The following is a 238,090-nucleotide window of genomic DNA, read 5'->3' on the forward strand; positions in this document are numbered from 1 at the left end:
TTACAGTAATTAATTGTAGTTTAAGTGATGTTCTTAATAAACAAAACACTCCAATCTGAGTTAACGGAATATGAGTTGAGAGGGTTGGGTTGATAAGCATTAATTTTTAGAAGTGAAATGGGTGAATTAATTGTTTTGCTTTGTATGTGGATTCAAATCTATGAATCTAATACAACTAAACAGAGGGAGTAAATAACAAATGTGAACTGAAACCATAATCTTCATAATACCCATCCAAGGGATATTCCTGTCTTAATCTTACAGACCCCAATATTAGACATGTTGACATACATGTTGAGACTGTTTCTAGCATTGATGAAGGGACAGATCACTGACTTTGTATTCCCTTGCTCACCACCCTTTGGCAAAGATCCGACGGGGTCTCTGTTTCAGACTTGCCTAACCAGACTTGCTCTCCTGTGTCATCGATCCCACTGTGGTGGTCTTCGGCGCTGCCCTGGTGGGATTCTGTCTCGACCGCATGGCTGTGGTGGTCTTCTGTGCCACCCTGGTGGGCTTCTGTCTCGCCCGCACGGATGTGGTGGTCTTCTGCGCTGCTCTGGCGGGCTTCGGTCTTGACTGCATGGATGTGGTGGTCTTCTGCGCCGCCTTGGTGGGTTTCTGTCTCGACTGCATGGCTCCAGTTCCACCTTGCTCCACCCTGGATTCCTGCCCTGTGGGCTTGGCCCTGGGGCCCTGGACTTTCATTTCTCTCCTGGCCTTGTGTTTTGTTGTTGTTTTTTGCACTTCCTGTATCTGTTACCCTCTATTACCTGGCCCTCCGCCGGTCCACCTCCCTCCTAGTCTCCTTGTTTTTGTTTTTTTGCACTTCCTGTCTCTGTTTCCCTATATTACCTGGCCCTCCGTCCCTCCCCCTGGTCCTCCGCCGGTCCACCTCCCTCCTGGTCTCCTTGTTTTTGTTGTTTGCACTCCCTTTTTCTGTTTCCCTCTGTTGCCTGGCCATCCGTCCCTCCCCCTGGTCCTCCGCCAGTCCACCTCCTTCCTGGTCTCTGTGTTCCTTGGTCTGTTCTTGTGTTCGGGTGGAGCATCTGGTAGCTGCTCTGTAGAGGAGGGGGTAATGTCATAGTGTCTGTTCTGTGTTTCCCTGGGTCTCCACTAGTGGTCTCACTTCCCCATAGGCACCTCACCGCAGGCACTACAATTCCCACAAGTTTCAAGTTCCTGTTCCTGTTTGTTTGTTTGTGTTTTGGATTGATTTTTGGTTTTGACCCCCTGCTTGTTGGATTCTGATATTGGATTACCCGTTAAACTCACAATGCTTTTCGATCTCTTGTCTTCTGTGTCCCTGTGTTCCCGATCGTTACACGCCTCACCAGATAGAACCTCTGACATAGTAAATCATATTGGTTCTTTATCCTCAAATGTTCATGGCTGTGTTAAAAATATGGCTGTTATTTTTTATTCTTATTTGAGTTTCGATAAGCAGATTAGTGCTATTGTTAAAAGCAGTTTCTTTCAGCTAAGATCTGTTGCCAAAATCAAGATGATGCTCTTTAAGGAATCAATTTGGAATCCATTTTTCATGATTTTATTTCCTCAAAGTTGGATTATTGCAACTCTTTTTACCTGGGTTTACCTAATTCAACTCTACATCGTCTTCACATGTTTCAAAACGCAGCAAGCAAGCTTTTGACTGGCACTAAAAAGTGTCAGCACATAACTCCTGTTCTTGCCTCTATCTACTGGTTACGTCCCGGATGGATTTTAAAACTTTGTTTTTTGATTATAAAGCTTTGCATGGAATTGCCTTTTAGTATATTAGTGATCTTCTTGTACAATGCTTAAATATCCTTAAATTCTTCCAATCAACTACTTATCTCTGTTCCTCGCACACATTACCAAACTAAAGGTGAGCATGTTTTCAAGGTTTTGATCCAGTGTGTTAATTCTGTTTCAGTATTGTTTAAATTTTTGTTTTAAAACCTCTGCACAGCACTTTGGTTGCAACTTCTGTTGTTTTGAAATGTGCTCTATAAATGAATAAACTAAACTAAGGGAAAAGAAGTCATGGCCTAGTGGTTAGAGAGTTTGACTCCTAACCCTAGGGGTTTAGGTTCGAGTATCAGACTGGCAATACCAAGACTTAGGTGCCCTTGAGCAAGGCACCGAACCCCCAACTGCTCCCTGGGTGCCGCAGCATAAATGGTTGTCCACTGTTCTGGGTGTGTTTTCGCGGTGTGTGTGCACTTTGGATGGGTTAAATGCAGAGCACAAATTCTGAGTATGGGTCACCATACTTGGCTGTATGTGACGTCACTAAACTAAACACAAGTCCTAATGCATCATTTGTATTATAAACTTGAACATAACCATTTCTGACAATTAGCACTTTATCAACGGTATCCAGTAGGTCTGAGAAGAAATCTGCAAATTATTCTAGGAATTCTGTTTACGGCCCTGGTGGTTTATACACGGTAGCCAGAGAAAGAGATACAATAGATTTATTGTGCATATCTGACAGTGTAACATTAAATGGAAGTATTTTGAATGATTTAAATCTGTATCCTGTTTTCTGGCTAACATTGAGAATATCACTTTATCTTGTTGCAACACTTCCCCCACAACTAGTCTGACGGGGTTCATGCTTATAACAGTAGTTTGGTGGAGTAGACTAATTTAGACTAATATAATAATTTGGTTTAAGCCAAGTTTCAGTCAAGCAGAGTACATCAAAACTATTATCTGTGATTTAATTTACAATAACTGCTTTTGGTGTAAGTGACCTAATGTTTATGAGCCCAAACTTAAAAAATTGTTTTTGTTTATTTATTTATATTATTCTGGTTTAATCACGATCAGATTTTTTTCTAGATCCTACAGTAAGTTTATATTTTGACCTCACTGTTCGGTGAACGACACAGTCAATAGACTGGACAGTGCAAGTACATCTATCATTTAAGCGGGTAGAACAAAAGCCATCATAGCAGTTATTTGAGAATTGGTCATATTACTAGTCATATAGAACGAAGTGTCCTGGAGATGTTGTCCGAGAGGAATTCTGCTCCGACTCTGCTGGGGTGAAGGCCATTAGTGCGAAAAAGACTAGGACACTCCCAGAAAAGATTCCAATTATTAACAAATAGCAATTTCTGTTCTTTACACCATAACAACAAACATTCTTTTAAAGCAAAAAGTCTACTGAACCTTTTGTTTCAGAGCACGGCTCTCCGCTCTATCAGCTGGGCCTGCCTCTTCTTAAGATCGCGAATCTGCTTCTCCACGGCCTGCAGCTCGAATGTGTCTTCACCTGCACTCAAAGGTAGACATACATCCACCATTAATGCAAGTAACAGTGAGTAAAGCAATGGTAATGTGTGGGAATTGAGTATTAGCAGTGAACGCGTGATTAGCGGTAACCATGCTGGCGATGCTATTGGGCTATTAGCTAAATAGTGGAAAATCAAAATAAAACTAGTCATAACAAGGTGCTCTGATTGTTTTTGTTGTAGAATATGATAGAGGATATATTCACACATTATATATATGAAAACTAAATGAAATTTATGGAGTATAAAATAGATTTAAAGATAAAAAATAGTATTTAAATAATTAATGTGACGGCACTAAAACTCAAGACACATGGCAGCAACAAAAAGGAAGCGACCATGTGCTGTCATGAGCTCATCATGTGCTCTCACTGTGATAGTGTTTAGAAGCAGGAGGTAGAAAGCTATGGAGCCAAAAGAGTCTCAATAAAGATAAATGCACACACTACATTCACATATGCACACACAGGATTCATACATGCACACACATGATTCATAAATACAAACACAGGATACACAAATGCACACAAAATTTACAAATGCACACACAATATTTAAACAGCACAGAAGATTCACAAATGCATACAAAATTCAGAAATGCACACAAAATTCAGAAATACACACACAATTCAGAAATGCAAACAACATTTACAAATGCACTCAAGATTCACAAATGCACAGGACAAGATTCAGAAATGTATTTCTGATGCACACACACATATATCTTGATTTACAAACTGCTTGCGGTCTGTGAACTTCATGCCTTTTTTTAAACAGGGAATGATCTGCAACCAATCAGATATCGCCCTTCTTTTAGCCAATCACAAGAACGCACTCCACGTGGGGGATTGTTTACTTATAAGCCAATCACATGAACGCGTTCACCCAGTGCGATATGCCTGTGGTGCGGCATATTATAGCCTACTTATTTATGAAATTGTATGAAAATACAAATGTTTAGATTACAATTCAGGTTTATTTTTTATTATTTTTTACAAAATATAAATTTAGAAATGTCTCAATACATATAGCCCAGTGACTGCAGAAAAAAAGTTAACCATGGATTCATAAATTTGCAATAGGCAATTATTTCATTTTATTGAAATATTTTAATGAAAGTAAAAAAAAAAATTAACACCTTTTTGAATATTTAAATATATCTAAATATTATTTTGGAAGCAATATAGAAGTCACTTTAATTATAATATTCGGTCCCTACATGAAAAGAGAGTCAGTGGTCCGCTGCGACAGGAAAGTGACTCTCCGACTGCGAAAAGTGGGTCTCCGGCTGCGTGAGGAAAGTGAGTCGTTCGCTGCGTGACTCGTGAGGAAAGTGAACCTTTCGCTGCGTGAGGAAAATGAGTCGTTCGCTGCGAGAGGAAAGTGAGTCGTTCGCTGAGAGAGGAAAGTGACTCTCCGGTGGCGGAAAGTGAGTCTCCTGCTGCGCAAAGTGGGTGTCCGGCTGCGCAAAGTGGGTCGCCGGCTGCGTGAGGTAAGTGAGTCGTTCGCTGAGGAAAGTGAGTCGTTCGCTGCGTGAGGAAAGTGAGTTGTTCGCTGAGGAAAGTGAGTCATTCGCTGATTGGCTTATAAGTAAACAATCCCCCACGTGGGGTGCATTCTTGTGATTGGCTAAAACAAGGGAGATATCTGATTGGTTGCAGATCATTACTTGTTTAAAAAAAGGCATTTGTGTGTCGAGCCAAGTCAGGGGAGTCTCAAAATTCACACACAAATGCAGTGAAGTTCACAGACTGCAAGCAGTTTGTAAATCAAGATATATGTGTGTGTGCATCAGAAATACATTTCTGAATCCTGTCCTGTGCATTTGTGAATCTTGAGCGCATTCAATTCAATTCAATTCAAGTTTATTTGTATAGCGCTTTTTACAATACAAATCGTTACAAAGCAACTTTACAGAAAATTATGTTTCTACAATATTTAGTAGTAGCTAGTAGTTTGTGCACGTTTGACAGGATTTTAGAAAAATAAAAATAATAATAATAATACAAGACGTAGTCAGCTAGAGGATGAACTATCAATATTATTAATTAATAGTAATTATATGATGCAGTCACACATGTAGCAATAATTGTTAGTTCTGTTTGTTGATTCAAGGTTATAGGATCATCTGGGGTCCTCTGAGGGTCAGCATCATCTCTTCTCAGGAGTTCTGGATCCAGACTGGAGCTTGTGTAAATCCTAGTTACCACGGGATGTAAATCCCGTGGCAAAACATAGAAACAAAATAGAGACATCATTAGCATAGCTACTGATCCAACAAAGTAAAATTAGTTTAACCCAAGCTAAAGAATAAAAATGCAGATGCAACTACACTCACAATATAAGAGATACATTATTCGAATGCTTGGCGAAAGAGATGCGTTTTTAATCTAGATTTAAACAGAGAGAGTGTGTCTGAACCCCGAACATTATCAGGAAGGCTATTCCAGAGTTTGGGAGCCAAATGTGAAAAAGCTCTACCTCCTTTAGTGGACTTTGCTATCCTAGGAACTACCAAAAGTCCAGCGTTTTGTGACCTTAGGGTGCGTGATGGGTTGTAGCATAGTAGAAGGCTAGTTAGGTACGCAGGAGCTAAACCATTTAGGGCCTTATAGGTAAGTAATGATAATTTGTAACTGATACGGATCTTAATAGGTAGCCAGTGCAGAGACTGTAAAATTGGGGTAATATGATCATATTTTCTTGACCTGGTAAGGACTCTAGCTGCTGCATTTTGGACTACCTGTAGCTTGTTTATTGACGAAGCAGGACAACCACCTAGAAGTGCATTACAATAGTCCAGTCTAGAGGTCATGAAAGCATGAACTAGCTTTTCTGCATCAGAAACAGATAAAATGTTTCGTAGCTTGGCAATGTTTCTAAGATGGAAGAATGCAGTTTTTGTAACATTGGAAATATGATTTTCAAAATACAAATTGCTGTCTAATATAACACCCAGATTTCTGACTGTAGAGGAAGTAACAGTACATCCGTCTAGTTGCAGATTGTAATCTACAAGATTCTGTGTGGTGTTTTTTGGTCCAATAATTAATATCTCTGTCTTATCCGAATTTAATTGGAGAAAATTATTTGTCATCCAATCTTTTACATTTTTAACACACTCTGTTAGCTTAGATAATTTGGAAGTTTCATCTGGTCTCGTTGAGATATATAGCTGAGTATCATCAGCATAACAGTGGAAGCTAATTCCGTATTTTCTAATAATATTACCAAGGGGCAACATGTATATTGAGAATAGAAGGGGACCTAGGACGGATCCTTGTGGCACTCCATATTTTACTGATGATAAATGAGATGACACCCCATTTAAGGAAACAAAATGGTAGCGATCGGACAGGTAGGATCTAAACCATCTTAGAGCCTGCCCTTGAATACCTGTATAGTTTTGTAATCGATCTATGAGTATGTCATGATCTATGGTGTCGAACGCGGCACTAAGATCAAGTAAGACTAGAAATGAGATGCAGCCTTGATCTGACGCAAGAAGCAGGTCATTTGTAATTTTAACAAGTGCAGTTTCTGTGCTATGGTGGGGCCTAAAACCTGACTGAAATTCTTCATACAGATCATTTTTATGCAGGAAGGTGCTCAGTTCAGCAGACACAACTTTTTCTAAAATTTTAGACATAAATGGAAGATTTGAAATAGGCCTATAATTTGCCAGTACACTAGGATCTAGTTTTGGTTTCTTAATAAGAGGCTTGATAACCGCCAGATTGAATGGTTTTGGGACGTGACCTAAAGATAACGACGAGTTAATGATATTGAGAAGCGGTTCTTCAGCTACAGGTAACAACTCTTTCAGTAATTTAGTGGGTACAGGATCTAATAAACATGTTGTTGGTTTAGATACAGTGATAAGTTTATTTAGCTCTTCCTGTCCTATATTTGTAAAGCACTGCAGTTTATCTTTGGGTGCGATGGATGAAACTGAAGTGTTAGACGCTGTAGAATCTACATTCGCTATTGTATTTCTAATGTTATCTATTTTATCAGTGAAGAAATTCATAAAGTCATTACTATTTAACGTTGGTGGAATATTTGAATCAGGTGGCGTCTGGTAATTTGTTAATTTAGCCACTGTGCTAAATAAAAACCTTGGATTGTTTTGGTTATTTTCTATGAGTTTGTGGATATGCTCTGCCCTAGCAGTTTTTAGAGCCTGTCTATAGCTGGACATACTGTTTTTCCATGCAATTCTAAAAACTTCCAAGTTAGTTTTTCTCCATTTGCGTTCAAGACTACGAGTTACTTTCTTGAGAGAGTGAGTATTACTGTTATACCATGGCACAGTACGTTTTTCTCTAACCTTTTTCAATTTGATGGGGGCAACAGCTTCTAATGTATTAGAAAAAATAGTGCCCATGTTGTCAGTAATTTCTTCTAATTCATGTGTATTTTTGGGTACAAATAGCAGTTGAGATAGATCAGGCAGGTTATTTGCGAATCTGTCTTTGTTGGCTGGAACAATAGTTCTGCCCAGACGGTAACGCTGAGACATATAGTTAATATCAGTGATATGCAGCATGCATGATACAAGGAAATGGTCTGTAACATCATCACATTGAGGTACGATATCTATAGCAGTAAGATCGATTCCATGCGATATAATTAAATCTAGTGTATGATTAAAACTATGAGTGGGCCTGGTGACATTTTGCTTGACTCCAAAGGAGTTTATTAGGTCAGTAAACGCAAGTCCTAATGTATCATTTGCATTATCAACGTGAATATTAAAATCTCCCATGATTAGCGCCTTATCAACTGTAACTAGAAGGTCTGAGAGGAAATCTGCAAATTCTTTTAGGAATTCTGTATACGGCCCTGGTGGTCTATACACAGTAGCCAGAGCAAGAGATACATTAGACTTCTTTTGCATGTCTGACAGTGTAACATTTAGCAGAAGTATTTCAAAAGAGTTAAACCTGTATCCTGTTTTCTGGGTAACATTGAGAATATCACTATATATTGTTGCAACACCTCCGCCACGACCAGTCTGACGGGGCTCATGCTTATAACAGTAGTTTGGTGGAGTGGACTCATTTAGACCAAAATAATCATTTGGTTTTAGCCAGGTTTCAGTCAAGCAGAGTACATCAAAACTATTTTCTGTGATCATTTAATTTACAATAACTGCTTTGGGTGTGAGTGATCTAATATTTATCAGCCCAAACTTTAAAAATTGTTTTTGTTCATTTACTTTACATTTTTCTGGTTTAATTACGATAAGATTTTTTCTAGATCCTACATTATATTTTGACCTCACTATTCGGGGAACAGACACAGTCTTAATAGTTTTTACAGCGCAAGTACTTTTATCATTTAAGCGGGTGGAACAAAACTCATCATAATAGTTATCTGAGAATTGTCTTACTAGTCACATGGAGCGAAGTGTCCTGGAGATGTTGTCAGAGAGCAGCTCCGCTCCGATTCTGCTGGGGTGCAGACCATCAGCGCGAAACAGCCTAGGACGCTCCCAGAAAAGATTCCAGTTATTAACAAATAGCAGTTTCTGTTCTTTACACCATGACAACAACCATTCATTTAAAGCAAAAAGTCTACTGAACCTTTCGTGTCCTCGTCGATACGTGGGCAGTGGTCCTGCCACGACGATCGTCGCCGCGGGCGTCGTGCTGCGAACCGTCTCGATCAGGCTCCTGAAGTCCCTCTTCAGCGTCTCCGTCTGCCGCAGCGTGGTGTCGTTAACCCCGGCGTGAAGCACGACCGCTCTGGGGCTCTCCTCGGCCTTCAGGATCGCCGGTATCTGCGCAGAAACATCGAGAACACGAGCACCAGGCAAACAATGAGTGTGCACTTTACCTTCGGCTAACGTAGCACTTACGTGTCGGACGATGGAGTCTCCGATGATCACAGCGTCGCGTCCTGTCTCGCGGAGGGGAGCAAAGCGGTTCCGGATGGAGATGTCTAAGGCAGGAGGGGGAGAAGTCGTCGCCCGGGACCCGGCTCGCGTCCTCCGCTGTGGATGCACCCAGGGTCCGTGGTGTCCCGGCGTCGCAGTGAAGGACATCTGGGAAGATCGCGTCCTGAGTGCACCGGGCCTGTGCAGAGAAACACACGGAGTAGACGTGGTGGGACTGTTAGCAGATCGCTGTATACTTACCCCGGACTTGTGAGCGTCAGCCCGGGATGATTCCAGCGCGGCTCTCCGCTCTCTCAGCTGGGCCTGCCTCACCTCCAGGTCGCGAATCTGCTTTCCCACGGCCTCGAGCTCGAGCTGCACAGAGTGGAGACATTCATCCGCCATTAAAGCAAGTAACAGTGAGTACAGCAGTGGTAATGTGTGTGAATAGAGTATTAGCAATGTAAGCGCAGTTAGCTGCAACCACGCCGCTGATGCTAACGGGCTAAAAGCTAATAGCGGACCCGGGAGATCAAAATAAAACTAGTGATAGCGAGGCGCTCTGATTGTTTTTGTTGTAGAATACAATAGAGGATATATTCACACGTTATATAAACGGAAACGATGATGTATAAAATTGATTTTTGAGTTAAAAATAGTCAATGAAAAGAATATAGTGACGGAGCTCAAACGCAGTACAGCCGCCAACAACAAACAGGAAGTGACGCATTTGTAAATGTTGTTTGCATTTCTGAATTGTGTGTGTATTTCTGAATTTTGTGTGCATTTCTGAATTTTGTATGCATTTGTGAATCTTCTGTGCTTTTTAAATTGTGTGTGTGCATTTGTGAATTTTGTGCGCATTTGTGTATCCTGTGTGTGTATTTATGAATTATGTGTGTGCATGTATGAATCCTATGTGTGCATATGTGAATGTAGTGTGTGCATTTATCTTTATTGAGACTCTTTTGGCTCCATAGAAAGCCTCCTCGGTGACCAATATTTGAAGGGTCTCAGGTCAGGTCTCCTCTCAACCTGCTGAATTCACAATGAGCTTTTACATAGTACGCACACTCGCTCTGAATTTCCATTCTCTGGACTGCCTGGCTGGAATTCTTCCTCATAGTGGCCTAAACATTTCCTTTCATGTTGTATTTCCTGTTTCTGTGTGCCAGTAAATTTTGATTAATTATTGTTATCCCCACATCTGATTCCTCCTCTTTTGCTTACCTGACATGAGTAATGACACTATAATCTTTGCAGACAAAAATATTTTTTCTTATATTTGATTATGTATTTGATTCAGTTTATTTTCTATAAATTACTGTAAAGCTGTTTTGAAACAATCTGTAGTATTTAAAGTACTATATAAGTTAAGGTGACTTGGCTTGACAACAATCCTGTCATAAGAAACCAATAAAAAAAACAGGACCCAGATCAATTCTGAATTTGCGTTGAGGTAAGTCAGTACTGAATACACACAAAATTGATTGTTTTTACATATGTACACTTCTCCAAATTCTTAACAGGGTTTATTGGCTACATTGTCGATTAAATCATTCAGCCAAATTAGGAAAATTCTAAGGAAAGTCCAAAATATGTCCTCTGTGTCTCTATGGAGATCCGTAACAAACTTTACTGGGTGAAACATCTGTTTATTCCATATGCGGCCCTGGTTGTGCACAATTTGAATGTCTGTTATGGACAGTCTATGTATTCTGCAGACAACTGGCAGAAAATCGCTGGAATCTTATTACATTATATTGCACAAAAAAAAAAAAAAACCTGATAACTAAACACACCATTTATTATTATAGTATTAATTGTGAACAATGCACATTTCTTAATATTAAGTCTAAAATGTGATTTAATGTCACTTTTGATGAGGATTGTATGATTTTTGAATAATATATTGCAAATAATATTTTGCAACTTCAAATGCAAAATATTTAAAGTGTACCTATAGTGTACATGCATTAGTTTCACTTTAGCACAATCAAATATACTAAGTACATCTTTAATAGTACTTTAGCACTACTTCTGCACAATTAAAATGAGTTAAGTACAAAATTAGTTGCAATTCAGCATACTTTAAGTATACCAGTTAACTATACTTAAAGTACAATTGCAGAACATTTTATTAAGTACATAAATAGAAAAATGCAGTTGTAGTATACTTGGTATGATTGAAATGTATTTCAAATACATTTAAGTATATTTATTTTTCACTAGGAGAATGAGAAATCTTGTTTTTGATTTTCCCCTGTAATGTAACTGAAAATGGAAGTGCCCTTCTGGGCAAACAGAAACTTTAAATATGGCAGCCTTTTCTGGGCACAAGTTTGGCTGGTAAGAAGTGTACCACAATGCAACAATGCAAGTACAGTGTTGAGTACATGTGTGTATGCTTAGTTACATAGATGAATCTATTAACATTTGTAAAGGAACTGGTGTCCTGTCTTTTGATGTTAAACTGCATAACTGAATATTAAACTTTAAAACAAAAGACAATATAAAATTAAATATACAATACAATGAAAGTAAACAGAGGACAATGAGTGGCACAGTACAACACAGGATAACAAACAGACATCTACAATATGTTGCTGGCCTTCAGATTGTGTGTGTGTGTGTGTCTGTGTGAGAGAGAGAGAGAGAGAGAGAGAGAGAGAGGGAGGGAGGGAGTGAGAGAGAAAGTGTAATGGTGGAAACTGTGTTTGCACATGGACTTCAGCAAACCTTTCAAAATAAAAGTCATTGTTTGCAGTTATTCTGTGACAATTCTTATTATTAGACTAAAAACATTGCAACTTTATATGTATTGTATCTTTATTACTTATATTATATCTTTATAACTTGAAAAGTAATGCTACAGCTTTTGCCTGCTAATAAATGATGTGTTTTTGAACATGCTTCGCTGAGTTGAAACAACATGCTGTATGGTCATATAAGACGCTGAGCAATTGCATAGAAAGTACTTTGGAATTAAGTGGGCAGTTTTGGCATATATAAGTTGCAAACTCAATCAGACTTTATGCTACTTGTCAAACGTCAGGCTTTGTGAGTCTGTGACCATTTAGTCCTGAAATAGAATATAATAGAATAGAATAGAATGATGTTATTGATTAGTTATTTTGTTTGTCTTAAAAACAACCTTTTTCCAGTGAACATATCTCTTATTCTGAAACAGTGAGGGAGTTCTAACAGCTGAGCTGTTGATAAGTGGAGGCTCTTGCATGCTGGAGTCTGAAACCTGAAACCAAGGGAAGGGAGAGAAATAGAGGAAGAAAGAGAGACATTCTCTTTTGAGTACAGTAAATTTAAAGAGAGAGGGAGAGGGTGCTGAATGTGTAAAGAATGCAAGAGGTTTGGGACAGAGAGAAACTTAGGGGAGTATGCAGAGAGAGAGAGAGAGGGAGGGAGAGAGAGAGAGAGAGAGAGGGGGGAAAATGTGAGTCAGGAGGGAGGGAAGTAAAGAGAAGAGGTGATGTCAAAGCAGTTGAGCTCAAAGAGTAAACAGAGCTTAAGACTGCAGCATGTTTTTATCTGTTCAGCTGAAGAGGCGCACCCAGTGGGCAGGCCACATTCTCTTCTCAAACCACATCTCTGTACTCATCATCTTCCTCCTGGCAGCTCAGGGGACAGCCTGGCCATATGGTAGGTCTGATTGATTTATTTGTTTTCAACAAGAGTCACACTCTTTTGTTGTCTTAGGGTCAGTGTCAACTCAACTGTGCCTTACACACTTTTCTCTCTTTCTTTTTTTTAAATGCTTGAGGTGTGGGAACTGTACCAGTCTTTATTTGTTTCACATTACAGTAATTAATTGTAGTTTAAGTGATGTTCTTAATAAACAAAACACTCCAATCTGAGTTAACGGAATATGAGTTGAGAGGGTTGGGTTGATAAGCATTAATTTTTAGAAGTGAAATGGGTGAATTAATTGTTTTGCTTTGTATGTGGATTCAAATCTATGAATCTAATACAACTAAACAGAGGGAGTAAATAACAAATGTGAACTGAAACCATAATCTTCATAATACCCATCCAAGGGATATTCCTGTCTTAATCTTACAGACCCCAATATTAGACATGTTGACATACATGTTGAGACTGTTTCTAGCATTGATGAAGGGACAGATCACTGACTTTGTATTCCCTTGCTCACCACCCTTTGGCAAAGATCCGACGGGGTGGGGGTGGGGTTTCCATGGAACTCCTGCCCTTCACACCCACATCCACATCCTTAAGTCACATACATGAAAACAAGTATTAGTTCAATTAAAGGTTATGTCTTACCTCATGTACAGACATCCAAAAATATGTTGGACAATTTAGTTGCACACACCATGCCTCAAGTAGAGGCTAGTTAGGGAGCAAATGTGTTCATATTGGACTAAGGTTTCCTTTATGTCTGGCTGAAAGCATATAGAGCTTTGTAGGGCTAATTTAGAGTGAGAGTCCTTCTAACAACCAGTGGAGTTTCTTGTTCCATGGCTGCAAAATCATTCTGGCCTGTGGAATATACAGCAAAGTAGTAAAGTGCAAAATTTGGACTTACATGCCAATTAATATTGATAGCAAAAGATGCTGCAGTAATGCTGTCTCAAAATAAAACCTGCTAGAGGCATATTTTATTTAGAGGCATATACTGTATATGATATCTCCAATTCTGTGCAGTTCAGGGCATAATTATTAAAGGGATAGTTCACTTTCAAATTAAATTTTGGTATGTTTTAGTTTACCTCAAGGACATCCAAGATGTAGTTGTCTTTGTTTCCGCAGTAGTTTCCATTTTGATATTTATAGGTAAAACCGTTCTTGTCTGTGACTCACATAATGGATGTCTATGGTCACCACCTCAAAGAGCATGCACAGAGGAGTCAAAATTAAACAATTCCCCATCGTAAGTACACATTGATGACCTAAGACACGAAGCGAGCGGTTTGTGTAGGAAAACGAACAGTATTTATATCGTTTTTACCTCTTGTACACAACCGTGTCCAACTGATCTGAGGGTTGAGCGCGAGAGATAACTTCGGGGGCTTTCTGCGCTTGCACAGACAAAGCCAGAGCACGCGCAAATGTCACACAACAGGAAGCACGAGCGCCCTCAAATGGTGACCATAGACCTCCATTATATGAGTCACAGACAAGAACGGTTTTACCTAAAAATATCAAAATGGGAACTACTGTGGAAACAAAGACACCTATATCTTGGATGCCCTTGAGGTAAGCTAAAACATACCAAAATTTAATTTGAAAATGAACCATCCCTTTAAGGATAGTGGTTCCCAACCCTGTTTCTAGAAATATGGTGTAACGAAGAAAATTATGTTTTTACAGTGAGGGAAGTGGACCTAATATTTCGAGAGTATGCCTAAATGTAATTTTGTTGTAACATACATTATAGCTTTGAATTTTAACTAGACATTGGACAGGAACCTACCTAGATTGAGAGAGCACTGCAATTTAATGTATAAGTGTTTTGATATTTATACCTATAATGACATTTTTTAAAGTTCTCTTCATTACACATATTGAACATAAGCTCATAGCTGAATTAAGCTCTGGTATAATAATAAAAAAACAGAAACTGCAGTAGGCGTTTTATAACAAACTTAAATGGTTACAGACACCTCCCACACTACTGTTCTCTGTTTTTCTCTGTTTACACCAACACACACAAATATGAGGTCATCATGTGATTAGGTCACAGCACCGGAATATGTTCTCTTTTCCATGTGAGCTGTGTATAAAAGTTAATTTTGAATATACTCAACCATGACTTGACTAATCCTGGTCTTCTTATATGAGAGTGAGTTACAATTTGTCATATAAACCACTAAAATGTTGTAGTTCAGAGCTTTTTAAAGGCTGAGCGTAGCGACTACAAACTGAGTGATGATTTCATTTAGCTTGAGGAACACATACATTGTTTTAGTGTTAAATAATTAGAAATAATGTAAACTCCAAAGCACCTCAGGAAGCTACCTTTAGAGACTATTAACTGTTAATTTCATTATGTTCAGATCTCCAAATTAAATGTCTCTGTAAAAACATGAGACAACCTGGCAAAAAAACTTTTAGAATGGGTTCAAACCAACACTCAGTGATGATTATGTTGAATTTCCTTTTTTAGTTCGTTTGTGCGTAGACATCTAATTTTGCCTGATACTGGTGCAGAGAGTCAGAGAAAGCCAAAAAATTATAATTTATAGATGTTTACAGTGACACTTAAATACTTCTTAGAGCTACGGTATGCCATGTCTAAGATGCCACAGCCATATCACCCTGCAGCCCAAGACTGGCTGCCCACTGAGGCTAAGCAGGGTTGAGACTGGTCAGTACCTGGATTGGAGAGTGCTATATCCACTGTGAGACACCAATGTGTCCCTGAGCAAGACACTTAACCCCTAGTTGCTCCAGAGGCGTGCGACCTCTGACATATATAACAATTGTAAGTCACTTTGGATAAAAGCATCAGCTAAATGAATAAATGTTTAAAAGAAATGTTACATAAGTGCCTCATTCATTCATTCATTTAATCAGTATATTATTATTACTTGAGTTGGTGGCATTTGAAACTCACATATATTTTTTCTCTTCTGTGTAAAAGAATGAAAAACATTGTACTGTCCACACAAATGCATACAGACCCAAATGCTAACTATACACCTTTAAGGAAAGCAAAAACATTTTCTGATCCAGGTAAGATACGTTACCAGTTTACAGGGACAATCTTAAGATATACTAAGATTTATGCCTATTTTCAGATAAAATGTTACACAACAATACATGTGATCCTTAATCAACATGGTAATAATAAATACTTTCTTTGAAAATATTTTGCCACATAAATCTTAGTATATCTTAAGATTATCCCTGTACACTGGTAACCTGTAGCTTACCTGGATCAGAAAATGTTTTTGCTTTCCTGAGTGCAGACTATTCAAATGAATGCTTTAATCTACAGGGATAACTTTGATTAGAGATTAGAACATTTCCTGTAAACAAACACATTTGCTGTGTGAAAGTGACGTGACATACAGACAAGTATGGTGACTAATACTCAGAATTTGTGCTCTGTATTTAACCCATCCAAACTGTACACACACACACACACATACACAAGGTTAAAGGAATATAAGATGTGAATTGTTTTTTTGAGAGGGATAAGAAGCATTAATTTTTAGAAGTGAAATGGGTTTATTGTTTTGATTTGTATGTGGACTCAAATCTATGAATCTAATAAAACTGAACAGAGTGAGTAAATAACAAATGTGAACTGAAACCATAAACTTCATTATTTTTTATTTTTTATTTTTATTTTGACTTTATTATACCTCTCTATGATTTCATTTTATTCATTTACCTTTTAGCTTGAAGGTACAGATTCAGCTAAGTTGATCATGCCAGGCTAAAGCTCTCTTAAGTAATGGCCCAGGTGAATCAAAATAACAACTGTGAATTCCACCTGTAAGCAGCCCAAGCTGACACCGAACCCAAACACCAATCGGGTAAAGTCAAAAAATCCAAGGTGACTTCAGTGTCACAAATGAACTGAAATATGCTTGCAGACCACAAGGTGAATAGACTGGGTAAACATAACACAGAATTTCCCCTGACAAGCAGGCCCAGGCCCCCAGCCAAGAGTCAAAACCTGCGGGTGGGGGGGGTGAGAGCCCACTGTTCACACTTCACACTTCCCCAGCCTGCAACCACAGCGGGGTGGGGCAGGGTCCCGTCCAGAGGTTCACTGCAGACACACACACCATGTGGACCCACAGACCCCAACAAGCTGGCTAGAGACATTACAACTGTCGACCTAAACACTGCAGAAGGCCACAACACTTGCCTACTTGCAAAACAGGGACTTTTATGCTTGAACTTTGCCAGTGTGACCACACAAACCTTGAGGCACACAACATCCTGTACCAGCAGACTGAAACTATCAAAGCAGATGACAAAAACTACAACTACGAGTCTACTACAACAATTAATCTACGGCAGATGACAGAACAGGCAACAAGGGAGGAAGGTTTCAACTCCAGAACCTTCCTTCCTCACGAAATCCGCAGTAAAATCCTGTCTATCTCTGCACAGTACCCAGAACTGACTCTGGAGAGCACATGGGCCAGCATGAAAAGATCCTGAGGACATTAAAGGAACTGATGCTCATAGTGGCCTCACCAGCAGGACAAACAAGATCAGATTAGCAGACTCTTTTTAACTGCGAGCAGCAGAATGCACAGAATGCCCTCCTACTAAGAGATATGCCCAGATCTCGGCCAACAGTCTCTCACCAAAGAGACATCCATTCTAGAGCCAGACGGTCATGGCAACCAGACAGCACATCAGCAGATGGATGACCACACACGACAGGCCAAAATACTGACAAGGCCAACTCACCTGCACCTGACCAGCAGCTCCATGAGACCCTGTGTACACAACACAAATGGACACGTGTCCTCTTTTCACCAACATATACTTGCTGTATTGTTTTAAACCCCAATGGACTTCAAGCATTCAAAGAATTGGGCTCAAGTGAGGGAACGTTCATCTTTTCTGCCAGCCAACTCATCTGAAGTGCACTGCCAGGTCACAAAGATCAGGCCTGACATCTCAGCTGGTCGCGAGAACCCAGTCTCAAGGTCAGACCAGCCCACAACCCAGATCTTTGCTAACCAGCCACTGACCACAAGGCTAGCCATTCCACTACCAAGTAATGACATCACCCAGCCACTTCAGCTGATGGCTGCACATCCAGGATGATTTAACACCTGTCTCAAGACTCCTGAGGAACCCAATTGAAGAGGGGGGCAAACAGGAAACAGCATGTTGGAAAACAAGGTGAGACTTGGGGCTCTGGTGACACTGAAAAAAACAACAACTTTTATGTCACTTTTAACGCCTTGATAGACCCCACAATGAAGCTCAGAAACGAAACTGAACTCTTAAGGCCCAAAAGTGTGCACTGAACATGCAGTCATACATGAATAACACCTTCTCATTGATAAAGAGCTGCTGGATCACATTGACCCTTTGTTGAACTTGAGATAGCTGAAACTCCAGGCTGAAGTGCAAAACCCCTGCCAATTCAGCCAGACAGGTCACCCAGACAGACTGTCAGGTCACAGAGGTCACAAGAAAATCTCACAGCCAGCCATGAGAATTTGGCCTTAAGCCTCACATCTTCAAAGCATTCACCAAGCACACACCAGACCTGCCTTCACAAGCAAGGGCATGAGCGATTTTATGAGGTCTTGTTGTCAACCATGGTGACTGCCAAGAACACCTGCATTTTAACCTAAAGTAAAATAACCAAAGCTCAACCTGCTACTTCCTGGTTCTTCCTGCCAGACCATACCAGACATTTACTCAGGTTAATATATGAGACTGCAGTCCCAGCATATACATAAAGGGGTCACAGCATGGCCAAACCCTCAACCACACACCTTAAAGGGAATGGAGGGAACTCGGCCCCACTTTGAACAACACCTACTTTCCTGAAGAGACATCCTGCACCTGCTGACAACTGCCAGTGCCAAAGCTGCTATTCACAAGAGGCAATGATGCATAGCTAATGCTAACTACGTGGACTGACTCAAGACCACCTGCCATCAAACTCAAATGGCATCTGCAATCTACGCCATGCATGATTTACCCTTATCACAAGGAGTTTCATCTGACAACTCACTCACTACTGCTTTGGTGCTGGTCTACACCAACAACATGGCCAGAACTAAAGGGAGTGCCCACTTCAGCAGAACACTGCTCCCAACAGAGCACAAACTACTCAAATGACAAAAAGAGCCTGCTCTGCACTTCCTGAACCATCCAGCGATTCTCCGGTCATCGGAACACAGACAGTGATCACAGAGATGTGCCTCCAAACTTCAATGGCCCTCAACAGCCAATGCATCCGTACAGAGGACTGACGCCCCAAAGCTACATGGTCAATGGCCCTTTAAGGATGCAATGTTTAGGCACAGTGTGCCCAGAGCAGGTGTTTTGTGGGTTAAAAGCAAACCTCTCCCTCAGCAACACTACAAGCTGGACTTCCAGTCATCAAAGTACAAGTGAAAGCCATCCCGATCGTCTTTCAAATCACATCGACTCACAAGAAGTGCATCAGATAGCTCCTGATTTACACTGACTCAAATAATTGATTATTATTTATAATTATTATTTTAGTTCAGGGACAGAATTGTTTGTGTCTGTTATGGAATAACTCATGATCAGTAACTGCGTCAGCGTCTCGTTGGTAAAAAAAAAAAACGGCATGGTTTTGTAGCGTACAGTGACACAAACAAAATGAGACGATCCACAAAAAAAAGTGAAAGATAGGTGGAAAGATTGTTTATTTGAATTCTGGTGCTCTCTCATGACAGCTTGTGATGCATGCTCTGACGCACCTATCATCTGATGGAGACGGAACTTAGCGATCGCCTTTTTCTTTATTTGTTTTATTTTTCAACAGTTTTTATACATGTGTGAGTGTGTTTTATGTTGAATGTTCCTGTATCTGCATGATTACCATCGGTTTGAGAGCAAATTAGCTCGCTATTACTGTGTAATCACGACTATCAATGTGAACGCCATCTATATGAATAGAGAGTGGTTTATTGACTTCATGTCGCATTTGTGTTATGACCATCTCTATAACTGGTCACCAGCACATCAGCATGTATTTTCATTGTAATTTATTGTAAATGCTGCATTTCTAGCAATCTCAGGGTGTTCTGTAATTGCCATACAAAGTTAAATATTATTTATTTTTTTTATTTTTCTTACTCAAATTATTCTTGTTGTATTTTTCTAGTGCTCACATAAATCACTTATATGATGTCTATGATTCTGTCTAGTGTTTTATAATTGAAAAAAATATGCAGTTGTATGTTTAATGACTAAAATAGTTTGTAGAACCCTTCTGTTGTGAAGAAAGAGGACCAGAGAGAGCAATTTGCAGAGCAGAGTCTTTGATTAAAAAACATAGGAGTATGTCAGAGTCCAATGAGAAATGAAAAATCCTCCCGTAGGGAAAAACTGGAACCAAAACGTTTACTTGTTGAAAAAATAGAGAAACCAAAAAGACGCCAACCTCCCAGGTGGTAACAGTTTGATCGACAGCTCTGCAGCCGCACAGAGGGGAAAATAGATGAATCTGTAGACAAGCAGCGGCAATACTTCGGTGCTCTCAGTTCACTCTAGATCACACACCGTAGGGACATGGGTGCAGGCAGCCTTGAGAGATCGGCGTGCTGGGCACAGGGCAGACACAAGGGTAAATGCAGAAAAGACAACCAGCGAAGCAGCAATCCCCAGCCAGACAGGACTAGGACATGACAGGGGAGATAGACATCTGACGTTAGACATGTGATGGAGATTAGGAGGGAGTTGAAGGCGGACCTCGACAGGACTGATAATCTTAGAAATGCGAAACGGACCAACAAAACGGGGGGCAAACTTGAGGTAGACTGACTGGAGGGGCAGGTTAACCCTCTCAAGGCAGGCGTTGCTGATTTGCAACAGTTAAAAACTAAAAACCTTATTACTCCAGATACATATTTTATGTATCTGGAGTACTAAAAACTTTACTAAAGGTTACTAAAGTTACTAAGTTACTAACTTAATTTGAGCCTGAGAGGGTTAATCTGTTAGCCAGCACCCCGATGCGGGCGTCCTGAAAGCCCCATAACTCGCACGTGTCTGTGTTTACGAATAGATTAAATGAAACGGGACAAATTTAATCTTGACAAACTATATATCATTATAAAGATCTAAGCCTCAAGCATTGATGACAGATTGCTGTTTTTCAATGGAAAGCTTATAAAACTGTATTTGCTACAAAATCAAAAAATGAACAATGGAATCGCTGTACATTCCAGATTCGTTGTAAATCCCGGTTTAGTTAGGAAGGTAAGGGTCCACTGAACGACATCTCATGGAGCACGTTTGGTCCAACGAAGCAATAACGTAATATGGATCATAGTTCCTTTGTTTACGTTTCAGTTCTTCAGCGACAGAACTGTCTGTGTCCATTATGGAATAACTCATGGTCAGGAACTGCATCTTTGTAGAAAAAAATGGCTTGGTTTTGCAGCGTACAGTATCACAAATGGAATGAAACAATCCACCGGAAAAAAGAATGAATGAAAGATAGGCAAAAGATAGTATATTAGAATTTTTGCGCTCTCTCGTGACGGCTCGTGACGCGCTCTGACGCACCTGTCAGCAGATGGAGGCGGAAATTATAGCGATCGCCTTTTTCTTTGTTTTATTTTTTAACAGTTTTTATATATGTGAGCAGAGGTGTCAAGTAACGAAGTAGAAATACTTTGTTACCTTACTTAAGTAGAAATTTGGGGTATCTATACTTTATTTGAGTAATTATTTTTCAGCCGACTTTTTACTTCTACTCCTTACATTTTCACGCAAGTATCTGTACTTTCTACTCCTTACATTTTAAAAATATTAAATTTCATTTCGGCTTATCATTCAAAAAAAAAAACATCCAGATAAATCGCGCCATCCAGATGGAGTGAATTGGATTGTGGTTGGATGAGAAGTCTAAACACATACCATTCCGACACCCTATTGGTTTGTACGCGAGCCATCGCACCTGCACATGACACAGATCACATCACACTCCAGCAAGGACATAGCCAGTTTTGGATTCGTTAATCAAAAAATATATTTCTTAAAAGTAGGGTTGGGTATGGAAAAAGTATCCACTGAACCGAACAAGAGGAAGCAGATTTCAGTGCCTTTTAAATGCCTGAGCGATCGATTGAAATGTTTGTCCTGGATCTCCGAAATGTACACAAGAAGCAGGGGCTTCGCTAGGCTTTTTTAGCGGTGCTGTAGCATTTAGCTCCATAAACTTTACACAAATTTGCGATCGCCTCAGAGTCAGTCCCCTTAAATTTCACATGAAACCGTCGTCAGACCGGTCTCCTCTCCGTCTTTCAGCGCGCTCTTCAATCCGCAGACTTATCGATAGATTGTTAGAATATCCGTATCTGTGCAGTTCTTTGTCATAAATACAGTTTACAAAAGGTCACGAGGGAGCAGTCGGTTTCTCATCTACTGTAAAGTTTTTGCTGTTCACCGCTCATCACACCACAGCTGTTTCCTCCAGCGACATTCTAGCCCTTAACACATATGAACGAACACATACTTTAATTACACTTATTTAAATATATACTTTATTTAATCATACATACTTTATACATACACTAGCTACTTTGCAAAAGTATTGGGCACGTTAGTATTTTCACTTAAAAGAATGGTGTTGGGCCAGTTATTTATATATTTTGCTGTAGTGTGTGTCAGTATAAAATATCAGTTTACATTTCCAAACATTCATTTTGCCGTTGTCAGACTGCTTGTGTATTCAAAATCTCGCTAGATTATTATTAAAATTAATGGCATTATTAAAATTAGCCTTAGATTAAGGGAAGCACATTTTGGGAAATGAGAGCATCCAAGGTGAAAGCTATGGATTTATTTTAAATATTTGTAGTGTTCTTTAATGTTATCCATAGTTTTTTTTGTGGCTCTTTTTTTTAAAGGGTCATTCCACCCGTGGAGACATGAATGTGTATTGAAAGTGGGTCATATATGTAGTAGAATAGTATCTTTTTTTTTTTTTTTGGTCCTTCTGGGCCTATAAAAGGCAGAAAATAACTTTTTAGAGCTTGTGGACTGTAGACAACAATCCCCATAGTGCATTGCAATACTCAGCTCCGCAGGCCACTCCCACTACTCCGCCCATCAATGTGGATTAGTTGAGCTCTCCTCTATGTTACCGATTGTAAATTATTTGGCACAATTTGTTGTGAAGAGTTATTTTGCGACCCAATTAATGTTTTTGTGACAAAATGGTGTGCACTTGCATAGTACCGGGATGTTGTTCAAGAACAAGGAAAAGTATTCACAGATTCCCGAAAGATACGGACTTGTGCAAAAAGTGGCTACGGGCTAACGTTATCAATAACCCTAAGTTCGGTGAGGACACAACACTTGAAGCACTAAAAAATCAGACGGTGTGCAGTTTACATTTCAAGCCCGAAGATTATGCGCCTAACCCTTCAATTCCTTCAGTATTTTCCTTGCCAGACGATGACGATGAAAAGCCAGGAACGTCGGGAACCACCAGCTCTAGCAGCACTAAACGCATTTGCCTGGAGGTAATGTAATTTCTGACTAGACTCTATTAGCAGCTAGTGGCTACTGAGAACACACACTGACATAGTCGTCTGCTGTAAAGAAACACATCTCCTATGATTTTTCTGTTTACGAACTAAATATCTTGTATGTTTTGCTCGCTTTTTGTTTTAATGTGTCTGCCTCAGTAACTAACGTTACACTTGTCAAGAAATGAGTAAGTAAAGTTAGTATGTAACGTAATAATGTAACGTTAGACACTTAGCTAAAAGTTATATATAAGTTTGCTATTATAGATGTAAATCAACCATGTTTTACTGTGTTAGTTTGACGCTTTTCATGTTTTTTTAGCTGCTCGTCACTGTACTGTGGCTCATAAAGGTAGCCACGAACATCCGTTTCTAACATAACTTCGTCTAAATCAAAATCCTCCCCAATGCATCCGTCTGAAAAATCAGTATTTTCCTCCATATTTTCGAAAAGTTTCTCTCGGTGAAATCAAACGCACAGGCACTGATCTGTGATGGGTCTGTTAGCGCATTAGGTACAACCCCCTATGGGCAGACTACTTGTGCTTGTAGTCTTTACAGAAATCCACCCTTATTACACTTCCTCCTACAATGACGTCAAATGACGATTTTTGCGTCATTGTAGGAGGAAGTGAAAAAGGTAAATAGTGGATTTCTCTCGTCTCAGGGGAAAATGAGAGAATGTTGCACAACCATTCAATAGTATGACTGGTTTTCTAACAATGGACCTCTTAATGCAAATGGGTGGAGTGACCCTTTAAAGTATCGGTTCAGGCACCGTTTAGGCACCGGTACCGTTTTAAAAGTATCGAAATGGCACCAGACCCTACTTAAAAATTATTATTTCTCACTACTGGCTCATTTACCAAATGGGTGCTCTCTCTTCGTCCTTCACATATTAAGCTCCTGTAGGTAGTTCGGTAGCGAGACGTTTGACACACAAACAAATTAGTGTTTGCGATTGACAACGTGTTTGACAATGTTGTGATAAGTAGGCTATACCAACTTTGTAACTCGTTACCCCCCCCCCCCCCCCACACACACACACACTGGACATAGCAGACATATGTAGCGAATACAGGAAGCTATCAATCAAGAAGGTATCAGGATTATGAGTTATTTTCATTTTTAGTTTTTGATTAATCACTTGGATTAATCATTCTTTTTGACAGCACAATAATGTTTATTGTAAGTAAACAACCATACAAGAGTAATTGTTACTAAGCCTGCACCAATGTTCTTGTCCATTGCCCTAGCAGATTCCTGCAGCTAAGTTTGGATGTACATTTACGTTCCATTAAAGGTTATTGATGACATGCCTCTGAAGTTTGACTTTTTGCACCATAAGAATACTTATAGGTAACTAGTCATCATATCTCTAGTTCTTTGATGTATTTGCATTGTACTAAAGTGCGTTCAATTTCAATGGGCATATATGCGACTGAAACAGGTAGCCTAGTACATCCCAAATTTGTAAGCTTTTGTTCTTAATGGCATTTTTTACCTTACATTACTTTTACATTATACTTTAAGTAGTTTTTTAAACCAGTACTTTTTCACTTTTACTTGAGTAAAAAAATCTTGAGTTGATACTTCAACTTCTACAAAAGTCTTTTTGAACCCTACTATCTATACTTCTACTTGAGTAATGAATGTTAATACTTTTGACACCACTGTATGTGAGAGTGTGTTTTATGTTGAATGTGAATATAGCTCGCTATTACTGTATGATCACGGCTATCAAAGTGAACACATCTATATGAATAGAGAGAGTGAATTATTTACTTTATGGCGCATATGTGTTATTACCATCTGTATAAGTGTTAAATTAAAAAGTTAAATCTATTTTTATTTTTATTATTATTCTTATTTTTCTTACTCAAATTATTCTTATTGTATTTTTCTAGTGCTCAAATAAATTACTTATACGATGTCTAAGTTTCCGTCTAGTGTTTTATAATTGACTAAATATAGCTTATAGAAGGCTTCAATACAGTTGGTAAATATTTTTTTTTATATATATTTGGGGGGTGGGGGGGTCTAGACATAGTCTCATAAAAATATTAGCCGGAGCATCATTTTTCATGATATCTTATTCAGATTTGAAATAGAAACTCATGAGACTTTCAACCCATTAATTTTCTAGATTGCTCCAGGACTGATTTCATGTATTGTTATATCAAATAAAAAATATATAAGTGTGGTAAAAAGAAAAATTCAAGGCACTTCAGTGTCTATAACTTGTAATATTTTCGAGCATTATCAAATCTGGTTGATAAAAAGTAAAGCCCAAAGGGTGTTCTTTCCAAAGACACCAAAATTATGTTTGAAACACACTGAAGTAGGAAACTGTTACAATTTTAAGTTAGGTAGAGCACTTTAAGCTGTGAGTCCCATAATGGGGGTCAGGTTAACAGGTTAAGGGTTGAGAGGCAAACTCTCTGCCCGAAAATGTATCTAGGGGTCCTTAGCCGAGAGCAAGGTTGGTTGATATCAGAGACTTACTTGAAAAGGGGAAAGACCGGTGGCAGAGGAAGGAAGCATTTTTACTAGACATAGTCTCATAAAAATATTAGCCGGAGCATCATTTTTCATGATATCTTATTCAGATTTGAAATAGAAACTCATGAGACTTTCAACCCATTAATTTTCTAGATTGCTCCAGGACTGATTTCATGTATTGTTATATCAAATAAAAAATATATAAGTGTGGTAAAAAGAAAAATTCAATGCACTTCAGTGTCTATAACTTTTAATATTTTCGAGCATTATCAAATCTGGTTGATAAAAAGTAAAGCCCAAAGGGTGTTCTTTCCAAAGACACCAAAATTATGTTTGAAACACACTGAAGTAGGAAACTGTTACAATTTTAAGTTAGGTAGAGCACTTTAAGCTGTGAGTCCCATAATGGGGGTCAGGTTAACAGGTTAAGGGTTGAGAGGCAAACTCTCTGCCCGAAAATGTATCTAGGGGTCCTTAGCCGAGAGCAAGGTTGGTTGATATCAGAGACTTACTTGAAAAGGGGAAAGACCGGTGGCAGAGGAAGGAAGCAAATTATGGGCGTATTCTGCCCAGAGAAGTTGTTCTGACCATGACGCAGGGTTGCGAAATTCAAGGCTACGTAACATGCGGCCGATAGTCTGATTTGCTTGTTCGGCCTGACCATTAGTCTGAGGCTGGAAGCCGGACGAGAGACTAGCAGACGCTCCGATCAACCGGCAGAATTCTTTCCAATACTGCGACGCAAATTGGGGACCTCTATCAGAGACAATGTCAGAGGGAAGACCATGTAATTTGAAAACATTTCAATGGAAAAGTCGAAACCGGTAAAAAAACAACGTCCAATGAGCCTGACGGGCATTTAACCTCTTGGCAGAATGAATATATTCGAGATTCTTGTGGTCCGTCCACACAGTGAAAGAAACACAGGCACCCTCCAACCACTGACGCCATTCTCCCAGGGCAAGGTGAATGGCGAGTAGTTCACGATTGCCCATGTTGTAAATACGTTCAGAGGGAGATAACCGATCTGAGAAATATGCACAGGGATGGACCTGACCATCGGAAGCAGAGCGCTGGGAGAGTATGGCCCCAACACCTACCTCGGATGCATCAAACTGGGAGCTGACGTGAAAAGAGTCTTAAGACAGTTGAAAGCCTTCTGCGCAGACTCGGCCCACTCAAAACTGGACTTGACAGAAGTAAGGGCGGTTAAAGGCGTGCCGACCTGGCTAAAGTTACAAACAAAGCATCTGTAAAAATCTGTGAACCCCAAGAAACGCTGCAGGGCGACGCGAGAGTCAGGGACTGGCCAATTAATAACCGCCTTTACCTTAGCAGGGTTCATTCTAATGTCAAGTCAAGTCAAGTCACCTTTATTTATATAGCGCTTTAAACAAAATGCATTGCGTCAAAGGAACTGAACAACATTTATTAGGAAAACAGTGTGTCAATAATGCAAAATAACAAAGGCAGTTCATCATTGAATTCAGTGATGTCATCTCTGTTCAGTTTAAATAATGTCTGTGCAATCATTTGCAATCAAGTCAACGATATCGCTGTAAATGAGGTGACCCTAACTAAGCAAGCCAGAGGTGACAGCCGCAAGGAACCGAAACTACATCAGTGACAGAATGGAGAACAAAACCTTGGGAGAAACCAGGCTCAGTTGGGGGGCCAGTTGTCCTCTGACCAGACGAAACCAGCAGTTCAGTTCCAGGCTGCAGCAAAGTCAGATTGTGCAGAAGAATCACCTGTTTTTTGTGGTCTTGTCCCGATGGTCATCTGAGAAAAGGTCGTTACAGGGGATCTGTATCTGGGGCTCTAGTTGTCCTGGTCTCCGCTGTCTTTCAGGGCTGTAGAGGTCCTTTCTAGGTGCTGATCCACCATCTGGTCTGGATACGTACTGGACCCGGGTGACTGATGCCCTCCACAGAAATGACAGAACCCAAAAAAGTGACCGAACATGCATGGAAAGTGCATTTCTCAGCCTTAACCAACAGTCTATTCTCAAGAAGCCTTTGGAGAACAGGACGAACATGCTGGTCGTGCACCTGGAGGGAGAAGAAAAAAATAAGAATATCATCGAGGTAAATGAAAACTATTGAGCATGTCTCTAAGGACATCATTGACCAAAGCCTGAAAGACGGCAGGGTCATTTACAAGACTGAATGGAAGAATGCAATATTCAAAGTGCCCAAGGAATGTGTTAAACGCGGTCTTCCATTCATCACCCTCCCTTATGCGAATCAAATGATAGGCTTTACGGAGGTCCAACTTCGTGAAAACCTTTGCTCCCGGCAAGACTTCAAAGGCTGATGAGGGGCAATAGATAACGGACTTTACGAACTTTTCATATTTTTTAGCATTATCAACTCTTGTTGATAAGAAGTACAGCCCAAGGGGTCTTCTTTCCAAAGACACTAAGATTATGTGTGTAACACACTGGAGTAAAGAACTATTAGAATTTTAAGTTAGGTAGGGCACTTTCAGCTGTGAGTCCCATAATGGGGGGTGCTGGCTAACAGGTTAACCTGTTTACCCCCTGGAGACAATCCCCATGTATACAAGTTATGAGGCATCTTCTCTTGATATCCCCAAAATAACTTAAATTACACTTTCAGTTTTGATTGTACAGATAAGAGCAATACATCAATCGAATCTGTAAAGGCTCTACTTTTATTTGTATTTACATAATAACAACAAAACTTTGTGCTTTTATAAAATAAAGAAAACAAACAAGGTACGCTGTCTGCAGCCTTTGTCTGCGTGGATCCTCATTTACCCACGCGTCATTAAAACAAATTGTAACTCAGTGAATATGAGAGATATATCTATAGAAAGCTTGACATGTCTACTTTTAAACTAAGCAAGTGCTACCGAAAAAAATATTTTGTGATAAAGTAATCCATATGAAAACAACGCGATGTCCGTCTTTCACGTCTCCCTTCATTATATCTAATGCGCCCACGCCCACGCACTGAACGCGCTTGAGATTATAATTTTCCACGTGAAGTGTGCGGCATTTGTAAACATTTACCCACGTAGAAGCAATTGTGTATGGAATGGGTAATGTCTTCTTCTGCTTGTGCATCTTTGATTATACTTTGGAGGATGTAAATAGCACAGCAAGGGCTTGAAGTTGTGCCAAGGGAAGAACTTGCCACTCAAACACAGTTGGAGGTGATTTGCTGTCCAGGTCACGCCAGAGGAATCACAGAAGTGGTTTATCCTGAGGTAACAGGCGCACCTGGTGAAACATTGATCTATTGGTCTCTGCTGATTGCAGTTTTATGCTGCCTAAAACGGAGCAGGACTCCAAGTAGGGAAGGCCCAAGGATTGGTCCAGGAAATAACTGTGAATTCAGATATTGATTTTGGTAGGAGAAAAAACAATCAAACACAATGCAGTCCTTACTATTTGTGATGCACAATGTGGTCGGGTATGTACCAGAATTCAGGTATATCCTTTACTTCAGATGAGGACAACTTGTTGACATATGCAGCATCAATTAGTTTCTGATCTCTCTTGAAGGAGTGGATGCCGAGTTGCCATATCCTTCATACTGATATTAATTATATTATTACATGATTTCTTGTTTGACTATTTATCAAGTTATGGCAAGAGTGAAATGTGTAACCTTATGTGTTCTTATGAGATATTAAAGAACCCTGTTCTACCCTGTATTTCTTTTCCTCAAGATTAATGTCCACATATTATGTGTGTGTATCCAACCGTAATGATAAGACACTCGCCAGTGCTAGAAAGCCTTGAATTTTAGATAAGTTCTCTGTGTATGTGTGTTAGTATCTGTCTGTACAGGGAGAAGCTCAGAAAGTCCCAGGACAAACGATCAACTGCTAGTGTCCAGCGTATCAGATATACGTCTTTGGAGAGTTTATCTAGGTTTTGGAACCAATCAGAATTTTGTTGACTTATGTATTGATGCAATTAGTATCCTCTGTCAGGGTATAACTGTGGTTGATTTTGTGTTGTACGGGAGCGGCCTACGAAATCCGTCGAGAGTATTGAAGCTGACTTCTGTTGATGAAATTGCAAACTATTTTCTTCAAGTAAAATTATTATTATTAATTGAACTCATCTCTGACTCCTGGTCTTCATTGCGACATATCTGGACCTTGGGGTTTAACTGTAAATTCCCCTACACTCTGTTATAGGTTTTCTCCTGTTGTGGGTTTTGAAGTAGTCACCTTTCACAGCTGCGAAGACGGGACATAACTGCCTCCATGGGGCCAGGGTTCTACATAAAGGAGAGATGCTGCATATCGTAGGATGCCATCAACAGGTGTTCTGATGGATTGGGTCTCAAGCTGGTGCATTGCCTCTTGATCCTGTTTAGATTGAACCACTTCTTTCATGCTTCTCGGAGGTAGTGCATCCAGCTTACACAGCTTCTGTACATTGTGGTAGATGTCATCAGGTGGGCATTTAAAGGAGATATAGTGAAAATGGGTGAAGGATGACTTGGTGAGATCCCTTGCCGGACCCTGTAGTGTCCAGCCGAGTTGGGTTTAACTGCAACAAGGGTTCCAAGAGGGCCCAATTTCGCTGATTGTGTTGGAGTAATCAAGTGTATTTGATCAGCCCCCAAGAGGAGTAGAGGTTTGACTCTTTTAACCTAGCTAACTGAATTCTGTTACAAGAACGTTCTCCAAAATACTCAGTGAGGGTTCTAGTAACATAGAAAATATCCAGTTTTCTTGATGTTAAAGGATCGTTTAAAATAATAAAGGAGCATTGATTTACAACATTCTAATGACATAAAATGTCCAGTTTATATAACATTAGTAAAATGTTATTTAAAGGTTAGAAAGAAAAAGGAAATAAGAATACAAACTACAACTTTCAACAGTCACAGCCTTAGATGAACTAAAAATACAAGACTTTAATCTCAAGATCTGATTAAACAACTCCACAGACAGCATTGCCAGCTTCACTTGCAGTATTATTAACCAGATTTACTTTATTTCTGTTAGATGTCTACAGAAGTTCTAATTGAGAATTAACTGAGGTTTAGATGTCAAGTCAAGTCACCTTTATTTATATAGCACTTTAAACAAAATACATTGCGTCAAAGCAACTGAACAACATTCATTAGGAAAACAGTGTATCAATAATGCAAAATGACAGTAAAAGGCAGTTCATCATTGAATTCAGTGATGTCATCTATGTTCATTTTAAATAGTATCTGTGCATTTATGTATCATCATGTCAACGATATCACTGTAGATGAAGTGACCCCAACTAAGCAAGCCAGAGGCGACAGCGGCAAGGAACCGAAACTCCATCGGTGACAGAATGGAGAAAAAAACCTTGGGAGAAACCAGGCTCAGTTGGGGGGCCAGTTCTCCTCTGACCAGACGAAAAAAACAGCAGTTTAATTCCAGGCTGCAGCAAAGTCAGATTGTGCAGAAGAATCATCTGTTTCCTGTGGTCTCGTCCTGGTGGTCATCTGAGACAAGGTCTTAACAGCGGATCTGTATCTGGGGCTCTAGTTGTCCTGGTCTCCGCTGTCTTTCAGGGAAGTAGAGGTCCTTTCTAGGTGCCAATCCACCATCTGGTCTGGATACACACTGGATCCAGGTGACTGCAGTGACCCTCTGATCTGGATACAGACTGGCTCTGGTGGCTACGGTGACCTCGGAATAAGAGAGAAACAGACTAATATTAGCGTAGATGCCATTCTTCTAATGATGTAGCAAGTACATCGGGTGTGATGGGAAGTGTTCCCAGTTCCGGTTTACCTAATTAATGCAGCCTAAAAATCCTTTAACGGATTTGGATATTAAAAGCATATTAGTATGTTATGTGTAAGCGAGGTTAAAGAGATGGTGTGACGGCAGGTGAAAGGACAGTCTGGAAGCAAATGCGAGTTAACAAGTTTAATGAGATAATATGAATCTGAGTACACAAACAAACAGGGACGATGAGACAACGATAATCCGTGGTGATGGTGAAGAGGTGAGGAATCCAGTTGAGGGCGGAGAGAAGGTGAGTAATCCGGATGACGTCGGCGTGTAGGCAGCAGGAGAGAGTGGCACAGGAACTGCGGTGAACAGAGCCAAAGGTAAGTGTCTGGCTGAGTGAACGTGCGGAGAGTAGATGAGGTTCTAGGGAAAACACAGACATCCAAACGCAAAACAACACTAAGAGCCAAACGAACAGGGGAACCACATTGAACATTAGACAACAATCTCACCAACACAAGACGTGAGACAAGCCATTATATAGGATGAGTAATGAGTGGCAGCTGTTGCTGATACAATTAACGGAGACGCCCACAACTAATCAGTGAAGACGCGGAACACACAGAATTCACCACAAAGTGTAAACACCCCGAGATCACGGTTTACCAACCATGACAGTACCCCCCCCCCCTCTAAGAACTCCTCCTGGAGTTCCCAGAAGGGCCTACCTGCTGATTATAGTCATCGTTAAGGGAGTGATCCAATATGTCCCTAGCAGGTACCCAACTCCTCTCCTCCGGACCGTAACCTTCCCAGTCCACCAGATACTGGAATCCTCGTCCCCTCCGTCTCGAGTCCAGAATACGATTAACCGAATATGTCGGTTCCCCATCTATGAGATGCGGCGGCGGGGGAACCGGAGTAGGCGGATTAATACGTGCATAAAACACGGGTTTAATTTTGGACAAATGAAAGGCGGGGTGTATCCTCTTGTACGCAGGAGGTAGTTTGAGGCGGACTGTCACCGGACTAATGATTTTGGTGATAGTGAACGGGCCGATAAATTTGGGAGCTAATTTATTAGAAACGGATCGCAGAGGAATGTTACTGGTAGAAAGCCACACTTTTTGACCCACGACGTAGACGGGAGGCTTTGACCGGTGGCGATCGGCCTTGGCCTTAGTGCGCTCCCTCACCCGGAGCAGAGTCTCACGGGCTCTGGTCCAGGTTCGGTGACACCTCTGGACAAACGCGTGAGCTGAGGGGACCGCGACTTCAGATTCCAGACTGGGAAACGCTGGTTGCTGGTACCCTACACTACACTGAAATGGAGAGAGGCCCGTAGCTGACACTGGCAACGAATTGTGGGCGTACTCCACCATAGAGAGTTGTTGACTCCAGGAAGAAGGATTCTTGGAGACCAAACATCGCAACGTCCTCTCTAAATCTTGGTTGGCTCGCTCAGATTGTCCGTTGCTTTGGGGGTGATAACCCGACGACAAACTAACTAACGCCCCTAACAATTTGCAAAACTCTTTCCAAAATTTGGATATAAACTGAGATCCCCTGTCCGAAACCACGTCTACCGGGAGGCCATGAAGCCAAAAGACGTGATCTACAACAGTGACCGCTGTCTCCTTGGGTGTCGGTAATTTGGGCAAGGGAATGAAATGTGCCGCCTTCGAGAACCGGTCCACTACGGTCAAAACGACCATCATGCCATTAGAGGGCGGGAGGGCGGTAACAAAATCTAGAGCGATATGGGACAAGGGTCTCGAAGGGACAGACAGCGGTTGAAGAAGCCCAACAGGAGGTCGGTTAGATGACTTACCACTGGCACAAACTGAGCAAGCCAAAAAAAAAATCGCGGACATCGCGAACCATACGTGGCCACCAGAATCGTTGTCTAACCAACCCATTAGTTCTACTTAACCCTGGGTGACAAGCCACGTTAGAACAATGACCCCACTGGACAACTTCGGACCTTAACTCCTTCTAAGGCCGTCTTGACCTTCGACTCGACCTCCCATACGAGTGCTGAGACCACTAATTTCTCAGGCAAAATACACTTGGGAGTAACGGGATGGGCGGAGGGATCAAAAAGAAGTGACAAAGAATCGGGTTTGACATTTATGGAACCCGGGCGGTACGATAGGGTAAATTCAAAACGACCGAAAAAAAGTGCCCACCGAGCCTGCCTGGAATTAAGTCTTTTGGCAGTTCTGATGTATTCTAAATTCTTGTGATTGGTCCAAACAATAAAGGGAACCCCTGAACCTTCCAACCAGTGGCGCCACTCCTCTAGCGCTAATTTGACCGCCAACAACTCTCTATTGCCAATGTCATAATTACGTTAATTACGTTCGGCAGGAGACAATCGATGTGAAAAAAACGCGCAAGGGTGTACCTTATCGTCCGAAGCAGCACGTTGGGACAACACTGCTCCTACCCCCACCTCTGACGCGTCGACCTCCACCAGGAACTGCCGTGTGGGATCAGGGGCCACAAGGATGGGAGCCGAAACGAAGCGGTTCTTGAGGTTAGTGAACGCAGCCTCAGCTGCGTCCGACCACCTGAATGGAGTACTGGGGGAGGTCAAGGCTGTCAGCGGTCAGGCTAGTTGGCTGAAATTACGAATGAAACGTCGATAGAAATTGGCGAACCCCAGAAACCGCTGTAGGGCCTTACGGGAGTCTGGAGATGGCCAATCTATCACAACCTTAACTTTGTCAGGGTCCATACGTATTCCCTCGGACGAAACAATATACCCTAAGAAGGGAACAGACTGTGCATGGAATACGCACTTCTCCGCCTTGACAAAAAGCCCATTCTCTACTAACCTCTGGAGCACTCGTCTGACATGTTGAACGTGTTCCTGAAGAGATGAAGAAAAAATCAGTATATCATCCAGGTAGACATATATAAACTGATCTACCATATCTCTCAACACGTCATTCACGAGTGCTTGGAAAACCCCGGGCGAGTTGAAGAGACCGAACGGCATCACCAAGTACTCAAAGTGCCCTCTAGGGGTGTTAAAGGCGGTTTTCCATTCATCCCCCTCCTGATGTGGACCAAATGATAAGCATTACGTAAATCCAACTTTGTGAATATACAGTAGATGCTCCCTGCAACCTCTCAAAAGCTGAAGACATGAGTGGTAAAGGATAAGTATTCTTAATAGTAATGTTGTTCAACTCTCGGTAATCAATACAAGGTCGCAGCGAACCATCCTTCTTACCGACAAAAAAGAACCCCGTCCCCGCTGGAGAAGAGGAAGGACGGATGAACTCGGAGGCAAAGGAATCAGAAATATATTTCTCCATGGCCTCCCTCTCAGGATTGGAAAGAGAGTATAACTTGCCCTTAGGCGGAGACTTACCTGACACTAAGTCTATGGCACAGTCGCAGGGACGATGCGGAGAGAAAGAAGCAGCACGGGACCTACTGAACACTTCCTTCAGGTCCAGATACTCAACGGGCACGTTTGGCAAAACCATGGTCTCCTTCTGAAAGACAGAAACAGGAACAACAGGAAAGCAGAAACCAGACAAGACTCATGACAACTTTCACTCCACAATGTGACAGTGTTAGAACCCCATTCCACTCGTGGATTATGTTTGGACAACCAGGGGTGACCTAAAACAATGGGAGCAAAAGGGGAGTCCATGAGAAAAAAGGATATGGTTTCTTGATGGTTTCCAGACGTGATCAGTGTGATGGGTTCTGTATGGTGCGTGACGTGATGCAGTTCCTGGCCGTTGAGTGCTGTGACATGGATGGGGAGAGACACAGGAAGGACAGGAATGTTCAGGTGATGTGCATTTGAGGAATCAATGAAATTACCTTCGGCTCCGGAGTCCAGAAGGGCTTGACACTCATGATGTTGATTCCTCCACCGCAGTCTCACCGGAAGGAGGGTCGATGATGTTGGTGAGGACTTCTCAGTGGAGATCCCACCCGATAGTAGCCTCAGATTTACTATCGGGCTGGCTCTTTTACCGGGCATGAGTAAGTGTTATGGGCCGAGCCTCCACAGTACAAGCACAGTCCTTGGGACCTCCCCCGTTCCCTCTCCCTCCTGGACAGCCGAGCTCTCCCCACCTGCATAGGCTCGTGATCGTCGACAGAACCGACCGTGTTCTCTCGACTCAAGCGCCCCCTAACAGGAGAGATGGTAGATCTGGAAGGTCTGGTGTGGTGGCCCAGGCGATTAAACCTTGCGTCAACTCGCAACGCCAGTTCAATTAATCCATTGAGAGTAGGGGGCAGCTCGAGGAGGTAGATCTCCTGCTGAACACGGTTGGATAACCCATGCAGGAATCTACCCCACTGCGCCGCTTCGTTCCACTGGCACGTGGCCGCCAGGGTGCGGAACTCGATGGAGTAGTCGGTGACGGGAAGAAGATCCTTGCCGGAGTTCCGAGAGGCGATGGGCGGCCTCCCTGCCGGTCGCGGCCCGGTCGAAGATTCTCCTCATCTCATCTGATAGAGCGTGGAACGAGGCACAACACGGGTGTTGATTCTCCCACAACGCCGTCCCCCATAAGGCAGCCTTGCCAGATAATAGTGTGAGCGTGAACGCTACTTTAGACTCCTTAGTAGCGAAAGTGCGGGGCTGTAGGGCGAAATGCATCGAATACTTGGTTAGAAAGGTTCTACAAAACGCTGGCTCACCTGCATAGTTCTCCGGTGCCGGAAGTCGCGGCTCTGGCCGGAAGTGGTCCTGGGGAATCTCCCGGGGGACGGACGGCGCAGGCGGTGCGATGGGCACAGTGGGAGACGTGAGCTGATGGATCTGCTGGGTGAGCTCGGACACCTGTGCCACCAGCGCTTGGACAGCGCGTCCGGTGTTCGAGATGCTCTCCTGCTGCTGATCCATTCTCTTGACACTGTGGTGCATGAAGTCGGTGAGGGTATTGGTGCTCGCTGCTTCCATGGTGGTGAGATCGTTATGTGACTGCGGGTGAAAGACAGTCTGGAAGCAAATGCGAATTAACAAGTTTAATGAGATAATATGAATCTGAGTACACAAACAAACAGGGACGACGAGACAACGATAATCCGTGGTGATGGTGAAGAGGTGAGGAATCCAGTTGAGGGCGGAGAGAAGGTGAGTAATCCGGATGACGTCGGCGTGTAGGCAGAAGGAGAGAGTGGCACAGGAACTGCGGTGAACAGAGCCGAAGGTAAGTGTCCGTGGCTGAGTGAATGTGCGGAGAGTGGATGAGGTTCTAGGCAAAACACAGACATCCAAACGCAAAACAACACTAAGAGCCAAACGAACAGGGGAACCACATCGAACATTAGACAACGATCTCACCAACACAAGACGTGAGACAAGCCATTATATAGGATGAGTAATGAGTGGCAGCTGTTGCTGATACAATTAACGGAGACGCCCACAACTAATCAGTGTAGACGCGGAACACACAGAATTCACCACAAAGTGTAAACACCCCGAGATCACGGTTTACCAACCATGACAGATGGGTCTTTAATCTAGATTTAAACTGCAAGAGTGTGTCTGCCTCCCGAACAATGTTAGACAGGTTATTCCAGAGTTTAGGCGCCAAACAGGAAAAGGATCTGCCGCCCAGAGTTGATTTTGATATTCTAGGTATTATCAAATTGCCTGAGTTTTGAGAACGCAGCAGACATAGAGGATTATAATGTAACAAGAGCTCAAATATGTGTTCTGCCAATTACATATCCAATTGAAACATATCAAATAATAGCATTATAGAAAATCAAATTCTCAAAGATTAATCTAAAAGTAAAATATGCACACCTGACCTTAGAAAATACATAGTATGAAGTGAAGAGACACACCACACTAAGGGCTTTCTGGCTACATAATCACCCTGATTCTTTTGCTGCAATCCTTTAAATATACATGAAAGATTGCTATCAAATAGCCCACCTAGGTTCCTAAGTGATGACGAAGAATTGACAGAGCAGCCATCAAGTCTTAGACAGTGTTCTAGGTTATTACATGCAGAGTTTTTAGGTCCTATAATTAACACCTCTTTTCTTTTTCAGAATTTAGCAGTAAGAAATTACTCGTCATCCAGTTTTTTATATCGACAATGCATTCCATTAGTTTTTCCAATTGGTGTGTTTGACCGGGCCGCAAAGAAATATAGAGCTGAGTATCATCAGCATAACAGTAACAGCTAACACCATGTTTCCTGATGATATCTCCCAAGGGTAACATATAGATCGTGAAGAGTAGCGGCCCTAGTACTGAGCCTTGAGGTACTCCATACTACACTTGTGATCGATATGATACCTCTTCATTCACTGCTATGAATTCATTGTGGTCATATAAGTACTGTTTAAAACATGCTAAAGCACTTCCATTAATGCAAACAAAGTGTTCTAGTCTATGTAAAAGAATGTTGTGGTCAATAGTATCGAACACAGCACTAAGATCCAAGAGCACTAATAGAGAGCTAAAACCACGATCAGGTGATAAGAGCAGGTAATTTGTAACTCTAAGGAGAGCAGTCTCAGTACTATGATATATTCTAAATCCTGATTGGAAATCCTCACATGTACCATTTTTCTCTAAGAAGGAATATAATTGTGAGGATACTACCTTTTCTAGTATCTTGGACAGAAAAGGGAGATTCGAGATTGGTCTATAATTAACTATTTCTTTGGGGTCAAGTTGTGTTTTTTTGATGAGAGGCTTAATAACAGCCAGTTTGAAGGTTTTGGGGAAATATCATAATGACAATGAGGAATTAATAATAGTCATAAGAGGATCTATGACTTCTGGAAGCACCTCTTTTAGGATCTTACATGGAATAGGGTCTAACATACATGTTGTTGGTTTAGATGATTTAACAAGTTTATGCAATTCTTCCTCTCCTATGGTAGAGAATGAGTGGAACTGTTCCTCAGGGGGTCTATAGTGCACTGTCTGATGCGATACTGTAGCTGACGGCTGAATGGTTACAATTTTATCTCTAATAGTTTCGAGTTTAGAAGTAAAGTAGTTCATAAAGTCATTACAGCTGTGATGTTGGGAAATGTCAAAATTGTTGATGCTTTATTTTTCGTTAATTTGGCCACTGTATTGAATAAATACCTGGGGTTATGTTTGTTTCATCTAAAAGAGAAAAAAGTAATCGTATCTAGCAGTTTTCAATGCTTTTTTCTGTAGGATAGGTTACTTTCCCGCCAAGCAATACTAAATATCTCTAGTTTTATTTTTCCCCAGCTGGGCTCCATTTTCCGGACTGCTCTCTTTAGGGTCTGAGTGTGATCATTATACCATGGTGTCAGACTGTTTTCCTTAACCTTCCTTACGCGTAAAGGAGCAACTGTATTTAAAATGCTAGAAAGTGAGTGCTCACTAAAATGCTAGAAAGAAGAGCTCACTAACACAGATTTAGACAGATTTTTGTACAATATTTGAGAGAAATAGGCCTTTTGTGCACATAGAAAGTCTTAGATCTTTGAGTTCAGCTCATGAAAAATGGGGGCAAAAACAAAAGTGTCCATAGATAAACAACAATTCGTAGATGCTGAGGTCAAGGAACTCTTACACAAGGAAATTATACAACCATCAGTTTCACCATGGGCATCTTCAGTGATAGTTGTACCAAAAAAGGAAGGGAGCTTGAGATTATGCATTGTTTATCGTAACCTCAATGCTAAGACTCATCTGTATGCATACCCGATGCCTCAGATTCAGGACATCTTGGAGTCTCTACATGGAGCTGCCATATTCTCCACATTAGATCTCAAGAGTGGATACTGGCAGATAGAAATGAAGGCTGATAGTGTACAAAAAAACTGCATTTGTGACATGTGCAGGGTTATTTGAGTTCCGATGCCTTCAGTTTGGCCTGAAAAATTAAGCAGCTACATTCCAAAGGTTAATGGAGCATGCCCTGAAGAGTGTAAGAGGAAAGTGCTGGCTAGTATACATTGATGACATATTTGTATACTCAAGAAATGAGGAAGAACTCCTTCAACATAGCAACCAGGTGTTATAATGCTTACATTATGCAGGGCTCATGGTCAATCTGGCTAAGTGTAATTTCATGCAACGCACCATTGCTTTTCTGGGTCACATTGTATCCACAGAGGGAGTCAAGAAGGATCCAGCAAAGGTGGCAGCAATTAATGCATTCCCTACCCCTCAGTCATTAAAAGACCACGTTGTGGAAAATGGTCTATTATTTCAAATATGCTGGATAAACAAATAGGTAATAAATTTCAATTAATTATCCATTCCTGTTTGAAAAAAGATTTCTTGTGTTATGCTGATGACAATCCACTTGGCGGTCATCTTGGAAGACTCAAAACCCTTTCTCAGACTCCTGGAAGTAGCTTTCTGGCCAAGCATAAGCTCTGATGTTTAGAAACATTGTAAAGAATGTCTGACATGCCAGAGATACAAACCTTCCCTTTCTAAACTATCTGGTCATCTTCAGTCAACTCAAATCGTTGAACCTGAGTATATGTTGGAGGTAGACCTGATGGGACCTACATGTAAAATATGCGCACAATATGATTGTTTTTTTTTTTGTTATTTCTTACGCAGCTTGTCAGTGAACAACATCTCTGTGTAGTTAATGCTGCTCCATGTGAAAGCGCACAGGTAATGGAGATTAATCTCTGATTACAGAACCGACTTTACTGACAAAATGCTCATTAAATATCATATGCAATTCATCGTGCAATTCAGCGCTATTTCTTTATTTGAATGACATAAGTTTGATCTGTGTTGTTTACACTAAACAGCAATACAAACATTTCTGGTCATTTGGTTTTCTACTTAAAAAGAAATAAAGAGAAATTACAAACTGATTATTATTATTATTTATTGTGTAGTGATGTGAGAAAAAGTAAAATTAAATTAAACTTGTGAGTTAGTGCAACTAAACTATGTTAAAATTACTTGATTAAACAAAATTATTTAGGCATGTCTACATACAAGCAAGCTAAATTTTCATTCTTTTTGAGTGAATCCTTAAAACAATTCTCTATATTACTCTTTTAATATAAGAATGTCTTTTACAGCCATTTGATAAACATAGTGTATGGTCTGTTTGTACTGCCTAAGATATTGTGTTTTACTTGTTAGATTACAGGTACCTGTACAACTACTGTCCAGGACCCGAGTGGAGTGTGATGTGTAGGGGATGCTGTGAATATGATGTCATCCACTGTAAATGTCCTCTTCAAGGGTCTTCGATAGGTTATGCAGTGCCGTGCTGTCGTAATGCTGTAAATGAATGTGATCCCTGCATCATCCATCCAGGTGAGCAGATAACACACAAACACATTTACAACTATTTCTCTTCTTTTGATGAACATTTTATAGTTTGTCTATGGTTTAAAAATACATTTGAACCTATATATTCAGTAATTAAACAGTAATTAAACAGCTTGAGCAGTCAAACATTTGACAGAAACATGAATGTCATACTGTATCTGTTGTATATTGTAAATATTCCATTAGCCCAATGCGTGTTATGATTTGTTGATTTTGACATTTGGAACTCTGGAACTTGTTAATGAAGCATACATTAAATGTGTTCACTCCAATCAGATTTAATGGTTAAAGGTTTCTTTTTTTCTCTCTCTCTCTGAGAAATAATTTGTCACATTCTTGACTGTGTGGTGTCTGTAATAGGTTTTACAGCAACAGGAAAATTAAATGGCCTGGTCTTTTATTTATTTATTTTTTGGGGAGGTTAGGCTCTCTGTACTAAATTGATGGATGATTATTAATGTCAATTATAATCAACAATTATTTTACTGTTAGCCTGCACCCCGACACTGGTTTACCGTTTATTTTTTTGTCATAGATTTTTTATTGTTGCAAATTGCATTTTTACATTTTATACTACCCCACCCACCATATACAACCATATCCAGCCCCAACAAGTAATCTGCAATTAGAACACATGGCATCTAAAAAAAAAAAATTACAATAATACATACATACATACATACATACACCTAAAGGATTATTAGGAACACCATACTAATACTGTGTTTGACCCCCTTTCGCCTTCAGAACTGCCTTAATTCTACGTGGTGTTGATTCAACAAGGTGCTGAAAGCATTCTTTCGAAATGTTGGCCCATATTGATAGGATAGCATCTTACAGATGATGGAGAATTGTGGGATGTACATCCAGGGCACGAAGCTCCCGTTCCACCACATCCCAAAGATGCTCTATTGGGTTGAGATCTGGTGACTGTGGGGGCCATTTTAGTACAGTGAACTCATTGTCATGTTCAAGAAACCAATTTGAAATGATTCGAGCTTTGTGATATGTTGGATTATCCTGGTGGAAGTAGACATCAGAGGATGGGTACATGGTGGTCATAAAGGGATGGACATGGTCAGAAACAATGTTCAGGTAGGCCGTGGCATTTAAACGATGCCTAATTGGCATTAAGGGGCCTAAAGTGTGCCAAGAAAACATCCCTCACACCATTACACCACCACCACCAGCCTGCACAGTGGTAACAAGGCATGATGGATCCATGTTCTCATTTTGTTTACACCGAATTCTGACTCTACCATCTGAATGTCTCAACAGAAATCGAGATTCATCAGACCAGGGAACATTTTTCAGTCTTCAACTGTCCAATTTTGGTGAGCTCGATCAAATTGTAACCTCTTTTTCCTATTTGTAGTGGAGATGAGTGATACCTTGTGGGGTCTTCTGCTGTTGTAGCCCATCTGCCTCAAGGTTTTGCGTGTTGTGGCTTCACAAATGCTTTGCTGCATACCTCGGTTGTAACGAGTGGTTATTTCAGTCAAAGTTGCTCTTCTATCAGCTTGAATCAGTCGGCCCATTCTCCTCTGACCTCTAGCATCAACAAGGCATTATCGCCCACAGGACTGCTGCATACTGGATGTTTTTTCCCTTTTCACACCATTCTTTGTAAACCCTAGAAATGGTTGTGCATGAAAATCCCAGTAACTGAGCAGATTGTGAAATACTCAGAATGGCCCGCCTGGCACCAACAACTAGGACACGCTCTAAATTGCTTAAATCACCTTTCTTTCCCATTCTGACAATCAGTTTGCAGTTCAGAAGATTGTCTTGACCAGGACAACACCTCTAAATGTATTGAAGCAACTGCCATGTGATTCGTTGATTAGATAATTGCATTAATGCATATCGCATATTCTGTTTTCGGCTGCAGTAGGATCGCAGATATCAGCCCAGTTATTGGTTTAGTCATCCCACTTGTCCATTTGCTTGTGGGCGATTACCAGATGTTAGACTGACGTTAATAGCAAGGTGCTTGCAAAATGCCCTCCAAACTTGTGATGTGAACTGAGTACCTCTGTTACTGACAATATCTTTTGGGATGCCATAATTCTGGAACACATGATGAAACATAGCCTGTGCTGTTTCCATGGCTGTGAGGAGTCCTTTTAAGGGGATCAAATGACATGATTTCAAAAGCCAGTCTATGATGACAAATATGGCAGTAAAACCGTTGGACAGGGGTAAGTCTGTGACAAAGTCAATGGAGAGATGGGACCAGGGACGTTGTGGAATAGGCAGTGGTTGGAGGAGTCCTGAGGGGAATTCCTTGGGAGTCTTGGATTGGGCACAGACTGGACAGTCGTTGACATAGGCAGTGACATCTTTAGTCATTGAGGACCACCAGAATGATTTGCATAGCAGATGCAATGTGCAGGACATTCCAGGGTGGCCAGAGCTGACAAATTTGTGGACCCATTGCATTACCTGGTGCCGTAGATTTTGTGGAATGTAGTGTTTATTAGATGCGTAGTTAGCAGGGGCTGGTTCTTTGAGCTGTTCCCGCTGTATCTCCTCCATGATATCCTAGGTAATCGGGGCAATGATTACAGACGAGGGGGGTATACTTTCAGGGTTATGGTAGTCGAAGGAAAGGTCATACTGTCTAGAGTGGGCGTCTGCTTTGCTGTTCTTACTGCCAGGACGATAGGTCACTGTGAACTGGAATCGGGTGAAAAAGAGAGACCAGCAAGCTTGGCATGGGTTGAGTCTTTTGGCACCTTTGATATATTCCAGGTTCTTGTGGTCAGTAATTACATGGAAGCAATGGACTGCTCGCCCGAGCCAGTTTCTCCATTGTTCTATGGCTGCTTTCATGAACAGGAGTAGTTTCTCTCTGCTGCTGTTAATTTTCTAGAGAAGAATGCACAGGGATACAATTTAACAGGTTGGCCATGGCGTTGTGAGAGCACAGCCCCGATTCCAGAGTCAGAAGCATCCACCTCCACTATGAACGGAAGATCAGGTTCCGGATGTTTGAGGAGGGGGTGGTGGTAAACCTAGCCTTCAGAGTATTGAATGCTTCGGTGGCCTCCTAATTCCACTTAAGTTTCAAAGGTGTGCCTTTTAAAAGAGATATCAAGGGTGAAGCAATCATACTGTAATTTCTGATAAATCACCTGTAGAAATTAGCAAACCCCAGAAATCTTTGAAGCTCTTTGATAGTAGACCGCTGTGGCCATTCTGTCACTGCCTTGACCTTGGTTTCATCCATCTTGACACCTTGATGACTAATGAAGTCTGTCTGACATGTAACTCGCACTTCTCTGCCTTAACATACAATTGATTCTTTAGTAGTCAAGTGAGAACGGTCCCGACATGGTAAATATGTTCCTCTTCAGACTTCGAGTAGATCAAGATGTCATCAATGTAAGCAATGACGTACTGGTTTAGGAGGTGGAGGACTGGAAGACTGCTGGAGTGTTGGCAAGTCCATTAGGCATGACCTGATATTCGTAGTGTCCCCTAGTGGTGAGGAAGGCAGTTTTCCATTCGTCACCCGCTTTAATTCGGATCAGGTTAATGCACTCTGTAGGTCAAGTTTGGTCTATACTGGCCTCACGGATTTGTTTCAGGGCTGAAGAAACCAGTGACGGGGTTATCTAAATTTTACGGTGACGTTATTAGTCCTCTATAGTCCATACATGGCCTCAGTCCTCCATCCTTTTTCTCCACAAATAAGAATCCTGCTGCAGCTGGTGACATAGAGGGCTGAATTAATCCTGAACTCAAGGCTTCCTCAATATACTCCTCCATGGCCATATAAAGCCTTGACCGTTTGGTCAGGTGCGCGTGCAGTCATCGGAGGCTCGCAAGGGGAGCCAGCGAAAGCATAAAACCCCCAATGGCAGGACTAGACATGATACTGGACACTAGATAAGCCTAAACAACCAAGCAGTCCCAATACACTGATAGCTTTAAGCAATGACCTTATTAAGTGCATAGAGTGGGGCAGGATCCCCTTACGATGAATAGAAGTAGTAACGGGTGCTCTTTTAAAACAGCTAAAAGATCAGCATTGCACCTTTAAAGCAGTATATGGTCAGTACACAAATTTAGGGAACCGCATTAGCCCTCGTTTGAATAATGTTTTCGCATTGATACGAGCAAAATTTACAATCTGTACATTTAGTATGCAGCACTTTATCGATACACTAGCTTGTGCAACAGAAGATCACTGATTTAAACCCAGTGTGTTGGAAATTGCCAGATAAGTTTAATGAAAGCATCCCCAGTAGATGAGCCTGAAGCAGCAGCCCATTCATATCGACAGCCTTGACAAATGATGAACAAGCTTGTGGGTATATTTAACTGGAAGTGTTACCGGTGTGGTAAAATGATAGCATTCCTTGCAAACATAACTGAACAGTTAGCCTTGGACAATGAGCAATGTCTGAAGCATATTCACCAACATAGCACTAGGCAATAAAATTAAAGAACTTTGCTTAGCTCTGTGAAGACGTCCAGAGATGAATTAAAGGTGAAATGGCCAGTTGTTCGTGGATAATTTGATTCTTCTTGAATATCTTGCTTCTTCCAACGGGGAAGCAGATCTCATGTAAAGTTGTTGGATCAGTTGTATTAGTACAACTATGGTGATGAATTGTGGGCAAAGTCAGAATAAACAATGACAAAAAACGCTTGGTAAGGCAGGTAAACTGGCAATTCTTCGCAAAGTGGGAACTCGCTGTAAATAGGAAGCTGAGGCAGTATTAGAATCAATTTGAAAAAGTTTATTAGGGAAAGATCTTATAAACAAAGTCGTTAAACCAGGCAGAGAGTCAATACCGTAATGGCAGTCCGATCTTTCAACATGCACAAGGAGAGTCCAGAAGGCAGAGATGAGTAGGCAGGCGAAAAGGTCAAACACAAACATAAGTCCAATCAGGCAGTAAATCCAATCGGGCAATCCAAGAAGCAAGAACATGAAAACAGGCAGAATCATACACATACAGGCAGTCAGAATAAACAATGGTAAACCACGTGGTAAGGCAGGTAAACTGGCAATACTTCGCAAAGTGGGAACATGCTGACTCGTGTTAAATAGTGTCAAACAGGAAGTGACTGTAGAAGCAGAGGGAGCGATGAACAGTCAGTACTCAGGCGAGGGCTCCCTCTGCTGGCGTGGCATTACACACCCAAGTTACATTGCTACCAGAACATGTGAGAGGAGTGGTAATATTTCCTTAAGAGCGCTGAGCGCCTTTCTGAAGATTCCGCTCTGCTCGCTCAATACGCTCAGTGCCGCTCGCTCAACCCAGTCCATAATCTAAGCATTCTTTAAGTGCATTTAATCTTGTGTGAGCTTTTCACAGGCTTTATAATCCAGGTGTATTTTGTAAAAATCTACTCACATTTTATCTCGTGTGCGTGTGCGTTTGTGTTTTAATGAGCCTGTTTTGAATGTTCTATTGCACAACAACGGCTGCTATTTTCACGAAATAAAGTGAACAAAAATCAAATACACATCTTCTGTTTTTACATTTTAGGTAGGCTATGTTTACTAAGGTTAGATTAATATATTGAATACATTTTAATTAGCCTTATACAATTATTATACAAAAATACCAACATTTCGTTTTGAAAAATTGCTATTTATCAGCATGCGTAATTTCAGAAAATTATCTAAGATTTTTGGTACCAACAGTTAACAATTAGGCCTACTAGAAAAATGTTATGTCGGAGCGGGATCTGAGCGGGAATTGGTTTATGGCGAGGGTGAGCGGAACGTGAACGTAGCACTTGCTTGGGCGTCACACTGCTCCACTTCGCTCACATGCACTGGTTGCTACGTAGACCTTCGTATTGTAACCTTATCAAAGAACCTAATCAAATATGAAAACATTAATATTTAATATAGGCTATAGGATTTTTTTCATTTTGTTTTTAATTACCGCCTCAACCCCCCCGCAAATTAAGTGCCAATTTCTTTACCCGCCCTAAGATAACAGTATTCTGCACCTAGCAAGAAGAGATGCAAAAGCTATGATGTCAGCCTGTCTCTGGCTTAAAGTCTGACACCGAGAAGGAACACCAAAGATTGCAATCAAAGGGCAAACAATTAATTCGACCCCTAGGACATCAGAAACTATCTTAAAAAAAGAATTCCACAAGTTTTGCAACTTGAGACAAAAAGCAAACATATGACTAAGATTAAATGGTGAAAGTTTACATTTATCACACAAATCTGAAACATTGGGATACATTTTAGAAAGTCTTGCCTTCGAAAGATGAGCTCTGTGAATCATTTTAAATTGTATAAAACTAAGTCTAGCACACAAAGTGGTGGTACTTACATTGTCTAATGCTCTAGTCCAGTAGTCATCCTCAAACTCGAGGCCAAGTTCCTCTTCCCATGATCTGATTAATTTAATGCTTTGAGAATTATCCCTTGACAGGAAAAACTGCATATATTTTAGAGATAATCCCACTGGACACTTTGTAGACAGGGAGGGAAAACCAGAGAACAGAGAGGAGACACAGTGCCTAATTTGAAAGTCCAGAAATAGGTGAGAGGAAGGCAAATTAAATGATGACGATAATTCAGAAAATTATTATTAATGAAAAGATTATTAATGAAAAGATCTCCAAAGCATTTCAGACCTTTCTTTTCCCAGAAGGGGAATACGAAATCTGAGAGGGGAGGAAGAAAGAGATGATTATTATGTATTGGAGGCATGGTTGATGCCAAGGTAAATTTAAAATGACGTAGAAATTGAAAGAATATTTTAAAAGAGCATATTATTGGATTATCCATGTAATGTGAAGGGGACATGGGGAGAGAAGAGAACACCATAGCAGAGAGAGATGTTGAAATACAAGACTTAGCTTCTAAGTTGCACCATGGTAAAGATGGGGCCTGTACCCAGAACCCCAGATTCTGAATATTTGCTGCCCTGTAATAATACATAAAATTGGGCAGGGAAAGCCCTCCACTTAGTCAACTTTTTGAAGCAACATTTTAGAAACTCTAGGAGTTTTAACTGCCCATATAAAGGAGGAGACTATTTTATCAATATTCTTGAAGATAAATTTAGGAAGAAACAAAGGAATAGCTTGAAAGAGGTAAAGACATTTGGGGAGAATAATAATTTTTACAGCTTTTATCCTACCTAGTGAAGAGCCGCCCATCTTTAAAAAACCTGACTTCATGTATGAAACTAACGGTGTAAAATTTGCTGCTTTTTAGGCAGATTTAGAGAAAGTAACATTAACACCAAGATACTTGAATTTATAGCTCTCCAAGTGGAAAGGTAGGTCATTCTGTTGTATTTTTTGGGCGGAATGATTAATCAGTAAACATCCACTCTTCTGAAGGTTTAGGTTATAGCCAGAGAATTTCCCCAAATCATCTAATAGATGTATTATCTCAGGAATAGATGCAATTGGATTGGTAATGTAGAGTAATAAGTCTTCAGTGTATAAGGCTAATTTATGCTAGATTCCCTTGTGGGTTATACCTTGAAATACCAGAAATGTTTGAAACATTTTTGAAAGGTGCTCAATTCCTATGGCAAAAAGAGGGCATCCCTGGCGTGTACCCCGTGATAAGGTAAAATACTCATAATTAACACTGTTAGTAGAAACTGTAGCTTATGGGTCAGCATATTGTAGACATATCCAATGATATCAATCCCACCCCAAAACTGAACTCATCCAGAACTCCAAACAAATAAACCCACTCTATGCTATCAAATGCCTTTTCGGCATCTAACGAAATGATCATCTTAGAGGAAACACTATTTTGTCTTGAGTATAAAATATTAAAAAGAATACGAATGTTAGAAAATGAATACCATCCTTTAATGAATCCAGTTTGTTCCTCTGAGGTAGGACTAGGAAGTATTACCTCCAAACGAGAAGCCACAATCTTCACATCAACTTTAAGGAGGCTAATAGGTCTGTATGAGTTACATAATGTTGGGTCCTTGCCATCTTTAGGCAATGGAGTGATAGATGCTTGTCTAAGTGATGTAGGCAACATACCTAGATCTAAATATTCCTCAAATACAGACAAAAGCAACGAGGCCAGTTTGACAATAAATTTCTTATAAAATTCTTAAGGCAACCCATCTGGGCCAGGGTATTTCTTAGATTGCAACAAATTAATTGACTTAGTTATCTCCTCTAAGGTGATGGGTCCATCAAGGTCAGGCACTAAAAGAGGATCAATTCTATGGAAGTTAATGCGCCCAAGAAATTGGTACATTCTTTTCTGAATGGTCAGAAGCTTCAGTTTTTTTTTAAGTTGAATTAATCTCCACAGAATCTGAGGTTAATGCTCCATCAGGCTGTGCAATTTAAGCAATAAATTGCGAAGCTGCTTGGTTGCGAAGCTGATGGGCCAGGAGGCGACTGACCTTATCCCCATGTTCATACTAATTACCACATGTGTGTAACAAAAGTCTCTCCGCCTCACCTGTGGATAACAGATTGAATTCTTCCTGCAGATTAAGTCAAAGTCAAAGTCACCTTTATTTATATAGCGCTTTAAACAAAAGAATCTGAACAACATTCATTAGGAAAACAGTGTCAATAATGCAAAACGATAGTTAAAGGCAGTTCATCATTGGATTCAGTTATGTCATCTCTGTTCAGTTAAATAGTGTCTGTGCATTTATTTGCAATCAAGTCAATGATATCGCTGTAGATGAAGTGTCCCCAACTAAGCAAGCCAGAGGCGACAGCGGCAAGGAACCGAAACTCCATCTGTGACAGAATGGAGAAAAAAACCTTGGGAGAAACCAGGCTCAGTTGGGGGGCCAGTTCTCCTCTGACCAGACGAAACCAGTAGTTCAATTCCAGGCTGCAGCAAAGTCAGATTGTGCAGAAGAATCATCTGTTTCCTGTGGTCTTGTCCTGGTGCTCCCGGTTCCGGTTTACCTAATTAATGCAGCCTAAAAATCCTTTAACGGATTTGGATATTAAAAGCATATTAGTAAATTATGTGTATGCCAGGTTAAAGAGATGGGTCTTTAATCTATATTTAAACTGTAAGAGTGTGTCTGCCTCCCGAACAATGTTAGGTAGGTTATTCCAGAGTTTAGGCGCCAAATATGAAAAGGATCTGCCGCCCGCAGTTGATTTTGATATTCTAGGTATTATCAAATTGCCTGAGTTTTGAGTACGTAGCGGACTTAGAGGATTATAATGTAAAATGAGCTCATTCAAATACTGAGGTGCTAAATCATTCAGGGCTTTATAAGTAAAGCAATATTTTAAAATCTATACGATGTTTGATAGGGAGCCAGTGCAGTGTTGACAGGATTAGTTGATTAAGCCTTTGTTTATGTAGCTCAGGAGTCGGGCTATGAGCATATTGGTCATCTAAAGCTTGAATACTATCAGATACATTTTTTATCCTATTCCTCTTTTCTTTTTTTAATATAAGCGGAGTAAGAAATTACCTGTTCTCTTAAAAAAGGCCTTTAAAGTATCCCACAGTAAGGAGTAAGAGATTAAATCACTCTGATTAGTAAGGAGAAAGTCATCTATTGAATTAGAAATATATTCACAGAATCCTAAATCAGATAGTAAAGTAAACCGCCAGGGTGGTCGAGAAGTGTGAAATGGAAATAAAAGAATGTCAAGACTTAGAGGGGAATGGTCTAAATAATGATGGTCAAATATTCTGAGTTTACAACCTGAGGAATTAGAGAATTATTGATAAAAAATAATCTATATGAGAGAAAGACTGATGGACATGCGAATAGAATAAGTTCGGGTTTTTGTAGTTTCAAATGTGTCAAAACTTTGGATCTTTTAATGGGTTCATTCAGTCCTTTCACATTCCACCTCAAGAATCTAACTGAGCTTCTGGTTTCGTCCATCATGTAAGATTAATATATATGAAAGGAGGCCACAAGCAGATAAAGAAAAAAAAATTCTTTTGGAGAAATCCACATCCCACCCCACTAGAACATTGCTCAATTTCTTCTCTCCATTCCAAAACAGTGGAGGCAGAACACCAAAACTCGGGAACCTCCGATCCTCAAAGACTGTATAAATTCCCGTCTATGTTGTATGAAGTAACATAAAGAACAGTTATTTCAGGCAACATGAAAACATTTATCTAAACCCACTTGGTTAACCGTTATCAATTACTAGAGTACAACTGCTTATAAAAGAGTGTCCTTTGCATATTTATCTCTAGATAATACCTAGGAAGTTGAATACTGTTCATTAAACCATTGCTGTGCTTCTTTTGGCCAGTCGAATTGAAACTTCTCATTGCCGAGGTCAATCAGCAGGCGAGCGGGGAATTTAAGAGAAAATCTCACGTTCTTCTCATGCAGGTTGTTTCTCACAACTGAAAATGCCACCCTCCTCTTAGCGACGCTGGAGACGCTGGTGAAGTTGCAGGTGGCACCACACTCATCGGTCTCATTCAGGACAGCGATGAGTCTGCTTACATACAGGAGGTTAAGGAGCTGGCTGTCTGGTGCAGTTTTAACAACCTGGAGCTCAACATGCTCAAAACAGTGGAGATGATAGTAGACTTCAGGAGAACCCCCCTGCACTCACTCCACTCACCATCATGGACATCACTGTGACTGCAGTGGAGTCATTCAGGTTCCTGGGCACCACCACCATCTCCAAGGACCTGAAGTGGGACATTCACATAGACTCTATTGTTAAAAAGGCACAGCAGATGTTGTACTTCCTTTGCCAGCTGAGGAAATTCAAACTGCCACAGGAGCTGCTGAAACAGTTCTACCTCACCATCACTGAATCCATCTTCTGCACTTCAATAACTGTCCAGTTCATCTCAGCTAGCAAATCTGAACTCAAAAGACTACAGAGGGTAGTCTGAACTGCTAAGCGAATCATTGGTACAAACTTCCCCACTCTTTAAGAATTTTTCTCATCCAGAATGAGCAAAAGGGCTGGCAAAATCACTCTGGACCCCTCACATCCAGCACACTCTCTATTTGAACTGTCGCCATCTGGTCAATACTACAGAGCTCTGAGCACCAGGATGGCCAGACACAGGAACAGTTTCTTCCTTCTTGCCATCCATCTCATGAACACTTGACAATAACTGTGGAACACACACAGCTGTGGGAAGTAGCGAGTTACATTTACTTAATTACATTTACTTGAGTAAATTTTTGGGTAAATAATACTTTTGGAGTATATTTAAAGATGGGTACATTTACTTATGTACATTTTCGGAGAAGAAAACTGTACTTTTACTTCGTTACTGTTGGCCACGCTCCTCTCGTTACTTTATCTTTACGCAATACAAGTTATAAATGCTTCCGTTTATTCCAAATGCACTTTACTTTACTCTGGGCAAACTGATGCCCATCATTTCTATTCAAAGGCTTGATCAAACCAGTTGGCAAATCAGTGAATTGGTTCATGAATCAGTTTCAATGATTTGTTCAGTTCCCTGCCACGCGCTGAGCCATCTGAAGTAGTTCACTCAGACTTATAACAGAAAGTTTAAGAACATCAAGAGCATTGGATATGTGGCTTTGGATCTACACTCAATTGAAAGCTAATCTGCAAAGGCTATTGTTTGCTAGCGATGAAGTTCTTTATTAGATGAACACTGCGAGTGCTGTCTGTGGTTCAATAGGTATAGATAGGCTACTTTCGATTACAGTACACAATACCACTATGACTTTACAAGATTTGTTGTACGTGTAACTTTTAATTCTTAATTTTTACATTAAATAAGCTGTGACGGAGTATAAAATGAATATCCACCAAAACTGTGTTAGCTCTGTTCCAGGAGGAATATCTTTCCTAGACACAATTAATATTGATATTTCCACAATATTTACGCTTGCAGAAATATACATTTATTTACATTTTGCAGAACAGACAGAAGAAGATCTGTGAGTACATTTGGTTTGTTATATTCAGATGTATGGTAACTTAGCGGTTATGTGAGGAGTTTTCACTCTTCTCCGTGTCAGAGGTTATTTATACATATATAATACATAATTAATATACTTTAAAATATGATTTAATTCAGAATCAGAATTTTCATCAGCTGTTTTCAGAGTCATAATCCGTCAGGAATCTTCCTAATATATAATTTTTTTTGCTGCCTAATATTCTTTAGAACCTGTGACAGTTTGTTTGGGATTATTGGATCAATAGAAAGCCAAAGAAAACACCACTGATAGTAAATAAACATATTGTAATGATTTCTGAAGGATTATATGACACTGAAGATGGGTGTAGAGGTTTAAAAAAAGGCTCAGAAAGAGCTTCTTCCCCAAGGCTGTGACACTTCTGAACTCCACGCCACCAATCTAACCTGCACTTGGTCTGCACACTGTTCTAGCTATCGCACTGTAAAATGTCTAAAGTACACAGTCACAGTAAACTATTTTTATAAAAATATCATTGCACTACTGTTATTTTACATTTACATTTTACATTTAATCATTTAGCTGACACTTTTATCCAAAGCGACTTACAAATGAGAACAATAGAAGCAGTCAGGTCAACAAGAGAACAACAACAGTATACAAGTGCCATGACAAGTCTCAGTTAGTCTAGTATAGAACGCATAGGTAGGTTTTTTTTTTTCTTTTTTATTAAATTAAAAGACAAGAAAAGGAAAAGTGCTAGTGTTAGTTGGTTAAGTGCAGGCGAAAAAGATGAGTCTTTAGCTGTTTCTTGAAAATGAGTAAAGACTCAGCTGTACGAATTGAGATTGGGAGGTCATTCCACCAGCTGGGCACAGTCCAGGAAAAGGTCTGTGAGAGTGATTTTGAACTTCTTTGGGATGGTACCACAAGGCGTCGTTCACTTGCAGAGCGCAAACTTCTGGAGGGCACATAAGATTTAACCAATGAGTTTAGGTAAGTTGGTGCCGTGCCAGTGGTCGTCTTGTAGGCTAGCATCAGTACCTTGAATTTGATGCGAGCAGCTACTGGTAGCCAGTGTAACCTGATGAGGAGAGGAGTAACGTGAGCTTTTTTTGGCTCATTGAAGACAACCCTCGCTGCTTCATTCTGGATCAATTGCAGAGGCTTGACAGTACATGCAGGAAGGCCCGCCAGGAGAGCATTACAATAGTCCAGTCTGGAGAGAACAAGAGCTTGGACAAGAAGTTGGGTTGCTTGCTCTGACAGGAAGGGTCTAATCTTCCTAATGTTGTATAAGGCAAACCTGCAGGACCGGGTAGTTGTAGCAATGTGGTCTGTGAAGCTTAACTGATGATCCATCACAACTCCTAGGTTTCTAGCTGTCCTCGAAGGAGTAATGGTTGATGAGCCCAGCTGTATAGAGAAGTTGTGATGAAGCAATGGATTAGCTGGAATCACCAGGAGTTCTGTCTTCGTAAGGTTAAGCTGAAGGTGATGGTCATTCATCCAGCATTTTGCATAGAATACATTGTTTAACAATACTTTTGCACACTCATCCAACTGTATTTATTACCACTGTGCTCACTTTGTTCATAATGTACATACAATCCATACTTTGCGTTCCTATTTATATTCTGTATATACTCTGCTCAATACTGTATATAAAATACTATATTCTTGCACTTCTGGTTTGATGCTAATTGCATTTCATTAGCTCTGAACTGGGACTCTGCATAATGACGATAAAGTTGAATCTAATCTAATCTAATCTAATATATATATATATATATATATATATATATATATATATATATATATATATATAGCGGAGACCAGGACAACTAGAGCCCCAGATACAGATCCCCTGTAAAGACCTTGTCTCAGAGGAGCACCAGGACAAGACCACAGGAAACAGATGATTCTTCTGCACAATCTGACTTTGCTGCAGCCTGGAATTGAACTGCTGGTTTCGTCTGGTCAGAGGAGAACTGGCTCCCCAACTGAGCCTGGTTTCTCCCAAGGTTTTTTTCTCCATTCTGTCACCGATGGAGTTTCGGTTCCTTGCCACTGTCGCCTCTGGCTTGCTTAGTTGGGCTCACTTCATCTTCAGCGATATTGTTGACTTGATTGCAAATGAATGCACAGACACTGTTTAAACTAAACTGAGATGACATTACTGAATTCAATGATGAACTGCCTTTAACTATCATTTTTGCATTATTGACACTGTTTTCCTAATGAATGTTGTTCAGTTGCTTTTACGCAATGTATTTTGTTTAAAGCGCTATATAAATAAAGGTGACTTGACTTGAGATAAATTGTATCTATATATCTAAATTAAAAAAACTATAGATATACAGTATATGATCCAAAGTAACTACAGTAGGTAGGCATCCAAATCACCCCTTCTACCTCCGCCGGTACCGCCACAGTGGCGTCTGTAAAGTGCATTTGCAACTTTTGACCTCTGAGTGACGCTTTAACCATGAGTTATCAAACAAGCGTGTCAATAATAGACGTCAGTTTTGCCTCGCTGAAAATGAAAATGAAAGAAAAACACTGTAGTTAAAAAATGTCATATATTTAATATTCACAAATTAAAGTTTGGTACTTATGAAGTTATGTTCATTTCTTAGAACGAATTCAAGCAGGATAAATGTCAAGCCTGTTCCTGAGCCTGTGCTTATATTTTCTCTAAACTATATGGTATTAAACCATATTTTAGATTTGAAACATTTAAAAGGTGTACAGTATTATTTATATTATATGAATTATGTGTTATATTATTCAAAATAAATTGTGGTTTACTTTGCATCGGAGAATTAAAAGTGGTAGCCTATTTTAGGGGGGTAGGCTACATGGATTAATATGCAAAATGTCAATATTTTCATATATTATGCCTGTATTTTAATTTATATTTTAAAATTCCTTTAATAAAACAACTTGCATTTTTGTTATTCATTACCTGTCCTTTATTTTGACAGATAACAGAAACAGGCTAAGTAATTTAGTATGTTTGAAATGTTATATTCATAACGTAGCCTATAAAAAATATTAAAATAAAAAATGAAAATAAGTGGACAGTTTCAAAGTGTCTATTGTGTGTAAACTTGTTTTCCCTACCACATGCCAAACTAATAACATTGTAAGCATGAAATCTTTACTTGCTGCTTTCTGCTGTGCTAATTTTGTTTGTGATGAAAATATGCATTACTGCGAAAGCGATTGCGTGTGAATGTGCTGTATCTGTTTAAATCACCCAAAAATAATCAGTAAAAGAAACAGACAAACTCCTTGATAGCCTTTAACATCCCACTTGATTCTTGCAGTCATTATAAATTTCTGATCAAGCCATAGCTAAATATGATTAATGTGAATTCTTGCTGAATATGCAGTTATATTACGGGCTGCTGGCATTAATTGTACTCGTGATGGAGCACTCTTGGAGAAACCACGGTGCTCAAACTCTTAAAAAGATCCGCCCCTCGCTTCAGTCAGAATCACACCGCTCCGCTCATACTCTGCTGTCTCTGTCAGACTCGCGGGGCAGGGTTGAGCCCACTGGGAACTACGAGAGCCCTGAGTGGGGCGTTGGTGGATGTTAAATAGAAAACCAATTTTCCTTCAAACAAACCAATGTAAATTACACATTCGAGTTAATCGATAAAATCGATTTATCACCCAGCCCTACTTGCTTTCATATAATTTAATACAAAAAAATTGCAGCTGCATTTAAATGCAGGTGTGTACAATGTGTGCAAGATTTGCACTGCTCGTGTGATGCTGAGTGCAACGTGCGGCATTTATTCTTAATTTTTTTATCTTCATTATAAATCTTGGTTTATTTTGGATAATTGCAGGTAAAAAATAATTTACGTTGTAGCTAATGCATATGCAAAATGTGAATTAATATTCATATTCAAGTGTTTGTGCAAAAATTATTCATTGCGCATTAATGACAGGGAGGCGCCATCTCATCACTTTTTTCCTGATAATGAATTTACTTAAAATTGTGGTGTCTCACATACATTAAAATTATATCTACAGAAAACTTGAAATGTCTTTTAAATGAAAACGAAGGCATTGTCTCTGTGAATGTTGCATTTCTCTTGTCAGACCACAACGAGTCCTAAACCAGCTCAGCAAGTTTGAAACCCGCATAAGACACTGTCCATCAGAATCAGAATCAGAATCAGAATGAGCTTTATTGCCAGGTATGTTCACACATACGAGGAATTTGTTTTTGTGACAGAGCTCCGCAGTGCAACATAACAGCGACAGAACAAAAAAACACAATAAGGAATAAAAAATACAAAAAAATACAAATAGGTGGGTAAGGATTGACAATATACAAATTGACAATGTATGGCAGGTATATTAAAAAGAGCATTTATGTATGTACATGTATATTATGTGGAAAAATTGTAACTGTACGCTAAGTATGTGTGTTTGGATAAATAAGTGTATGTCTATATAAATATAAATATAAGTAGTATAGTGTGTTCCATGTATGTACATGTATATTATGTGCAAAAGATTTACGTGTACGCTAAGTATGTGTGTTGGATAAATAAGTGTATGTGTATATAAATATAAATATAAGTAGTGTAGTGTGTTCCATGTATGTACATGTATATTATGTGCAAAAGATTTACGTGTACGCTAAGTATGTGTGTTGGATAAAAAGTGTAGTGTATATAAATATAAATAGTGTAGTGTGTCCCACAGTTATTATCAGCTGTTCATAAGATGGATTGCCTGAGGGAAGAAACTGTTCCTGTGTCTGGTCGTTCTGGTGCTCAGTGCTCTGTAGCGTCGACCAGATGGCAACAGTTCAAAGAGGGAGTGTGCTGGATGTGAGGGGTCCAGAGTGATTTTAACAGCCCTTTTTCTCACTCTGGATAAGTACAGTTCTTGAATAGATGGGAGGGTTGTACCGATAATTCGCTCAGCAGTCCGGACTACCCTCTGTAGTCTTCTGAGGTCCGATTTAGAAGCTGAGCTGAACCAGACAGTTACTGAAGTGCAGAGGATGGATTCGATGATGGTGGAGTAGAACTGTTTCAGCAGATCCTGTGGCAGGTTAAACTTCCTCAGCTGGCGAAGGAAGTACAACCTCTGCTGGGCCTTTTTCACAATGGAGTCAATGTGAATGTCCCACTTCAGGTCCTGAGAGATAGTGGTGCCCAGGAACCTGAATGACTCCACTGCAGTCACAGTGCTGTTCATGATGGTGAGTGGGGGGAGTGCAGGGGGGTTTCTCCTGAAGTCCACGATCATCTCCACTGTTTTGAGCGTGTTAAGCTCCAGGTTGTTGAGACTGCACCAGACAGCCAGCTCTTTAACCTCCTGTCTGTAAGCAGACTCGTCACCGTCCTGAATGAGGCCGATGAGTGTGGTGTCATCTGCAAACTTCAGGAGCTTGACAGAGGGGTCCTTAGATGTGCAGTCATTAGTGTACAGGGAGAAGAGCAGTGGGGAGAGAACACAGCCCTGGGGAGCTCCGGTGCTGATTGTACGGGTGCTGGATGTGTATTTTCCCAGCCTCACTAGCTGCTGCCTGTCTGTCAGGAAGCTGTTGATCCACTGACAGACGGAGGTGGGCACGGAGAGCTGAGTTAGTTTGGGCAGGAGGAGGTTTGGGATGATCGTGTTGAAGGCAGAGCTGAAGTCCACAAACAGGATCCTCACATAGGTCCCCGGTCTGTCTAGGTGTTGCAGAACATAATGCAGTCCGATGTTTACTGCATCGTCCACAGACCTGTTTGCTCTGTAGGCAAACTGAAGAGGATCCAGCAAGGGTCCAGTGATGTCCTTCAGGTGGGCCAGCACCAGTTTTTCAAATGACTTCATGACTACAGACGTTAGAGCCACAGGCCTGTAGTCATTTAGTCCTGTAATTTTGGATTTCTTTGGGATGGGGATGATGGTGGAGCGTTTGAAGCATGAAGGGACTTCGCACAGCTCCAGCGATCTGTTGAAGATCTTTGTGAAGATGGGGGCCAGCTGGTCAGCACAGGATTTCAGACAGGCTGGTGTAACACAATCTGGGCCTGGTGCTTTTTTCCTTTTCTGCTTCCTGAAGACCTGGCGCACCGCATCCTCGCTGATCTGTATTGCAGGTGTGGGGGAGAGGGGGGATGCAGGAGGTGTGAATGGTGAGAGCGCTTGATTGGAGAGGTGTTCAGGGTGGGTTGCAGGAGTTGTGAGTGGTGTGAACAGTTGTTTGGAGAGGCATTCAGGGTTGGTTGCAGGAGGTGTGAATGGTGAGAGCGGTTGATTGGAGAGGTGTTCAGGGTGGGTTGCAGGAGCTGTGAATGGTGTGAACAGTTGTTTGGAGAGGCATTCAGGGTTGGTTGCAGGAGTTGTGAATGGTGAGAGCGGTTGATTGGAGAGGTGATCAGGATGGGTTGCAGGAGCTGTTAATGGTGTGGATGGTTGTGTGGAGAGGCATTCAGGGTTGGTTGCAGGAGTTGTGAGTGGTGTGAACAGTTGTTTGGAGAGGCATTCAGGGTTGGTTGCAGGAGTTGTTATTGGTGTGAACGGTTGTGTGGTGAGGTGTTCAGGGCAGGTGATGGGTGTTCTTTCAAACCTGCAGTAAAACTCGTTCAGATCGTCTGCCAGTCGTTGATTTTCCACAGTGCTGGGGGGTGGTGTCTTGTAATTGGTGATCTTCTTTAGGCTTTTCCACACTGATGCGGAGTCGTTCGAAGTGAACTGAGTCCTTATTTTTTCAGAATAATTCCTCTTTGCCACTTTGATCTCCTTTTCCAGTGTGTATTTAGCCTGTTTATACAAGACATTGTCCCCCTTCACGTAAGCATCTTCTTTGGCCTGACGGAGCTGTCTGAGTTTTGCAGTGAACCACGGTTTGTCATTGTTGTAATTTAGTTGAGTCTTGGTAGGAATACACATATCCTCACAGAAACTGATATATGATGTTACCGTCTCTGTGAGTTCGTCCAGATCAGTGGCAGCAGCTTCAAAAACACTCCAATCAGTGAGGTCAAAACAAGATTGTAAATCCTGCTCTGCTTCATTAGTCCATCTTTTTACAGTCCTTAATACAGGTTTAGCTGATTTTAGTTTCTGCCTGTAGGTCGGTATAAGATGAACCAGAAGGTGATCAGAATGTCCCAAAGCTGCTCGTGGAACAGAGTGAAATGCATCCTTTATTGTTGTGTAACAGTGATCCAATATATTACTGTCTCTTGTGGGACAAGTAACATGCTGTCTGTATTTTGGCAGTTCACGGGAGAGATTGGCTTTATTAAAGTCCCCAAGAATGATTAAAACAGAGTCTGGGTGTTGTTGTTCTGTCTCTGTGATCTGCTCAGCGAGTTTCTGTAAAGCTGAGCTCACGTGCGCTTGAGGAGGGATGTAAACACTCACCAGAATGAACGAATGAAACTCCCGCGGCGAATAGAACTGTCACGTTCGGTGTTACAAAGAACCACGGGATAGATCCAAGTGCAGGTATGTGACTTTTATTAAAGGGCAAATCCAAAGGGTAAACAGTCCAGGCATGAGTCGAAACCAAAAACATCCATCCAAACATAAACCAAACAAGAAGACAAGGCAAGGGCAAGAACTGACGGACATGAATTAACATTACATTAAACAAGGACTCCATGACTAAGACTCAGACAGACCAGGTATAAATACACAAAATGATAATGGGGAAACAGGAGACAGGTGGGGAACAATCAATTAACTAAACAAGGAGGAAGGTGACCAAAATAAGGAGACAGGAAGTGATAAGGTGACAGACACCGTGAGAAAGGAGGACATCTAGTGGAAACCCAGGGACACAACCCAGACACTGTGACAGAACCCCCCCTCTACGGAGCGGCTCCCAGACGCTCCACGACAGACACAAAACAGACCAGGAGGGAGGCGGACAGGTGGAGGCTCAGGGGGAGGGATGGAGGGCCAGAAAAGAAAGACATTGGAAACAGGCACCAGAAAGTAACCACAAAACAGGAAGACCAGGAGGGAGGAGGACTGGAGGAGGTTCAGGGGGAGGGATGGAGGGCCAGACTACAGAGAGGAACAGGGACAGGAGTAAATACAAAAACAACAAACAAAAAACAACATGAAGCCCCCCAGGGCGGGACAGAAGACCACCACGTCCTTGTGGTCGAGGCCAGAGTCCTCCAGGGCGGGGCAGAAGACCACCACAACCGTGTAGTCAGGGCAAGCGCCCCCCAGGGCGGAGCAGAAGACCACCACGTCCTCGTGGTCAGAGCGGACGCCCCCCAGGGCGGAATGGAAGACCACCACGTCCGTGTGGTCAGAACGGAAGCCCCCCAGGGCGGAGCAGAGGACCACCATGTCCTCGTGGTCAGAGCGGAAGCCCCCCAGGGCGGAGCGGAGGACCACCACGTCCTCGTGGTCGACGCCAGAGTCCCCCAGGGCGGAGCGGATGACCACCACCCCCCTGTGGTCGATGCCAAAGTCCAACAGGCCCGAGCAGCAGCCCACCCAGTGACTTGACTTGACTCTGAACGTCCAACGGTGACCCGCCCTGACTCTGGAAGGTCATCAGTGACTGGCCCTGACTCTGGAGAGTCCACTGGGACCTGACTCGACTCTGGACGGTCAACAGGAACTAGCCCTGACTCTAGACCGGTCTTGGGCACCGAATCGGGAACGGCATCGGGCACCGCCTCGGCCTCGGGAACGGCATCGGGCACCGCCTCGGCCTCCGGAACCGCATCGCCCTCCGGAACAGCATCGGCCTCGGGCACCGCCTCGGCCTCCGGAACGGCATCGGGCACCGCCTCGGCCTCCGGAACAGCATCGGCATCGGGCACCGCCTCGGCCTCCGGAACAGCATCGGGCACCGCCTCGGCATCGGGCACCGCCTCGGCCTCCGGAACAGTATCGGGCACCGCCTCGACATCGGGCACCGCCTCGGCATCGGGCACCGCCTCAGCATCGGGCACCGCCTCGGCCTCCGGAACCGCATCGGGCACCGCCTCGGCATCGGGCACCGCCTCGGCCTCCGGAACAGCATCGGGCACCGCCTCGGCATCGGGCACCGCCTCGGCCTCCGGAACAGCATCGGGCACCGCCTCGGCATCGGGCACCGCCTCGGCCTCCGGAACAGCATCGGGCACCGCCTCGGCATCGGGCACCGCCTCGGCCTCCGGAACAGCATCGGGCACCGCCTCGGCATCGGGCACCGCCTCGGCCTCCGGAACAGCATCGGGCACCGCCTCGGCTTCGGGCACCGCCTCAGCCTCCGGAACAGCATCGGGCACCGCCTCGGTCTCCGGAACAGCATCGGGCACCGCCTTGGCATCGGGCACCGCCTCGGCCTCCGGAACAGCATCGGGCACCGCCTCGGCATCGGGCACCGCCTCGGCCTCCGGAACAGCATCGGGCACCGCCTCGGCCTCCGGAACAGCATCGGGCACCGCCTCGGCATCGGGCACCGCCTCGGCTTCCGGAACAGCATCGGGCACCACCACGTCCTCGTGGTCAGAGCGGACGCCCCCCAGGGCGGAATGGAAGACCACCACGTCCGTGTGGTCAGAACGGAAGCCCCCCAGGGCGGAGCAGAGGACCACCATGTCCTCGTGGTCAGAGCGGAAGCCCCCCAGGGCGGAGCGGAGGACCACCACGTCCTCGTGGTCGACGCCAGAGTCCCCCAGGGCGGAGCGGATGACCACCACCCCCCTGTGGTCGATGCCAAAGTCCAACAGGCCCGAGCAGCAGCCCACCCAGTGACTTGACTTGACTCTGAACGTCCAACGGTGACCCGCCCTGACTCTGGAAGGTCATCAGTGACTGGCCCTGACTCTGGAGAGTCCACTGGGACCTGACTCGACTCTGGACGGTCAACAGGAACTAGCCCTGACTCTAGACCGGTCTTGGGCACCGAATCGGGAACGGCATCGGGCACCGCCTCGGCCTCGGGAACGGCATCGGGCACCGCCTCGGCCTCCGGAACCGCATCGCCCTCCGGAACAGCATCGGCCTCGGGCACCGCCTCGGCCTCCGGAACGGCATCGGGCACCGCCTCGGCCTCCGGAACAGCATCGGCATCGGGCACCGCCTCGGCCTCCGGAACAGCATCGGGCACCGCCTCGGCATCGGGCACCGCCTCGGCCTCCGGAACAGTATCGGGCACCGCCTCGACATCGGGCACCGCCTCGGCATCGGGCACCGCCTCAGCATCGGGCACCGCCTCGGCCTCCGGAACCGCATCGGGCACCGCCTCGGCATCGGGCACCGCCTCGGCCTCCGGAACAGCATCGGGCACCGCCTCGGCATCGGGCACCGCCTCGGCCTCCGGAACAGCATCGGGCACCGCCTCGGCATCGGGCACCGCCTCGGCCTCCGGAACAGCATCGGGCACCGCCTCGGCATCGGGCACCGCCTCGGCCTCCGGAACAGCATCGGGCACCGCCTCGGCATCGGGCACCGCCTCGGCCTCCGGAACAGCATCGGGCACCGCCTCGGCTTCGGGCACCGCCTCAGCCTCCGGAACAGCATCGGGCACCGCCTCGGTCTCCGGAACAGCATCGGGCACCGCCTTGGCATCGGGCACCGCCTCGGCCTCCGGAACAGCATCGGGCACCGCCTCGGCATCGGGCACCGCCTCGGCCTCCGGAACAGCATCGGGCACCGCCTCGGCCTCCGGAACAGCATCGGGCACCGCCTCGGCATCGGGCACCGCCTCGGCTTCCGGAACAGCATCGGGCACCGCCTCGGCCTCCGGAACAGCATCGGGCACCGCCTCGGCATCGGGCACCGCCTCGGCCTCCGGAACAGCATCGGGCCCCACCTCGGCCTCCGGAACAGCATCGGGCACCGCCTCGGTCTCCGGAACAGCATCGGGCACCGCCTCGGGAACGTCCTCTGGGCCTTGAGGAACGGTAGACGCCTGTCTCCTCCTCCTCCGCCCTCTATGTTGGCGAGCCGGTGACACCTTATCTGGAGACTCAGGCGTTGAGTCGGCCATCTTGTGCTGTGGCGCTGGGCTGGCGGCCATCTTGTGCTGTGGCTCTGGGCTGGTAGCCATCTTGTGCTGTGGCCCTGGATTGGCGGCCATCTTGAGCAGTGGTGCTGGGCTGGGGACCGCCCCACCGGAAGAGACCGGAGTGGCTGGGGCATTCCACAGAAGCCGATGCTGCACATAGTACACAAACTCCCAGTAGTCCAGTGTCTCTAAATGTACCATCTCCTCCTGAGACACTGGATCATCCAGCCCGCCGTTGAAGTAGTCCTTCAAGGCCGCATCGTTGTATCCCATACCCTCGGCCAGGGACCAGAACACCTGTGCCAGGGCACCCACCTCATTGCCCTCTTGGCGGAGAGCGATCAGCCGGAGATACTTAGCTCTCCGCTCCGCCATCTTGGCTGGGGAACGGGAAAAAAACATACCGCTGGATCTCAGTGCGACGGAGTCCTTCTGTCACGTTCGGTGTTACAAAGAACCACGGGATAGATCCAAGTGCAGGTATGTGACTTTTATTAAAGGGCAAATCCAAAGGGTAAACAGTCCAGGCATGAGTCGAAACCAAAAACATCCATCCAAACATAAACCAAACAAGAAGACAAGGCAAGGGCAAGAACTGACGGACATGAATTAACATTACATTAAACAAGGACTCCGTGACTAAGACTCAGACAGACCAGGTATAAATACACAAAATGATAATGGGGAAACAGGAGACAGGTGGGGAACAATCAATTAACTAAACAAGGAGGAAGGTGACCAAAATAAGGAGACAGGAAGTGATAAGGTGAAAGACACCGTGAGAAAGGAGGACATCTAGTGGAAACCCAGGGACACAACCCAGACACTGTGACAAGAACGGCTTGCAGTTAATGAAGAGCGTTTCCAGATTTGAGCAGCACGTCTTCTTTAACACAGTTACATCTGTACACCACCGTTCATTGATGTAAAAGCATGTCCCGCCGCCGCGCGATTTCCCCGTTGATTCTGCGTCGCGATCCGCTCTAAACAGCTGAAAGTCCGGCAGATGGAGCGCGCTGTCCGGTATGGTGTCATTCAGCCAAGTTTCCGTGAAACACAGAGCAGCAGAGTGGGAGAAATCTTTATTTGTCCGAGAGAGCAGAAGCAGTTCGTCCGTTTTGTTGGGAAGAGAGCGGAGATTTGCCAGATGGATGCTAGGCAATGGCGTTCGAAATCCGATTGCAGGAATATAACTAAAGACAGGACAAACTAACAAAAACACAAAAACAACTGCAGAGCACGTCACGGAGGCAGCCATCCTGTATCGGCGCCACTCAGATATCACTGAGTGATCTATATGAAAGAGCAAGAGATTCACACCTTTATCTCGACCACCACAAGCTATAAAGAACTACCCCAAACCCCAGCCCCCTCCAGCTGTACTGAACTCTCCAGCTGTCTGTTTTTTGGCTTAAAGAAACAATGTGTTTTCATGTTACATGTTAGTTGAAACATGCTTGCACACACAGCAGCCTTACTCTTTTTATTCATTACTTTCTCGCAGCCCTTATTATTATTTTCACAAGACCATAATGATAATAACAAATTATCAATTCATAATTAATCATTATTTTATGAAATTCATTGTTATTTGTGATCGTCGGTGTTTGCAGGAGGCTTTAAGACCAAGCGGAATCCTCCGCAGCAGCTCCCGCCTCACAAATAGTCTAGGCCTATTCTTAAACTTGGAGCTCATTATATTGAAGTACAAATCCAAACACCAGACACGTTATGCATTTTATGAATAATGAAATGTTATGAAAAGTATGCATTTTATTTATTGACAGGTTATAGGCTGTGGTTGAAATAATATTTTAGTTCACAACTTTAAGTTCCATTGTTTAAAAAAAAAATGCTTTATTGGCTAACGTTTCATAAACGTTCAGTTGTTATGCTCTAAAATCCAATGCCATTTGTAATTTCACAGTATTTTCACCTCCTAAATCAATAACCTTTAAAGTCACAATTCTATAATGGTCAAAATTACTCAGGGCAATGGTATTTTTAATGACATTATTTTATTATTATTATTTATTTTTTTATAATTGTAGCCTACATAAATAGGTGAAGCAAAACAAATATTTGGACCATCCCTTATTTTTTCCCTTATTTTCTTAAAGAAGAAACACTTATTTTCTACAAGAATAAACATGATAACATTTTAATAATTCAAAAACTTTTTTTTTACTTGAATTTAAATACTAATAAACTAACTTTAAAATCTCAAGGAGTTTATAAGTTAAAAAGGGTAAAATGTCACGTGCATGTAACCTAAATGAACTTGTGTTAACAATATAATTAGAACTAACAATATAATTTTTCTTTTTTCAATGAACAATTCGTGTATAAAATGGGGCAGCAACCTTTATATCAAACATTTTTAAATCGTCCACAGCTGAGCAACGCTGAGGTGGATCTGCGCCAGGGCACGCGAAGTGAATGTGCTGCACAAAGTCATATAAAAAGGCTATGGGGAAAAAAACTGGATAGCCTGGGCCCAGGCTCTGTTCTGAAGTATATAATAATTATAATTACTGTTAACCCAGAGTAACAAATTTTAACTGATTAATCGCCTATTTTCGTTTTTTTTTTTTTATTAAACACTCTAAAAATTAATTCAGTTTGTGAGAGGAAAAAAAAATAAGTCATGTATAAGTTGCATTTTATTACATTTCAGAAATAATAACGGGAAGCCTAATAATGTTATAATGTAACAACAGGATATTTTTAGTTCCCTTAACTATACAACAAATCGTTTAAATTTAACAAATTTATCAGAACAAAACAAAAAATAAACATATATAATTCTAATGGATAACTATAATTGCAGTATATAATAATATAGACTTAGCTATAAACAAACAAAAAATAATAATAATTTAAAGTGAAACATAAGGTAAGGTTGGGCTTTCTCATTCTCTCGCTCGGGAGAAATCCAAACGTTTCCATATTCGTGATGTTGCCCATTTGAAGCTTAACTATTATTCATGAGGTGAAATATGCTTTGTAATTCACGCGTGTTTCAGTATCGATGGGAAAAAAATCAGAATTAACAATATGTCATAGTGGACCCCTGCTTGCGACGAATGGCTGCTGTTTCTAATGAATATGTGTGTGAGGCACCAGCGTGATCAAACAGCTGAAACAGAAAATACTCAATTTTGGGTCACACATAAGGCATAATTCAAAAATGGAAAGTGTTAGTAGTTTGAAAAATCAAGAATAATAACTGAGTTAATAATGAATATTGCTAAATGCTGGAGCATTCTCATTTCGCTCTGCATATGGAACCTGAAGATTTTTAAACCAAGAATTTAGCTTTTTATCCATATATATATATATATATATATATATATATATATATATATACACACACACAGGTCCTTCTCAAAAAATTAGCATATTGTGATAAAGTTCATTATTTTCCATAATGTAATGATAAAAATTAAACTTTCATATATTTTAGATTCATTGCACACCAACTGAAATATTTCAGGTCTTTTATTGTTTTAATACTGATGATTTTAGCATACAGCTCATGAAAACCCAAAATTCCTATCTTAAAAAATTAGCATATTTCATCCGACCAATAAAAGAAAATTGTTTTTAATACAAAGAAAGTCAACCTTCAAATAATTATGTTCAGTTATGCACTCAATACTTGGTCGGGAATCCTTTTGCAGAAATGACTGCTTCAATGCGGCGTGGCATGGAGGCAATCAGCCTGTGGCACTGCTGAGGTGTTATGGAGGCCCAGGATGCTTCGATAGCGGCCTTAAGCTCATCCAGAGTGTTGGGTCTTTCATCTCTCAACTTTCTCTTCACAATATCCCACAAATTCTTAATGGGGTTTAGGTCAGGAGAGTTGGCAGGCCAATTGAGCACAGTAATACCATGGTCAGTAAACCATTTACCAGTGGTTTTGGCAATGTGAGCAGGTGCCAGGTCATGCTGAAAAACGAAATCTTCATCTCCATAAAGCTTTTCAGCAGATGGAAGCATGAAGTGCTCCAAAATCTCCTGATAACTAGCTGCATTGACCCTGCCCTTGATAAAACAGAGTGGACCAACACCAGCAGCTGACATGGCACCCCAGACCATCACTGACTGTGGGTACTTGACACTGGACTTCAGGCATTTTGGCATTTCCTTCTCCCCAGTCTTCCTCCAGACTCTGGCACCTTGATTTCCGAATGACATGCAAAATTTGCTTTCATCCGAAAAAAGTACTTTGGAACACTGAGCAACAGTCCAGTGCTGCTTCTCTGTAGCCCATTTCCTGCACACGCCTGTGCACGGTGGCTCTGGATGTTTCTACTCCAGACTCCGTCCACTGCTTCCGTAGGTCCTCCAAGGTCTGGAATCGGTCCTTCTCCACAATCTTCCTCAGGGTCCGGTCACCTCTTCTCGTTGTGCAGCGTTTTTTGCCACAATTTTTCCTTCCCACAGACTTCCCACTGAGGTGCCTTGATACAGCACTCTGGGAACAGGCTATTCGTTCAGAAATTTCTTTCTGTGTCTTACCCTCTCGCTTGAGGGTGTCAATGATGGCCTTCTGGACAGCAGTCAGGTCAGCAGTCTTACCCATGATTGCGGTTTTGAGTAATGAACCAGGCTGGGAGTTTTTAAAAGCCTCAGGAAACTTTTGCAGGTGTTTAGAGTTAATTAGTTGATTCAGATGATTAGGTTAATAGCTCATTTAGAGAACCTTTTCATGATATGCTAATTTTTTGAGATAAGAATTTTGGGTTTTCATGAGCTGTATGCCAAAATCATCAGTGTTAAAACAATAAAAGACCTGAAATATTTCAGTTGGTGTGCAATGAATCTAAAATATATGAAAGTTTAATTTTTATCATTACATTATGGAAATAATGAACTTTATCACAATATGCAAATTTTTTTAGAAGGACCTGTATATATATTACTATAATAACAATAGCATGCATATTCTGTCCCTCTATGTTCAGTAGTATTGTATTAGTTCGCTAAAGCATTTCTTTATTTTCCCACTAGGGGTCAGTATATCCCTTACTGTTTTTGGGAGTTCATCTTCGATTATATTTTGCATGCACTATGACTGTGCTCTGTTGGTGATGTGTTGAGGCAGTGGGCAAAAAGTTTGTTACACGCAGTGTGAGAAAATGTCCGGAGGTGTTGACATGCTATACTCCTCTCAGACCCCTTATATCTTTGGGAAGCTTTGACATGCCATAACCTGTAAGTATTTATTGGCCAATTTTGTTTTTCTAAATGCTCTGTTACTTAAGAAGTTATTTTAACTCTTACAAGCAAGAAGTTGTTTGTGATCTAAGTCAAGCTAATGTTGCTAGCTTCTGTTTAGTATGTGGTTGCACAGTTACTTATAACTCTGTTTTTTACACAACTCAGGTCGTCAGGTTGTACATACAGGTTGTCAAAGTAAACAAGTAGCTTTTGTTTTCCTGTGTAGCTTTGATCAAGGCTTGCTGAGTTCATGATCTACTAAATCTAACTAAAGAGGAAAGACCTGTTATACTTTTACAGAATAGTGAAAAAAGAAAGAAAGTTATAACACTCTTCTACAGTAGCAATAAATACATTTTGGGACTATAAATATGTCGAACAGTATTTTGAACTGCCTGTTAATCTGTGTACTGAAACTGCAATTGACTGCAGTATATTCTGCAACCACATGGTGGCAAACTGACACAAACTGAATTATTTAAAAATGTAATCTTGTAATTATTATATATTGAATTCTGATCACGTCCAGCATTTAAATCCACAGCAATGTGTCTTGGTTTGCTAAATAATTTATTTTTATTAAAATATACTTGTAGGTTTACAGTTTTACAAAATCAGAAAAGAGAGGTCTTCAGTAAAGGCACTAAGAAGAAAACTATGTCCTGTCATTCCTGGAGCCACACCTTCTCTTACTGAATGTTTAGCTCACTGCATAGGCTGAGTAGCCACACACTCAACCGAGGGCAGAAGAATGCATATGATCCTTTGTGTAAAGGTCTTTTAATTTTTAATGAGTACGTAGACTGTAGCCTAAGATTATCCTAAGATTATTAGTTTTGAAATTAACTCACTGTAAAAAAAAATGTTTTTTTAAAGACGTTACAATGTTATATCACAATGTTATTGTTGTTTTACTTCCTCCTTTTATCTCATTTTACAATTACATTCATTTCACAATCCGTCCCTTTGCGCCACCTGGTGGTAGTTCAGCAAATGATTTTAACACATGACTGAATTACAGTTAAAGCCGCAGTGGTAATACCCATTTAGGTTGTCCACCTACTGTAGTAACTGTCACGGAACGCACACAATAAGGTAGATCCAATAGCAGTGTTTATTGGGATAATCCAGAATCATAAATCAGCCAGTCAAAGGTCAAAATCCAGGTAAGCAGTCCAAAACAAGAAACACAAACAAAAACCAAGGAACACGAAATACCGGGTGACATTAACCGAGTACTCCGTGACAATGACAGAAACAAACCGGGTACATATATACAGGTGCAGACAATGTGAGTGGGAACAGCTGTGTACAATGAACAGTGATAAGTCCAGATAAAGGCTGTGTGAAATGCAGTTCCTGAAGTGGGGTGACGATATGGGAAAGTGAGACCTCTAGTGGACACCCAGGAATGCACAAACCAGACACTGTGACAGTAACTAACTACTTGAGTAGTTTTTTGTTTTTTACTCTTACTCAAGTAACTTTTCAGATTATTACTTTTAGTTTTACTTACACGTTGTTGACATTCTTTGTCTAATGGAGATGGCTGGTTTAATTACAGAAAATGGCAGAAAACATGGAAAACACCAAAGCGATTTACATCTTCTACGCTACCCTGTCAACACACCCATGTGGGGCCCATAAGGGATGGATATGGGCTGGTGAGTGGGCCCCATCTGGGCTGCCCAGATGGGGCCCAGTTAATTTTGTCCGGGGGTTCCATGGTGGCCCCATGTGGGCAAGCCCAGATGGGCTGAAGGTGGGCTTCACATGGGCCCTAGCTAAAACCCACTTGGGCAACCCAGGTTTCTCCCATCTGGGGCCCAGACTAGCTGGGTCCCATGTGGGCTGATTATGGGTCCCTGCTATTATACCCATATGGGTAATAACCATTATTATTATGGGCTAACAAATTCATTTTTGGGGAATTTGAACAAATTCAAATTTTCATTCTTATTTTACAGTCAGCCCATACAGTTCTTTAACAATTGTAAGATGTTAATATTTTTGTTACACAGCCAATATCCCCGAGTCTGGTGGACCCACCACATTATTAGGCTTTTAAATCAATACAGCCATAACAATTTATGTAAAAATACTTAACAGATGTTTACTTTAGCTCAATATTACCAATGGTATATACATAATTTATGGTTCTTATTTGCCATTTACCCCTGTGAGATAACAATTATGATCATATGATAGTTTTTTTTTGTGAGAAAACATGGAAATTCAATTATAAAAAATGTAAAAAATAAAAAAATAGAAACAAGATTTTTTATCATTATTGGTGCTCATTTCTTAGAACTTTATTAAGAATAGGTGAAAGTGCTTGAAATGTAACAATTTTGTAACTTTGTGTGTGAATAGCAGGTGCAGAAAAAAAAAACATTCGCACACAGACAAGACACAGCAGGCCCAGTTAGGAGGAGGACACAGTTAATAAATAGCGTAACTTTTTCTTTTAGCAAACATTGAAACTGGGTCTCACAGACCCGAACACCTTGGGTTAAACAAGCTAAAATAACAAGGATACCAGTAATACAATTAATTACATTTTATTTATTTTAAATTTATGACAACATGCTTTTGCACAGTGTTCCCTCACTGTCACAAACAGAATTAGTTTCTTTCCACCTCAAACGAGCCTGAAGCCTGAAGTCCTTGTTGAGGGGTTGCCTGTCGGGCCTGTCTATTACCCCCCCGGTCCCTAGCACCAATGAGCCACTTGGAGACCGCCTTCTCGGCATCTTTACGGGTGATTTGGCTGGTCATGGCGTTTTTCTTTAAGCCTCCTTCAAGAAACAAATAAAACGGTGACTTACTACACAACTCTCAGCCAGGACTGTAAAGACAACTATGTTAAAAAAGAGCTATATAAATTAAGATTATTATTAGAAATAACACATTCTCTTGAACACACAAGCTAAGCAACTGAGAGACATGTGTGAACACACTGCTCAGCCAGGACAACAAACGCTTCATTCACAATATTTAAAATCGACATGTTTATAACGTTAGGGTATTGTGACACATTTCTATTATGGGTACAACTTAAAACTTTATCCACATGCACACCTACCATATATTACTTCATACAGTTTTAAGGCCTTGAACTCTCTCTTCCCATTTCGGCCCACAAAGTTATACTGCCTGGATAGGCCATGGTCTAGGAGAAAAGTCATCATCCTTTTTGTGGCCTCGTCAACAGTCCCCCCACCTATGTCAGTCACAGCTGCAACCTGAGGGGGAACAAAGGCAATACAAAGCAAATTTATCTACAGTATATTGCTCACTGGAGTAAACCACTCAACATGAAAGAACTGCCAGAAGCATGGGTGTGAGCTAGGCGTGGAACGGTACATGTATTCGTATTGAATCGAAATGGTAGGGGCATCACTACATTGATTAAAAAATAAAAATAAAATGTTTTTAATGGTAGTATTATTTTATACAGAAATAAAGTATTTATAATTCAGATGAGAATAAAGTTAGTGTTAATTAAAATGAAGGAAAACAAATATATTGATCTGAAATATAGCAAATTAATTTTAAATTCATTCAGATACAATTACCAAACATATCTCAAGGTATTTTTTGTCTCTTTATTAATTTAATAAACTAATTATCCAAAAATTGTCAGTGCACTACAAATAAACTGGTTCTATGCCTTTATTAATAAAACTTATTTAAAAAATACAAGGTTTAAGACATTTATTTTACTTCGGTGGTACAGCCTGAGACATGCAAAATAAAAATAAATGCCTTGTACATTTTTTATTTTTTTTATTTTTGCTTTTCCCTCCATTGTACCGAACTCGTACTGAACCGTGATGCCTGAACCAAGGTATGAACCGAGCCGTGACTTCTGTGTTCCGTTCCACCCCTAGTGTGAGCACTCTTGGGAAGTTTCAGATCAAATTCACTGCAAGCCCCCCAATAAAATTTAATTTAGTTGCACTACCCTAGACTTAACATACATACCAACTCGGACATGAAGTTTGGGTTTGCCAGTTTTTCTTCCATGATTTCCACATCCCTAACTGTCTTTAGGGGGAAACCCTCGGGGGTAGAAGAGAAGGTGGTGCCGATGTTGCCACGCTGTTGTAGAAGCGTTTGTAACATCCTCCCCTGGATTTTTTGTGTCTCTTTCATCTCCTCAATCAGTGTTAAAATGCGAACAAACATGTTGCCCCTGATTTGTCTTTGAGAGGTTTCTGGTGACATGGTGACGTGGTGATGGGTTGAAACATCAGGCCATCTAAGGTTACCCAGAGGTGGTGGAAGTGTCGGCCTAGCAGATGATGGTGAAGAACTGAGGGTGGATGGAGGCGGTGCAGGTGTCAGCACAGACCTGAGGGTGGATGCACTGTACAAAAATCAACACTGTAAAAATCTCGTACAACAACAACAAAAAATCTTAGTACTAATTTCCCCTAGCTTTTTCTTTTTGACTCAACTTTTGTAAATAACAGTACGAACTGAAAATAAGTTGTCTGTGATACAAAAAAAAAAAGTTTAGTTGAGTCAACTTGACATTATTTGTTTTCTGGAGATGTGCAACTATTCTCTAACAAATCCTTTGAAGTTGAGGCAATTCAACATTTTGTGTCTATTCGAAACAAAAGTTGTTATTAAGAACAAACAGGTTCAGATGTTCTAATCGTTTTTGTCAAAAATAAGATTAGTGATTTATTCTAGTTTATGGGGCTGAAAACTTGATCATCTTGGTTTCTTTCTTTCTAAGCAACAAATTATGTGTTTTGCTAAACACTGATTCTTGGCTTTTTTTTCTGCGAGTTTGGGTCTTTGAACAAACCACCCAACCAAAGGAAATGATCATCACCAAAATGGTAAAAAAATTTACAATGTGGAGGTGATTACCTGAGGGTGGATGGAGGTGTAGGCCTGATTTGGCTGCCGGACCAATTGTCATCATCCTCATCCTCACTGGACAAAATCACTCGTCTAGAAATTTATAACATACAAGCACAATCAATGAGTTAAAGCACTTTAAAAAACAGTTGGTTAAAAAAAAATATATATACATTTTGGACAACAGATGATACCACTATACACAGGGTTCGTATACATTTCCACCAGAGAATTTCCATGACTGATCTATATACAGTATGACAACACTCTGGGTACCAGAGAGACACTCACATGGATCCTTAGCATCTGTTCCAACACCCCATTCCCCCTTCAGGCATGCACACATCCTTTTGTATACATCTCTTTTAACCCTCTAAACATGTGATTATTACTTTTATTAATTGATTACATTTAATTTTATTTATTGGTTAATTGTATATCTGTTGTCTACCTCCCTTGTTTTGACAGCTTTGAGCCAAATACCATATTTTTCGGGACTATTAGTCGCACCTAAGTATAAGTCGCATCAGTCCAAAAATATTTCATGACTAGGAAAAAAACATATATAAGTCGCACTGGACTATAAGTCGCATTGATTTAGAACCAAGAACCAAGAGAAAACATTACCGTCTACAGCCGCGAGAGGGCACTCTATGCTGCTCAGTGCTCCTGTCACCTATCAGATCGGCTGCATATTTATCTACCTGCAGTTTGTAATCTGCAGAACAGGATTTTCTTTTGGGGGCATTTTGTTTGCATTAAGTCTTTTTCAGTTGTCTTTAAGTTAATATTTCAGTTAACAGTTTTCAGTTAATGTTTTCAGGGGTATGCTACAGGAGCACTGAGCAGCATAGAGCACCCTCTCGCGCCTGTAGACGCTCATGTTTTCTCTTGGTTCATGTCAAATTAATTTTGATAAATAAGTCGCACCTGACTATAAGTCGCAGGACCAGCCAAACTATGAAAAAAAAGTGTGACTTCTAGTCCGGAAAATACGGTACACTTAACAAAACTCCCACAAAACTTGTCCTTCCTTTGTCATTGGGAAATTCAAATTTTCATCATCCATTTAGTAGTAGTAGTTCAAATACCCTCACCTCTTTTTGCGCTTCCCCCTTCCCATATTCTCTGTAGAATCAGATTCGGTTTGTACATCTGTGTTCTGTTCATACTCGACTAATTTTGTGCGGGCAATTTCATACGTTGCTTTGGGAGACAGACAAATGAGTGGCAATTAGTTTCATTCAGAGCTAATTTAAACCGAACCAACAGTGAACTCATCATGTCAGATAATCTCATACAAATGGACACCTTACCGACTTTTCTCTTAACAGTCAACTTGTATGTCGCCCAGTCAGTGTGAGGGTCCTGTTGCTCTATGACCGCCTTTGCCATGTTCATCCTTGCTGGTGGCCAGTAGCATTCATCCTCCTCAGGCCCGATAAACCACTTGGTCGGTATAACTGCCAATCCTCCACTATTTATAAATTCAACTATCGCGAAAGGTAACATGCTTAAAGAAAAACAAATACATACAAAAAAAAATTAAAACAAACAATAAAAAATAATAATAATAAATAGCACACTAGTGCAGGAGTGGCAATGCCACGTATCCAGTCTTGAGTGACAATAACACCATTTTTGTTTTTAACTCCTCCACAGGTAACAGCTGCAAGTCTTCAGATAAATTAAAAACAAAAAGAATTCCAAGACATGATGAGTCCATTGGATAGGTGAAAAAGGATTTGGCAGTTTCAAAGAAATTACACAGGACTTTAACAGTTCCAGAATGTGACAAAATGTTCCGCACAATAAGAATCCTTCCCCCTACAGAAAAACAGTTATCGCCACGAGAGGAGGAGATCAGTGTCTGTCCATCATTGTAATGCCTGTATTGTTCCCATGTTGCAATTGAATTAATCAATGGTCCAGAAAAGTGGAGCTGTTTAAGTGGGCTGAAAACTGATGTGGTCTTTTGGCTTGCCACTTTCTGCTTCTCATGGATTCGCCTGACGAGTTGTTGGACAGGGTTTTGAGGCCGACGGACAAGTTTTTTCAGTTTACCTAAAAATGTCTCAAAGGGAACAGCTGAAACACTATCTAACGGGCCGAATTTTCGTGCATCTTGAGCTAGGTGGATCAATGAATGCATGTTATAGCTGACAAATTCAGCGCCGTAAATTGCAGCAAAATCTGTTACAAAGAGTTTCAAAATCTCCTCAGCATAGTCACAATTGTCAGGAGAACATAAGGCAGGACTCAGAAGAATTCTCATAGATACCGATAGAAGTAAAAAGTTTCTGTACATTATACTGGGTATATTATTTAGGAGAACAACAGGCCCAGTGTAAAGTAAAAATTGCCGAAGCTCTGTAGCTTTCCATGTGCTGAATTCAAACAAGGATTGTGGTTTCCTTGCAAAATTGCTAGGTAAATATTGCCTGATAGAAACCATATATGCTGACATTACAACAAAAAACTTCATAGATTGCCTGCATTTCAGCGGCCCCTTCAACCAAAGAAATATTAACTTACGCATTGCCCCCAAGCAGACAAGGTGCATATAATCTAACACAAAACTGGTAACTAAACCTATACCCAGATCATTTAGGGGGGAGGCTGACAGTTGGTGCTGTTGATAGCCTTGCCTACCAAATTGCTCATCTGTCCTGAGCTCTGCTGATATTTCAGGATAAGCCACCTTCCCATTAATGTACTGGCCTTTTTGAGTGCACCTCTCACACCCATAATAGCCCGTATGGCCTTTGGAGCATTTAAGAAAGGCACGAGCAGGTGCATCACAAATAAAAGCATCGGGTAATGGTACCCTGAAATGTACACCATTGTACACAATACCACTGTGAGAAACGGCTTTCATATCTACAATGAATTCTTGTAAATACTCTTGCACATTTGCGGGTTTGGACGCACCAGAGTACACTCCAATTACAAAGACACTACACTCTGGAATTTCCTTAATCATACCCAGAATAGGCCACAGACTCATACTGGAGCTACGGAATAAGGGCAATCCATCGATGTTAATTCGAAGTGTGAGAGTATCAGTCACATTTGCTAAATGTCCTAAAGATGTTAGTTCAGCTATGAGAGCATTTTCGATTCCAAAGTGGTAGTAGGACCCCCCCAGCCATATTCGCCACATTGCAAGATCTGTCAGTTGACATAAGAGTTCTGCCATCCATTGGGATATCAAGACCCTTTCTCCTTAGGATTTTAAGAAGTGCAGACAGCGCTGTTTGTGGTATGTTGAATTCTGCAGCCCACTCTGCAAGCCCATGCGAATCATCATCATTATCATCTTCCAAGTCAGAACATACATCTCCATGCAAATCACAGTCACTATCACAACCAGGCACCTGGTTTTCAGAATCCAAATCATCAAATGAGGAAATGTTAAAATCATAAAAAGAATCTGAGGAATTTTCATCTTCTAAATCATTTGACGAATTCTCAAAACAGTTCTGATCACAAGCATCGTAGAAAGTGTCTGTGGAATCTTCGCTTTCAGTATGCTCTAACAAATCATCCAGTGGGTATTCCTTTTCAGAATCATGTGCCAACAAATCATCAATCATAGACTCCTTTTCAAGGAGACGCAAATGTTCCTCCACTTTCGCTGATATTTTCCTCCTTTTAGCTCTTTCTGAACACTCCATTATTTCTATAAAAAAAATAGAAAATAAAAAAAAGCATTTTAGTTTTTAGTTATGATTACAGGGGATCGGGAATGACAAACTCTAGAGTACAATTGCAAATCATATACTTTAGTTTGGTGAAGCTGGTATTAATGTGGCTGATTTTACCATCTGTTCTTCTAGTAGCCTTCAATTTGATAAGTAAACTCTTTGAAAGATAGCATTTATCTCTCTGTTAAGGCCTAACCCTTTACTATCGTGTTTCAATTGATTTATATTAATATGCGCGAGGTAGAGAGAGCCAGACAGCGCTCGTGCTGTTTTAAGACGGCGAGAGTGCGCGCGCGCGCGGCCGGGCGGGGCTCTCTCTCTGCTCGTTCGTGTTTGAACCTGTTTTTATACAGTCTGTGGTTTGAACACGGTGAGACTGTGCGCGCGCAGCCGGGCGTGGCTCGCTCTCTCTCTGCTCGTTCTTATATTCGCCCAGCACCGCAGTCATTCACCGATCAAATGGCGGGACAAATGTTTTTGCTATGGCGGCCGCGAAAAAATGTAGGAAAACCCCTGTATCAGTCGGCCTATGTAGCTAACGTGCATGGCAATATGGAACTTTGGAAAACACTGTCGATAAATACACAATATTAAACGACGCATTAAACAATTCACACGTCGCCTTAATGTAACAGACAAATAAACATATTTATTTAGATAAATGAGTCCATTATTACTATGGAAAACCCTTCCACGTCGCTATTTGTTCCATTTAAGAGGTGAATTCGTAGTGCAACAGTTAAACTCCGCTTCTCTGCGTGCTCCCGCGGCCAGGGGATGCAAATCCTGGCGGCAATGAGTGCCTTGGCACAACACCCTAGCCGATAAAACATTGCTGACATTCAAATGGACTTTCATCAGTGTTTTTGCTTTAACTGTAAATGCAACAAGTGCAAACATTAAAATGCCACCAGATGGTAAAAGCGGAGAAATGGGCATTTTAGAGCTTTTTTAACAGCTTGCGAACTAGAACTATGCCTGTTCGACTGCCTTGCTAACAAGTTCACAATCAAATCCTTCTAAACAATATATTCAAATCAACCACTCAAAATAAGCTATGTATGATCTTGACTTAATACATTAAACTCGTCTGTTCAACGCATATGCTTTAACCAGGTTTAATGGTTTACATTCGCGAAAAGCTAGTTCCTGGCCTCTTAACTAATACTTTCCAAAAAAGCTTTTGGTTAACATACATCATACTGTAAAATCATCTCCTGTTTATTATACATTGAGGCAGATTCTTACCTGTCTTTTGTCCACACGACACCGTAATGGATCCTTAACGGACAGCAGACTCAAGGCGGCAAAATTGTTGCTGGGCAAACTTCTTTCGCTCAGTGATGGGGGTGGAGCGTTCTCGATGTGCACTGCACACAGTGCGCACTGCTTACTTTAGGTTTGAACATTTTGTGGAGAAATCTGCTGTGGCAAACTTGTCTGTTGAAAGTTGTATAGTGCTTCAGACCACTATTAAATTGCTATGGCTTCTAAATAGCTTAATAGTCTAATAAAATTCATATAAAAAGTGACCCTAGCCCAGTGGCTATTGTTAAAAAAAGCATCCATGTCTGACACAATTAATTTTGAATATATTATATATAAAAACATAATATCTTGTGGAGCCCTGGAGCCCACTAGTTTAGCCCATATACTGCCCATGTGGGGCCCAACAATAAAGCCCACTCTGAGCCCATGCCCAGCCAAAGCCCAACTAGCCCAAGTGAGGCCCATGTGGGCCCCAAGTGGACGTGTTTGCAGGGTAGTTTTTCAGAACCAAATCTCAATATTTAATGGCTCTTTCTAATTCTAGTTTTTTTCTTTTTCCTCTTCAGGCTGCAGCATATTTGAGAACTGCAAGCGCTGTAACAATGGCACATGGGGCCCAAGAGATGATTTCTTTATAAAAGGGCAGTACTGTGCAGAGTGTCGCCCAGGCTGGTCTGGTGGGGACTGTTTAAGTAAGTTACTTACACTGCAGTTTTTGTGTATTCAGAGTAATGATATATTTAAGATATATCTGGAAATGTCTTTCTCTTCAACATGACTGTGAAATGCTCAGTGTTCGATTAAATTAATCATGATGCCATTTTTTTCTATTAAAGATCAACTAGCTTAACTGGATAAGCATCATTATTCTGAATAGTTTTACTCACATGCAATATCCCTGCCTTGGAAGTAAAAACACTACTATTACTGTATCAATGTCCTGTGTGGGTCATGGGCCCTGTGTCTCACAAGATTTCCATTCTTCATACATCGCTTTTTACATCTGAGATGATTCTAATCTTCAAATTATGATAACTTATCTCTGGGTTATTTATTTCCTTCAAATAAATTTGCAAATTTGATTAAAATATCTGGATTAATTTATATGAGATTACTGTGCATTCTGGTGTTAGTAGTGTTATCATATACTTTGTGTCAGATTGATGATACAATACGAATTGTGATGTTAAAAATGAAACCATTATGATGACACCACACAAAGATCACCTAAAAACAGTCCAACAAACAAATTGTGAAAGGCCGTCCAAAATCTTGATATGGCCAAAACTTGTGGTGTAAGAAAAATGTAATTTACAAAACATTGTGATTCTTAGATGTGAACCATCATTGACATAATCTGTTGACATGCAAAAATAGTCATAAATGTTTTAGCACAGCTATTTACACAAATAGTATGACAACTGTATATCATGTCACTGGCATAGAAAATTCATTACCAGTTTATCAGGGTCAAAGGGAAATGATGATAATAGTTGAAACATCCTTAGCTTGTACATTTCTTTCATTTTGAAAATCACAGCTGCTTGTGCTTTAATTTTTTTTGTAAACCATTTAACGATGACTACAAAATAGTCAAATAGTCAAAGTGTATGTTTTCTGTTCTAGGTAAGATCATTTACACAAGGTGTTATAGGCCTGGGTAAATATTTAGAAAATAGTAGTTCTGTCGAATGAGAAAAGTTCAGTCATGCATTTAAAAAGTTTCCTGATGTAGAAATTATGTTCCCTTTCAGTAGGTCACGTTCGACGTTATGAATGGGATCTCGCCCGAGAGCCCAATCACCTTGAGTGGTACAAAACGAGCCAATGGTACACAAAGTACCTTGGGCTGCGGGATTTGCTCCGCCCCGCAGAGCGGGTATATAAGGAGCAGCGCGAGCAAATCGCATTCAAGCTTTAGCATCGGAGCCAAGCACATCACTTGCTGCTTTCACCGGAGTGCTACAAGCAAGAGTCACTGGTGTTGGTGTGACAGTGCAATTCAGAGGTTCATCTGGGTTTCCTGCGACAGCTCCCCCGCATTCCCCTGAGTGCTTCAACACCTCTGAAAAAGCAAATTTCTTTCACAAAAGAGATATGGGCCGATTTGCGTCTTTTTAAAGATGTAATTTCCCCCGTGTGTTTCTGCCCTGTCCTGAGCGCTTGAGGCTGGATGATTGGTTCCTGGGGGCTGCTCATGCGGATCGCCAGCACCCCCCTCTGGTTCCTTTCTTCCCGGAAGTGCACCAGGAAGTAACCAGTTCATGGAAGGCACCTTTAACTGCCCGAAACCATTCTGGTACTTCCTCCTCCTTCACTGCCCTCGATGGTGGGGCGGCCAAGGGGTATGCTGGGATTCCCACGGTTGCGATGCAACTGTGTCCACAGAGTGCGTCCGCTTGGCGTGGTGGTCCCAAGCTGCCCTCCAAGGCCTGTAAGTTCTCATCCACGCTTGTGGCCAAGGCTTACAGAGCTGCGGTCCAGGCCACTTCTACCCTGCATGCCATGGCCTCACTTCAGGTCTATCCGGCCAAGCTGCTCCGGCAGCTGCACAAGGGCAATGCTGACCCAGTGGTTTTGCAGGAGGCGCGCACTGCTACCGACTTCGCTCTCTGGGCAACGAAGGTCACTGCGCGCTCCTTGGGTCAGGTGATGTCCACTTTGGTGGTCCAGGAGCGCCACCTATGGCTGAACCTGCCAGACATGAGGGAGTCCAAATCCGTTAAAGGATTTTTAGGCTGCATAAATTAGGTAAACCGGAACCGGGGACACTTCCCATAACACCCTATGTACTTGCTACATCATTAGAAGAATGGCATCTACACTAATATTTGTCTGTTTCTCTCTTATTCAGAGGTCACCGTAGCCACCAGATCCAGTCTGTATCCAGATCAGAGGGTCACTGCAGTCACCCGGATCCAGTACGTATCCAGACCAGATGGTGGATCAGCACCTAGAATGGACCTCTACTGCCCTGAAAGACACCGGAGACCAGGACAACTAGAGCCCCAGATACAGATCCCCTGTAAAGACCTTGTCTCAGAGGACTACCAGGACAAGACCACAGGAAACAGATGATTCTTCTGCACAATCCCGGTTGTGCGAGCACAGGGATCTGGTGCTCAGAAACCTTGCCCGACTGGGTCTTCAGGTCAACTGGGAAAAGAGCAAGCTCTCCCCTGTGCAGAGGATCTCTTTTCTCGGTATGGAAATAGACTCGGTCGCCAAGTTCGCGTGCCTTACAAACGAGACGAGACAATTCGAGGGCAAGAGAGTGGTTCCACTGAAACTGTTTCAGAGGCTCCTAGGGCATATGGCGTCCGCGGTGTCGGTCATACCGCTCAGGTTACTCCATATGAGACCGCTTCAGCACTGGCTTCACGTCCGAGTGCCGAGATGGGCATGGCAACAGGGCACGCTCCGAGTGACCATCACTCCAGCCTGCCGCCGAAACTTCACCCCGTGGTTGGACCCCTCGTATCTACGGCCCGGCGTGCCCCTAGAACCGGTGTCCAGACATGTTGTTGTGTCAACAGATGCCTCTGCCACTGGCTGGGTTGCCATGTGCAACGGGCAGGACCCCGACTTCAGTGGCATGTCAATTGCCTTGAGTTGCTAGCAGTACAGCTTGCTCTGCACCGCTTCAGGGCCCTGCTGAAGGACAAGCACGTTCTGGTCCATACGGACAACACTGTGACCGTAGCGTACATCAACCGTCAGGGTGGTCTACGCTCCCGCCGCATGTTGCAACTAGCTCGCCATCTCCTCTTGTGGAGTCACAAGCATCTGAGGTCGCTTTGTGCCATTCACATTCCGGGCAAGCTCAATTGTGCAGCCGACGAGCTCTCATGGCAGCAGTCTCGCCCCGGGGAATGGAGACTCCACCCCCAGTCAGTTCAGCTGATTCGGGAATGCTTTGGAGATGCTCAGGTAGACCTGTTTGCCTCTCCAGAAAATTCCCACTGCCAGTTGTTTTACTCCCTGACCGAGGGCACAGCTGGCCGCTGGGCCTGCGCAAGTATGCATTTCCCCCAGTGAGCCTTCTTGCACAGATGTTGTGCAAGATCAGGGAGGATGAGGAGCAGGTCCTCATGGTTGCGCCTTTTTGGCCCGGCCGGACCTGGCTACCCGAACTTGTACTCCTCGCGACAGCCCCTCCCTGGCCAATTCCTCTGAGGAAGGACCTTCTTTCTCAGAGAAGGGGCACCCTCTGGCACCCACGTGCTATTACTCACACGGGTCGCTGGAAGACAGCCATGTGGCGTTTTGTAAGGGACCCCATTCGTAACGTCGAACGTGACCGACTAAAAGGGAACGTCTTGGTTACGTATGTAACCCTCGTTCCCTGAGGGAGGGAACGGAGACGTTACGTCCCCTTGCCACATCACTGTTCCGATGAACGGCCGGGTCACTGGCTCGGCTCCTCAGCGAAGACTTGAATGCGAGTTGCTCGCGCTGCTCCTTATATACCCGCTCTGCAGGGCGGAGCTCGCGATGCAAATCCCGCAGACCAAGGTACTTTGTGTACCATTGGCTTGTTTTGTACCACTCGAAGGTGATTGGGCTCTCGGGCGAGATCCCATTCGTAACGTCTCCATTCCCTCCCTCAGGGAACTTGGTATGTAACCAAGATGTTTTTGTCAAATACATCCAAAGAGTTATCTACTGTACTCGTGTGAAAAAAGCACTTGGGTGCATAAATGATCTAAAGAAACAATGCTGGTCATCAGGTTATTTAAAAAAAAATAAAGAAAATAGACAGTGTGTCTTGCTTTAGTGACACACAATGCGTTTGATCTTTTAAACATGTTTAAAATTGTAGGTGTAATTATTTTACTGAGTTTAAGCAAAATGTGTATTTGTTCTTTTACAGTACACATACTATCTACAGGCTAGATTAAAACATGTCTTAAATAACAAAAAAGTAAAAACAGTTTTTTAAACCACTGCTTGTGGTTTTGTCTTGTCATGTCATGTACTTTGATTTATTTTAAGCAATATTGTTCAGCATCATGGTCAACCATTGTTGTTTTATTTTGCTTTATGAACTGAACTTAAGCATGATTCTGTGCATATAATATGAGGTGGATGTTGTAAAGCCATTAACACAAGCACATAGATGATACTCGCATCCACTATCAGTTAGACACCACAACCTCCTTCACAGTCAGAAGTAAATTGTTAGGTGAGGTGGATTTGGTGGAATGGGGACGGTAAGGAAGGATGTTGAATAATTTTTAATTTAAGACTCCTCATAAGTTTAACAATTCAACCTACAGATTAGGTTGTTCTGATCCTATAGAGGTGTTAGCATACACACATACAGATGAGGTAGAAACTACATGGCCAAACATAACACCTTTTCAGAAGCATATAGAAAGTGTGATGGGTAATAATCTTGGTGAACTATTTAATTCGATGTTTCAGTTTTACATTTTTAGGTGCATTCCAGTATTGTTGCAAACAATCAAAACAGTGATGGCTTAGCTATCAACATTGAGCCTATAGATCAAGCAGAACTGAACCATTTAGAGGTTTGAGATGGTCACGTGTCTGGATATCCTCCAACCCCAAACAAACCACATTACCCTTAACAAACACATTAAAACATTATACCGAACCGACTACATCACAGGAGGAAAACAGACAGGGGGAGAAGCTTTGGGCTCTGGGGTCTAGACACCAATCCACCAAAGGTGTTGACCTAAATCACATACATGAAAGCCAGAGGCCCAGACAACCTCCTCTTCAGAGGTGGATGTAGACCAGTCGATAGCCACACTGTTAGTGTATAGGTATCAACATATACCATACAGATCAAGCAAACATTGACCCTGTCAAGGTGTCAATACACTCACTTTTGCTCAGCCATTTTTTTCCAGGAAGAACCCAAACACCTCCTGACTGGAAGTGAGTAACAGGTCAGGAAGGAACTTCACAGAAACCCCCACAGCTCTGGTTAGAGATGCAACCATCATATATCCAGTAATAAATACATCAAAAGTCAAATCTGACATCTGTTTGATCTTTTGATTTACACACACCTCTGTCATGTCAACCAAGGGTGACAGGACCCAGTGACATGGCAGTCACTGTGGTAGATAGGTCATATAGCCATAAATCAATCCAAATCTGACCGTGTTCACATTTGACATGTGACAACCTGTCAATCAACGCTGACTGGACCCCCCATAAATCAAGCCATAAATCAGGGTCATAAATCATCAATCTGACACAAAGGATTTAATAACACTACTGGTGTTTCCTGAATAGGCAAGGCAGTTATTTATATAGTTCATTTCATACACAATGCTATTTCAAAGTGCTTTACATAAAAAAAAGCAATAAAAAAATAAAACAAGGAATTTAAAAACTTTGAAAATGATTTAAAATTGATGTAAAACAGTTAAAAATAGAAAATGATTATACATAGAATATAGTGCAATCAGTTCGGACACTGCACAGTGCTCATTCAGTAAATGCACAGTTAAACAGATGAATTTTGAGTCTGCATTTAAACGTGACTAATGTTTAGCACATCTAATCTCTTCTGGAAACTGTATTTTCATTGGCATTTACATTTTTGATTGCACTTTACTGGTGATTATATTAATTGCCCTCTGCTAAGGAGCCTGATTAATAAGCATTGCTCCCTCCCTGCATTTATGTGTGAACTGTAGTTTGGATTTGAAGGAATTGCCCTGCTATAGGCTATTGTCTGCGCTAATTAGAGGGCAGCGCCAGCTGTTTTCACTTTAGGGTCTTAGACTATGTTTTTATATGATGTCCGTCAGCGGAAGCATTCAGCCTCCTTGTGTGAATACCAACAAGTGTAAAGACCTGCGACTTCACTAAGCAATGAAACAGGCAGCGAACTTAAGTGCTGTTTATTATCTTTCCTTTATTCATTTTCCTTTTCTGTCCTCTCGTGCACCTCTATCATGTGTTTCAAAACCGTTCCTGTTGTCTCTGGAAAATGCTCTAATGTCACACACAGATGGCAATGCAATGTTGCAAACCTGCATCCTATACCTACATCCTCTACTGCACCTCTTTCTTTCTCTATGGGTCTCTGGAACTGTCAGTCAGCTGTCCACAAAGCAGACTTCATTTCTGCTTTTTCCTTAAACTCCACACTCAGCATCTTGGGCTTGACTGTATTGTTCTCTCACAGCCACCGTCAGGTTGGCTGGGATGGAGGCTCTGGTCTTCTCATTTCTTTCAATTGGAAATACTCAACACACCCTCCCCTATGCAATCATAACTCATTTGAATCTCATGTGATCACTGTAACAATCCTCCAGGTTGTGTTAATTTACTGCCCTCCTGGGCAAATTCTAGGCACCTTCCCAGAGGAGCTGGATAGCCTGCTGTCCTCATTCCCAGAGGATGGCAGTCCACTTTTAGTCTTTGGCGACTTCAACATTCATCTGGACAAGCCCTATGCTACAGACTTCCATTCACTCCTTGCTTCATTTGATCTCAAGCGCCTTACCACTACAAGCACAGACAAATCAGGCAACCAACTTGACTTAATTTACACATGCAATTGAAGTCAACATTCTGGTAAAAACCCTGCATATCGCTTACCATTACTTCATTACATTTAAACTACATTTTGCTGCATGTGTGCTCCCACCCCCCATACTGGTTACTTTTAGATGAAACCTTCACTCTCTTTCCCCCTCCTATCTTTCCTCCGTAGTATCCTCCTCTCTTCCCTCACCTACCCATTTCTCATCTCATCTAGCCTGAATGCACTGTAAGTCGCTTTGAATAAAAGCGTCTGCTAAATGCATACATTTATTTAAATCTTTACACAGTATATATATATATATATATATATATATATATATATATAGAGAGAGAGAGAGAGAGAGAGAGAGAGACGTTATTTCCGGGTCCAATAGATAGCTGGTTTTCGTGCACTTTGTCACAAAAGTCATATTTCCCCCATTTCCTACATTACTTCTTTTATTCTTTTTTTTTTTATTCTTTTTTTCAGTCATTTAATGTGTATTTCTCATTTTTACTGCCCTTTTTAATTAATGAATTTATAAATTAATAAAAAAAATTCATTAAGTAAGAAAACGAGTTATAAAGTGTACAATACACTGTGTGCAATTATTAGACAATTTGTATTTTTGGGGATTCATTTTTTTATTGTACAACTACAGTGCTCTTGGTCAATTCAAAATGTTAACAAACCCTCAAACCTGAACATTTAAGTAGTATAAGTGAAGTTTTGGCGTTCTTAAGAGAATATCTACATGTACACCATTATTAGGCAACTATTAGTGTGCAGAATTATTATGCAACTAAATTAAAAATCTAAGATTTTCCCATCTCACTTGTTTATTTTCACCTGTTTAAGTGAGAATAATAAACAAACTCAATTTACAAGTAAACATTTCAGAAATTTCAAAAAGAAAACTTCAGTGACCAATATAGCCACCCTTCTTTTCGATAACAGTCGGTCAGTTTCTTGATCTGGTCAGAATCAACTTTTTGTGCAGCCGCAACCACAGCCTCCCAGACACGGTTCAGAGACATGTACGGTTTACCTTCACTGTAAATTTCCTGCTTAAGAAGGGCCCAGAAGTTCTCAATAGGGTTTAAGTCAGGTGAAGAAGGGGGCCATGTCATTAGTTTTTCATCTTTAAGGCCTTTACTGGCCAGCCACGCAGTGGAGTACTTTGATGGAGTTCCTAGTAGCTTCAAGTTTGATTCTTCTCAAATCTTTGGCAGTTAATTTGCGTCTTTTCTTCTCGACATGTTTTTTGCAACCCTGTTGACTATTTGCTAAAAAACGTTTGATGGTTCTGTGATCACAGCCCAATATCTTAGATATTTCAAGAATGCTGCATCCCTGTGAAAGACTTTTTACAATTTTTGACTTTTCAGAGTCCGTTAAATCTCTTTTTTGGCCCATTTTGCCTGAGGAGAAGAATCTGCCTAATAATTATGCACACCTTGATATAGGGTGTTGATCTCCTTAGGCCACACCCTCCCTCATTACACAAATACACATCACCTGATATGCATTAAATCCAATAAGCATTCAAGTTTATACAGCTTGGACTTATTGATAAAATTATGATATGGTCAAAATAATCACTTGCCTAATAATTGTGCACACAGTATAAAGCACAATCAATGACTGCTTGTCTACCCGCAGCTGAGCTCTGCCTGGATCGGGTTTTCCCGTTTAGCTGAGCGGTGCCAGCCAGAGTTATTTTCTGTTCATTGCTAGTTCATTCAATAAAGACGGTTAACAATCTAGCTTCTGAGTACTAAGTTATTAACCCAACAATAGTGGGGTCAGTTATTTTTTTTGCAGTGGGCTGCGCAAAAATATGTTTAGTTGTGTGGGCCACTAGTTGAAAAAGGTTGGGAACCACTGCCTTATATTATATTCACATTGCACTTAAATCCTGTTAAAGGTGTAATTTATTGAATGTCCTGCAGGTGACCACATAAATCTGTCTTCTTACAATGCACTTAGGGCTTTACAATTACTCCAGAGCACCTGTAGATCTACAATGATTTTCAAGTGCTACTTAAGTTAGGATACTTTTGGGAAACAGACCATAATATTAAGATCAGTCGTACAATAGTTTTTACGAACTTCTTAGGCTTACGAAGCTTTTGGGAAACTCAGCCCATCTTATTTTTCCCCGTGTCCAGACTGCGGCAGTCGCACAGTTCCACAATATCGGTGAGTAATTATACAAATAAGCTTTAATTTACTGTTACTACAGTTGAGAAATATGTAACGTTATATAATGATTTTGACGAAGTTAACTGTTTAATGGGTGTGTTTTGTCACATGTACATACACCCGCGCATCTTTCATTGGGCGTGACACGTTAGAGTGATCAAAGAAGCAAGGATCGATTAAAAATGAAGAGCTTAGCGAAACAGAACTGAAATCGTTAATCGCACATGGCTTTCTGTGCTCGGGCACCAGAAGCGTGCACGAAACCATGGCCGTAGTCAGCTATGAGGTCACCAAGGTCCGGACCTCTGTAGATTTTTCATGTTCAAAAATAAAATTTGTTCTCTGATTGATTATTTTGCTGCTAAACTCCTCATTATGAATGTTGGCATGTATAATTCAGAATGTTTATCATCCGTGGTAGGAAAATCGCTTCCGAAGTGAACGAGTCTTCACAGTGCTGTGAGCGAGAGAGCAAGACGCAGCCTCTCTCCAAAAACATCTACATTCCTGTCTCTTTTCAAGTGATAGAGTATATAATTAGATGTATTTAAAGGGGTTATTATAGCACAATTCTATAATAAGGGGGTTATATTATAGTTATATAAATAGTCAAATATATACACAAAATACAGTATGTTGAAAATTTCCATCTTAACAAGCTTTAACATAACTCAATGACTTATGACTTAAGAGAATGTAAAATTTTTGGAGTAACTAGATTTGAGTCAATATATAGGATCCATGCATTCAGTTTTAAGGTTAAAGCAGCTTTCCTGCTGTCCCTGTCATTAATCAAACCGGAAAAGAAAAATACATCTGTTTTTTTTTTATAAAAACTTGGTTAGATTATTCAGTAGTATTTCTCATTAATATTAAGCTCATTTGTGTCTTTGTTCTGTTGTATTTACTGGTCATGACTCCCGTTGCTTGCTTGCAATGTTCATTTTTATTATTGTTTGCTTGTATATGCTTTTATTTTTCTTTAATCCAGATTGTGATATCTGTCATTGTCTTTTTTTAGGAAAGATGTTTTTAATGACTTTTCCCAACAGTTTGGAGATGTAATCGTGTCACAGGACCACTGTAAGTGCTGCTTTTTTTATTAAGGCTAGTTTATATCTGCTGTACTATATCAGTTATGTCTTAGAGATTTTTCCATCTGTACAATAATATGACAGACCCATATCAGACATTACCAGCCAATTTCAAAGCAACACATACATGTTTGAGGTAAGGTTCCTTAATATAATTACTATTAATAAAACCATTAATAAAAAATGTGCTGTTTATATTTAAGATATTGATCTCAGACATGTGTTTCCATACTATAACTAATTCCAATAATCTCTCATAGCAGGAAAAACACACTTTGGAGAAAGTGATGAGCTCTCCAAGGACAGGAAAAAGCAGCCCTTCTTGGGTGAAAAATATATATTTTTTCTTCTTCTCCTTCTTCTTTGTTTCTACAGATGGAAACAGAGACTTGAGACTTAAAATAAAAAATCTGTGGTTTACATGTCGTTCCAAACCCATAAGACGTTTACTGTGTCTACACCGGACGTGGACGGAGCAGTGCAACTGACGCTCCCGACCGTCAAGGCCTTTCTGGATCCTCTAACTTTTGGTTACATGGAAAATCACCGGAGGGAAAGAAAGCTTTCAGGTTTCATTATGAAATATCTTAATTTGTGTTTTACTCTATAAGAGTGCAAGTAAATGACAATTTTGATGATGATTTCCTTGAAAAATTAAGCTACAGATGATTTTCAAGCCAATTGATGATTTAAAAAAAGCACCAAATATCAGAAATGTTGAAAAATGTGTTGAAATCTGTAAGAAGTTTACAATGTTGACTTGCATTCTAATGTATTTTTCAAATTTGTCCAAATGTGAGAAACTGTCCTTTTTTCTTTTTCTTTTCTAATGTTTAATGCAAGTTTTTTTTTCAATGGCACATGGATGTAAAATTTCTTGGATGAATGTTCTATTCTGGAATGTTATGTTTTTACGTTTTAAAGCAATTTTCATTATAACCTGTTGTAATTTCTTCCTCAAATTCCAAAAGTGGAAATGTTGAAGATTTCAATGTGATGTAATAAACATTTAAAGATTGTTTGAATCTGAATAGTGTTAAGTAATTCAGTGACATTTAAGGTCAAGAAATTGCTTAATATGTATAATGTATATTTGTATTTATCTGGATATTTGATTTAAAAATATGCACAAAAAAAATTAAGTCAATCCAAATAAATGTATACTGATAATTTGATGTATAATCATGTAAAATATATATTTGGTTGAAAGTTTCAGTTGACTATAAACATTTGATTTTGACTTTGACTTTGACTTTGTCATACTTATTTTTTTTTCAGTTGAGAAGAAGTAAATCGATTACATGTAACAAGTTGACTTAAATTAAGTTGATCCAGCGGAAAAATTTTTTTTTCAGTGTAAGCTCTTCGCGCTGCATCACTAAAGATAGGCGCCTATATATTTGATGGATAATAATAATCATCTTGTTGTTGTCAAAGGCATCATCAACAGCCATTAGCAGCAGCAATAATCTACAACTACAACAATAACCAACAGCAGCAGAGTAGCAGATCTCTTCTGCCAAGACCAAATACATTAACACCCTCATAAGATTCATTTTTAATCTAAATAATTACATTATGTGGCGATTAATTAATCGAATTAATCACACATCAATTTTGGCTGAGATATTACTCCCAAAAGATAATTTAAAGTCATTGTTGTGTAATGAATCAAACAGACATTACTAAAATTAGGTTAAGCAGTAAATATTTACTTTGATAAAATGTATTACATATACTCTTTCGGACAAGGAGGGTGAGTAAATGATGACACAATTGTATTATTTGGGTGGGTGAACTATACCTTTTATATATATATATATCTATATATATATATGTTAATATATATATTGTGTTCCTGTAGCTCATTTGGTAGAGCACTGCGTTATCAAGCGCAAGGTTGGGGTTCGATTCCCCGGGAACATATGATATGATATGTAAAAATTGATAGCCTGAATGCACTGTTAAGTTGTTTTGGATAAAAGCGTCTGCTAAATGCATTAATTTAATTAAAATTATATATATATATATATATATATATTATTGAATTATTATTACTATAGAAATATGTTATTATAATATTATTATAATATTTATTTAATTAAATGATACTCTAAATCAGGGGTGTCAAACTCAGTTCCTGGAGGGCCGAAGAGTTTTATTCCAGCCCTGCTTCAACACTCATACCATGTAGTTTTCAAATAAGCCTGAAGGACTTGATTAGTTGGATCAGATGTGTTAAATTAGGGTTGAATCTAAACTCTGCAGGGCTCCGGCCCTCCAGGAATTGGGTTTGACACCCCTGCTCTAAATAATAAACTAAAACTGCCAGTAGGTGGTGGTAAATGTCTTAATGATTAAGTCATCGAATCATTTATTCATTCATTTGATTCTTTCAAATGGCTGATTCATTCAGGAGTGAAATAAATGGTTCTTTAAGGATGGTCCATTGAATCATTAGGGTTTTTTTAGAGATTAGTGAGCAGATGACTCTGCATGCTTTTCAATCACTTTTGCACCACATAATGTACATTATTGTTTCTCCTCTATGCCCTGCCTTTCTGAAACACATAGATTTGTTACAAAGCTCATCGTCCACGGTAAAAGCCGATCCGGCGATTCTTAGTGCGAAGTTGGTGTATTTCCTCAGCAACCAGCTTCGATCAGCTCTAGGTATGACAAAGCCGATATCGTCCTCTTTTGGAAAGTCAAACAAAGTTGTTTCGTTTTCACAATGAAACACGGCATCTCAACAATATGATGGCAAAAACAATACTATAACGAGAATAAAAGCTACGCCCTCCTTTCTTTGCATGCACATTTGGGCAGCATTTAGGAGGACATGGACAAGTCTTAAATTTGATAAAGAATAAATCTTTGGATTTGAGACTTTAGTCTTTGGAACTTTACAGATCTTCTTTATGCACCAAGAGCTTTGAACAATTTAAAATCGCATCATATGACCCCTTTAAGTGTCCCCAACTAAGCAAGCCAGAGGCGACATCGGCAAGGAACCGAAACTCCATCGGTGACAGAATGGAGAAAAAAACCTTGGGAGAAACCAGGCTCAGTTGGGGGGCCAGTTCTCCTCTGACCAGACGAAACCAGCAGTTCAATGTATAAGATCAGTATCAAATTTGCACTCATGTGATATTGCACTTCGCTCATGTGACATTGCTTGACTATATGATGTAAACATGAGACAAAAACTCAAACGGGCATTTTTGCCCTATATCTTGAATTTTAGGTACATTCTAATTATGTTCTCTAGGCTCTATCATGGAGTGAGTTGTTGCCCTGCCTCATATTTGTCATCAATTAACTGTATGAAATGTCAGATGACCCACGTAGGTCTGGGGAGGGGCAAGTGCGTTTAATGTGTCATTTTAAAGCATTATTTTTCATCGACAAGAGTTCAAATGTTGATTTTCATAAAAGTTCTTGGTTTTCTCAGACTGTGGCCTTCCTTATTTCCAGACATATGGCATCAGCCTTACAACAGTTGACTAAATATCACTCACTACTGTTCTTCCTGCTTAAATGTCTGACTTGTGACAAGTATTGTAATTGCTTTTAATGCATTTGACACAGCAACTTTACTGTCTTTTTCTACCTTTTTAGCATGTGGAGGAGTGATTCATAAGAGGCAAGGTCACCTGGTTCTTGAGAGTTACCCAAACAATGCCCACTGTGAGTGGACATTAAAAGTAGACCAGCCTTTCACCATTGATCTGAGGTGAGAACTGATATCACACACACACACACACACACACACACACACACACATTAGATAAAGTGGGACATTCCAAAGACTTACAGTTTCTATGTATTTAGTTTCTATTTCAATATAGTTCAGATGCAAAACATCTAAGTGCAGTTTCTAAAATGAACATTTTTATCAGGCTCCTATGTATAGGTTCAGTAATTTCACTTTAATGGCAATGAATAGGTTAGTTTAATTGCCATTTAAGTGAAAGGACATTTTTAAATAGATTTAGCTCATTCCTGGGTACACATTTGTCCCCAAAATATGTCACACACACACACACACACACACACACATTTGTTTCTGTGAATTGTGGAGGCTTTCCATAGACTTCTATTATTTTTATACTGACCAAATCTCATAACCCTAAACCTACCCCTTACAAAAAACCTGTTTGCATTGTTACACTTTCATTCACTTTCAACTTAGTTAGCTATTTTTTATATATATTTACCTTGTGGGTACCACAGGCCAATTATGGAATCCCCAATGTCAGCCCCGCTGCAATTGGAGTGGTTAGCCAAGCTCAGGCCCAGTTGTACAGGGGTACTAGACAGTGCTAAATACCCTCAAGCAAATACAATTACAGATCTGGCAAAATATCCAATGTGTTTTTACAGCACTGAGCAATGTAGCCAATCACTGACATATCTGTTGATTTCTTCAATACAATGGCCAATCAGAAACTTTAGTTCACTTTCAATCACAGCTGAAAGCACTTGTCACGGTTGGTAAACCGTGATCTCTGGGTTTTGCACTTTGTGGTGAAGTCTGTGTGTTTCGCGTCTGTCATCGCGTTGTTTTCATATGGATTACTTTATCACAGAATATCTGTTTTCGGCGGCACTTGTTTAGTTTAAAAGTAGACAAGCTTTCTATGGATATCTCTCTCATGTCTCTTCGTTGAGTATTCACTGAGTTACAGTTCATTTTAAGATCAGCGCAGACAAAGGCTGCAAACAGCACACCTTGTTTGTTATCTTTATTTTATAAGTGCACAAAGTTTTGTTGTTATTATGTCTGTATCCAAAAAAAAATAGACCCTTTACAGATTCGATTGATGTAGTGCTCTTATCTGTACAATTAAAACTGAAAGTGTAATTTAAGTTCTTTTCGGGGTTATCAGGAGAAAATGACTCATAACACGTATCCGTGTTAATCGACTCCATAGGGTTAATGTCGGTAACCCTGTCTTTTGCTTCTGTATCGTTTGCATTTGGATGTCCGTGTCTTTCCCCGGAAACTCATCCAATCTCCGCACTTTCACTCAGCATCAGACTTACCTTCGGCTCTATTCCCTGCAGTTCCTGTGCCATCCTCTCCTGCTGCCTTCTCACCATCATCATCTGGATTACTCACCGTCTCCCCACCATCTTGGATTGTCGTCTTCCCAGCATTGTCTTTGTACTCTTGTTTGTTTGTCTAATTCTCATTAAATTGTTAACTCGCACTTGTTTCCAGCTCCTCCTTCACCCAGTCGTCACAGAACGTTCTCACCACCATGGAAGCAGCGAGCACCAACACTCTCACGGACTTTATGCACCACAGTGTTAAACGCATGGATCAGCAGCAGGAGAGCATCTCGAACACCGGACGCGCTGTCAAAGCGCTGGTGGCACAGGTGTCCGAGCTCACCCAGCAGATCCATCAGCTCACTTCTCCCACTGCGCCCATCGCACCGCCTGCGCCGCCCGCCCCCGGGAGACCCCCCAGGATCACTTCCGGCCAGAGCCGCGACTTCCGGTGCCAGAAAACTACTCCAGTGAGCCAGCTTTTTGCAGAACTTTTCTGAATAAATGTTCTATGCACTTCGCCTTGCAGCCCCGCACCTTCGCCACCGAGGAATCCAAAGTGGCATTTACGCTCACACTACTGTCGGGCAAGGCCGCCCTATGGGGGACGGCGGTGTGGGAGAATCAACATCCGTGTTGTGCCTCGTTCCACACCCTCTCGGAGGAAATGAGGAGGGTATTCGATCGAGCCGCGGCCGGCAGGGAGGCCGCTCACCAGCTCTCAGACCTTCACCAAGGAACATCTTCAGTCACGGATTACTCCATTCAATTCCGTACCTTGGCGGCCGCGTGTCAGTGGAACGAGGCAGCGCAGTGGGATCGATTCCTGCATGGGTTATCCGACCGTGTTCAAAAGGAGATCTACCTCCTCGAGCTGCCCCCCACACTTAATGGTCTTATCGACTTGGCCTTACGAGTTGATGCATGGATTAATCGCCTGGGTCACCAGACCAGTCCTACGCGCCATATCATCTCTCCGGTTAGGGGGCGCTCGAGTCGAGAGAACGCGGTCGGTCCCGTCGACGACCACGAGCCCATGCAGGTGGGTAGAGCTCGGCTGTCCCGGAGGGAGAGGGAACGGCGGAGGTCCCAAGGACTATGTTTATACTGTGGAGGCTCAGAACATACAATCTTCTCCTGCCCGGTAAAAGAGCCAGCCCGGTAGTAAACTTGAGGCTACTATCGGGTGGGATCTCCGCTGGGAAGTCCTCAACTACATCATCGATGAAACTGCGGTGGAAACATCACTCTCACAACTGCCATGCCCTTCTGGACTCCGGAGCCGAAGGTAATTTAATCGATTAACACCTTGCACATCACCTGAACATTCCTGTCCTGCCTGTGTCTCTTCCCATCCATGTCACCGCACTCAACGGCCAGGAACTGCCTCACGTCATGCACCACACTGAACCCATCACTCTACTCACTTCTGGCAATCATCGTGAAACCATATCCTTTTTTCTCATGGACTCCCCTGTAGCTCCCATTGTGTTAGGTCACCCCTGGTTAATTAAACATAATTCACGAGTGGAGTGGGGTTCCAACACAGTCACATTGTGGAGTGAAAGTTGTCATGAGTCTTGTCTGGTTTCTGCTTGTCCTGTTGTCCCTGTTTCTATCTTTCAGAAGGAGAACATGGTATTGCCAAACGTGCCCGCAGAGTATCTGGACCTGAAGGAAGTGTTCAGTAAGTCCCGTGCTGCTTCTCTTCCTCCGCATCGTCCCTACGACTGTGCTATAGACTTAGTGCCAGGTAAGTCTCCGCCTAAGGGCAAGTTATACTCTCTTTCTATCCCTGAGAGGGAGGCCATGGAGAAATACATTTCTGATTCCTTAGCATCTGGGTTCATCCGTCCTTCCTCTTCTCCAGCGGGGGCGGGATTCTTTTTTGTGGGTAAGAAGGATGGTTCTCTGCGACCTTGCATTGATTACCAAGAGCTGAACAACATTACGATAAAAAACACATCCATTACCACTCATGTCTTCAGCTTTCGAGAGATTACAGGGAGCATCTGTATTCACAAAATTGGATTTACGTAATGCTTATCATTTGGTCCGCATCAGGAAGGGCGATGAATGGAAAACAGCCTTTAATACCCCTAGAGGGCACTTTGAATACTTGGTGATGCCGTTCGGGCTCTCCAACTCGCCCGGGGTTTTCCAAGCACTCGTGAATGACGTGTTGAGAGATATGGTAGATCAGTTTATATACGTTTACCTGGATGACATACTGATTTTTTCTTCATCTCTCCAGGAACACATTCAACACGTCAGACGAGTGCTCCAGAGGTTACTTGAGAATGAGCTTTTTGTCAAGGCGGAGAAATGCGTATTCCATGCACAGTCTGTTCCCTTCCTAGGGTATATCGTCTTGTCCGAGGGAATACGTATGGACCCTGACAAGGTTAAGGCTGTGATAGATTGGCCATCTCCAGATTCCCGAAAGGCCCTACAGCGGTTTCTGGGGTTCGCCAATTTCTATCGGCATTTCATTCGCAATTTCAGCCAACTAGCCTCACCTCTGACAGCTTTGACCTCTCCCAGTGCTCCGTTCAGGTGGTCGAACGCAGCTGAGTCTGCGTTCACTAACCTCAAAAGCCGCTTCGTTTCGGCTCCCATCCTTGTGGCCCCTGATCCCACACGGCAGTTCGTGGTGGAGGTCGACGCATCAGAGGTGGGGATAGGAGCAGTGATGTCCCAACGGGCTGTTTCGGACGATAAGGTACATGCTTGCGCGTTCTTTTCTCATCGATAATCTCCTGCTGAACGTAATTATGACATTGGTAACAGAGAGTTGTTGGCCGTCAAATTAACTTTAGAGGAGTGGCATCACTGGCTGGAAGGCTCAGGGGTACCTTTCATTGTTTGGACCGGTCATAAGAATTTAGAGTACATTAGAACTGCCAAAAGACTCAATTCCAGGCAGGCTCGGTGGACACTTTTTTTCGGTCGCTTTGATTTTACTTTATCGTACCGCCCGGGTTCCAAAAATGTCAAACCCGATTCTTTATCACATCTTTTTGATCCCACCGCCCGCCCGGTGACTCCCGAGTGTATTTTACCTGAGAAATTAGTGGTCTCAGCACTCGTATGGGAGGTCGAGTCGAAGGTCAAGTCGGCCTTACAAGGGGTAACGCCTCCTCCCGGTTGTCCACCGAACCGTTTATTTGTGCCGGAGGAGTTAAGGTCCGAAGTCGTCCAGTGGGGTCATTGTTCTAACGTGGCTTGTCACCCAGGGATAAGTCGATCTAATGGGTTGGTTAAACAACGATTCTGGTGGCCATGTATGGCTCGAGACGTCCGCGATTTTGTTTTGGCTTGCTCAGTTTGCGCCAGTGGTAAGTCATCTAACCAGCCTCCTGATGGGCTTCTTCAACCGCTGTCTGTCCCTTCGAGACCCTGGTACCACATCGCGCTAGATTTTGTTACCGCCCTCCCGCCCTCTAATGGCATGACGGTCATTTTGACCGTAGTGGACCGGTTCTCGAAGGCGGCACATTTCATTCCCTTGCCCAAATTACCTTCAGCCAAGGAGACAGCGGTCAATGTCTTAGATCACGTCTTTCGGCTTCATGGCCTCCCGGTAGACGTGGTTTCCGACAGGGGATCTCAATTTATATCCAAATTTTGGAAAGAGTTTTGTAAATTGCTAGGAGTGTCAGTTAGCTTGTCTTCAGGTTATCATCCCCAAAGTAACGGACAATCTGAGCAAGCCAACCAAGATTTAGAGAGGACGTTGCGATGTTTGGTCTCCAAGAATCCTTCTTCCTGGAGTCAACAACTCTCTATGGTGGAGTACGCTCACAATTCGTTACCTGTGTCAGCTACGGGCCTTTCTCCGGTTCAGTGTAGTGTAGGTTACCAGCCACCAGTCTTTCCCAGTCTGGAATCTGAAGTCGCGGTCCCCTCCGCTCACGCGTTTGTCCAGAGGTGCCACCGCACCTGGACCAGAGCCCGCAAGACTCTGCTCCGGATGAGGGAGCGCACTAAGGCTATGGCCGATCGCCACCGGTCAAAGCCTCCCGTTTACGTCGTGGGTCAAAAAGTGTGGCTTTCTACCAGTAACATTCCTCTGCGCTCCGTGTCTAATAAATTAGCTCCCAAATTTATTGGCCCGTTTACTGTCACCAAGAACATTAGTCCGGTGACAGTCCGCCTCAAACTACCTCCAGCGTACAGGAGGATACACCCCGCCTTTCATGTGTCCAAAATTAAACCCGTGTTTCATGCACGTATTAATCCGCCTACTCCGGTTCCCCCGCCGCCGCGTCTCGTACATGGGGAACCGACTTATTCGGTTAATCGTATTCTGGACTCGAGACGGAGGGGACGAAGATTCCAGTACCTGGTGGACTGGGAAGGTTACGGTCCGGAGGAGAGGAGTTGGGTACCTTCTAGGGACATATTGGATCACTCCCTTATTGATGACTACAATCAGCAGGTAGGCCCTTCTGGGAACTCCAAGAGGAGTTCTTAGAGGGGGGGGTACTGTCACGGTTGGTAAACCGTGATCTCTGGGTTTTGCACTTTGTGGTGAGGTCTGTGTGTTTCGCGTCTGCACTGATTAGTGTAATGAATAAAACCTTCGTAATCATCGGGAAGAAGGAGGCGGAACCGGCGGACAATCAAAATGAAACTTTAATAATCAAAATAAACACAAAACAGTGCATCAGCCCCTCGCGGACGACTGATGCGCACAAATAAAAACCAAAACATAAAGTAAAGCCCAGGCCTGGTCCTCTCTCGTCCTTCACTGTCGTCGCTCCTGTTTTATATCCTTCCATCTCCTCCGTGGGACTCAAGACCAGTGGGTCGAACAGGTGTCGTTCATCTCCAATCACTCCACCGGCCTCGCTCGTTCCCACGTCCCTCGGCCCCACCCCACTCGTCACAATTAGTTTGTGGGCGTCTCAGTTAATTGTCATCAGCAGCAGCTGTCACTCATTACACTCTCCCTATATATTGGCTTGTCTCACGTCTTGTGTTTGTGAGAACGTTGTTTAAATGTCGGTAACCCTGTCTTTTGCTTCTGTGTCATTTGCGTTTGGATGTCCGTGTCTTTCCCCGGAACCTCATCCACTCTCCGCACTTTCACTCAGCATCAGACTTACTTTCGGCTCTATTCCCCGCAGTTCCTGTGCCATCCTCTCCTGCTGCCTTCTCACCATCATCATCTGGATTACTCACCGTCTCCCCACCATCTTGGATTGTCGTCTTCCCAGCATTGTCTTTGTACTCTTGTTTGTTTGTCTAATTTTCATTAAATTGTTAACTCACACTTGTTTCCAGCTCCTCCTTCACCCAGTCGTCACAGCACTTTATTTTTCCATGCTCGTGAACCATCTCATAAGTGCAGACATGAGGTAAATAAGAGATTAATTGTATAGTTTAGAGAGCTTTATTGATTACAACTGAACTTTGTGATATTGCAATGAACTAAGATGAGTGATGCTTATAGTGATAACAAAGGGAGCACGCTTTGCATTCTTTTTTTGGAATACTTTATTTTCAGTTTTTCAGTTTACAAAAACAAAAACAGAAGAACAAGTGAATAACACAAAGAGAAAAAAAAAAAAGAGAAAAATGAAACCCCCCCCCCAAAAGGGTGCTCCATTATTCTACAAAATATGTAATGTAACCATTTCTTCGAGGTCAGTCACAATCTAATATCACATTATCCACATAATCCAGATAGGGTTGCCAGATTTTAATAAAGGTATTGTATCCTTTTCTAAGGCTATATGTTATTTTTTCTAAAGGCACACATCTATTCATTTCTAAATACCATTTAGTTATAGATAGAGGGGAATCAGACTTCCATGAGACAGCAATGCATTTTCTAGCCACTGCCAGAGCTATCTCCAGAAAATGTTTCTGAAATCTGTTTAATATTTTATCAATTTTCATGAGGTTCCCCAGCAAACAAAACTCTGGGTCGACCGGTAATTAAATTTGCGTAATCTTAGTCAAGACACTACAAAAGTCAATCCAGAAATCTCGTACTTTTACACACGACCAAGTACAGTGTATGAAGGAGCCCACCTCTATTGTACAGCGGAAGCATGCATCAGATTGCTCAGGTTTGAACTTATGAATCTTCTCCAGAGTTAAATACAACTGATGAAGGAAATTATAGTGGATAAGTCTATATCGTGCATTAATAGTAGCAGATAAACTTTCTTTACACAACTCTGACCAAAGTTGGTCTTCAATTGTGGTATTTAAGTCTGACTCCCACTTTCCTTTAGACCTATACAAGTCAGGTTTAGGACATTCAGATATCAGCAAGGAGTACACTTTAGAAATAAGCTTACATGGTCCACTTTCTTGCATCAATTTCTCCATTTCCATGAGGTTGGGTTGAGTCATGCTGTCGTTCAATGTGCTCCTTAAAAAGGATCGCAATTGAAGGTAACAAAAGAAAGTGTTGCTGGGCAGGTTATATTTCCTTCTTAATTGTTCAAAGGACATGAAAAGTCCATTCTCGTAACAATCCTCCAATGTATGAATTCCACTGTGATGCCATGCCTCCAGGATCTTGTTATTTACAGTCATCGGGATAAGTTCGTTTTGTTTTAAAGGTGACTTTGGTGACAGTCTTATCTCCTTGCCGATGGTCTTATGTACATCATACCAGAGTTTAATAAGGTGTAACAGAATTGGATTATCAGTTTTTCTTGATAAAATTCGGTAGTTATATTTGTACACAAAGTCGCTGAAGGAGTTATCTTTCAAGGAGTGAAATGCAATATAAACCCAGGATGGAATTGTGTGTTTCTCAGACATAGACCAAAGAAATCTCATTTGGGCAGCAAAATAATATTTTCTAAAATTGGGTAATTGTAGTCCCCCTGACTGATAGTCCCATGTTAATTTCTCCAAAGATATCCTTGGTACCTTGTTGTTCCAAATGAACTGTCTTACACTTTTATTAAGAGTTTTGAAAAAGTTTTGGGGTAATGTAATAGGTAATGATTGAAAAAGATATTGCAATCTTGGTAGAATGTTCATTTTAATGCAATTAATTCTCCAGATCAAGGTGATGGGGAGACTAATCCATCTGCGTAGATCTTCCTCAATTTTTTTAAGTAGTGGACAATAATTCAATCTATATAGATTTTTTAAGTTATTATCCACAACTATACCAATATATTTTATTCCAGCTGGGGCCCATTTGAATGCGGATGCACCTTGATACACATGATAATTAAATGTTGTTAAGGGGATTATTTCACTTTTATCATAGTTTACTTTATATCCTGAAACAGTACTATAGGTGTCTAATAAATCCTGTAATCGAGTGAGAGAGTGAGAAGGGTCTGTTAAATATAAAAGAACATCATCAGCTAATAAATTGATTTTATGGGTTATCTGTCCAACCTTGAAGCCCTTTATATCAGATGCTTTGCATTCTTGATCGTTAATTTTTTCCTCACATGTCTCACCTTTAATAACAACAGTTCAAAATGGACACATTTCAAGTGACATGGGAAAAAGACAGAAAACTTAGAAAAACATCTGAAAAGCGTGCACAACTCCGGTATAAAAATAAATAAAAATGAAAGGGCGCTTAAAATGGGAAGCATCACCATTCAATTCAGCCATGAGATTCAAAGATCCACAATTTGGTAAAGCAAAAAGATTCCCCGACTCATGAGTCTTATGTCACACATGCACACACTCACACAAAATCCATGAGGAAATAATTTGCCTGGCCTTACACATATTTTCCTACAGAGATAGTTATAGAGAAACACTCAAAAACACCCAGAAGCACACATATATAATATACTGTATACAGAACAAATCATACAGAAGCAAACAGCTTCTTATGGACTAAATGATAGATAGATAGATAGATAGATAGATAGATAGATAGATAGATAGATAGATAGATAGATAGATAGATAGATAGATAGATAGATAGATAGATAGATAGATAGATAGATAGATAGATTTTTACAGCTTTTCATGTTTTCACAGTTATACACTAGGGGCGCTATTACACATTTTCTGAACAAGTACAAAACCTCCCGAACAAAAAAACATGAACAGGATTGAGAAACGAGGGATCTCTTATGTAAACATTTATATGATGAATAATGCGATCATCAGCAATAGATAGCATATACAGGTGCATCTCAATAAATTTGAATATCGTCGAAAAGTTAATTTATTTCAGTAATTCAACTCAAATTGTGAAACTCATATATTAAATAAATTCAATGCACACAGACCAAAGTAGTTTAAGTCTTTGGTTCTTTTAATTGTTATGATTTTGGCTCACATTTAACAAAAACCCAATAAATATCTCAATAAATTAGAATATGGTGACATGCCAATCAGCTAATCAACTCAAAACACTTGCAAAGGTTTCCTGAGCCTTCAAAATAGTCTCTCAGTTTGGTTCACTAGGCTACACAGTGATGGGGAAGACTGCTGATCTGACAGTTGTCCAGAAGACAATCATTGATACCCTTCACAAGGAGGGTAAGCCACAAACATTCATTACCAAAGAAGCTGTCTGTTCACAGAGTGCTGTATCCAAGCATGTTAACAGAACGTTGAGTGGAAGGAAAAAGTGTGGAAGAAAAAGATAAGAGAACTGCAGCCCTATGAGGATTGTCAAGCAAATTTGATTCAAGAAATGAACTGCACAAGGAATAGACTGAGGCTGGGGTCAAGACATCAAGTGCCACCACACACAGTGTCAAGGAATTTGCTGAACCACAGACAATGTCAGAGGTGTCTTACTTGGGCTAAGGAGAAGAAGAACTGGACTGTTACCCATTGGTCAAAAGTCTTCTTTTCAGATGAGAGCAAATTTTGTATTTCGTTTGGAAACCAAGGTCCTAGAGTCTGGAGGAAGGGTGGAGAAGCTCATAGCCCAAGTTGCTTGAAGTCCAGTGTTAAGTTTCCACAGTCTGTGATGATTTGGGGTGCAATGTCATTTGCTGGTGTTGGTCCATTGTGTTTTTAAAAAAAAAACAAAGTCACTGCACCCGTTTACCAAGAAATATTGGAGCACTCCATGATTCCTTCTGCTGACCAGCATTTTGAAGATGCTGATTTCATTTTCCAGCAGGATTTGGCACCTGCCCATACTGCCAAAAGCAACAAAAGTTGGTTAAATGACCATGGTGTTGGTGTGCTTGACTGGCCAGCAAACTCACCAGACCTGAACCCCATTGACTATTGTCAAGAGGAAAATGAGAAACAAGAGACCAAAAAATGCAGATGAGCTGAAGGCCACTATCAAAGAAACCTGGGCTTTCAGACCACCTCAGCAGTGCCAGAAACTGATCACCTCTATGCCACGCCAAACAGAGGCAGTAATTAAAGCAAAAGGAGCCCCTACCAAGTATTGAGTACATGTACAGTAAATGGACATACTTTCCAGAATGAAACAATTCACTAAAAACAATTAACAATTGAACCAAAGACTTGAACTACTTCAGTCTTTGTGCATTAAATTTATTTAATAGACGAGTTTCACAATTTGAGTTGAATTACTGAAATAAACGAACTTTTCCACACCATTCTAATTTACTCAGATGCACCTGTAAATGAAAACTGCATAATGTTATGGAGTAAAATGATGATCCAGGAAGTGGTATATGGCTGTGCAAGCTTTGAAGGTGTTGATGGAAGTGATTTACTTGATTCACGCTTCTCTGCCAGCATTGACAGAATGTTTTGGCTTTTCCAAATTTTACTGTAATACAGTAGGAGGCACTATTACACATCTGCTGAAAGAGCATCGAATGTCTGTATCAAAAGCCGAAAACTAGTCTCACGCACAGCAAACAATAATAGGGGTAAACCTTCATCCCATTCTCTCTCTGACTGAGTACAAAAGGTACGCAACATTGACTTTAAAGTTTGGTGAAACCATTCTAACGCACCCTGTGATTCTGGATGGTAAACACTAGAGACTTATTTTTTATATATTATGTTGTGTTATCACTTGTTTGAATAACCGAGACATAAAATTTGTACCCTGGTCAGTCTACACAACCATTGGTAAATTGAAGGTAAAGAAGAACTGCATTAAAGCTAGTAGAATTCTCTTGGTTTTTATTGTGCGTAAAGACACAACTTCTGGGAAGAGGGTGTTAGAGCACATCATAGTTAATAGTAATTTATGTCCGGACTTGTGGCTTGCCCACAAACTGGCATGTATGGCATGTCCAGCAATATTTCACAACATCTGATCTTAAACCAGGCCGAAATTTTTTTTTTAAAAATGCAGTGGTATGTTTTTGTAATTCCCAAATGACCCCTATAACTGTGATCATGAGCTAACATCAGCACATGAGACCAGAATTGGATGGGCACGACTATCTAATAAACTACATCACATTCACAAACCGCTGGCATTCTTTTTCACATCAGCAACCCATCATCCCAAAAATAAGCAATAGGTTGTTTAAACACATCTTCCTTTTTCATAATAGTAGCTCTGCCGAGAGCCAGTGAATCGTCATGTTTTTGAGTGTTCACTAAATTGACATGTATGAAACCAAGTCTAAGACCATTTTGTGGTTCAGAAAGTGGATCCTCCACTACTTCAGGAAATGGCAATACCTTTCCACCTGCAAGGTCATTACCAAGAATCAAATCAACTCTGTGACGCACAGACGAAACAAAAACATTTTTGTGAGTCAATACAAATGCATCAGCTGAAACAGCTGCTTGTGCAGTAATTTGTAACATGTTTTTAAAATCCTCAAATAACAAAAGTTTGCAAAGTTTCTCAAAATAATTTACCTGGTTGGACTGACACCATTTATCAAAAAGAGTTCCCTTTTCAGAACCAGAAAGAGCTTTATTGCCAAGTATTGCGCATACAAGGAATTTGTTTTAGTGACATAATCTTCCAGTGTACAAAAACCACAACACACAGAAAAAAAAAATCCATATAAATAATTTGGGTTGCACTTTATTTTACAGTACGTTTACTAACATGTACTTATAGTGTACTTACAGTGTATTTATCTAAGAAAGTTCTGGTAATACAAGGTAACTACATGGGGTAGGGTTCGGTTTAGGGGTAGGTTCAGGGTTAGTACCTAGTTATTACATAGTTATTGTAATTACTATAATAAGTACATAGTATGTACATGAGGACCAGGACTGTAAAATAAAGTGCTACCATAATTTGTATAAACAGTTGTGATATAGATGATAATGGAATAGAACTGAGTAAGATGCAGGGATGTACTAGGTTTGAGGGGTAACAAATAAATATAAGGATACTGCACATTTTTATTGTGTAATTGGGGAACATTTAACAGTTCATGAGGTAGATTGCCTGGGGGAAGAAACTGTTCTTGTGCCTGACTGTCCTGGTATTTGTGGCTCTGAAGCACCAGACAGATGGCAAAAGTTGAAAGATGGGGTAACTTGGATGAGAGGAATGCAGATTGATCTTCTGAGCCCTTTTCCTCAATCTGGATGTACACAGTTTTTGAAGGGAGGGCAGGGGAGCATCAATAATTCAATTTTTCGTAATCAAGCAAATGAGTACTTTTCTTTACATTTTGTATTTTTGTTTTGAATATTCACGTGTAAATAAAAGAGAAGTACTTATGTAGGTTGTTAATTTTCTTAAACATTATTTTGTTTATTTTTTCATTCAGTAAATATTTTTTTAACATATTAAAATAAAATGTTCCATAATTGAAAGTACTTTTTACAACCATTTACAGCATAGTTTAGGATAAACATCAGGAAAACAACATCAGTTTTGAGCCCAGCACTGCCTCCATATGTTCTGGGGTCTTCAGGAGGTCATCTTTTGGTGAATGTCCACTGGAAATTATAAGAGAAACACCAGGGTCTGGATTGTGGCACCCATTCATTGTTGGCGTTCACTTCTCAGAAGTTCCAGCAGCACTGTCAGCAGGGCCGGATTAACCATACGGGCAACTGGGCAATTGCCCAGGGGCCCAAGACTTCTAAAGGGCCCAGTGCAGCAAGGGCACGAGCAAAATACTGTATCTGGTAATCTCCCGCTTTACATTAAACAAACTGTCAACACGGGCTTTTGCGCTGCACAGAGAGACGCTGCGCTGCCTATGACTTTGAACGTGAGTTGAGAGCGGTTGAGAGTCAGTCTCATGCGGAATGACCAATGAAGAGAGGGCCTCAAGTTAAGACCCTCTCCTCATTGGTCAGTCCGCATGAGGCTGGTCAAATGTTACGCCGAGCGGGTTACGTCAGGCGTTGCTACAACAGATAAAAATCTGACATGGAGAAGCTAAATGGGAGCGCGAAGCGGAAATTAAAAAAGGAAAAGGACATCAGAAACGCAGAAAATGTAAAGTATATACCTAAAATAGGTAATTTCTTCACTCCTGTTAATGTTGCCGACAGTTCTGTTAAGTCAGCTTCCGTCAACGACGAGGACAACTCAGCTAGCCAGGACTTTTCTACAAGATGCCAAATGAAAGCAAACATGCACATCCTCATTATTTAGGATTAAAATTGTGTGTTTTGCCAGGTTTTGTAGTATTTATTTTTATCTTGTCTTCTAGAGAGAAATTGTGTCACAGACACGGCTCTGCACTTTCTATTTTAGCTATTGGACATGAACTTGTTATTGGCCTTGATTTTGAAGATGTTATACTGTACACCAGTTTGCACAGTCAAAGTCCAGAAAAAAGCCATTGTAAGATGTGTTTGCCAAATTAAGGCATTTCAAATTCAAACATGCACTTCCTCATTATTTAGGACTAAAATTGTGTGTTTTGCCAGATTATGTAGCATTTATTTCTGTCTTGTCTTCTTCAGAGAAATTGACAGATTTCTAAATGTTTATGTAGCACTACAATGTTTAACTGGTTAATTGTGCTGTGATATGTTGTTGTTCTATTTTAAAACAAGTTAAAATGAGCTTAGGATAAAAATGTTTATGAGCAGATAACAGTGATACTGCATTTTATTTATTTATTTTTTCCTTGAGGTGTCAGCTTTATTAAAATGCTGTATATTGTTGTGGAGGGATAACTGGCAGATTTCAAATTGTTTGTGTTGGACTAATAACTTGATTGCCTTGTTGAATTCTGAGGAGACAGGGTCACCCTGTCAGGGTGATTTCTGCTTAAAATGAGCTGAGGACCAAAATGTTTCTTGATGTGTTGTCTGTGGTCTTCTGTTATAGCTCTATCAATTCAATACATTTCTATTGGGAATAAATGTTGTTAAATAAACAATGGTTTGAAAGTGGTTGCTTATTTATTCATTTTTGTGAAAATGGAGGATATTTCCCTCCCTCTCAATTTAGTGGGTCAATTTTACCAGATTATACAGATGCTGATGTGTTTTGTTTTCATAGCATTATATGTGAGTGAATGTCTTTGATAGGGGACATAGTAGTGCATTTGTAGTTCTATGAGCATTTAAATATTTGTAAATCAAAATACACCTGATGACAGTTAGAATTTGAAGTATTGAGTATATTTACTGTATATTACAGTAATATATTCTGTATATGACCATATTATGGTGATCCTGGGGTCGTGATAATGGGGCCCTTGAATATTGTTGCCCAGGGTACAACAAAGTGTTAATCTGGCCCTGACTGTCAGGGCCTCTCTGCTCAGCCCAAAACCATTAAAAACCTGTCCAGCGCTGGCACATTCAGCTTTATCTTGTAGTACAGGGGTATGATCTGATTTAGAGAAAACAGGAAACGATAATTTGTTTAGAGCTATGACAACATACTTAGTAGAAGAAATAATGAGATACTTAAGTAAACTACTTTTAGTAACTACCAATACCATATTGGGTAAAATCTACTAGTCATATTTAAACCTTTAGCAAAAGGGGTAGTTCACCCAAATATGAAAATTACAAATTTGGAACTGAAGGATCACAGAATTATCATTTTTGTCTGAACTATCCTTTAAGTATTATCTTGCATACTTTAGGTATTGAGAGAAAAAGTAATGTACAGTATTATTCTGAAAAATAATTTTGTCAGGATGGTTTTACATTAATATTACTTCTGCACTATTTTGTATGTTGCAGTTTACTTTTAAATATGTTCAATGTTATTAAATTTAAAAGTTACCTAGTAAATATACTGTTGGGTAGTTTAAAAGGATACTTCACTTTCAAATAAAATTTTGGTATGTTTTAGCTTACCTCAAGGGCATCCAACATGTAGTTGTCTTTGTTTCCACAGTAGTCTCCATTTTTATATTTTTAGGTCAAACCATTCTTGTCTGTGACTCATATAATGCAGGTCTATGGTCACCATAGGTTTGCCACGTATAAACTGGAGGCGATGTCCAATGCCAGAGGGACCTAATGGCATCCTGTCAATAGAGTGAGTAATGTGTTGTATTTTTATTATTAGAGCAACAATAATAGGGTGCATTATAAACCAATTAATTCATTACAATTACTGCATTATATTTCAGACAGTGCAGATTGGTGGCGTATCGTGTGGTAAACAGTAAACAATGAGTGACGTACACGCATTTGTGCAGACTAAGCCAGAATGCACGCACACGTCACACAGGAAGCACGCGCGCCCTCAGATGAACATTGAGCAATACTATGCACTTTTTTTCAGTTTTATTTTTATGTTTAACTGCTTAAAAAAACGGGTTGCAAACCGGTCTACATATGATCATCTTGGTCAAGACAATAAACTATATAAAATCAAACCTTTGTAAGATATCAGTCAGCATTTGAACTGCTATGTGTGTGTATGTGTTTTGTAGTTTTTCATATGTATCATTACATTATTCAAGTAAGCTCCGAACCAGTACCTGCATTTAAAATTGCAATCTGACAAAGGATGCAGCAAACCAGTGTAATTTACCTGGGTCTGAGGTACATCACCGTCTCCTCCATTATGACGTAAAGCATAAAAGCAAAAATGAGCAGTTCTGGCTCCACCTATCTTGACAGGATTGTCCTCTCGTCAGCGCTCTTCTCGCACCATTGCTATGCCACAGAGCGCTAATCGGAAACACCTGTTGGTGGAATTAGGAAATCCAGCAAAGGCGCAGCATCTAATGCACTTCGGAGGCCCATTTGTGCACATCGGTGACCTGGTCTTTCTAAGTCCATGTGTACACTCAACTAGAATTACCTAGAACCTGAAACCTTATTCTAAAGTGAAAAATAAGGGAAACCATTAGTAATTAATGAATAATTATCAAATAGCTCTGCAAGACTAAGGTAGCTCCGTGTAGCTGTTTTTATTTTATTTTTTCTCTAGAATCTTTATCTTACTATCCCTCTCTGCTTTTTAAAGTGGTAAAATATAACTTAATTCACACCATATTTCTGATATTATCGATCAATCTCATCAGATTAACTTTGATCGTTCACTTCTATTTTATTTCCGTGAGTGCAGTACACCTGCAAAGCGTTAGCACTCGTTAGCTTGTCATTAGCGTTTTCATTCGAACCTATCGCTGTATTCTTTTCTCCTCTTGCTCCAGTTTTTCACAAGTTCATCAAACAACCGCAGTAAGAATTTTCATCAAGCACGGTGAGTAATGGCTCCTCCTGTCATTGTTTCTTGCACCTCTTGCCACATGTACAGTTTATCTATCTCTGTCGCTGATAAGGGATTCACATGTGATAAATGCAGGGAAATAATTAGGCTGACAGAGAAGATTTCAGAATTAGAGACACGCATCCAAACTTTAATTGAGGACAGTAAGAATGTTAGGGCTCTAGATACGGCTTTGGATGCGTCTAGCTCAGGGATTCCTGTACATTGTTCGGTTCCGGAAACAGAGCCCCTGCAGCAGGGCAACTGGGTGACGGTGAGGCAGCATAGTCGTGGGTCAAAACACCGCTCTTCTGTTCCGATCAAAACATTAAACAGGTTCTCCCCACTCAGTGATGCACCCACTGAGAAACCTGATGAAAGTGCTCTAGTTATTGGTGATTCTATTGTACGGAACGTGAATATAGAGACACCAGCCACCATAGTCAAATGTTTACCGGGAGCCAGAGCGCCTGACATCTTGGCAAATTTAAAAGTGCTGGCTAATGCTAAACGTAAATACAGTAAGATTGTTATTCATGCCGGCGCTAATGATGTTCGACTTCGCCAGTCGGAGATCACTAAAAATAACATTAAAGAGGTGTGTGAACTTGCAAGCACGATGTCAGACACTGTAATATGCTCTGGTCCCCTCCCTGCTTACCGTGGTGATGAGATGCATAGCAGATTGTCATCACTCAATGGCTGGATGTCTAAGTGGTGCCCACAGAATAACATAGGTTTCATAGACAATTGGACGAGCTTTTGGGGCAGACCTGACCTGTTTAAAAGAGATCGTCTTCATCCCTCCAGGGGTGGCGCCACTCTTCTCTCTAGAAATATGGCAAATAGTCTTAGTGTTTATACTTGACTAACTGGGGCCCAGGTCAGGAAGCAGACAGACTGGCTAAACCGACCGTCTGCTAGCCGCCTCCCGTCACAGAGGTCAGTTAATTCTCAGCACATAGAGACTCTTTCACCTAGATATCACACTATAGAGACTGTGTCTGTTCCCCGAACTAGAAAAAACAAAAAAAGTCCAAACCAAGTTAAGATTAACAATTTAATTGAGGTTCAACAAATAAAAAACAGAAGCAATATGGATAAACAAATGATAAAGCTTGGCTTATTGAATATCAGATCCCTTTCTACGAAAACACTTTTTGTAAATAATATGATCACTGATCATAATATAGATGTGCTCTGTTTGACAGAAACCTGGCTAAAACCTGATGATTACATTATTTTAAATGAGTCCACCCCCCAAGATTACTGTTATAAACATGAGCCGCGTCTAAAAGGTAAAGGTGGAGGTGTTGCTTCAATTTTTAACAACGTTTTCAGGATCTCTTAGAGGGCAGGCTACAAGTATAACTCGTTTGAAGTAATGGTGCTTCATATAACATTATCCAGAGAAACAAATGTAAATGATAAATCCCCTGTTATGTTTGTACTGGCTACTGTATACAGGCCACCAGGGCACCATACAGACTTTATTAAAGAGTTTGGTGATTTTACATCCGAGTTAGTTCTGGCTGCAGATAAAGTCTTAATAGTTGGTGATTTTAATATCCATGTTGATAATGAGAAAGATGCATTGGGATCAGCATTTATAGACATTCTGAACTCTATTGGTGTTAGACAACATGTTTCAGGATCTACTCATTGTCGAAATCATACTCTAGATTTAATACTGTCACATGGAATTGATGTTGATGGTGTTGAAATTATTCAGCCAAGTGATGATATCTCAGATCATTATTTAGTTCTGTGCAAACTTCATATAGCCAAAATTGTAAATTCTACTTCTTATACATATACAAGTATGGAAGAACCATCACTTCTAACACAAAAGACTGCTTGGAGGTTATCTTCCTGATGTATCCAAATTCCTTAGCATATCCAAAACCTCAGAACTTGATGATGTAACAGAAACTATGGACTCTCTCTTTTCTAGCACTTTAAATACAGTTGCTCCTTTACGCTTAAGGAAGGTTAAGGAAAACAGTTTGACACCATGGTATAATGAGCATACTCGCACCCTAAAGAGAGCAGCCCAAAAAATGGAGCGCAGCTGGAAGAAAACAAAACTAGAGGTATTTCGTATTGCTTGGCGGGAAAGTAACATATCCTACAGAAAAGCATTAAAAACTGCTAGATCCGATTACTTTTCTTCTCTTTTAGAAGAAAACAAACATAACCCCAGGTATTTATTCAATACAGTGGCTAAATTAACGAAAAATAAAGCCTCAACAAGTGTTGACATTTCCCAACATCACAGCAGTAATGACTTTATGAACTACTTTACTTCTAAAATCGATACTATTAGAGATAAAATTGCAACCATTCAGCTGTCAGATACAGTATCACATCAGACAGTGCACTATAGACCCCCTGAGGAACAGTTCCACTCATTCTCTACCATAGGAGAGGAAGAATTGTATAAACTTGTTAAATAATCTAAACCAACAACATGTATGATAGACCCTATACCATCTAAGCTCCTAAAAGAGGTGCTTCCAGAAGTCATAGATCATCTTCTGACTATTATTAATTCCTCATTGTCATTAGGATATGTCCCCAAAACCTTCAAACTGGCTGTTATTAAGCCTCTCATCAAAAAAACACAGCTTGACCCCAAAGAACTAGTTAATTATAGACCAATCTCGAATCTCCCTTTTCTGTCCAAGATACTAGAAAAGGTGGTATCCTCACAATTATATTCCTTCTTAGAGAAAAATGGTATATGTGAGGATTTCCAGTCAGGATTCAGACCGTATCATAGTACTGAGACTGCTCTCCTTAGAGTTACAAATGATCTGCTCTTATCATCTGATCGTGGGTGTATCTCTCTATTAGTTTTATTGGATCTTAGTGCTGCGTTTGACACAATTGACCACAACATTCTTTTGCATAGACTTGAACACTTCGTTGGCATCAGTGGAAGTGCATTAGAATGGTTTAAATCGTACTTATATGACCACCATCAGTTCGTAGCAGTGAATGAAGATGTATCCTATCGATCACAAGTGCAGTATGGAGTACCTCAAGGCTCAGTACTAGGGCCGCTACTTTTCACGCTTTATATGTTACCCTTGGGAGATATCATCAGGAAACATGGTGTTAGCTTTCACTGTTATGCTGATGATACTCAACTCTATATTTCTTCGCAGCCCGGTGAAACACACCAATTTGAAAAACTAATGGATTGCATAGTCAATATAAAAAAATGGATGACAAGTAATTTCTTACTGCTAAATTCTGAAAAAACAGAGGTGTTAATTATAGGACCTAAAAACTCCGCTTGTAATAACCTAGAAGACTGTCTAAGACTTGATGGTTGCTCTGTCAATTCTTCGTCATCAGTTAGGAACCTAGGTGTGCTATTTGATCGCAATCTTTCCTTAGAAAGCCACGTCTCTAATATTTGTAAAACTGCATTTTTCCATCTCAAAAATATATCTAAATTACGGCCTATGCTCTCAATGTCAATTGCAGAAATGTTAATCCATGCTTTTATGACCTCAAGGTTAGATTATTGTAATGCTTTATTGGGTGGTTGTTCTGCACGCTTAGTAAACAAACTACAGCTAGTCCAAAATGCAGCAGCAAGAGTTCTTACTAGAACCAGGAAGTATGACCATATTAGCCCGGTCCTGTCAACACTGCACTGGCTCCCTATTAAGCATCGTATAGATTTTAAAATATTGCTTATTACCTATAAAGCCCTGAATGGTTTAGCACCTCAGTATTTGAATGAGCTCCTTCTACATTATAATCCTCTACGTGAAGTGAAGTGAAGTGAAGTGACATTCAGCCAAGTATGGTGACCCATACTCAGAATTTGTGCTCTGCATTTAACCCATCCGAAGTGCACACACACAGAGCAGTGAACACACACACACACTGTGAGCACACACCCGGAGCAGTGGGCAGCCATTTATGCTGCGGCGCCCGGGGAGCAGTTGGGGGTTCGATGCCTTGCTCAAGGGCACCTAAGTCATGGTATTGAGGGTGGAGAGAGAACTGTACATGCACTCCCCCCACCCACAATTCCTGCCGGCCCGGGACTCGAACTCACAACCTTTCGATTGGGAGTCCGACTCTCTAACCATTAGGCCACGACGTCCGCTACGTTCTCAAAACTCAGGCAATTTGATAATACCTAGAATATCAAAATCAACTGCGGGCGGCAGATCCTTTTCCTATTTGGCACCTAAACTCTGGAATAACCTACCTAACATTGTTCGGGAGGCAGACACACTCATGCAGTTTAAATCTAGATTAAAGACCCATCTCTTTAACCTGGCATAGACATAACATACTAATATGCTTTTATTATCCAAATCCGTTAAAGGATTTTTAGGCTGCATTAATTAGGTAAACCGAAACCGGAAACACTTCCCATAACACCCTATGTACTTGCTACATCATTAGAAGAATGGCATCTACGCTAATATTAGTCTGTTTCTCTCTTGTTCCGAGGTCACCGTGGCCACCAGATCCAGTCTGTGTCCAGATCAGAGGGTCACTGCAGTCACCCGGATCCAGTACGTATCCAGACCAGATGCTGGATCAGCACCTAGAAAGGACCTCTACATCCCTGAAAGACAGCGGAGACCAGGACAACTAGAGCCCCAGATACAGATCCCCTGTAAAGACCTTGTCTCAGAGGAGCACCAGGACAAGACCACAGGAAACAGATGATTCTTCTGCACAATCGGACTTTGCTGCAGCCTGGAATTGAACTACTGGTTTCGTCTGGTCAGAGGAGAACTGGCCCCCCAACTGAGCCTGGTTTCTCCCAAGGTTTTTTTCTCCATTCTGTCACCGATGGAGTTTCGGTTCCTTGCCGCTGTCGCCTCTGGCTTGCTCAGTTGGGGACACTTCATCTACAGCAATATCGTTGACTTGATTGCACATAAATGCACAGACACTATTTAAACTGAACAGAGATGACATAACTGAATTCAATGATGAACTGCCTTTAACTATCATTTTTGCATTATTGACACTGTTTTCCTAATGAATGTTGTTCAGTTGCTTTGACGCAATGTATTTTGTTTAAAGCGCTATATAAATAAAGGTGACTTTGACTTTGACTTTGACAAGACCTTTTTCACATCTGAAACAGTAGGCCTATTCTAAAGTGAAAATATAGTGAAGCCTTTAGTAAATAATAAAGATTTATCAGATAATTCCGAAGGAATTACTTAGAACCTGAGAGAGTATTCTAAAATGAAACTATTAGTAAATAATAATTACTACACCATTTTGACTTATATCAAATGTACACTCTAAAAAAAACTAGTAATCATAAACTTTGTAAAATACACAACAACTTGTTTACAATCTTTATTTCAGATGAGAGCATTCCTTAATACAGCATATTTTATTCAATTTTAACATATATACTGCCCACAATTAAAATAATTTAACAAACATTTTATAATCAAACGTTAAAATTTAGTGTAGAAGCAAACAAAATGCATATTTCATTTCCATTATAGGTTTATAAGTGGACTGTAGTAGTACTTTGTACTTGTCCTTTTATTCAAGTAATTACAAAAAAATTATAATTTTACTGGAGTAATATTTTATTGGGGCATCTGTACTTTTACTCAAGTACTTGATTTGTAGGCCACAGCCTGATTATTATGTGACTATTTGCGTGTAACTGTTCAGTAGTAGTTATTTCATAGTTATATTTCTTGAAACTTAACTAGTAGATAATTAATAGTAGTTTTTCAGGAGGTATGTGTCACATACACGCCAGGCTCCAACACCACCCAATCACAGCGCACGCCATCACCAGAGTACTAATCACACTCACCTGCTCCTCATCTACCTGCAATCTCCCCAGCACTTAAAAGTCACACACACACACACACACAGTCACTGTCCGGTCTCATTTACAACTAGGTCAGTACCTACCTGCTAACTCTAAAGACAAACCATATACCTGACTTACCCCTCTCCAGCGATCTCCAGTGTCCTCCTGTTCCCATCGTGTGTGTGTGTGTCATCTTCCTCCATCATCTCAAGTCAAGTCAAGTCACCTTTATTTATATAGTGCTTTATACAAAATACATTGCGTCAAAGCAACTGAACAACATTTATTAGAAAAACAGTGTGTCAATAATGCAAAATGACATTTAAAGGCATTTCATCATTGAATTCAGTGATGTCATCTCTGTTCAGTTTAAATAGTGTCTGTGCATTCATTTGCAATTAAGTCAACGATATCGCTGTAGATGAAGTGACCCCAACTAAGCAACCCAGAGGCGACAGCCGCAAGGAACTGAAACTCCATCGGTGACAGAAAACTCGGGAGAAACCAGGCTCAGTTGGGGGGCCAGTTTTCCTCTGACCAGATAAAACCAGCAGTTCAATTCCAGGCTGCAGCAAAGTCAGATTTTGCAGAAGAATCATCTGTTTCCTGTGGTCTTGTCCTGGTGGTCATCTTAGATAAAGTCTTCACAGGGGATCTGTATCTGGGGCTCTAGTTGTCCTGGTCTCCGCTGTCTTTCAGGGATGTAGTGGTCCTTTCTAGGTGCCGATCCACCATCTGGTCTGGATACGTACTGGATCCGGGTGACTGCAGTGACCCTCTGATCTGGATACAGACTGGATCTGGTGGCTACGGTGACCTTGGAATAAGAGAGAAACAGACTAATATTAGCATAGATGCCATTCTTCTAATGATGTAGCAAGTACACCGGGTTTTATGGGAAGTTTTCACGGTTCCGGTTTACCTAATTAATGCAGCCTAAAAATCCTTTAACGGATTTGGATATTAAAAGCATATTAGTCTGTTATGTGAAAGTTGGCAAAGGAGGCATTGGCTGGAGGGAGCCAAACACCCCTTCTTGGTACTTACAGACCATAAGAACCTTGAATATCTGCTTATGGCCAAGAGGCTTAACCCCAGGCAAGCCCAATGGGCTCTATTCTTTACCCGCTTAAATTTCTCAATTTCCTATCGACCCGGATCCAAGAATGTCAAGACTGACGCCTTATGCCGTTGTTACACTCTTGAAGAAAGCCTGGAGGAACCTAAAGCTGTACTCCCTGAAAAATTAATTGTCAGCCCAATCACTCGGTCATCTGAGACTCTGCCCTCCAATTCCTCCACCAAAGTCTTTCATCATGGACCTATCGCCTTCGAAAGACTGTACATGTATTCTTGTAGTTGTTGATAGATTTTCTCGAAATCATGCCATCTGATTCCTCTAAAAGGGACTACCCACGGCCATCGAAACCGCGGAGCTGATGTTCAACCACGTCTTCCGGAACTTTGGCATCCCTGAGGATATCATTTCCGACCGAGGTCCTCAATTCATCTCCCGAGTCTGGAAGGCCTTTCACTCCCTCCTAGGTGTCAGAGTGACAGAGAGGAAAATCCAAGAGATTGGTCGCTTCCTCTTTACCTTCTGTCATGGCCACCAGGACCCCTGGAACCAGTTTCTGGGGTGCGCCAACCTTCCACCGGACTCACTCCATTCCAGTGCATGCTCGGCTACCAGCCACCGCTATCTCCCTGGTCAGGAGAACCCTCAGACGTACCATCTGTCCACTACTGGTTCCGAAAGAGCGAGAGGGTCTGTGACTTGGCCCACCATCAGCAACAACGGGCCCTACATAGTCGCAGGATGACAGGCGACCTTCACTGCTCCGAAGCTCCAGCTTACCAACCAGGACAGAAGATCTGGTTGTCAACCCGAGACATCTGCCTGCATCTACCATGCCGCAAACTGAGTCCCAGATTCATTGGCCCGTTCACCATCACAGAGCAGATCAACCAAGTCACATACAAGCTACACCTCCCTCCTGAGTATCGTATTCACCCCACATTTCATGTATCACTCCTCAAACCTCACCATCCTTCTGTCTTCTGCCGTGTGGAGGGGGGTACTGTCACAGACAGCGCACGCCATCACCAGAGTACTAATCACACTCACCTGCTCCTCATCTACCTGCAATCTCCCCAGCACTTAAAAGTCACACACACAGTCACTGTCCGGTCTCGTTCGCAGCTAGGTCAATACCTACCTGCTAACTCTAAGGACTAACCATATACCTGACTTACCTCTCTCCAGCGATCTCCAGTGTCCTCCTTTTCCCATATTGTGTGTGTGTGTCATATTACATGCTGATTGGTTAACACATCTTCCTTAGTAGTTAACAGTAGTGAATTAAGGGTTAATGAATAATCACCTGTTAGTTCTTCAATAATTCCTAATTAGTTATGCAGTAAGTAAGAAACAGTATTCTAAAGTGTTACCATGCCAACAAAAGTGTCTAGTCTAGTTCTAGTCTATGCAAAAGAATATTGTGGTCAATAGTTTCGAACACAGCACTAAGATCCAATAGCACTAATAGAGAGATACAACCACGATCAGATGATAAGAGCAGGTCATTTGTAACTCTAAGGAGAGCAGTCTCAGTACTGTGATTACTGTGATACGGTCTAAATCCTGACTGGAAATCCTCACAGATACCTTTTTCTCTAAGAAGGATTATAATTGTGAGGATATTACCTTTTCTAGTATCTTGGACAGAAAAGGGAGATTTGAGATTGGTCTATGATTAACTAGTTCTTTGGGGTCAAGTTGTGTTTTTTTGATGAGAGGCTTAATAACAGCCAGTTTGAAGGTTTTTGGTACATATCCTAATGACAATAATTAAATTATCAGGAATTAATAATAGTCAGGAAAGGATCTATGACTTCTGGAAGCACCTCTTTTGGGAGCTTAGATCTAGGGTCTAACATACATGTTGTTGGTTTAGATGATTTAATAAGTTTATACAATTCTTCCTCTCCTATAGTAGAGAATGAGTGGAACTGTTCCTCAGGGGATCTATGGCTGAATGGTTACAATTTTATCTCTAATAGTATCGATTTTAGAAGTAAAGTAGTTCATTAAGTCATTACTGCTGTGATGTTGGGCAATGTCAACACTTGTTGATGCTTTATTTTTTGTTTATTTAACCACATCAACTCTGGGGACCCACCGGTGGGTCCAATATTGCATATGCCTAATTCTCAAAAAATCAAAATAACAGCTCAAGTGGTTAATAAATACCTGGGTTTATGTTTGTTTCTTCTAAAAGAGACGTAATCAGATCTAGCAGTTTTTAATGCTTTTATGTAGGATAGGTTACTTCCCTGCCAAGCAATACGAAATACCTCTAGTCTTATTTTCCTCCAGCTGTGCTCCATTTTCCGGGATGCTCTCTTCAGGGTGCGAGTGTGCTGATTATACCATGGTGTCAGACTGTTTTCTCAAACCTACCTTAAGCGTAAAGGAGCAACTGTATTTAAAATGCTAGAAAAGAGAGAGTCCATAGTTTCTGTTACATCATCAAGTTGTTCTGAGGTTTTGGATATGCTAAGGAATTTGGATACATCAGGAAGATAACTTACAAAGCAGTCTTTTGTGGTAGAAGTGATGGTTCTACAATACTTGTAACAAGAAGTAGAATATACAGTTTTAGCTATATGAAGTTTGCACAAAACTAAATAGTGATCTGAGATATCATCACTTGGCTGCATGATTTCAACACCATCAACATCAATTCCATGTGACAGTATTAAATCTACAGTGTGATTTCGACAATGAGTAGGTCCTGAGACATGTTGTCTAACCTCAATAGAGTTCAGAATGTCTATAAAAGCACCATTACTTCAGACGAGTTATAGTTTAAGCCTGCCCTTTGAGAAATCCTGAAAACATTGTTATAAATTGAAGCAACACCCCCCTCTTTGCCTTTTGGACATGGCTCATGATTATAACAGTAATCTTGGGGGGTAAACTCTTTTAAAATTATTTAATCATCAGGTTTTAGACAGGTTTTTGTGATTATATTATTTACAAAAAGTGCTTTTGTAGAAAGGGACCTATTTTATAAGCCAAGCTTTATCTTTTGTTTATCCGTATTGCGTATGTTTTTTATTTGTTTAACCTCAATTAAATTGTTACTCTTAAATTGGTTTGGAGGTTTTTTGTATTTTCTAGTTCCAGTAACAGACACAGTCTCTATAGTGTGATATCTAGGTGAAAGAGTCTCTATGTGCTGAGAATTAACTGATTTTGTGAGGCAGCTAGCAGATGGTTGGTTTAGCCAGTCTGCTTCCTGACCTGGGCCCCAGTTAGCCAAGTACAAACTCTGAGAATAATGTGCCATATTTCTAGAGAGAGGAGCGACACCACCCCAGGAGGGATGAAGACCATCTTTTTTCAACAGGTTCCAAGTGCTGGTCTAATTGTCTATGAAACCTGCTATGCATCTCATAACCACGGTAAGCAGGAAGGGGACCAGAGCATATTACAGTGTCTGACATCATACTTGCAAGTTCACACACCTCTTTAATGTTATTTTTGGTGATCTCCGACTGGCGAAGTCGAACATCACTAGCGCCGACATGAATAAGAATCTTATTGTATTTATGTTTAGCATTAGCCAGCACTTTTAATTTTGCCAAGATGTCAGGCACTCTGGCTCCCGGTAAACCTTTGACTATGGTGGCTGGTGTCTCTATATTCACGTTCCATACAATATAATCGTCAATATCTAGAATCGTCAATATTTTTTTTTTTTATTGTTATTTAAATGCTGCTCTTAATCAATTGCCCCTTGTGGGATCAATAAAGTTGATTGAATTTAATTGAATTGAATATCTAGAGCACTTTCATCAGGTTTCTCAGTGGGTGCATCACTGAGTGGGGAGAACCTGTTTAATGTTTTGATCGGAACAGAAGAGCGGTGTTTTGACCCACGACTACGCTGCCTCACCGTCACCCAGTTGCCCTGCTGCTGGGGCTCTGTTTCCGGAACCGAACAATGTACAGGAATCCCTGAGCTAGACGCATCCAAAGCCGTATCTAGAGCCCTAACATTCTTACTGTCCTCAATTAAAGTTTGGATGCATGTCTCTAATTCTGAAATCTTCTCTGTCAGCCTAACTATCTTCCTGCATTTATCACATGTGAATCCTTCATCACAGGCAGAGATAGATAAACTGTACATGTGGCAAGCAGTGCAAATAACAATAGCAGGAGAAGCCATTACTCATTGTGCTTGATGAAATATTCTTACCACAGTTGTTTGATGAACTTGTGAATAACCGGAGAGAAAGAGTTGCGACAGAGAGCAGAGGAGAAAAGAAAACAGTGATAGACAGGAATAGAAATGCTAATGACAAGCTAACAAGTGCTAACGTGATGCAGGTGCACTGCACTCGCGGATTTAAAATAAAAGTGAACGATCAAATTGATCAGATTATATTGATAAATAATAAAAGAAATATGGTGGGAATTAAGTTATATTTTATCACTTTAAACAAGAGAGAGTGATAGAAAGATAAAGATTCTACAGAAAAAACAAAGCTGAACAGAGCTATGATCACAAACAGCAGCAATTCCAGTTCCTTTATATGCCCAGTAATTTCCCCCTCATGTTGTCAGATCGTTGTGGTTGTTCCTTGGTGTGTGTCCTGTTCTCGTGCCTCGTCTGCTTTAGCTCTTCGTCTGGATTTCGTCAGTTCTTCGTGAAGTCTGGATGTTCCACGGTTCCTGGGTTTTCTCTAGCACGCTCTTCACCGCACCACCACCGGATCGCCATCTCGTCCCTGCTTCAATTGCCACCTGAGTGTTTGTCCCCGACCTGTGTCTTTACATCTGACCTACTTTCAATAAACTGTATTTACTTGCATCTTGCATCCTCCTGTTATTTCAGCACAGTTTAGTCCAACGAAGCAAAAACGTTGTAATATGGATGATAATTCCTTTGTTTACGTTTCAGTTCTTCAGGGACAGAATTGTTTGTGTCCATTATGGAATAACTCAAGTTCTGAAACAGCATCTTGGGAGTAAAGAATGGCGTGGTTTTGTACAGTACAGTGTTACAAACAGAATGAGATGATCCACAAAAAAAGTGAAAGGCGGTAGATTGTTTATTTGAATTCTGGCGCTATCTCGTTACGGCTTGTGATGCATGCTCTTACTCATTTGATGGAGGCAGAACTTAGCGATCGCCTTTTTCTTTATTTGTTTTCAAATATGTGTGAGTGTTTTATGTTGAATGTGCCTGTATCTGCATGATTAACATCTGTTTGAGTGCAATTCAGCTCGCTATTACTGTGTAATCACGGCTATCGATGTGAACGTCATCTATATTAATAGAGAGCAATTTATTGACTTTATGGTGCATTTGTCTTATTACCATTTCTATAACTGGCCATAAGCACATCAGCACATATTTTCATTGTAATTCATTGTAAATGCTGCATTACTGGCAATCTCAGGATGTTCTGTAATTGGCATACCAAGTTAAATATTTTTTTATTTTTCTTATTTTTCTTACTCAAATTATTCTTATTTTATTTTTCTATTGCTCAAATAAATCACTTATATGATGTCTAAGTTTCTGTCTAGTGTTTTATAACTGAAAATAAAAAATGCAGTGCTATGTTTAATGACTCATATAGTTTGTAGAACCCTTCAATACAGTTGGTAAATATTTTTTATTTTTGGGTTGAGGGGTGACTAGACATAGTCTAAAAAAATTGGTTGCAGAAATCAAATTTTTCATGGTATCTCCTTCAGATTTGAAATAGAAACTCATGAGATATGTGACTTTAAACCCATTACTTTTCTAGATTGCTCCAGGACTGATTTCATGTTTTTTATATCAAATATAAAAAAATCAGTGTGGCAAAAAAAATTTCAATTCACTTCAGTGGCTATAATTTTTTATATTTTAGAGCATTATCTGCACAAACTCTGGTTGATAAAAAGTACAGCCCACATGGTCTTCTTTCCAAAGACACCAAAATTATGTGTGTAACACACTGAGGTAAGGATCTGTTACAATTTTAAGTTAGGTAGGGAACTTTCAGCTGTGAGTCCCATAATGGGGGGTGCTGGCTAACAGGTTAACGTTCATCCTGGAAGCAAAGATGCGTGATACCAAACCCCCTTGTCAGCATCCTACCTCCTGTAGTTTGTCTCCATGCCTCTAGAGGTCCCCAGTTTTCTCCTCTGCCTTAGTTCTTCCTCGTGTGGCCTTGTTAGCATTATCCAGGTCACCTGTCCCATGTTTTCTGCCTGGTCTCACTAAAGCCTCCCTAGCTACCCCAAGTAAGGTATCCTGAGTTCCTTTCTTTGGTTGTAATTGTTTACTGGTTTTGTTTTTGTCCAGCGATTCTTTTTGTTATTCTTCAAGAATCTCTACTGCAATCCCAGTGTTACTCAAGTGATCTCTTATAGCCTCTTGTGATTCCTTGTGTATCACCAGTCTCTGCATCTCCTTTGATCTCCTCCTCATAATCTCTGTGAAAGTAGAAAACCATACCACTCACCAGCCTTCGTGTGTGCTTCCCTGAATCCATCCTGGTCGTCTTCCTGTCACCACTCGATACCCTATAAAGGAAAATCCATTTTTCTTCAACTTCATCCTGTCACGGAAGAAGCAGTCTCCATCATCCCTCCCTAACTCACCTCGCTCACCATAGCCTAATTTCTGATTACCTGCAGCTGTCACCATGACTGCGCTAATCAAGGCCACAACATAGGCTCCTAACACACAGAGACAGGATTAGCTGTATACATAAATATTTTCTATTGTGATATATATTTATATATTTTCTATTTCTATTTTCTAAGTGTTCCGTCGAGACTATTTAAAAAAAAAAAGGTCCCAGGGTGGACTAATATGGAAATGACACCTTTGCGTTTTCGTGTGTACCACCAATCTGTATATTTTGAGAAACGATAATGTCATCACCCCCCGTCTTGACCCCTAGTCAGACACTGCTACATCACATACACAACATCACAACGGCAGACATGCTTGTGTTCATGATGCAGAATCTACTGAGCCTACTAGCTTTACTAACTGTGAGGGGAAGCAGGTCAATTTAGGGAATTATTTATGTTTTATAGTGAATTTAGGACTGCTTTATAGGGAATTTAGAAAGAATCACTGTTTACAGCTGATCACTGAAACGGCCAGCGATTCATTGAATGAGTTGCAGAACATCAACTCTGCAATGGATATCAATATCCAAAATATAGTGAAAACACTATTTATTAGTACGGCAACAAGACTTACTTGTAAGCACCAAACCCAAGATACTTCTCTTAATATAAGATCTATACACTAATCTAACACATTAACACCCCTAGTGAAAAATAAATATATTTTAAATACAGTTAAGTATATTTATTTCATTATAGGTATACTAAAAGTGTGTATAGTGTATTTCAAATCTGAGAATGATTTGAATGAAACTTGAATGAGAATGAGAATTAAAATTATTTTAAGATGATGATGATGAAAATTTTTTTCTTAAAGATGAGATTTTCTTTTTTGGCAAACCAAAGAAAATATGAGGTATGAATTGAAACATCCAGGGCCAGGTTCCCGATAACGATTGATCTTAGTACTTAAGAGTTTTTTCTATGAGTAATTTTATAGTAGTTCGTTATTGTTTCACGTGCGTTTTCCAACTATGCACTTAAATCAATCACACGTAGCACTGCTTTAAGTGCTACTTAGGAGTCGCTATCCGTTTATCAAGTGCTGAAATGTCACCTTATAGAATGGCTCTTAATTGTAGTAAACGATCATTTATTGATGTTAAAATAATGCTGCGACAGACAACTTGCGTACAATAACTATAATACAATACAATATTATATTATAGTGTATAATATTATACTTTACATAATATACAATGTACTTTATATACATTATAGAGAGAAAGAGAGAGACATTATTCCTGGGTCTAATACATAGCTGGTTTTCGTGCACTTCAACAAGTCAGTGACATATATGGATAGATCTATTTTTATTACCACACAATTTTTTTTTATGATGATTATTCTGCTGTGCAAAGGCAAAAGACCGTAACTTCAATTTTTATCAAATTAGTTATTGATATTTTTGGGACATTCAAGACATAATTTTATCATGTCCATAAGTATTCTGATTTAATTTTGTTGTTTTTTCTGAGAAAATAATGGGTCATCTCAACCATGACTTCGAAAAGCCCCAGAGAAGCCAAGACAGAACACCAGTTATGGCACTTTCACTTTAATTGGAACACTCAAATTGAGTTACGGCATGCTGACTTTGTCTAGCCGAGCATCAAAATGAAGTAGATGTGGCGGTTTGGAGTTATACAGTGTTTTGCCATTTACATTTTTTTTTTACTGTCTATTAAAGTCTGCCGCATTTTAATTATGGTGTAGACAACCGAATTAGATCGCAATCTACCAAACAGCTCCATATAACAAGCACTGTAAAGACTAGATACCTTGGCAGCAATATGTAATCATGAATAACATTTAAAGATTTGTATTTTTTTTTTTTATAAAAAAATTTTTGTAATGCAGATTATTCACCAGGCTGTCAGTTGGATGTGTGTGGACTCGAAAGCTGTAGCTAGTATGATCAGTCATAAGATCAGTAGCCTACTAACAGTTTGCAATTAAATCCATATCCTACCTTTTCTTGTAACCTGATAAAATCAATCCATGGCGATGAACGTCATCATTGTTGATCAATCCACAAGCATTCTGAGCATTATTACTGCTTACTGGCATTTACTTCAGTCCACATGTTGTTCTTTTAGGTTAAGCCATTTCATTCAAGTCAATATAAAAGCAACTGTGCTATGTCTAGCATTCTTTTATGTTAATGAGCATAGCAAATAAATTGGTATCCACAGTATCCACTCACATGTTTAACTTTTAGTCAGCTTGTTACAGTAAAAAAAAATTAATACAATCACATTATATATGCAATAGCCTGTATGAGACAGCCCACAATCACTAGATTTTATATAGGTGTTACTGTAACAATTTTGTAAATGGTGATCAGCAACAAAATATTGTTAAATATTTGAATATTGTAAATTGGTGTGTCTTCTCATGTTTTGCAGACAATACAAAGGCAGAGTACATTAACTTCAAAATGGGGGTAAAAAAAGTTTGAGCTAAAAAAAATTTAATGTAGACAATTTTCATTACTGAGCTCTGTTTTATTTCCAAAATCTTTTTTTTTCTTTTCCTTTTTTTTTTTTACTTTAATTTTTCAATACTCTGTTTTAATGGTTAAGTAAAAATTTTTTAAGCAAAAAAGCTTAAAGCTTAAAATTAATTGAGTTTTACACCTTTGCCTTTACCAAAAAAAAAATCATATATATATGTATATATATTATATTTTTTTACTATTATTATTACTATTATTTTTTTATTTATTAAATCAATAAATTTGAGATGCTTTTTATTACATTTTAATGGTGCCATTAAATTGGAATCCATAAAATGAATATATATATATTATTTTCTGGATTCCAATTTAATTGCACCATCAAAAATGTAGTTATAACCATCTCAAATTAATTCATTAAAAAAATAGTTTAAGAACATATTAAGTAAAATTGGTGATTTTTGGGGGGAAATTAATTGCTTAGATTAATCGATTAATCGATAAGTTAGTCGATAGATTAATCGAAACAAAAGTAGTCATTCATTCATTCATCAATTCATTCAGTGGGGGATTTGCAAATTAAACAATTTAATTGGTTAAATATTCAATTCAATTCAAGTATATTTGTATAGTGCTTTTTACGATACAAATCATTGCAAAGCAACTTTACAGAAAATTACGTTTCTACAATTTAGTAGTGGTGACTGTCAGTTTATGTGTATATGATAGGAATTTTCTGAAAAATTAATACAAGACATAGTCAACCAGACGATGAACACTATTAACAGCAATTATTATGTGACTGCATATTAAGTAGCAATATTTGTTAGTTCTGTATGTGGTTTCAGAGTTAGCATCATTTGAGGTCCTCTGAGGGTCAGCATCATCTCTTCTCAGGTGTTCTGGATCCAGACTGGAGCTTGTGTAAATCCTAGTTACCACGGGATGAAGATCCCAGCAGAAACAGAGAAACAAATAGAGACATCATTAGCATAGCTGCTGTTCCAACGAAGTAAAATTAATTAGTTTAACCCAAGCTAAAGAGTAAGAATGCGCATTTGATCAGATACAACTGCAGTCACAGATTATGAGATGCATTATTTGAATGCTTGGCGAAAGATATTTTAATCTAGATTTAAACAGAGAAAGTGTGTCTGAACCCCGAACATTATTAGGAAGGCTATTCCAGAGTTTGGGAGCCAAATGTGAAAAAGCTCTACCTCCTTTAGTGGACTTTGCTATCCTAGGAACTACCAAAAGTCCAGCGTTTTGTGACCTTAGGGTGCGTGATGGGTTGTAGCGTGGTAGAAGGCTAGTTAGGTACGCAGGAGCTAAACCATTTAGGGCCTTATAGGTAAGTAATGATAATTTGTAACTGATACGGAACTTAATAGGTAGCCAGTGCAGAGACTGTAAAATTGGGGTAATATACAGTTGCTGGTCATATAATTAGAATATCATCAAAAAGTTGAATTATTTCACTAATTCCATTCAAAAAGTGAAACTTGTATATTATATTCATTCATTACACACAGAATGATATATTTCAAATATTTATTTCTTTTAATTTTGATGATTATATTGTGAATATTGTGAAAAGGTTCAATATTGAAGACACCTGGTGCCACACTCTAATCAGCTAATTAACACCTGCGAAGCCTTTAAATGGTCTCTCAGTCTAGTTCTGTGGGCTACACAATCATGGGGAAGACTGTGACTTGCAAAAGACGACCATTGAAACCTTGCACAAGGAGGGCAAGACACAAAAGGTCATTGCAAAACACATTTTTAGAGAGGCGAAGGGAAGGAAAAGATAGATGGTAGAAAAAAGTGTGCAAACAATAGGGATAACAGAGTTAACAAAGTACATTGATATTTGCAGAGACAATGGGCAGAGATGTTATGGATGGTTTTATTCCTTCCGCATGCTCTGAAATAAAAGCAGTACATTCACATTAGAACAGAACTGTCTGTGTTTTAGTGAATGTACAAGAATAAAAACTTGTTATGCCGGTTTATACAATTGTTTCCTGCACCGTAAATGACAGATCATGTGACGCAAAAGGGAAGCAAAACATTGTGCAGATGATATCTGATGTTGTGCACTTTGCACAATGCTCTTTCGTGTTCTCTACAGGCCACTAAGTGATGACAGATTCATCATATCAGATTTTCTTCTCGCAGCTTTTGCTATAATAAATGCGTGTCAGAAACACAACAACAGCCAGAGAAAAACTTAATTTAAAAAGTCAGTGGTCAGGAGCGCAACTAAAGCAAGTGCTTTCCTCCATAAAAGTGACTTCAAACTTTATTATTTTCAATAATACAGCACTAAGGCTTCCTGGATGCTAAGTGAGAGCTGCCAGTGCTAAGGGGCCAGTGTTTTGCCAATGAGTAAATTCTCAGGGGCCCTGCATTGGCAGGGTCGCCGTGATTTTGCCAAGCAAGACATGTTGATGGATCAACATCTTTTGATGATCCTGGATCAACATTAATGTCCAAAAATATAGATTTAACCTAATCCCTACCCATAATTTATTCCTAAAATCAGAGGGAAATGATAGCTGATTAACAAGAGTGTAGACGCACCTAACCCTGATTGTAAAGCCTAAAACAGATATTTTCTGAAAAGTTGTATCTCTATTCTGATTGGTTAATTGGAATGTTGTTCCAGGTTCTTCAAGGATGTTGATCCAGGAACATGTTGTACTTGGTGAAATCACACTCATCGCATTGGCAGCCCCATGTGGGCCTTAAAGGGCCAGTGCAGGCTTGTTTGCAGGGTCATTTTTTTTACTGATGGGGCGGTCACACTGCACTTTTCGTTCCATTGACTTCCATTCATACGCATGCGAATGCGTCAGACCGGAAATGCAAGCTTGTGCGAAAAAATTTGCATTTTGCTGCGTTCCAAAGTTCAAGTTTGGTGAACTCTGACCTGCGAATTCACATCACGTGAATATGTGGGACCAGTAGAAGATCGATACGTCACTGTGTGACTTCTCTGTTCAGAAATTCAAGAATGAAGGAAACGCTATATAACTTTAGCTGTAGCACAGTATCCTATTTTATATAATACATATTTAAAAGATTATAAAAAATAAAATAAAAAAGAAGCTGCATGGTTTGCAGTGTCAGTGGAAACAGAAACAGATGGTACATTTGAATGAGCACATGTTTTATAATTTTTTTATTGCTTAGGGAGAGAAATACAGAGAGTACAATATAATAAGACGCTTTCGACGCCGTCGCAAAATACACAGTACAAGCACATATTAATCCATGTTGTGATAAATGAGGGGAAACCGTTATATCTTGCTCCCGCCCATATTCGCAGCGTGGTCTGAAATAATTTTGCATGTTCAAAGTCTAGTGTGACCGCCCCTTAAGACTGTATATCATCACACAAGCACTGGATATCCTGACACCTGAATCATACCCTAAACACATAAACTTGTCATTTTGTTTATTTCAGGTTCATGATGCTCAGTTTGGAGTTTGACCACAGCTGTCAGTATGACTACGTTGAAGTGAGGGATGGAGAGAGCTTGAACTCACGTGTGATTGGACGTTATTGTGGAAATGAACGACCACCTCCAATCAAAAGCACTGGCAATTCCTTGCACATTCTTTTCATCTCAGATGGTTACAAGAACTTTGATGGGTTTTTTGCCATCTTTCAGGAGAGCTCAGGTAAGACAGTATTATCAGTTTGCTCTTTATGAATAAATCAAGATTAAGTTAAGCTTGCAAAATGTCAACTTGCAACATGTCAGGATGTACAGCTCACATATTATCCTCTCATGCAATTAAAAAAGCAGCATCATGACTGAACCATTTCTACTTCTGCTGCAGAAGATGAGAACACATTTTTACAATTTTCTTGAGTCATGAAAAAGTTTGCTTTTTAGATATATTTCCCTCTTTCTTTACTACGAGTCATTTGCTTAGTCTACATGCGCTTAAATCTGCATTAACGATGCATTTATGTCACGTGTCACACATGCGCACTTCAATAAGCGACAGAAAGTGAGTTATTACGATTACATGCCGTGCAAAATGGGAATAAGAGGCAAAAAACTAAAACCTTTTGCAACCGGTTTATGCTTTACGCCATTTATGACCTTACTCCGTTAAAAGAAAATGGGTTACCACATTACACTTTACCAAGTGCGTTTTCAGCTTAAGCATAATTGTCTTAAGAACGTGCATGTAAACTCATTATATATATATATATATATATATATATATATATATATATATATATATATATATATATTTTTTTTTTTTTTTTAAATAAGGTGCATTAAAAGTCAATAAATCCTTGATTAATATGAATATTTTAATTAAAAGTGTGTCTCCACGTACTATTCAATAAAATTCTAGCGCATTTAATCTATGAAATGGCAGCAGAGTGAGCGAGTTTTTGGATTTTGGATATGGTAAGATTAAACTAATTTTAGTGAATAAAGTACCACATTTCAGCTTTGTTAGGGTGTGTACACAAAATTTAACGTAACAGTGTAAAAAAATCACGAGTGGAGTGTAACTGGTGTGTTTTATATCGTAGAATAAAACATGAAAGTATCTTGAGTTTGTGTGAACCACTAACCTTATTTTAGGGATTAACCAAAATCCCATTCAAAAAAACCATTGACTCTGGGACGACGGAACCGGAAGTGCTACAATGCTAACTCGCTTTAGGGTTTTTGCCTACAAAGTGACATCATAGTTCCACCACTCTATTATTTTACTATTTTTACTACACCACTCATTTATCAGAGCAGGAGGCTTGAAAGGATCGTGCTGTTAACTGTTTTACATAAGTTAAACTGTGTTGTCTCTGTATGTAACAATGCTCCTCAAAGATGTGGTCTATCCCACTGTTCCAACGGTGAGCGCGATTTCACCAAGTACAAAATGTTCCTAGATCAACATCCTCAACATCCATTCCAGTCAACCAATAAGACTTGAGGGATAACTTTTCTGGAAATATCTGTTTTAGGCTTATGATTGTGGTTAGGTACTTCTACACCCTTGTTAATCAGCAATCGTTTCACACTGATTTTAGAAATAAATTAGGGGTACGGTTAGGTTTTAGGTCATCAACATCTGATTGCTTGGGACTGGGGTCAGATACAAAACTCTCTTCTCCAGGTCTCAGTTCATCGATTCCAGAGTGCTCTTTGTAAACACCAGCTCCTGTAAATACAGACAAGGCATAATACATTGAAGCATCTAACATTAGCTGGGTTATTATATGGTACAGGCTAGGGTGAGTTTGTATTTTGAAAAGGGTGATTTTATTTTTCAGACATACAGTATATTTGATTTTTAGATTTTATTTTTTAAAATAGTCTATGACTAAAAATTAGTAAACTAATTCATTTTGGGATATAATAATGCAGATTTTTAGTTTAGCACTATGCACACTTTTAATTGGCATTATGAAAGACAAAATGTTGACTTTACACATTTTATAAACCGAAATAATTTTATCAGCAAATACTTTTAGATATTATTTTGTTAAATGTTGTGATTTGAGCTACAAATGGTAAACATTTAAGGTGCCATACTGTTGCAGCTGGTAAAATGGTCAGACAGACCACACTCTGCTGCCAAAATATTTAGTCAATATTTAAGAGTGTGCACACTTGGGTAAACACTTCACAAGAGCAAACTCAGAGTATCAAAAAATCTTGGATTTAATGTTGGCACACCAAAGTGGAGTGTTCAAAATAAAAAAAATAAAAAGTAAATCAAAGTTTCTTAAATACCTCTGGTGTTCTGGCCCTAATTGTTTCTTTGGGGAGCCATGGTATCAGATTCTAACCCTAACCTAAGGCTACAGCAATGGTGTCAATCCAAAAAGACATTATCCACTCACTTGACTCACTGACATATGGATTTGTATTGCTAGATTTATCAACAGGTTTAATTTCAGCTTCATTAGTGTGACCATGATTTGCTGTTCAATTTCAGTCTAGTAAACCAGAAAGTCAGACTCATTTAAACATCACGCTGAATAAAACCAGTATGTGACACTGGACCACAAAACCAGTCATACATATTATTGGTATATTGGTAGCAATAGCCAAAAATACATTGTATGGGTCAAAATTATTATTAAATATTTTTCATTTATGGCAAAAATCATTAAGATATTACGTATAGATCATGTTCCTTGAAGATATTTTGTAAATTTCCCACCTTGCATATATCACAACGTCTCGGTTACATATGTAACCCTCGTTCCCTGAAGGAGGGAACGGAAACCTCACATTGGTGATGACAGACAAATTTGGATCTCGCCAGGGGGACCAATCCACTTTGAGTGTTACTAAACGAGCCAATGGACATAGGCATGCAGATTTCACATTTGGCTACCACACTCTGCGGCGTGGCTATAAAAGGCAGCAGGTGCACAGCAGTAATTCATGTTTTCGTTGAGGAGCCGATGACCCGGCAGTGGTGGTACAGCAACTGTGGCGATGGAACGTGACGTCTCTGTTCTCTCAATGTCACATGGCAGATGATAGGACCGAGCTCTTCACAGAGAATGTCGACTACAGCTGTTCCACACAACCCAACGGTAGGACTTGGATAACACTGGGAAAGCATGCCCTTCCATTTGGGGGAAGGGGGGTTTGTAGTCCACGGGGCGCTTTAAAGGAGGTCCGTGGCAGGCAGTCTATTAGACGCTGCGTGCTGCCCCCTAGACCAGTGGTTTTCAACCTGTGGTGGTATTGCAGGTGGGCCGCCAATTACTATTACAAGAAATAATAATATTGTTAATAATGTGTAAGTCATAACATAATAACATAATTTCATATATATATATATATAAATTAAATTAAATTAAATTAAATTAAATTAAATGAATTAAAATTAAATATATGCATTTAGCATATCATTTATATATATATATATATATATATAATTAAATAACAAAAAATAAATATTAAACTGTAACTATTCGAGCTCGCTGATTGGTTTAAGAATAAACCACCAATTTATATTTTTTCTGCATATGCTACAGAACAACAAATTCAAACATGAATAAATGGCTGTCAACATGTTTCCTCCTGACTGCTTGCTCTGCTGACTGTCTATCCACTGCTGAGCTCTGGCTGGATCTGGTTTTCCCGTTTTGCTGAACGGTGCCAGCCCGAGTTATTTTCTGTTCATTGCCAGTTCATTCTAGGGCTGTGTGATTAATAGAAATAGTCATAAAATCACGATTAGAGCGTGCGCGATTTCTAAATGGCTTTATAGCACGATTTTCCGTGGCCCTGACCTCCCGCAGTATGCTATCAGAACCAATCAGAATGCAACAGAACAGAACAGATCAGACCGGGCATATGCCTAACTCCAGGTTCATACACTGTCTTCGATGCACCTTTTTTCCGAGCCCATGTTAACAGATCAGAGCGTTCACACTGCACGCGATAAAAGGCTAGAAATAAAAACGTGCGAAAATAATTAATATCTAGCACATGAGCATAGAGAGAGTTGTGAGTGCACAAGACGCAGTTTAAGTGAGAGGAGACACGTTTTAAGTGTTTGCACACTCTCCGGGCAAGAGCAGCATGTATCTGAGCAAGCACGTCTGGTTTTATGACAGAGAAAAAGGAAATCTGCGTGTGAACAGAGAGATTCGTGCTCGTGCATTATTTTGATGTGCTTTCGCGTTACAATAATGCGCTCTCGCTGCTGCTTCTGAACCACTTGCACAGACTGTATACGCACTGCAGACGGAGTAGGTCTATGTGTGAACCTGTATAATGTATAAAAAATCTATTTCAACACCTGAGGCACCGCTACAATTAATGAGCTCCATGAACAATGCATTGCAAAAAAAATAAAAATCCCTGGACACAGGATTTATTTATATTTATATTTATGTTTTTTTTGCCATAAGTCTATTAATTTTGTTACACCTTTACTATAGTGATTATTTTGACTTATGTCCGTTCTAGAGACGTTACAACTTTTTGATAAATAAATGTCAAAGAAATCGCGATAGTGTTTGTTTTTTTTTCCATATCGCACAGCCCTAGTTCATTCAATAAATACAGTTAACAATCTAGCTTCTGAGTACTAAGTTATTAACCCAACAATAGCGGGGTCATTTAATTTTTTTTTTGCAGTGGGCCGCGCAAACATATGTGTTTGGTTGTGTGGGCCGCGAGTTGAAAAAGGTTGGGAACCACTGGCCTAGGCGATTGTTTTTCTGCCCCCAATGACCACACGGAACCTTACGGGAGGCCTCTCAGGGCCGGCCCCGCGGAACAGCGACAAAGCGGTTTTGCTTCTTTTGTCACAATCTTGTGGTCTGCCACTTTCTATGTGGGGTGCATCAATTAGGTTGTTGCTGCACATCCCCGGACAGCCTGAACCTCCCCCGACAGCCTATGTGACAGATCGCTTCTCATTGGCCCCCCGGCTGTGAGGGCACGGCCCCGCCCACAGACTACGAACAGCCTATTCATCCCCCTGATCACCTACAGTATGTGACCACAAATCGCCACAAATTTGTCCACCCCCAAACTATGTCCCACACTGGGTCCCGCTCTCTGACCATGAACAGCCTATTAGTCCCCATGACCACCAATGTGACCATGAACAGGATATCTATACACTGGCAATCTAAAGACTGTGACCACAAACAGGCTATTTGTCCCCCTGATCTCCTATGTTACCACAAACAGCCTATTTGTATATTTGTACTATTTGTATAGCCTATACACATCTGGCCACTGAGATTTTGTGCACAGAGGAAAGGGATCACGCTTGAGCATGTTGTTACGCAGGACCACAGGGAATGCTCTAACACAGGACAGACATGATCAGTAGGTGTCAGTCATGTAACATACTGATCTGAAGCGGCTGAGAAAATGAATCACAGTGAACTGTAGTCTATTGAAGTTTATTGTGTATTGCACTAAGGGAATTAAAATAGTCATGATTCTGTTATCAACATTATCACATTTTTCATGTCAGTTTGATCACTAAAAATATAATTTCAAAGGTATTACTTTACAGTCTTATTTTTATTATGCTTTGCTACACATTGTGGATCATCTAAAATAACGATCTAATATTTAGCTTAATGTGGTAAGAACTACGACAAGAAAACCAACATACTGTACAGTATTTTTACCACACTCCACTTGTCTTCTGCACAATTTATTACAAAAACAGACACAGACAACCTATTGAGACCATAAAAGCAATTCAGTTTAATTTAAAAGTGTAAATATCCAGTAAAGGCCATCTACACTAAGAGAACAAATAAATTAACAAAATAATGTTGCATAGTGAGTGTTAGTACAGGTTTTCGTTAATGCTTAGGCCTTTAGGCTTCTTTGATGAAATTGACATGAGTTTGAATCTGACAGACAAACAAAATTTAATCAATGTTCCTGTAGCTCAAGTGGTAGAGCATTCCCTCAGCTCGTTAGCGAAGTTGGGGGTTCAAATCCCAGGGAAGACATGTTAAGAGAAATTGTTAGTCTGAATGCAATGCAAGTAGCTTTGGATAAAAGTGTCTGCATAAATTTAATTTAAATTTAATTTTTAATTTAATTTATTTTAATTTCATATCCTGCTTGTTTTCTTCATTTAGCAAAAGCATTACCATTTTGAATTATGTTTTGTTTCTGTCTGTATGACCATAAATTATTGAGCAACAATTTCCCCAGAGAAAAAAAAATGCAGTAATTCAGTGCCTCAAGCTCACGCAACATATTTTAACTTGATATCACAACCTATTAATTATCTAAATAAAATATAGTTAGAGAACCATATTAAAATTAACCCTGCTCAATTTAAATAGTCTGAATACAATCTTTTCAGAATGAGTGCTTTCAACTTAAATTTTAGAAGGTAACTATATCATCTATTTTTATAATGTTTATAATTTTTCTAAACATTTTGCTCTATTCACCAGAATTTTAGCCTACATTATTTCTGAATGTATTAATAAAAGGCAATATAAAGCCTAGTAAAGTTTTTTGCTCTCAAAATGGAGTTTTATATGAGTAGCATAATTTTTAACCATGCAGTAAACATTTTAAATACCTTGACAGTTTTTCCATTGGTTTAATTCATTTGGCCAAAATTTTGTACAAAATTATGTTGTATTGGCCATAACTAGATGCAAGATACCAGACTAAGACTCCTTTCATTTTTCAAGTACTTTTATTATTGTTTTTGTTGTTATTATTATTTCATCAAAAAAGTTAAAAAAAATTATGTTATGAACCTTATGAGTATTCTTGCTGGGCCAGTCTTTTTTTTTTGTTTGGCCGCAAGGGTTGGTACTGTCATGCCACGGAGGTTGAAATATAGATGCTGATATTTAAGGCATCAAAGAAGTGCCCCGTATGAAAGCTACAGTTTGTCCCTTCAAAGGCATAGACCATATGACCACCAGAACATATTGAATAATAAATTCTCAATTAATAATTAATCATTATTTTTGCACAATGTATTGTTTTATTTTTGAACATAGCCATTTGAGGAAAGGCTTTAAACTCAGTCCTCTGGGGGCTGCTCCTGCTTCACAGAGAGCAGGACTCGTGCTAACAGCAATTCCCTTCACCTTCAGCATTTTTGATTTTAGCAAATCAGTTTGGGCAAATTAATGAATGAATGGGGGGGGGGGGGGTAAATTTCAGTGCATTCTTAAACTTGGACTTCATTAAATTGTAGAAATTCAAGCACCAGGAGCAACCCACACTTAGTCTTATTTAACTGAAAAAATCTGTATATATGGTTGAAATAATAGCCTATTTTAGTAAAAAAAAAATGTTTCAAAATATTATTGACTGACGTTTCATAGACGTTCATTTGTTATGCTGGTTTTCAAATTTCTTGCCATTTGTATCCATGCCATTTCACAGAATTTCCACCTACTAAATTACTACACTACTTGTGCAGTCATAATTCTATAATGGTACATCAAGAAAATGAAATAGCAACATCAAGAAATAACACAGGTAACATTTACATTTAATCATTTAGCAGACGCTTTTATCCAAAGCGACTTACAAATGAGAACAATAGAAGCAGTCAGGTCAACAAGAGAACAACAACAGTATACAAGTGCCATGACAAGTCTCAGTTAGTCTAGTATAGAACGCAAAGGTAGTTTTTTTTTTGTGTTTTTTTTTTATAAAATTAAAAGACAAGAAAAGGAAAAGTGCTAGTGTTAGTTGGTTAAGTGCAGGCGAAAAAGATGAGTCTTTTGATGTTTCTTGAAAATGAGTAAAGACTCAGCTGTACGAATTGAGATTGGGAGGTCATTCCACCAGCTGGGGACAGTCCAGGAAAAGGTCCGTGAGAGTGATTTTGAACTTCTTTGGGATGGTACCACAAGGCGTCTTTCACTTGCAGAGCGCAAACTTCTGGAGGGCACATAAGATTTAACCAATGAGTTTAGGTAAGTTGGTGCCGTGCCAGTGGTCATCTTGTAGGCTAGCATCAGTACCTTGAATTTGATGCGAGCAGCTACTGGTAGCCAGTGTAACCTGATGAGGAGAGGAGTAACGTGAGCTTTTTTTGGCTCATTGAAGACAACCCTCGCTGCTGCATTCTGGATCAATTGCAGAGGCTTGACAGTACATGCAGGAAGAGCCAGGAGAGCATTACAATAGTCCAGTCTGGAGAGAACAAGAGCTTGGACAAGAAGTTGGGTTGCTTGCTCTGACAGGAAGGGTCTAATCTTCCTAATGTTGTATAAGGCAAACCTGCAGGACCGAGTCGTTGTAGCAATGTGGTCTGTGAAGCTTAACTGATGATCCATCACAACTCCTAGGTTTCTAGCTGTCCTCGAAGGAGTAATGGTTGACGAACCCAGCTGTATAGAGAAGTTGTGATGAAGCAATGGGTTAGCTGGAATCACCAGGAGTTCTGTCTTCGTAAGGTTAAGCTGAAGGTGATGGTCATTCATCCAGCTAGAGATGTCACTCAGACAGGCTGAAATGCGAGCAGCTACCGTCGAGTCATCTGGTTGGAATGAGAGGTAGAGTTGGGTGTCATCAGCGTAGCAGTGATAAGAAAAGCCATGCTTCTGAATGACAGATCCTAATGATGTCATGTAGATTGAGAAGAGAAGTGGTCCAAGTACTGAGCCTTGAGGAACCCCAGTAGCAAGGTGGTGTGACTTTGAAACATCACCCCTCCAAGACACACTGAAGGATCTGTCAGAGAGGTAGGACTTAACCCACAGGAGTGCGGTTCCAGAGATGCCCATCTTTCTGAGGGTGGACAGGAGAATCTGGTGATTAACAGTGTCAAAAGCAGCAGAAAGGTCCAGTAAGATGAGTACCGAGGATTTTGAAGCTGCTCTTGCTAGTCGCAGGGCTTAAGTAACCGAGAGTAGAGCAGTCTCAGTTGAGTGGCCACTTTTGAAGCCAGATTGGTTGCTGTCCAGGAGGTTGTTCTGTACAAGGAACATAGAAAACTGGTTGAACACAGCTCGCTCAAGTGTCTTTGCAATGAATGGAAGAAGGGATACCTATCTGTAGTTTTCAAGAAGCGCTGGATTTAGAGATGGTTTCTAGAGCAGTGGGCTTACCCGAGCCTGCTTGAATGCTGAGGGAAATGTTCCAGAGTGAAGAGAGGAGTTGATAACGTGAGTAAGCGAAGGTATGATTGAAGAAAAGATCGCTTGAAGGAGGTGAGTGGGGATCGGATCAAGTGGACAAGTAGTAGGGTGATTGGACAGGAGAAGTTTGGAGACGTCCATCTCTGAGAGTGGGGAGAAGGAGGAGAAAGAGTGTGCGTCGGTCATTGTGAAGTTGTCCTCAGTCTGCGGTGTGGAGAATTGGTCACTGATGGTTCTTGTCTTATTTGTGAAGAAAACTGCAAAGTCGTCCGCTGTAAGAGTCGATGGAGGAGGAGGGTGGAGGAGGCGGATTAAGAAGAGAAGAGAAAGTCTTGAAGAGTGTCCGAGCGTCACAACAGCTGTTAATTTTGTTGTGGTAGTAGGATGTTTTAGCCATGAAGACATTTGCAGAGAAGGAATAGAGGAGAGACTGATACACACTGAGGTCTGTAGAGTTTCTTGATTTCTGCGATTTCCTCTCTGCAGCCCTGAGTTTAGAGCGATGTTCACGGAGAACCTCGGACAGCCAGGGGGCAGATGTGGCGGTGTGTGCTGGTCTAGACAACAGTGGGCAAAAGTTGTCCAAGCAAGATGTTAAAGTGGAGCAAAGAGTGTCCGTAGCGCTGTTCGTGTCCAGAGCAGAGAACCGAGAGAGAGCAGGAAGCGAGGACAGAACCCCAGAAGATTGGCGAGATGGAGAGAGTGAGCGTAGGTTCCGTCGAAAGGTGACCTGCGTTGGAGAGTGCTAGGTTAGCAGTAATGAGGAAGTGGTCTGAGGTGTGCAGTGGAGCAACTGAAGAGTTGTCCACAGAGCAACAGCGCGTGTAGATGAGGTCCAGTTGGTTGCCTGATTTGTGAGTCACTGTAGTAGACACTAGCTTGAGATCAAATGAGGTGAGCAGAGTTTTGAAGTCAGCAGCCTGGGGTTTATCTAGGTGGATGTTGAAGTCACCAAGCAGTACCAGAGGAGTACCATCTTCAGGAAAGTTTGATAGCAGCACATCCAACTCCTCAAAGAAGTTTCCCAATTGACCTGGGGGACGATAAATGACCACAAAGTGGATATTAACAGGGTGGGTTACAGTAATGGCATGTGATTCAAATGAACCAGTACCTGTAGGTGATGGCTGAAGATCAAATTTCCATTCTTTTGATATAAGGAGACCTGTCCCTCCACCCCTCCCAGTGGTACGAGGAGTGTGGGAACAAGTGAAATTAGTGGAGAGGGCTGCAGGGGTGGCAGTATCTTCAGGTTTGATCCAAGTCTCTGTCAGTGCCATGAGGTTGAGACCGGAATGAGCAGCAATAGAAGAAATGAAGTCTGCTTTGTTAACTGCAGACTGGCAGTTCCAGAGACCAACTGGAATAGAGAGCGTAGTAGTAGAGGTCAGAGGGACAGGCCGTAGGTTTGTCAGACAGGCCTTCCTGCGACATACATAGCGTGCTCTCCGAGTGTTAGTAGTGATAGTAGAGATCTGAAAGCACATAGTGACATAGTAGATAGAGTCCAGCTGTTACAGAAGTAACAGCTGGACTAGTGTCACTAACACTAAGCTAACTGTAACTGGGCTGATGAGATGAGAGGCGTTCGGATTCATGTGCAAACTTCATTAACCCTCTGGGAGTCTAAGGGTATTTTTGGGGCCTGGAGAAGTTTTGTCATGCCCTGACATTTGTGCTTTTTTCAGTTTCTTATAAACATCTAAATGGCTAAAGTCTAATCTCACTGTAATCAGCACAAACTGGGCTATAATAATATGTGACCAGCATGTATGTACATGATTGAGTGTTTTTGAGAAAAAAATGTTATGCGTGGTTAGTGAAAAACTAAAAATTTTAAAACACTTGAATAAGGCCATAAAACACATACAGAACATTGGTTCCCGGGACTTTTGAGAACTGGAGCTTGTAGCCTAAAATTTTTATTTCGAAATTATGTGAAAATCATCTTGTTTACTCACTCACAGAAAACATTACATTGATTAAAATTTTCTAAGACACTTTTTTGTAGAAAGGGTCTATGCGAGAGGGCGTGAACTATCAGCATTATGTTGTGATTTACAACTGAGAAGAAAAAGGCCTGCATAATGAGCTGCATAATGAGCCTCTCAGTCATCTGTGTCACTGAGAGGGAAGAGTTACAAGAAAGAATGTGAGGACAAAATAAATGTATATATTTTTATGTTTGTAGTTTATTTAGAATATATTTAATTATCCCACAACATACTTTAATATCCACTTGGGGGAGCAGTTAAACAGTTTATTAGGAACAATCAAAGCTTTCAAAACTGAATTTTTAGCATCATTACTCCAGTCACACACTGATGTTCTAAAAAACACATTTATTGTTGTTAGTATTATTATTATTATTATTTTAATTATTATTATCATTATTATTATTAATGTTGAAAAGAGCTGAGAATATTTTTTCAGGTTTTTATTTTGATAAATTGAAAGAACAACATTGTGTGTTACATTAGTTACATATCGATTTATTTGTTACATTTATATTATTTACATCAAGCTTTTGTTATTGAAACTTTATAATGTTTCACTTGATTATACATTTAGTCAGGAATTATGGTTTGGAAAAATTCTAACTAGTTAAATGTTTACACATTATCTAAAACCTATAGTATATACAACTATATTTTATTCTAAGTATATAAATAAATAAAAAGAGACTTACTCATGTTTATGATCTCTGCTGAATAAAGCACTACATTCTTTTTTCTGAGGAAATCCAAATCTCAAATCCTGAGGTAATCCTCATCACATCTTCTTGGGGTGAATTATTTCTTATTCCTCTCTGCGCAAAGCAAACAGTAAAATAAAAAAATAAAAAAGAACGGTCTTGCTGCTTTGTTTTCTGTGTGGGAGTTTACAAGCCGTGAGCTTCAAGTGAAACTTTCTAATCTCAATAGCGCGTTCAGAGTGTGGGCATGGTCGCATTAGATATAATGAAGGGAGACATGAAAGTCGGACATTGCGCTGTTTTCATATAGATTACTTTATCACAGAATATTTGTTTTCAGTAGCATTTGTCTAGTTTAACAGTCATGTCAAGCTTTCTATAGATATATTTCTCATTTCTCTTCGTTGAGTATTCACTGAGTTACAGTTCATTTTAATGACGCGTTTCTAAATGAAGATCAGCGCAGACAAAGGCTGCAAACAGCACACCTTGTTTGTTATCTTTATTTTATAAATGCACAAAGTTTTGTTGTTTTGTCTGTATACAAATATAAGTAAACCCTTTACAGATTCGATTTATGTATTGCTCTTATCTGTACAATCAAAACTGAAAGTGTAATTTAAGTTCTTTTTGGGGTTATCAGGAGAAGATGCATCATTACGCGTATATGCTGGGATTGACTCCAGAGGGTTAACCACAGAATGTTGTTCCTTGCACCACCTGGTGGATATTTTGTGAAGCAATTATTGATATTATATTATGATTATATATGATTATATATTATATGATCAATTATTGATTATAGGATATTGTGTGTTTTTAAAAAACTGAAAAAGGGACTGCTGGGAGATCCGTGCAGAATTGCAGGCTGCTGCTTGATAATAGATGCATTCTCGGTGGCCAGATCTGTATGTCCACTGGCAATCTAAGGACTGTGACCACTAACAGACTATTTGTCCCCCTGACCGCCTGTGTGACCACAAAATTACTATTTGTTCACAGAACAGACTATTTCGAACAAGGTCCGTCACAGCATGCAGTTCATGTAGAACTGCCAGGTCATGGCCACTCACGTGCAGATCTCTCAGGACTTTGGCCTGATGGACCTGCAATAACGCCATAGCGTGAAGGGCAGAAGCTGCCTCTCCACAAGCACTGCCAGTTAATTCTGACAAATACTTACAGGCCTGTGAGGGGAGACATGGGTCACCCTGCAGAGTGGTAGCGGCTGTTGGACACAGTTGCATGGCCACAGACTGCACCAAAGAGGGAATGCCATCGTACACCAAAGTGGCCCCACCTTTGAGGGTGGTGAGGGCGCAGGAGCTACAATTCAATTCAAGTTTTCAATTCAAGTTTATTTGTATAGCACTTTTTACTATACAAATCATTGCAAAGCAACTTTACAGAAAATTAAGGAAGTAGCTTATAAGTGGTGACTATCAGTTCATGTGCATATGACAGGAATTTTCAGAATAAATACAAGACGTAGTCAAACAGACAATGAACACTATTAACAGCAATTATTATATGATGCAATCACACTTGTAGCAATATTTGTTAGTTCTGTATGTTGTTTCAGGGTTAGCATCATTTGAGGTCCTCTGAGGTGTTCAAATCATCTCTTTTCAGGTGTTTTGGATCCAGACTGGTGCTTGTATAAATCCTAGTTACCATTGGATATGAATCCCATGGCAAAACAGAGAAAAAAAAGACATAAGTAGCGTAGCTGCTGTTCCTAAAAAGTCAAATTAATTAGTTTAACCCTTTAGAACCTAAAGCTAAAATTGGCCGTTTTCACACATTTTGGTTCTTTGAGTATAAAATTATAACATAATGTGGTATCTTCAAGTGTAAGGTGTCATTTTTTTCAGAAAATTATAGGCTTTCGGGAAATTACAGTTATTGTACATTATTTTGTGTAATGATTAGTAAATAGAATTTAAATAGACAAAAAAATTAAAAACGGGAAGAAATTGTACTGGTTTTTATTTAGAAAATATCTGAAAACTCGAAAGAATCTAATGCCTCAATCTTGAAAAAGGAACTATAATACATATGTACAAGTCTTTTTGAGGCACTGGATTGCACAGTTTTCACTCAGGAGCCATTTGTTGTACTCCAGTTCTCCAGGCGTTTTTGGATCCTTCAATCCAGTCATTTAAATGTGGTGCTCTCTGAAGCAGTTCCTGTCTAACTGCAAGCATAGTCCCACATCACATTCCTTGCACTTCCATGGGGTACTCCTTTTGCATCGTATGCAACTCTGTGAAAGGTCTTGAGTATCACTCACAGGAACAGGCAGATGATCGCATCTCTCTCTCAGCCGGCCATCCAGGGGAACACCTGTGAGTAGAGCAGCTAGCAGCTTTGCCGTGTCATGAGCTTATCATGGTGGATGGCACACAGCTCTTTGTGTAAAATGAAGCTGTTGGTCACTGCAATGTCCAGGAAGTGCTGGAAAATGTTCACATACAACTTGTTTTATGGGGCACCGACTTTGTTCTGAGCATCTTGTTGGAGGTGTCAAGCCCCCCCCCATGTACTTATTGTACAGCTACAGCTGCGACCACGGCCCCGGCCCCTCTGAGATGGTGTTGTGTTCGATGTAGATGGCCCATTTGCTTCTTCGTAGATAACTGGAGAAGCCACACTGAGAAAAAAACTAAAACAAAAAAAAGCAGCATTTGTTACAAACTCACTATATATGTACATAAAAATACTTTTCATTATGAAGCAATTTATTAGTAAGAGAAAATTGGTAAAAAATAATATATAAATATACAATAAATAAATAACTATAATAATAATACAATAAAATAATAAAAATAAAGCCTGCAGTTACTTACATTTGCATACACACAATCAAACACACATGCACCTACACACACACAAATATACAGATATAGACATAAACGCATGCATGCACAAAGTCACGCATGCACATACACACACACACATTTGCATACACATCATAGACTGTATAAGATACACACGTGCACACATACACAAATAGATACACATGCACACAGATACACACAAACAGATATACACATACACACAAACACACAGATATACACATGCACACATTAGCAGTAGCACACACAAACACACACATAAACGTATGCACACACGCATGCACTCACACAAACATACATATACACATACACGCACACATTCGCATACACACACACATGCACCTTTACTTACACACACACAAACACACACAGAGAAAGAGAGTGAGAGATAGAGACAGAGATAGATATGTCCATGCACTTACATACAAACAGAAAATGATGTATGCATGCACACGCACCCATACACATAACGCTAACGTAACATGAGCAAATATGGACGCATGCATGCACATACGCGCACACATGTGTGCAACGCAGATATAAGTGTGTGAAACAGTGTTTTTTCGAACAGAAACACGGAGTCTGACTATTTTATTCATTTCTCATTGATTCATCAGAAAGAAACAAATAAGCTTCACTTACCAATCCACGACTGGATCAAAACCAGCAGCATACACCTCCTCAACGTCTGAATACAGACTCCGGGTCCGATGAATCATGTTCAGCCTCTTCCCAGGTGTAATCAGAGATCAAATCAATCGCCTCCTCTTGTGTAAAACCTTTTTTCGCCATGTTTTTGTTCGTTTTTTTTTTATATTTCACACTCTCAAACGTTCAAACCTGCTGCGCTCCGTATCTGCCGCTTCAAATCCGCCCTTCCCCCTCTGCCCGAAAGCCGCTGTGATTTGCTGCTGGAAAGCATGCAGTTACCGTATTAAGCTGTATATTGTCTTAAAGCGCAAGCTGTCTTCTATCAGACGCAATTTGATTTTTTTGGGTTGCTGAGTTATGAAAACATTAATACCACATGGTAAATTGTGTCGGCGCCGACACGTTCGGTTTTAAAGGGTTAACCCAAGCTAAAGAATAATACTGCACATTTGATCAGATATAACTGCAGTCACAAATTATGAGATGCATTATTTGAATGTTTGGCGAAAGAGATGTGTTTTTAATCTACATTTAAACAGAGAAAGTGTGTCTGAACCCGAACATTATCAGGAAGGCTATTCCAGAGTTTGGGAGCCAAATGCGAAAAAGCTCTACCTCCTATAGTGGACTTTGCTATCCTAGGAACTACCAAAAGTCCAGCGTTTTGTGACCAGGGAGCGTGATGGATTGTAGCGTGGTATAAGGCTAGTTGGGTATATAGGAGCTAAACCATTTAGTGCCTTTAAGATAAGTAATAATAATTTGTAACTGATAGGGAACTTAATAGGTAGCCATTGCAGGGACTGTAAAATTGGGGTAATATGATTATATTTTCTTGACCTGGTAAGAACTTTAGCCACTGCATTTTGGACTACCTGTAGCTTGTTTACTGAAGATGCAGGAAAAACACCTAGAAGTGCATTACAATAGTCCAGTCTAGAGGTCATGAATGCATGAACTAGCTTTTCTGCATCAGAAACAGGTAACATGTTTCGTAACTTGGCAATGTTTCTAAAACTGTTTTTGAAAATATGGTTTTCAAAAGACAAGTTGCTATCTAATATAACACCCAGATCTTTGACTGTAGAGGAAGTAAAAGTACATCCGTCTAACTATAGTCTATTAGAACTGTTTTTTGGTCCAATAAGTAATATCTCTGTCTTTTCTGAATTTAATAGGAGAAAATGATTGGTAATCCACTTTACATTTTTTTCATTTTTTTATTTTTTTACATCCAAAATACATTTTTTAACACACTCTGTTAGCTTAGATAATTTGGAAGTTTCATCTGGTCTCGTTGAGATATATAGCTGAGTATCATCAGCATAACAGTGGAAGCTAATTCCGTATTTTCTAATAATATTACCAAGAGGCAACATGTACATTGAAAATAGAAGGGGACCTAGGACGGATCCTTGTGGCACTCCATATTTTACTGATGATAAATGAGATGACTCCCTATTTAAACAAACAAAATGGTAGCGATCGGACAGGTAGGATCTAAACCATCTTAGAGCCTGCCCTTGAATACCTGTATATTTTTGTAATCGATCTATGGTGTAGAACGCAGCACTAAGATCAAGTAAAACTAGCAATGAGATGCAGCCTTTATCTGACGCAAGAAGCAAGTAATTTGTAATTTTAATTAATGAAAATCTTTATACAGATCTTTTTTTTTGCAAGGAGCACAATTGAGCAGACACAACTTTTTTCTAAAATTTTAGACATAATGGAAGATTTGAAGTTCACTAGGATCTAGTTGTGGTTTCTTAATAACAGGCTTGAATGGTTTTGGGATGTGACCTAAAGATAACAACGAGTTAATAATATTGAGAAGCGGTTCTTTGACTACAGGTAACAGCTCTTTCAGTAATTTAGTGGGTACAGGATCTAATAAACCTGTTGTTGTTTTAGATGCAGTGACAAGTTTATTTAGCTCTTCCTGTTCTATAGTTGTAAGCACTGCAGTTTATCTTTGGGTGCGATGGATGAAACTGAAGTATTAAGTTAAATTAAATTTAAAATTAAATGTTTTAATTTATGCACTTAGCAGATGCTTTTATCCAAAGTGACTTACAGTGCATTCAGGCTATCAATTTTGACCTATCATGTGTTTCCAGGGAATCAAACCCCCAACGCTTGACAGTCATTTCATCTAGTTCATGTGTATTTTTGGGTACACATAGCAGTTGAGATAAATCAGGCAGGTTATTTGTGAATCTATCTTTGGTGGCTGGAACAATAGTTCTGCCCAGACGGTAACTCATATAAGCCATATATTTAATATCAGTGATATGCAGCATGCACGATACAAGGAAATGGTCAGTAACATCATCACTTTGAGGTACGATATTTACAGTAGGTAGACAACCAGAATGGGTAATACCGACGCCGCAGGGCCGCTGCGTTAACTGCAAGTCAGTCGCTTGTTAAAATCATTTGTGAAACTACCGCCAGGTGGCTCAAAGGGACTGATTGCGAACTGAATGTAATTGTAAAATGTTGGTTTGTAAACGGAGATGAAAGGATGAAGTAAAACAACAATAACATTATAATATAACATTATAACATCCTTAAATGGCATTAAAAATAGGATAGTCTTATGCTACAGTCTACTACAAAAATTTAAAGAAAGACCTTTACACAAAGGATCTTATGCATGCTATTGTTATTAAACAGTCATAACAAAGTATGATATTTTTTTTTTCATCGAACAATGATGGAGCTATTCTTTACCCATCTTTTATGGTGTTTTCTTAGCAGCATACTGTATAAAACAAAAACAGCTCTATATAAAAAAAAATGAAAATTTTATATTGTTGTAGTAGTTATGAACAAATACAAAGATGGAACTCTTTTTATATGGAACTCTATAACTCTTTATATGGAGAGTTTTTACTCAGTTGGTTCTCTATTTGGGCTTTGTTTTTTGGTTCAAAGCAGGAATTATGGTCTGGCTGAAATGGGCTCGTGAAGGAATATTGTAACAGGACTCAATTACATTAAGCATGTTGACATGTTTGAAGTATTCCCGCTAGTGTACCCTAACTTTAAAGAAACGGTTTGATCCACTTCAAATGTTGACTACTGTATAGCGCAATATAGTTCATTAGTTATTATAATTTAATTTCAGAGGAAGTTGCCTTAACTCAAAAAAGAAAAAAGAAAAAAACTGCAAACTGTTGCATTAAATTTATTTTGTTGCGTCCAAAGTATCCATCTATGAACATGTTTAATAGGCTATTTTAGATTTGGGAAAATACACATGCGTTACAGACATGACATTTTGGGAGTTTTGGGAGACATTATATTTTGTTGACTTTATGTGATTTAAAATGCACAAACCAGAAGAACAATATCTGCAGAGAAGGACTGGCCATTCTCAAAACATAAAATATCAATTTTATTTCAATTTTCATTTTTGTGTTTCTGAGAAAAAAATTTACATTTTAGGCATCTCTCCATTACAGACTGTTCTGAAAGAAGTATTTATGCAAACGTGTATAAAATGCTTTAAAAACTTTAACAGAGATGTCTAGAGGGTATTTAATAAGTCTGCTAGTAGTCGTTCATTTGTCATTATTTGTTGCTTTATTCAACTAATCGCAGGTTTATATTAAATTTACATCTATAATCCATAATGAGCCTAAATATATTCTGTGTTCAAGCAAATGCATTTAGTTTCTCACAAAGCACAGGCATAAGTAGTCTAATAATTGTGAAAAAGGAGACATTTTAATTATTTATTAATAAACAAATGTTTATTAATAATACATTTCAAGCTTTCTGTAGATATATTGCTCATGTATGTGAGACTCCCAAATTTTCTGTTATTTTTATTATTAGGAAAAAAATTCACGTGATCGAGAGGGCGCCTCCCTGTCATGCATGCGCATTAATAATTTTCGCACAAACACTTGAATGAATAATAATTCACATTTTGCATATACATTACAAAGTAAATAGTTTTTTTTTTGCTTGTTTTACATGCAGCTATCCAAAATAAAATGATTAAAAGATCATTAAAAGATTTTTTTAAGATAAAATATGTAGACAAATAAGAATAAATGCTGTGCACTCGGCATCATGCACGCCTAGCAAATCTTGCACTGATATTTTACGGATATTTTACGAATATTATACATACCTGCATTTAAATGCAGCTGCAATTTATTATTTTTTTTATTATAATTATAATATTAATAATAAAGCAAGTAAAGAAGACTTCCTTTAAAATCTCTGATAATTAGCGCTCTATCAACGGTAACCAAAAGGTCTGAGAGGAAATCTGCAAATTATTTTAGGAATTCTGTATATGGCCATGGTGGTCTTTAGAAAATTTTCAGTACATTCGTAAGACAGACGCAAGTGCCGTTATGTACCGAAGCTTTATAAACAAAACGAACAGTTCAAAAACGTAATACATAAAAGTGCAGAGTAATGTTACTGCGTTCACACTGCTGGCGTGGAAAGCGTCAAAAATCACTCTTGCCGCTCTCCTCACGGCGAAGCAAACAAGCTTGTGCAGACTAACCACAAGGAGGGTAACATTATAAGTTAACCTCATTAAATATTGTTGTGGACAAAGTATTAAGATCCTTTACCTAATAATGTGTAAAGCACTGTAAAAATACTCCGATGCAAGTAAAAGTCTTGCATTGAAAATGCTACTTAAGTAAATATAATCAAGTATAAACATTACTTAATATAAGTATACTCAGGGAAATTTGTTTAAAAGTAAACTGGGACTACAGTACTATTATTTATTATATCATTATTATTCAGCAACTCACCAGGCTGAACTCACTCATCTCAGACACCTTGGTCCACGTATCACTTTTAATTAATTTTTTATCATAGATTGTAAACCCGAAACAGCAATAATCAAACTGTCCTATATTTTGCTTGGGAACTAATGTGGTCGGAGCTGCGTTCTTTGAAATCCTCTCAAGCGGTGGACTTCTACGTTCCGATTGGTTGCTGCCCAATCCATTAGCTCATTACCATAAAGTTGCCTTGATTTCAACTCTCCTCGACGCTCTCAATGGCCAAGTCGTACCGCGCCGCTCACCGCCGCTGTTCGCCGCTGTTCGCCGCTGGCTTACATTGAAAATGAGTGACTTCCGGCCACTTTGACGCTCTCGACGCCGGCGGTGTGAACGCACAGTTTTGCATTTGCCGCCTTCTCCTGCCCTGTCGTTACCAAGCAACGGGGTAAACAGCTGCTGGCTTGATGACGCAAAGCGAACCGCGGTTCAGACTCGAATATAGTTGCACAGTCCAGCGGGGGCAGGGGGAGGGGGAGCAACCGAACTCGGGTTCGGACCAGGCAAGTGAACCAAGTGTGAAAGCACCCTTAGAAACAGAACAAGTAGAAAGTTCCTAAATGGACTCTATGGCAGTGACGGGGTAATGCGAAAGACATGGGGTGTATTTATAATTTCTGAGCTCAGGACAGGCACGCTTAAAGGTCCAAAGGCAGGTTTTTGAGCTGTGACAGCCAGTTCACAATCAGCCCCCATGGCTGGTTCAGAACAGGAAGAGAGTTCAGAGATGGCCTTCTTGGCCGGTTCAGGACAGGAAGCAAGTGACCTTCGTAGCCGTGACAGGACAGGCAGAGAGCTGATAAGTGGAAACCACTGACACCTCTGGAGGTTCTGCAGCAGTAACATCAGGAAACATGGAGGGTTCAGTAATGGTCTCTTCGACCACAACACGACAGTCTGAGAGTGCATTGCTGGGGGCCACCACCATGCAAGGAGCTGAAGCGAGCACCGCCTCCTCCAGAGGCTCTGCAGCATACTTCGGTGAACTATGCAGATTCCTTAGGGTGTCTGGAGTCTTTATTCTTCTTAATGATACACAGTTTGTCCAGATCAAGTATAAGTATGTTTTAACATGCTTTAAATTTTGTACAATAATAATCTGTGGCCACCTGTGATCTTTGCATGTCTTTAAAAGTTTAATTTAAATGAGGGGAAAAAAAGGCAATTGTGTAAAATTCCTGTAATTCAAGATATTTTTGCAACTGGTTGCAAGTTGGAGTCTAAAATATGAATTTATTTTCAGGTTTTATTATCAAACAAAAGATAAAAATCCCAAAAGATAATCTTTGACAATATCCTCTTGAAAGCCCCAATGCATGTATTATATGCAATTTGACCTCTCAAGAAAACAAATCTTTTATTTTCTTGTTGTCTTGTAAATTTAACATAACATCTATATTTATATATGACTATGTTTGTTTAGACATGTGCATATACTTTAATGCATAATGTATGATTGTTGGAACTGAATGTGTGATGTGTAAATGTATTTGTGTAGAATGCATATCCTCTCCATGTCTGCATGATGGCACCTGCATCGTAGACTCATCTCACTCCTTCCACTGTGCCTGCCTTGCTGGATATACTGGAAAGAGATGTGAACATGGTGAGAACAGTCTTTTTAAGAGATAAATTAACAATTTCATTCTATCCATACACAGACATGACTAGAGGTTAAGTCTAGACTCAAACTGCAGGTAACTTGTTGTTCCTGCTACTGCTGATGTTATTTTGTTTAAAATCTGTTAACACTTGTTTATACTACTAACCTTACAAGACAAATTCATGCCATATATTTTATAAGGCTGCACTTTTTATTCTGCCCCTGATATATGTTCCATCTACACAAACTTGACAGTAAACTAACAGGATTCAGAAAAGGTTCAAAACAGGAGGATGGCTTTTACTGTTATGCTCTCTTCCGATAGTTTTCAGTTGTTTTTTTTTTGTAAAAAAAAAAAAGGCTCTCCAAGGCACAACGTGTGAGGAAAACGGAGAGGAGCAATTTCTGGCTAACTGCAGGGAGATAATCTAGAACACTGCAGTCATTTACTGGTAAACCTCTAACCTAAGAGTCACATTAGCTGAACCAACCACTAAGAAAACAGTTCAGTTATCAATGCCATTTTTGATCTAACATCATACTGCCACACTGTGTTGCAAATGACCATGGACAGGGCTTGTGATAAGTAAATCAGTCATGCACTTATAAAAGATATATATATATATATATATATATATATATATAAATTTTTATATATTTTTTTATATTATTATATTAAATTGATTTCTATTACACTTTATTTAGGGCCATTTCCCCCCTAAGTTTATTAAATGTACAACACTGTACAGTATGTGTCATCTATCATGTCAAATTCTTAAATTAAATATCAAACCAAACCACCAGTAGGTGGCAGCACACAACTGTGTTAATGAGTGAGTTGTTGAGTCATTCATTCAATTCATCTAAACAGTTAATTTATTCAAGAATGAAGCAGGTGCCTTTCATGACTCATTTGATTTGTAACAAAACACTGTTGAGATGCACAACAGATCTGCTGTGGGTTTTAATTGGAGCTATGTTTGTTGGCAAAAATAGAGTGTAATTGTGTAATTCACTTAATATCAACTTCTTGTTTATTGAACTGCTTGTATAAAATTATTGTCACATTGCAATCATGTTGAAAATCGGGAAAACATCACTCTTGACCATTTGGTGTTGCTTTTGTGTTGCTCTTGGTTGTTTGAATTTCTCTACAAGTTTCTTTCTCACACACAGTTTGTCTGCGCAAGCCTCAATTTTGCACAACCTTGTTAATTTTCAGTCACTGTTTTTACACCTAATGAAACCAGAATCATTACACGCTAATGTTTTTGGTGTATAAAGTCTCTGCTTTCCTGGTTATTTTTTATTATTCACATTTTAATCAAGCAACTTGTCCCAGACAAGTGGAAGAGTGGACAAGCATTAATGCCGAGCCCTGTCTATGTATATATGATCTACCAGTGCTTGAGTGCAGAAGTCCTTTGGTTCCAGCCTACGGGAATACAGAGCATCTGGATGTAAGGGTTGGAGGACATGCTGTGTTCCAGTGTGACCCTGGATACACATTAAAGGGTTTCAGGATGGCCACCTGTTTATTGGATGGGTCATGGAGTACACCAAGTCCACAGTGTGGTAAGCAACTAAAAACTCATAATAAGATATGGATCTCCAAGCAAGGCATAAAAACAACTTTTGAATAAATTAATTTGATCATAGTTGAAGCTTGACTGTTCCTTTTCATCAGTGCCTGACCAAAACTGCGTCATTCCACCAAAGCCAGAGCATGGTGATCACTTCCTTGTTTATGGACCAAATGATGTACTTATTGCTATACAGTATTTCTGCTATAAGCTATACAAACTGAATGGAATCCCTCAGAGAACCTGTCTGGGCAATAACAATTGGAGTGGGGCAGCACCAACCTGTGTCAAAGGTACTGAACTGTCTACAATACAGTGACTTAGTAGCTCTTGGTCCTGAGCATTGGGCACTTCTGTGGATAGCTAGATTGTCTCTATGGTCACTGCTTATAACATCAAGCATCTCAAGTCTTCAATGTATTTTACATAAAATCATTATTGTCAGTCTACTGTTTGCATATACAGTATGATAGGCCTGTGGTTATTTTGTTTTTCCATTTGTACTTTAGGTTTTTAAGTGGTAGAGAAGTGTTTTAATTAAACCTTTACATTTGTCCTATTTACAGAGCTGGAAAAAATTCCTGCAGCAGATAATGAACAAAGCAAAGACAAACACAAACCTACCGGACAAGACGAAGTGGGCCATGCCAAGAACAAAACCTCACAAGAAAAAGAAAATGAGTCAAAAACAGTCAAAGATATAAAACCACAAAAACCTACCGCTGGAAAGGATAATGTGGGACAAGATGGAAAGTTTGGTGAAGACATGGGCATAGATTTCACTAGCAATTTTGTAAAGGAAAAACCTAAAGCTGAAAGCAAAGATGCTGATAGCAGCATTAACACAATCAGAAAGAAGGAAACTGGAGAGGATAAGAACACTCTTAAACCCTTTGACAAAGACACACATTTAGATATAGGAAAGAAAGTTGGAAGTCCAACAAAAGATTTGAGGACTGAATATATAGATATTGCCTTGTTAGACAATAGGATGACCAATAATCAGACAACAAAGGCTGACAAAATGGATGGTGGAATGGAAAAAGGACAAAAAATAACTGATGGACCTCAATACACAATATTTAGCCTGACTGAGGATGAGAAAGACAATATTCTTTATGAAATAGATACCATATACAAAGGAAATAACACACAATTTGTCAATAGGAATGACATAGAAAATTTGGGGACACTGCTTGAAGAACTCCCAACAGCTACTATTGGAAATAATAGCACAACAGTCATCCCAACAGTGAGCAAGACAACTGACAAAATGACATTGATGGCTAAACCTATGGAAAAGGTCAAAGCGGATACAGTGAATGAAAAGACATCAGAACATGATTTCCAACAAGAGACAAAAAAAGAATTTCAACAAAACACAGACATGGAAGGTGAATCTGGTGCAATGGTTTCTACTATGCTTTATAAACACCACAGAATTATGAAACTAAATGTTTTATAGTGATTTATACAGTTAAATTGATTTTGCAAGAATTATGTCCAGTTCTGTTAATGGTTTCCATATGTATATTATTCAGCTGACTTGAGTGGGAATTATGTGCTAAAACAGATTCCCTGCCATATTTGTTTAATGATACTTCATACTGAACATACAGAACAGTAGGTTACAATGGGGCTAAAGGCACACTTTAAGAAAGAAATGTGCATATGTATATATGTATGTATATACATGTGTGTGTATACATACCTGTATATACATATATTTACGTTTAGTCATTTAGCAGACGCTTTTATCCAAAGCGACTTACAAATGAGGACAATGGAAGCCAACAAAAGAGCAATGATATATAAGTGCTATAGCAAGTCTCGGTTAGCTTAAACGTAGTACACGTAGCAAGGGCTTTTAAATAATATAATAAATAAAAAGAAAACATAGAATAGAAAAATAATAGAGCAAGCTAGTGTTAGAGATCTTTTTTTATATAATTGTTTTTATATATATAATTGTATAATAAATGAAAAGAAAATAGAATCCAAAAAATTTACAAAGGTAGGTAGATATTTTTTTCAATGAGTTGCGCAGCATGTTCCGAAAGAAAGGTCCTGATCTTCTTGAAGTTGAATAAAGCAAATCAGCAGAACCGGACAGTTTTAGCAATGTGGTCTGAGAAAGTCAGCTGATCATCAATCATAACTCCAAGGCTTCTGGCTGTTTATGGTTGATGTGCCTAACTTGATGGTGAAATTGTGATGAAACGATGGGTTTGCTGGAATCACAAGCAGTTCTGTCTTGGCAAGGTTGAGTTGAAGGTGATGGTCCATCATCCAGGAAGAAATGTCTGTTAGACAAGCTGAGATGTGAATAGCTACCGTCGGATCATCAGGATGGAATGAGAGGTAGAGTTGAGTGTCATCAGCATAGCAGTGGTATGAAAAGCCATGTTTCTGAATGACAGAACCTAATGATGCCATGTAGACAGAGAAGAGAAGTGGTCCAAGAACTGAGCCCTGAGGCACCCCAGTAGATAGATGTTGTGACTTGGACACCTCACCTCTCCAAGATACTTTGAAGGACCTATCTGATAGGTAAGACTCAAACCATTGAAGTGTGGTTCCTGAGATGCCTTTTGCCAGTAGGGTTGATAGGAGGATCTGGTGGTTAAGCGTGTCAAAAGCAGAGGACAGATCAAGCAGGATAAGTACTGAGGATTTGGATTCTGCTCTTGCCAGTCTTAGAGCTTCAACAACTGAGAGCAAGGCAGTCTGAGTTGAATGTCCACTTCTGAAGCCAGATTGGTTGCTGTCAAGGAGATTGTTGTGTGTGAGAAATGTAGAGACTTGGTTGAACACAGCTCGTTCTAGTGTTTTTACAATGAAAGGAAGAAGGGAAACTGGTCTGTAGTTCTCTAAAAGAGATGGGTTAAGGGTGGGTTTCTTAAGTAGTGGAGTTATACGAGCCTGTCTAAATGATGATGGAAAAACACCAGTGTGGAGGGATGTGTTAATGATGTGAGTGAGTGCAGGTACAACTGCAGGAGAAATGGCTTGAAGGAGATGAGATGGAATAGGATCAAGCGGGCAAGTTGTAGGGTGATTAGAAAGGATGAGTTTGGAGACTTCTGCCTCAGAGAGTGAAGAGAAGGATGTGAATGAGTGTATGTAAAAAAGCATGCAAGAGTTAAATGAATTGTTAATTTTGTTATGGTAGTAAGTCATTTTACAGTGGAGACATTAGCAGAGAAGGAAGAGAGGAGTGACTGATACACATTAAGGTCAGTAGCATGCTTTCAGCAGCTCTAAGCTTAGAACATCAGATAACCAAGGGGCAGAAGGGGTGTTACGGGCTGGCCAGGAAGACAAGGGGCAAACAGTGTCTAAACAAGATGTAAGAGTGGAGCAGAAAGTATCAGTAAGTTTAGGTTGGATGTGATTGGTTCCTGTGATAAATCCCGACTCTTGTTTTCGTGCAAGCTCTCGGTCTGGATGAAGAAAATTATGGCGTTATTGACTAATTATAAAGTAAACAACTTTCCCACTTAGATACCACTTTGTGTCACGTCAAAATAAAACTTGAAGTGGTCTGAAAATGCGATGACTGCATCAGTTTTTAGTGAGCATTCAGCATGATGAAATGAAAGCTATATCTTTGTGTCTGTGGCAGTGTTTACAGAGCTTTTATGATGACCCGAATTAAGTTGACTATTAAAAAGAACAGCTGAACATAAGTTCAAAACAATATTGGTAACATTTTACAATAAGGTGTCATTAAATGAGTTAACTAACATGAACAAACAATAAACATTTATTACAGTATGTATTAATCATTTTTTACATTAGTTAAAACATATACAGTTGTTCATTGTTAGATAATGTTAATTCATAGTTCATAATCTAATGTAATAATGCAGTAGTAAATGCTGAAATTAATATTAAGATGAATAAACGCTGTAGAAGTAGGGTATTGTTTATTCTTAGTATATATTGTTTATAACTATAGTTAACTAATGTTAACTATGAAAACTTATTGTAAACTGTTTCCAGAATATTGTTCAAATCGTTACTGCCTTTAGTTATTATTTTGGAATAAATATTAAATTGCATAGAAATATAAAATAAAATAAAAATAATGTAGATAAAATATAAAATAGATTTATGTGTATGTTATGATGTGTGTGTGTGTGTGTGTGTGTGTGTGTGTGTGTGTGTGTGTGTGTGTGTGTGTGTTGGAAGTAGCAAGGGGGTCTCACCAGCCTGAGGCAAAAGGCAGAAATTCTATATATAAATACTTCAGCTAATCTATTATCAAGTCAAGTAAAGTCAAGTCGAGCATTATAGTTATTCCACTACATGTGTGGACATACAGTGGAACAAAATGTCGTACTTCACAGGACCATGTGCATATCCGTAGTTGTTATGAAAAGTGTTGAGGTGAATTTTGGTGCCATCAAGTGAATATATAAAGGTGAATAAGGTTAAATGGGCTTTTTACCCTGGTGCACTTTTAGCCCCTTTGTACCTTACTAAATAGACAACCCAGTCAGAGTAGAGAACAAATCTGAGCCAGTTTTTTTAGTCAATCAAAAATAAACAACACAACCAGTGTTGTCTGATTTTAAAATTAATTGAAATTATCTGATTCTTTTGCACTGGAGTTGCATTTCTTTTTTTGCAAATATTTATTCTTTAAAGGGTACTACAATAGTTATTAATAGAAACCATTATGGAACTGTAATTGTTAAGATAAATTGGAACTGATAAATCCTTCCCAACTCACATCCCTAATAAAAAGCTACATCTCACATTTCTCAAAACAAAAGATGGTAACACTTTAGAATACTGCTCCATCATTGATGAATAACTTCACAAGAACAAGAGTAATGCAATGCAATACAATGCACTTTAGAATGTGGTAGTTCACTGTTAGCTAAACAGTAACTACTTTTTTTTCATACCTCCCCACTAAGAACTACTGAATAAAGGTTCATAATTAATGTGCATAATACATAATGTATAATTAATTCTAAATTGAAGGTCATGGTACCCCACTAGTAATAACTCAATATTACCAAATTCTTCAGAAGGTATTACTAATTATTTGGATCAGTATTCTAAAGTGAAAATCATGATAACTCCTTAGTTATTACTTAAGTCGTTGTAAACTTTTGAGGTTTTTGTAAGATTCTGGAAACTAATTCATTTTTCTAGATTTGGTAACAATTCAGTCATCACTAGTGGGTTACAGTGATCTTTACTTTAGAATAAGGATGTAGTAACACTTGAGTCATTATTAAAACTCAGCATTATTACTTACTAAATTGTAAACATATTTTATTACTGTTACTGTTACTAGAATGTTAATCGTGCATTCATCATTTGTTCTTGTGTACTGATTCATTAACAATATAACAGTATTCTAAAGTGTTACCCGAAAGACATTTTACAAACATTTTTTTCAGTCCATTGAAAATGATGTGGTTACTGATTAAATCAGCACACCCAACTCTGACTGGACAAACAGTAACCTCTGAACCGTGAGACTAATAATAGCCATGTTTCCACTGTCGAGCCAACGGTGAGCATGCTAGTGCATGCCAGCACCAGTCATGTTTCCACTGTCACTGGGGCTTAATTGTGCCCCCTCGCGGCCTCCCCCAAAAATCCTCCTCAGATTTTTGGCCCATCAAATGCCTTGGTCTAAAGTAAACTGGGGCTTAAGAAGTGGTCATGAACAAAAGTGGAGTTTATCTGAGTCAGGAGACAGTTGGCACTGCTGCTCATTTTCAATGTTTTCTTATCAAGTTACCAACTAACATCAGCATTCAAGACATTTCAAAAAAGTTTAATAGCAAAACTCACTTTTAGACAACACCGGGTGTCAGAATCAACTTATGATTGTGGGTTTTTACCGACAATAAAGGGTGGGTTTTAGAGTAGCGCTGGTCTGGTAGTGGAAACGCAGCTTGGCTTTGGCCTCGCGGCAGGAGGTGTGAGGCTTTAGGCCCCTCCCAGCTCGTTATTAGCCCTGGCTCACAAAGTAGCTAATTTGCACAGGTCACAACTTATTTACAGCTGTTTTGAGGACTGCCACTGTGCTCTTGGGTGCCCTATATGACAATAAACATTTTATCTAATCCTGCACTTTGATTATGTTTGATGTTTACATTGACGTTTTTTCTGTCCTTCACTTTCTGCTGTCATACTCTCTTTTTTCTCTCTTAGAGGGTGAAGGGAGACCATGTCTTCGACTGTCACCATTGTATAATGGTTACTATAAGTTGGTTCCTGATCTCCTTCCAGAAACAGTGGAGTTCTTCTGTAACCCGCCTTATGCTCTGAGTGGCAGCGCACAGAGGACGTGTCAGGCTAATGGCACCTGGTCTGGCACACAGCCCATCTGTATGAGAGGTTGAAGCAGTCTCAGATTTCAGCAGTCTTTATAGAACTTAATTTACTGAAGAGATAGGAAACAGTTGCAAAGTCATCCATAAAATGATTTCTACTCTGCAGTTTTACCCTTTGCACAGAAATGTCAAGTTCTTTTAGGACAACAGAGCAGTCAGGACCTTGGTGTAACAGAGAAGGGTGCTTTTTACAGTGTTGTGTATAGCAGTGGCAAGCAGTGATTACTTTAAACAAGTTTTCTTCCTGATTTACAGTATCAGAAATGACAATTAAGAAACGTCATGGCAGGTGCTGATGTAAAAAATAGGGCTTTTATCAGGAACAGCCATAAGGTGGCAGTGCATTGGCAAATTCTTATGCTGCATTCACACCAAATGCGAATAGAGCATAAAATTCGTGTCTACTGTGTCTAGTTTGCCACTTGAACATTCTGAATGCATTCGTGCGTCTGCAGCAAAATAGATGCGTGTGAAAAGCAAGCAAATCTGCTTCTTTTGGGAGGGCAAGTGCTAAACGGTTGTCTGTTTGCAAGATGGCTGATGTTGATCGAGCATTCATTGAGAGAGTTACCGCATTGTATTTGCTCTTGCGAAAAGTAGCTGTATATTAGGGGAAAAATAGTTGTAAAAAATGTCGGGAGGGCCGCGGGTCGATAAACGTGTATGTGACTCAAAAGTGAAATGTGTATTTACTACTTAACAGGTAGCCCAATCTCCTCACCGACACTCTTCCAAGCTCTTCCTTTTTACTCCTATTCCTGTCTCTATAGAAATATGAACTCGAGTCATATAGCTCCGGGTGACTGCTCACTGACAATATCAGTCGTTCCTCCATGTTGAATGACCTTATCCTGCTGGAGGTAGACATCACAAGAAAGTGGTGGCCTAATGGTTAGAAGGTTGGATTTATAAAGTCAAAGTCAAAGTCACCTTTATTTATATAGCGCTTTAAACAAAATACATTGCGTCAAAGCAACTGAACAACATTCATTAGGAAAACAGTGTCAATAATGAAAAAATGATAGTTAAAGGCAGTTCATTATTGAATTCAGATATGTCATCTTTGTTCAATTAAATAGTGTCTGTGCATTTATGTGCAATCAAGTCAACGATATCGCTGTAGATGAAGTGTCCCCAACTAAGCAAGCCAGAGGCGACAGCGGCAAGGAACCGAAACTCCATCGGTGACAGAATGGAGAAAAAAACCTTGGGAGAAACCAGGCTCAGTTGGGGGGCCAGTTCTCCTCTGACCAGACGAAACCAGTAGTTCAATTCCAGACTGCAGCAAAGTCAGATTGTGCAGAAGAATCATCTGTTTCCTGTGGTCTTGTCCTGGTGCTCCTCTGAGACAAGGTCTTTACAGGGGATATGTATCTGGGGCTCTAGTTGTCCTGGTCTCTGCTGTCTTTCAGGGATGTAGAGGTCCTTTCTAGGTGCTGATCCAGCATCTGGTCTGGATACATACTGGATCCGGGTGACTGCAGTGACCCTCTGATCTGGACACAGACTGGATCTGGTGGCCACGGTGACCTCGGAACAAGAGAGAAACAGACAAATATTAGCGTAGATGCCATTCTTCTAATGATGTAGTAGGTACATAGGGTGTTATGGGAAGTGTTTCCGGTTCCGGTTTACCTAATTAATGCAGCCTAAAAATCCTTTAACGGATTTGGATAATAAAAGCATATTAGTATGTTATGTGTATGCCAGGTTAAAGAGATGGGTCTTTAATCTAGATTTAAACTGCAAGAGTGTGTCTGCCTCCCGAACAATGTTAGGTAGATTATTCCAGAGTTTAGGCGCCAAATAGGAAAAGGATCTGCTGCCCTGCTGTTGATTTTGATATTCTAGGTATTATCAAATTGCCTGAGTTTTGAGAACGTAGCGGACGTAGAGGATTATAATGTAAAAGGAGCTCATTCAAATACTGAGGTGCTAAACCATTCAGGGCTTTATAGGTAATAAGCAATATTTTAAAATCTATACGATGCTTGATAGGGAGCCAGTGCAGTGTTGACAAGACTGGGCTAATATGGTCATACTTCCTGGTTCTAGTAAGAACTCTTGCTGCTGCATTTTGGACTAGCTGTAGTTTGTTTACTAAGCGTGCAGAACAACCACCCAATAAAGCATTACAATAATCTAACCTTGAGGTCATAAAAGCATGGATTAACATTTCTGCATTTGACATTGAGAGCATAGGCCGTAATTTAGATATATTTTTGAGATGGAAAAATGCAGTTTTACAAATGTTAGAAACATGGCTTTCTAAGGAAAGATTGCGATCAAATAGCACACCTAGGTTCCTAACTGATGACGAAGAATTTACAGAGCAACCATCAAGTCTTAGACAGTGTTCTAGGTTATTACAAGCGGAGTTTTTAGGTCCTATAATTAACACCTCTGTTTTTTCAGAATTTAGCAGTAAGAAATTACTTGTCATCCAGTTTTTTATATCGACTAAGCAATCCATTAGTTTTTCAAATTGGTGTGTTTCACCGGGCTGCAAAGAAATATAGAGTTGAGTATCATCAGCATAACAGTGAAAGCTAACACCATGTTTCCTGATGATATCTCCCAAGGGTAACATATAGAGCGTGAAGAGTAGCGGCCCTAGTACTGAGCCTTGAGGTACTCCATACTGCACTTGTGATCGATAGGATACATCTTCATTCACTGCTACGAACTGATGGCGGTCATATAAGTACGATTTAAACCATGCTAATGCACTTCCACTGATGCCAACAAAGTGTTCAAGTCTATGCAAAAGAATTTTGTGGTCAATTGTGTCAAACGCAGCACTAAGATCCAATAAAACTAATAGAGAGATACACCCACGATCAGATGATAAGATCAGATCATTTGTAACTCTAAGGAGAGCAGTCTAAGTACTATGATACGGTCTAAATCCTGACTGGAAATCCTCACATATACCATTTTTCTCTAAGAAGGAATATAATTGTGAGGATACCACCTTTTCTAGTATCTTGGACAGAAAAGGGAGATTCGAGATTGGTCTATAATTAACTAGTTCTTTGGGGTCAAGCTGTGGTTTTTTGATGAGAGGCTTAATAACAGCCAGTTTGAAGGTTTTGGGGACATATCCTAATGACAATGAGGAATTAATAATAGTCAGAAGAGGATCTATGACTTCTGGAAGCACCTCTATTAGGAGCTTAGATGGTATAGGGTCTAACATACATGTTGTTGGTTTAGATGATTTAACAAGTTTATACAATTCTTCCTCTCCTATAGTAGAGAATGAGTGGAACTGTTCCTCAGGGGGTCTATAGTGCACTTTGTGATATGATACTGTATCTGACAGCTGAATGGTTGCAATTTTATCTCTAATAGTATCGATTTTAGAAGTAAAGTAGTTCATAAAGTCATTACTGCTGTGATGTTGGGAAATGTCAACACTTGTTGAGGCTTTATTTTTCGTTAATTTAGCCACTGTATTGAATAAATACCTGGGGTTATGTTTGTTTTCTTCTAAAAGAGAAGAAAAGTAATCGGATCTAGCAGTTTTTAATGCTTTTCTGTAGGATATGTTACTTTCCCGCCAAGCAATACGAAATACCTCTAGTTTTGTTTTCCTCCAGCTGCGCTCCATTTTTCGGGCTGCTCTCTTTAGGGTGCGAGTATGCTCATTATACCATGGTATCAAACTGTTTTCCTTAACCTTCCTTAAGCGTAAAGGAGCAACTGTATTTAAAGTGCTAGAAAAGAGAGAGTCCATAGTTTCTGTTACATCATCAAGTTCTGAGGTTTTGGATATGCTAAGGAATTTGGATACATCAGGAAGATAACTTAAAAAGCAGTCTTTTGTGTTAGAAGTGATGGTTCTTCCATACTTGTAACAAGAAGTAGGATTTACAATTTTGGCTATATGAAGTTTGCACAGAACTAAATAATGATCTGAGATATCATCACTTGGCTGAATAATTTCAACACCATCAACATCAATTCCATGTGACAGTATTAAATCTAGAGTATGATTTAGACAATGAGTAGGTCCTGAAACGTGTTGTCTAACACCAATAGAGTTCAACTGCTCTGTACATGAGCGCTGATCGTCTCCGAAATCAGCAAAAAAAATATTTTAATAGTCTTTATAAATAAACCACAGATTTGAGATTTAAATAACTACATTCTTGCCTGAAATACTTTTAAAACTAGATTTCATGACGCAATAACAGTAATATTTAGAAAATTATCAGAATCAACCAATCAGCATGTTTAGCGCCCAAGTCCCACCCCCAAAAGTTATGGACCTTTGAAAAAGTACTACCGTGCAAGAAGGGACTTTCTGAAGTCGGAACTTTATTCAGATCCTGGTTCATGAGTGCCAGCCCAAAGTCCTTAGTTCCTGGGTAAAGTTCCAGCGGTGGAAACGCAGCTATACTGTCCTCTCCTCAAAGTAGTTTTTTTTTTTTCATAGCGTTTTTTCCCTATATGGAAAAAGAGTATTTTCCATAGTGTAAACTAAGAGTTTTCACAGCTGTAAATTTATTTTTTATTTATTATTCTGGACATTGAGAGGGTTAAGATGTGGTAATTGCTTCCAGGCCCGCAGTATCTTGCCAGCATCTGCAACGGCAAACTTTGTAACACAGTTCAGCTGGTTGTGGAATTTTGTAAAGGGACCTAGTGTCACTACATTGTCTCAGTGCTCACTGAATCTAAGCAGAGTTGGAATGGAAACTAAGGAAACATCTCAGTTACTGTTGTAATCTCTGTTCCTTGATGGAGGGAACTAGATGCTCAATGTAGTGACACTAGGGGTTGCACTTGAGAGCCCTAAATCTCTGATGCTTTCAAAAAAGGCCAGTGATAACTGGCTAGAGGAATTTGCATGCCAGACACTCCCCATACTTATGGTATGAAATGAGCAGGCATGCTCCACTCTTTCATGTCTTCCAGCTGTTTCAGCTCTGTTTAGATGGAAAACAAGGCGGGTGCTACAGAGCGATAGCTGCTGGTAAAAAAGAAACCCAATACATTCATAGAGAATACTCAAACCAAAAATATAAATCTGACCATCTATTTTCATAAATATTGTACTGACATAAACATTTTAATCATAATCAATTCAAAAATAAATTCAAAACTAAGATGTTTGTCTGTATTCTTATTTATAGCCTGTCGAGAGCCCAAAGTATCTGTGCTGGTCAAACAGAGAGTTCTACATCCCCATATCCCATCCAGGTATTAGACAGTTGCACTATGTCATGCCTGATGGCAGAGTGTTACTATAGAGGGTTTTCACGACGCGTCATCAATCCGGAAGTCGGCCATCTTGGAGGCACAGAACGTAAACAATGCCATTGAAAGGACTCGCAAATTTGGCTGATTATTGCTGCTGGAAATTTTTTTAGAGTTTAGGTCTGTACTAATCGGTCGCATAGGTTAAAAACATTTTGAGTTCTGTCAAAAGTTAAAGAGAAGAGAGCAAAAAACTGATTAAAGAAGGCGTTTGTGGTTGATAGAGGTATAGATACAGCACATGTGTAAATGAAGCGTCGACTATGGCTTAAATGTTGACGTAGTTAACTATGGATTACCTTTGTATCTGATTGGAATCTGATCTAAAATAATGATGTCCAGACTGTATATCACAACGGTTCAGATCTGATTTGTGTGTCCATGCAGCTCTTTCAATACGGGAATGACGTTACGTTGATGGAGGTGTTTACATTTGTGATAGATATGTTGTTTTATTAAAATTTTACAACTTGGAAATGTGTAGCCGACGCGCTGGACTACTGAGTCTTGAGCTGCAGAACTGGTTGGTATGTAACGTTAAAGCTTTTTTTCCGCGCTGCGCTGGTTTCAAAAATAATAATTGTCTGCTCGTCTGGCACTCTGCAACCATAAAAAGCCTTGTTTCGGCAGCGACTTTAAGCATGTTCGCTATAACATAATTATTCTATAATACTATGTACTCCTGCTGGAGCACATTAAGCAGCAGCAGGACCAGCTGGTGGCCAAGGTCAATCACCTGAGGAGCAGGTTGCTCAAGAGCCAGAGTGTCCTGAATGCAGCGGTGGATGAGCTTTTTGTAAAAATGCATTTAACGTTACACATGTGCATCTGCTTGATGAGCTGATGCTGTAACTGTACCTCTCTAAACCACAAACGCCTTCTTTAATCCCTTTTTTTGCTCTCTTTAACTTTTGACATAACTCGAAATGTTTTTAACCTATGCAACCGATTAGTACAGACCAAAACTCAAAAAAAATTTCAGCAGCAATAATCAGCCAAATTTGTGATTCCTTTCAATGGCATTGTTTACGTTCTGTGCCTTCAAGATGGCCGACTTCCGGATTGATGACGCGCCGTGAAAACCCTCTATATCATATATGCAAAGTTGAACCATTTAATTCATTACTGTGACTATAATTCTCCCATTCATTCCAAAGCAAATTTTTCAAGTAAATTTGTGAACTGTAAACTGTGTTTCACTAATTATGTATGTTTGTTTAAAACGATGTCCTTGTTTTGTCTCTTGTTTGTGTGTGTGTGTGTGTGTGTGTGTGTTTCCAGGAAAACACCTGTGCATAAGTTTTATTCTTCCTCTGCAGTGACCAATTTCTTATGGGAAGTGCAGCCCACCCATGCTCCTTTCACCATGCCCCCGCTCCCACAGGGGTTTCATCATGTCTACACACACATTGAGTATGAGTGTATGTCACCTTACTACCAGCACTTTGGAAGTGCACGCAGAACCTGTCTGAAGATGGGAAAGTGGAGTGGACGTCATGTCTCTTGTTCGCCTGGTGAGGGTACACATGACAGACAAAACAAAAAACAATGGAGGCGGTGTAGAGGTCTTTATTAAAGAGATCAATTTCATCATTTAAATGTTATAATTTAATTTGGATTTCATGTGATAAAAATCATGGAGGTTTGTAAGAAAATTAGCAATTTAACAATTTTTTTTTCTATTGACATTTTTTTTTTTCATTTTAAATGCCAACACAGTCACATTTATGCATTTCGGAGATGCTTTTATCCAAAGTGACTTATTGTTGACCTTGTTCAGGCTATAATTTTTCACCAGTATGTGTGTTCCCTGGGAATCCAACCCTCAACCTCTATTGCACTGTTAAAGCAAAGCTCTACCATTGAGCAGCAGTTATGTAAATCTGCAAAGTGTTTGTGATCTGCCAGTATTTTAGGGTGAGCCTCTGAAAGTGGGCCAAATACTCTTGTTAAATGCAAGATTTAAAGAAGGAAAGTATCACATCCATACACATGTATCAGAGCATCACCACAAGCAAATGCTCGAGGAAGTAATAAAATCATCAAAATATTCATTGCTTTTGTTTCCTTTAATTTTTTGTTCTCTCTCTCCCTCTCCATGCCAGTGTGTGGGAAGCTGACAAACTTTGACCCTCAGAACCCTTCTGAGACTAACTGGCCCTGGCTGGCTGCCATCTACCGTTTGCCTGTTGCAAGCAAACTAGGGAAGTTAAGTGTGGCCAAGACAATGGGAGCAAACACTGAACTGATGGAAGAAGAAAGTGACATGGATGGTTGGCAGCTTGTTTGCAGTGGAGCCCTGGTGAACCAGCGAAGTGTGGTTGTAGCTGCCCACTGTGTCACAGAGCTGGGAAAATTGTATCCACTTGACACGGCCAAAATCAGGGTAGTGCTTGGCAAACAGTATCGCAGTGATCTGAGAGTGACCAAGGGACTGCAGCGTTTACGGGTCAGTTTGAAAGAACACTAATAGTCAGAAGTTTGGACACTCCTACACATTCTTTAATATTACTACTTTGTACATTTAAAATTTTTAATATTAAAATAGTTATTAAAGTACATTTTTTATTAATTTTAAAAATGACCTACAATTAGATTAGATTAGATTAGATTAAACTTTATTGTCATTGCACAGCTGTAGGGAAAAAAATGTTCCTGAGTCTGCTGGTCCTTGTCCGGAGGCTCCTGAAGCGCCTCCCAGAGGGCCGGAGGATAAACAGTCTATGGTCAGGGTGAAAGGAGTCCTTAAGAATGCTTTGAGTTTGATGTAGACAGTGTTTTCTCTTGATGTCCTCAATAGCAGGAAGTGTTGTCCCTGTGATGCGTTGGGCGGTTTTCACCACACTCTGCAGTGCCTTGTGGTCAGCAACTGAGTAGTTCCCAGGCCAGACTGTGATACAGTTGGTCAGGATGTTCTTGATCGCCCACCAGTAGAAGTTCACCAGGATGGCTGAAGACAACTGGTTCTTCTTCAGTGTCCTAAGGAAGAAGAAGCACTGGTGAGCCTTCTCGACCTGGCGGGAGGAATTTGTGGTCCAGGACAGATCCTCCAAGATGGTGGTTTCCAGGAACTTGAAGCTGGAAACACATTCAACAACCATCATGTTAATGTGGATGGGGTCATGCGTGCTTCATTTCCTCTTTCCAAACTCCATAATGAGTTCCATTGTCTCACTGGTGTTAAGGAGCAGGTTGTTGTCACCATGCGGCCAGGTGCTGAACCTCCATGTGGGCAGTCTCATTGTTGTTTCTGATGAGGCCAATCACCATCGTGTCATCTGCAAACTCAATGATAGAGTTGGATCCATGCACAGGCTTGCAGTCGTGGATGTAGAGGGAGTAGAGGAATGGGCTCAGCACATATAGCTTGTTAGGGAAGGAGACGTTTGTGACTGTTGGAGTGGAGCTGCATTGCTTGTAGTCACTGATGACTTGGATGACCTGCCACATGCGACAGGGGTCAGAGTTGGAAAAGTGTTTCTCTACCTTTAACTTGTAGAAGTACTTAGCCTTTCTGAAGGCCCTTCCTGGTTAGCCCTGGATTTTCTGTAGACCTGAACATGAAGGCAATGTTGCGGGCTTTCAGCAAGAGTCCGATCTCCTTGTTCATCCATGGCTTCTGATTAGGGTATGTTGTGGTGTTGATGTAATCCAGTACAGAGGAGGTATAGATATCAATGTCCGTGTAAGAGCCACAGGCAGCCTAAGTAGCAAACATACTCCAGTCAGTGTGTTGAAATCTGTCCTGAAGTAAAGAGTCTGCTCTAGTTGGCCACATTTTGATGGTCCTCACTGATGGCTTTACACGGTTGATGAGGGGTGAAAACTTAGGGGTGAGAAACAAAAAAAGGTGATCAGACTGACCGAGGTGGGGGAGGGGGGTCATGATGTAAGTTGAATCAATGTTTGTATGAACATGATCCAAAGTTTTGGCTCCTCTAGCATTGAAGGAAACATACTGATGAAGTTTTTTAGTAATGGCCGCATGCAATTAGCTCATAGCAAGCTTAGCATTATCATCTGGTGTAATATAGACTGCAGTTATAATGGTGGATGTGAACTCCCGTGGCAGATAAAAAGGTCTACACTTAACCATGAGAAACTCTAGGTTAGCTGAGCCGCTTCTGGTCTTGCTGGAGTCATCTGCTGTCCTATCTGCCCGGAGCTTGTAGCATCTGGTTAGCTTAATAGCATTAATGGTTATGTCACTGTGTAGCCAAGTTTCTGTGAAAACCATGACATTGCAATCCAAAACTCTCTTATTGTGGATGATGCGAAGTCGTAACTCATCCGTTTTGTTCACCAGTGACCGCACATTAGCAAGGAAAATCTTAGACATCCGCACTTCCCCCACCTTTGTTTACGATCTTGACGCCGCCTGAGAGCACTTCCACTCATGCATAGCCTCGGGTGTACTGGAGATCTCAGGGATGAGTCGAGGATTGGTGATAAAACTGTTGGAAAAGTGCACACCAATATCCAAAATCTCCTGTCGGGAGTAAGATGTTAAGGAAAAGCTGTTCAGTACAAACAGACCCGAGATAAGCAGGAAAAATACTGAAAAATTGCAAAAACTGGAGAGTATGCACCGCCATCCTGCAGTTAAAACTATGACAACCATCAATTAAAACTATGACAAAACAAATGAAAACACAAGTTGTCGAGCAAAAATTAAAGTCTGCTTATCGTAAGTATTTTGCTGTTGAAAATATTTTTTTACGAGTTTTAAATTATTTTTTAGACTTGTTTTCCAGTAAACATTTCTAAATACCCTTTGAAAAACATTACATTTATTTGAGAAGCATAAGACATTAAGACGGTATGTTTTTCTTAGTGCCTGCCAGATTTGTCCCCCTCTTGTTTTTGACTTGTTTATACTTAAAACATCGAAAAAGTGTAGTACCTGAGCAGTTGGACTCAACATCACCTACTGGTCAAACCATAGAGTAATAGATCTTTTCTTCAGATATTTTAACATCTGAATAGTTTGGCCTAAAACCACAATGAGACCAGTCTTTTTAGATGCCTTGAACACCCTGTTGAGTACTGAGAATGATACTCAGTGTTCCCCTATGAGAGGATTTTAATTTTGTCATAAAATGCAGAATTTTATACTGTAAATATGCTGTAAAAATTGCACCATATTTCCATAATTTTCAAAACAAAAATTATTAGAATACATACCTACATTAACTGTTATTGTGTAATAGTTTAAAGGGAAAGTAATGACAAGCAGTTCTGTAAAAATTGACAGCAAAACGTTAGGTGTTATCTTTGCAATCTTTTGGGGTATTGACATAAAACCTTTTATGTGCCACTGTAACCATCTTCTAAAGATGGTCGCACACCGGATGAGAAGCGCCGTGTTGCATCGCACCACATGTAGGCAAACTTGAGGTATCGCACATCGGACGCGCACATTCTATACGCTGGAGCTCAATATCAAATCAAGTTCTGAGCAGCAAGATGATGAGTTTTAATTCATTTATTATTATTATTTTAAATATATTATTTTAATTGATAATTCCTGAGTTTTGAACATTCATTAATTAAAAGAATATGTGTTATAATGTAGTTTAGATTATCATTAGCATTCTAGATTGCCATTCATCAATTGTTTTGTATTATTATAAGCAATTTCAACATTTCTAATGCTGTAGATTTGTTTGCTCAATAAACACAAAGAAGCTAAACTGAACATTTTACCTCAGATCGAAAATGAGACATTCTTACCTGACAAACGCGATCTTCCTCCACGTTTATGACTTTCCTCATGTTGTCTTTGAAGAATCAGTGGTTGGTTGCATATAATTCTGGGTGTTTCCCTGCATCATTGATTAGTTTTTCATCTTTTTCGGCCCGCTACTCCACTGTTTAAATGACTTGAAGTGTGTTGTGATGGTTGTGAATGGTGGCTGCCGTCAACATTGAATGTAATCACCACAGGCAAATAGTGTAATATTTTGTGTATGCAAAAATGTCTCAAGAGAAAAATAAAAGTCAAGTCACCTTTATTTATATAGCGCTTTAAACGAAATACATTGCGTCAAAGAAACTGAACAACATTCATTAGGAAAACAGTGTCAATAATGCAAAAATGAGAGTTAAAGGCAGTTCATCATTGAATTCAGTTATGTCATCTCTGTTCAGTTAAATAGTGTCTGTGCATTTATTTGCAATCAAGTCAACGATATCGCTGTAGATGAAGTGTCCCCAACTAAGCAAGCCAGAGGCGACAGCGGCAAGGAACCGAAACTCCATCGGTGACAGAATGGAGAAAAAAACCTTGGGAGAAACCAGGCTCAGTTGGGGGGCCAGTTCTCCTCTGACCAGACGAAACCAGTAGTTCAATTCCAGACTGCAGCAAAGTCAGATTGTGCAGAAGAATCATCTGTTTCCTGTGGTCTTGTCCTGGTGGTCCTCTGAGACAAGTCTTTACAGGGGATCTGTATCTGGGGCTCTAGTTGTCCTGGTCTCCGCTGTCTTTCAGGGATGTAGAGGTCCTTTCTAGGTGCTGATCCAGCATCTGGTCTGGATACGTACTGGATCCGGGTGACTGCAGTGACCCTCTGATCTGGACACAGACTGGATCTGGTGGCTACGGTGACCTCGGAACAAGAGAGAAACAGACAAATATTAGCGTAGATGCCATTCTTCTAATGATGTAGCAAGTACATAGGGTGTTATGGGAAGTGTTTCCGGTTCCGGTTTACCTAATTAATGCAGCCTAAAAATCCTTTATTTGGATTTGGATATTAAAAGCATATTAGTATGTTATGTGTAAGCCAGGTTAAAGAGATGGGTCTTTAATCTAGATTTAAACTGCAAGAGTGTGTCTGCCTCCCGAACAATGTTAGGTAGGTTATTCCAGAGTTTAGTCGCCAAATAGGAAAAGGATCTGCCGCCCGCAGTTGATTTTGATATTCTAGGTATTATCAAATTGCCTGAGTTTTGAGAACGTAGCGGACGTAGAGGATTATAATGTAAAAGGAGCTCATTCAAATACTGAGGTGCTAAACCATTCAGGGCTTTATAAGTAATAAGCAATATTTTAAAATCTATGCGATGCTTGATAGGGAGCCAGTGCAGTGTTGACAGGACCGGGCTAATATGGTCATACTTCCTGGTTCTAGTAAGAACTCTTGCTGCTGCATTTTGGACTAGCTGTAGTTTGTTTACTAAGCGTGCAGAACAACCACCCAATAAAGCATTACAATAATCTAACCTTGAGGTCATAAATGCATGGATTAACATTTCTGCATTTGACATTGAGAGCATAGGCCATAATTTATATATATGTTTGAGATGGAAAAATGCAGTTTTACAAATATTAGAGACGTGGCTTTCTAAGGAAAGATTGCGATCAAATAGCACACCTAGGTTCCTAACTGATGACGAAGAATTGACAGAGCAACCATCAAGTCTTAGACAGTGTTCTAGGTTATTACAAGCAGAGTTTTTAGGTCCTATAATTAACACCTCTGTTTTTTCAGAATTTAGCATTAAGAAATTACTCGTCATCCAGTTTTTATATCGATATTATTTTATATTATTGTATTTTAATCTTTTAAAAGATTAAAAGGACTACATTTGTTATACATTTAATTATATATGTTTACATTTTATTCAAGCTGTACAACTAATTGAAATATTATTTTGCAGCAGTGGTATCTTGGTATAATGTAATGTAAATATGATGTTATTTAATATAAAATTATGCAAATGGCGCTCTGTGGTGGGGCAGGAATTTGAACAGCATCCTGAGTCTTAGCTGGGCGCCGCGGACAGATGTCGAATTGCGTCGCCGGTGTATGTACACTTATAGACAATAATGTGTTAGAATTTTAAAGACGTGGCACAACGTGTCATTCCAAACAAACTTTATTTTGTGAAACCCAAGAGGTGACTGTTTAATGAATATCTGTATATAAATATCTATTCAACTTTTATGTGAAATATTTACATGCAAAGGTTTTTTTTAAGTTCCTGGAAAGCATACATTTTAATAATGTGTGCCCAAGTTTTGACTACTACAGCATAATTATATACATGTTTTTCTATATCCTTCTATTCATTTCACATCTCATCTCTGGTCAGGTATCCTCCATCACTCTACATCCAAACTATGATCCCCTGGTGCTGGATTCAGATGTGGCTGTATTGAAGCTCTTGGACAAGGCTCGTATTGGAGAATATGTGCTACCGATCTGCCTACCAGATGCTCATGATACAATAGAAGACTCCAGACAAAGAATGGTGACAGGCTGGTCCCTCTTACCTGACCAGAAGGCTGGAGATGCTGAGAAAGCACGTGTGGGCCGAGTGATTCTGGGGGATGTTGTTCAGTGTGAGCAGGAATATGCCAGTTATGGTGTTCCTATCAGTGTTTCTGAAAACATGCTGTGTGGGCAACAGGGTTCTGGCGCAGAAAAGTCAAACATTTGCCCAGCTGACACCGGAGGGATTCTTATTTTGCCTCCTGTCTCCACAGAATCCCGTCTGACACCTCCACATGAACAGGGCTCACAGGAGTGGAAACTTTTAGGGTTGGTCAGTTTTGGATATGATTCTTTAAACTGCGATCCAGAACTTTACACCGTGTACACTCATGTTGCTAATTTTGTCAACTTTATAGAGGAAAATATGACATAGGCTGACATACAATATTACATCTTATCTCTGTCTCATTTATTTCTTGTAATAAATTTTCTTCTATCCATTATAATACTGCATTAATGTATAGGCTTAAATACACTGGACTATGCAGTGCACATATATAAGACATGGACTTAATTTAAACCTTATTGTAACCATTATAAGGGAAATAGTCCTAAAAAAACATAGTCCTAAAACATTATTTCAATGTTCTAGGAAAAAGTCTTAAAACACCAACACTAAAAAGTTTCTTACATTCAAGTTGGCCTTCAGTCTCTCAGGTGATATTTGCTTTGACTATAAATCTTAAAATTGTACATACATTGTAATGTTGAATTTACCACTGTAAGCACTATTGAAAGATGTATAAAATATGTATGTATTTACAAATACAGGTGCATCTCAATAAATTAGAACGTTGTGGAAAAGTTCATTTATTTAATTCAACTCAAATTGCGAAACTCGTTTATTTAATAAATTCAATGCACACAGACTGAAGTAGTTTAAGTCTTTGGTTCTTTTAATTGTGATTAATTTGGCTCACATTGAACAAAAAAACACCAATTCATCTCAACTAATTAGAATACTTCATAAGACCAATAATAAATGTTTATGTGCTTTTGTTTTTTTGTGTGTGTGTGAATTGTTGGCCTTCTGGAAAGTGCAGTATGTTAATTTACTGTACATGTACTCAATACTTGGTATGGGCTCTTTTTGTTTTAATTATTGCCTCAATTTGGCATGGCATGGAGGTGATCAGTTTGTGGCACTGCTGAGGTGGTCTGGTTTCTTTGACAGTGGCCTTCAGCTCATCTGCATTTTATTGCAGGGTTCAGGTCTGGTGAGTTTGCTGGGCAGTCAAGCACACCAACACCATGGTCATTTAACCAACTTTTGGTGCATTTGGCAGCGTAGGCAGGTGCCAGATCCTGCTGGAAAATGAAATCAGTATCTTCAACATTTCTTGGTAAACGGGTGCAGTGACTTTGGTTTTCAAAAAACACAATGGACCAACACCTCCAGACTCTAGGACCTTGGTTTCCGAATTAAATACAAAACATGCTCTCATCTGAAAAGAGGGCTTTGGACAACTGGGCAACAGTCCAGTTCTTCTTCTCCTTAGCTCAGGTAAGACGCCTCTGACATTGTCTGTGGTTCAGCAAATTCCTTGACACGTCTGTGTGTGGTGACTCTTGATGCCTTGACCCCAGCCTCAGTCCATTCCTTTTGAAGTTCACTCAAATTCAAATTCTTGAATCGATTTTGCTTGACAATCCTCATAAGGCTACGGTTCTCTCGGTTTTTCCTTCCACTCAACTTTCTGTTAACATGCTTGGATACAGCACTCTGTGAACAGACAGCTTCTTTGGCAATTAATGTTTGTGGCTTACCCTCCTTGTGAAGGTTGTCAATGATGGTCTTCTGGACAACTGTCAGATCTGTGTAGCTTAGTGAACCAACCGAGAGACCCTTTTGAAGACTCAGGAAACCTTTGCTGGTGTTTTGAGTTGATTAGCTGATTTGTTGAGATTGGGTTTTTGTTAAATGTGAGCCAAAATCATTACAATTAAAAGAACCAAAAACTTAAACTACTTCAGTCTGTGAATTTATTTAATACATGAGTTTCACAATTTGAGATGAATTACTGAAATAAATAAATTTTTCCGTGACATTCTAATTTATTAAGATGGTCCTGTATTTTTCAATACTTTCTTATTGGGGTAACTCAGCTAAGGATCATAACTCATGGATATTGACTGCAGTGACAAAATTAATTAAAATGAATAACATACTACAACATTTAGTGTGTAATTTTGTGTGTAATGTCAAGCAGAGAACATCAAAACTATTCTCTGTGATCATTTCTTTTTCTATAAATTATTTGGTTGTGAGTGATCTAATGTTTAGGAGCCCAAGCTTTCTAAATGTTTTTTGTTCATTTATTTAGCATTTTCATGGTTTAATCACGATCAGTTTTTTCTAGATCCTGAATTAAATTAATATTTTGACCTCACATAACAGACATAGTCTTTATAGGCTGGACAACACAAGTAAGTCTATCATTTAAGCAGGTAGAACAAAAGCCATATTAGCAGTTATTTGAGAATTGGCTTACTAGTCATATGGAGCATAGCGTCCTGGAGATGTTGTCCGGCAGGAACTCCGCTGTGACTCTGCTGGGTGGCAAGCCATCAGCACGAAAAAGCTTAGGACACTCCCAAAAAAGCTTCCAATTATTAACAAAGAGTAGTTTCTGTTCTTTACACCATGACGATAACCATTTGTTTAAAGCAAACGGTCCACTCAACCGTCCATTACCTCGTTTGATATGTAGGAAGCAGTCCTGACATGATGATCGTCATGAGTGATGTGCTACATACCATCTCAATCAGGCTCCTGAAGTCCCTCTTCAGAGTCTCTGTCTGCCGCAGCTTGGTGTTGTTAACCCCCACATGTAAAACGACCACTCCGGGGCTCTCGTCGTCCTTCAGAATCGCAGGTATCTGCATATACATGCCGATGATGATCACAGCGTTGCATTCTGACTCACCAAAGGGAGGAAATCGGTTCCGGGTGTCCCAGCGCCAGAGGAAAGGAGGCCTGGCAAGATTGCATCCTGGGTGCACAGGGCCTGAGCAGAGAAAACACAGAGAGTAGAGATGGAGGGAGAGTTAGTAGCACACTGTATACAGTCGTGGCCAAAAGTTTTGAGAATTACATAAATATAAGTTTTCAAAACGTTTGCTGCTAAACTGCTTTTAGATCTTTGTTTCAGTTGTTTCTGTGATGTACTGAAATATAATTACAATCACTTCATACGTTTCAAAGGCTTTTATCGACATTTACATGACATTTATGTAAAGAGTCAGTATTTGCAGTGTTGGCCCTTCTTTTTCAGGACCTCTGCAATTCGACTGGGCATGCTCTCAATCAACTTCTGGGCCAAATCCTGACTAATAGCAACCCATTCTTTCATAATCACTTCTTGGAGTTTGTCAGAATTAGTGGGTTTTTGTTTGTCCACCCGCCTCTTGAGGATTGACCACAAGTTCTCAATGGGATTAAGATCTGGGGAGTTTCCAGGCCATGGACCCAAAATTTCAACATTCTGGTCCCCGAGCCACTTAGTTATCACTTTTGCCTTATGGCACGGTGCTCCATCGTGCTGGAAAATGCATTGTTCTTCACCAAACTGTTGTTGGATTGTTGGAAGAAGTTGCTGTTGGAGGGTGTTTTGGTACCATTCTTTATTCATGGCTGTGTTTTTGGGCAGAATTGTGAGCGAGCCCACTCCCTTGGATGAGAAGCAACCCCACACATGAATGGTGTCAGGATGCTTTACTGTTGGCATGACACAGGACTGATGGTAGCGCTCACCTTTTCTTCTCCGGACAAGCCTTTTTCCAGATGCCCCAAACAATCGGAAAGGGGCTTCATCGGAGAATATGACTTTGCCCCAGTCCTCAGCAGTCCATTCACTATACTTTCTGCAGAAGATCAATCTGTCCCTGATGTTTTTTTTGGAGAGAAGTGGCTTCTTTGCTGCCCTTCTTGACACCAGGCCATCTTCCAGAAGTCTTGTCCTCACTGTGCGTACAGATGCGCTCACACCTGCCTGCTGCCATTCCTGAGCAAGCTCTGCACTGGTGGCACTCCGATCCCGCAGCTCAATCCTCTTTAGGAGACGATCCTAGTGCTTGCTGGACTTTCTTGGACGCCCTGAAGCCTTCTTTACAAGAATTGAACCTCTTTCATTGAAGTTCTTGATGATCCTATAAATTGTTGATTTAGGTGCAATCTTAGTAGCCACAATATCCTTGCCTGTGAAGCCATTTTTATGCAATGCAATGATGGCTGCACGCGTTTCTTTGCAGGTCACCATGGTTAACAATGGAAAAACAATGATTTCAAGCATCACCCTCCTTTTAACGTGTCAAGTCTGCCATTCTAACCCAATCAGCCTGACATAATGATCTCCAGCCTTGTGCTCGTCAACATTCTCACCGGAGTTAACAAGACGATTACTGAAATTATCTCAGCAGGTCCTTTAATGACAGCAATGAAATGCAGTGGAAAGGTTTTTTTGGGATTAAGTTAATTTTCATGGCAAAGAAGGACTACGCAATTCATCTGATCACTCTTCATAACATTCTGGAGTATATGCAAATTGCTATTATAAAAACTTAAGCAGCAACTTTTCCAATTTCCAATATTTATGTAATTCTCAAAACTTTTGGCCACAACTGTACTTACCCTGGACTTGTGAGCGTCAGCCCGGGATACTTCCAGCATGGCTCTCGACTCTCTCAGCCGGGCCTGCTTCTCCACGAAGTCGCAGATCTGCTTCTCCACAGCCTCCAGCTCGAGCTGCATCAAGTTCAGCTTTGAACATGTCCTAACCTGCAATCAAAGGTAGACACAAATCCGCCATATAAAGCAAGCAACAGTGAGTTAAACAATGTTAATGTGTGTGAAGAGAATATTAACAATGTAAGCGAGATTAACTGCAACCACACTGGCAATGTTATCAGGCTATAAACTAATATTGGACTCGGGCAATCAAAATAAAAATTGTGATAACAAGGCCAGAGGTGGGTAGAGTACCCAAAAACTGCACTCAAGTAAAAGAAAAAGTACTTATAGAAATATTTACTCAAGTAAAATGAAAAGTAATAGTTTGAATAGTTACTTGAGTAAGAGTTAAAGAGTATCGGATAAAAAACTAAAGTAGTCAGTTACTAGTTACTTTGGATCATATACTGTGTATATATATAATGTATTTTTATTTAGATATATAGATTAAATTTATGTAATGTATGCGTATACTCAAACTGCTCCTTTACAGGTTTATGCTGGTCATGTGTTGGCAAAGGACCAGCATAAACCAGCAAAAGAACCAGCTTAAACCAGCAAAGGACCAGCATAAACCAGCATCCCAGCATCAAAACATACCTAACCAGCATATGCTGTTTTTGTTCAGCAGGGTGGCCCACAGTAACAAAGTAAAAGTACAGTAAGAGAGTAAGAGTAAAAGTAAGTAAGAGTAAAAGTACCCATCTTTAAACATACTCCAAAAGTATTAGTTACCCCAAAAAATGTACTCAAGTAAATGTAACTCGTTACTACCCACCTCTGAACAAGGCGCTCTGATTGTTTTTGTTGTAGAATATGATAGGGAACATATTCACATGTTATAGAAATGGAAATGATGTTGTATATAATTGATTTTAAGTCCATTTTTAAGATTTTAAATAGACAATAAGAATTTACTTGATGGAGCACAAACTCAAAACACGCAGTAACAACAAACAGGAAGTGAGAGTGAGAAAATTGCTGATATATATGGTAGCTTTCTGAATTGGGAGTGCTTAATATAGCCTCTGAGCTTAAAGTTATCATCAATATCCACTTTTCTTTCATTAAAGCTGCAGTGATCACCTCCAAAGAAAAATCCTGCATGAAAATTAATGAAGAAGACTTTTTGTTCACACTATACATGAATATACCACAGTTAATGCAAAACAAATGCAATGTACAGAGAAGAAGAAGAAGACTTTCTAAATTAGTCATGCTGTTCCCAGCCGCCATTTCACCGTTGGAATTGTGACGCTGTTTCACTGTCTTACCTTCATCATGGGTGAATTATGGTGTTCTGTAGACGATTAATTAACGTTGAATTAAGTGTTGATTTTGCAAAGTGAATCAACGCTGATGATGTGACGTGGTTTCACCGTCGTATCTTTCAACATGGGTAAATACACAACTGTACATTCAGTTAGAGTCTAGTTTGCACTTAGATTAACACTGTACATTATAAAGATTAAAAGTCAAATGACTGGCAGCAATGGCTTTACAATCAACTTCAGTAAACTTCCACATGCTCAAAAATGTAAAACAGCAGTCTTATTTTGGAAACATACTGTTAAAAAAACATGAAATACCCTAAAAAAAGACCCTAAAATGCTAGAAGCAACAGCCTGGTGCATATAGTGTGGTTGTGCTTCGGGGGGGATCCTTGAAAGAGTCCCAGCTCCAGGTCCTTTCTGATGCCCTCCCCTCCACTCTCTTCCATGTGTGTGCTTTCTGTACTGTCCTGTATAAACAAAAACACCAAAAATAAATCCTCATAAAATATCAACTTTGATATTGTGAAATATATTTAACTGAAAACTGAATGCAAAATAAATCACACAATATTTTCATTTTACAGCTCAGTAACAGTGGGGTTGGAAACAAAGTGCACAACACTATTCATTTAACACTTACTTAATGTATTCAGATGAACGTTTATAATATTAGTAAATTATTCACAAGTAATTTTTTCAGAGCCCACAGTTACACTCTTTTAATCAGAACCCTAGCTTTACTGTGTATTTAGTAAAACAAGTGAAATCAAATTAAGTACATTTGTATTAAACTAAGTACAATCAAAACCTATCACATAAGCTCAAAGCATCTCTAGCAGAAGTGACAGTGCAGTGGAGCAGATGAACAATTTCTTACCAATGTTTCAAGAACAAGCTGATCCTTGATGACTCTACAAGGGGAAAGAAGAAATGGTTTACTGAAGAGTTCTTAAAAGCAGGATTTCATTTATAGCATTTCTTTGAACAAGTGGTTCTCAAACTTTTTATACCAAGTACCACTTCAGAAAATATTTGTCTCCCTAAGTTCCACCATAAGGAACAATAGATTTCAGCAGCGTAGTAGGCCTAACTATTCAGCTACAGCTCTACAGTTAAAAAAAGGTTTATATTCCTAATAAGAATATTTATTGTTGTCAGCCACTTTAACATTGTAAATAAACAGTTTGAACATTAACAATGCACTGTGCTTACATACAGGTAAATGAAAAGCTTAAAGATTAAATTAAAATTAAAAACACACCTTATGGATGGGAATCATATGAGGCAAATATGGAAAAATCTCTAAAAGACAGGAATTAACACATAACTTACCAGCAACACAACAACATCAGATTCAAGATTTTTATTCGACACATACACAATTATATAGAGCATATATAACCAGCAGTGGAAACAGTGAGTGTCAGTGCTCCATGATGAGTATTTAACTTGAGCATCTGTGATAAAGCAATACAAAAACACACACACAGCTGTTTATCTTCTGCAGCTTACATGTCCTTTACCCATAAACTCTAGTAATGTGATACTTTACTATTTTCAAAAGATAAAAAAGAAAATATATATTTTATCTTAAAAAGATAATAATAAATATATATGTATTTGTTTCCTGGATGACAGCAAGATTAACCAATCATGATCAAATCAACAAAGTAAAACAACCAATAGGAATTGTTTCAGTGTGATAAAGCAGCGAAATGTATTTTGTTTTATTGTTGGTAACAATTATATTAAATGTATTAAATATTAAATGTCTGCCTTTTAAATTATTAATATTAAAATATTTAAGATTATTACTATTATTTTGTATGCTGTTGAAGACATTAAGTTGATTCAACATACAGATCATATTATTATTTTTTTTTAAATATATTGATTTACAAGTGTTTTTGTTACAAGCATTGAAGGTCGGTCATGTGCCGGCTGGGTTAATTTAGTTGGATGATGGATGTCAAACCTATCTATGTCAAAAGTATCTATGTTAAGATACCAATGTGTAATCATGAAAACTCTTTAAGTCTGGTTTAAATAGCAGCACTGCTCACATTTTATTCCTTGCTGTTTTTGAGACCAGATATATTTTGATCTATATACAAATGCATTTAATTAATTGGTGTTTATTTAATTATTACTTTGAATATTGTTAATTTTATATTAGTTTGTAGCCTATTTTGGTAACACTTTACAATAACAGTACATGAATCATCATGTACTAATACCTGAATTAATAATAACTTGACTATGAACTAATGATGAGTTAAGACATGTATTAATCAAGAGCTAATGAAGAACTAACTAAACTATGACATGAGTCATATGAAATACTGCATGGATAACACTACCTTAATTACATGTTAGTTCCTGCATGAAAGTTAATGTATTAATTAACACTTTGAGATAAACTAAACCACACATGTTCTAGAAGCAAGATGTATGAAAATGGCACAATTTATAAATTTGCCACCAGCTCTGTCACAAACATCAGTGAAAGACAGTGGATTTATTGCAATATTTACCTTTAACCTAACTCATCCAACGCACAATGATGCATTCAGAATTAAAAACAATTTTATCATTCGGTTTTGAGTGATTCCACTGCTGCTGTCCTACAATAACATTAAGCAGACACAATTTTCCAAATTAAAATCAGTTAGCATAGAGATGCTGATCATCACTTTTATGTTACAGATTGGTTTACTGTCTTTATATCAGACGTTTGTCTGGCTCTTCTTTTGGGCCAATATCGCCACTTCAAATTATCAACTTTCCTCCTACCGTTCAGTTCCTTCTCCATCCAAATGCAGCCAGAGGACCTCTGCTCTTCAACTTATTTACAAACCACCAAAAAGGACCAAATACCTGACTTAGATGAGTTGAATATGTATAGAACATGTGGAATTGATAACTTTTTAAAGATGTGCCCCATCAAGACAAGTCATGACTTAGGCTACATTCACACTGCAGGCTGAAACGACCCAATTTTCATGACAGTCTGAACGACACAGATCCGATCTTTTCAAATGCGACCCAGGCCACTTGGGTATGTGGTCCTGAATCCGATACGTATCCGATCTTTTGAAATGCGACCTCCGTCTGAACGGCCAGGCCACATGTATCCGACCCGTACGTCATTGATACGCTACAAACGTCATAATTCTGCATCATCGCAAATGACGCCATTACGTCGAGTGCAAAAGAACCGGTGAACCGTTTTCTTCAACCGGTTTATTGAATCGAACTGTCCGAAAGAACTACTGGTGATCCGAAAACTGATGCAACCGGTTCTTGACTCGAGAACGAGTCATTATCTGGCTCGGCTCGGTGTTCATCTTCAGTTCTCTCTTCACAGCAGTTCAGTCAGTCACTGTTTCAGTAAATGAATTATATTGGTTTGTTTTAACTCAGAGGGAGTGTCAGCCACATTAAACAAGTTAACAGCTTAAGTCATTTGTGGATTAATGCGTATTAGAGATGCGAACCGTTTAAAACGATTCAGTTCGATTTGGTGAACTGGTTCAAAAAGATCCGGTTACACCGAATGATTCGTTCGTGAACCGGATATCACAAACTGCTTTGTTTTGAACTCTCTCTCAACAGACACGGAAGAGAAGAATATCTTACACTGTGTTCTGAAGATAAACGGAGGTCTTACAGGTTTGGAACAACATGAGGGTAAGTTATTAATGACATAATTTTGCTATTTGGGCGAACCATCCATTTAATATTAAATTAATAATTGTTAAAAAGTAAAATTAGTAAGCTTTGCACATGAAACAAAGACTGCATTAAAGAAAAGACTGCACAAAAGCTTCTTCCTGCTTTGGCAATGGGCTTTACTTCTGCAGAAGTAGTAAACACATTGGCTTTTGATTTTTGGTAAGAAAAAACATTATTTTTTACCACAATTTATTAATTCTTAGTCCAGGTAAAATACTGTTGTCTGCATAACCATGTTTTGACATTTGTCACCATCACAGGATGTGCAGACATAAAAGTCATCGAGGCAAGAAAACCAGCCGATCAGTGCGAGGTGCGTCTCTCTTCAAGAGATCAAAACTCAGCTTGTCATCTTGGCTAACATTCATTTACAGGTGAGTCTGTTGTCGGACAGCAGAGAAGGAATAGTAAAATGTTACAATGTATTTTCAAAGTTTCATTGTTTTAATTTTGACCACTCTGCTTTTCCCATTCTGAGTCAGCATTGTGTACTTCACAGGTTCGCGCAGGGATTGCAGATAAGACAAATTGATATGATGCAAGATGGCATTGCAAAAAGTTCGAGAACCCTCTCTGGGTTTGCTCGTATCATGAGGAAAGTTTGCCACTGTGCCATAAAATGATTCAGACGAAGACATGGACAAATGATTGGAAGTGCTCGAGAATTTGATGTTCTTGATGAAAGTAACTTTCGTCATAAACGAAAGGTAAATTTTTCTTTGAAAGCTTCTATATAATATATACGACTTCTGCTAATAAGAACAGTGAAAAACACACTGAGGATTAATGAGCTGCTGGATTCATGAATATTAATCAGATTGTGTGCATTCGTTCAAATTGATTAGCTGAAATCAAATCCGTGATGATAATAAGTGAGCGCCAGCCAATGAGATTGTCGTTTGCACATTTAGTTCAGCTCAATAATGGAAAACCTGGCAGTTCTCAAAAGAAGGAAAAATCCAAAGGAACTCTGTTATTTTAACAGAAAAATAAACAAAAAATATAATTTACATGTAATGTGTCAATTCTGCATGTGTACATATTAGAGCTGAAGATCTTTGGCCGGACCCGATGGGTTCGGTCGGGTTAGGGCTTAATTTATATCATCTTACGCGGGCTCGGGTCTGGCTCGGGCTTGCGCTCCGGTTTGCGAGGTAAACGAGCGGTTATGTAATGTGTTTCGGTTAGCGCGAGAAAGATGCGAAAATGGATGCTGAGAGGTGTAACGGAGGCTTGCCTCTGGCGATTACGTTTTGGTTGCACCAGCAACTAAAGCAAAGTCTGAGGTGTGGGAAAGTTTTGACCTTATAATGAGAATAATGAGTGAATAATGACGCACCATCAGTGAGACATCTACAGTGGAGTCAATCATGTTCCTCCACAAAAACATGTAGGTTTAGCCTAATCTCTGTGAGTAAAGGTTTTTCAAATGATAACTAAATATTCATTGAGTCTTAAATGCATAATGTGGACAGAGTATTTACGCTAATGTTGGCATTATTCTTTTATTAAATGTCAGCTGCTGTTTATGATGGATGGATGTGGATAGAGGTACTTTCTTCATCTTCATACTTCTTGGTCTGCCATTTATAAAGCTCCTGCAGATTTTGTCACCCTTTTGTATGTGTAAACATGTTAAATGAATATAATTACATAATATTGTAGTATTTCTCTTTTTAATTAAATATTTAACTTTTTACAGTATGGACGAGGGAGAGCATCAACAACATGATAATAGGCATCAACAACATGAGGGATAAATGTAGGACACCCAATCTTGCGGCTGGTGAAAAGAAGATCAAGACCTCACCTCATCTCCATAGTTGTAAAACATGTGCATCCAGGCACTAGCATCATTTCAGATGAGTGGAGAGCCTACCGGGGGGCTTTGGCCAATATGGGCTACAAACATTTAACAGTGAACCATTCCCAGTGGTTTGTAGACCCACACAGTGGAGCTCACTCACAACACATTGAAAGAGCTTGGTTGACAAGAACACCTCTCTCTCATAGAGTGGACGGTGACGGTGAGGCAGCGTAGTCGTGGGTCAAAACACGGCTCTTCTGTTCCGATCAAAACATTAAACAGGTTCTCCCCACTCAGTGATGCACCCACTGAGAAACCTGATGAAAGTGCTCTAGTTATTGGTGATTCTATTGTACGGAACGTGAATATAGAGACACCAGCCACCATAGTCAAATGTTTACCGGGAGCCAGAGCGCCTGACATCTTGGCAAATTTAAAAGTGCTGGCTAATGCTAAACGTAAATACAGTAAGATTGTTATTCATGCCGGCGCTAATGATGTTCGACTTCGCCAGTCGGAGATCACTAAAAATAACATTAAAGAGGTGTGTGAACTTGCAAGCACGATGTCAGACACTGTAATATGCTCTGGTCCCCTCCCTGCTTACCGTGGTGATGAGATGCATAGCAGATTGTCATCACTCAATGGCTGGATGTCTAAGTGGTGCCCACAGAATAACATAGGTTTCATAGACAATTGGACGAGCTTTTGGGGCAGACCTGACCTGTTTAAAAGAGATGGTCTTCATCCCTCCTGGGGTGGCGCCACTCTTCTCTCTAGAAATATGGCAAATAGTCTTAGTGTTTATACTTGACTAACTGGGGCCCAGGTCAGGAAGCAGACAGACTGGCTAAACCGACCGTCTGCTAGCTGCCTCCCGTCACAGAGGTCAGTTAATTCTCAGCACATAGAGACTCTTTCACCTAGATATCACACTATAGAGACTGTGTCTGTTCCCCGAACTAGAAAATACAAAAAACATCCAAACCAAGTTAAGATTAACAATTTAATTGAGGTTCAACAAATAAAAAACAGAAGCAATATGGATAAACAAATGATAAAGCTTGGCTTATTGAATATCAGATCCCTTTCTACGAAAACACTTTTTGTAAATAATATGATCACTGATCATAATATAGATGTACTCTGTTTGACAGAAACCTGGCTAAAACCTGATGATTACACTATTTTAAATGAGTCCACCCCCCAAGATTACTGTTATAAACATGAGCCACGTCTAAAAGGCAAAGGTGGAGGTGTTGCTTCAATTTATAACAACGTTTTCAGGATTTCTCAGAGGGCAGGCTACAAGTATAACTCGTTTGAAGTAATGGTACTTCATATAACATTATCCAAAGAAACAAATGTTAATGATAAATCCCCTGTTATGTTTGTACTGGCTACTGTATACAGGCCACCAGGGCACCATACAGACTTTATTAAAGAGTTTGGTGATTTTACATCCGAGTTAGTTCTGGCTGCAGATAAACTTTTAATAGTTGGTGATTTTAATATCCATGTTGATAATGAAAACGGTGCATTGGGATCAGCATTTATAGACATTCTGAACTCTATTGGTGTTAGACAACACGTTTCAGGACCTACTCATTGTCGAAATCATACTCTAGATTTAATACTGTCACATGGAATTGATGTTGATGGTGTTGAAATTATTCAGCCAAGTGATGATATCTCAGATCATTATTTAGTTCTTTGCAAAATTCATATAGCCAAAATTGTAAATCCTACTTCTTGTTACAAGTATGGAAGAACCATCACTTCTAACACAAAAGACTGCTTTTTAAGTTATCTTCCTGATGTATCCAAATTCCTTAGCATATCCAAAACCTCAGAACAACTTGATGATGTAACAGAAACTATGGACTCTCTCTTTTCTAGCACTTTAAATAAAGTTGCTCCTTTACGCTTAAAGAAGGTTAAGGAAAACAGTTTGACACCATGGTATAATGAGCATACTCGCACCCTAAAGAGAGCAGCCCGAAAAATGGAGCGCAGCTGGAGGAAAACAAAACTAGAGGTATTTCGTATTGCTTGGCGGGAAAGTAACATATCCTACAGAAAAGCATTAAAAACTGCTAGATCCGATTACTTTTCTTCTCTTTTAGAAGAAAACAAACATAACCCCAGGTATTTATTCAATACAGTGGCTAAATTAACGAAAAATAAAGCCTCAACAAGTGTTGACATTTCCCAACACCACAGCAGTAATGACTTTATGAACTACTTTACTTCTAAAATCGATACTATTAGAGATAAAATTGCAACCATTCAGCCGTCAGCTACAGTATCACATCAGACAGTGCACTATAGACCCCCTGAGGAACAGTTCCACTCATTCTCTACCATAGGAGAGGAAGAATTGTATAAACTTGTTAAATCATCTAAACCAACAACATGTATGTTAGACCCTATACCATCTAAGCTCCTGAAAGAGGTGCTTCCAGAAGTCATAGATCCTCTTCTGACTATTATTAATTCCTCATTGTCATTAGGACATGTCCCCAAAACCTTCAAACTGGCTGTTATTAAGCCTCTCATCAAAAAACCACAACTTGACCCCAAAGAACTAGTTAATTATAGACCAATCTCAAATCTCCCTTTTCTGTCCAAGATACTAGAAAAGGTGATATCCACACAATTATATTCCTTCTTAGAGAAAAATGGTATATGTGAGGATTTCCAGTCAGGATTTAGACCGTATCATAGTACTGAGACTGCTCTTCTTAGAGTTACAAATGATCTGCTCTTATCATCTGATCGTGGGTGTATCTCTCTATTAGTTTTATTGGATCTTAGTGCTGCGTTTGACACAATTGACCACAACATTCTTTTGCATAGACTTGAATACTTTGTTGGCATCAGTGGAAGTGCATTAGCATGGTTTAAATCGTACTTATATGACCGCCATCAGTTCGTAGCAGTGAATGAAGATGTATCCTATCGATCACAAGTGCAGTATGGAGTACCTCAAAGCTCAGTACTAGGGCCGCTACTCTTCACGCTTTATATGTTACCCTTGGGAGATATCATCAGGAAACATGGTGTTAGCTTTCACTGTTATGCTGATGATACTCAGCTCTATATTTCTTCGCAGCCCGGTGAAACACACCAATTTGAAAAACTAATGGATTGCATAGTCGATATAAAAAACTGGATGACGAGTAATTTCTTACTGCTAAATTCTGAAAAAACAGAGGTGTTAATTATAGGACCTAAAAACTCTGCTTGTAATAATCTAGAACACTGTCTAAGACTTGATGGTTGCTCTGTCAATTCTTCGTCATCAGTTAGGAACCTAGGTGTGCTATTTGATCGTAATCTTTCCTTAGAAAGCCACGTTTCTAGCATTTGTAAAACTGCATTTTTCCATCTCAAAAATATATCTAAATTACGGCCTATGCTCTCAATGTCAAATGCAGAAATGTTAATCCATGCATTTATGACCTCAAGGTTAGATTATTGTAATGCTTTATTGGGTGGTTGTTCTGCACGCTTAGTAAACAAACTACAGCTAGTCCAAAATGCAGCAGCAAGAGTTCTTACTAGAACCAGGAAGTATGACCATATTAGCCCGGTCGTGTCAACACTGCACTGGCTCCCTTTCAAGCATCGCATAGATTTTAAAATATTGCTTATTACTTGTAAAGCCCTGAACGGTTTAGCACCTCAGTATTTGAATGAGCTCCTTTTACATTATAATCCTCTACGTCCGCTACATTCTCAAAACTCAGGCAATTTGATAATACCTAGAATATCAAAATCAACTGCAGGCGGCAGATCCTTTTCCTATTTGGCGCCCAAACTCTGGAATAACCTACCTAACATTGTTCAGGAGGCAGACACACTCTTGCAGTTTAAATCTAGATTAAAGACCCATCTTTTTAACCTGGCTTACACATAACATACTAATATGCTTTTATTATCCAAATCCGTTAAAGGATTTTTAGGCTGCATTAATTAGGTAAACCGGAACCGGAAACACTTCCCATAACAACCTATGTACTTGCTACATCATTAGAAGAATGGCATCTACGCTAATATTTGTCTGTTTCTCTCTTATTCCGAGGTCACCGTAGCCACCAGATCCAGTCTGTGTCCAGATCAGAGGGTCACTGCAGTCACCCGGATCCAGTACGTATCCAGACCAGATGGTGGATCAGCACCTAGAAAGGACCTCTACATCCCTGAAAGACAGCGGAGACCAGGACAACTAGAGCCCCAGATACAGATCCCCTGTAAAGACCTTGTCTCAGAGGAGCACCAGGACAAGACCACAGGAAACAGATGATTCTTCTGCACAATCTGACTTTGCTGCAGCCTGGAATTGAACTACTGGTTTCGTCTGGTCAGAGGAGAACTGGCCCCCCAACTGAGCCTGGTTTCTCCCAAGGTTTTTTTCTCCATTCTGTCACAGATGGAGTTTCGGTTCCTTGCCGCTGTCGCCTTTGGCTTGCTTAGTTGGGGACACTTCATCTACAGCGATATCGTTGACTTGATTGCAAATAAATGCACAGACACTATTTAACTGAACAGAGATGACATAACTGAATCCAATGATGAACTGCCTTTAACTATCATTTTTGCATTATTGACACTGTTTTCCTAATGAATGTTGTTCAGTTGCTTTGACGCAATGTATTTTGTTTAAAGCGCTATATAAATAAAGGTGACATTGACATTGACATTGGACTCATTGGCTTGGTGACAAAAATAAACGGGGGCCACTTGGGCACCTAATAAAAGATATTCACCATCAATTTTCTGTTTAGAGGACAACATACTGAACATTTGATTGTGTTTTATGTAATATTTAAGTAAAATACAAGTTAAATTGTCCCCTTGATTCAAGGTGCACTGATATTTAAAAGCTTTGTTAAATAAAATGTGTATTTTACCTTTTTAATTTCTGTGCTTTAAGTGCTGGGTGATGTGTATCTTGAAGTAATCTTCTTGGATATACTGTTGCAAAATAAGAATCATCTTGGTGGATGTTAATTGAGATTATTTAGATAATGACTTCACATTACTACACATTACTAAATCATTAACAGCCCATAGACTAACATGAATTCATGACTTGTTGATGTATCATTATGTCATGACTTGTCTTGGTGGGGCACATCTTTAAAAAGTTATCAATTCCACATGTTCTATACATATTCAACTCATCTAAGTCAGGTATTTGGTCCTTTTTGGTGGTTTGTAAATAAGTTGAAGAGCAGAGGTCCTCTGACTGCATTTGGATGGAGAAGGAACTGAACGGTAGGAGGAAAGTTGATAATTTGAAGTGGCGATAGTGGCCCAAAAGAAGAGCCAGACAAACGTCTGATATAAAGACAGTAAACCAATCTGTAACATAAAAGTGATGATCAGCATCTCTATGCTAACTGATTTTAATTTGGAAAATTGTGTCTGCTTAATGTTATTGTAGGACAGCAGCAGTGGAATCACTCAAAACCGAATGATAAAATTGTTTTTAATTCTGAATGCATCATTGTGCGTTGGATGAGTTAGGTTAAAGGTAAATATTGCAATAAATCCACTGTCTTTCACTGATGTTTGTGACAGAGCTGGTGGCAAATTTATAAATTGTGCCATTTTCATACATCTTGCTTCTAGAACATGTGTGGTTTAGTTTATCTCAAAGTGTTAATTAATACATTAACTTTCATGCAGGAACTAACATGTAGTTAAGGTAGTGTTATCCATGCAGTATTTCATATGACTCATGTCATAGTTTAGTTAGTTCTTCATTAGCTCTTGATTAATACATGTCTTAACTCATCATTAGTTCATAGTCAAGTTATTATTAATTCAGGTATTAGTACATGATGATTCATGTACTGTTATTGTAAAGTGTTACCCCTGTTTTGTATTATTTATGAGCCATTGTGTGTGTTTTTTTGCCATTTGCCAAATGTAACAATGACTGCGTTTACATGCATTTAATAACCCGTTCAAAACCGGGATATTAGCAATAACCCGGTCGCGCACGGCCATGTAAACACCGGCAAAAACCCGGATATGCTCATATCCCGGTTTTTAAAAACCGGGATATTATACCTGGGGTACCCCTTTTCTAACCCGAATATTTGGTCTTGTAAACGCGTTTCGGCATATCCCCATCAAAATGTGTGTTCTGCGCATGTTCTATTCGCAAGGAATCTTGGTCTTTTGAGTAGAGACCCCGTGTGCAGTATAGAGGCACAGTAGTGTCAAGTGCTGCTGGTGGATCAGTACCAGCGCCAAAGCGCAAACAAAGACTATCGCTATCTGCCCCTAAACTAGTCATTATCCGCCTGCTGCTGCTGTTGTTGTTGTTGTCTTTGGATACAGGAAGAAGAATCGGAAATGACGCATATTGCGTCTTGTTGTCCGTACGTCCAGACGCTAACCGTGCGTCGCCGTTTACATCGGGATTGGTAACTCTCTCTGCTCACGCATGTAAACGGGTTATCCCGAATGTTTCAGAAACCCAAATAGTGACCTTAACCCGACCATAACCCGAATTTTAACAGCATGTAAACATAGTCATTATCTAGTCACAAATTTCGTTTGAGAAAAAAAATGTTGAGTAGTGCTGCTAGCTCATTTTCTAGTCCCATTGACATCTATGGGGCCATATTGTTTAGTGACTAACTTAACTGTTTTGCAAATGTGCCAGTTGTTGTCAATACGTAGACATTTCTATGACAGATGCAGATTTGTAGAACAAAGTAAAGCCCTGCATTTCCCCGACTTATTTATGCCCCGACTTATTTATGCCCCTAGGGCCGGGTTTCGGGCCAATTTTCACTTTATAGCTCACATGCGGGCCGGGCCTCGGGCCTTTTTTTGGGTTATCCTTCTATTTATATTTTTAGACATTAATAAAAATAAAAAAAATGAGAAGTTGACGTCGACGATAGAAAAACAAACCTAGACATTTCATAACCTCATAACTTTATTAATCTGATAATTCAACCCGTTATAATTATACTGACATACTGACATGACAGTCTCACGCACGCACGATTTTCCGTCAGCGCGACCCACGATTATACTTCACTTATATCCACTTATTGTAGTAGTAGCTATTATAGGCCTCTAAATTAATGTATTAATCATTGCCTAGTTGGCCAACTAATAATTATAAAATGATGATTCATGCAGCGGCGAGCATTTCTGTGTCTGCACCTGTTGTTGCGGGCCACGCAGCAAAGAAGAGAGCGCTGGCCGAGTTTGAAAACATTGTGGAGCAGGACGAGGATGACGACGATGAAGTACAGCAATACATGCACCTCAATCACAACATGGAAGGGGATGGACGAGATGTGCTGCTATGGTGGAAACAGCACGAGACCCTGCTCCCGCAACTGTCAAGACTGGCTCGCTCTGTGTTTAGTGTCCCGTCGGCAGCAGCAGCGAACGTGTCTTCAGCGCAGCGGGAAGAGTGATAGAAGAGAGGAGGACTGGGTTAAAACCTTCCACTCTGGTTGCTATTCTTTTTCTCCACGATGCTCTGTAAGAGACTGTTCTAACTTTTCATTTGACTGGACTTTATTTTCGTTTAACTGTTGGAAAATAATGGAAAAAAGAATGGACATGTTCTGTGGTGCATTTTTGAGGTAAGATAACCTGCAAGTTTGTTTTTAATTAATTTAATTTGTTTAGATTGTAGACTATTTCTCATTTCGTTTGCGAGCGCTGTTGCGAGCCTGCCTCAGTATTTCAATTTTTTTTTATTTTACTCACTGTGGTTTAATAAATAAACATATATTAAACTAACTGTCTGTCTATGGATTTTATTGTAGCCAAGTAAAGTATTAGCGTTAATTTGAGAGGCTTAATTGATTAAATATGTTTTAGGCTACTCGCTGTCGGCTCGGCTGATTAACGTTAATCGTCATTTTAAAAAAATGCTCCAAACATTTTTCTAAACAAACTTGATAAAGAAATGAAAAGAAACATAACACAAAACTGAGCCCTTTTTTAATTGTTGCAAATAGGGCAGGCTTTCGCTGTGTAATAAAATAAATAAATAAATAAATAAAAACACAGGCTCGTGTCGGACTCGGGCTGATAATTAGTGATGGGAAGTTCGGATCATTTTACCGACTCGGACTTTTGAGTCTCGTTCAGCAAAATGAACGAATCTTTTTTCATTTTAGCAAAATGTAATTAAAATGTTATGTGTTACTTCCCCAACACATCTAGTACTTACGCAAATGTTGATCACATTAAAAACAATACAAAACTAAAATGCTATAAGATAAAAAAAAAAATAATTCTTTACCTGGGTCTTCAGTCTGTGATTAGCTCACCTCACCTCTTATCTGACAAGAAGTCCTCGGGTTTAAGTCATTCCTTAATCACGTGACAGCCCCATACGCAAAACTAACGCAGTCTTGAGCCGTAAAGAGAATTGATTAGTTTATCTCATGAGTCTTTCGGGTCTCGGGTCGAGTTTGACTCGTTCCTTAATCACGTGACAGCCCCATACGCAAAACTAACGCAGTCTTGAGCCGGAAAGAGAATTGATTAGTTCATCTCATGAGTCTTTCGGGTCTCGGGTCGAGTTTGACTCGTTCCTTAATCACGTGACAGCCACATACGCAAAACTAACGCAGTCTTGAGCCGGAAAGAGAATTGATTAGTTCATCTCATGAGTCTTTCGGGTCTCGGGTCGAGTTTGACTCGTTCCTTAATCACGTGACAGCCCCATACGCAAAACTAACGCAGTCTTGAGCCGGAAAGAGAATTGATTAGTTCATCTCATGAGTCTTTCGGGTCTCGGGTCGAGTTTGACTCGTTCCTTAATCACGTGACAGCCCCATACGCAAAACTAACGCAGTCTTGAGCCGTAAAGAGAATTGATTAGTTTATCTCATGAGTCTTTCGGTTCTCGGGTCGAGTTTGACTCGTTCCTTAATCACGTGACAGCCCCATACGCAAAACTAACGCAGTCTTGAGCCGGAAAGAGAATTGATTAGTTCATCTCATGAGTCTTTCGGGTCTCGGGTCGAGTTTGACTCGTTCCTTAATCACGTGACAGCCCCATACGCAAAACTAACGCAGTCTTGAGCCGGAAAGAGAATTGATTAGTTCATCTCATGAGTCTTTCGGGTCTCGGGTCGAGTTTGACTCGTTCCTTAATCACGTGACAGCCACATACGCAAAACTAACGCAGTCTTGAGCCGGAAAGAGAATTGATTAGTTCATCTCATGAGTCTTTCGGGTCTCGGGTCGAGTTTGACTCGTTCCTTAATCACGTGACAGCCACATACGCAAAACTAACGCAGTCTTGAGCCGGAAAGAGAATTGATTAATTCATCTCATGAGTCTTTCGGTTCTCGGGTCGAGTTTGACTCGTTCCTTAATCACGTGACAGCCCCATATGCTATTTCTGACATTTTCTGTCACTGTGTTTTTGTTACTGTTTGTTGAGGATCTGTGGTTTGTTATTATTTTATAAATAAATAAAACCCTGTTATAAATAAAATATTGATTAATTTGTCTTTTTGACTGTCTATCGGTAAATAAACACTAGGCTATATAATAATATAATAATCCAAGCTTACAATAAAAAGTATTTATAGACTAGTTTGTTCATTTTTACTCCAATTTTGAGTTTGCTGGTATAATAATTGCTTTTCCTAGGCAGACTTGACATATTGGTGTAATATATGTATAAGAAGATTGCTCAAAAAAGGACATAATGACATATACATTAAAAGCAAATAAAAATTTTGAATTTGAATTATTAATGTTAGTTTAAAACATTAAGGTTATGATAACTTTAGCTTTAACAGTTTTAACCCAGCTCAGAGTGAGGAGGATACTTCAGATCCAGTGCAGGGGCCATGTTTTGGGAAGACTTTGACGAGAGGGTAGCAAGCTTGAGGCTTTCTGCTACCTCTTCTAAGACCTCAGATGCTATAAAGGTGCAGGCCTACCTTGCAGAGCCACTCTTACCCTGCACATCAGACCCTCTGGCCTGGTGGAGGAGATGTTCACCAGTATACAAAAGCCTTTCTGAAGTCACAAAGACAAGACTTTGCATTGTGGCCACATCTGTGCCATCTGAAAGAATTTTTTCTAAAACTGGGCAGATTATCTCAGATAGAAGAAACAGACTCAGCCCATCCAAGGTCAGGGAGCTTGTTTTTTTTTAATGCAAACATGCCTTAAAGCAAGTCCTAAAAATATAGCCACAGTGTGTTATTTATTTTAAAGCTTATTTATTTTTCTATATTTAGAAAAAGACTAGCTTGTTGTGCAATATTTTTGTTGTTTTTTGTGATTTTAAAGGTAATTTGTTATTGTTATAAGGCTCCGTAGCTTTAGTATCTCTTAATTTTCATTTATTTTTATTTAAATGGTTTAAAATTATTTGGGAAATAGTTATCCTCTTTGATTATGAAGTTTTTATTTTGGCACAAAAGTGTTATTTATTTTAAAACATATTTATTTTAAATTATTATATATAAAAAAGCAAAGCTTGTTGTGCAATATTTAGTTTTTCTTTTTTTCTTTTTTCTTTTTTTATATTGTACTTTTAAAGTTCATTTGTTAAGGTTATTAGACCCTGTGGCTTTATTATCTTTTAATTTTATCTTTATTATACTTTTTTATTATTTTGATTTATTTTGGAATAGTTGTCCTCTTTGTTACAAAGCTTTAATGGCACAAAAATAAACAATAAACAACAATTCAAAAGTATGTACACAGTGTTTTTTAATGTTTATAAAGTGTCATATGTTACAAAAGTATGGTTTATAAAGACAATCTGATTTAATAATCACTCTAGCCAATGTTGTCACATCACGGGACAAAAGAACGAACAACCCGAAGAACCGAAAGATGAACTAATCAATTCTCTCTCCGGTTCAATACTGCATTCTTTTACTGTCTATGGTTTTAGCGTATGGGGCTGTCACGTGATTAAGGAATGACTCGACCCGACCCGAAGACTCATGAGATGAACTAATCAATTCTCTTTCCGGCTCAGATTGGATTGGTTTTAGCGTATGTGGCTGTCACGTGATTAAGGAACGAGTCAAAAACCCGATAGACCCGAACTATGAACTAATCAATTCTCTTTCCGGCTCAAGACTGCATTGACTGACAGGTGAATCACTACTACTAGAACAGAACCTCTAGAATAATGCGCATGCGCGACTGAACGAATCACTCCCCGAGACGACTCGTTCTTCCCGAGTCACATTAAAGATTCGTTCAAAATGAACGAATCGTTCAAGAACGACACATCACTACTGATAATTCTGATGAGCTGTTGGACACGGGTCGTGCTAGGGCCTGAGCGTTTCGGGCCAGGGTCGGGCTCGGGCCTAGATTTGAGGCCCGTGCAGGGCTCTAGAACAAAGGCATGAGGCTCCACTCTTAACATAACCCTCCCCACTGAGCACAGACACGTCCAAACGACGTCATTACAACGTCTTTGTCGAACGTTCAGAAGACGTCCACTGAGGAGCCAGAATGAAAGTTTTTGCAACGTCTTTTTTAGACGTCTTTTTAACGTTCACTATTGACGTACACATTGAACTTTTTAAATTATCATTATTGACGTCCAACATCTTTACAGGGTTCTAAATAAAAGTTTTCAATGTCACCTACAGAATATCTCGAGGACATTCACACAATTTGTTGACACATTTATTGTGTATTATTCATTTCAACTGTATTATTTTAATTGTTAATGAGGCCTGTCTTATCCTCTAACCCTATTAGCTTTATTAAACCATGTTTTGGTCATCAAACCTTCATCAGGTTACAATGACCACATGTTATACAATTAAACTCACTCGAGTCATAGTGAAAGCAGTGTGCACTACTACTGCTTTAAAATTGTAAATAAATGACCTATCCCCGCACCTGATATGCAAATACATTTTAGTATCCTTATTGGAAATAAATAAATAAATTAAAAAGGACAAAAAAATAAATAAATAGTTTGAAATGGCAATATTTTTTTTTTTACATCTTTAATGATTTAAAAAAAAATCTGAACAGACTGATTACTAAAACAAATTTGAAACAATGAACAAAAAGCAAGTGAACACAAATATAGACGGTTTCATCGGGCGCACGCGCCTGGACCTAAGTTAACTTCCGGTCTGTGTTGTGTATATCGGTCTGCCTAGCGGTGCCGTCTACAAACGCAGTTAAAGTCAAGGTGATGAGTAGACTGAAGTTGGGGTCAGGTGGTTGTGCTGTGGGATGTGTTTCCCATACATTTATTTATTTTTGGAGACTCGCCACAATTTTAAAACTGTTCGATTTTCAAAAAGGCTTCGTTGAATAAACATGAGTAACATTACGTACTGCACGTTTAATAATAATAATTCCGCACATTTATGTTTAAATATCAAAACGAGGCACAGGTGTTTTTATATCGCTGTATTTCTGAAGGAAGACTTGCATGTTATATGTCTGATAAAGCAGCGTGTGAGCGTACTTTGTTTACAGCTGTTACTGGGGAAACCTCTATTTCTCGCGCTTTATGTCTATGCTTTAAAACATCTCCTATTGGCAAAGAATGGATTTGCATTCTCATTAAGTCCGTCTGATCCATGCGGCAAACATATTTTGTTTGTTATCAAAAAATATCTACTCTAGAGGGACTTGGCTGTTGTTATTGATTCTATTTGGAAGTCTACCGGAAGTTAAGTTAGGTCCGCAAAAGCGCGCATGCACAGTAACGTTTGTTTATGTTGTTACCATTGAAACCGTCTATATATAATTTCCCCTTAACTACACAAAATTTCACCACCCCTGTATGCCCTCCCCCTCCCATTCTTCTCAGCGCTGAACAGGCTGATAAATAAATAAAATTAATTTAATTATTTAAAAGGCAAAGGAACAAAAAAATTATATAATAATTATAATAATAATAATATCCCCTAAATTATAGAATATTTAAACCCCTGTGTGCCCTCCCCCTCCCTTCCTTCCCGGCGCATGCTTTAGGTGGTCATAGAGCTTGATTGTAGCCTCAGTCGCATTGGGGTCCCATTTCAAGACAGCTGCTGCAAGGGTTGAAAAAAAAAAAAAAAAAAATATATATATATATATATATATATATATATATATATATATAGAAAAACAGTGTTACATTGCAATGACAATGACTGATTTTTATGTGAAAACATCCAGGTGAGAAGTTCCTTATTCCTCCTGTCAAATATCAACTAAGTGGCAATACTGCACAGACCCATGGTGACTGGTGTGGTATATGGCAGCATACACCTGACTGAAGATTGGTTCTGTAAACTCGCTTCGCTGTATGTTAGGAAGGTGTTAGACTGCAATATTTTTGCTAACACTGACACTAGAAAATGTTGAGGTAGTGAAAACAAGTGAGTTAAACTTAAATGACATGGGAAACTGCTGTGTACCTTTAATTGCTTCAAATGTTTTGGTTGATTCTAGAGGCAGTTTTTGCTTCTTCCCCTTCCCCTTCCCCTTCATGTTAAAACTCGACATTAGCCGGTTGGTGAAGAGCCTGAGGAAACAAATTCACCATTTAGAAATGACACGTGTGTGGTAATCTACAGGAACTGTAGCATGGGTGAGAGTGCCAAGAGTAGACTAAAGAGATGTGGTTCTGTTTAATCGATTCCAGAAAACAACAGAGTTTACCATTTTATAGCTCCAATCACATACTTTCCTGTCCCTGGACTTGTGAAATCCCCTCCTCTTTATACCTTACACATCAAGTTTCTTTGAGGACTCATGATTGCATTTCAGATAATTAATAAGCATTTAATCTCCTCCATTGTCTCCAGCTGCACTATATGGGCAGATGACAGAGGCAACTTACATTTGTTTAACTTTTTTTTTAATGAAATATGAAAATGGCAGTCAATGCAGTTTTCTGGAGCTTTTTCTATTTTTCCACAGCTTTCTTGTTTCGAACAGTGGCCTAGTGAATAAAGTGTATAGTATAAGTTGGTTAAGATGCGTCACATGCCTCCGTCGACCAGCAAACTGTGACAATAAATGTAACGCGTTTTGTGTTCTGCATGTAACATGTTCCTATATGTAGGGATCTTGTTAAAAATACCTGTCTAAAATTTTATGTATTCCATCTCTCAGATCTCTCCCTCCAATTCTGCTGAGTTGAAGCACCTTTAAAGAGTGGGTGTAACATTCCTGACATGTTAGAAAAACAATAGCCTATAACAAGTTCTGACTTATAAACCACAGAATAATATTTATAAATTAAATGGTTCATAAAATTATATCACTTCTAGATTGTGCATAGCAGGTACTCAAAGGCATCTTTATCTTTGAGGCGTTCCTCCTCTCTTTTAATCTCGTCCATCGTTTCTAGCTGCTCGATGTGGGCAGACGACAGGGGAGGCTCGCTTCTCCCCAGCCTTCTCACCTCGAGGTGGATGTCAACTAGCTTTGTCAAAACTTTTTTTTTAATTCTGAAAACAAAAAGTACCACATATGTAAAAGTCTCCATGTTGGTTTAAACTGCTGACAAGAAGCCAATTAGAAAATTATGCTACTGTTATCCTTAAACAGATGTTCAAAGTTACCTGCTAATGCTGTATGTCCTGTTCAATTCATTTTTATAGTTTTTGATACCAGCTCTAACACTTCAGTACTTACTTGCCATGGACATTGGAAATCGTAGGTCCCTACAAGGCCCTGTACTGGCTTCATGTGCAGAGGATTGCTCTGAGAAAGACGTCCCAGAGGACCTTTGGATGGGCGTGTCATAATCTGAAAGAAGAAATGTGTCAATTACATTATTGTTCGTAATATGGATATTGCTCTTGTAGCAAGTTGTGTGCCTCTGCTGTACTCCGCAGTCAGTGCAAAAAGATTTATATACTTTTAGCCATGATGATACTTGATAGAGAATAAAATAAGGTCAACCATGAAGCTCAGAATCTTAAAACCAGTTGTTAAAAATATGCACTATGACATGGCTGCTACTTTAGAACATTTACACTCTTACCACAGTGAATTGCATTCGGAGGAATACCTTCTTTAGACAAATCGCTGTGCCTGGGCTGCTTGTGTCCCATCTGGTGGCTTGGATCTGTGGCTCTGCCTGGACCTGTGGCTCTCCCTGGACCCGTGGCTCCGCCTGGCCCCGTGGCTGTGTCGGTACCCGTCGCTGGGCTGGGATCCATCACTGTGGCTGGACTGGTGGCTGGACCCAGCACCCCGCGACTGGCTGGCTTGGTTTATTGTCAAATGTCCATAGTCTGAAAAACAAACCTTGAGTTAATTTAGAGTTAAATGCAGGTTTATGGAAATACAGAAGAAATATGCTCTGAGATTCAACTGGATTTACACATAATGTGGTTTAATTAAATTGTTTGTGGTTGATAAAATGATTTGGTGTTCGAGGGGACTGGTTTAATGTGATTACTCACTGCCTGACTACTCCTCAGTCAGTGCAAAAAGATTTATATACTTTTAGCCATGATGATACTTGATAGAGAATAAAATAAGGTCAACCATGAAGCTCAGAATCTTAAAACCAGTTGTTAAAATATGCACTATAACATGGCTGCTACTTTAGAACATTTACACTCTTACCACAGTGAATTTCATTCGGAGGAATACCTTCTTTAGACAAATCGCTGTGCCTGGACTGCTTGTGTCCCATCTGGTGGCTTGGATCTGTGGCTCTGCCTGGACCCGTGGCTCAGCCTGGACCCGTGGCTCTCCCTGGACCCATGGCTCCGCCTGGACCTGTGGCTCTCCCTGGACCCGTGGCTCTCCCTGGACCCATGGCTCTCCCTGGACCCGTGGCACCGCCTGGACCTCTGGCTCTGCCTGGACCCGTGGCTCCGCCTGGACCCGTGGCTCTCCCTGGACCCGTGGCTCCACCTGGACCTGTGGCTCTCTCTGGACCCGTGGCTCCACCTGGACCTGTAGCTCTCCTTGGACCCGTGGCTCCGCCTGGACCTGTGGCTCTACCTGGCCCCATGGCTCTCCCTGGACCCGTGGCTCCGCCTGGACCTGTGGCTCTCCCTGGACCTGTGGCTCTCCCTGGACCTGTGGCTCTCCCTGGACCCGTGGCTCCGCCTGGACCCGTGGCTCTCCCTGGACCCGTGGCTCCACCTGGACCTGTGGCTCTCTCTGGACCCGTGGCTCCACCTGGACCTGTAGCTCTCCTTGGACCCGTGGCTCCGCCTGGCCCTGTGGCTCTACCTGGCCCCATGGCTCTCCCTGGACCTGTGGCTCTCCCTGGACCCGTGGCTCCGCCTGGACCTGTGGCTCTGCCTGGACCCGTGGCTCCGCCTGGACCCGTGGCTCTCCCTGGACCCGTGGCTCCGCCTGGACCTGTGGCTCTCCCTGGACCCGTGGCTCCGCCTGGCCCCGTGGCTGTGTCGGTACCCGTCGCTGGGCTGGGTTCCATCACTGTGGCTGGACTGGTGGCTGGACCCAGCACCCCGCGACTGGCTGGCTTGGTTTATTGTCAAATGTCCATAGTCTGAAAAACAAACCTTGAGTTAATTTAGAGTTAAATGCAGGTTTATGGAAATACAGAAGAAATATGCTCTGAGATTCAACTGGATTTACACATAATGTGGTTTAATTAAATTGTTTGTGGTTGATAAAATGATTTGGTGTTCGAGGGGACTGGTTTAATGTGATTACTCACTGCCTGACTACTCCTCAGTCAGTGCAAAAAGATTTATATACTTTTAGCCATGATGATACTTGATAGAGAATAAAATAAGGTCAACCATGAAGCTCAGAATCTTAAAACCAGTTGTTAAAATATGCATAACATGGCTGCTACTTTAGAACATTTACACTCTTACCACAGTGAATTTCATTCGGAGGAATACCTTCTTTAGACAAATCGCTGTGCCTGGACTGCTTGTGTCCCATCTGGTGGCTTGGATCTGTGGCTCTGCCTGGACCCGTGGCTCAGCCTGGACCCGTGGCTCTCCCTGGACCCATGGCTCCGCCTGGACCTGTGGCTCTCCCTGGACCCGTGGCTCTCCCTGGACCCATGGCTCTCCCTGGACCCGTGGCACCGCCTGGACCTCTGGCTCTGCCTGGACCCATGGCTCCGCCTGGACCCGTGGCTCTCCCTGGACCCGTGGCTCCACCTGGAGCTGTAGCTCTCCCTGGACCCGTGGCTCCGCCTGGACCTGTGGCTCTCCCTGGACCCGTGGCTCCGCCTGGACCTGTGGCTCTCCCTGGCCCCATGGCTCTCCCTGGACCCGTGGCTCCGCCTGGACCTGTGGCTCTCCCTGGACCTGTGGCTCTCCCTGGACCTGTGGCTCACCCTGGACCCGTGGCTCCGCCTGGACCTGTGGCTCTGCCTGGACCCGTGGCTCCGCCTGGACCCGTGGCTCTCCCTGGACCCGTGGCTCCGCCTGGACCTGTGGCTCTCCCTGGACCCGTGGCTCCGCCTGGCCCCGTGGCTGTGTCGGTACCCGTCGCTGGGCTGGGTTCCATCACTGTGGCTGGACTGGTGGCTGGACCCAGCACCCCGCGACTGGCTGGCTTGGTTTATTGTCAAATGTCCATAGTCTGAAAAACAAACCTTGAGTTAATTTAGAGTTAAATGCAGGTTTATGGAAATACAGAAGAAATATGCTCTGAGATTCAACTGGATTTACACATAATGTGGTTTAATTAAATTGTTTGTGGTTGATAAAATGATTTGGTGTTCGAGGGTACTGGTTTAATGTGATTACTCACTGCCTGTGGACCTGTCCCTGGACCCAGCACTCTGGACCGTGTGAGACCTGGCTGAACTTGAATGTCCAGTGTCTAAAAGAATTAGCACATGTAAATTATTAACAATGACTTTGTAACTGCCTTCATGTTATAAATATGTAAAAAGATGTAAGAAATTAGTTGATTCAAGTGATGGATACTTACCAGTGACTTTTTTGCTAGCAGACTCCATCTGTATTTGTTGGTGGAATGGGAAAAGAGGGCGCCTTGATAATGGCACCTAGACAGATGCAGTTTATTAAATAAATAGGAGTACCAGTCATAAAAAAGCATTTGTAATATTAAAACATTGCAATTCTATAAGAACTACATAGGTGTGCAATGTTAACAGCTTGGGAAATCATTACCAGTCACATTCTCTTCTTCCTCCAAATCGTCAGATTCTGTAATTGTACAAATTAAAATTTACTTTTCTTTTAAGTGACCTAAAACTAGTGTGCCTCAAATGAATACAGTGTATAGAATTTGATTCTGAACAATTATCATAGAAGCATACCGAGAACATAGTTATCAAACTTGCGTTTGGTCTTTTTCCTTCCTTGTACTTCCTCATTTTCTTCCTCCTCAACACAGCTCGTCATGTCATAATCATCACATTCATGAATGTTAACTGTAAGGTTAAAGACACAGACACTTCAATTACAATAAAAATGACCATACTACTAGCATCTTGATAAGGGTGCTCACCTGACTATTTTTGCCTTACAATTTTTATTTTGACAGAGGAATGAATCTCATTAGATCATTTGCAAAAACTTACCATTCTCAAACTTACCAGGTCATTTTACGCTTTACCAAGGTGAATGTCATCCAGTCATCCTGAGGTGGGTATTGATTGAGGAAAGCTGCCTTTTCCCCCTTTTTTGGCCATCTAATAGTTTTGTTGTCGACATCAATCCAGTTGTCTGGGGCAGTTCCCTCCACTTCCTTGCCATGCTCCACCCACACAGCCCTGGCATACACCATGATCTGGCAAGTAAAAGCACATTCATAAAGTGTTAGCAGTTTTCCACACCACTTATCTATGAAACTGCTACAAACAAACACAAATGCCACCAGAAATGGATTATATATAATATATATAATTCTCCTCCACCACACCGCATTATTGTGAGTATATATGTACCTTACTGCTTCTTCCCAATTTCAAACATTGTTTAACATTGTTGAATCCACCTTTAAGTGTTCTGAACTCAGTTATAACAAAATATAGAATGGTAAATCTGCAAAGAGGTTAATTAAGATAAAACTTCCAACCTTCAAATTCTGTGTTCTATACCATGGAGGATAGGTATGAGGACAGAACCACCATTTTCATGAGGGAGGCAGGCCACCTTACGGAGCAGATCAGTTTCAAGCAGTTGTCGTCTTTTCATCCTGCCTCATCCATTTCTTGCGTACACTATATTTAGCAGTTTTGAGCTGCATGGCTTTTCAAACAATGCTGATGTGTCACGCTGGTGCAGGACATCGCATAACACAATCCCATCTCCTCTTCTTTCTCTGATAAAAGCAAATCTTTCACCTCGCAAGAGAAAACAACTGTCCTTTTCCTTTGTAGAAACAAACATTCGGGGCCGTGCTTCAGGCTGTGTTTTGCTCTTGCTAGCGTTTGCATATTCAATCTCTGATAATCGCCTGGTCACCTGCGCAAGGGGATTTTTCCCACTCCGTACATTTTTCTTTATTTGTTGGAGATGGTTTTCAAAAGGGAAACCAGAAATGTCATTCAATGAGCAACTGAAGTGGCGGACATCCTCATGAAGGTGAATCAGTCCATGTACATTGTATACTGAAAAATACTTTCCGTACAGGTCAGCACACCACATGACAAAGTGTGAGATGAGTTCATGGGCATATTGAAGGCATGCATTGTGAGTGCTCTCATCAGAGTCCAACATAATTGACATGGCTACTGTCAAAGACAGGAAATGGTAGTATCTTTCAGGAGATAACACATTCTTCAATACAACTGGTCCAGTATACAACAAAAACTGCCGAAATTCTGTGGCCTTCCACCTGTCCAGCTCTTCTAGACCGCGGGGCTGCCGAGCAAATTCACTAGGCATTTTTCCTCTTAGTCCATTTAGCTTTTGTGATATTTGTTCCTTTTGCCTTACAGATAAGCGGCAAAGTGTTGAATAGGCAACTGTGATAGGCATTATGATTCTTAATGCGCTTCAGATATGCTCTTGCTGGTGCGTCACAGATCAATGCTTGAATATTAACTGTGTAGCTCTTCACTTCGTGAATTATACCATTGTCTGTGAGATGTTTACACTCCATCAAAAAATCATCAAGATATTCTTCAAGAGGATATGGTTTCTTGTCTCCACAAAAGAGAGCTACCACAAATGGCTCAAAGTTGAGAAACTTCGCAAGTATTGGCCAGAACTGGACTTTGCTGCTTTTAAAGAGTGGGACACCATCAATATTGATGCTAAGGTTTATTGAATCATGATCATGTCTGAAAGTCATTGTCTGAGTTAGTAAATGGCAAATCCCCTTTTCTAACCCATAAAAAATATATTGCCCACCACATTTTGGCTCAGATCCTACGGCTCGTGGTGTAGCAAGGAGTGTTCTTGCATCCTTTGGTAGCAGGTGTCCTTGCTTTCTTAATATTGTCAGTAATTCATTTAAGGATCTTTGTGTGGTTTTGTTCTTTGTAGACCATTGTCTTAAGTTCTCTTCTAAATCGGGAACATCCAATTCACCATCATCATTTATAACTTCTTTTTCTGAATCAGAAGACACATTTTATACATCAGTGTCAAAGTCTGATTTATCTGTTGTTGAACTTTCAGTTGCTGAATAAATACATTCAAAACTGCTTGCACTGTCAGCCTGGTCATGTAAACCACAGGTTGATCTATCTTTAACTGATCTCTGACTTTCATGGTCATCATCACTGTCAGAATGCAGGAACTGATCCATCTCTGCCTTCCTTTTGCGCCATGCTTTTAAATAAGCCATCTGTAATACATAGTTTGATCCTGAATTCGATTCTGAAATGTCCTTACTCACAATAAAATGTTTTGCTATGCCAACAGTTCTCAAAGCTCTAAATCTATGTATGAATAGAATTTCACTGAAAGAGTCATGCATTAGTCAAGGTTTACATGACGTAGTTGGACTATAGCATAAATTTGATTGATTATACTTTATTTTAAAATTAAAACAAAAATCAGTCATCAGTACTTGTTGGTGTAATGATGAAGAGGGGTTTCAGCTAGGGCTGTACAATTAATTGAATTCCATTATTGGCTCACAACAATCACCAAAATAGTATGTTCTAGTATATGTTCTTTTTTTACAAGAACACTCTTATTTTGCATACAGCAGTAATGAGTTTATGAACTACTTTACTTCTAAAATCGATCCTATTAAAGATAAAATTGCAACCATTCAGCCGTCAGCTACAGTATCACATCAGACAGTGCACTATAGACCCCCTGAGGAACAGTCCCACTCATTCTCTACCATAGGAGAGGAAGAATTGTATAAACTTGTTAAATCATCTAAACCAACAACATGTATGTTAGACCCTATACCATCTAAGCTCCTGAAAGAGGTGCTTCCAGAAGTCATAGATCCTCTTCTGACTATTATTAATTCCTCATTGTCATTAGGACATGTCCCCAAAACCTTCAAACTGGCTGTTATTAAGCCTCTCATCAAAAAACCACAACTTGACCCCAAAGAACTAGTTAATTATAGACCAATCTCGAATCTCCCTTTTCTGTCCAAGATACTAGAAAAGGTGGTATCCACACAATTATATTCCTTCTTAGAGAAAAATGGTATATGTGAGGATTTCCAGTCAGGATTTAGACCGTATCATAGTACTGAGACTGCTCTTCTTAGAGTTACAAATGATCTGCTCTTATCATCTGATCGTGGGTGTATCTCTCTATTAGTTTTATTGGATCTTAGTGCTGCGTTTGACACAATTGACCACAACATTCTTTTGCATAGACTTGAATACTTTGTTAGCATCAGTGGAAGTGCATTAGCATGGTTTAAATCATACTTATATGACCGCCATTAGTTTCGTAGCAGTGAATGAAGATGTATCCTATCGATCACAAGTGCAGTATGGAGTACCTCAAGGCTCAGTACTAGGGCCGCTACTCTTCACGCTTTATATGTTACCCTTGGGAGATATCATCAGGAAACATGGTGTTAGCTTTCACTGTTATGCTGATGATACTCAGCTCTATATTTCTTCGCAGCCCGGTGAAACACACCAATTTGAAAAACTAATGGATTGCATAGTCGATATAAAAAACTGGATGACGAGTAATTTCTTACTGCTAAATTCTGAAAAAACAGAGGTGTTAATTATAGGACCTAAAAACTCTGCTTGTAATAACCTAGAACACTGTCTAAGACTTGATGGTTGCTCTGTCAATTCTTCGTCATCAGTTAGGAACCTAGGTGTGCTACTTGATCGCAATCTTTCCTTAGAAAGCCACGTTTCTAGCATTTGTAAAACTGCATTTTTCCATCTCAAAAATATATCTAAATTACGGCCTATGCTCTCAATGTCAAATGCAGAAATGTTAATCCATGCATTTATGACCTCAAGGTTAGATTATTGTAATGCTTTATTGGGTGGTTGTTCTGCACGCTTAGTAAACAAACTACAGCTAGTCCAAAATGCAGCAGCAAGAGTTCTTGCTAGAACCAGGAAGTATGACCATATTAGCTCGGTCCTGTCAACACTGCACTGGCTCCCTATCAAGCATCGCATAGATTTTAAAATATTGCTTATTACTTATAAAGCCCTGAATGGTTTAGCACCTCAGTATTTGAATGAGCTCCTTTTACATTATAATCCTCTTCGTCCGCTACGTTCTCAAAACTCAGGCAATTTGATAATACCTAGAATATAAAAATCAACTGCAGGCGGCAGATCCTTTTCCTATTTGGCGCCCAAACTCTGGAATAACCTACCTAACATTGTTCGGGAGGCAGACACACTCTTGCAGTTTAAATCTAGATTAAAGACCCATCTCTTTAACCTGGCATACACATAACATACTAATATGCTTTTATTATCCAAATCCGTTAAAGGATTTTTAGGCTGCATTAATTAGGTAAACCGGAACCGGAAACACTTCCCATAACACCCTATGTACTTGCTACCATTAGAAGAATGGCATCTACGCTAATATTAGTCTGTTTCTCTCTTGTTCCGAGGTCACCGTGGCCACCAGATCCAGTCTGTGTCCAGATCAGAGGGTCACTGCAGTCACCCGGATCCAGTACGTATCCAGACCAGATGCTGGATCAGCACCTAGAAAGGACCTCTACATCCCTGAAAGACAGCAGAGACCAGCACAACTAGAGCCCCAGATACAGATCCCCTGTAAAGACCTTGTCTCAGAGGAGCACCAGGACAAGACCACAGGAAACAGATGATTCTTCTGCACAATTTGACTTTGCTGCAGCCTGGAATTGAACTACTGGTTTCGTCTGGTCAGAGGAGAACTGGCCCCCCAACTGAGCCTGGTTTCTCCCAAGGTTTTTTTCTCCATTCTGTCACCGATGGAGTTTCGGTTCCTTGCCGCTGTCGCCTCTGGCTTGCTTAGTTGGGGACACTTCATCTACAGCGATATCGTTGACTTGATTGCAAATAAATGCACAGACACTATTTAACTGAACAGAGATGACATAACTGAATCCAATGATGAACTGCCTTTAACTATCATTTTTGCATTATTGACACTGTTTTCCTAATGAATGTTGTTCAGTTGCTTTGACGCAATGTATTTTGTTTAAAGCGCTATATAAATAAAGGTGACATTGACATTGACATTGACATTTTGGCTTGTGTTCTGGATGACACGCGCACATCCGCCCCTTCCGAAGCCATAACTCTCTCAGCTTGAATGTTAGTTTTTTCTATATTTCTATATTTTATATTTCTATGCATCCCTGTCTGTTTATGGTTGTTGTCTGTTAATGTGTATCATCTATGTGCTGCCTTCTTGGCAGAGGTGGAAAGTAACGAATTACATTTACTCGCGTTACGTGATTGAGTAGTTTTTTTTGTGTACTTGTGTAAGTAGTTTTTAAAATCTGTAATTTTACTTTTACTTAAGTATTTGTTTGAAGTATTGTACTTCGCTACATTTTAAATCACATCTGTTACGGAGTAAAAATAATTAAATATAATAATAATTTACAAAGTTTAGAAAAAAATAAATAAATAAATAAATCGCGCTCCGGAAACGTGCAAAAAAGGTGACGCTGACTCAGATGGAAGAGAAACGCCCTCGAATTATTATGAAGCGAACCATGGCCAGTAGGCTAGGCTATGTGAATATACTTTAGATGTAGGAAAAACGGAGAAGGGTCTGTCTGCAGACTGCAAGACGTGGGCGTAACTTGAAGTAGGAGGCATAACTTGAAGTTGTTCAAATCACACAGAACCACGCGAGATGTCAAAACGAGACTTTGTCGGGATGCATTCGAAACCGCATACCCTTTAATTAGGCACTTAATTTCAATAAGTACTAACTTAACGAGCGCTAAAAGAGTACATACTCTACAGCCTAAATGCGTATGTATGAAGTATGAATGCAAATTGTATATCGTCATCCGCTATGTTTATCATGTGACCTACAAAGTCATAACAAGCACAAAAACTTAAAAGATATAAGTGACAGGTTTAATTAATGTATTTGTAAGTATCTTGATAATGAAGAACATTGCCCATGTTGTGGTCTTGTTGCAGAAACGGCAGCCTTTTTATTTTGTGATTGTAGTAAAGGCAATACTGTTGATTTTAATTTTTAATATTTTTAACTCCACTAATGTGATCAAGTCTTTTCCTTAAAGCATTTTTTTGTTATTTGAAAACCCAAAATCGTTATCTCTTGAATATTTTTTCAATTATTTTGTTAAAAATGTTTTTCTTGTATAGTATCTCATACTATGATGAACACATGATTTTTTTATTTTATAGTGTTTTATGGCATTATGATTGTTTATTGTTAGATACAACCGTCTTACCATGATCTTTTATGAAATAATTTGGCAATAATAATAAAAAAGAGGGTCAGGTGCACTAACTCCTCACAGCGACTCTGCAATAATTGATTTTCTACTCTAAAAATGTAAGTATTACTACTCGAAAATTAACATTACCCCATAATGAATTGCATCTTTTGCCCACCCCAACACTTATATGCAATAATAACGATAAATGCCACCCAATAATTATATATTTTTTTTTCTTAAAATGACATTTTAGTAAAAGAAGCCAAATGTATTTTCTTTTGTGACATAGCTATACATGAATATATACAATTAAACAAATGCAGTCGATGTGAATACATCCATTTTCAGTCAAGCAATTAATACATGAATGGATAAAATATTTATAATTTATTTACTGAGAACAAAAAACATGTCTAAATGATTAAAGAACATAGCCTGCCTGCGGGTGTCGCTGTTGGACAGTGTTTTCTCTACTTCCTGTTGGCCTTCTGTAGCAAATTGTAGCTCCGTGTAGCTGTTTTTATTTTATTTTTTTCTCTAGAATCTTTATCTTACTATCACTCTCTGTTTTTTAAAGTGGTAAAATATAACTTAATTCACACCATATTTCTGATTTTATCGATCAATCTTATCAGATTAACTTTGATCGTTCACTTTTATTTTATTTCCGTGAGTGCAGTACACCTGCAAAGCGTTAGCACTCGTTAGCCTGTCATTAGCCTGTCATTAGCGTTTTCATTCGAACCTATCGCTGTTTTCTTTTCTCCTCTCCCTCGCTCCAGTTTTTCACAAGTTCATCAAACAACCGCAGAAAGAATATTTCATCAAGCACGATGAGTAATGGCTTCTCCTGCTATTGTTATTTGCACCTCTTGCCACATGTACAGTTTATCTATCTCTGTCGCTGATGAGGGATTCACATGTGATAAATGTAGGGAAATAGTTAGGCTGACAGAGAAGATTTCAGAATTAGAGACACGCATCCAAACTTTAATTGAGGACAGTAAGAATGTTAGGGCTCTAGATACGGCTTTGGATGCGTCTAGCTCAGAGATTCCTGTACATTGTTCGGTTCCGGAAACAGAGCCCCTGCAGCAGGGCAACTGGGTGACGGTGAGGCAGCGTAGTCGTGGGTCAAAACACCGCTCTTCTGTTCCGATCAAAACATTAAACAGGTTCTCCCCACTCAGTGATGCACCCACTGAGAAACCTGATGAAAGTGCTCTAGTTATTGGTGATTCTATTGTGAAAGTGAAAGTGAAGTGACATTCAGCCAAGTATGGTGACCCATACTCAGAATTTGTGCTCTGCATTTAACCCATCCGAAATGCACACACACAGAGCAGTGAACACACACACACACTGTGAGCACACACCCGGAGCAGTGGGCAGCCATTTATGCTGCGGCGCCCGGGGAGCAGTTGGGGGTTCGATGCCTTGCTCAAGGGCACCTAAGTCGTGGTATTGAAGGTGGAGAGAGAACTGTACATGTACTCCCCCCACCCACAATTCCTGCCGGCCTGGGACTCGAACTCACAACCTTTCGATTGGGAGTCCGACTCTCTAACCATTAGGCCACGACTTTCCCCTTTGTACAGAACGTGAATATAGAGACACCAGCCACCATAGTCAAATGTTTACCGGGAGCCAGAGCGCCTGACATCTTGGCAAATTTAAAAGTGCTGGCTAATGCTAAACGTAAATACAGTAAGATTGTTATTCATGCCGGCGCTAATGATGTTCGACTTCGCCAGTCGGAGATCACTACAAATAACATTAAAGAGGTGTGTGAACTTGCAAGCACGATGTCAGACACTGTAATATGCTCTGGTCCCCTCCCTGCTTACCGTGGTGATGAGATGCATAGCAGATTGTCATCACTCAATGGCTGGATGTCTAAGTGGTGCCCACAGAATAACATAGGTTTCATAGACAATTGGACAAGCTTTTGGGGCAGACCTGACCTGTTTAAAAGAGATGGTCTTCATCCCTCCTGGGGTGGCGCCACTCTTCTCTCTAGAAATATGGCAAATAGTCTTAGTGTTTATACTTGACTAACTGGGGCCCAGGTCAGGAAGCAGACAGACTGGCTAAACCGACCGTCTGCTAGCTGCCTCCCGTCACAGAGGTCAGTTAATTCTCAGCACATAGAGACTCTTTCACCTAGATATCACACTATAGAGACTGTGTCTGTTTCCCGAACTAGAAAAAACAAAAAACGTCCAAACCAGGTTAAGATTAACAATTTAATTGAGGTTCAACAAATAAAAAACAGAAGCAATATGGATACACAAATGATAAAGCTTGGCTTATTGAATATCAGATCCCTTTCTACGAAAACACTTTTTGTAAATAATATGATCACTGATCATAATATAGATGTACTCTGTTTGACAGAAACCTGGCTAAAACCTGATGATTACATTATTTTAAATGAGTCCACCCCCCAAGATTACTGTTATAAACATGAGCCACGTCTAAAAGGCAAAGGTGGAGGTGTTGCTTCAATTTATAACAACGTTTTCAGGATTTCTCAGAGGGTAGGCTACAAGTATAACTCGTTTGAAGTAATGGTACTTCATATAACATTATCCAAAGAAACAAATGTTAATGATAAATCCCCGGTTATGTTTGTACTGGCTACTGTATACAGGCCACCAGGGCACCATACAGACTTTATTAAAGAGTTTGGTGATTTTACATCTGAGTTAGTTCTGGCTGCAGATAAAGTTTTAATAGTTGGTGATTTTAATATCCATGTTGATAATGAAAACGATGCATTGGGATCAGCATTTATAGACATTCTGAACTCTATTGGTGTTAGACAACACGTTTCAGGACCTACTCATTGTCGAAATCATACTCTAGATTTAATACTGTCACATGGAATTGATGTTGATGGTGTTGAAATTATTCAGCCAAGTGATGATATCTCAGATCATTATTTAGTTCTTTGCAAAATTCATATAGCCAAAATTGTAAATTCTACTTCTTGTTACAAGTATGGAAGAACCATCACTTCTAACACAAAAGACTGCTTTTTAAGTTATCTTCCTGATGTATCCAAATTCCTTAGCATATCCAAAACCTCAGAACAACTTGATGATGTAACAGAAACTATGGACTCTCTCTTTTCTAGCACTTTAAATAAAGTTGCTCCTTTACGCTTAAGGGAAGTTAAGGAAAACAGTTTGACACCATGGTATAATGAGCATACTCGCACCCTAAAGAGAGCAGCCCGAAAAATGGAGCGCAGCTGGAGGAAAACAAAACTAGAGGTATTTCGTATTGCTTGGCGGGAAAGTAACATATCCTACAGAAAAGCATTAAAAACTGCTAGATCCGATTACTTTTCTTCTCTTTTAGAAGAAAACAAACATAACCCCAGGTATTTATTCAATACAGTGGCTAAATTAACGAAAAATAAAGCATCAACAAGTGTTGACATTTCCCAACACCACAGCAGTAATGAGTTTATGAACTACTTTACTTCTAAAATCGATACTATTAGAGATAAAATTGCAACCATTCAGCCGTCAGCTACAGTATCACATCAGACAGTGCACTATAGACCCCCTGAGGAACAGTTCCACACATTCTCTACCATAGGAGAGGAAGAATTGTATAAACTTGTTAAATCATCTAAACCAACAACATGTATGTTAGACCCTATACCATCTAAGCTCCTGAAAGAGGTGCTTCCAGAAGTCATAGATCCTCTTCTGACTATTATTAATTCCTCATTGTCATTAGGACATGTCCCCAAAACCTTCAAACTGGCTGTTATTAAGCCTCTCATCAAAAAACCACAACTTGACCCCAAAGAACTAGTTAATTATAGACCAATCTCGAATCTCCCTTTTCTGTCCAAGATACTAGAAAAGGTGGTATCCACACAATTATATTCCTTCTTAGAGAAAAATGGTATATGTGAGGATTTCCAGTCAGGATTAAGACCGTATCATAGTACTGAGACTGCTCTTCTTAGAGTTACAAATGATCTGCTCTTATCATCTGATCGTGGGTGTATCTCTCTATTAGTTTTATTGGATCTTAGTGCTGCGTTTGACACAATTGACCACAACATTCTTTTGCATAGACTTGAATACTTTGTTGGCATCAGTGGAAGTGCATTAGCATGGTTTAAATCGTACTTATATGACCGCCATCAGTTCGTAGCAGTGAATGAAGATGTATCCTATCGATCACAAGTGCAGTATGGAGTACCTCAAGGCTCAGTACTAGGGCCGCTACTCTTCACGCTTTATATGTTACCCTTGGGAGATATCATCAGGAAACATGGTGTTAGCTTTCACTGTTATGCTGATGATACTCAGCTCTATATTTCTTCGCAGCCCGGTGAAACACACCAATTTGAAAAACTAATGGATTGCATAGTCGATATAAAAAACTGGATGACGAGTAATTTCTTACTGCTAAATTCTGAAAAAACAGAGGTGTTAATTATAGGACCTAAAAACTCTGCGTGTAATAACCTAGAACACTGTCTAAGACTTGATGGTTGCTCTGTCAATTCTTCGTCATCAGTTAGGAACCTAGGTGTGCTACTTGATCGCAATCTTTCCTTAGAAAGCCACGTTTCTAGCATTTGTAAAACTGCATTTTTCCATCTCAAAAATATATCTAAATTACGGCCTATGCTCTCAATGTCAAATGCAGAAATGTTAATCCATGCATTTATGACCTCAAGGTTAGATTATTGTAATGCTTTATTGGGTGGTTGTTCTGCACGCTTAGTAAACAAACTACAGCTAGTCCAAAATGCAGCAGCAAGAGTTCTTACTAGAACCAGGAAGTATGACCATATTAGCCTGGTCCTGTCAACACTGCACTGGCTCCCTATCAAGCATCGCATAGATTTTAAAATATTGCTTATTACTTATAAAGCCCTGAATGGTTTAGCACCTCAGTATTTGAATGAGCTCCTTTTACATTATAATCCTCTACGTCCGCTACATTCTCAAAACTCAGGCAATTTGATAATACCTAGAATATCAAAATCAACTGCAGGCGGCAGATCCTTTTCCTATTTGGCACCCAAACTCTGGAATAACCTACCTAACATTGTTCGGGAGGCAGACACACTCTTGCAGTTTAAATCTAGATTAAAGACCCATCTCTTTAACCTGGCATACACATAACATACTAATATGCTTTTATTATCCAAATCCGTTAAAGGATTTTTAGGCTGCATTAATTAGGTAAACCGGAACCGGAAACACTTCCCATAACAACCTATGTACTTGCTACATCATTAGAAGAATGGCATCTACGCTAATATTTGTCTGTTTCTCTCTTGTTCCGAGGTCACCGTGGCCACCAGATCCAGTCTGTGTCCAGATCAGAGGGTCACTGCAGTCACCCGGATCCAGTACGTATCCAGACCAGATGCTGGATCAGCACCTAGAAAGGACCTCTACATCCCTGAAAGACAGCGGAGACCAGGACAACTAGAGCCCCAGATACAGATCCCCTGTAAAGACCTTGTCTCAGAGGAGCACCAGGACAAGACCACAGTAAACAGATGATTCTTCTGCACAATCTGACTTTGCTGCAGCCTGGAATTGAACTGCTGGTTTCGTCTGGTCAGAGGAGAACTGGCCCCCCAACTGAGCCTGGTTTCTCCCAAGGTTTTTTTCTCCATTCTGTCACCGATGGAGTTTCGGTTCCTTGCCGCTGTCGCCTCTGGCTTGCTTAGTTGGGGACACTTCATCTACAGCGATATCGTTGACTTGATTGCAAATAAATGCACAGACACTATTTAACTGAACAGAGATGACATAACTGAATCCAATGATGAACTGCCTTTAACTATCATTTTTGCATTATTGACACTGTTGTCCTAATGAATGTTGTTCAGTTGCTTTGACGCAATGTATTTTGTTTAAAGCGCTATATAAATAAAGGTGACATTGACATTGACATTGACTTCCCATAACAACCTATGTACTTGCTACATCATTAGAAGAATGGCATCTACGCTAATATTTGTCTGTTTCTCTCTTGCTCCGAGGTCACCGTAGCCACCAGATCCAGTCTGTGTCCAGATCAGAGGGTCACTGCAGTCACCCGGATCCAGTACGTATCCAGACCAGATGGTGGATCAGCACCTAGAAAGGACCTCTACATCCCTGAAAGACAGCGGAGACCAGGACAACTAGAGCCCCAGATACAGATCCCCTGTAAAGACCTTGTCTCAGAGGAGCACCAGGACAAAACCACAGGAAACAGATGATTCTTCTGCACAATCTGACTTTGCTGCAGCCTGGAATTGAACTACTGGTTTCGTCTGGTCAGAGGAGAACTGGCCCCCCAACTGAGCCTGGTTTCTCCCAAGGTTTTTTTCTCCATTCTGTCACCGATGGAGTTTCGGTTCCTTGCCGCTGTCGCCTCTGGCTTGCTTAGTTGGGGACACTTCATCTACAGCGATATCGTTGACTTGATTGCAAATAAATGCACAGACACTATTTAACTGAACAGAGATGACATAACTGAATCCAATGATGAACTGCCTTTAACTATCATTTTTGCATTATTGACACTGTTTTCCTAATGAATGTTGTTCAGTTGCTTTGACGCAATGTATTTTGTTTAAAGCGCTATATAAATAAAGGTGACATTGACATTGACATTAAAACAATGTATTAAAGTTAGCATCACATTAAATGCATACATGTACAAGTCAACAACACATGATACAAAGCTTCAGTCAAACTTATTGTTCTAACAAACATGTATTTACAGATGGTGAACCCAACATCCTCCAGCGATCTGAACACAGCTGATACAGTTCTGATGCATTCAGACTAACAGTTTTTACCTAACATGTGTTCCCTGGTATTCGAACCCACAACCTTGCACTGCATTGTTTAAACATTAACCAGCTGAACAAACTTTACCAAAATCGCATCCTCAGTGTCTTGTGGTCTTTCTCTAGATGCTCTTACTGGCTCTGGGGTCACTGAGGATGAAGACACCACAGCAGCATCTGGTCCTGATAAGACAGTAAGAGCTGGAGTGATGGAGCCTCTCATCTGGTCCTGATGAGACAGTAAGAGCTGGAGTGATGCAGCCTCTCATCTGGTCCTGATGAGACAGTAAGAGCTGGAGTGATGGAGCCTCTCATCTGGTCCTGATAAGACAGTAAGAGCTGGAGTGATGGAGCCTCTCATCTGGTCCTGATGAGACAGTAAGAGCTGGAGTGATGGAGCCTCTCATCTGGTCCTGATGAGACAGTAAGAGCTGGAGTGATGGAGCCTCTCATCTGGTCCTGATGAGACAGTAAGAGCTGGAGTGATGGAGCCTCTCATCTGGTCCTGATGAGACAGTAAGAGCTGGAGTGATGGAGCCTCTCATCTGGTCCTGATGAGACAGTAAGAGCTGGAGTGATGGAGCCTCTCATCTGGTCCTGATGAGACAGTAAGAGCTGGAGTGATGGAGCGTCTCATCTGGTCCTGATGAGACAGTAAGAGCTGGAGTGATGGAGCCTCTCATCTGGTCCCGATGAGACAGTAAGAGCTGGAGTGATGGAGCCTCTCATCTGGTCCCGATGAGACAGTAAGAGCTGGAGTGATGGAGCCTCTCATCTGGTCCCGATGAGACAGTGAGAGCTGGAGTGATGGAGCCTCTCATCTGGTCCTGATGAGACAGTGAGAGCTGGAGTGATGGAGCCTCTCATCTGGTCCTGATGAGACAGTGAGAGCTGGAGTGATGGAGCCTCTCATCTGGTCCTGATGAGACAGTGAGAGCTGGAGTGATGGAGCCTCTCATCTGGTCCTGATGAGACAGTGAGAGCTGGAGTGATGGAGCGTCTCATCTGGTCCTGATGAGACAGTGAGAGCTGGAGTGATGGAGCGTCTCATCTGGTCCTGATGAGACAGTGAGAGCTGGAGTGATGGAGCCTCTCATCTGGTCCTGATGAGACAGTGAGAGCTGGAGTGATGGAGCGTCTCATCTGGTCCTGATGAGACAGTGAGAGCTGGAGTGATGGAGCGTCTCACCTGGTCCTGATGAGACAGTAAGAGCTGGAGTGATGGAGCGTCTCACCTGGTCCTGATGAGACAGTAAGAGCTGGAGTGATTGAGCCTCTCACCTGGTCCTGATGAGACAGTAAGAGCTGGAGTGATGGAGCCTCTCACCTGGTCCTGATGAGACAGTAAGAGCTGGAGTGATGGAGCCTCTCATCTGGTCCTGATGAGACAGTGAGAGCTGGAGTGATGGAGCCTCTCATCTGGTCCTGATGAGACAGTGAGAGCTGGAGTGATGGAGCCTCTCATCTGGTCCTGATGAGACAGTAAGAGCTGGAGTGATGGAGCCTCTCATCTGGTCCTGATGAGACAGTAAGAGCTGGAGTGATGGAGCCTCTCATCTGGTCCTGATGAGACAGTAAGAGCTGGAGTGATGGAGCCTCTCATCTGGTCCTGATGAGACAGTAAGAGCTGGAGTGATGGAGCCTCTCATCTGGTCCTGATGAGACAGTAAGAGCTGGAGTGATGGAGCCTCTCATCTGGTCCTGATGAGACAGTAAGAGCTGGAGTGATGGAGCCTCTCATCTGGTCCTGATGAGACAGTAAGAGCTGGAGTGATGGAGCCTCTCATCTGGTCCTGATGAGACAGTAAGAGCTGGAGTGATGGAGCCTCTCATCTGGTCCTGATGAGACAGTAAGAGCTGGAGTGATGGAGCGTCTCATCTGTGACTCTCGATCATTTCCAGGATGATGCTGTGGTCTTCTCCATCCTCAGTGCACACACCAGTCTACAGACATTGTCATGCCCTACAAAAATACACATACACAATACAAAAAGTCATTACATTATTCTTTTGTTTCAGGTTTTCCCTTTTTTTCACCTTTCCTTGCAGGTCCTGCTGCACCACAAAAGATCTGCAGAAAATGCACAGAAATCAAGAATAAGAAAAGAGGTGTAATAGTTGTTTAAAATTACATTAATTAAAATAGAATACAACTTGAGATTTAAAATGTTTCATTTATTTTTGTAGTGTACTTACACAAATCCTTTTTGATGGCAGCATTCCTTCATCAGTGTCTCATCTGTCCCTGTAACATCCAGACAAGAGACAGTCTCCTCTGTCATATATCTGTGATATACTGCATTTAATAAATAATTAACTCCAAAAACAATACCACTGTATGAAAATGACTTATACACTTCAATTTACATAATTATTTCGGGAAAAAAAAAATATTCTCACCGTTGTCTCTCACAGCAAGCTGTCATATTCGTCTTCTTCCCAGTTTAACGGCGGTTGGTATCCAGTTTATTGGTGAAATACCGCCCTCTTCTGTTCCAGAGTGTAGATCAGATGATAAGTTTTCCTACTAAAACGTACACATCTCTCACATTGTCCCCTAACATTAATATCTACACACACATCATGCATCAAATCCTGCCTAAAACCCCTGCCTCCCTTAAAACGTAATCAATATTCTACTCTGTGCCCTAATTAAAGCCGCCATATTGCCAACAATTTATCGTTTTGAGATCTCGCGTGGTTCTGTGTGATTTGGACAACTTCAAGTTACGCCTCCTACTTCAAGTTACGCCCACTTCAAGTTACGCCCCCGTCTTGCAGTCTGCAGACGTACACGCTTGGAAAAACGCGTGGTTATATATCCAATTTGTTGAAAATGTGGACGCAATGTGGCTCTAAAAGGAGGAAACATGCAAATGGAATTAACATGCAGATGTCACGTAAAACATGCAATGATGTAGGCTATGTGAATAAATTGAAATTAAGGCACAGTATGGAATCTTTTCTCTACTAGGGGTCGCTAACCTCTTTACAATAACAAAGGCGTAGTTTGATGACGCAACACATGCTAAGAATTATGGATGTTGTCGTCAACGTCAAGCCGACCGATCTAATAATGTTTATGGATCACTGAATACATCGATGCTTTTATCATGACTGTGATATGAAGCAGTTAGGACAGCTTAGTAAGAGACAGCTATCAGCTCCACACACGACGCGAATCCCGTCGGATATAAAAGGAATAAGGACATTTCATTCTACCAAACTACACGAAGAATTACTACTCACAGGTCAGTTTATTAGACAAATTAAACTTGTGAGGTAACGCAGCGCTGTTTCACTTGGTCTAACATTACAATATCACACTAAACTGCATTTGAATGTGTTGAAATGTATGTGTTAGTTTGTCTGTATGAGACTAGCAGTAAGCTAGATCAACATTAGAATAACATACAGATCATATTCTAACATTTTATCATTGTTGAACTATATAACATTGGTTAGTTTTATGTAAATGTGCTTACCTGTTTAATAAAGTACATGTAGGAGCGGTCGAAGTCTCGGACGTGGAGCTCTTGTTTATATACTCTCTATGGGAGCTCTTGGCATCTCGAAAACACCGCGCTGATATTGATTCTCGTTTTAGTTCTCCTTTTTTATCCAAAGTCTGCTTGCCACGGTCCATAATGTTTGAACGAAACAACAACAGCGTGCAAATAGACATTGTGAACTCCACAGTTGTCCGCGTCTGTCGCTTTGGTTTATCAGAGGGCTCTGCTCATAGCTCAGGTTACCATGGCAGTACGAGCGGAAACCAGGGACAACGCGGATATGACGCCATTGACTGCGACAAAACGGAAATAAAGACACGTGCCGTGTCTAAAAATTAAATTAAAATTTCTCCTGGTTTGAAAGTTGTTGGAAACAGTCGGGATAATGTAAGTACACAACTAAGAAAAATATATAACATAGATATAGTGATTTTTGCTCATTTTAAAAGCAAAAAAGATACATATTGTGCCTTTATGTTAAACAGTTGATTTTTACCACTTTCGAATCCATTCAACCGATCTCCGGGTCTTTAGAAGAATGTCAGTAATCAGACAGTTTTTGGTCCCATTGACTTCCATAGTAGGAAAAAAGATATACTATAGAAGTCAATGGGACCAGTCAATGGGACATTCTTCTAAAGACCCGGAGATCGGCTGAATGGATTCAAAAACGGTAAGAGTCCACTGTTTAACTCTGGGGGAGTCGTAAAATGAGCCTATTTCCAAAAAAAGTGGAGTATCCCTTTAATGATAATTCAATTTTAAACAATATTACTAACAGTCAATACATTTTATTGTGGTTTATAGTGAAAACGGTAATTGTCCCATCCCTATTCCGGAGTGTTAACAACTTAGTGTTAACTAATAATTGTTGCAAACTGGTACTACCAACAACATTAGTGCGTTCCTGGAACTGGGCCTTAATGTATTTGAGATAAATAATAGTGGTTTCAATACTGACCAAAATAATTGTGATGAGGATTTTTTACATAATCGAGCAGCCCTAGTTTGTGCTCAAACCAAACTAGTTCGTAGTACAATTGATTTCGTTTGAGAAACAACATACGATAAAGGTTTTCTGCTTCAACATAAACTTACCTCTTTTTCGGCCTTTATTTCTTCAACCTAAAAAAGAGATAAAGAAGAATATTTCAAATTCTACATATATTTTATATACAGAAATATACAGATCAGGGGCCGTATTAAAAATAATATCTTATGACTAAAAATGTGCCAATTTAGGATAAACTCTTAAAATTAATGGGCATATCAGTCCAACATTTAAGACTTTTTCTAAGAGTATTTCAGAAAATATTTTAGCTAAGAGGACACACAGTTAATTCTCATACTGTATTTTCAGAAAGTTTTGAAATATTTATTCTCTCCCCAAATTCGTCACTAATAAAACACAATAAAAAAATAATTTAATGGGTAAGATTTAGTTTATAATATAAATGTTTTGCCATTTTATTAAAGTTTTCACAGTTTTCAAACAAAATTACAATTTTAACAATATTTCAAGTGTAATCTTTCTTTGTAAAAGCATACATTTTATCATACATATTTCAAAGGATTTGAATTGGAACAAACACTATAACATCAGTTGATAATTCAACATAACGTTACCTACTTTATTTTTGACAAAAGACTATATATTTAGTCTAGTTTACAGTAAAAATAATTATAATCTATACAAAACTGTTTGTCTATTTTTGACAAATATGTTTAGACAATTTTCGTTTACTAGTTTTGGATAGATTATACAATTTTTACTTTAAACTAGACTAAATATATAGTACATTTAGTCTAGTTTACAGTAAAAAAATTATAATCTACCCAAAACTAGTAAACGAAAATTGTCTAAACATATTTCGTCTGTAACATATCATTTTTATGATACATTAATATAGAGCATATAGATTTTAATTTGCAGTTATAAGTTGCTTACAAATACATATTTAAATGTCGTGATTTTATATTTAAACACTCGTTTTAAGTTTTTTCAGACCTTTCAGACCTATTATTTCATATAGCGATTAGAACAATTTAGCACATAAGAATAACTATTCACAGCTGGATCCAATGCTCCTCGAAGTGAAATCCATTTCTGATGTTGATTTTTCCAAGATTAACATTATATTAACTTACTATTACGCAATAATTATTCCTAATATCGTCACAAGATGACATAAAGTACATGAATCTGATTAAATTTGATGTTTCATCGAGCTGATGCTTGACACGTTTTCATGGAAATTTGCTTGAAAAGTTATTATAAAGATTGCTTATGCCTCTGTTTGCTGAGTTTTGTTTAAGATTAGACACGTCCTCCAGAAAAAAAGTTAACGGAGGTTCAGAATTATTAAAAAGTTTTGTTTCGATAAATTTGTAATTTTTTCCCACATTTCTTAAGTCTGTATGCAACGCCGGCGAGTTTGTCGACCCCGCGCAAAATGCCTCCGTTTCAAGAAGTATTTAAGAGGCATATGTGACTTAATTCACTTCATCTGATGTCAACTGAATAACATATCAAATTAATGTTTTTTTGTACTTACCGTTTTGGGGATTTCGTTCAATAAAAGCAGTCTCTGGATATCAACGTGTCTCCAGCCTCGCTTGATACCTTTCAGGTGACGTTGCGGTGTCTCGTCTAGACGGGCTCTGCCACCCCCAGTTTATGAATGATCATGCTTATGCTATTATTATTATGAAGAAGAAAATAATAATTTTCATAATAATATTTTCTTAATATATACACTGCTGGTCAAAAGTTTTAGATCGGTATGATTTTTTATGTTTTTAAAATAAGTCTTTTCTGCTGGATTTATTTTATATAAAACAATTAAAAAATAAGTATCATTGTGAAATATTATGAAAATATAAAATGACTGTTTTCTACTTGTAATAAAATGTAATTTATTCCTCAGATGAAAGCTGAATTTTCAGCATCATTACTCCAGTCTTCAATGTCACATGATCCTTCAGAAATCATTCTAATATGCTGAGTTTATGCTCAAAAAACATTCATTATTATTTTCAATGTTGAAAACAGTTGTGTACATTTTTTTTCAAAATTCTTTGATGAATAGAAAGTTCAAAAGAACAGCATTTATTTAAAATAGAATATTTTCTAACATTATAAATGTCTTTACTGTAACGTTTGATTCGTTTAACTCATCCTTGATTAATAAAAGTATTGATTTATTTTATTTCTTTCCCCCAAAAATAAAATTAAAATTCTTACTGACCCCAAACTTTTGAAGGGTAGTGTTTAATGTCACAAAAGCTTTCCATTTCAGATAAATGAAAAAAAAAAAACTGTTTCTTGAGCATCGAATGATTTCTGAAGGATCATGTGACACTGAAAACTGGAGTAATGATGATGAAAATTCAGCTTTGATCACAGGATTAAATTACACTTATATATTCACATAGAAAACAGCTGTTTTAAATTGTAATAATATTTCACAATATGACTGTTTTTGTTTGTATTTTTAATCACATAAATGCAGCCTTGGAGCAGAAGATTCTTTTAAAAACATTAAAAATCTTACCGATCTAAAACTTTTGACCGGTTGTGTATATCCAGCTTGGTAGCTCTCAGAAACTCAAATAAATAACGATTTATTTAACATTTCTTTAAATAAGTCTCATTTACATTTACGTTCATTTAGCTTTATCGAAGCAACTTACAAATGAGAACAATAGAAGCAGATAAACAATATGCAAATGCTATGCAAATATGCAAGTCTCTCCCATGTCCTAAATTATTCTCTTGACTACTGCTATCATATTTATTGCACAACACTGCTGATCAGGTGCAGAGTTTGCAGTGTGTCCTAACCAAAATCTTGATGGTTTCCTCTTTCTGCATACCTTTAACCCAACCTGAGAGTCCCTTCCTCTATTCCTGCCACATTCTCATAACTTCTTTCTTATTATCGATTATAGCTTCCTACTTGCTGTAACTTTCTGTATAACTTTGCTGTATTTTGTGCTAGGTTTAACAGCCCTAACCCTAAATGTTCCTCTTGACTATCATATTCACATCATAACAATGCTATGTTGATCAGGGACCTGCAACTATGTTTCCTCTATTATATTGTTCCTGCCACATTCTCATAACTTCTTTCATTAACCCTAACCCTAATCTCACACATATTTGCTATATTTGTTCATCCGTAAAGGATTCTGTGTCCTCCAATGACATCAGGACATGGTCAAACTAATAACTGCAGTATATGTGCTAAATCAACATTGAATTAGGAGTTTTTACAAAAACAAAAATACACATATGATCCCACTCCAACATTTTCAATATAAATCTGTAATATTTTAGGCCCTTTGTGGGCTCAACCATATGTGCAAGATCCAGAGAATCATGAAGCTGCTCTGCACCACTTGATAGTGGGTTGTACTTCTACTGAATTGTTTTTAATGCTGGAAATGTGCATGGACTGAATGTGCAAGTTTGAGCACACATTCTTACAAAATAAATACATTTCAGAAATGTCAGAGTTTCCATTTCTTAATCCATATAAATTAAAGAAATTGTAAATAATTGATTCATTCCACAGGAAGTCCAAAAGTGGTTCTGAACTGACGGACGTTATACAGACATTATCTGAACTTCGCGTGTTTGCTGGGTCGGTGCATCGAAAGAATTCATTAATTAAAATACACCACTAATTGCATAGAGAACGCTTTGTTTCTCCTCATCCTTTCATCACACGACAGATTCACTTTCTTGTATCGTTGTTCTTTGTACTCTGCCGTTTGGACCTAAAAGCGCGCTCATCGCTATTTTATACGTCAAGTCAGTAAACTGAAGTGGTACATGTCAATTACAACACAATTGGCAAACGTCACGAGTAGAGTTCGTCCAAGGTAGCCCAGTCTAGGAGGGAGGGTTGATGTGAGGCGAGGCGGGGCCGGAGGAGGGTAAACATCGCCGGTGTTCTCACTGAGGTAGTCTTCCCTCAGTGTGTGACTGTAGATGTGGTCGGAGAGCGGATTATCCAAACAGAAGGCTGCACGCGCGCGCTCCCAACGCGTCACATCTCACCGAAGTGCATGACAGAAGCAGAGCAGAGCGCTGAGAAGACACCAACACCTGCCCGTTCCCGAGTCCTCCAGGCCGACAGGTGAGATCTGTGTGTGTGGTTCACATCAGGCCATAGATTATACCGCATTAAGCTTTTCCAATGGGTTTCAGACTGCTCCTGGCATCTTTTTTCTTTCTTTCATCCTTTCTTTCTGTACGGATGAGTATGAAGTACACAATGATAAAAGCTTTTAAATCAACAAATTGTTATTATTATTATTATTATGTATTATTATTGAGCTGTAACTGTGTTCAGCTCAGGCACATTCACCTGTTATCAAACACACAATTTCTTCAAAAGATAGCGGTTTTACAACTCTTTTCCTGTAATACCAAAACGAAATAGTAATAATCAAAGAAACAAATATCCATTTCATTACACTTTAATTTTCATTGTCAGGTGTGATTTATTTATTCATAGGGTTAGGACTGCTTGACTAATGTGTGGTTTTAAGCGATGTGTGAGAGAGCCTTCATGCAGATAACCCATTATGTTCATTCTGTTGGACTTCAAAGTACAAGTCCCCAATTTATTGTGTTAAGGGACCTGTGTGTGTGTGTGTGTGTGTGTGTGTGTGTGTGTGTGTGTGTGTGTGTGTGTGTGTGTGTGTGTGTGTGTGTGTGTGTGTGTGTGTGTGTGAGTGTGTGTGTGTGTGTGTGTGTGTGTGTGTGTGTGTGTGTGTGTGTGTGTGTATGTGCGTGCATAGATGCATAATGTGTGCACAAATGTTTTTATGCAGTAATAACGTCACATATTAATCTATTTTTATTCAAACTTTTAAACTAAACAATCAGGTTTAAACAATTCGGAATCGACCTTTGTTGAAGTTTAAAAAGGGGAGCTTATTTTTGTAGGTTTTTCATACTTTGATTTGGAAAAACTGGTGGATTATGAAGTATTCTGTGTCAGATGGAGAGTCCACTCATGTTATATCAGAGCCGAGAGTCAAAGGTTAGCCATGAAGGCAGGTGAAATTACAGCTCAGGCAAAATCAATGTAAAGTACATCCCCAGGGCAATAGAGCATAGCTGGAAATACCTCAGCTATAAAAATACATAAATAAATATCTGTCTGTTTAGTCAGTTTAATTGTATTGGATATATAAAAGGGAGAAAGTAATGAAGGTGAAGGTTGGCTTGTGTTTTTGGATGCTATGAGCATGGTAACCTGCTGGCATGCTTTCTGAACACACATTACTGAAGACTACTGAGGAGGAAGAAATCAGACTAATTCAAATGAAAAGCAGGATGCTGAAAACTAGTGGATAGATGGTGTGAAAGAGAAATTTAAAACAGCTTAAGGGGTGTTAGAAGTGAAAAGAAGAGGGAAAGAAAGGCAGAGAGAAAACCAAATGTGTGTGTTTTGAGGCTTGAGTAATCCTCCTGGGAACACGCCTGTGCTGCCAAAGTGCCGTCCAACTGCTTTCTCGCTGCGCTCTTCATCACTCCTTTCTTCCTCCTCCATCTCCATCTCTCATAGCCTTCAGATCAATTTGTTCATGACAGTGGATCTCTCGTCTTCTGAAGTTCGGACATCGTTCCTGTGTGGCACTGACACAGGATTTCCCATCGCAAGAGCTGGATTCCTACACTCCAGATATCTATCTGTGTGCCGTTCTTTTATCAACAATGAAGTGACTCATTTATATGCAGTCTTGTTTTTATTGTAAAAACGTACAATTCTGAATTGCATGCTAACCTAATTCAGCTAATTGATATTCAGTGTTACAGTATTTCCTTTAGCGATTCAGTGATAATGTAACAAGTAATAAATATACAAAATCTCCCATTTAAAGGAACACTGCACTTTGAAAATAGGCTCATTTTCTAACTCCCCTAGAGTTGAGTTGAGTTTCACCGTTTTTAATCCATTCAGCTGATCTCCGAAAGTGTCTGACCAAAGAGTTTCTATATTTTTCTTATTTAAAACTTGACTCTTCAGTATTTACATCATGTACTAAGACCAACGTAATATTAAAAGTTGCGATTTTCTAGGCCGATCTGATTAGAAACTATACTCTCATTCTGGCGTAATAATCAAGGAGCTTTGCTGCCGTACCATGTGTGCAGCAGGCGCAGTGATATTACACAGTGCCGGAAAGTAGTCCCCAGCTAGTTTGTGTAGTTGAAGAGTCACATGTAACTACAGAAGAGTCTTAAAGTTTGAAATAGGGAAAATATAGAAACTCTTTGGTCATTTTTGAGCAACTTGCCAACAGTCTAATCAGATTCAATGATCTATGCTAAGATAAAAGTACTAGCGCTAGACACGGAGATCAGCTGAATGGATTCAAAGACTGTGAAACTCAACTGTTTAACTCTAGGGGAGTTAGAAAACGAGCGTTGAGTGTTCCTTTACATGATCAAATATCCACACGTTCTACATACATGTGTCTGGTCGCAGGATGATCAGATCGAACGATGTGAGCAGCGTGTCCATGCTACTGTTTTTGCATTGTGCAGCCGTTAGTGGAAAGATTAACATTCGGATCCATAAATCACCCACAGGAAGAAAGAGGGCCCATTTTTTCCTCTCCCCTCATCACCTGTTAGCAGTCCTATCCACTTCCATCACAACCCCAGAAGCATGAACACCCTCCTAGCCTCAAAGCCACCATTTCCACTCCAGACTTTGATAGGCCTTTAAGGTAGCTTTGTGAGCATCTTTGTGTGTGCTTTAGATCACATTATTTTCACTCTTGAGCATGTAAATAAGTGAATGTGTGGGAGCGCAGAGCCATTACTCACTTCATCCAAGAGAGCTTTATCACTCTAGCCTTGTCTTCATGGACACGCATGAGAATCTCAGCAGCACACACAATGCCTGCTCTCATAATGGCCATCTCAGTCAGCTTCCGGAGGGCCTCCATCTCTGTCCGTCTCTCCCCTTCCCATGGCTGCTGGGGGAACACAGGGGTGCGTTGTGTTTACCTCCGGCTGTGGCTAACAGAGCACAAAACAATCCGTTCATTGCCTGTTTGTCACCCCAAGGCTTTTGAAAGCCAACGAAAAAGAGAGATGAGAAAACAATTAAAAACCTTCCTGAACGCTGCACTAACGTTTTCCCAGCTCAGGGAGCCTGTGAACAGGGACAGAGCCTCTAAACTGCTCCATTATTTCTCAGTACTTGGCATAATGCTAGAGCTGCTTGTGTTTGAATGGACGACTCACAGAGGCCTTTTGTGGGGAAACTTGGCTCAGGATGCATGCACTGCTTAATTACGATTTTTCTATCCGTCCATCGGTCCATCCATCCAATCAGGCTGGCCATGTTCCATCATTATAATAGTAATGGTGTAATGGCAAAATAGTGTTAAATATACCACACAAGGCTGTTTTGACGTATGTTTTTTAGGACTTTATATAGTAAATTGAATTAAACAATCGCTAAATGTATTTCATGCTATAAATTTATCTTTTATGCAGATAAATTATAATTTTCAATCATAATGGTTTAAAAAAGTGGAAACATATGCTTTTCTTAAGAGAGATTTTATTAATTGTATCAGTGTTATTTGTAATATCACGAAATGGTTCCCCCATCAGAAAACAAAAAGCAGAAATTACATTTGGAACACAAATTAAGATATTTTGATGAAAACCGGGAGCTCTTTGACCCTCCCATAGACAGCAACACAACTGAAATGTATTCTATACAAAAAGTATTCTCGTAGCTTTGTAAGATTACTGATGTCACATGGACTGTTTTACCGATGTCCTAGGAACAAATCAGTTGTGTTTCTGTCTATGCTGTCTATTCTTTTTATCTACTGCTGAAATCTGTATTTAAAAAGCTCGGTATAATGCACAATTTAGCTAGAAAAAAGTCAAACAAAACAATTCAACTTTCTTACCACTATTTTTTGGACTTCTGGTTGATGTAGTCCTTATGAACACCACCTTATAGACTACAGCATCCTGCAATTCAAGTGAGTGCCACAAAATGTCAAAATTAGATTAGAAATCAACAATGTTCGACCATGTCTTCTGCATATCCTGGCTTCCTAAATGGAGTTTAACGTTTTCAGCTCAAGCCAGCAGACGTCAGTGGCGTTGAGTAAATGCAGTATAGTGATTGTGGAGTGAGTAGCCATACAGTATATACCAGCGACAGGGCTCTGTTGCACTGCTGCACACATGCTGTGCTCTGTTCAACTGTGAAATGATTAAATCTAGCAAAGCTACGTTAAAATCTTTCCATCACAGCAGAAAATATCAGAAATATAATACAGTATATCAGCTACTGGACCATTATTTAAGTGATGGGTGTTTTCAAAACACGTGGTTAAATTTTATAGTAGGTTCTATTTATGTTTAACCAGGAATGATCACTAATTGTTAATAATTGGTTAGTCAAGCCCTTATCATTTAATGTCCTCATTTTTATTTATGTGGTGAAATGCCTTAAATGTTGGTCTTGTCTGAAATGGTTCATTCATCTAGACTCAAATCTGATTAGTTAGAAACAGTTACGCACAGTTTTTCTTTGAGGAAGATTTTCTTTTAAAGAGGTAACTCAAATCAATATTTCATGTTTATTTACTTAGTAATAAGTAAATACGTGAGTAAGTACAATGTAATATGGGGGATAATATACATCAAGCCAGTTGTTACCACAAAATGAACCACTTACAGGTCCTGATCACGCAGTTGGGGTTTAGTCTGTCATAACAACCGACTGGATGTATGTTATCCCTTACAAAAACTAGCATTTACTACACAGAGCCATAGTTCTCTGAAGAGCTATGCAAAATTGTGTTCGTAATCGCAGATGATATAATTGTATGATTATGAAATCGCCGAAATAGTTTGTGATAATGGCAGCTGTTTGCCTATCTTCTCAGTGAACTACGACTCTGTGTAGTAAATGCTGCTCCATCTGAGAGCATGTGGAAATACCATATTTAATTACGTTTTGACTCCAAATTCACTTCATAATGTCAGTCGATTGTTTAAAATAAATCCTTCTGTGAGATGATGTGGCTTCTTAGAATAATTAAGACACATAATACTTAATTGTATTCTAAGCAGTGATAAAGGCTATGTCGATTAGCATTCATTATAGATATACTTTATCATGATGAAAATTATAATAAGAAGAACTCAGATAAACCATATACTGCCGTAGTTGTGTGTTTATTAGTCATGTTGAATCAATTAAAGCAGTTTATTCAGCTGCAGCAAAGGGCATTTCCGGGGATTCTTCTTCGGGGCATATTTGGATTTTCAGTGCGAGAGCGCCCTCTGGCCTTTGGATGGATATTTACTGCTGATCACAGAACCGTGCTTCACTGAAAGATGCGCATCACAATCAGTGCTTCTGCCTAATCACATTTTATTGCCTTTGCGATTTAATTTCAATTAATTGTGCAGCTCTAGCCTCAGGATTCCTTTTGTGGGTTAGAAAATGGTCAGTCAGAAGTTCCCATAGGTAAACATAGCAAAACATACACTGAACAAAATTATAAACGCTTTTTTTTTATAAATGTTTTTGTCCCCATTTATCATGTGCTAAACTCAAAGATCTAAGACTTTTTCTACACAAAAGGCCTATTTCTCTCAAATATTGTTCACAAATCTGTCTAAATCTGTGTTAGTGAGTACTTCTCCTTTTCCAAATGATGCATCCATCCACCTCACAGGTGTGGCATATCAAGATGCTGATTATAGCATGATTATTGCACAGGTGTGCCTTAGGCTGGCCACAATAAAAGGGCACTCTAAAATGTGCAGTTTTATCACAGCATAATGCCACAGATTTCGCAAGTTTTGAGGGAGTGTGCAATTGGCATGCTGACTGCAGGAATGTCCACCAGAGCTGTTGCCCGTGTATTGAATGTTAATTTCTCTACCATATGCCACCTCCAAGGGCCTTTCAGAGAATTTGGCAGTACATCCAACCTGCCTCAGAACCACAGACCATGTGTAAACACACCAGCACAGAACCTCCACATCCAGCATCTTCACCTCAAGATCTTCTGAGAGCAGCCACCCAGACAGATGCTGCAACAAATGGTTTGCATAACCAAAGAATTTCTGTCTCGACCTGACTGCAGTTCCTCGTCATAACCAACTTGAGTGGGCAAATGCTCACATTCAATGGCATCTGACACTTTGGAGAGTTGTTCTCTTCACAGATGAATCCCGGTTTTCACAGTACAGGGGATATGGCTATCAGCGTGTATGGCGTCATGTAGGTGAGCGGTTTGCTGATGATCGAGTGGCTCATGGTGGCGGTGGGGTTATGGTATGGGCAGGCATATGTATCTGTTTCGCAAATGTTCAAACTCTTAAAATGTTGGTATGGAAGAAAAAAAAAAGGTTAAAAAACTGCGAAGTGACTCATACTCATACTCAGAGTTCTTGCTTTGCATTTAACCCATCCAAAGTGCACACTCACCAGTGGGCATCATTTATGCTGCGGCGCCCGGGGAGCAGTTGGAGGTTCTGTGTCTTGCTCAAGGACACCTCAGTCATGGGATTGCCGGCCCGTTACTCAAACTCATAACCTTAGGGTTAGGAGTCAAACTCCCTAACTACTAGGCCACGACTTCCCCTACGCATGTTTAGAAGTAGAAAATGACAGCTACTTCTAAACATGCATAAATGTTGCATCTTTCTGCATTCATTCATTGAAGCTGAGAAAGGACTCCTGAAGATCAAATAGCTTCACATGTAATTAATTCTGAATGTGAATGAGTGTGCATGTGAATCAGAATCAGAATCTCAGAACAAATAATTTTGTTGATAATTTTTTTGATAATAGGGCCAGACTGACTGAATTAATTAGGTTGTGGAGGGCAAAGGCTATGAGAAATTAGCTCAAGTTTGGTGAAGGAACATCTATCTCCTATCCTATAATTTCTTTCAATATCTCTTTGCTGATTGCTGGTGGTTGTGATGCTATGTTGTGTGTGAGGGCAAATGTGTGTTATGAGCAGAAGAGAAGGTATGTCAATATGTACTGGTTCTGCTGTCTGTGTGCTTTGTCTTCTCTGGATCTCTGTGTGGAAGTGTGGGGAATGCTGCTTGGTTTAATGAGCTCCTCTGAGGTTCAGGCTGAGATGATCAAATGCTGCTCTTCACTACAGTCAGATAACAGATGCACAGTGCTTCATGCTAGCTGAGCTCAGCACTAGCTCACTGGCTACCTTTACATGTACACCAATAATGACAGTATTGCTCAGAATCATGAACTGCATACAGTTATGGTGTTTGTTTATGTGGCATGCAGTTGTTTAAAAGCAGTTCCCATTTAATATTATGATTGATTAAGGGATAAAACCATAATGGTGAAAAAGCAGGCTAGCTTGACCCAGTTATCTCAAAGGCAGGTGTTGGGAAAGGCTCTGTATGGTGTGGGAAGATACTCACAACAATGATACATAGCCTACAGTAATTCAGTCTGCAAAGTTGCTATGCACCATGAGTTGCATCCCCTAACCCTAGCATTCTTTTTAGAAGCATGTTTTTCTTAGTGGAAGCTTTGATATATCAGTGTCAAAACATACATGTCACGTAACTGAGAAAACCGATTGCCTTAAAAACCCGACAAATTATGTTAACTCAAACCATTTGAGGAAATCGATTGCCTTAAACCATTTAAGTTTTAAAACTAACAGTCAGGGACATGGACTATTGCAGTGCTCTCTTGGCAGGTCTTCCAGCCAATTCTATCAAACTTCTACAATTAATCAAAAATTTAGCTGCAAGATTAATCTTTAATTAGCTGAAAAGAATGCATGTAACACCTCTGTTCATCAATTTGTACTGGCTACCAGTAGCTTAATTACATTCAAGGCATTAATGTTTGCCTACAAAACCACTACTGGCTCTGCACCCATATACCTAGATTCCTTACTTCAGACTTAAGTGCCTCTAGAAGCTTGCGTTCTGCAAGTGAACAGGGTATTATTGTGCCATCTCAAAGAGGCACAAAATCACTTTCACAGACTTTTAAATGAACTGTTCCCTCCTGTTGGAATGACCTGCCCAACTCAATCCCAGCAGCTGAGCCCTTAATCTAATTTGTTCGGCTTACTTGAAAAAAGCATGCAAACCGATTGCCTTGAAAAAACTAAGTAAAGTGAAATAGGAATAGCATGTTGTACTGACAAATGCCTCGTATAGTTTACTTACACAAGAGTTCTAGTAACTAAACAAGAACTGTAGGGGGTACTTGATCTTTTAATTTAGGTTTACTCATGACTTAGTATATCTACTCACTGACTCCCAGAGTGCATTGTGGCAGAATAAATTATGCAGTTGTTTTGTTTTACAGATGTTGATTTTATTTGCTCTTTTGTGTCAGTAATAGCACAACAAAAAGAGTAAATAAAATTGCTATGGTTACAATTAATACAAATAAATGAAATGTAATGGTTACCATTGCTGTGATTTCTGTGCTGAATATTTAAGTCTGTGTGAGACTTCACCATGTTACTACAAATTGTTTAACCACATCAACTCTGGGGACCCACCGGTGGGTCCAATATTGCATATGCCTAATTCTCAAAAAATCAAAATAACAGCTGAAGTGGTTAAGTTTTATGTTATCCCCAATTATGAAACTTTGAAGCTATTTATGAATAATACATGGAAAAAAGCTCACTAATGAACACGATTGAACACATGAAAAAATGCTTTAATTAGAAGATAGGTAACTTAATTAAAACAAATTACTCTAATTATATATTGCATTGCTTGTTTAACAGAAAGATAATTATAATAACTTAAAAGCAGTTCCAAGTGCCCAACCAACTGGAACACGTATCACTATAATGGTGAGTAAAAAAACACATTTTACGAAAATAAACATCAATTTATGAAGTTAGCTCATGTGATGATCTCTCCAATATTTCTGAAATATTTCAGAAAATGATGACTTTGGGAAACGAGTGAATGATAGTTCACTAGTGAACAATAACGGCAGGCATGGAGGGAATGAGTGAAAAGTCTATTAAGACTTTTTTCTTCTTCTGTTTATATGTTTCACATTAGCAACATATTAGTGCACTGTGCCTCTCACTGGTGCATTAATGTCATTGGTTCCTTTATGGCTACTTGAATATCTCAAGTAAGTGCCACTCAAAACAGTAAGTAAAATGTTTTATTTGCATTGAAAGTAGCTGTAACTTGATAAAACCTAGTATAACAACTAAGTAAAGATAACTAATTAAATCTAAGTAAGGTAAACTATTGGATTTTACAGTGTATAGTCATCTTCAAGTAACAACTAAAAACACATATGTTCCATCTTTATTTGACCCTTTAACTCTAGCAGTTTCTATTCAATTTTAATTCTACTTGATCTATTTATCTTTTTTATTTAAAAAACCTTGCTACGTGTACTGTGTTAGGCTAACCGAGACTTGTCATTTGCACTTTTATATTGTTGCTCTTTTGTTAGTTTTGACTGATTTTATTGTCCTCATTTGTAAGTCACTTTGAATAAAATGTAAATGTAAAACACTTCATGCATCTGAATGCACTTCATGCACTATCTGGTGATGAATGCATCTTGTCTGGTTATGCAATACTTGTGTAATAAGATTGGACAAAATTACCCAGACAGGGTTTGTAATTGATACTATCAAAGCATTTGCATGCTAACCTGTGTGGTACTGATATACCGTAGTTATTTGAAACATTTAATCATTGTGTGCACTAGACTTCTGTTAAACAGTGTTTCTAAATTCACACAAATGCAGGAATTGTCTTCGCTAGCACTCCAGATTATAGCACAAGGCACCTCGTAAACATTATATTGAAAATTTCCTGGAATATTCCTGAAGAAAAGCTTTGTGGAATCTGAAAAAAAACAAAAACAAACAAGAGTTATTAAAATCAAGACATAAAGTATAAAGTATAGAGTCAATGAAAATAAGCAAGAAAGAGAAAGAAAAAGATAAAGAGTTAGGACTGGCATGGGCCCTGGCCCCCGCAGTGCCTCTCTGTGCACTCACTGTAGATGAATAGGAGCCTGGTGACCCTTCAACCAGAATGATCTGTGAACACATCATTACAGCTCACATTGGAAATCTGTGCACAACCTAGAATCCCCTAATCAGTGGCTCATTACAGCCAGAATGAGCTTCCCATGCACACTGATCGAGGGCACATATGGGTCGGTCATGTTTTTTTATTGTACCTCACAGCTCCCACAAACCCAACAACAACAAAAAAGCAGTGCAGAAATGACAATAAATTGTTTATTGTTTATAAATTGTTTAAGTTATTTATTTATTGTATGTGGAGAACAGTCGACATTGGCAGGTAACTTGGAGCATTTCTCAGGCTGAGGCTGTTCCAGCAATTCTCAACTCTGTACCTTTTGTGTCTTCCTTATTTAACACTCCTGATTCAGATCATCAGTTCATTAGGAATTGGAGGAAAGGGATGGATGTTCTGAGGGATGTTCCACAGTCTGACCTGTGTTGCAGTCTGGAATTAAACTACTGGTTTCTTCTAGCCAGAGGAGAACTGTCCTTCGACCGAGCAAAGGGTTTTTCTCCATTCTGTCTCTGATGGAGTTTTGGTTGGGACCCTTTATTTCTGGCAGTATTGACGGTGTGATTGCACAGATGGTATTTGAAGAGAACTGAACTGAGCTGGATGATGACATTACTTGATCAATGATGAAATGGATCAAAAAGAATGCATGTTACTCTGTTCATCAATTTGCGCTTTGCATCTGCTGATTGCTGATCGAGATTTACATGCTTGGCTGACTGACCCAGTATACTCTCATTCATTTCGTTCATGAACGAGCTATGTACCAGTTCATTTAATTTAGGAACGAGATGTATCAGTTCATTCATCTCTCGATCTCGTTCAGTGAAGAGCGTATTCGTTCACTACATTCAATAAATCACATCCTCCATCACATCTCATTCTCGAAGGTTAGTGGCTCGATGGCTCGACAGGAGGAAACAGCTCACAGATCTACCTGGTCCACCAAGCTGTGCATGCGCTGCTAATAGTGCCGCCTTGCTGTGGAGAGAGGGACTTCAGTTCAAATAATTTCATAAAAGCAGGACCTGCGGATTGGAAAAAAATCTGACCCACGCAACACTAGTCTGATCTCCAGGAACAGGATGCACACACACACACACACACACACACACTCACCAGTGGGCAGCCATTTATGCTGTGGCACCCGAGGAGCAGTTGGGGGTTCGATGTCTTGCTCAAGGACCCACAACTTTAGTGTTAGGAGCCAAATTCTCTAACCACTAGGCCATGACTTCGCCACGCACAGAACAGACTTGAAAAGTTTTCATGCAGTTTTTCTGACAGGAAATTTATTAACTCCCCACTCACTTGTATTTTACTTTAATTTTGTGTTTTTTGTTTTTGTCATTTGACCATTTTTTTTAAAGATTTTTTAAAAGGTGATGGTGTTTGGTCATAATAGTTTAGCGCTTCCTGTTCAATAACAGTGTTTTTTTATGTAAATTAGTATATTTAACTTTAACTTTATGATTTTTGCTTGGCAGCCACTGCTGCCATTCATTTGATGTTTTTTTTTGTTTTTGTTTTTTGTAAAAAGCTTTTAGGCAGACAGTTCTAGTTCCCAGCATTCTTTGCATAGAACTGAATAAGGAGTATACATGTTGAATTTAGGTGCTTTATTTCTTGTTGGGAAAGGGAAAAACCTGTTAGTGTTTATTGCTGCTATGTTTGACATTTAAAAGATTTTCTATAAAGTTTTTGTTTGTTTTTTGGTTACCTTTTATTGGCTACCAGCCATTTAAGAGTTTTTTACTGTTTACTTATATTTGTATGCAAAATGTTAATTACTGTAACAGGGCTCCAAACTGCGACTAAAACGGTCGCATTTGGGACCATAAATATTAAAATGCGAGTGAAGTTTTTGCTGAGGTCGCCACTGGCGACTAGGCCTGTGTATTTACATGCTATCTCTTAAAAAATAGCATGTAATGCCTTTTTTCCTGATTGTTTTGCATTCACTTCTTTTGTTATGTTCGCGCATTGAGAGAATGCGCATCGAGTGGGAAAAAGAGTTTTAAACAGTCCTCATCTGCCGCGCAGCAGCGCTGACACACACCTGATAAACGCGCGCGAGAGAGAGATGATGGAGACTTGAAGAGAAAGTGCAGAAAAACAGCGTCTATTTCATTCATAACTTGAACAAACTACAACAGGTAAAGCTGTCATATGTGTGGATATTGGCAATATCGTTAACAGTTCTCGTTTATAATCATAACGCTTCTTCTTAATAAGATCTTAGTCCATGCTGTGTTCTGTTAATGCATGAACTTCATTATTTGAAGTGCACTTGCCGTCCAGTAATCGCAAAAAGCTTTGTGCTTTGTTACTTTTTAATTTTCAAAGTATCAGCTTTAAAATTATTCCAAATTCATAAAAAAATTCAAACAATAAATACAGTTTTGTTGCTGTTTAAGGGGCTGTTCACATATCGCGCCTAAAAACGCGTGGAAAAACTCCATGAAGATGCGTAAATTTCAGCAAAGGATAAATGGATTTGCAGCACTAAAAATCGCTTGCAGTAGCTCTGCTACTAAATTTATTTAAAAATGGCTATCCATATACAGCTATGATCAGCTGTTCCTTCATCTTGGCTTAGCTTTCAACATTGGTACTGGAAAGGATGAAGCTGATTGGTTGGTTCTTGTCACATGACCTGTGGTGCGCTTTCGGGGTTCTGAAAAGTTGAGATGTTCTTAACTCGATGCGGTGCAGGCGCGCCTGGAAAAAAGCGAGCGCGTCGCTTCCATCATGAGCACGCACGCATACAGCGCGCCTACATTTGAAATAACGAACTTGAGCGCGCAAAAGACGTGACATGCGGCAGGCGCGATCTCGAGTAGTGCCTCAGTTCAAGCAGCATGTGAACCTATCATACCTTGCTCTTTACTACTAGAGTACATAATGAACATGAATTAACATCAAAAGGTAGGCTATTTTATAAGAGATTCTACAGTAAAACACTTTCAAACTTCGGAAAACGTGTAAAGCTTGTAAACATTGCAACGTAATATTAACCTCAGTAACCTTTCGGTGTCCATAAGATCATCAGTCAGCTAGAAAAATAACTATAAAGAGGAGCATTTTGCTATATTTATGAGCTATTGAATTTTAATATTTTTACTTAACCTGTTGTCTACATGATTCACCTGCTCCTATAAAATTTAATTTTACTAATTAAGAAAAACAGAGTGAAAGTGTGAAAGACATGCACTCTTAAAAATAAAGGAGCTTAAAAGGTTCTTCACAGAACAATTTTGGTTCCACAAATAACCATTCAGTCAAAGGCTCTTTGAAGAACAATCTCTTTCTGACCTTTTCATAATCTGTTATTGTCTTCAAATGTTAAAGGTTCTTTATGAAACCATTTAGACAGGAAAAAAGGTTCTTCTATGGTATCATGAAG

The 238,090-nt window shown here is 39.9% G+C and overlaps 2 protein-coding genes and 1 long non-coding RNA gene across 4 annotated transcripts; 2 read left to right on the forward strand and 1 right to left on the reverse strand.

Annotated features, from left to right (window-relative positions):
- The first annotated feature begins 12,464 nt into the window (after positions 1 to 12,464).
- pamr1b (peptidase domain containing associated with muscle regeneration 1b) lies at positions 12,465 to 174,114 on the forward strand. Of its 2 annotated transcripts, XM_059536952.1 has the most exons (14): positions 12,466 to 12,825; positions 40,681 to 40,857; positions 79,358 to 79,483; positions 93,228 to 93,342; positions 129,656 to 129,873; positions 151,322 to 151,429; positions 152,831 to 153,001; positions 153,114 to 153,302; positions 153,576 to 154,403; positions 159,193 to 159,378; positions 164,516 to 164,582; positions 165,921 to 166,153; positions 166,745 to 167,088; positions 172,737 to 174,114. In XM_059536952.1, exons 1-14 carry the CDS (start codon positions 12,705 to 12,707, stop codon positions 173,289 to 173,291), a joined length of 3,438 nt encoding a protein of 1,145 aa, XP_059392935.1. In that variant the 5' UTR covers positions 12,466 to 12,704; the 3' UTR covers positions 173,292 to 174,114. The 2 variants fall into 2 exon arrangements, with proteins under 2 accessions (XP_059392936.1, XP_059392935.1); XM_059536953.1 differs by lacking the exon at positions 151,322 to 151,429 and having other exon boundaries at positions 12,465 to 12,825.
- Positions 71,483 to 76,206, reverse strand: LOC132125175 (uncharacterized). Its single transcript, XM_059536445.1, has 6 exons — positions 75,132 to 76,206; positions 74,913 to 75,021; positions 73,825 to 73,908; positions 72,925 to 73,294; positions 72,023 to 72,182; positions 71,483 to 71,735 (listed from the first exon to the last, which is right to left on the reverse strand). The coding sequence occupies exons 1-6, from the start codon at positions 75,325 to 75,327 to the stop codon at positions 71,563 to 71,565; spliced, it is 1,092 nt and encodes a 363-aa protein (XP_059392428.1). The 5' UTR covers positions 75,328 to 76,206; the 3' UTR covers positions 71,483 to 71,562.
- Positions 174,115 to 182,593: 8,479 nt separating the features above from the next.
- On the forward strand, positions 182,594 to 184,388 carry LOC132125312 (uncharacterized). Its single transcript, XR_009426895.1, has 3 exons — positions 182,594 to 183,030; positions 183,156 to 183,363; positions 184,359 to 184,388. It is a non-coding gene; the product is annotated as an uncharacterized LOC132125312 (long non-coding RNA).
- The last annotated feature ends 53,702 nt before the right edge of the window (positions 184,389 to 238,090 follow it).

The sequence above is a fragment of the Carassius carassius genome, chromosome 43 (assembly GCF_963082965.1).
Source record: "Carassius carassius chromosome 43, fCarCar2.1, whole genome shotgun sequence".
Lineage (NCBI taxonomy): Eukaryota > Metazoa > Chordata > Actinopteri > Cypriniformes > Cyprinidae > Carassius > Carassius carassius.

Coding starts and splice junctions, on each gene's coding strand:
- LOC132125175 (XM_059536445.1), bottom strand. CDS start 75,327: ATGTTACCTTTCGCGATAGTTGAATTTATAAATAGTGGAGGATTGGCA. Junction 75,022..75,131: donor GACTGTTAAGAGAAAAGTCG/GTAAGGTGTCCA, acceptor TGTCTCCCAAAG/CAACGTATGAAATTGCCCGC. Junction 71,736..72,022: donor ACTGTATGAAGTAATATATG/GTAGGTGTGCAT, acceptor TGTTTCTTGAAG/GAGGCTTAAAGAAAAACGCC.
- pamr1b (XM_059536952.1), top strand. CDS start 12,705: ATGTTTTTATCTGTTCAGCTGAAGAGGCGCACCCAGTGGGCAGGCCAC. Junction 79,484..93,227: donor GTCTGGTGGGGACTGTTTAA/GTAAGTTACTTA, acceptor CTACCTTTTTAG/CATGTGGAGGAGTGATTCAT. Junction 154,404..159,192: donor ACAAAACACAGACATGGAAG/GTGAATCTGGTG, acceptor TTTCTCTCTTAG/AGGGTGAAGGGAGACCATGT.